We start from the raw sequence: 250,130 nt of genomic DNA, 5'->3' as shown, positions 1-250,130 counted from the left end.
GCTAAAATCAGAGAGAACCGCTGTCTAACTAAGTAAATTTTACTGTCTACTTGTTATTTGAGAAGTTGAGGTTATATAAAAAGGAAAAATCGTTTGAGTTGAATTCTGTTTTTAATTATACTAGGTCAATAAAAACTACGGTCCGTTGGATAAGAAGAGTTCACATTTAACTCTTTAATTATTCTAAGTCAAAATTCCATGTCAGGTCGTGACGTTGACAAACATGTGATTGTGAAGTACTGAAATCAATCATACAAATATACGATCATGGGAAATCATTTACACATGGATCACCTACCAATGTCTACTTGATTTTTTTATTTCTGTGGTATCATCTTTATCGAGTAAATAAAATTCTACACTTACTTTGGTCAACGGGTAACAAATCATACTATTCCTAGGATTTTCACATAATGAAATAAATAAATTCTTTTTTTTCTCAGGAAAAATCAATACAGGTATAAATAAAATATATGGATATTTCTTTTCTTTTTTGGGTAAAACATATATGGATATTTCGTATAGTAATATACAAAATATATGGATATTTCGTATATTACTAAAGATAATATATCACATTATAATGAATGTTTAGACTCTAATAAAATCAATTGTAAAGAACAAGAAGAAATAAAATAATGGTTGAAAAGATTATTCTTGGGACTAAGATAAGTTTGGAGAAGTAAGAGGTATTGCCGACGATCAAAACATCATTAATGTTGGTGAATAAAATCAAAAAGAAAGAAAATGGTGGTACTAGCTACCATGTCAATGAACACCGATGATCGGTTCCTATAAACTTAACGTGGCATATTTTCGTTTATGCATTTCATAACCCCTTATTTATTACTACACTTTAATAGTTTTGCGAAGATTAGTAATTTCTGTAGCCCGACTTAATAATAATAAGACTAATTTATGAGGTGGGGAGAAACACACAACAAGAAGAGAAGAAAAAAGTAGTTGAAAGAGGAAGAGAAACATCATGTTTGTTTATTGTTGGAAAGTGGATCCTCCACCAACTTAATTTCGCACGTATCAATGTTAACCCACGTCACGTGCTATTATATCTTCAACTACATGCTCCCAGCTCACCTACCATACCATTCCATTCCATTCATCTCAACTACCAAAAAGCACTTCCGAACCAGCTAGAAGGTTTCAAGTGGCATGTCTTGACGATGACAACAATAACCTTTTTTGAAAAAAAAATCAGTGTGCTATATGCATGTGTTAGTAGTATAGGCACATGTATTTTCAAGAATATATCATGCAAATAGCAGATCATGTAAGTTCTCATACATGTGTGGTGTGCCACCTGCGCTATATATATATATTATGCCAAATTGATTTCAAACTAGCTTATTGAGCAATCTATAAGAACATAGAGATTGTATTTGTCCCAAAATGTTGCTGCTACATAAATAAATATTCATACCAAAGGATCGCATCAAATCTTATGCAATTTTTTTCATTATTTTATCTGGTGGCTATATAACAAAGAGTTCAAAAAATAAAATCATCAAAAGTAAATGAAAACAAATATAAAAACTAAATTACGAATTGGAAAAAGGAGGTTCATTCATTTCCTCTAAGGATCACAAACTTCATGATCATCATAATGTGGCATTTCTGTGCCGTATACATATAATTATAATAAAGTACACAGTGAGTGTGTGTGGGGGCTTCAACAGCTTCGTTACCATACATCTCTTAGATACCTTCCACTCATTTGCAGATTCTTCACAAAGCTCTCTGCTTTCGTCGAATCCATTGATCCCTGAAAAACAAAGACAAGACATAATCAATAAACACTCTGTTTGTGATGTGATGAGAACTCATGTTTTTGGGTCTCAAACGAACCTGTTCTTGAGCTATTGTGTGGAGAGATCTGTGAACGTCTCTTGCCATGCCTTTGGCGTCACCACAAACATATACATAAGCGCCTTCAGAGATCATGTTCCATATATCAGAAGCCTGCATTGCAAATAATTGTCAGCCCAAGAATCTGAGAAACTATGCAAAGATCTGGTTATTAGACTCATACCTTGTCCATCATCTTGTGCTGTACATACTCTTTGGTTGGTCCTTCACGAGAGAAGGCCACGCTTAGCTCTGAGAGTGCACCACTCTCTAGAAACCTCTGGAGCTCTTCCTCGTAGATGAAGTCCTGCAAATACAAGAGGAGTTAGAGAAACTGAACTAACAGATGAGTTTGATAAGAGTTTTTGAGAATGGTTTTGTTACCATTCTGCGGTTTCTGCATCCAAAGAACAAAACTGATGGTCCAAGTTCAACACCAGATTCTACCAACGCAAGCCTTTCCTGAAGGAAACCTCTGAAAGGAGCCAATCCTGTCCCTGGACCGATCATTATAATCGGTACTTTAGAATCAGAAGGAAGCTTGAAGTTGGATTGCCTAACGAATATCGGTGCTGAGCAACAGTTTTCACTCTTCTCGTAAGGCACAGCACTCTGTCATTACAACGCAAAAGCAAAATTTTAGATTAAAATAATAAAAAATAGCAAAAAGATTACAATGAGATATGTTTACCTTCATCCAAGTCGAACACACTCCCTTGTGTATCCTTCCTGTTGGCATCTTCTCGTAGACCAGTGCACATGTGACATGGATTCTAGTTTCAGCAATCCTATGCAAGTAAACAAAGACAATGGGGTCAATACACTAAGCGAGGAAGATGAAGACAAGGGACCAAGTCAATGAGAGAGAAGAACTCACTTGGGAGATGATGATATTGAGTAGAACCTAGGCTGCAACCTAGGAGCGACAGCAGCAAAGAAGACACCAAGTGGCGGCTTGGCTGAAGGAAACTCTGCCATCACCTCGAGTAGACTTCTTTGACTCTCTACTACCCACTTTGAATACTCATCCTGGTGTTGAAAGGATTACAATAAATATACTTGTCAGAGAAAACTCAACAAATGGAAAATCAAGAATAGCAGCGTCGCACAAACCTTTCCAGCGGGTGAAGCAAGGTGTTTCAATCGCTCTGCTTCGGTAGGATCAGATGCATGAGCAGCCAAAGCAAGTAAAGCAGACTGCAACAAAACAAAAAAAACAATTGAGCTCGAACCTCTGTGAAGACAAACGAAACTGACAAAATCAAGATGTGAATTCAAACCAACCTTCTTAGGAGAACTCAATAGACAAGCATATCTTGTAAGCGCTGTTCTCAAGCTGCAAGGTGGGAATGTAGGAGGAAGCGAGCTGCTGATTGGTGTTCCATCTTCTTTATCAGAGTGAAGGGAGAAGTAAGTGTCAGGTGACATATCCAGCAACCTAAGCGCTTCCTCTACGGTTTCATTTAGATTATCACTCAGTACACCAACATGATCTCCAGTTTCGTACCTGATAACACACATTCATGTTATTATTTCAAGTATGTTTCCTCTGATTATGTACAAACAGTAAAACTCACGTTAGTCCACTTCCGGCAATATCGAACTCAAGATGTGTGCAGGAACGGTCAGACTCCGGAGTATGAAGCTCCTTTCTCACAGCAACATTTGCCCTGTAAGGATGCTGAGCATCAAACACAGCATGACCATTCCCATTGGCCAAGTTTTTCTCATTCAACGCGTCTTCGGATTTGTGGATAGAAACTCTGTATTCTAACACAGCTGCAGTGTATGGTGTAACAGCTGTGTCACCTTCTTCCCTCAGTATTGTATCTAACTCTGGCCACAATGCTTCTCTCCTGCAAAGAGATAGCAAAATTGAGCTCAGAAAACAAAAAACAGATATGTCCAAAGCAGTTAAAAGAGAGTACAGATGAAGTAAATACCAAGCGGTAAAGTCATCTTCAATACACTGGTCATCATCTCCAAGACCAACATGTACAAGACGATGTGCACCTGTACAAACCAAGTCATCATGTTAGAAAACTAGAATACAAACAAATCAAGAGGAATGATGAAATAAAAGAAACAAACAAACCTTGTTCTACAAGGATGTCATCTACAACTTTGGCAACCTGCGACACAGATTTCACAAAACAATTGGAATATTAGCCAAGGAAACTGGAGTAAGCGTGAAACAAAAATAAAAAGATTCCATTTTGAAAACCTTATTAAAATGTTCATATTGTCTGTTTCCTAATCCAAACACTCCGTACTTCAAGTTCGTAAGCCACTCTCCTCTGTCATCTCCCTGTAACACACATGTCTAAAACTTCAGAAACAAGTACAAACATAAACTAAACAAAACCACGCAAAGCAAAATAAAAAGACTAACCTCGGTGAACCATTTGTAGAATCTCGCTGCATTGTCCGTAGGCTCGCCGTCTCCATATCTACACACCAAAAAACAAGATCAGCCACAAGAATGAGAGAACAAAACAACTTCAACCAGAGACACTAAAGAAAAAACTAACGTGGCTAAGAAGAAGAAAGCAACATCCTCCTTCTTCAACTTCTCCTCATACTCATCATCATCAGCCGCGTAATCATCCTGTTCAAAAAAAAAATCTAAATCAGAATCTAAAAAAAACAAAAAAAACATCAAACTTTTTTTTAAAAAAAGGTACCAAATCAACGATCTTGAATCTGGTCTTCTCGTATCTGGCTCTAGCTTCTTCTCCTAAAGCCTACAAAACTCAAAGTCGTTAACTTTAACTTCATCGTCATCAATCTTTGGATCAGAGCAACTAATCCACACACACCTTAGCGAACCCTTCAGCAGTTCCGGTCTGTGTACCGAAAAAGATCGTGACTTTCTTCCTCCCATCGTCGACCTCGTCCTCACTTGGCGGCTTGATCACCAGCGGCTTAAGCGTCTCGACGCGTTTGGGGGAGCCGCCGGATCTCCGCCAGAGGAGCATGACGATGCAGCCGATGAGGACAGCAATGGAGGTGGAGATAATCATGGCGAATTGGCGATTCTCGATTAGCATGGAGCTCAATTCGGCGGCGACGGACTCGTAGGCGGAGGCGTTGGCCGGGTCGGAGACCACGACGGGCTCTCCTTTGATGATGGCGGACATGAGATCGAATGGAGAATAAGAAGAGGACGACATGGTGAAGATCTCTCTCTCTCTCTGTGTAAATGGGAGGTTTTTGGTTAGGTGTGGTGTAGGTGAGAGAGAGAGAGACTCTTATGAGAGAGAAAGTACAATGAGGAAGAAGAAGAGGAGAGATTTTATAAATACAATTATTAAATAATTGTTTTTAATTGTCGTGATGGTGAAAGAAATTATTAGAGGCGCTCACCAAACCAGACCGGTCAAATTGACCTACCGCGTTTTGATTTTAACCATGGTTTGATTTACGTTTTGTCTCTCCGTGTTTTGTTACCAACCTACTACCCATTACGCATGCTTTTGACATTTTTTTTAATTTATGTACTAGTTTTAATTTAATAGTATAAAATATAAACGAGAACACTATATATATAACAAAAAAAAGGTTTATTGTTGGTCGCAAATTATCAAGTTGAGGAATATACACTTTTTTATGTATGCTCTCTCAACTCTCAAGCTGTTGGTAGGTCAAATATCTCGACCACTATGGCCTGGAGGCTTGGACTCATGGAAATCTTTGAGCCGGTCAAGTTGTTGGTAGGTCAAATGTGCCAGGAACTTTGAATCTTTTGTTTTTTTTAGTGTTGTAGTATAATATTGTATACCAGATACTATAGAGTAATGCATCATACGAAAAGACAAGGAAACAATATTATTTAAAGATTTATAACGAAGTCTAGTAAGAAGGTTCATAGCGCAGACATGTTGTAAGATATATGGTCAACCACCACATGTCAGAGTTGTTAACTGATTACCCCCAACTATTTGGTCGATGCTATTTAAGTTTACAGTCATTTTAAAAACCGTAAGATGATCAAAAATATATACATTAGTTGGTAAATAGTCTTGTGACGTTTTTCTTTTTGATAATCGAATATGAAGTTATGATGAAATCCAAATTAATGTTTGCAACATGCCCTAGCAGCTGCTAGAACCAACCTTTTTTTTTTTGTACATAGACCCACCCAAACATGATAATTCGCCACTCAATTATCATCGCTTTGTTCCAAACGATGTCAATATCGTGATTGTGCCAAGATGACTGATTACATCTCCACATAGATTCACCACTAAGAAGAAAGAAAACAAGGCCAATGAAATATTACAGCACACGTGTTCATTCTTTCTTTGTTTCTCATTTCACATTTCTAACAAAACCGATTGATCAATAAGTGTGAACAAGATTATCATACTACATATCATTGTATCAAAGAACAAAATAACGACATATTTTGTTGTAATCGTCTGATCGGGCAAACCAAATTTTATGATTTTGGTAGTAACGTCTCATCCCAAAACACATGATAAACATGCTTTAACCAAATTTTCCTTTACGAAAACACATTAAAAATCAAAAGTTCTTAATTTCTTAATCTATAAATACAAATTCAAATAATATAATAATAATATTATTATTATTATTATTATTATTATTATTATTATTATTATTATTATTATTATTATTACAGTTTTTCTTGTCAACAAACATTTTTGCTATTTTAAAAAAGTTGTTTATAAACAAAATTTGTTGGAGTTATGATAAGCCCAAAATGGAAAGTTAGATTAGAGGCAATAAAAAGCCCACGTAGGGTGAAACTTATGGGAAAATAGGTTTCCAATTTTTCATTGGTGGATGAGTAACAGTTAACTGTGAATCATATGAATCCAACACTTCCACGTGTACAAAGCTTAGCCAGTTGGCTCATCCATCTCACTTTTCAGCCACCACTTTTTTTTTATAATTCCTACCGGAACTCGAAAAGAATGCATTTAATGCTATATAGTAAACTAGTCCAAAAGCTTATCATACTGTCTGATTCGAGTTTAGAATACTTTCCGACTAATTCTAAGGGTGGACCGATCATCGGTTTCGGCCCACCATATAAACTATTTGGAGCGAAATCCACATTCAGACTGGCCGAATATTGATAATTTGAACCCAAAACTGATGATAATACGCACCAAGTCCCAAAAGATTTTCACTACCACTTTGTTAGCCACCACATTTATAATAAAGGTTTATATATTAATACTTTTCAGCCACCACATTTATAATAAAGGTTTATAAATATTTTGTCCAGAAACGATCTCCAAAATTACTAGTTTGTTATACTTTTATTGAAAATGCTATTTTCTAATGGGCTATACATTACATAACCATACAGTTTAAAGACTTGTGTGCTAACTTGGGCATGCTTTTTTGAGCTTTTGAGGTGAGGCAAATACTTGATTGAACATTAGAAAAAGAGTCTCAAACAGCAATGGTTTTCCGAAGATTGTGCAAGTTCTAGGAATAACAAGATCAGCTCATTGGGCTAGTTGGGCCTTAATTGTTTTTTAAACGTAGGCCTAGATTTCGTAGGTTCGCAAGGCCTCACATAATCACGTGAAAGTTTTTGTTTTTGTTTCTATTTATGGTTAAACGAGGGTAAGTATCAATTTACACTTCAAATCGATTGATTTTATTGTCTCAATAAAAAAATAATAAGAGAACTCAAACTGTAATGTTCAATTCAACTGGGTTCCAAGACAAGATAACAAAGCAGCAGATACTCTAGCAAAAAAAATTAAACTCCAAAGTCCAAACTTTGCTATTTGTATCGTCCTCATTGTCTTGTATACAACCTCAATTAGAATAACATTTCTTCTCCATATTAATATAAGATATGAAGCTACGTTTTAAGAAATTAAAATGGATTAGGAACGAAAGAGATGATCATCTGACCTTTCCGCACATAGATAATCTTCTTTGCGACCATCTTTTTCTGTAACTTTGTGTAACTGTGTGTTATGTGTCCATAACATAAGTGGATCTGTTGCCGAGAAAGCAATAAACTAAAGATCACTAAGAATTCACGACAGTTTGCTATAGAAATCTGACTTTCTTTAATTTAATTTATTACTAGTGGTATTCCGGCGCTACGCGCCGGGTTTATATGTTTTATTCTCTAATAATTTTAAAATTGTTTTTTGTGATCCATTTTGTGATCCATTTGGTGATAGTACTATAAGTGGTTCTCATTGATCGATTAAAAAAGAATAAATAGCTGATAGTTGCACCGAATTAAATGTTAATTGAACTTAAAACATAAAGTAAGATTGTTATTCAAAAAGGAAAACATGTAATGCATGTGTTTGTGTTTTGATTATCTAATTGGAAGGATGATAACAAATTTGTTCAACCATATTCGCATGCTTCGTCAATTTCATGGATGACACATTCAGTTAAGGACTTCATTATAGACGTATTGTTTACATACTTTGTTTTCAAATCGATTTTGAATCCAGAAAGTGAATTCTTAATCAATACCTTTTCCCTCTTCGAAATTGCACATGCACAGTATTAATATACCATAGAGATATGTAATGTTGTCATAATTTCCATCTACAGATTAGCGAAGATGGTTGAGTCATTTGATAGATTTGTGGCGCTAAAAGTATTGATTTAACCCCTCGATGTAGTGAGACGCTGGATTGTTAGTAAGTATTGATTTAACCTCTCGATGTAGTGACATCTGTACGGAATGTCATTATATTTTTTTGCAAATTATTTTTATTTGTTTGGGTCGGTCTTGTGTGTTTGTATTGGTGGTTGTGTGTGGTGAGATATAATTCACTGTAAAAAATTGTGGTTAAGATACATCAAAAACTATAAATTTATAATGTTGGGACTATGAGATTTTACTAATTTATAGAGTTATTAATTTATAAAAATTACACTTTTAAATTTTTCTATCTTATTCAATTTTTTAGAATTTTGCATCTTAAATATATATATTTTTAAAAATAAGAAAGTGTTTTATTTTTTGTATATACATTAATTAAAATTTTGAAATTCAACATTCATATTGTTTTTATTATATTATTTGGTGCATTTAAAATATGTTTCAGAGATTTTTAAAGTGGTTTTAGATATAGTTTTACTAAATCTCATTAAAATACATTAAGTGTTAATTTAATATAATAGTTTATTTCATATAAAAAATATATACAAATAATTATTAATTTATAATTTTAATGCGACTATATATTTACATAGAATTGTTTTAAAAAATATGATCTTATTATTTTATCGATTTGTGTCATAGGACGAAAAAAATTATTAATTTATTGTATATTCATTTATCGAATATTAATTTATACAGTTTCTACCGTATGTTATTTTCTGTGCAACTCAATGCTGTAATAAGGTGAGTTTTAGTAAATGATCGGTTGTACAACGTATGAATGTCCTGAGGGGCTTTGATTACTAACGGCAAGGATGGATAACTTTTGGGTTTCTTTTAACATTGATGTGACCATGCATGCACTGTAATTAAAGGTACACATATGAACATCAACAAACAGTGTATTCTTGTGCCAGAAGGAAGTTGTTCTACACGAAAAAAAGTTTTCACAGAAAGTGTGGTGTGTCTGGTGGTTTCGTTAGTTCTTAGTTGAGTGGTTTGATCTTAGTGTTTTGTTACGAACTACTAAAAATGACAAGGAGTTGGAATATCTGCATCTGTAAGATGTAGTGGACGTATGGTTTATAAAGAAAAGACAGATGCACTTTATAACGTGCAAAATTGCTCGTATTGTTTATAAAGAAAAGGCAGATGCACTTCATAACGTGCAAAATTGCTCAGCTTATGTTTTCCCTGGTCATGAAATTTAAAAATATATTATAATGAATCAGGAAGTAGGAGTTACAATATAATTGACTCTAGAACAATTATTCAGTTAAAACACTTTTAACGTTGGTAGCACACATAGTTTAGTTCAAGGAGACTCAATTGTCATAGTCTAGAAAATGAAATTCAATTGGAAGACAGCAAAATCGCTCAAGTTCCACTTATTTATTTCAGGAAATTTTAAAAAGTAGCTATGGAACTCAGCAACAGTCTTTGGTACTCCAGTAATCTTAACCATTGCGTGGCGTTTTTGCAGAGTGCACACCTTCCCCCATACATGAGTATCAGAAACTACAAACTTTGCATAAATGATTGTGTTCATCAAAATGAACAAATGTTACTTCTCGATAACTCCTTTACAACATCGAATCAACTCCATAACCTTTTCCAGATTCCCCATTCGAGCTGCAATATGAAGAGAGACTCATCTTTTACCATGTGACATAACCTGTTGCAGATTTACCATCAATGTAACTACAAATTCACTGTACTTACCCAAATGCCATGTATGAGCTTCAGCCAAATTTAACGCATTATACGTAACTCAAGGAGATACTCGCCTTTCAAATCAATGTTGGGCCGATGCTCTGCTCACATTGCCAACAACCTATAAAAGAATAATCAGACCAAATATCCCATTCATATAAGCAATTCTTCCACCAACAACAAAGATTTACTTTCATGGATACAGCTTACCATCAACCTCCAAAATGCGAGTCAGAAGTTTTCCATCTAAATTCTCCTGTTTGAATACTTGACAGCCGACAAAAACAGAACTCAGAAAGAGAGCTATAAATTGATTAGGAACATCAGACAAAACATGAATATAGCCGAAAAAGAGAAGAAGAGTGGTGAGTTACCGGGAGAGGGTCTATGTAATTGTTCAATTCAGCAACACAGTCTTCTCGGAGTACCATCTGAAGAATAAAAATAAAGGATGCAACTTAATGGTTTTGGAGAGATTTATAGAGCAAACAAAAGATTTTTATAAAGGGAAGTACTTAAAACCAAAAAGAGGATAACAATCAGTGGTCCAAAGACCTTACAAAAGAACAAAAGACCACATATCCCCCTAAAACCCCTTAAACATCATAGCTAATGTGATGGCGTGCATATATATACTCAGTCAGAGAACCAAATTAGAAAATGAAAAATAGAAATCGGCGTTAACTTGCCATCGACAATTAACATATCAACACCCATGAAGATGAGTTTCTTAAAAGGTCCCAAATTAGAAAAACCTAAGAAAATTGTAAGCGGTTTACCTTGCCATGGACCAGTAACAGATCAAGTCCAAGCTTTCCAGAATCGAAGGAGCCGTGTTATAACACTCTCCCGACAGCAACCAACCTTGAGGTCAGAGAAATAAATCTGTTGATTGGCCAGTTCCCTGTTGAAGACAAAAACATCCTGAAGAGTCAAAACTATTGAATCTATCACAAACATGCTAGCAGACAATATTTCAGTTTTTGGACTCGAAATTTCATACCAAATATAAAGAAAAGAGAGAAATAATATTTGCTACTGCTCAAGCCAAACAAAAACAAATGATGAAGGAAACAAATACGACCAAATACCATATGCAGCTTATGATTTGCTCTTGCCGCGGTGGTGTGAGGAATCTACCAATGTTGAATCTCGCCATCGCCCAAAACTCCAAAGACAGACCTCGGCGGTGGTTGTACACTTTCAAATCGGCGAGCAAGATGGAGAATTGTGCCATTGTTGAGTTGATTCTTTGCAGGGGTCGGGCTTTTAGCTTTCGTAGACGTAATGTTGTTCATCGTTGCAGGATTGAATTAACTACAGGTAATCTGAACTGAGTTATGGATGCTGCAGGCGTTATGTAGATCGGATCGTTACTTTAAGTTTCTGTGGGATCTCATTGCTGAGGTCGCTGCGCTAGAGGAAAATGGAGTGGGGAACCCTAATCCCATATGGGTTTTTAACGGGTGTGTAAAAGTTTGGGCTTAAAGTAATAAAAGCCCAGATAAATGATAGGAATTAGAGACCCGGAGAAAGTGAAAATCGGAAGTAGCATGTCAAGGCGACACGTGTCGGCGAATGCCCCTCCCTCTGTGATGACGTGGCGCAATGAAGAGAGACTCAAGCCTACTTTATTATATAAGATATGCATTTATTAGTAATGTGGCATGTTTCGGTTGGTGCGATTTCTTTAAATTGCTACAAAGTGCATGATTATGTTGATCGGATGGACCATATATGTACCCATTTACAAGTCTGAGCCCCTTTTGTGATAAAGTTTTACTAATTATTAAGCTGAAGAATTTGTTGCGAGCATATTTTATACACTCTTCTTCAAAACAATCAAACGAAAAAAAGAACAAACTTTCGGCTTTCAAGTTTCTACCGACGTAAGTAAACTGTTTAGTGTGTGTTATGCCAAAACACACGCCACTTATGAAATCTATGATGCTTGTATATTCAATTAAAACAATTTCACACCTCCCAACTTTGGTATGACGTACCACTAGCCTGATATAATAAACCCACTAGGCTATATTCACTACGTTTCCTATTTTAATATGATGATTCGTTCAAAAAATGATGATATTAGTGAGATCAAAATACTCAAATCATATATAATATATCAATCTGGCCGTTTATTTGCAGGAACTTTGCGAGAAGATTTAATAATTAATTTAGATGTATGTTATCAAGTAGGATGTTAATTATATAAAATCGAATTGTCGTGGCCGAACTCTTTACAAATTAATAGATCATGCTGATCGTAAATAGGCTCAACCAGAGTTGTTCCTGAGACTGATCATTTTATAAAAACCAGTCTGATCTAAACTTAATAAAGCCGGTTTGGATTCGCATTCTGGCTTTGATCAAAAAAAAAAAAAAAAAAAAAGGATTCGCATTCTGGCTTTTGATACATATAGAATAGAACCATATATTTTGATACATATAGAATAGAACCATATATCCCTAGTGTAATAGAACACTATGCTTCATTTGATGTTAAATAAGATGAAAACTATTTTTCGAACGTAATATTATAGCTTGCTCAAAGACTAAATATTATGAAACGTAAATTATATTTCTAGCTCTCTTTCGTACTTACCCCATGCAATGATTTATGATTTTTGGGGTAAAGCAGTCACAACTCACAAGCAAACCACTAGGGACCACATGGGCTGATAACATTAAAATTGTTATATTTTAATGTTTTTTCCTTTATATGTTATGCTGTCACTTGCCAATCGGCCCAATCCATAGTATTTAATTCTTCCACCATTAAAGTCTTATCATTTTCTCGCACATATAGGATCTTTAATTTGTGATATCCAGCTCGTAACGGTGTACTGTGCATTACTTCGGCATAGCACCTAAACAGATGATGGTCACTGATACATATAATACATTCATAAGTATTAAATTAACTGTAGTAAAAGTTTTGGATTTAAAGTAGACGAAAACGGCTTGTTTCAACTCACAACTATGCAAGCCGAGCATATACTTCATTAAGTTCTCTCGCTTAGGCGCTCGATTTATAAATGTAATTGATTTTTTATGTGGTATTTTCTAAATGAGGTGCTTTATATTACGGCTAGTTACTAGTGTAATAGAATACTATGCTTCATTTGATGTTAATACTTGTATAGACGACGAATACAAGTATGCAGTTACATTCTACCAATCAACGTACAATTACAGTTTCTGGACATTTCTCTGTTTCATGTCTTCCTCTTTTATTTAGCAGAGTCCATTGTTTTTCAACCATTAATAACGATGAAGAGAATGTTATATTTAAATAGTCTATTTTATTTGATGTAATTTCAGCAAAAAATATTTATTATAAGTTATTTATTAAAACCAAAAATTTGTTTACTCATATTATTGTGATGATATAATGCCACTAACAGAAAAGTTACATTTCGAATTTGTAGAAGATTTAGTTAAAAAAAAAGCTTTAAGATATTTAATTAAATAATCTCAGCATAATATTTTTGTTCTTACTTAAGCTTAAGCGCTATTGTTTGAATAATCAAACTCAAAATTGTCAATGGAAATATATGAGTTTTAGAAGTCATAAGTTTCATTTGCGTTGAAAAGGGTTTACTCGCATTCTTTTTTCTAATTAAAATTACATGATTTAAATACAAAACTTGAAGAATGTATGGACTTACAAACCCAAAACCTATTAATCATATTATACAAGTCTGCAACTATGCCAGGCGTGCATTCACAAGAGAAGAAACCAAGAAAATAGATCAGGTATCTTTTTTATTTTCGCGAAAGGCTAAATCATTACTTATTAACGGTTAGTCGTTTATTATAAGTTCAATGCGTTCTTGCAGACTAATTAAATATATACGAAACGCTAAGTATGATATGATACACTCAAAATAATCCAAATTGTTTATCATTCTCTAGACCAGACCACTTGTGATCCAATAAATAAATGCAAATGATATATTGATACTATATTTCATTATTTACCATAGCTGTTGCCATTGTACATTGTTAGGCACATGTCGTTCTCCGCTTCAAAACCAAGTCTTCCCAGTTTGTGATGATAGCCACTGCTCCCATAACACGCACACGTATACAATACACGGGAGATACCAATGATAATCTAACATGTATCATAGTGTTTAATATAATAAAAAATTAAGTTAAGATAGTGTCACATAACTATTCATGGAAAATGAGTCAAAACTATTTATACAAGGAAAAATCTCCATGGCATTTGTATGATCTTGTCATGATTGACAAGCAAGAATACTTTTTTTATTAACCTGAGATATTTCTAACTTATAAAAAAGCGTAGACTATTTTATTTTTAAATGCAGTCCACTAATATTTTTTGTTCAATTATTCAGATAAAACATAAATCATATCACATATCTGCATGGTTATTCAAATTTAATGTCGTGGAATTGTTTCGAACCCAAATAATTTAACTTCTCAAAATTTGCCTATCAGTGGACCACTCTTGTTTACTTAAATATACGTTTTTATTTGAAACAAATTTCTGTTGCCAAAATACATACAATAAATCCATATACTGATTTATGTTTGTATACAGTAACTACATTTTTCACAAAATTACAATTGTCCGAAAAGTTAGTAAAAATAGTGATTATTTTCTAAACATCTAAATTATGTTATTTTGTTATTAAATATATTTTATACAGTTTTTGGTGGTTCTACATATTTTAGAAGTGGTTTTAGTGTGCCTTTTAGCTATTAATTATCCGTAAATAGGTCACTGTATTCATATTTACTTATTTAGTATACAATTTAAACTGAATGTATAAGTTTAAATATTTAGTAAGATTGAACTTTGAAGTAGTTGGTGATAACCATTTGTCAAGATATAATATGGTCAAAATAAAAGTAAAGAACTTTACCCCAAAACGAAACCACAGAAGTAACGTGAATAAAAAGGGTTTAAAAATTAGTATTAAAAATTAAATTTTATGTTAACCCTTTTTGTGGGTCCCACCAATAAACTTCAATCTCTTCATCTCTCTATAGAGACCTCTCTCTCCTTCTTCTTCTCATAGTTCTCTCATCTTCTCTCTTCCCTTGCTCAGGACACATCGGCTCTCTCTCTTCTCTGTTTCTTCCGAAGAGGGAGAGAGAAAACACACGTTTCTTTGCTCGACGTATAGCTTCTCTTGTTTGGTAAGCCCATCTTTCTTGTCTTTTCACCGATCTCTCTGTTTGGTATTCTCTAACTCATGTTCTTGACATCACAGGTTCTTATGGTAATGTGGGTTTGATCACTTGTCTTAACGTTCTTGGCTCTATGGATTCTTCTGTTGATGGTATGTAATGTTTTATAACTTTTGGTTTCATTGGTTGCTTAAGATTTATCGATATCTGTGTCTCTTTGTGTTGTTGTTCCCTATGTAAAATGTTCTAATAATTATGAAGCTTTGGATGCTGATTTGTATTGTTCAAATTTGTGTTTTTTTTATTTAATTTTGAAAGTTGGAGACTTTATTTTGTTTTCTCTCTTGAATATGACTGTAGTATTCACTAACATTGCTATTGATCTTAGATTACTGTGTTCTTAAATTTTTGTTTGTTTGTTCATCAAAGTGTGAAGCTTTTATATGTTTTTTCTCATTGGTGATTCTGATGGTGTGCCTTCATTGGTTGATGAATTGGTTTGTTTAATTCTTTTTTCTTTGTTGATTGGTTCTAACTCCATATTCTGTGTTTTGGTTTGTTTCCACTATCATTGGTTGATGAATTGTTTTTTTTTTTTTAAGTTTAATAGTGGGTCAAAGGACTAAATGGCTTTCCTTCTGTATAGAATAAGATTCCATTATATGTCATCCTTTGATTTTTTTATTCTCTGATGAATGTGGGTTCTTAGACCTAACAAGAATCATCCTTTTGGTTCTCTTATTCTCATCCTTCTTTGTTTCTTGAGATCTTGGTCCATTTTTTTATTGTATTCTAATGGACATGGTCTTTGCTTTGGCATCTTGTTTGCATAAAGTATCAGCATTTGTGCAAGATCAGAGTCAGCAACAAGCTTTTAAGGCAGATTCTTGTATTATTCTTGCATGATTTGTGTTTTCTTGTTATGACATTGTTCTCAGCTGCCTTCACTCTAACTCAAAACTTGTAATGTTTACACCTTTTTCTTCTTCTTCCATTTACAGGAGCTGCAGGTGACTCATCTAAATCCAGCGGAATGAGTGTTGAAGAGAAGATACACCTTGTCTATGAACTATCAGCGCAACCACACCTAGCCACCGAAGTGTTGCAGGCATGGAGCCGCAAAGACATTCTACAGATCCTATGCGCAGAAATGGGCAAAGAAAGAAAGTACACCGGCTTGACCAAAGTCAAGCTCATAGAGACTCTTCTAAAAACTATATCCAAGAAAAACTCTGGAGACCATGATGGGAACAAGAGAGGCTCTTCTGATTCTTTGCCTCTTCATAGAAACTCAAAGAGGCCGAGGAAGGTTGATAACCCAACTCGTTACGTGGTTCCAACGATCAGCAACGCCTCAGTGAGCTGCAACAATCTGGCTTGCAGGGCTGTAATGGGACAGGGAGATTCCTTTTGCAGAAGGTGTTCTTGCTGCATTTGTCTTAAGTATGATGATAACAAAGATCCTAGTCTCTGGTTAACGTGCAGCGCTGATCATCCGTTTGAAGGTGATTCCTGCGGATTCTCTTGTCATCTTGAATGTGCTTTCAAGAGTGAAAAATCTGGTCTTGCAAGAGACAAGGAAGGTGAAGAAGAGTGCTGCTTCTACTGTGTCTCTTGTGGTAAACCAAACAGCTTGCTTGAGTGTTGGAAGAAGCAATTAACAATTGCTAAAGAAACCAGAAGAGTAGACGTTCTTTCCTACCGTCTTTTGTTAGTCCAGAAGCTTATAAAGGGATCCACTAAGTTCTCAAACGTCTGTGAGGTTGTGGATGAAGCTGTGAAGAGTCTTGAAGCTGACGTGGGTCCTCTCTCTGGTCTCCCTATGAAAATGGGTAGAGGGATTGTCAACAGACTAGGATCTGGACCTGATGTGCAGAAGCTTTGCTCTTCTGCTCTTGAATCTCTTCAACCACTTGAGACTAAACCTTCTTATGGTTTGAGGAATGAGGTATCTGCAGATACAGCACCAACCAAGATCAGATTCGAGGACGTTAACGCCACTTCACTCACTGTGATTCTAGCCTCTAATGATCTCACCTCACCTGCAAACATTGTTCATTACAGTATCTGGCATCGTAAGGTCACTGAGAAAGAGTACCAGGAGAAGTCTACTTGCACGTTGTTCACTCCAAACGCGAGGTTCGTTGTCTCTGGACTAGCTCCAGCGTCTGAGTATTGCTTCAAAGTTGTGTCATTCAGCGGAACCAGAGAAGTGGGTGTGGATGAGATCAATGTCTTGACTCGTAGTAGTCCTGAAGAAGTGGTCGAAAGAAGCGAGAGCCCTCTCACAAACTGCAGCACCTTGTCTTCTAACCCTTCCTCCGTTGAAGCTGAGTCCAACAACGGTTACATTGCTCCTCAGAATCACAACAAACAAGATTCCAACGTTGTGCAAGCTGAGAAGAATGTTGAAGGGAGTGTGTTGTTGGATGAGGAACAACAAGAAGCTGCTGTTCCGGTTACTACGACAAATCTTGTCAGTAACAGAAACAGTTCAGATGCGAGTTTGCCAATCACTCCCTTCAGGTCAGACCAAACCAAGAACCGTCAAGCTAGAAACGGTAAACCGGTTAAAGAAAACGGTGATCATCACTCGGCAAACGGAGGATCAGAGAGTGGTTTTAAGCATTGTGTCAATGTCATAAGACAGCTTGAGTCTTTAGGACACATTGAGAAAGAGTTCAGACAGAAGTTTCTGACGTGGTATGGTTTAAGAGCGACGCCACAAGAGATCAGAATTGTGAAGATATTCATTGATACTTTTGCTGATGATCCTGTGGATTTAGCTGAGCAGCTTGTTCATACTTTCAACGACCGCGTTTTGGCTAAGCGTTGTTCTGCGGTTGGGGATGGTGCGTCTGCGGTTGTCAAGTCTGGATTCTGCATGAAGTTGTGGCACTAGTGATGTGCGTCTGCGTTCTGTTTATTTTATGTTTTCTCAAATCATTTTCAAGACTTTATTTATTATTAATGGGAAGTTTGCATTATTGGAACATTTCCATGCAAGGAAAGTACTATTGGTATCAAATAGTTTTTTTTTTAATGTTGGGATTATTTATTTTAGTGGATTTTAAATCCAGTTATAAATAGTACTATCCTGAATCATAATTGTGTTGACTTATCAATTATGTTATTTAATGACCTCCCAATTATGTTATGTAAGGAGATATCGTTTCATTTGAGACTTTAGCAAGCTGGATTTCAACTAAATTAACTGAAGAAATTTATTTATCCAAATGATTCATTTCTCTAGTTACCAAAGAAATGAATAGAGAAAAACCTACTATAAGTCAATTTATGTAAGTATAATTTTGTTTGGGGAATGATCTTTTGAACATCATGTTCTTCTTTCAGAAGAATGGTTTCGTAATCTAATTAAACATTTATTTTTAAAATAATTTATTACCAACAATATTATTTGTTAATGTCCTAAAGAATATGCAAACCTCATCTTCCCAATACTATATATCTTATATTTTCCCTATATTAAAACACCAATTTTGAAACATTAATACTACATTTTTTTTGTGTTTATACAACCAACTAAAGTGTTATAAGAAAAATACAACCAGCTAAAAATAATAATTCAAATATCATCAGTCTTACGTATTTGTTTAAGTTTTTCAAATGCGCTAGTCCTTAATTAATGTTTATGCACCATACATCTCAATTATGTCTCTAGCTATTATTGGCAAAATGTGAAATTATGTAACTTTTATAAGCTTCATTTCATTCTCTTCCTCGCATTTCATATTCTAAATCCATTCCACCTCCCAGTTATTGTTTTAAGAGTAATTGAAAGCACAATTATGCTTGGTCATAGTCACATTACTTACCAAAAGTTGAAGGTACATCTATTGTACACAGTGGAGGAATTATTTGAAGAGGAGGGGGTCAGCTGAACCCATGATTTTTAGTTTTTTTTTTTGTTTCTTTTGTTTATATGTGAGTTTGTTAGTGTAAAAAAATTGGTTGATTCATGTACAATTGACCCCATGTTTAAAGATGAAATCTAATTCTTACACCTCTTTTAACGGCACAAAACGAAGACAATGAATAATTTCCAATAAATAAATCTATTCAGTTGATGACAACAGTGTTACAGCTAGCACAACATCAAATAACTTTATTTCCAATTTAGATATCAACTCGTTTTTAGGCTTAGTCTTAGGCTTAAAATCCACCATGCGGCTGTATGTTGTGAAATCGAGGGGAAACATGATGTAGTGGATGTCAACAAATTTTTCTAGCTCCGTCACGTTGACACAGTCGAGAGTAGCCACTTTCAGTTGTGTTGCGAACAAAAATCGAATATCCTGCAAGAAAAGTATCAATTCTTGTTTATCTTCCTCGGTAAACAAAATGGAAAACTCCATCTTTTTCGGCACGACATGGTACGAGTATCGTTTCAATCGCCAATGTATTCATCAACTGCAGTAGTGTGAATGAAAAATTGAAATTTTGCCTCAGATAAAGACGAGATTATCTTTTTCAGAGAAGTAGAGACCCACAAATCACAAGCAACCATTCATCCCAATGGTCTTCGACAAACAAACTACCCCAATGGTCTCCGGACTTTATAGCCCCACTCATTATATCCATAGAGCCAAAAAACTATAATGTATCATGTGCAACTTCAATTTACAATTAGAACAAAAAACGCAACACTTTAATCTGCCGCCGTCGGTGTGGCCTCTCGCCCACCGGTGAGAATCTCTTCTGTCTCCCTCCTCTTCCTTTCTTCCATGGATTTGATGCTGCTCTTTCGGGGTTCAGAGTCACTGTTGCTCCTTCCCCCACCTCCTGAGCCACCGCCGTTTGTTTTTCCTCTAGATCTACTCGCTGGGGTCTCTGCTCCCGACCCTCCTGATCCTCCCGACGCTTCTGTCACTCTCATCACACTGGATCTGTCCTCTTTCCCCTGCCATTGTTTCACCTTAGCAGCTGCGAGGTCCCCTCTTCATTGTACAACAACATCCGACTCAGTCTGTTTGCTGATTGTTTCTCTTGGAGTGAACCTTGTCAAGCCTCTGCTTCTCCCTACCGATGGTTACAGGTTTCAGATCTATAATTTCATATGGGGAAAAATTCGTTTTTTCTTCCTGTTCTTAGGCATAACTTGGAAAAGTATGACCCTTGTGATCCGTCTAGATGTTTCTATTTGGGATGGAACATACCTTAGATTTGGATTCCTTGTCCTCCGTATAAGAAACCATTCACGACCATTACCTCAGTATGAGGACCTTATGCTTCTTGGTAGTCATTGTTTAACTCAGTACGAAGCTGTTAGGCATTTGTTTTGCCTTCCTTTACCTCAGTATGAGGTTCACTTACCTCAGTATGAGGTTCACTTACCTCGGCATGAGGTTGTTGTTCGAAATATCTTTTTGGGCTCATTACAATATATTTGTGTGTTGGCAGTCTTCTCTGATGTTTCAGGTCTACAACTCAAAAAGATAAGCGATGGATTTAAAAAAGCCAACCTTGGCTTCGTAGTTTCAGACTTGTTTGTCTGGCCGTGGTGGTTCTTGCAACTCTACACCTCATTATGGTTGCGGAGTTCCTCACAATTTCAAGGCTCATCAAGATGGTGCTTGATCACCTGTGTAGCCAAGTTTCTTGCTGCTCTCTATGCATTTGTTGCTGCAGCATGTTCGGGTAACAGCTCACTGAACGTGTTCTCCAATTCCCGTGGCTTCATCTCACTCAGTAGCATTCATGGTGTTTCACTTTTAAGTTGCTTGTGTGTTATGTTTGCTTTTATCTATGTTTGTGTTATCCGTTTTGCTTTTGCAGCGGTTTATTTAGCTAATGTGGCTGTGTTATTGTTTCTGTTGAACAATTCCTCCATTGATGGAGTCTAAGTTTTATTAATGAAAGTTGGTTTGAACAAAAAACAAAAAAAACAAAAAACGCAACAAGAGAAATTTTCGTAAGTTATCCAATTTTGAGATTGTCAAAATAATTGCATGAGTTTGATTTTCAAATACATCCCTGCTAATTTTGACATAAGAGATTCTTCAAATAGAAGTTCATGTAACTTTTTAGTCAAATATTTTCTTTAGAAAAGATATGCATTTTGTCCCCCTTTGGTTTTAATATATGACAGTTGATTTGATCACAAAAGTAAATTTTAGATCTAGAAACCATGTGACATTTTCTACTAAAGATGCATATATAATTGTAACAATCTTAACATAGGCAAAATTTTTACAGATTCATTGTTGATATGTATGTCTAATCAGTTATGTTTGGCGATTTATGTAGGTTCGCGCATGAACATTTTTTCAATCGGAGAAACATGCATGAATAATGTCAAATGACAACAAGTTTTCAAAGAGAAAAAAAAATGCCTTTAAGCTTATTATTAATAATAATTTCCCTAGCATGGCATTACTTATTAATATACCAAAGCTGGCTCTAAGATAAAATTTGTTTAAAACATATACTATGGAGTAAGTTATGATATATATCAGCTGAAAAAGATTCCAGTACTCTTTGCTATCTTATATGAATTTACTTTCTTTCCTAACCTATGCTTTGAGCTTTATGTATACATAAAGCTTATAGGTGATATGTTTTAGACATAAATTAAAAAAAAAAGTTTTCATTAATAAAGTTTCGAATTACCTTTTCGGTGAGTTAAGAATTTTATTCTCATGCAAATTGAAATGTCTAGTTCCGAAAACCCGAACCAAATAGAACCGAACTCAAATGGATATTCAAGTGACCATCGCTTGAATATAGTCTAAAATTTAACCCTTTACAATTTATATTATTTTATTGTTAAATGATTAGCAATACACAAATATATATATAGGTAAACGAGTTGGCTAAATCTAATTAGTTAAACTTTAAAATCCTAGTCCTAAATGAAAAAAGAAGTGTAGTATTTTATATATTATAAACACAAACTTCTTGTGACCAAAAACACAAACTTCTATCATCATCAGTCTTGACATAAAAATCTAACTGATCTTTGCAACGATGACTCTAGCCATAAAAGTCATCATCCTCTTCGTATTGGTTGAATCTTCATGGGAGTATGTTGTAAATTCGTTTGCCGAGGAAAACCAAATCAATCAAGGTAAGTCAGAGATTGACTATTTCGAGAGATGATTCGAGAATGGCAACAAGAAGCAGAGCAAAAATATCCACTTTGGACATCGACCAATTACATGGAGCGATCTTTATTCTTACAAGAGAAGCTCGAAGTTATGTTCAGCTTTGGGGGAGGCGGAAAAATCATATTGGATATCCATTAGGTGACTTGCGAAACAAGCTTCAAGGTGACTTGTGGCCAATAGAGTATGGTGATCAATGTCGTCATTCGTCAATATGATGGTACAAATATATTGACGTATCTTATATATGGCTTTAGTGCAGAAGCTGACGTATATTCTATAAGGCCAATGTTTTAGTTCCTTCGATCTTGACGGTCTATGGGGTTTTGGTTTGATTCTTTCCTTTGGCTCTGTCCGAAAATAAATATTTATACGAACATGGTTTGGAAAGAGACAATAAGAAACGTATTGGAAATATGGTGAATTTGCGAAATAGCTAAATTTGGAAAGATAATTAAGTGCAGGTCACTAATTTTGATATAATTAGGCAACTATCAATTGTGTCTCTTTTGATCCGGTTTTAACTCTTTCTCGTACAAGTAGCAGGTGAAAGAGAAGAAGGTGAGATGACGTAGACAACGAAAAATATGGCTAGTATTATAGCAAATAATATATGGCCAGGAGTGGAGAAAAAGAGACATCCACGTTACATATTTATTGACTACATATGCATGTACTGAATGTTATATTCCATATCACACGAAATAGTACAAATGGACTAAAACCACATCCATAATCCTTAAATACTAAACACTATTCAAACTCCTAAATACTGAATACTGAATCATAAATCATAATCCAAATATAAATTATAATTAGGTGACTAAATGATACTAAAATAATTAGATAAAATATAAGACTTTTCAATAAAGAATGTATTCCATATTAACCCAATACACAACTTTTAAATACTAAACACAAACCAAACTTTAAAATACTAAATCCAAATATAAACCTTAATTATCAACCCTAAATTCAATTATCAAAATATGAAAATAGTATAATATTAAACTAAATCCATGCCTAACTTTTAAATAATGTAGGGCTCTAACCCAACACACAACTTCTAAATCCTAATTACAGACCTAATTTTTGAATACTAAACCCTAAATTGCTATCACTAAACCCAAACCTCAACTTATATTTTTAAAATACTAAACTCTAAATCCTAATTACTAAACCCTAAAACCAAATATAGACCCTAAAACCCAAATATAATGGAACAAAATATATAGTATAATACATATTGGGTATAATACATATTGGGGAACAAAATAGAACACTCTTTATTAATCGAGAAATGGAACGATAATGATAGGGTCACTAAACTCAAACCTCAACCCTACTTTCTAAATACTAAACCCTAAATATTAATCATTAAACCCTAAATCCAAGTATATGTTGAAATGAGTTGATCAATATGTGAGAAGATGGCTTAGGGAGTTGAGGATGTGAGAATGTGGAGGCAAAGGGAAGGAAGGTTAGGGATCGACCAGGCCGTACAAGAGGCCGTACTGGCCGTACCGTCCGTACTGTCCGGGTCGATCCATAACTCGACCAAGAAGAGAAGTTACCCGGGTAAGAGAGGTAAACGGCCAAAGGGGTTTTACCTTAGAAGATATGACTGTTTGGATGGATAGAGTGACCGCGGCTTATCCTGACAGTCTGGCACAGGCTGTAAAGGCAAAAGGAGTCTCACCCAAAGATGCCTTAAGCGTGTGATCTTCCCCATTGGTTTACATTCAAATTAAAGCAACCTTATCCTTGACCTCACATGCTTAGTGCTTCTGGATACCCTAATGTCTCTCTCTCTATATATTGTAAACTCTGTCTTGATTAATGATTAACACGAGTTCATCATATTCTCTCTCTAGTTCATCATGTTTCTCTTCTACATTTCATAAATCATCTCATCTCACTTTAATCTTTCTCTAAATCTCTCAATACCTGTTCAACTCTCTAAAATCATATGGTATCAGAGCCAGGTTGGCTTTGGTATTGAGATTTAGAGTGTTCTTCAGCTTCAGTTCATACTCTTTCATACTTTCTTTTCGGTTCTAACAAAGCAAGATGGAGGGAAACTACAAGGTCATTACGGTTCCTGTTGCGTTGAAGGGTGGTAGTAACTACCTGTTGTGGTCAAGGCTGGTGAAGACAGCCATTGGGAGGCTAGGGCTGTGGAGTCACATCACGGATGATGCAACCAAGCCAGTGGCTAAAGACGGAGAAGGAGATGAAGGTGTGGGAGATCAAGTTGCTGCTGCCGAGAAGAAGTGGATTCAAGAAGACTTGATGGTGCTTTCAGTACTACAAGGGTCCCTTGAAGAGCATCTCTTGGAGGCCTACAGCTACTGCGAGACTCCAAAACACCTGTGGGAGGTACTCCAGAAGACATTTGGGAACGTTACCAATCTGAACCGCGTGTATGAGATTAAGAAGGCTATCAACACACTGGTTCAAGATGGAGAAGAGTTCACCAAGCATTTGGGCAAGTATAGATCCTTGTGGTCTGAGCTTGAATCATTGAGGCCAAGCACCGCAGATCAAGAGCTACTCATGGAGAGGAGGGAGCAGGATCAGGTGTTTGGATTGTTGCTGACACTAGATCCTCCGTTCAATGATGTGATCAAGCACATGTTGAGGATGCCGTGTCTTCCATCTATGGAGGAAGTGTGTGCGCAGATTCAGAAGGAAGAGGGGTCACTTGGTATGTTTGGAGGGAAAGGAGACATGGCTCTGTCCAACAAGGCTGAAGCAATCCAAGCACACAAGGCTGCTTACCGTGGAGAGGAAAGGAAGTTCAGTGGAAACTGTGACCATTGCAAGAAGCCGGGACACAAGAGGAGTCAGTGCTGGATCCTACACCCCCATTTGAAGCCGGCCAAGTTCAACAAGGAGAGAGAGGGAAGAGCTCACCTTTCTGCAGAGACAAGTGAAGCTGGCGCATCAGGAGCTGGCTCATCTGGTCTTGCGGGTGAAAGTGAAGGAAGAGCCTTAACCTCTCACCACCAAGGAGCTGTGAAGAACATGGATCATGAGGTGATCAAGAAGTCAGACATTGATGCCTTGATCAAAGCCCTTAAAGAGTCTGGTAAAGCCCTTGGTTATTCCTATACTGCTCATGTGTTGCCTAGAACTTGTGATAGCTTGCTAGGAAACTTTGATAGAATGGGAAATGAACCAGATAGATATACAACCTTTGCTGCTGATAGGATGTCTAGAAATGAATTCACATTGCTTGATCTCATTGATAAACTGAAACTGGTAAAAGAATCACCTAGGAATCATATTGCTCAAGGAATAAAACCGTTGATTATTGATTCAGGTGCTTCACATCATATGATAAGTGATGATAGCCTTATAAAGAACATAGAACCGGCTCATGGACATGTAATGATTGCAAATGGTGATAGAATTCCTATTAGAGGAGTAGGAGACTTGAAACTGTTTAATAAGGATTCTAAAGCTTTGTACATGCCTGAGTTTACTTCTAATCTATTATCTGTTAAGAGGTGTACCAATGATCTTCAATGCAATGTTATTTTCAGTCCTAATGATGTGAAATTTCAGGATATTGAAAGCAGTAAGTTGATTGGGCAAGGAGTAACCAAAGGAGACCTTTATTTACTTGAAGACCTTTCTATCATTTCTAGTTCTAGTTGCTTGTTGAGTTCCGTTTTAAGTAGAGGTGCATTGTGGCATTCTAGGCTAGGACATCCACATGTTAGAGCCTTAAGCTTAATGTTACCAGGTGTCATGTTTAAAAATAATGAATGTGAAGCTTGTATTTTGGGAAAACATTGTAAGACTGTGTTCAAGAGATCCACTACTATCTATGATAAATGCTTTGATCTTGTTCATTCTGATGTATGGACTGCTCCATGCTTATCTAGGGACAATTACAAATACTTTGTCACATTCATAGATGAAAAATCCAAATACACCTGGATAACACTAATTAAAACAAAGGATAGGGTTCTAGATGCATTTAGAAACTTTCAATCATATGTTTCTAACCAGTATAATGCCAAGATTAAGATTTTCAGGTCTGATAATGGTGGAGAGTATACTGGCCATGCATTCAAGAACCATCTAGCTCAACATGGGATACTTCACCAAACGAGTTGCCCTTATACACCTCAACAAAATGGAGTGGCTGAGAGAAAGAACAGACATCTTATGGAAGTGGCTAGATCAATGATGTTCCAGATGAGAGTGCCAAAGAGATTCTGGAGTGATGCTGTGATCACGGCTTGCTACCTAATCAATAGGATTCCAACCAAGATCCTGGAAGACAAAGCTCCTTATGAAGTTCTCAACAACAGCAAGCCAGTCCTAGATCACCTAAGAGTGTTTGGGTGTGTAAGCTATGTTCTTATCCCGGGAGAGATAAGAAACAAGCTGGAAGCAAAGAGTATCAAAGCTATGATGATAGGATACTCAACCACACAGAAGGGATACAAGTGCTTTGTTCCTGAGTCAAGGAGAGTTCTTGTATCAAGAGATGTCAAGTTCTTTGAAGAGAAGAGCTACTATGAAGATAAAGATTGGAAAGAGCTGGAGGATCTTTCACAACCTTCAGATAGAGCTACAAGCTTGAGACAGATACTAGAAGGCCTTGGAATTGGAATGTCCCAGGAGTCGACAGAGAATCAGTCATCTGAAAGACAAGAAGCTGAAGAACCATCTCACCTTGATCATGAGGGAGGGAATGGAATTGAGCCGGATGAGAATCAAGATTTTGCGGATCATCCTGATCAAGGTGGAGCTGAACCAAGTAATGAAGAGCTTAATGAGTTACCAGAACAAGGAGAAGTGGAAGCAACTGAAGTAGAAGCACCAGAGCAAGCACCAGCTGAGGTACCATTGAGGAGAAGCACACGGCTGAAGAGAGATGCTTCCAACTGGGTAAACACGAGAGTGTACTACAATGCCCAGGCTGTGGAGCATCCTCTCAAGCTGTGTGTTCATTTGCCTGTTATCCAAAGGAGCATTGCGCATTCATGATGAGCCTAGATGAAAGTAGTGTACCAAGATCATATGAAGAGGCAATGCTACATCAAGATTGGAAGGAATCTGTTGGAGATGAGGCAAATGCCATGATAAAGAATGACACTTGGTTTGAAAGTGAGTTGCCAAAAGGAAAGAAGGCAGTAACCAGCAAGTGGATATTCACCATTAAGTATCTACCTGATGGAACCATTGACAGAAAGAAGACAAGACTGGTGGCTAGAGGATACACTCAAACATATGGGGAAGACTACATTGATACCTTTGCCCCTGTTGCTAAGCTACATACAATAAGAATTGTATTGTCTCTTGCTGTGAACCTTGAGTGGGAGCTTTGGCAGATGGATGTGAAGAATGCATTTCTTCAGGGAGAACTAGAAGATGAAGTGTACATGCATCCACCACCGGGTCTTGAACATCTTGTGAAACCAGGGAATGTATTGAGACTCAAGAAGGCAATCTATGGGTTGAAGCAATCACCTAGAGCATGGTACAACAAGCTGAGTACTACTCTGAATGGCCGTGGGTTCAAGAAGTCAGAGTTGGATCACACCCTCTTCACCCTCACTACACCTTCAGGTATCATCTGTCTACTCGTATATGTTGATGACATTATCATAACAGGTAGTGATAAGGCTGGTATAAAAGCCACAAAGGAGTTTTTGAAATCTGTGTTTGAAATCAAGGACTTAGGGGAAATGAAATACTTCCTTGGAATTGAGTTGTGTAGATCTAAGGAAGGATTGTTCATTTCCCAAAGGAAGTATACACTTGATCTTTTGAAAGATGCAGGTATACAAGGAGACAAGACAGCAAAGATGCCTCTTGAAGATGGATACAAGGTTCCACGTGAGGGGGAGGTTGAAGATAGCAAGGCCTTTCATGATCCAAAGCTGTACAGGAAGCTAGTAGGGAAGCTCATCTACCTTACAATCACACGACCAGACATATGCTTTGCGGTGAACCAAGTGAGCCAGCATATGCAAGTCCCAAAGGATCATCACTGGCGAATGGTGGAGAGACTTCTCTTGTATCTGAATGGAACGTCAAGCCTTGGAGTGTGGATGGGATGCAACAAGAGCACTGAAGTGGTGGGATACTGTGATGCGGATTGGGCTGGAGATAGAGCAGACAGGAGATCAACCACCGGCTATTGTACATTCATTGGAGGCAACTTGGTGACTTGGAAGAGTAAGAAGCAGAAGGTGGTGTCTTGTTCAAGCGCTGAAGCTGAGTATAGAGCAATGCTGAAGCTTACCAATGAGTTGGTATGGATCAAAGGAATCTTGAAGCACTTGGAGATAGAGCAGGGAACTCCAATGACTATGCATTGTGATAATCAAGCGGCTATACACATTGCGACCAACTCAGTCTTCCATGAGAGAACCAAGCACATTGAAGTTGATTGTCACAAGGTGAGGCAGATGATTGTCTTGGGAGTGATCTTGCCATGCTACACAAGGAGTGAGGATCAACTTGCGGATGTGTTCACCAAGGCCGCAAGACAAAAGACTATGGAGTCCATTCATACCAGATTGGGGCTCATAGATCTTTCCCCAAGGAGCTGATCCCCTTTGCCATGAGGTCTTCACTCTTTTTCCCTCATCAAGGTTTTGTCCCAATGGGTTTTCCTTGGTGAGGTTTTTAATGAGGAAGATCTCATGGTGGTTCCAAGCTTAACTAAGTTACTAAGTTAAGCTTGAGGGGGAGTGTTGAAATGAGTTGATCAATATGTGAGAAGATGGCTTAGGGAGTTGAGGATGTGAGAATGTGGAGGCAAAGGGAAGGAAGGTTAGGGATCGACCAGGCCGTACAAGAGGCCGTACTGGCCGTACCGTCCGTACTGTCCGGGTCGATCCATAACTCGACCAAGAAGAGAAGTTACCCGGGTAAGAGAGGTAAACGGCCAAAGGGGTTTTACCTTAGAAGATATGACTGTTTGGATGGATAGAGTGACCGCGGCTTATCCTGACAGTCTGGCACAGGCTGTAAAGGCAAAAGGAGTCTCACCCAAAGATGCCTTAAGCGTGTGATCTTCCCCATTGGTTTACATTCAAATTAAAGCAACCTTATCCTTGACCTCACATGCTTAGTGCTTCTGGATACCCTAATGTCTCTCTCTATATATTGTAAACTCTGTCTTGATTAATGATTAACACGAGTTCATCATATTCTCTCTCTAGTTCATCATGTTTCTCTTCTACATTTCATAAATCATCTCATCTCACTTTAATCTTTCTCTAAATCTCTCAATACCTGTTCAACTCTCTAAAATCATAGTATAAACCCTAAACCCAAATAAAATGGAACAAAATACCATATTTCTCAAATGTTGATATGGCTATGCCTTCATGGAAGGTGGTAATGTTTGCTTCAATGTCAATCCCAATCGTACATAAACTAAACTCAATCAACTAATCATTAAACCCAATCAACTAATCACTAATCAATAAATAGAATAGTACAAACTAATGAAATTATGAAATGTTTATGATTCCATGTAAGAAGTTAATGTTGATCCCAACCCCAACTACCAAACTACTAAATACTAAACTCTAAACTCTAAATCCTAATTACTAAACCCTAAACCTAAATAAATAGATTAAGCTAAACCCTAATCAAGGAAGTATAAACCCAAATAGAATGTATATAATATGACTTACTATACCCAAACCTTTACTTAGTAAATCTAAACCCTAGGCATGAACCTATAAACCCAAATACAATCTATAAATTGTTTTCCAATATTAAACACTTGAAAGCACATTTACTTAGTTAGCATGTTGCATATCTTATATTCCATATAGTCTAAGTAGTATAGTAAACGAATGTTCCAAATAATCAAATTTGTCCAACATTCAAAAAAAGAATTTCATATTACAATCAATCACACAAAATGACAAAGAAGAGACCTATCAAATTTAAAAACATGACATATTATTACATTTTAGGGAGTAGTATAGAAATATGTCTCAAATAGTATGGTAATTGTACATAGGTAGCTATACTTAAGAATATATATTATACTATTCATTTCACTAAATACAGTATAGACGGCGAGTTCATCTTCTTCAATTCTTTTTTTTAGACAGGCTGATACACATTCATTTCGTTCACCATCATTATTCTTCACCACCATATAGAGATCGTCTTCATCTCCTCTCTTTTTCCCGACACGACGATGCTTTTACCGGCTCGCCGTCGTTGTTCTTCACCACTGGGTCTGTAAAACAAAAACAGAAACGAAAACAGAGTATGAAAACAAAAGCATGATTGTGAGAATCAATTGATTTAAGAAAAAAAAAAAGAAAAAAAATGAAAGAGTTGTTGTGTGCTCACCGTCCGTCTACGCTTTCATCGTTGTCTATTTTTTTTTTTTTTTTTTGGTTGAAATGTTAAATTTATATATCAACAAAAGAAAAAATGTTTACAATACTGAAATTTTGAAAGAGCTATTGCAGGTCCATCATTTTAATTCTTTCCCAACCATCTTTGCATAAGGAGGCTACTGAATTCAGGATTCCTGCCGCGAAGGGAGGAGATTCTGTTCCGTATGGTTCTGTCTAGCAATCGCACAAGCTGAGCCGGGGAGTTCCAAGAGTTGTTATGTTTCCGACCATTGCGTTCTCTCCACGGTGAGTAGATTGATCCTTGAAAAGCCAGCCGAAGCAGGCAGGAATCAACCTTATTACGGCGAGGAGAAAGCAGGGTGTTGATGGTAATACTCCAGTCTGGATTTGGCCGAGGCAGAAGAGAGCCTGTCAAGTCAGTCCAAACAGTATAGGAGTACGGGCACACAAAAAATAGGTGGTCTCGGGTTTCGTCTGGCTCGCCACATCGTTGAATTGAATTTATTCTCACCAAAAGAACAATCAATTGTTCTAAAGAAGAGACAACGATGAAATCATAGATGGTGAGCACACACAACAACTCTTTCATTTCTTTTCTTTTTTTTCTTAAATCAATTGATTCTCACAATCATGCTTTTGTTTTCATACTCTGTTTTTGTTTTACAGATCCAGTGGTGAAGAATAGACAACGATTGTATACAAGGGTATAATGGCAATATTATACAAAAGACACAATACATATTTACAAGCTTGTTTTTTTTTGTCATACAATAAATTATAATTTGTTTGATGGTTATACAGCCTAATTCTACTTGGAAATAAGCAGAAAAACTAAACGAATTGTGATTGGAGAGCATACGTTAGCTAAGTTGAACATTTTTTATAAAAAAAGACTGTAAGAAATCTAGATTTCTATTGGTCTCATGGTGATTAGTCTTTGGGCAAACCTTTAGGATCACACCATAGTTATAAAAAAAAAGACTTTGTAAAATAATCTTACGATGTTTTCTATTCTTAGTACCATTCTATGTATTAAAAGATTTTTTTGCTGTACATTATTATTGTATTATAAAACTTTTTGAGAATAATTATAAGGAGAAAAGTTTACTAGAATGAAACAAATATATTGTGTTATTATTAGAATAACTCATATTTTAAAAAAAAATACTAGAATATATTTCTGGTCTAAACTACCCTTTTGTATAGTTGTAGCAAAAAAAAAAACGAATTACAAAATTATCCTTGGAAATTGATCGATGGTAGATTTGTTTCCAAAAAATAAATCTATCGAATATTAAGTCTATCTACAAGATTTGTTTAGAAAATTAAATCTGTCAATAGAGTAGTGTCCGATTTTCTTAAAAACGACAGATTTGTTTGTATGACAGATTTAATTAGCCGATTTTATTTGAAAACAGATTTTCACAGATATGTCTTCTGAATGATAAAGCAGATTTGTTTATACGACAGAATTGATTGTCCGATTTGATTTGAAAACAAATTTTAGAGATATGTCTGTCAAATGATGTAACAAATTTGCTATAAATGATAGATTTTTGTGTTAAGACTTATTTTTTAATGGCAGAATTACATATCCGATTTAAATTTGTAGTAGACTTTTTATTTATTTATGAAGTGGCAAAATTTTATACGGTAATCTGGGTTTGAGTAAACCAAATTTAATTTAATGTTGAATTAAACCCGGTTTACTTTGATATTCTCAATCTCAAATTAAACAAATTTAACTTATAACATTGACATTATAAGCCTCAGTAGAGGCTTTGTTTTTGCATTAAAGGCTTTCCAAATTAACATTAATTTTGTAGTCATATACTGGTTAATTGAAGAAAAGTTTCTTACTGGTTTATTAGTAAGCTCGAAATAAGGTACGTGAGAACTTCTAAAGGACAGAATTTTGTATCTTATACGTTCTACCAAACGAGAACATGTTCTTTAACCTTTGACCAAACAGTTTACTCTAAATTGCCTTGGAGATATTTTATCATGATTCTTGATCATCCATCAAAACTGCTAAAAGCCACATGAGTTCTTGTCTAGAAACAGAGGAAAACAGAGAGAACACACAAAACTAACCTGAACAGAACAAGATTCCATTGTCAAAAGTGAGTACATACCAAACTTTTAACCTTTTCATTACTTGAAAGTTTACTAATGAAACACAAAACATAAGTGACTGGAAAGAAAAAAAACTAAATCACTGCTTCTCAACTTTGTAACTAGATCCATGAACATTATCAGAAACCATAGTAATCTAAAACTTATCATCTGTGAATATTCCCACCGTCATTGAGCTTATGACTTATTTCACACGTACAAAGGCTCTAACGATGCTTACGTATTTTAACAAAACCATGAAACGGTGGGGGATGTGAAAAGTGTTTAAGCCTATTTAAAACCATGATAATTATTAGTGCCATAATTTCTATCAAATTAAGCCTTTATTACATGGGATTAGAAAAAGGCGAAAAGAAAATCTAAAGAACAAGAAAAACAGAGCCACAAATCAGTGGGCAAAACAGGACATACAATTTCTAATACGCAGATTGTTTCTCAGGTTCAAGGTGGCGTTCAAGGGTGGCCACTAGGCTTAAGAGTCAGTGCGACCGTACGTTTTGAAATCCAGGGGTGATGCAATGCAGTGAATGGCAATGTATCTATCGGCAAAGACCTCAGTTTCTGTGATGAGAACGCCATTGACACTAAAACCAGACTCTGAATTGTTGGTTACCACAATTGAGTAGTCCTTGAGAAGAGTCGGTAGTCGCGTTTGATTTGGCTTGGAGAGAAGATCAAAATATTCAAGTCTCTCCGTGACAATGTGGTACGCAGCCACCTTGTGTCTGTCTTCACGACCGGACAAGTTGGCCGAGATGTCTGGAATGAAGAGCGTTGATCGGAGAACGTCGCCACGGATTTTATCATTAGTTTCAATAAAAGTAGGTGACCACTCTTCAAACGAGGCGTCAGCCAAGGCATCGACAACCCTTCGGATTGTGTCTTCCACCGTGCCGGAGACAACGGCCATTACTGCAAGGGCTGAGAAAAAAGCTAGAATTACTGATCGACTCATCGTGGTGAAGAATTGAGAGCGTTTTTTTGTTTTTTTGTTGGTATTGAGTGAGCTTTAGGTTTGTATTCATTATGAATGATGTCCAAGTATTTATATAGAGAGTAGTAATATATTTGAGTTTACATTTGAGTTTATCTACACTTTAACAAATATTTTTTGTTTGGTAAACTAGACATTAACAGATTTGTATCTATCTATGATTCTATGTATTTTGTTTTGTTTATGTACCATTAACTTCTTGCAAAATTATCTATCTATATATTTTGTTTTGTCATATCTTTTTTTGATAAAGGGTTTTCTAGATATTAATAATATCATCTATCTATAACAAATGTAAAGAATATCAGTTGTAATAATAATTCTTACCATTACTTTTTACAGCTTCACTATCACTTTATCTTAATGTAATTGGAAGAATATGGAGTTCAGTTACAAAAAAAAAAAGAATATGGAGTAACACGATTTTTTGAATTTATTTACTCAAAGATATCAACCAATTTGTGATTATAAAAATTACAATAACAATATGAATAAATGATAATATTAAAAAACTCAACCAATAAAGTTTCTACTCTTAACTTGCAAAAATTCATAATAAAAATTAGAATAAAAATCTCAACCAATATAGTTTCTATGCTAAACTTGCAAAAAAGTAGGACGCATGTACAATATAAGTCATTTGACCATGCATCTATCTTATTAAAACTCAAGTACAAAATTGGAGTGTTTGGAGACTTGAATAGGACTATTAAAAAAATTTGGAGTGTTTGGAAACATGAATTGTAGTCTTTTAAAAAAAAAAAATTTTGTTCGGAAACAAGGATAGTAGTAGTAAGAAAAAAAATAATGGGCTTATGTTATTAAAAAAAAAATAAAAGTCCATCATATTATAAAAAACTATCTATCTGAGCCAGATTTAAAATATACGAAAACGGATCAATCTAATTGCCTAAAACTTTTTTTTTTCTAAACTAACCATAAAACAAAATTTAAACTTTATACACATATTTCAAATCAAAATAATAATTTAAAGTTGATTTATATCAAAAATTTATTAAAAAATAATACATATATTCAAAAATGGATTTTTTACTAAACTATTTTTCAATAACCATTATAAAAAAATGTTGTCAATATATATAATAAAAATACAATACAAAGCCCAATTTGAAATACCAACTCAAATTATGGTATTTATATTTCATATTAAGTTTTAAAAATATAATATATGTAATTATTTATACTAGATCCTTTCTCCGCGCTACGCGCGGATAATATATTTAAATTTGCTACATTTATTATTTTTATTTGTATGTGAATTTTTGTATATTAAATTATATATAACTAATTTTTAAATTTAATTTTTTATATATTTTTGGTTTGAAGTAATTATTTCTATTATATGTAACACAATTAACTAATAAAATATTTAGAATCAAGTCCAAGATTTTTATAGTTATGTACAAAAAATATAATTATTTGAAAAATAATGAATTATTAAACAAAATAATTCAAATTTTTAACATTTGAAAGATAATGAAATATATGAATTCATAACTCAACCATTTTAATAGTAAAATTAGGGCTACATAAAATATCCAGACTCGAAGATCCGACCTAAATCAACCGAGAAATCAGGCTTCCGAACTCGATCAGATATGTGGTAAATAACCGAATGGGTCCTAAATTGATGTATCCGAAGATCCGGAACCCAATATGGTCTAAACCAAGAATCAAATGAGTAACCGAAGATATCCAAATTTTTTATATATATCTAAAAATATTAGTTACAATTGTACATATAAGTATTTTAATAATATAATTTAAAATCATAAGTTAATTATATTAGGTAATTTCAATATTTTGTGTGTTTTCGGTTAAAATAGGATAGCGTGAATAAAAATGCTCAAAAAGTGTATATAATGAATTTTTTTGGTTATTATTGATACATTTGGATAGTTTGGATACAAAATAATTGAATTAAATTGGGTAATATGGCTACTTTTAGTACGAATATCTGAACTTGTTTAAGATACATTGCTATTCGGTTATTTTCAGGGGAAAAACATTTTGTAATTTTGTATAAAATTTTATATATTTTGAATTTGTTAAATTTTTTATTTTTTACTTCTATGTAATTTTTTATCGTTTTACATTGTATTCAAATTAATTTTAAATAAATAAATTTTATAATATAATAGCTGAATTTACTTGACTGGAAATTATTTTTTTTAGTTAAACCGAAATGAATATTTTTCTTTTCTTTTTAGAAAGTCTCGTTTAACAACAACTTTTGGTTTTATAGTTTCTAGATTTGTTAAGTCAAATTGTTAAAATTTTCAATCTTGGAATATGATCTCCCACTATATTTTTCTTATTCAAGTATGATCAGGAATTATATAAGTGCTAAATAACATTCATAGATAGCTTTGACGATACTCTCCCGATTCCGACTGCCGATACATGAAGCCATGTAGCCCAAGTATGAGAAACATCTACATGATTCTTAGGAGATAACTTGATAACTTCCTCATTCCATCATAACTATACATAAGACACATAGATATTTACCTCAACCAAACCAACAGAGATGAGTTTTACAATGGCTGAAAAGCAATATTTACCCCTAAACTTTCAGAATTGCTAAAAAGCAAATTGGGTAGCATTAACATGTAACCAAACCTTGCAATGACATTTACAATTTAGCAACAAAAAAAAAACAGAGATGAGTTTTGGTCACAACACTCTCTATTAAGGTTCATCTCTTTTAGTGTATTTTTTTTTCCTTTTTAGAGCATCCACAAGGCCTGGAAATGGAAGGAGGATGAAAAAGAATGTCTATCCACAAATATATTATTAAATAATTAAAAATATAAAAAAAAAGAGTATCTTAAACCACAGTTTTTAGAATCTATACTGAACCTCTACTGCCTACATGTCTTTTTTTTATTGATTTCATTTTTCTTTTCTAATTAAAACTTAATTACTTAATATAATCATAATAAAATAATAATAATAAATGAGCCAAATACTCAAATTCAGATACTGGCAGATGGTCATGCTCTTATGTTTAGATTCTTTATATGATAAAATGATTATGTTGTTATATTTAACAAAAATTAAATTGTTTTTACTCGTTAAGATGAGGAAGGCAGGGGCTAAGCAAGATGATCAGTAATGGTGAGCATTGAGGATTATGGTGATTATTTGCATGCACGATTAGCTTAGTAGGAGGTTGACACAACACCTACAAACTTTTTGACCTATAACATATTCTATGTGGAATAAACATATATGAATATGTGTTTTTTTTTTGTCGTAATAATATATGTTTTTAGCGAGTTACATATCATTCATCTAAGTAGTAAAAAGAATGCCAAAATTTGAGAAACTATGTAAGCACATAGTTTTGTTATGTTTTGTTATGTTTGTATCAACCAGACAATTTGAAGATAATAGACGTAAGAAAAAAGTGTGGTTTTACACCAAACATAACAAAAAAAATTATGTGGCACATTAGCTTTTGACGTACACATTGTTTTGGGTCTATACCATGGAGCTTCGAGTTACGATTTCAGAATCTTGTAGCCAGAGATTACTCAGAAGAAGCATATAAAAATGGTTCCATCAAGGTTTTGCCGATGAGGTATCTCAACTCGATCTCACCGGAGAATCTTGTTCTTTTAATGTAAAGAACACATACAAAGAAGAAAATTTGGATTGTATTAGCTTTACTAAGTTTAACACTGATACGTTTGGTATTTGGCACAATAGCAGCACAGAAATTCATCTGACACTGTAAGAGAACTGACCAATTCCCAATTGCTGATATCTTCAGAGGTCCATGAGCTTTCATAAATGACTGCAGGAAGTCATCGAGAAGCCAACTTGATTTGTCATGTGCGATTCCAATTATGTGAAAGATACATTCACCTCCGACCAACAACTCCCATCGGAGCAACTGGCAGAAGCTTAGTAGACGGCTGAACAACTTCACAATCTTAGCCAGAAGGCTTTTCAGCGCTAGTGGCGGGTTATGGGTATATCACGTCTAACAAAGGAAAACCCATCCCTATCATCTTATTCAAGGTTACTGCCCCTTTAATCTAAATAAGATAAAGAAAATGAACCTATAAGAATGTACATATCCTGCAGGAGTACGTATCAGTGTAACAGTTACATGCCCCAAACTTATGGAGAGTTTTCCTATGTACGATTTTAGAGACAATGATGGTTCTTGAACTACTCCTTCTCAAGTGTGGTTGGATATCAGGTGGAAGGTCGAGGACGTCAAGTCCTTTTCTACACGCCAGATCACACACAGTTTGTGTTCTATTGTGCCTGCACACAGTTACACCAAGTCGTTACAATCGGTGAAAGTCACTGACACATGGCTTTTAGAAATGGTCACTGAAACATCAAAAAATACAGGGCATTGTTGCCGTTTCTGGATAAGATTTGGGATGATGCTTATACCAGTCTTATCAAAAAAAAAAAATCGCTTTAAACATGAGTCCTGCTTTAGTTTCCATTTGCTAATCAACTGCAATTGTTTATTATATGGTTAACTGAAACAGTTTAGATGATGCAGAGATACAAAGTAAAAGATAAATAATTTTTTTTGATGAATGCTGGCCTTACAGATTTTTAAGATGAGACCAGTTGCCAATACACTCTGAGATGGTTCCTAGAAGTGATTGTCACTTACCCTTCTGCAGTTGAAAACACAAAAAACAGTTTAGGACTATTAAATTTACCTTCTTGGACTACTTATAGGTTTTTTTGACGACCTCGTCATTAACTGAGGTGAGAATTCATAAGTTTCAAAGAAGTTCATACTACAGAAAAACAAAGTATACATAAGGTCAGGAAGAATTCAGCAGGAAAGCTTAAAAGTTAAAACCAAAAAAAAAGGTTTAGCTCAAACTAATATATTACAACTCTAAATACTACTCCACTGCATCCAATCAAGAAAAAATATTCAAATTTACACACACAGAATCAATATTCTTATGAGGGGGAGAGATGAGAGCCACCTTGATCCAGAGTTGATGACATTGGCATGACCGGGGAAATATAGATTCTACGTCGTAGTTCTTCTTCTCCTCGGCAAAATTGGATGTGGAGAGGTAGATTATATAGTGATTGCACTAACGTGAAGTGAAGCATATCTTACCCAATCTGAGTCTTGCCAATACCAGGTCTCCACCTGCAGAGAATAAACAAAGATTAAAACTATAACTTGTTGCTACTAAACTCTTTAAGGGAGATGGGGATTACCAATCTCTGTGACATCCTTACAGCTTATTCCACCTCCAATGGAGATGAAGTCCCAGCGCAAGCTACTTCAATACTATCATTCAAGGATTTCTCACCCGAAGCTACTTGAATGCTATCACCTGAAGCATATTTAACAGTGGTGTATTCGGCAACAGTCTCACCATTTCTTTGTGCCCCAGACTCATTCTCAAAGCAATCCTTATCCGCTCCTTCACGTTTCCCAGCCTCTTGTTCTGTTTCCATACCAGCTGATACATCAACATTTTCCTCCTTGTTTTCCTCTTCAGTACCATCATTCCTTGTTTCCTCGATCACTTCAGCCACCAGCTGTTTCTTCTCAGGAGAGATGATTCCATTTTCAGGAAAAGAACATGTAACTTTCTCGTTCGCATTCTCTGCACCTGATTCCCCTTCGTCACCATTCATTTTGGAAGTCACAAAACCTGGTGCAGCCTCTCCCTCAGTTATATGTTGCAGGTTTGCCTCACCATGGGTCTCTCCACTAACCTTGGAATCTTTCACTTCCTTGTCATTGCTATTCTCTTCTTCCAGATCATCCGTGGAATGTTCAGGAGTTGACTTTGAAGGTAAATCCTCGTGCAACCCATCATCGGCTTGGAAACCGTCAATAGCTTCCACAAAGACAACATCAGAAACCAGTAATATATTGTTCTCTACTTGGTCATGGATGATTCTATTGTCTCCAAGCTTCTTCTCTTCCTTCTCTGACCTGCTCAGAAGCATAACCAAAACGAAATCACCAATCATTGCACCAATCAAACAAAAAGACTTAAGGTTTGATATAAATTCCAACAACCCTAACAATAAAATAGAGTAGAAACAAAACAATAGCTCAGGATTATCACCACAAACTATAGAGTACTCGTCTATTTTCAAAGATATACATAGAAGAAGAATTCATTGAAAATGAAACCATAAAAGCTTACCCGAAAGAGAGGAGAACAGCTTTCTTCTCAGGGGAGACGATTCCATTTTCAGAAAAATAAAGTGTAGCTGTCTCGCTGACATTCCCTGCACCTGCTTCCCCTTCATCACCATTCATTTGGGAAGTCACAAAACCTGGTACAGCCTCTCCCGTAGTTATATGTTGCAGGTTTGCCTCACCATGGCTCTCTCCATTAACCTCTGGCACTTTCACTTCCTCTGAAGGCAAATCCTCGTGTAACCCATCATCGGCTTGGAAAGATTCAGGCTTCGAACTGTCGATAGCTTCCTCAAAGACCTCATCTTCGGTATCCCTCGCATCAACATCAGAAACCATCAATTCAATTCTCTTTACTTGCTCTTCGCTGACTCTATCTGCAAGCTTCTTCTCTCCCATAGCTGACCTGTTCACAACCATCAAAAAGAAAATCCTTCAGTGAACCAAACGCCACCAAGAGCTCCAAGTGATTCATCACAACCTCTGTCTGAGAACCAGACAACCAGATTCCTTCTGATCTCCTCTTCCTTCTGACGTTCCTGAAGACGTCATGCATCGTATCGGCCGATCCTTCATTCCCTTAGAACTCGTGCAGATACCACGGCTCAGTTCTGTGAATCTCACGATCTTCTCGTTTCTCCTTTGTTCCTCCGCCGCGGTTCTCTGGTTCTCAGACGGAGGTTGAGCCGGCGACGGCAAGGTTTTCTGCGGCAAGCCTCCATCGCTGCGTTTAGATCTCCTCGGAATCCTTCGAGATAGAATAACACTTCTTTTAGGATCACCGGATAACGTGAATTAAGAGAGGAAAAGCAAAGGGTTTCACGATTCGATCTAGCAAAACAGAATCTGGAAAAATGAAAAAGGGAAACGTCGAACCTCTTGGATCGCAAAAGGCGTGAAGAAGAACCAAAGCACGGAGCTGGGCTTGATGACGTGTCAAAAAGAAATCACTTGATTGGCTGATTTAATTGTCCTACGTGGACAGCTTCTCTGATGCTCATATAACCCTTTTAGTATAGGTTAGATGATGGTACATATAAAATACTATTAATTATATGATTATTTATATGATGGTACGTATAAAATATGATTAATTATATGATGACAGTATACGATATATAATAATGAATAGGGATGGGATTTCGGGCACCCATACGGGTTTTGGTTCTGATCGGTTTGTGTTTCGAGTTTTCGGAGTCAAAGATTTAAGCCATGTTAGGATGTTTCTAAATTTTGGTTTGAGTTTGATTCGGATCTTTGCGGGTTTGGTTCACGTTTGGATAACCCATTTAAATTATTTTTAAAGTTTTAAATCATTATCTATTTTAAATTTCTCAAAATCTATAAATAAAATAATATATTACCTATAAATTTGAATAACATATATTAGAATACTTAAGCTTAACATATCCATTGGCTTGATTTACAATTTTGGATACGGAATCAATAATTATTTTACGTATTTTTGGTGATTTGAGTATACTTTAACTATTGCAGATATTTACTTTTGACTATCTATATATATATATTTAAGTATATAAACCAATTTAAAAGTATCATTCTTAATGTTTTATATATTTTAAATCTAAAAATAATTAATATATATATATAAGTATATAAATCTATTTTTAGATAAATTCGGGTACCCGAATACTTCGGTTCGAATCAGATTTGGTTCTCTAAATAACAAAATTTTGAATAATTCGAATATTTAATCAATTTATGTTCGGGTTTGGTACTATATTTTCGGATCGGTATTTGTTCTGTTCCTTGGATTCATTTTGTAAAACCCTAATAATTACATGAAAAAACAAATATCAACATATTTTTCAAAATATACATCCGCGCGTCTGCGCGGGTCAAAATCTAGTTCAGAATTATCGATGACTAATATTGTGCATGCTTTTTACTTTTTGCAAGTTCAGTCACTTCATATATATTTTTGTTTTCAACAGATTTACACAACCTCAGTATTTCTTCCTCTGTGTGTGGTTCTAGTTTGGTTTGTGACTGTGACTCAATTTTGAGAGATGTGCTTCGATCAAATCAATGAAACCCTAGATCTGTTGTAGATTTTTGATAAAAGCTCCGGATCTGATGATTCACGGTGTGGTTTAGCCACAAGGCTTTTGTTTAGAAATCTGTGCTTGGATTTGGTGAATTTTGTTGTGTTGCATATCTCTGGATTTCTTGTGTGGCTCTCTCCTTTTCAGTTTTAATCTAAGTGGGTGGAGTTTGTCGTGGATTCCTCTGATCCGTCTTTATGCCGTTCGTGGCCTGTGCTCTTGGTGCTCCGGATTAGGTGGGCTTGGCTCCTAGTTGCTGGTTCAGATCTTGTGGAGATTTGATTTTGGTGTGGCTTCATTACTTGGCGTTTCTCAGTCTTGTACGACTCATCTGTTTCCGGAGGTTGATTGAATCTGAAGGTTCTCCCTTACCGGTTTGTGAAGCTTGTGTTACTTGGTTCTTGAGGTGTATCCTCGTTGTACTAGGAGGGAGTGGTTTTACGGTGGTTTGGCCAGGGGCATTCCCGTTTAACAACTTTCATAGACTCTCTATCTTTTAGATTTCTCTGTTTTGTTGAGCGTGCTATCAGTGGTCCATGAGTCTTGTTACTCAGCTTAAAATGTTGGTCTGTAAGTGCTCTGGTTTGTTATTGTTTGGGCTTCTGTTGTCCTTTATGGGTTCTAGGTTCCGGAGACATTGTGTTGTCTGTCGGATTAGCTAACCACGGCATATCTTAGTCCGTTGGTCATGTATGTTTCATCGTTTGATAATATAATCACTTGAAGGGAAAAAAAAAAAAGTTACTGGGTTATTTCTTTTAATTTTACAGGTTTTTATATTTATGAATTTACTTCTTTTTTTTATCTTATACTTTGAGATTTATGTATATAGCTTTTGATGTACTAGACACAAATTTTTAGAAATGATTTTCATTAATAAAAGGTTCGAAAATTTTATTTTTGGGTAGGTTCAAGAATTTTATTCTTGCAAACTTGAATAAAAGACTTAGCTCTTGCTAAACATAGCAAGATTTCACACAATAACCTCAAGGAAAAGAAAAAAAAAACAAATGCAAGGGAAAAAGATCAATTGTTTGGTTTGCTCTTCTTTGGAAGTGAAAAACTGTAAAAAAAGATTTCATCTTTATTTTCTTTTTCAACAGATTTACATATTTATGTTTTGGGTGTTTTCTTTTAATTTTATAGGTTTGTACGTTTATGCTTTTGAGCTTTATATATAAAGAGCTTATAGTGATATGTAATAGACACAAATAAAAAAAAACATTTTCATTTATAAAGTTTCAAAATATTACTTTTTTGGTGGGTTCAAGAATTTTATTCTCTTGCAAACTTGAAATTAATAGGCTTGTTCTTGCTAAACATAGCAAGCTCTCTCACAATAACCTCAAGAGGTCGTGAAGAAAAGGATAAAAAATATAGAAAACAGAAACAAGGGAAAAAGATCAATCATATGTTTGGTTTGCTCTTCTTTGCGTGACTAGACAGTGTAAATTACACTGTGTAATGTCCTGGAGTTTCAATGTCCAAACCCTTTAGCTTCGCTACTGATTCCACATGTCCCTTGAGTGTGTGCAGCTCCCTAAGCCTGTTAACATATAAAAACATTCAGTTAGTGTTTAGTCCCAGTCAAAGAATCGGTAATACTTAAAAAGGTTAAGATAAAAGGTTTAATATACCTAGCGATCTCAGCTCTTCTCTTGGCTTGCTCAGCAATCTCAGACAATTCTCTGTAAGTTCCTTGCTCAGGAATGATGTGAACAGGTTCTTTTGGCTGCAAACCGTGAAGTGTCCTCTGAGCAACTGCCCACTGAGCCTCCCTCTCTTCTTTTCCGAAACCTTTCTTGGTCGTTAAAGCCGTCCTGTTCTCAGTCATGTTGAGCCAAGCCTTTCCACTCAAGATGTAGCGAATGGCAAACTTGAGAATGTCCAGTGGGAAGTATGTTATAATACTGTATAGCCATATAACTCCAGCCCATCCCCATCCAATACCTCTAACCTCTGCGAACTCCCAGTTGGCGTAGACCGCAATCAAAGTGGCAACCTGCATTTGGAAGAAACATGTTCGTTTGTGACCTTTCACTACCCTCAAAATGTGTAGTATTGATTATGATCTTCTTACCAGTTGTGCAATGAGGAAAGCAATCATCAGCAACGCTCCAGGACGTTCAACAAACGACCAACTCCTTGATCTTGTGACGAAGATTAGAGCTTGACTAATGATACTAACTTGTAGATACAATGCACTCATTAACTCGTGCTCATTACCCTTGATGGACCTCACACCAAACACGTTCTGCGAAGAAAGTGAAAGTTAGTTTACAAGTCTATACACTTAGAAAAGAAGACATGTTATATTATATTATTACCGAGAAAAAGTCTGTCTCGTTTGCCAACCAGAAGAAAACAACAGTCATGACGGCTAGGTAGCTTCCAAGCACAACCCCAGTAGCAAAAATTTCTCTAAGTTTCCAGCTGTCAGGTGTGGGAGATGGCGTGACTCTGTCCTTTGAAATTGTCATGATGGTACCTATAAAACACACATAAGATCTATAAATAAGAGATTTGATTTTTGTCAAAATAAATAAATAAATAAGAGATTTGAAGATTTAAACAATAAGGGAAAGTGTTGCTCACCATCGTTAAGAATGGCAATGATCAGAACCATAAATGCTGAGAAGTCAAACTTCCATATCAAAGCAATAAGCATGAAACCAAGCACAATACGGATTGTGATTGAGACCGCATATATAGTATAGTTCTTCATTCTCTGGAAAATAGCTCTGCTGGTGAGGACAGCACTGATGATAACGCTGAGTCCAGGCTCAGTGAGAACGATATCTGAAGCACCCCGAGCCGCGTCCGTAGCATCATCGACAGCAATACCAATATCAGCTTTCTTCAAAGCAGGAGCATCATTGACACCATCACCAGTCATTCCAACAATATGCTTCCTCTCTTGCAACTTCTTCACGATTTCGTATTTGTGCTCTGCAGTGTCCAAAGCAAAGAAGCTTAGATCTAAGGTATCCAACCACCTTTGCATTGACATAATTATAAATAAAAGATAATAACCTGGGAAGACTCCAGCAAAACCATCAGCCTGTTCGATCAAGTCCTCAACAGGAATATTGGCAAGTGCTGGGTCCTTGTGGTTACCGAGAAGAGCCGAGGACGGGTACATGTTTGTTCCCATTCCAAGTCTGCGACCAGTTTCCTTTCCAATAGCAAGTTGGTCACCTGGCCACATGCATCATCCAAGAGAATGTTAGTGGGGAAATGAAAATGTGTTTAGTTACCAGGACAAGACGGGTTTCCAACTCAAAAACAATTGGTAATAAATATATTAACACATATTATATAAGATTATTTCCGACTTCTTCTGATGTGAGATATTTTTCCCTAATAACAAGATTGAAGAGTGTGGCATGATTATTACCAGTGATCATCTTGACGTTAACACCAAGATGCAAAGCCCTTCGAATGGTTTCAGCACTGTCATGTCTTGGGGGATCAAATAGTGGCAACAAGCCAACAAACTCCCATCGGCTACCAAGGCTTTCCTTTGTTTTCTCTGGCACCGTCTAAACAAAGGAGATGGGAACACAAATAAATGAATATATGTTATTGAAACTAACAAGTATCATCAAAGCAAACAAGTTAAGTACCTGGCGAGAAACAGCTAACGACCTAAGACCACGCTCGGCATACTTTTCGATAATATCGAGCACCCTCTTGCTAAGGTCATTGCTGGCTTTACAAAGTTCAAGAATCTGCTCAGGAGCACCTTTACTGACTCTGTGCCAGTTACCGCTAGAGTCGATGTAAGTCAAAGCAGTTCTCTTATCAGTAGGGTTGAACGGAAGGAAGTGAACTTCTCTAATTCCAGCTCGGGCCTCCTTTGGATCAGCAAGCATCCCAACCATGGCTGCATCGATGGCGTCCTGGTTCTCAATTCTTGAAGCCATAGCCGCAAACAAAAGAACTTGGTCTTTCTCCACACCCTTGCAGAAAACCTCCACTAAGTTTTTATCTACACTCAGTTTGTTGAGAGTTAGCGTCCCGGTTTTGTCACTGCACAGCACATCCATCCCAGCCATTTCCTCAATGGCAGTCATACGCTTGGTGATGGCACCTTGCTGAGCAAGCTTGTGAGAGCCAATAGCCATGGTGACAGACAAGACCGTAGGCATAGCAATAGGGATACCACCGATCAATAGGACCAAGAGATTATCAATCCCGTCTCTGTACTTTCGGCGTTGGATAGGGTACATGACGAGAATCTCAATCACCATACCGATGGCAATGGAACAGATACAAAAGTTCCCAATGGCTGTGAGAACCTTCTGGAAATGTCCAACTTGGTTTGTGCTGTCCACAAGATGAGCAGCTTTACCGAAGAAGGTGTGAACACCTGTGGCGATAACAACGGCCTCGATCTCTCCTTGTTTACAGGTTGAGCCAGAGAAAACTCCTTGACCAGGGTGCTTGGTCACTGGGAGGGACTCTCCGGTAAGAGCAGACTGGTCAACCTTTAAAGGATCACCTTCGAGAAGACGAGCATCAGCAGGGATGATGTCTCCAAGTTTAATGCTAACGATATCTCCAGGGACAAGAATAGCAGCTTCTTGTTCACTCCATTTCCCATCCCTAAGAACCTGAAAACAGAGAAACATCACAATAAAAAGTTTTATTCTATAGTTGGAAAAATAATTAATTAGTATATAAAAGGATAGAACCATCTAGTTATCTTCGATTGATTTTAAGTTGGAAGTCCGTATGATAAGTTCGAATTTAACAGTACCAACTTCACAAAGCATTATCTTATGACAAACCTTGGTTTTAGGAGCAAGACCGGCCATGAGAGCAGCAGCGGCGTTACCGGCGTTGTTCTCTTCGATGAAACTGATGGTAGAGTTGATGACGAGAAGACATATGATACCGACAAAGTCCTGCCAATCCGGAGGCCTACCATCACCGTTGGCCAAAGCAATAGCCATGATCGCAGCAGCTTCCATGACCCATGAAAGAGGATTCCACATAAACCCCAAAAACTTGAGAATCTTGCTTTCCTGTAAACATTCATTGTGCAAAAAGACATTTCAGTAAACAAACAAAAACTCAAAATGCAAATAGCAAAAAAAAAAAAAAAGAAGAAGAAGTTAAAGACCTTCTTCTCTTCGAGCTTGTTCAAGCCAAAGATCTGAACTCTGGCTTCCCCTTCCTGAGTCGTCAAACCTTCCTTCGTACATTTTAGCTGCTGGAAAACTTCCTCTATTGGAACTTTCTCCTGCAAAAAAAAAAAAATCAATGAGATAAACAGTTTGAAGCTATTCAGATATTCACGTGCACAAGAAAGATGCTCAGAAAGAGAAATGCTCGTCTTTAAAACAAAGAACTTGGTCGGGGCTGATTCAAAATTTATAATAATGCACCCGGTTAAAAAAAAAAATATCCATTGGGCATGATGATCATAAACAGAGAGATGTAAAAAATTGTTACCAGATCAACAGTCTCGTTCTTGATATTCTCAAGACTCGACATCTCTCCCTTTCTTCACGTAAGAAACCTTTCAAATGGCGCCTGAGAAGTAGCACTAAAACGACAGCTGTGTCGACCGTTTCACTCGATCATACGGATTCCGACAAGAAAGGAGTAAGAAGGAGAATCAGGTGAAGCAGGCTGTGTGTTGCAGAGTCGATACGAGTCCTGTTTATATACCAATGAAACGAAGAATGTCTTCGCCGTTTAGTTTTTGTGGGTCCCAACGCGTAGACTCTCCATTTATCACCCCTTTTCCTTAATGAATTTAATATTTATTTTCTTCTTTTTTTTTTGTTTTATTGTTTCCTTAATTGTTGATTAGCAATATCATTGCCTTTGATATCGCGTGGATCTCCTTCTACTGAATTATGGAGAAACTTATTTATAACTTCACTGTGGTAAAAAAAAAATCAGCCATGAATTATATTTGTTCTTTAGGTATTGCTCATTACACACACAAATAACGAGTTGCATTATTTTTGTTTTGTTTTTGTTTAAAAAAATCTGTTTAGTACTTTGATGAAGCTCAAATTTTTTTATTTTTTTTTTCAAAATATGTTTCTAAAATTTCTAAGTCAAAGAGTTATCTTCCGTAAATCATTATATCAGGAAAGAAATAATTGGTGGAGGTGTTAAACTGATGTGCTAGCTGTGTGATTTTAAATTAATTGTCCAAAAGGCAACATACTTCTTGCTGCTTAACGTATCCTCTTATTAATTATTTTATTTTACTCTGCCACCTATTTGGCTCCATGTATTTTATTATATACATATTCATTCTGAAAATTTCAACTAGATATATATATATATATATATATATATATATATATATATATATATATATATTAATTTACAAAGTCATTCTGCCCCTTATTTGCAAGATTTTTGTTCTGTTTTCTACAAATTTTCTGTTTGTTATATTGATGAAGCTCACAAGAAAAATATATTTGCAATTTCTTTCTAAAAAAATGTAAGTCAAAGAGTTATTCCTACCAATTAATCATTTTATGAGGAAAGAAAACATTGGTGGAGGTGCACTGCTGCAGGATTTTAAATTAAATTGACAAAAGGCAACATACTTCTTGCTGCTTAATGTAGATTCCTCTAACTAACTATTTGTATTGTGCCGCCTATATATATTATATTCAGTATATTATTTTACGAGGTTATTTTAGTGATATATATTTATTTTACGAGGTTTATTTAGTGATATTTAGCATATTAAATTCAAATTTCGAGATTGATTTATGGGATTTTTGCCAAAACTAACCCACAACTTGATTTTAATCCCAAATCTATACCCAAACTTGAATCAAATGCAAAACTAATCTAAAAGCCTAGTGAAATTACAGCTCAGCCCCTTGTGACCAAACAAAAAAACAGAAGCCATTTTTACGAATATAGCCCCAGTAAATCATCTGAGTCGTCTGAGATGTTGGAAGTCGTCTGGACGACTGAAGTGTAAGTCGTCTGGTACCAGTTTATTTTAAAAATAATTTATAAATCTTGTAAAAAAATATTTTGATGCGTAAAAAATAAAAATCAAGTAATTATAAATAGTTTTAACTGATATAAATTAAGAAATGATAAAATTGATTTGTTTTGAAGATAGATGAGTGGAAGTAGTGAATCATGAAATACTTTAGTTTAGGAGTTTGGCAAACATATGTTGCAGTATTGTATGTATTGTTAGGGTTAGATTTTGGAAAACTAAAATGTTTTTTTCAAAAATTAGTTTTCACCTATATGTGTTTATTTCTGTGTATAGTAAACACTTTTCAAGTTTGATTTGGTTTTATGAAGTGTTTAATTAGATAATTAAGTTTAGGGGTTATGTTTAGGGTTTGGACGACTTATATTTCAGTCGTCTGTTGAATAATTTACCCGGACGACGTATATTTCAGTCGTCCAGACGACTTACTTGTAAGTCGTCTGGAAAGTTTTCTATTTTAGTTTCCCGCTAAAAAATATTTAATTTCCCGCTAAAAATATTAAACTCTTCTGGACGACTTACATGTAAGTCGTCTGTTTTAATTTCTTCACCAGACGACTGAAATGTAAGTCGTCCAGGAAGTCATCTGAGTCAAAAATATTTAATCTAATTGGATTTTGTGTCTCCCTATATAAAGAAAAATTTACACATTCTCTCTCCTCCTCTCAAATGGCTGCAACAAAAATGTAATGTTCATCATTCTAAAACTCTCCAACCTCTCTCTAATCTCTTTGACTTGAAAACACCAAACTTTATATGAATTTTTCAGTTTTGTCTCATGTATTTCTTACTAATCTATCTCTTTTGCAGGTTTTTAATCAAATGGTACTCATCTTCCACTAATTTAGAGGTAGATCTATTAATTTTAGATATGTATTTTTGTGTGTTCTATAAATGTAGATTTATCTAATCTTCCACTCATTTTCTCTATTTTTTAAGTCATTTGAACGTTTTTGGATGTGCAGGTTTTTCAGATCTGGATTTGATGTGCAGGTTTTTCAGATCTGGAAGACTTCTGGGACGACTTACCTGTTAGTCGTCTGGAAGTCGTCTAGAAGTCGTCTGGACTTCTTGGAAGTCGTCTGGACTTCCAGGAAGTCGTCTGGACTTCCAGGAAGTCGTCTGGATTTTTCTGGGCGTTTTGGTAAGTTCTTATGTCTGATTTTTCTTCATTTGGTAACTTCTTGTTGTATAAAGTTCTTACTTTTTTCCCAAACTAAAACTTTCCAAACCCACTCTAATCTCTTTGACTTGAAAACACCAAACTTTATATGAATTTTTCAATTTTGTCTCATGTCTTTGTTACTAATCTATTTTTTTTTTTGCAGGTTTTTAATTAGATGGTACTCTTCTTCCACTAATTTAAAGGTAGATCTATTATTTTTAGATATGTATTTTTGTGTGTTCTGTAAAGGTAGATTTATCTAATCTTCCTTTCATTTTTTCTGTTTTTAAGCCATTTGAACGTTTTTGAATATGCAGGTTTTTCAGATCTGGATTTAATATGCAGGTTTTTCAGATCTGGAAGACTTCTGGGACGACTTACTTGTTAGTCGTCTGGAAGTCGTCTGGAAGTCGTCTGGAAGTCGTCTGGACTTCCTAAAAGTCGTCTGGACTTCCTGTAAAGTCGTCTGAACTTCCTAAAAGTCTTCTGGCAAAGTCGTCTGAACTTCCTGGAAGTCGTCTGGACTTCTTAGAAGTCGTCTGGACTTCTTAAAAGTTGTCTGGTCTTGTCCACTCAAGTGGAATCCAAGCTTGTCTTTGTAGATGAATGATCTATAATAGTTTTGTTTGTGGTCTGTTTTGTGAATTGCATGTATACTCTTTTAGTTGTGAATTTTTTGTAAAATCAGTAATAATGTTTTCCAAGATGTATTAAATGTGCTAACAATGTGTTTACACATTTACAAATCAATGAAATAATAGACTTCAGTAGCCTTTTTCTTATCTTTGGATCTCTCATATGCAATAATAAACTCCAATGGCCTTTTTCTCATCTTAATAAACAAGAATTTTGGTAAGAGAAGGAAACAAACAATAGTAACTAGTCAAAGCATATCATATTTTTTATAAGTTTGCATTGAAAAACTTAGTCAAATTTAGTAAAACTAAGGGAGAGAACATATTTTGTAAATATGAGTTTTACATATCTTGAAGTTACTTATCACTCTTAAAAATACAAGTTATTCAAAAACTAACGTAGAAGACTTTAAAACTAGTGGAGAAGACGCGGATGACTTCAATCTAAGTTGTCTAGACGACTAAACTATATGTCGTCTGGTCAACGCAGAGGTTATTTTTGCAATTGACTTTGAAATCTGTTATTTCGGACGACTCAAAGTTAAGTCGTCTACTATTGTTTGGTTAAAAAAAACTCCAAAAAAGCTAGACGACTTACATTTCAGTCGTCAGAGGTTAGTTTTGCATTTGACTGGATTATTTCAGAAGTTTGACTTTTTGGACGACTTACATTTCAGTCGTCTAGTGAAAATTAAAATAATAATATTTTTTTAAAAGTAGACGACTTACAGTTAAGTCGTCATAGGTTAGTTTTGCAATTGAAAAAAAAACTTCAAGATTTAATTATATACAGACGACTTATAATTCAGTCGTCCACGAGACGACTGAAATGTAAGTCGTCCAGGATTTACGAGGTTTGACCAGAATCTTGGAAAAAAGACCTCGACGACTTACAATTAAGTCGTCTGGTGGACGACTGAATTATAAGTCGTCTGTGTATAATTAAATCTTGAAGTTTTTTTTTTCAATTGCAAAACTAACCTATGACTACTTAATTGTAAGTCGTTTACTTTAAAAAAATATTATATTTTAATTTTCGCCAGACGACTGAAATGTAAGTCGTCTGGGGAAGTCAAACTTCTGAAATTATCCAGTCAAATGCAAAACTAACCTATGACGACTGAAATGTAAGTCGTCTAGGTTCTTTGGAATTTTTTTTGAAACCAAACAATAGTAGACGACTTAACTTTCAGTCGTCTCAGGTTACAGATTTCAAAGTCAATTGCAAAAATAACCTCTGCGTTGACCAGACGACTTCCAGGTAAGTTGTCTACAGCCAGACGACTGAAAGGTAAGTCGTCTACAGCCAGACGACTTCCCAAGTAAGTCGTCTGACGAACAGATCTGGAAAAAAACTCGATGTCATACCTTAAATTGGTGAGATAAGTTCTTTAGCATACATAAGGCTTCTCCAAGCACACAGAATCACAAACGAAAGTCACCCACCCATAATCGTTAGCTTCTATGACTCTATGAACCATAAAAATTTTAGAATCAAAATCTTGGGTTTTTTAGCTCATTGTGGAGAGAAAGTGAGAGATATGTTGTGTTTAGTTCACAAGAATGGAAAAAGAAGAAGGGTAAATCGATTTTGGGAGCTCTAAGAGCTTCAAATTGGTTGTTCATGGTGGTTGTGGTATTGATGACAATGGCAATCTTGTAATTACTTGAAGATGATGAGGGTGAGAGAGTAAAAATGTCATTTTCGAAAAAAAAAAAAAAATTGATGACATTTTCGTAAATTATATGAACTTGTGGGGTGAATAGGGCAAAACCAATTTTCAAAAAAATGGAGGTTAGTTTTGTGTTTGACTTTAAGTTGTAGGTCAATTTTGCAAAAATCCCTTGATTTATATGCGGTTATTAGGATATTTTCATTTCTACTTTATAATTTACTTCAAAAATTGAGTGAAAAAAGAGAATGAGCAAATAATAAAAAATTATTTTATTTATAGAGTAATTATTTTTCTTGTTTTTTATTATTTTATTTTTTACTCTATTTTACAGTAAATTATAAAATTATGGAGCGGAGATGAAGATGCTCGACTACTTAATATGTTGGATTGTTCCTTTCAAGGTGCATCATGACAAGGTTAGCAATGGAAACGAAGTCACATGTTGACATTTTCATGGCATCATGGCAATCTCTCTCATGCCTTTGACATTTTTAATTAATCGCATTCGTTCATTTCTGGGAAAATCTCTTTCAAGAAGTTGATGGTAAAACTATTTCATACGATATATATCACGATTTATAATAATATTCTTCTGTAAAAGTGAAAATATGAGCACACTATTGTTAACATATTTATTCGAGGAAAAATTATCTTATTTGGTACGTGCGGTCACACAAATCTGTTTCATCATTCACTTGACATATTGCAACTTGTTGAAATGATTCCTTTAGTAAATCCTGAAAATGAGAAAATAAACAATTAGAAGAAAAATAAAAAGAAGAGCCAAGTATGTGAAAGAAGAAGAAAAAAAAACAAGTGATCATGAAAGAAGAAGTAAATAAGGAGAAACACAAGCAAGAAGTCAGAGAAGAAAGTTGAAGTCTGTAACAAGTAATGACATGATAAGAAGAAAAACAATAGTTAGCATTAGTTTGGTTAATAAGTTCAGAGGTGATTAGAGAGTTGCTAAAATAGTGTCTGCCTTCTTTGTAAAGATAGTTTAGATTTAGATTCTATTTGTCCAAATTATGAGTAAATGGGTAAGTAAGCATGATGACATCGGGCAAGTGACCAGCCTCTTGCTTGTGACTAGCTAAGTCTCTTGCTTATATCAATCGAGTCCAGGAAGACATGTGAGGCTGTACATGGTGCACGATTATCAGGGTACGTCTACATATGTTTACTTTCACAAAATTAAAGTAAACACATTATCTTCTTTTGTTGGACTGTCGAGGGATATTCTAGAATCAAACGTTCGAGTACATATCTCGGTTTATTTTGAAAATTAAATATTGTTTCTCTCCTGGTTGACTAATAAGTAATAACTTAGTTAGCTTTTATATTTAGCATATTAAATTCAAAATTCGGGCATTGTTTAGCGTGATACTAAATGGATCATCCTCCGTTTTATAAGTTTACTAAAAAAAATCTCTAATTAAAGTCAATCAGCCTTTGTAAAAATATTATTTCAAAAGATGAAAGACAAAAAGTTACAATACGTCAAGTCCATGATGTAAACAATTTATATTTTCTAGTTTGTGACCGTTCGTACCAATTGGGTCTTCTTCTTTTTTTTTACCAATTGGCAATTGGGTCATTACTCATCGAATAAATATATACCTCAACAGAATAATAGTATACAATATTACGTAATGATATAAAACTGTTATACCATCATCTTTATGATAGTGATATTTCTGGTGATTCACAAATGGTATTGTATGATTAATGAAAAATGTCAAAGCATGATCAGATAGATTGCCATGAAAAATGTCTAACATGTAACCATGCAAGGCCGAATTTTGCCACAGTGAGACATTGGTTTTGGTTCTCATAATTTTGAATATTATATATAGGTGTAAATTACAAAATTGTATTAAACTTTTTAGTAAGTATATGGTTCAAAAATCCGACTTTGTACGTGACTTCATTCCCACTACTGACCTTGCCATATGCACTTTGGAAGGGGCCTTGCATTACCGCCCGTTAGGGCCACGAAACTATAAACACTTCGATATTTTGTCCTATAAAACTAAACTATTCCACCTATCTTGAAGAGCCAGTTAAAAGAAAAAAAAATGTTTTCCACCTATCTTAGTAATTTGCATTTCGACAACCCAAGTTGATTCCAAGTCAATGCAGAATCCTACATAGTGAGGAGCATGTTCGACGGTGTTATACCCTCATATTAATTACCACCCGCGATTTTCTTCCTAATTTTTTTATTACAATTTCCTTCCTAATAAAACCTGTCTAATAAACATACAAACCTAAACCTTTAAAAAATGAATTTGTAAGGAAATAGATATATATATTTCTAGTTGAAATTTTGAGAATAAATTATGTATGGAATAAAATACATGGAACCAAATAGGTGGCAGATCAAAAATAATTAATAAGAGGATAGATAGGTTAAGCAGCAAGAAGTATGTTGCCTTTTTGTCAACTTGAATTTATAATCCCACTGCAGAGTAACACCTCCACCAATTATATTTTTTCCTGATATAATTGGGAGGAATAACTCTTTGACTTACAAATTTAAAAAGAGAATTTGCAAATGAATTTTTTGGCATGGATCTCTAAAATTTTTGAAAGTTTCAATTATTATTATTTTTGTTGAGATACCCCCAATAAAAATGACCTTATGATTTTTATCAAAATATTAGACAGAAGTTTTGGAAGAAGAAAACTGAAAATTTTTCTACTCTCTTTATTTGTACTAATAAGCAATAACTAAAGAAATACAATAATTCATGGTTAAATTTTCTTATCACAGTGAAATTAAATAAGTTTCTCCATAATTTCAGTAAAAAATAGACCCACGATTATTACACTGATTTGGGGGTTAGTAAAGACTGTGAATGATATCAAAGGCAATCTGCTAATCAACAGTGAAAGAGTTCAGAGCCAAAAGAAACAAGAAAATAAATGTTAATTATCATCAAGGAGAAGGAAGGGGTGAAAATCATGTTAAGAGAGCGCATAGTCAAGTAGAAAGAGAGAGAAAGCAAGAGAGAGAAAGCAGATCTAGTTGGTCCCGGCGTACGGCCGGCGCGTGCGCGCGCGTGCCGTCGCCGGACCCAGAGTCCGTCAGGTTTTATAGCATTTCTGGTATCTCTCCTTCGTATCCCTTCTACCCTCGCCTTGTCTGAGCTCTGGCTGCGACCTAATCCATGGTGCATGGCGGTTTGTCTGTTTTGGAGTTAAGACGCGACGGTGGGAAGGAGTTTCTGCGGTGGAGAGACGGCTCGTTTTTAAGATCAAGGTGCGATTCCGGGAGGAGGAGACTCTCATAGCTCCGTCGTCCTCGGTTTTCTCCGGGAGGTGGAGACTTTCTTTGCTCCGTCGCCGCCGGTTCAGTTTTCCGGGAAGGGGAGGCTTGCATAGCTCTGCCGTCGCCGTATAGTTTCCGGAGGGTAGAGGCTACTGTAGCTCTACGTTGCCGGCTTGGAACCCGTAGGAACATTGGGTGTTTAGAGGTGAAAGGTTGGTTTGGTTTTTGTTCTTGTCGGCTCGGGGAGAAAGGAGACACATCGGTTGAGTTCTTTGAAGAAGATAAACCTCTCCGTGGTTCATCGCCGACAAGAGAGGTTAGTGAGGTCGTGATTTACTTTCGAGAGAAGAGGTGGTGGTCCTGAGGAAAGCGCGGTATGTCCGATTAAGCTTTCGCTGGGGGATCATCGGAGATGAAGGCTGTGTGTTGCGGGTTTTCGAGATCCGGCGTAACCAAGGTGTGGTGAGGTGGCCCTGGAGGCGTTTCGAGGCGGAGAAGATCAGGTCGAGGCGGGTTGCGACGCGTGTCGTTCCGAGGGTTTAGATGCTTCCACGTGTCTCTGCAACCTGCTTCCTTGATGCGCTTCTCCGGCCGGCGTCGTTCGGGTCTGACTGGTGTGGGCCGCAGGCCTTTATTAAGTGTTGACATTTGTAGCCCGTTTGCTTTGGGCTTCTTGCCTTTTGTTCTTGTATTTGGGCCTTGGGCCGGTTTTATTCAATAAAAAAAACATCAATTTGGGAAAAAAAAAAAAGGAAGGGGTGATAAATGGAGACTTCTTATTGGGACCCACACTAACTAAACAGTGGAGAAATTTGTCTTTTTAGTAGTATAAAAACAGAACTCGTTCTTAATACTAACATAGAGCTCGCTACTGCTCCCTGCTCTTCTCTCGCCAGTATCCATATGATCGAGTGAAACGGTGGACACAATTGTGTTTGGAGGATTTTGTAAGTGACGGAAGGAAGATATTATGGGTCTTGAGGATATCAAGAACGAGACTGTTGATCTGGTAACCATTTTTTATTTATTTGTCTATCTGTTAATGACATCATCCCCATAAACTGTTCTATGACTTTGCTTCAACGGTTATAAATCTTCACAAGAAGTTGATTGTTTTTTTTTATCTTTTACGTTCATTCTTTCCCGCCAAATATGTAACGAATCTAAGGACTATATGATATTTTTAGATCATTCATTCACATGAACTGAAATAGTTTTTTTTTTTTGAACTTACATGAACTGAAATAGTTCCGACCAAGTTCTTTGTTTTTATTTTAAAGACAAACATTTCTCTTTCTGAACATCTTATTGTGCACGTGAATGTCTGAATAACTTCAAAAATGTTTATCTCACTGCTTTTCTTTTGCAGGAGAAAATTCCAATAGAGGAAGTATTCCAGCAGCTAAAATGTACAAAGGAAGGTTTGACGACACAGGAAGGGGAAGCCAGAGTTCAGATCTTTGGCTTGAACAAGCTCGAAGAGAAGAAGGTCTTCACTTTTCTTGCAATTTGAGTTTTTGTTTGTTTACTGAAATATCTTTTTGCACAATGAACGTTTACAGGAAAGCAAGATTCTCAAGTTTTTGGGGTTTATGTGGAATCCTCTTTCATGGGTCATGGAAGCTGCTGCGATCATGGCTATTGCTTTGGCCAACGGGGATGGTAGACCTCCGGATTGGCAGGACTTTGTTGGTATCATCTGTCTTCTCGTCATCAACTCTACCATCAGTTTCATAGAAGAAAACAACGCCGGTAACGCCGCTGCTGCTCTCATGGCTGGTCTGGCTCCTAAAACCAAGGTTTGTCATAGGATAATGCATTGTGAAGTTGGTACTGATATTGACTTCCAACTTAAGATCAATTGACGATAAATGGATTGGTTCTATCCTTTTATATATCAGTTGATTATTTTTCCAACTATCTATCGGTTTGAAATTTTATAATTGTGATGTTTCTCTGTTTTCAGGTTCTTAGGGATGGGAAATGGAGTGAACAAGAAGCTGCTATTCTTGTCCCGGGAGATATCGTTAGCATTAAACTTGGAGATATCATCCCTGCCGATGCTCGTCTTCTCGAAGGTGATCCTTTAAAGGTGGACCAGTCTGCTCTTACCGGAGAGTCCCTCCCTGTAACCAAGCACCCTGGCCAAGGAGTGTTCTCTGGCTCAACCTGTAAACAAGGAGAGATAGAGGCCGTTGTTATCGCCACAGGTGTTCACACCTTCTTCGGTAAAGCTGCTCATCTTGTGGACAGCACAAACCAAGTTGGACATTTCCAGAAGGTTCTTACAGCTATTGGAAACTTCTGTATCTGTTCCATTGCAATTGGTATGGTGATTGAGATTATTGTCATGTACCCTATCCAACGCCGAAAGTACAGAGACGGGATTGATAATCTCTTGGTCCTATTGATCGGTGGTATCCCCATTGCTATGCCTACGGTTTTGTCGGTGACAATGGCTATTGGTTCTCACAAGCTGTCTCAGCAAGGTGCCATCACCAAGCGTATGACTGCCATCGAAGAATTGGCCGGGATGGATGTGCTGTGCAGTGACAAAACAGGGACGCTAACCCTCAATAAACTGAGTGTGGACAAAAACTTGGTTGAGGTTTTCTGCAAGGGTGTGGAGAAAGATCAAGTTCTTTTATTTGCGGCTATGGCTTCAAGAATTGAGAACCAGGACGCCATCGATGCAGCAATGGTTGGGATGCTTTCTGATCCAAAGGAGGCCCGGGCTGGAATTAGAGAAGTGCATTTCCTTCCATTCAACCCTACTGATAAGAGAACTGCTTTGACGTACATAGACTCTAGTGGTAACTGGCACAGAGTCAGTAAAGGTGCTCCTGAGCAGATTCTTGAACTTTGTAAAGCCAGCAATGACCTTAGCAAGAGGGTGCTCGATATTATCGAAAAGTATGCCGAGCGTGGTCTCAGGTCCTTGGCTGTTTCTCGCCAGGTACTTAACTTGTTTCCTTTGATGATACTTGTTAGTTTCAGTAACATATATTCATTTATTTGTGTTCCCATCTCCTTTGTTTAGACGGTGCCAGAGAAAACAAAGGAAAGCCTTGGTAGCCGATGGGAGTTTGTTGGCTTGTTGCCACTATTTGATCCCCCAAGACATGACAGTGCTGAAACCATTCGAAGGGCTTTGCATCTTGGTGTTAACGTCAAGATGATCACTGGTAATAATCATGCCACACTCTTCAATCTTGTTATTAGGGAAAAATATCTCACATCAGAAGAAGTCGGAAATAATCTTATATAATATGTGTTAATATATTTATTACCAATTGTTTTTGAGTTGGAAACCCGTCTTGTCCTGGTAACTAAACACATTTTCATTTCCCCACTAACATTCTCTTGGATGATGCATGTGGCCAGGTGACCAACTTGCTATTGGAAAGGAAACTGGTCGCAGACTTGGAATGGGAACAAACATGTACCCGTCCTCGGCTCTTCTCGGTAACCACAAGGACCCAGCACTTGCCAATATTCCTGTTGAGGACTTGATCGAACAGGCTGATGGTTTTGCTGGAGTCTTCCCAGGTTATTATCTACTTTTTTAATTTTTGTCAATGGAAAGGTGGTTGGATACCTTAGATCTAAGCTTCTTTGCTTTGGACACTGCAGAGCACAAATACGAAATCGTGAAGAAGTTGCAAGAGAGGAAGCATATTGTTGGAATGACTGGTGATGGTGTCAATGATGCTCCTGCTTTGAAGAAAGCTGATATTGGTATTGCTGTCGATGATGCTACTGACGCGGCTCGGGGTGCTTCAGATATCGTTCTCACTGAGCCTGGACTCAGCGTTATCATCAGTGCTGTCCTCACCAGCAGAGCTATTTTCCAGAGAATGAAGAACTACACTATATATGCAGTTTCAATCACAATCCGTATCGTGCTTGGTTTCATGCTTATTGCTTTGATATGGAAGTTTGACTTCTCAGCATTTATGGTTCTGATCATTGCCATTCTTAACGATGGTGAGCAAAACCTTATTGTTTAAATCCTCAAATCTCTTATTTATTTATTTATTTATTTATTTATTTATTTATTTATTTATTTATTTTAACAAAAATCAAATCTCTTATTTATACAAGTTACTTATATATCTTATGTGTGTTTTATAGGTACCATCATGACAATTTCAAAGGACAGAGTCAAGCCATCTCCCACACCTGATAGCTGGAAACTTAGAGAAATTTTCGCTACTGGAGTTGTGCTTGGAAGCTACCTAGCCGTCATGACTGTTGTTTTCTTCTGGTTGGCACACGAGACCGACTTTTTCTCGGTAATAATATAATCGAGTTAATTAATAGGAAATTCTCCTAAATAATACCAAAAAAATACTCACAAAATAGCACATAAGCAAAAAAAATCAGAAAATAGTAGAGTGTACTTCTCTTAGTTAATTCACTTCTAACCGGTTTATTCTTGGAAAACAAGTGACAGTATATGTCTTCTTTGCTAAGTGTATAGATTTTAAAACTAACTTTCACTTTCGATTCGCAGAACCTGTTTGGTGTGAGGTCCATCAAGGGTAATGACCACGAGTTAATGAGTGCATTGTATTTACAAGTTAGTATCATTAGTCAAGCTCTAATCTTCGTAACAAGATCAAGGAGTTGGTCCTTTGTTGAACGTCCTGGAGCGTTGCTGATGATTGCTTTCCTCATTGCACAACTGGTAAGAAGATCATAATCAATACTACACGTTTTGAGTTAGAGAAAGGTCATAAACGAACTTGTTTCTTCCAAATGTAGGTTGCCACTTTGATTGCGGTCTACGCAAACTGGGAATTCGCGGAGGTTAAAGGTATTGGATGGGGATGGGCTGGAGTAATATGGCTATACAGTATTATAACATACTTCCCACTGGACGTTATCAAGTTTGCCATTCGATACACCTTGACTGGAAAGGCTTGGCTCAACATGTTTGAGAGCAGGACAGCTTTAACGACCAAGAAAGATTTTGGAAAAGAAGAGAGGGAGGCTCAGTGGGCAGTTGCTCAGAGGACACTTCATGGTTTACAGCCAAAAGAACCTGTTAACATCATCCCTGAGAAAGGAGGTTACAGAGAATTGTCTGAGATTGCAGAGCAAGCCAAGAAAAGAGCTGAGATCGCTAGGTAAAAATAAATCTTTATCTCAACGTTGTAGCATTATCAATTCTTTGTCTGGAACTAAACACTTATTAAGTGAATGTTTAAAATGTTAACAACAGGCTTAGGGAGCTGCACACACTCAAGGGACATGTGGAATCAGTAGCTAAGCTAAAGGGGTTGGACATTGAAACTCCAGGACACTACACTGTCTAGTCACATAAAGAAGACTAAACCAAGCATATGACTGATCTTTTTCCCTTATTTATGTTTTTGTTTTGTTTTGTTTTACTTTTCTTCATGACCTCTTAAGGTTATTGTCAAGAGATTTTGCTAGGTTTAGCATGAGCTAAGCCTCCCAAAATCAAGTTTGCAAACTACAAATTTTAATAAGAAAAATCTGGAATATATCAGAAATATTTTTAAATTTTTTTTTTGTGTCTTTTTCATATCATTTTACCTTTATATACTCCTATGGCTCAAAGCATAGGAATAACAAATACTTAGAAATAAGAAAATTCATAAACAGATACGTAAACCTGTAAAATAAAGAAAAACACCCAAAAACTTTAATATATAAAATTATAGAAAAATAGATATGTAATCTCTCCTACATAAAACTCTGCAACTTCAAAAAAAAACTGACCTCGAGTTTTCTGGATGATGAATCACACCTGCCTTGAAAAGTTCACCGTAGTTGCTAGGCTGCATTTTTTTTTCTTTTTTTGTAACAATTGGGAACCTCTTCTTAAACACAATCACATCATCATCCTCTTTGTAAACTTCGATTCTTTTATGTTGTCAGCATCAATCGTTTCTTCTTTTGCTCATCTGCAATCAAATTCTTGGAATCTATTTGGATTTTGGACCATTAGACTCCTTTTTGAAATAATAGTCAATAATAGCTGCATTTATGTTGAAAGCATGATTATCATGTAGATCTTTTTGTTCAATCTCTTTCTCCACATGTTCTTTATTAAAATGTGAATTAACAACATGGTTATTTCCAGACCTTGAAAGTTCTCCTCCTTTTTTTTCTTTTTCTTATGTTAACTACTAACTAGTTCTCCTCCTTTTGATAAAAAAAAACTAGTTCTCCTCCTTTGTGATCTGATTGGTGAAAGCAGCTAAGAGCATATGTATCAATGAACCTTGAGGGGATCATAACTTTAATTTTTTATTATTTTTCTCGTTTGATTTTTTCAAAAAATAAAAATAAATAATAAACGGACCAGTCGCAGGCCGCCATGTGGCGTGGAACCTGCGTTACAGTGATGAACCGAGTTCATCCCAACGAACCTGGAAGGGATGAGTTCATAAAAATAAAAATATTATAATATTTTTTTTGGGTATGGTGTGAACCTGGGCATTGAACCTTCAGTGCATATGCTCTAAGAGCATGATTAACCCCGGTCACTTAGCCGAGGTTGTTAACTCATGATTTGATATTTTTTTTATATTTTTTGGTTAAGAAACTGCACTTATATCTGTTATTTAAGAGACGATTTTTAACTTTTTTTAGTTAAAATAAAACCATCTTATGATAATAGTCTCGGAAAAACATGAATACAAGCATAGGACAAAAGGAGAAGAGAAACGAAATAAAACCATCTTATTATTTAATTTACGTTTCCATTTTCGATACTTTTGAACTTATTATTGAAAACAATGCGAAATTTTATTTTATTATTAAGAAGAAAAATACGAAATCTTCTTAAGGAATAAAAGATAAAACCCATCAAATCAAACTAATTGAAACGTGAACAATCCCTTCGAATCTCACCAGCATTACCAGTCTTAACCCCAACACGACCCAACTTCGTGATGGCTGAGACAAAAGCTTGCCTAAATGCAGTTTCACTGTTGGCAAACGAGTTAACCGTAGCTCTAGACCGTTGGTCTGTAAACAATACTTGATCAGACGTGAAAAGACCCTTTCCTTGTTGAAGGTTCTTGAAGTAAGCGTTGTCGAATGTACGTGGCGTGGTCGGGTCCATGTTGATCGCGATACGTGGGTCCACACGTTGCGGGCACATCTGGCGAAGCTGAAGCGCGTAGCCACTGTTCAAACTCGGGTCGATACGGGTTCTAGGGCTAAAATTGTAAATTCGGTTTGAGAATTTTCCACAATGTGCGAATCCGAGAGTGTGCGCTCCTGAAATTACAATAATATGTTGTGTTTATTTTTATCTTCCAAGTTAGATCCTTATCTCAATAGTTCAGTTTGGTTTGTTACGAACCTGAGAGGGCGATCATGTCGGTTTGAGAGAGACCGTGACGGTTGAACATGGCGTTGAGCTGGTTTAGGTTAAAACCGGGCTGTGGCAAATTGTTTTGAACGCTTGCCTTCGTAGATAATCTGCCATCTCTCCTCCCTAGCTCCACCGGGTAGCTAGGTCCTCCGGTCTGAACATTTTATTGTTAATTATCCGATTATATATATTATTAATAATTATATTCCCTCTGTTTCTTATAGATCCATTTTTTAGAAAAAAAATTTGTTTCAAAAAAATATACTTTTTACATTTTCAAGACATTAATTAATAAAAAATTGTACTTTTCATAAAATACAATTGTGTTTAATAAAATTTCATTGGTTAAAAGTTATTGGAAATAGTTATAAGAAAAATAATGTATTGGAAAATATAATTTTAAATAATTTCTTAATAAGTATGAAAAAACTATAACATGGATCTTTTAGGAATGAAGTGAGTATTATATACTATGATGTATCAATAATTCGTTTTTATCCTGACTATATGACGTCTTGTTAGTTGTACTCGTATAAAATGATTACAAACCTCCAACAAAAGGTGTCACAGTATTATAAAAATATATATATATATGAATTTTTAATTCAAACAATGCATACTAATATATTTTTTTAACTCCAACCATGGTATTTATATTTACTATTTAATAGTGAGTAGCTTTTCACCCGCAAAAGCCAATTTCAATACCTCGGACATTATAAAATTAAGGACAAGAAAGAGATGAATATAAATATAGGTTACTAGAAAAAGGTATATTCGTGTTACCAAAAAAAAAAAAAAAAAAGGTATATTCATACCAAAACGACGACTTCACGAGTAGCGAGAGCCAAAATGTCAGCACATGAAACTTTGTTGCGGCATTTAGGATCTCTATCAACGGCCTGCTTCGCCTTCACCACCGTATCGAATCCGTCTCCGGCCAATGACATGTCGTCTGGATGGTCTTTCTCCGACGGAGATGCTATCAATATCGAAGCATCACATCCCTAAATATTCATATAAAATAAGAAAATTAAGTTTGTCAATATAATGTTGTTTGAAGAAAATCTATGTAAAAGAAATATCTTAAACTCTAAATTCGCAGATTTTCAATCAAACTGAATTTTATACTGTAAGAACTATGAACACAATCTTATATACATTCAAGATTAAAAAATAAAATGATAGAGTTCCTATTGACATATAAATATAGTTTTTCTTTTTGGAAAAAAACATATAAATATAGTTACGTACGCGAACGAAGCAATCGTGGAAGAAAAGGCGGAGAGTGGCGGGAGCAGTGACAAAAGTCTGCTGGAATTTTTGACGGACGGCATTACGGACAATGCTTTCTACGTTCGGACATGAGTTCTGGTAGAAACCTGTCCGAAGCTGAGCAGATACACATGAAGAAAAGAGAAGAAGAAGAGAAAATATGGAGAATATTGTTTGGTTAGTCTTCTTCTCCATGGCTAATTATAATTTTATTGTATTGGTTTAAACTTTAAAGGGAGCCTCTTCTTATATATATAGGAGTTAGAAAGAGTAATTTAAATGATGGATGTGGTACATATTGAGCTATTCAAATATAATGATGATATGATGATTAGTCTGAAGATCAGAAGATGTGTTCAGTGATATATTAAAATAAGCAGGAGAAACTGTTAGGAATGTGGATGTAACACTCCATCTAAATATTGACAACTTGAGAGGAAGGTAAGGCGAGGCTCCGACTTAATTATTTTAATCGTTCTTTCTATATTTGTGTATATAATCAAGTAAATCAAGAAATTAGCTGTAATCTACTGGTCTTATTGATGGAGACAGTGATTTTAGATGTATAAACTTGATCATTGCAGAATCCGAATCACCAAACTGTGAGGTTCTCGAAATAATACCCCTAGTTGTTTTAGGTGATTTTTGTTGTTATACAACAGATAATGTTTTTAAGTATGAAAAAAAAAATGTTTTTAAGTATGTAGATAATTTTAACTATAAAAAATTGTGTAACCAATTATGATTTTACTATTTTGTTTATAATTAACTAATTTTATTTTAAATAATTTTGTCAATGATTTTTGTTGCAAAAGTAAAATTTTTAATATATGTGCAGTGTGGCAAAACATCCTCTATATGAAACAAAAAGGCATTTAATCAAAAAAAGTAAAAGATTTTAAAATAATAAAAAATTAATTAAGATTTATTTTGTGCTTGAATGATGAACCATTTTTGGACAAATGTTAGTACAACTTCTCTTTTAAAAACTTTTTTTTAACACTCTTTTAAAAACTTTATCTTACTTTCCCCTCTTCTTTTTTCATTATTTTAATATTTATGAATTTAGAAAAACTCAGCGAAAAATTCTCACTAGCTTGCTTTTGTAGTTGGGAAAATTGTTTTTTTTGTAGGCCAAAAAAAATAATAAATATATCTTATTAGGCTAATCTCATAGATTTTATGTCCTATTAGTCTAAATATTTTTAAAATGGCAATATTGTCCTTAATTTCAATTTAAAAAATTCGAAATTACAATTAATAAAACAATTGTTAAATATTAAAATATAATTTTAACTAAAATAATTAAAAAAATATTAAAAATCTCCAAAAAAAACTTAAAGTTCAAAGTTTTTTTCTCTCAAAGGGATCGATCAATCCGGTAAGAAACCGTTCAATCTGAACCGGTCGATCCTGATAAATATATCCAGAACAACGATAATATGCGGAGCATATGCTGATCAACCAAGCCCAGGTTAGTCGATCGCAGAAGCTCGATCCCACTTCTATCGATCAGTCGCGTCTTCGGGATCAATCGATCCCGTGCCCAGGTCTTCCAAATCGATTTCTTGGTTTTCATCGGTTAAATCCGATTTGATTCTCACTTGATTTGAACCGAACAAACATGAGCTGAATTTTTAAAACTCGATCTCTAATCAATCAAACCCATTTTTCTCTTCTCTTTGAAGAACAGAGGGGGGGGGGGGAAGAAGATGGCGTGAGAAGAAGTTTCTAAATCGATGTTTTAATTTATTTAATTTAAAAATTGATTTTATAAACCACGATTTTCTTTTTTTTTAAGTCTTTTTAATAAATATAAGAAAACTGAATATTTCCAAATATTCTCTTTCCACATTTTTGTAACTGATTATCCTTATCTGTAGAATATGTATTATACTATATGTAGAACATAGTAAACATGTTTGAAATCGATTTCTATTAGTTTTAGATTTATAGTAATGTGTAGATTCCGATTTCTACATGATTTTAGATTTATATTAATGTGTAGATTCTAGATTCTACAGATTTTAGAACGATAGGTTAAGCGCGAAATGTGTTTTCCAAGTATTTTTAGATTACTATTATTTATGTAGATCACATATTGTAAACATATTAAATTCAATTGAAAAAATAAATTACATTTTCTACTGTGTAGAATGTCAATTCTACTTTTTGTAGAACAAAATATGAAATTACGATGTAAACATTTTTAGAATTAAAAAAAAATACCAATAAATTGATATAGGTATTTCATCGGTAGTTACTATTTTTTGAATTTTTTTTTTGTTTGTAAAACTATTTCTTTGATTTATTTTAAAAAATACTGAAAGATATTAGAAAAAAAATGGTACAAAAAATAAATTAGCTTAATAGGACATGGTTATCATTTTTGGCCTACAAAAAACAATTTTCGTCGACTTTAGTCGAAGAGAGAGATTAGAGGTGCATTAATTTTCTTAAACGAAACGAGAAATTACTAATTACATTTTGAATTTTGTGTATGTGGATAGTCTTACATATGCATGTATACACTATGTTATGAACAAGTGTACCGTATATGCATGCATGCTTATCTTTGACAACTCAATCGCATGTTACCACTTCTCACCAACTACTTAAAACAAGATCGAAAGGGACAACTGACAGGAAGAAGACTTCATCTTATTTGATTTTACTAAAAGGCATCTACCTTATTTTTAAAATTACAACATGGAATATAATCGAATGTTGACTTGTCAAAATTAACTAATTCATATTCTGAAATTATAAAAATATGCTTAGAAAATTAGCTAGTCTAGTGACAATATCTTAGCATCTCTAATGTATAACTCTATTTTTTCCTCTAAAATAAAATAAAAGTAAAAATGGAGTAAAATTGCTCCAACCCTACTCCATTTTCTATTTAATAATGGAGTGATGAACAAAAAAAAATAGATTACTCCATTTATAGAGTAAATTTTATTATGGAGTGAGATATGAAATTGTGTTGGAGCATTCCTTACTCCATATTCACTTTTACTCTATTTTAGAGAAAAAAATGGAGTAAGGATGAAGATACCCTTAGTCATGTATTCAAAATATTGCGAACATATTTATAAAGCACCGTTTAATTTAACAATTTGGAAATATATCAAACTAGCTATTTCTATAACTTTGAGCTATTTCCATTTTTATAAGTAGCTCTGATCGAAAATTCAGTTTTATTCTAAGATCTAAAAATGCTATTGGAATATGGTTATGACACCAAAACTGGTGCCTCGTCATACATATTTTGTTTCATGCATGCAAAACTTACTTGATATGATAAGGTTATATCTGGGAATCCATATCATTGAAAAAGTATAGGCGTCTTTTATTTTATCTAGTTACACTACTATTAATTAGAAGTTTCTTTAGATCAATCCATTAAATTTCAAGTAATCTGTATGTATTTTCATAGTACTGATTTTCATCGGGACAAATTAAGACCTAATCCGAATTGTAAATTTTATTAAAAAAATAATCTTTAGCTGTCTCTATTTTTTTTTGGTTAAAGTAATCTATAATTGTCTTATTGGAAACAATTTATAATAGTTCTCTAGAAAGTATTTATAAACTGATCCGCAAAAAAAAAATGTAAGAAAAATATAATGGCTAATAGTTAAATCAGGCGTCACGGTCACGAACATGTTCCTTGATGCTGTAATATTGTCAATAATTGAGTTGTTAGTGTTATCTTTTATTAATCTTTTTAATGCCTCCCTTCCATGGCGTGGCGGCTAAAAAAAGCTTTTGAAAAAGGATAGAGCATGTCATTGTAATTCAAACTGCCAATTAAGTTAATCATCCGAAATCTTTTAATTATACAAATAAAATAAATAGCTCGATTTATAAAAGCGTAGAAACAAGAGTTTGTTAAGAGATCTTACATCATGAGTCATGACTAGTGTGTGCAGTTTACATGATGACAACATGCATGTTAATAATTGCTAATTTAGCTCTAGCTGTTCTCTTGAGATGGATATTAAATTTAGTTAGAAAATTAGTTTTGTCTCGATGATCTAATTTAGTCTAAAGTCTAAATTAAAAAGTCTCGGATGCTATTATAATCACGGATTAGAATAGGACAAGCTAAAAAGCCAAAAATCATTAGGGTGTTCGTTAAGACGTCCAACTAGAGAGATGTGTGGCAGTATGTGTTGACTCATCTAAGTTAATAACTTGTACATTTACGTTTGTATTATCCCAAATAGTTATGTAACGATGATTTTTCACTTTTGGTTAGATTACTTGTTTCCTTACTTTGGGAGTATCGGTCTTTTCATCTGGACTAATTTTTAAATGAATTAGTAGAAAACTGACCACTATGTTAGTTAATTTCAAAAAACAATTTGATGTTTCAGAAAAGTATATATAATTTTACATTAATTACAAATTTATATCATTCAAAATAATATACTCTCCGTTTTGTTATATGTGACGTTTTAAATTTTTTGTTTTGTATCAAAATATTTGACGTCTTCCAAAATTCTATGTAGAAAATGACTTTAGGTTTTCTATACCTTTGTACTTGACTAACTAATGATTTATGATCAAAAAAATAAATTGTACATTAAAACAATTAAGGAAAAATAGAATATACATTATTTTTTTTAACGCTGATTTATTATGATATTAAAATTATGAGAAATATTGAATAGACGATTCAACAACCGATAATACTATATGTCTTATGAGGATCTATGACTAACTGCATTATCTGAGTTGTCCTATGAAGATCCACGCTTGACCGGATTTACTTGCACCATGTTGAAGATCTCTTATAAGCTTGTCTTCCGTAGTATGTATAATTATCTAATAAATCGATTTCGCTGGAAATTGAAACATGAACCTTTTGTAATATATAATTTGCAAGAAATTGCATAGTATGAGATTCGAACATTAGATCTGAGTGCTGAAACATTTAAACCTTAACCACTATGATATAGTGTTTCCACCAAAATATACATTAGAATAGTTTTTTTGTTTATTTTTGTGAAATCATCTAAAACGTCAACTAAACAAAACCAAAAAAAGAGTAATATTTATACTTCTTATGGTAGCGTGGCAACTTAAGGTGAGTTTAAGGTCAAGTGATAAATTTTATAGAAAAATTGTCACAAATATCATATTCATAGTACCATTTTTTATAATTACATTAACTATTTTTATTCTCATTTTTAGTGAAAGGTAAAAGACATTTAAATATACACAATGATCAGTTTTATTAGATTTTAAACCATGTGATTTTTGTGTTACATTGAGATTTAAATTACCACTGGCACCAAACATTTGTTTTCGTCTAAGTCAACCAATTGGGTCAATCTCTAGTTAATTATTTGAGCAGAGAGTTATAAGTCTTGACGCCTCTAATTATTTGAGGACATAGTTATAGGAACGACGCCCTCATGAGTAAGTAGCATCTTCTCTTGTATTGGGTTCCCTTCATTGACCGAGAAATATATATTTTTGACCGAGAAACAATTAAAGAGATCAATAAACTTTTTTAGCATTTTTGACCTGTGGATTATCCATAAACTCATGATTAACTATTTTTCTATATGAAAATTTAATAAGCTTTAGCAGGGAAAATCCATATCATATATATTAGGTGTAACAAAAAATTTATAATCCAGTATGTTATATTTATCTTGATAAGTTATTAATAGGAGAAACTAGTATGACAATAGACTGATAGAGTTTTTGTAATCTTTAGGATTTTCTTGGGATCCCGGTGAATTTTACATTTTTTTTTGTTGGTTATTGCTACGGTTTCATAAAACCATAATATTCAAGCAACTTGTTGTTTGTTTTAATTGATTGAAATGGTGAAGTAGATGAATAAGACTACAAGAGGATACTCCTTAATAAATAATGTATATTTATAAATATCGGTGACATAAGAAACACATCCAAACACACAAATTTGTTCTAAATAGAGACTAATATCCATCTTATTAAAACTAATTGGCATAAGTTTTGCATCTTCCGCCACAATAATTTCCAAATACTTCGCACACAAATTACAATACATTCAATTCTATAATATTATTATTTAGTACTTACCAATTCATACAGATTCAGAAACTCTCTAAGTCCCCTGTTTGCTTGTCCTTAGGGCCACTACAACAACCAGAGCAACAACTCTTTTTACTTGTCTCCCCACTCTTCTGCAACAAGCCCACTTCTAGATCCTCCACTTCAGGCTCCTCAAGCTTCACCGGCGACAAAGGAGAAGCACGGTAACACACAGGTGCAGCTTCACGCTCATCACGTAGAAGCATCATACTATTGAGTATCACAAGCAAACAAGTCCCTGCATCTGCAAGAACAGCTGCCCAAATGAGAGGGTAACCTACCAAACCAAGCACCATGATTGCTCCTTTAATGCCCACAGACAAAACCACATTCTCAATCACTTTCCTATGACTTCTCCTCGCTAGTCTCATCCCTTTAGGTATCTTGTTTATGTCGTTGGACATAAGGATGATATCTCCTGTCTCTGTCGCAAGTGCTGACCCTGAGATCCCCATTGAAATGCCAATGTCTGCTTTGGCTAAGGCCGGTGCATCGTTAAGCCCGTCTCCTACCATCATTGTAGGCCCTTGGCTCTTGAACTCATCGATGATTCTTGCTTTGTCTTGTGGAAGAAGTTCTGCATGAACTATATCCAAAGCGTCCCCTAGCTGTAAAAATGATAACGTTTTGGTTATTAAAAGATAAAAAATAAAAAATAAGAATAAAATAGAGAAAAGAATGATAAGATAATGACTATGCTTCACCTGTTCTTGAATAGACATGGCTGCGTCTCGGTTATCTCCTGTGAGCATTGCGGTTTTGATGTTTAAGGACTTGAGCTCCTGGAGAGCTTGAGCAGCCCCATGTCGACAACCATCCAAAAGGTTGAAACTACCGGTCAGTTCTTCTCCAATGTATATGTAACCAATGGTCTTACCCCGCTTCATATTAGCTTCAATACCCGGAACTTTATTTTACATCCACAAAGAAGAGATCATGCATATGTTAGATGGATATAGAACAATACAACAACACTCATGACTGTTCATAGGATGTAGCTTTAGTTGCAATGTTTTGAGACCTGTACTTAAGCATCCAGCTCTTTGTGCAATTCTTTTGTTTCCAATGTAGATATCTTGACCGTCTATTCTCCCATAAACTCCTTCTCCTGGAAAGTTCTGAAAGTTCTCGACCCTATCAGGTGTAGGCTCAACAGAAACTGATCTCGCGTAGTCAATAAGGGCAGCTGCCATCGGATGGCTTGACTTGCTTTCTATGCTTGAGACCCTGTGAACACATCTCAGTTTTAATCTAGTTCATCACATAGGCTTAACTCTGATGGGAAAACTGCATGGATACTTACCAGTAAAGCAAAGTTTTCAGATTGATATTTGGAGAAAGAGACTTAAAATCGGAGACCGTGAACTCGGCTTTTGTAATGGTTCCTGTTTTGTCAAAAGCAGAAATCCTGATCTTTGCCAAGGTTTCTAGACAATCACCGGTTTTGATCAAAAAGCCGGAGGTAGCTGCCTTAGTGAGAGCACAAAAGGTAGCAACGGGTGTGGATAGGATAAGACCACATGGACAACCGCTTACCAACACAACAAGTGCTAAGTGAAACCAATGGCTGAGGTTTTGAACCTTTAACAAGACAGGGATGACAGCAAAACATGCGGCTACAACAACAACAGCTGAACAAACCACAAAAAATGTTTTAAACGTTGGAAGAATCTATCATATATAACTACTGAAAGAGCCGGTCATGGGCATAACGAGATGAAACATTAGCCTGTGACCTCAAAATATTAATGGTTAATATGTATATATCATTCCGGCCATAAGTTCATTAAAAAATATATATATGTATTGATTTATTTAGTATAAGTCCAATAAATCTCAGGATCGATCCTGATTACTGACCTGGAGTGTAGTAGCGAGAACATTTGTCAATAAACCTTTGAGTTTTAGTTTGGCTTTTCTGTGCTTCTTCTACAAGCTTAGTCATTTTCGCAACCACACAGTCTCTGGCTAGAGCTGTAGTTTTGACCTTTATATAACCTTCAACACCCAAAAACGGATGGTGTCAACGAGCTGAAAGATTAAAGATCATTTATAGAACAAGAGAATGATATTGTTTTGGTACCATTAAGATTTATGGTTGCAGCCAAAACAGTAGAGTCTCTTTGTTTGGAGACAGGGAATGACTCTCCTGTCAATGTTTTCTCATCCACATCACAGCTTCCATCCACCACAACTCCATCGATCGGTATACTTTCTCCAGCTTTAACTGAAACAACTGTGTTTATTCCAACGTCATCTACGTCAACTTCTTGCCCAGTTTCCGCTATCACTGCCTTTCTAGGCGCTAAGCTCATCAGCGATGACATCACCGTGCTTGCCTGAAAACAATTGTTACTTCAAAACAGTGATGAACAAAGAGAAGTTAAACATTTGTTTCTTTCAATATAGAAACTCTATACATAAGCAGACCTTGTGAGCAGCACTTGACTCGAGCCAATCTGCAACAGAGAATAAAAACACAATTGTAGCAGCTTCTGTGTAATCCTCCATACATACTGTTGCAATCACTGTATCAAGAACAAAACTAGATGCATTAGCACACCAAAAGAACCTCTCCACATTCAGATCATTCCATCATAATTAATATTTTACCAGCAATTAGAGTGAGAGCGTTGATGTCAACCCTAAACCTTGTGACAGAAGCAACAGCTTTAGCGAGAATAGGAAAAACTCCAGCCACCACAGCAACAACAGCGAACCACTCAAGAGGACTATAAAAGTATTTGAGGAAGGAGAGAGCAAGCAATACACCAGAAACAACTGCAAAAGGGCTTGGCCATTGACTAGTCAAGCTTGTCTCTCCGTATGGTCTCACGCTTGCTTCTAACCTAGCTTTATTCAGTGCCTTGACTGTCAAGAAATCGATATTAGTATCAGAATAAAGTCAAAATAAATTTTTTTTTTTAAGTTATGTACCGATTTGAAGCGGAGAGATCAAGAGGATGTCATGGACAACGATGACGGTTCTAGAAGGGACGATGACGGAGAATTCTTTGACGCCGTCAAGAGGACGAAGAATTTCTCCGACAAGAGAAACTTCAGATGAACAGCAGATTCCGACCACATCGAAGTAGCTTGTCTGTAACTTCTTCTTCGTTGTCTCTTCAACGTTGGCCATCGTTGGATACGCGAAAGGTGTTCGGACAGAGAAATTCGAGGAGAAGACTTTTACAGGGTTGTAGTATATTGGGGTGTACTTTTTGTTTATTAGGATCTATACCTCGAAAACGACTTTCTCGTAAAAAAATTAGAGAATTTGTACTCCATACATACCAAATATCTCATATTTGCACTCCATACACCATATCCTTTCAATTTTCGTCCCCCTATCATTACTATTTTTCCCCCATTCTATGGTATCTCACCCTTTTTAGTATATTCAGCAAATTAACTCAAAAAATTAATAAGTGGATAAGAAAATATGAGATGGTTTCCTCAGGACATTTGTCGTGGTATTATTAGGTTATATATTTTTAATTTAAATTTAGTTATATAATTAAACTATACTCTCTCCATTTTTTTAATATAAATCGTTTTAGAGAAATTTTTATGTTCCAAATTATACGTTTTCGTTTTTCTATGTAAAATTTATTAATACTTTATATTATATGACCAATGATAATTTACCTTCTATTTAATTATTGGTTGATTTGTGGTTACGTAAATAATTAATGATGTTTTTGTTAAGAAAATATAAAAGATTAATGATTTCTTAATCTATGTGCACAATTGTAAAACGATTTATATTAAAAAAACAGAGGGAGTATTAAACTATTTTTTATTTTATTAATAAATTATTCATATTATACCATCTTTAGTCGTATATTTCTCTTGTTATTAATTTTATATAAATAGATAAAATCAAGTTTTATAAAAAAAATCAAGTTTTGTGGAGAAAAATGAAATCGATCTCCATTTATGAAATTTATAGATACACAATACTAATATACATGTAGTTTCTGAAATATTTTCTGCTAACGTTAGATATACAATTAGTTGAGGTTATATTGAAGACTTAAGCATCATAAATGATTTTGCCAGAGATTTTTGAACCTGTATCCGACATTTTGAAGCTGGCAACGAAATGTGATTCGATTTCTTTTGGTTGGATCTCTTGAGAGAACAATGTTTTTTTTTTTGGCGTAAATGTTAAAATCGAGAGAACAATGTTATTGCTGATAATTTAGCAACGCTTAGTCTTGTTAATTCCCTCCCCTATAAGCATGGGACGGATCCGGATATCCGGAAAATTTAGAGTATCGATCCGGATCCGTAGATTTAATATTCGGATCCGGATTCGTGGTTTTTTTATATCCGTCTCGATATTCTATTATCGCGGATATCCGGTTCTGGATCTGTAAAAATAATATTTTAAAAAATACTAAATTTTTTAATATAATACATAAATTAAATATTTAAACAAGATTTAGAAATATATTTATATATGTTTATAGTATTTTAAAAACTAAAATAGAATATTATAAGATTAATTCTTGCATAAATATTAATATATCAAATATAAATATTAATGAAATTTAAAGATTTAATGTGTTTTAAAAATATGGATCCGTATCTGGATATCCTGACCTAAAAATTAAGATATCCAGATTCAGATTCGATTTGGACGGATCCAAGATTTTACTATCTGGATTCGGATCCGGATATCTCAGATATCCTCTTTTCAGAGCGGATCTCGAATCGAATCCGGATCTCGGATAATAAGTTCCATGCCTATTCACCTAACTTCTCTGTTTTAAATTTAATGAAGTGTTTCAAGAAAATAATGATAGGGGCAGAAATATACTCATGCCCAACTAACTATGTTGAAGAAATTAGCATTGCTAGGTTTTAAAACATCCTTTGTTTGTGAGACAAAAACAGAAAGATTTTTCGAGATAGTTGGTGGTGAAAGTAATGTAAGAAGATATTTACAAAAATAATTACAGAAATCAAATTGCAAGACAAAAAAACAGTTATTCATGGTAGCTATGGTAGATTTGATTTTGAACCAATGAATTTAAATAAATCATCGTTCAATTTCTCAGGCAATGGTGGCATATGCTTCATCTGGTCCGGCACATTCTCGTTGAGCTTGTTGACAAGTACCATGATATTGTCGCGGGATTTGTTGAAGAGCGTAAGGTTTTCTTCGAGCTTTAAGGAATATGAGAGATTATCAAAAATCTGATAAAACAGTTTTCCGTTTTGGTTAATTACCTCATCGATGACCGCATCTTGAGGAGCTGAGTTTGAACTCTCAGATTTGACTCTTCTCAATTCTTTGATCCATCTGCAATGCATAGCGATATTTTTGGTGGTCTTATTTGGAAACTCTAACGAGATTCTCGCATAACGTGAGACACACGAATATTTAGAAGCGTCCTTAGGTTCTTTGAGTAGGGCGTTATCTAGAGTTGCTTGTTCTTCAGGGGTCCATACCATGGCGAATCCAGTGTCGTTTTTCAAGACTGGTCTCTTCAGCGGGGTCCTTGGCTCCTCGGATTGATTCATCTCTTCGTCTGTGCCGGAATTATTCGCCATCAAGCATATGCCAAAACCTCAAACAAACAGAACCCTCCAAAAATAAAAACCTCAAACGGTAATTATAAAAAATGAAAAGAAAACCCTAGCTCCTAAAAAATCAAAGCAAAAAAAATAATAATAGAGAAGTGTTTTATTTACCAGAAATTCTTAGCTCCTTGGTAAATCAAACTAAAAGATTGTTTTAGTCCAGTTAAAATTGGGAGGACGCACTAGGTTATTTGCCCTAGCTACGAAATAATAGTTTGGGTTATATCATATACTTCTTATGTTTCAAAATACATAAAGTTTTAAGATTATGCACAACTATTAAGAAACTTGTTTTTTATCTTAAAAATATCATTAAAATATAAATTAAAAGTTATTCAGCTAATCACAAAACAGACTACAAAATATCATTGGGTACACAGTTTTTGATAAAGTGAAAAAATGCTTTGATATATGAAAACATCATCTATTTTGAAACATCAAAAACTCCCTAAAGCATCATCTATTTTGAAACATATGGAGTATATATTAGTTGGGAAGAATTTAGGCTGAGAATAAAATTTGGGCCCAGCTGATTACAACTTTCTCCCTAAAAACAAATTAAAACAATAATTTATAATTAAATTGATTTATTTAAAAAAAAACTTTTCAGATTTATGAAATTAAAAAAAAAAATTATCTCTAATCTACAAAACCTCAAATTAGTTGAAAACAGACCAAAAACGAATTAAAAAAAAACAACAATCACATGTATTTATAAAATAATAATAAAAGTAATTTTTTAACCAAATAAATGAATTATCTCTACCAGAGTACATGGGAAGGGCAAAAAAATGAAAAAGGTTAAAAATAATTGGGGAGTACGAGAAACAAAAGTTTCAGAAATATAAGAATACGCAACAAAAGAAGAAGCTCTAAGCCAATTTGAATGCTTATGAATCAAGTTAAATGGTAAAAAGAATACGAATGTGTTCAATTTCTTAGATTCATGTGAGAGTTTGAGTTTGTACACTTTGCTATATACCAAAAAAAAAAACGTCACACAATTCTTGAATTCTGCCAAAAAGAAAAAGATAAAAAAGAAATGCAGAGTCTATTTGTTTTTATGAATACTCACTAAATAAACTCTTCCTTTTGCAACCAAATTTTCTCAATTTGATAGCAAAGTAACCCCAAGAATAAATAAATCAAAGACTCAAGGCCAAAACCTGTAACCTTAGCCCATCAAACTTTTTTTTTAAAGTTGGAAATGATAAAAGAGAGAAACAAGCAAACTGATGATGAAAACAAAGGTGAAAGATTTGAAGGAGAAAAATGATGAAAAATCAGAGGAAAAGAAAACTGCTCCATGAAAAAATTGTTATTAAGCTTCTATCATGGGGGAGCAGAAGCAGCTTAAAATGTACTGACACTGTCCCTTGAATCTTATCCTCTTGTAGCTGAAAAGAAGAAAAGGAAAACACAATCAAACTTCATTTTTCTCTGTCCAATAAAAAGATAGATTTTGTGTTTGGATTATACCTCAGAAGAGCTGAACAGCCATCTTGAATTTGTTCTGTTTCCATTTAGGCAGCTTGTAGAAAGCTTCTTTCGTCATACCAAATTTCTCTTTGAACTCCTCTGATGAAAGGTAAGCCTATAAACAAAGACCCACAACAATCAACATCTTCTTTCCATTCTCACTTACAAATAGAAGTTTTGTTTGTTGATTTGAACTTTACCTCTCTCCTTGTTACATCAATCTCTGAGACAGGATCAGCAGAAGTTGTCTTGAGACGTTCGTATGGGTAAGCTGGCAAATCTTCTTCATCTTCCACTCCTTCCTTAGCATCTTCTTGGATCGTCAGATATTCTATCCTGCTGCTCATTGATTTCTCCTCCTCCTTCCCATTCTCCTTCTTCTCCTCCTTTCCATTTGAGTTGGATCCTGGTGCTGGAGACTCGGGTGTCTTTGGGCTCGCTTCATACCCAATAAAAGCTCAAAATGTCAATACTCAAAAGTGAAAAAAGAGGTGAATCTCTAAACCAAGATTCGAATACCTTTGAGTGATTTTGGTATTGAAGGTTCTTGGGGAGGTGTTTTTAGTTGTTGTTCGAAAAGGGCACTACGAGAAGCAATGGCTGAAGACTTGGGAGCAAGCTTTGAGGAATCAGGAGTAACAGATCTAGGGTAGAGTTTTCTAACTACAGGGGGAGGTGTTGAGAGGTTTCTTGCGTTTTGGCTCTCAAACGTTGCTGCGAGTGCATTGAAAGCTGGAGATCTTCCCCTCACGCGAACCCTGTCTGGACTAAACGACATGCTTCTTGACCGCTGCTGTGATTTGTCTGGAACACTGGCACGGCCACCATATGAAGCTGGAGTTCTTCGTTTCGGTTTCTAATCATCAAAGCAACACCCAAAGAGAGAAATGAACAAACAAACTCTGAAGAATCATCAACAAGGAGGAAACCATGAAAGATTCTTTACCTCTGCAACTGGAGTTCCACCATTTTTGACAATTCTGAGCTTTCTCTGGAATGAGTTTCCATGCATCTGTAAACAAAATAGAGTTTTTACTCCTTTGTCAGGGCTTTCCTTCTTTCAGTATTTATTGAAGGTGTTATAGTACTTACAGCAGACTTTGAAGAATCCCAAGAAGTGAAAAACCTGGTGAAGAAACTTGGCTCACCACCTTCCATGATCACATATATAGGGGCTTCAGGGGATAACTTTTCCAGGAGAGAATCTTTCTCAATGAATTTCTAAGGAAACAAAAGGTATAGATGAGCAACTTTTCCTAAAAGTTTCAGAATCAAGAGTTTTTAACAATGCTTCTAATGAATCTGACCTCTCCAATAGTTAAGGCTTGCAACTTGTTCTTGGGGACTACTTCTTGGCCAACCCATACGAAGATCTCTGAGTGGCAGTCTACTATAAATATATCTTCTGTCATCAAGTCATCCTGTGTGAAGTTATATATCTCTGTCACCTTCAGAATTTCTGGATTAATTTGGATTTCAGCAATGAAAAGAAAAAGAGACAGTGTTCAGTATGAGCATATTACAGCTTGAGCTTAAACTTTTATTGTAAAAAAATAATCAGAATAATGAACTTCTGTACCTTTAGTGAATGTGCAGGAGAACAAGTGAGGGTCACTCTCAGGTTCCTTTGTGAGCTTTTGGCTCGAATATTCAGTTTTGCCTCCTAATAACTCCCAGAACTGTTCTGATTCTGAACCTTCCTTTTGTGCTCTAGTCTGTAGGTTTGGCTGCACAAAAAAAACAACATAACAGATGCTGCTTCAGCGACACTCAAAACATAACTAAGGCCTTAATGGAAACATAATTGACTTATCCTTATAGCAATTAAGAAGAAACTCATCTTACCTTAATAAGATCAAGCTGTCTCTCAACAAGTTCCTGGTCAGTTGAGGTTGCTAGATTCCCAGTCCAAGTAAAGACGGAAGTATCATTATGTAGTATGTAACAGTATGAGGAGCTCAGTGATGAAGCAACCTGTTGAAGTAAATCGACAAGATATTAGAAGCCATGAAGGTTTCAAAGGAACGAAGAATGGGAAAATGACACATACAGGGTCAACTTGTATGGCTTGCATATTTTCAGGACCAGGCCCTTGAATGCGGAATAGAGCAAGACCATTCTCATTGTAAGTATCATCATCAACTTCTTTCTCTGCTATGTATTTCTTGTATCCACTGCCAATACCACCCTGTCAAGATTCAGTCACGGCAAACAAAATCAGTAGATGTTGAAAATATCTTTATAAACCAGAACATTGATAATAAAACAAAACTACAGGCTGAAACTATCGCCAAACCTTGAAAACGATAAAGCTTTGCATAATGACGAAGAACTGAATCGGTTCCTTTCCTTCATAGATGCGAGCCTAAAGACAAGAGAATGAAAATGTTCAGAAGAATAAAAAAAACAGATAATATACTTTGGGAATGAGTGCAGAAGACGATTACTTGGGCTGGTACAAACTTCATTGATTCAACCATTTTGCTCGCCATAGACACTGCAGAAGCTCTTTCTTCCTACACATATGATCACAAACTCACAATTCTAAACCTACTTGCACCATGTAAGAATTTGATTTTGTTATTTGGAGAGCTCACCTCCACGCTTTGCTTTCCGAACCAAGTTCCTATAAGAACTTCTTCTTTCTCTTCACCAGGATAAGAATACTGGAAAACATAGCAATCTCCACTGTAGAACTTCGAATGATCAGCAGCTTGAAGGAGAATCTTTTGCTGATCATTCACACGCCACACCTGCAGATTCCCCGTGCAATCAATGAAAGCTTGGATCTCTTCTTTAGGTGGAGCAGCTTTCATTAGCCCTCTCACATTCACCCCTTGCCGTTGCAAAAGTGCTACAAATGACACCAAAAGAAACATTTAATAACGATAACATATCAGCTGAGAGTACGTATTTAAAATAATACTCACCGGCAACTCTGCCTCTACCATCCTCTGACACAGTTGTATTAGTTACTTGGGCCCATGTATCAAACTTTGATCTGAATGTAACGGTCTCAAACCCTTCTATTATGCGGATCATTTGCGATTTGGGTCGCTCAGATGAACGGATCATTTCCTGTATGATTCTTCTAACATCAGCAAACACCATGGTACACAACAAAAACAAAAGATTTCAAGACTCCACTTACTTCTGCTGCTCCACTTGCAGTTTTTCTATCATCAAGAGATGTGGTTCTTCCCATCCAAACAAACACTTCAAGTCCACAATCAAGAATATAACACTTGCTTGTATCCAGCATCTCTCTTTTCAAAGAATCTCCTTCAACAGGGTTTGCTTGTCCCTTCTCCACACTTCAATTTCACAAAAGATTCAGTAGAAGCATTATGAACTCAAAATATATATATGAAACACAATATTACCAGAATAATTTTTTGATATCGGAAGTGTGAGTTTTGTCTTCATCATTAGCTGTTTTTCTAGGTAAAGGAGCGAATCCACCAAAGAAACCCCAAAACTCTCCACTATCAGCATCAGCCATAAGTCTCCCATCCTCTGCAAATGTAAAAAAAAAAATACAGTTAGAGATGATAAAGACACTAATCCCTAGTTAAACCACTCAGCTCACTAACCAACAGTAGCAACTTCACATGTTCCATCATGGTAAGTATCTTTAATATACTGAACCACTTCAAGTGCTTTAGCTCTCTCTTGGATACTTGAATTGGATCCATTGAACTGGAAGATCTTGGACTTTGTGTCAAGAATGTAAATATCATCATGGGTTAAAGAACTCCGAGCAAAAGTAACCTGTAATCACAGTTTAGACCGTTAGTGTGTAACCACAACGTGAGATAAAGGAATGTGTGACTTGCCTCCTTGACATGGACCACATGTTTTCCTCTGCAGACGAACAAGCGGGTAATATGTTCTTCAGCTTCCACATGTTTGAATCCTGAAGCTACTCCACTTTCTTGAGGTATGATACATGGCTTAAAATAGGACAAGAATTTCTCGGTCTCGTGGCCTTGGACTTCACGATACTGAACTGCACGACCTCCTAGAGCTGCATCTAATTCAACCGTCTTAACTGCAGCAGTCCCAGCTTCATCCTAATTTGAAAATAATATATTTATAATCTTCCAAAGTTCTCTCCATCATTCTAACTAAACGAAGAACATATAAGAAGAGGGGCTTACCTGAGAAGTATCTTTACCAAGCCAGTAATGGATATCATGGCGCAATGCACCAGTTTTTAACGCTGTTGTCTGACCATCAAAGGAGTTAAACACTTTAGTCAAGGCTCCATCAAGAAAAGAGTAGTTACTAGGCCTTAGTTACCTTCAATACTATGTAGGAGTCTCCGGTGAAAAACTTCCCAATGGAAGACTTTGGGATGGGGGTAGGGCTGAAGTTCTCTATACGCCATACCTCAATACCGCTAAATTAACCGTCAAGGAGAATCTCATATGGATATAAACAAAAAAACACAAAATAATTTGAAATCAAAAGTACATAATAAGACTTGAGTAAGGGATTGGAAGGTGAAGGATACGCTTTCTGTCCAGCTCCTTGGAAAGCTGGGTCCAAATCTCTCATGGAAACAGACATACTTAAGCAGTCTTTTTACCACACTCCCCAACTTATAAACGCTGAAAAGGATAGAGACCACTTATAACCTATGAGGCAAACACCAAGTATGAGTTAACAAAATGCAAAACCAATCAAACAACACATTTCATTATAGACCACAAAAATCTTATTGTAACAGGCATAGTTCTATCGATTGCAACAGCACCATACACTAATGAAAATTCTAATACTGGATTCAGCTGATAAATAGAAGGGAAACCAGAAACCAAATAGAAGCCAGGAACAAACAAACAAACAAACAAAAAGAAACAAAAGTTTTCTTCTGAATTGAAATCAAATGACTGTACAACTAAGAATCCAAACCAGTCAACATCAACTCAAAGTCAATTCCAGTCAAATTACAAGGCGTTAACATTCATTATGAAACAATCCACTCAGGTTTGCCGCCAAAGAGAAAGAAAAAACTCTGAAAATTAAGTTACATTGGAAGTGTAGTTTTCAGTTCCCCAGACAATAGAAACTCAATATGAAACCAAGGCAAAGACTCTCCATTCAAACATCATCATATCTCACCAAACCCCAAACCTTTCTACCATCACAAAGCTTAAGGATTTAAATATCTCTACAAATCTATTTCACTTATTAAATTAAATATCTTCCTTCACACCAATCAATAACTACAGGGGACATCTACATCTTCCCAATTAGATCAATTGGATACACAACAAAAACCCAGAAAGCTGAAAACTTTCAGAGAGAAAACAAAAAACCCAGAATATACGAGTTTCAGTATTTACCTTATTCAGCTCAAAGCCCAGATCCAATCTGATGAGAACAAATTGCAAAAAAGTACAAAACTTTACTCAAATTTGCTTCCTTTCCTTGAGAGACAAAGCAGCAAAGATGAACAGAAGAAGCAGAGAGAGAGAGAGAGAGGGAATAAAATTGAAAGCTTTATTATCTAGAGAGAGAAGGAAAAGGCAAAGGAACAATTTTTAAGAGAGAGAAAGGTTGGAGGGAATGATGAGGAAGCCAGGCGTGCTTATCACTAACCCATGAACTGTAAAAATCTTTTGATTCTTCTTTTGGATTTTATTAATTAAACATTAAACAGAAACAGAGGAGTCAACAGAAAAAAAAAATTAGACCTTTGCAGAAAAAAAACTGTTCTTCAGAAAACAAAATACAGTAAAAATCAAAACTTTTTACAGTTTTTCATTAGTGATTAATGTCGTTACTACTCCTGAGTTTTTTACCATATTATACCACTAATTAATGGAGATTTGTCGCAAACATAAAAATTAAAATTTCAGTTTTCTTACCATAAATGTTTTGACTACACATACCCTTCAGGTTTAGACCACAAATGCCAGAAAAAAATTGAATATCATTTAATGAAACATATTTTCAAAGTTTTTTTTTTGTTTGGTGAATTATGTTATTATAAATTATGAGAAATATTACATAGACGATATTATAGCCGATAATTCTACATGTCTTATGAGAATTCACGCATGATTGCATTACTTTGAGTAGCCCTATGAGATTCATTCCTAACGGTACTCCTTCCGCCATGCTGAAGATCTCTTTTACGCATTTTCTCTAATTTTCTGCATAATTCGCTTTCTTTGGGAATTGGAACCCAAACCTCTTCCTGTAGAAATTGCGTTGTCTAGAGTTTGAACCCCAGATATGGGTGTAGAAACCTTTAAACCTTGACCATTAGGCCACGGTGCTTCTGCAGTATATTTTCAGAGTTTAGAACAAAAAGACCATTAACAAATAAATTTGGTCACATCTCTTTTTATTCTATTTTTTTCTTTTACAAGAAATTAGATTATTTTCATCAAGTCCATCTTTTCAGAAATACTTTGCTGTTACTAGTTATGGAGTTTCAAAACATTTTTAGGAATCTGAAAAAGAAATTCATTGTTTCAAACGTCTAATATAATCATAAGTTCATAAAATCAGATTTAAGTATTAAAATAAAAATTTGTTACAAAAAAAGAAGAACAAACAAAAGGTACTATTACCTTTAACTTTAAGGCTGGTTGTCATACTTTCTTGCTCTTTCTCTCTAGTCTTGGTTTAAATAATGTTGAGCTTTTTGATGATTGATTAGAAATGGGTTAGTTTCATGAATTAGGAGAAAAGATAAATAAAAGTCTGATAATTTAAATAACTTCCGTAGATAATTAAACTAGACCAATCTTTGTTGATAGAAAAATGTATTTCCTCCATTTTTTTGTAACTCTATTTCCTCCATTTCATCGTTACTGTTTTTTTGGAATTCTCACAAATGTCAAGAAATTGTTTATAATTGACGTATTTAAGTCATTTGCATTGTTGTAATTAAACTACAACTATAACTTGTATAAGCAAATATTGGCTAGCTTTCCCATAACTAATTTAAATATCTTTAGTTTGATTTATTTATTTTTAGAATAATCAAAAATATTAAGAAACATTTTAATCGACTACTTTAAGTTATTTTATAATCCAGTGTTTAAAGTATTTTTCTTAAATTGCAATTTTTAAGTTTTCCCAAAACTAATATAAATATCTATAGCTAATTGATTAATATGAAGTACAAAGAAAATATAATCTTCAAGCATTGATGCACGTACCTCACTGATTAGTAAACAGAAAACGAGAATTTCTCAAAATTTTAATTTGGTACTAACCTAATCCAACATTTAACGAGTATTTTTAAGCTTTGATAAAAAACGATAATTTCTAAGCTTGACTGAACGTACCTCATTGGTCGGCATATATCTAGTATTCAATGGTCTTAAACTTAAAAAAAGTATCAACGGTCTTTTTTTTGCTAAAGGGTAAGTGTCAATGGTCTTTGTCTTCTTCTTGTTTTTACTATGACGTCTGCTGTTTTTTTCTTGAAAAATGTAAAAAAGAATTAGCACAGAGACGGAAAGACTGAACAAGAATGTTCTTTTTCAGAAACGAGGACCAACTTGTCTATAGATTTTATGTGTTTGGTATAGTTTTTACATTTTTGTTAATTTTCGTTTACATATGGTTAATCTTTTTGTTTACATACGTAGACGCACGCAAAATTTACATATGATTAATTTTGTTTAAACCAATAATTGTTTTAGACTTGCATCTTTCTAAAATCCGAATATATAAATGTGAGACTAGTTTAACTCTGATTAGCAATAATGTACACACGTTTCCCATGCTTTGATTCCATAATCTTGACCCGAAATTTGATTCCATACATATAGACCCAACAAACTTAAATTTAAGTACTCTAGTGATACTTTAAATCATTATACAAGAACCTACGATACTACTTTATATTTCCTTTTCGACTACACGTCCACAACTATACACATAATCACAGAAAGCCTATTAATCACGTAATGAATAAATAAGTAACAAAAGCATCAACTTTCGTTGTCAAAGAAAACAAACAAACGTTAGCAAACCTTGCCAGCGTTTCTATGGGACCGAAATGAACAGAAAAATTGTTTGTAGTGTTTCCCTAACTAAATTTTCTTCTAATTCATGTACGTCCCTGTTATCATAATGATAAATATCTGAACGCGTTCAATAATTGTGATGTGGTTGGTTAACATTTTAGACTGTATATATAAATACTTTGGTAACTAATATGAAGTATACAAATAAATCAAGAAATGAGAAATGATAGGAATTTTTGAAATCAGCTAGCAACAGTCAAATATTGAAGTAAATTTTGTTAAAAAAATGTAAGAAAATAAGAAATTCATCGATCTATTGGAAAGACCATCATCGTAAGTTCATAACAGTAAGTCATTAACCAAGGTGATTCCCATATTATATAGGGTACACCAGACTGCAATATACAAAACATACACAAACCAAATAGTTACTGCAGTGTTTTTGAACCAAAATTGTTCGTTAATATTTGTATATGATGTGACTCAGGAAATACTAAACATGTTCAAAAACAATAAAATACTGTGATATAAAAAAAAATCAAATTATTAGTGACCAGTTGCCTGTAAAAATTGACATTTTAATTTTTGTGGGAGTTCAATGTTTTATTGTCTTACAGGAAAAGCATACATCAAACTAATTTTCTATCAAAAATAACAATTAATAAATATCAAAAACCGACAATACTAAAGTACACTTTCGGCTCCGATAGATATAATTCGACTAAAAAGGCAACGACTTCGTCTTTTTGAGTCACAACGACTGCCGCACTAATCGTCTCCACGAATATAAGTCAACATAGCCGCCGGTTGGAAACTGGTTGCTAAAGCCGTCACAGAGCGGGCCGAGAGGCCGTGGACCATTTGGTTTGACAATCATTGGCCAATTTTTAAAAATACAAACTATCATACTATATTTTCAACTTCCAAGCAAGGAGGGTGGTTGATTAGTGGCAGACACGAACCAAAATATCTTTCATGGTTTGAGTAAATCTTCTCTTAATTACTGATAACTATTCTCTAAAATAAATAAATAAAGTAAAGGTATATTTTGAAGATATCTTTACCAATTAACAAAATGAGCAAGTCCCATTAGCGTTTCTAAGCAACTTACAACCACATTAGAAGTAGCAGACTAATTGTGAATTTTCTAAATCTTTCCATGATACATGAAATTCAACTTTTCCTTGCTAAATAAAATTCCGTGTATCGAAGTTAATATGAAATGGGGCTAGAGAGTTTCTACAAGAACTTTGTTTGCTTGGGATACTCAATAGTATGATGCTACTACGCGATGAGAGTGAAGCCGCGTCTGCATGCTACCGTGCTTCTCCTTCGTGGCCAGTGAAGCTTGAGGAGCCTGAAGCAGAGGATCTAAAAGTGGACTTGTTGCAAAAGAGAGGGGAGACAAGTTAAAAGAGTTGTTTCAGTGGGCCTAAGCCCAAAGGACAATTAACAAAACTGAAAACCGTCTTCTGGTTTATGTCTTAGACCTTAATATATGTGTTATATATATGTATAAATAATTGTGGGTCCATAATTTTTGTGGAACTCCATAGGTAATAGTCGCTTGCAAGCTGCTCCGGTTATTGTGTTACTATATTACTCCCTTCGTATCACTTTAAGTGGTGTTAAGAGATTTTAATTTTGTTTCATATTATGTGATGTTCTCATTATTCTAGATAAAATTTAATGTCACTAAAAAGTTGTGACCAATTATAAAATATTGTATTTTTTTATTGGCTAAACTAATTTTATTTAAAGTTACTTTATGTAACCAAAATAAACTACATACAATTTTGTATTTTTTTAATCTTTGTGTAAAAACCTTAGACACCAACTAAAATGATATATACGGAGTATTTATTTGAACCGAATTTCGAAGTCCTTTTATTTTGTATAATAACAATTTTTTTAAAGCACTACAAATTCAATTTACTCTGCAAATAATCTATAATAATAATTTGAAATTTTCTCTCACCTCCTACAGCCACATCATCAGGAAGGTAGGGGCTTTTTGTGACACCTGTCACTTAACCAATCCAATCGTAAAATCATAGAGTCTTCAGTGTAATCCGGTTATCTCATAACTTGGTTTTTATTACAGTTTGGTATTAAGCTCAATCAATAGATTAAGACAAGCCCAATTAACATTAGGTTTCTTCTTCCTTTCACGATTGCTACCTTCCCGAAAACATTTTCAGAAACTTGAAGCGCCTTTCTGATCTCCATAACGTCTCAACCTTCCATTAATATGTTTCTAACTCCGCTTGATTAATCCACTCCTCCCATTGGAAGCATTCAGTCAGACCTCTTCGCATCTCCCTTCACTACTCCTATCTAAACTCGTCCAATCTTTCATGCAATTAGAATAGCGTTCCTCTAGCGGAGCAGAAGATAAAGTCATGGCCATGAATTTTGTTAGATCCACCGGAAAATCTTGAATTTCTACGGTTCCAAAGGCAAAGAGATTTATCAGGTTTGTGTTTACTCCATTCATTTTCATTATTCATTCTGCTCAAAATTATTTCATCTGATTCCTTATGCGTGATTCATGATGTTAGCTTGATTATTAAAAAAAAAAACTGCAAGATCATATCACTGTTTTCCATCCACATAATCTCTTTTATGTTTAAGCAGGGAGTCAGACATGGAAATAAAATCGGAAAGAATGTTAGTTTAGAAGCATAACCCGCGTTCCGATCCTGTCGGAGCTCCACCGTGACCACCATGAGATCAATATCAGTCCTCAAGCTTCATTTGGTTAGTTAGTTTACATATATATCTATATACTTTTCTCAAGATTCAATAAGAATATTGTTTATGTGTGTCAGTGTGTGTGAATTTGAATCATTTTTCTTGATTGGATGCAGGCAGGGGAATAATTTTGAAAAACGTCACACGCGGTGGAAAGACTTTCCGTCACCGGCTGAACCGGAAATCAAGTGATTGAATCACGAGCAGGGAAAGATGGGTTTGGGTTTGATCTTGGACTCAACGAAGGATGATGAACCAGATCCATATACTCGTGGACATGGTGGGTACTTAGTCTCGGACCCGATATGCTACTTTTTAAAGATCACTTTCTCCTCAATTTTGTTCGTTTATGTCCTCAACTTTTATAAAGGTTAGCTTTCTTCCTTCAACATCATTCTCACAATCCCTGAAAACACTAGAGTTAATCTATTTTCTGTGATATACTCCTACTGGATTCAAATATGTATTTCTTCAACTATGTTAAGAGATTAAAGACTGTGATGCATGTGTTTCTCACTGAGTTTCGTATGTTTGCATTTGGCTTTAATGCAGCATTGATTTTAAGAGAAGAACTATTGAGCTTGATACCAAACGCATCAAGCTCCAGATTTGGGATACTGCTGGTCAAGAACGTTTTCGAACCATCACCACTGGTCAGTGTACTTTCGTTCTAATAGTGTTCTTAGCATACGTTGTCCCACTGAAAACTGAATTAGAGAGGATTAAGAGTCACTAGCAGAAAGGATCTCTTTTTTTTTTTTTTCTGTGCAGTCTACTTAATGCTATGGATGATGCTTTGAGGATATTTAGTTTTCCTTTTAAACTTATAATTTCCTTTGCAGCTTATTACCGATGGGCAATGGGCATTTTGCTGGTATATGATGTCACAGACGAGTCATCCTTTAACAGTAACTTTTGCTTCTGTCTAAGCATAACAACTTTGATTTTTTACATTTTTGCTCTGTTCTCGACCTGTTTTCTTGACCTTATTGCAGATATTAGGAACTGGATTTGTAATATCGAACAGCACGCTTCGGATAATGTCAACAAGATCTTGGTAGGGAACAAAGCTGATATGGACGAGAGCAAGAGGGTATAGTGCACAGGAGTTTCATTCACACTTACCTTACGACTTCCTGATTCACGACTAATCATATTAATAGCGTTTACATTTTTTTGTTTCAGGCTGTTCCAACATCAAAGGGTTAAGCACTTGCTGATGAATATGGAATCAAATTCTTTGAAGCAGTAAGCCAAACATGTCTCATGAAAACTTATAAAACTCCATTGGTTATTTGTTTGCTTGCGTGGCTAATAAGTCATTTCACATGACAGAGTGCCAAAACAAATCTATATGTGGAAGAGGTTTTCTTCTCGATAGCAAAGGACATTAAGCAGAGACTCCCAGATACTGACTCGAGAGCAGAGGTAAGAATAAATAAAAATATAAAGGTGCCAACACGTCACTCTAATGTTTTAGTAATTACCTTTGGATCAGGCTCTGTTTTCTTAAATGATTGTCTTTCAACTGTTTTTCTTTATTTCTGCAGGATGAAAAGAAGTGTATAACCAGCAGTTTTTGTGACATGCTCTTCATAGCACCGTCAGACAGGAGCTAAGGTTCATAATTTAAAAGAAACAAAACTTTCTCATATTTTAGTGGATGAGTATTAAGTTAACTGGTAAGTTTGATTTTATACTTGCAACTCTTAAAGTCTCCCCAATCTGTTTCATGATGTTCTTGGAACTGCTTGCAGTGATGGTATGTAGGATTACTTGCTCCATGTTCAGGGGAGACTCGCCTACCTATATTCAAGCCCCCAATGGAGGGTCTGGAGGACATCTTGACCAACCAAGTCATGTGAGATCACTGACCTAGATCACATGTTTCTTCTAATGGAAAGATTTACTCAACTCATCGAATGATACTTTGAAGATATAAGAAAAACATCTAATAGTGTACTTGAAGATCATAATACTCTGGAGAAGATACTATTTCTTATGTTTATATTTTATTTTTTCTGACATTATATGTTACACTACAATTCTTTAGATCAATCTATTGAACCATAAGTTTTCTGACAGTATATTCCAAATACAATATGTTTAAGAGCATTCAGGTTAGAGGAAGATCATAAGGATAGAGCCACCGTAAATGATCCAAGACTCACTAAAGAAGATATTATTCCAAAACAAATTGGGTTATGCAAGTCAAGAAATTGACTCACAGACTTAGGTTTGACGAAACTAGTCTATATCCATTCAGCAATACACACAACAATAAACAGAAATTGTAAATCAAGTGTCAACAAATAAAAGACTTCTTGAACCATGTGTTTACTGAGGTAGAGACCTCATAAGAATAAGAGAAGTTTATATCTTTTCTAATTTACTCTTTGATTTTCTATTATATTTGTGTTCACAAAAATAAAGTAAAGTTTAAAAATCAATAGTGTATGAAGTTTAACAAAAAAAAATCAATACTTCAAATCATAAAAATTAAAAATTTGAAATAAAAATAACAAAACCGAATAATACATATATTTAAAAATAATTATCAAAAATTGAGATAAACTAAATATTTTTTTTACTTCCCGCCCGTAGGGCGGGCCTACCCCTAGTATAATTCTAAAACAAGGTTTTTTTTTTGTTTTTGACATCCCTACAACAAGGTTAGATCACGCTGAAATTCCTTTTTCCTAAAAATAAGAAATATAGCTAACTATAGTTATATTTCAAATGTAACTATAATCATGTTAACTAAGCCTACAATTTTTTGTAGTCAGAGGGTTTTCAACTAGACTAAAAGTGTGATTGATAAATGTGAGAAGGATTGAGAGTAAATTAAAATATAAGAAATGAGTGGAAAATTTTTAGAGCAAATAAAAGATAAAAAAATAGAATAAAACAGTAAAAGTAGCTCAACCGTTTTTTTCCATAAACCTGGTTTTATTCCATTTAAATAGTATTTAAAATAACAAGATAAAAAAAGTTTTTCACTAGATTGGAACAACAAATGCTGAAATGAGAGTAAACGTCAAATCCAAAGTAAAATTTTACTCTAGTAAATACATACAGTCACATCTTAAAATTGAAATATGTTATATACGTCTACTCGCCTTACAAACATGTTAATTTTACGGTCCAGTATTTTTAAAATTAGCATATTAATTTCGAATATAGCTTCACAATATACAAAAACATTTTTCCACGAATCACTTTTTATTTTATATGAATTGGTAAATAATAAGTATAATAATTATAATAAAGAATTGAATGTTTTGTAATTTGTATTCACTCAAGTATTAGGAAACGCTTCTGGATCTCTGAGACTGCATTTTCAGAAATCCGATGTTAATTTTTTTCCAAATTGATAAATTTACAAAATAATAGTTGTTTTTTTGCTCAAATCAAAATGATAGTTTAACATAACTCAGATTCCGTCCAAAAACATTCGGGGAAAAAGCACGAAAAGTTAAGTTCGAAAAAAAAAAAGCACGAAAAGTTTATGAAATAAAAGAAAAGAGCCATGCGTAGTGGCCAATGGATAAATCGATGGATCATATATGCACAAGTAACTAAGCAAGGGCCCTATCACAAATCATTGTGTCGTTGATGACTGCTGAGCCCCACATTACATTATTTGCTACAGTTAGTGTCACATTTAACGTTTGACTAATATGAATTGTTACCACCAATAAGAAGAATATATTGATACTTATGGGTTATGGCTCATCTTGGTAGCCATTATAGATTTATAGTATCTTTTTTTCTATTACCTGGTTATAAAGTTGATATTGAGGCAATGAATGAGAGACGGAGCAAATGGTGTGCCATACACCTCAAGTGGACTCTCCACCTTTTCATCCCATTCAACAAAATTTTCTAAACGTATTATTTTTGTGGAAGATACACTAGTGTATCAGATTTTTTTTTGTCTTATAGCCCAAAAAAGTGAATGACTGCTTTTACAGGAAAATGGAGTGTAATAGGTAGTCCAAACTTTTTTAAAAATAAATTTGAAATATCATGATTTGTTAATGTTGCATAGTTTTTTTTATTTAAACTATCATATATCCACTATTTACTTTTTATTACTATTTGAATTAATAAAACTAAACAAACAACATATTTTATAATTTATTCAGTATTTACAAAATATATTGTTCTAGATATATATTCATTATTTTATTTTTACATCTATAATAATTTAATATTTGCAATATGCTATAATATTTTTTGTTTATCACTTTACTGTTTATTCTAAAATATAGTACCATTGTAATATAACCCAACTCTATTATAAAGTTACATTATTTAAAAAATAAAAAAATAAAATGAGAATAGTCTTATTAAATATTTTTATGTATTTAGTAAGAACCACTAATAAACACTTTTCATATTTGGAGTGGTACAAGTGGTTTTCTTTATATATTATATTATTTTAGTTTATAACAAATTAATATTATATAATGTACATAAAAACTAAATGATATGAGTAAATAATAAATGAATTATTTTTATAACAAAAACAATTAAAAATAGTGAGTTTTAAATTTAATAAAATTTATAAATAATAATTATATAAATTATTATAATATGAATATAAATTTATATTTATTACATTAATAAAATACTAAAAATACTTTTCACTATGAAAATAATAAATAATACAACCCATAATATATATTTTTAATTTGTACAGTACTTTAGACCGCTTTTTATCCACTTTTACCATTCAAACATATATTTTGGACCGCTAAATACGTTTAAACCACACTTGTGCCGCTAGATCCACTCTTGTTCCACTCGATCCGCTTGATCCGCTAGATCCGCAACGCTTGATCCACTTTTCCCATTCGGAGCCTGAACTAACGTTAATTTTGGGATCGAACTTTGTATTCTATTAAATTTTAGCAGTCTATTAAATGATATAACACGCATGATCTTGAGAATGTTAACGTTTAAATTATTTATCGTAGATGATATCCATATTAAGGATATTTAAATATGATATTTTAGTAATTTTATATTAGTAAATAGTACTCCCTCTGTTCCCAAAAAAATGATTTTCTAGAGTATTCACGCATATTAAGGAAATAATTAAATTTTTACAATTAAATTTATTATTTATTTTACTATGCATTTTCTAATAAATATCAACCAATAGTATTCAACCAATTCGAATATTTTGAATTAATGTTTCTTAAAAATATATAATTTTTTAACATTAACTATTAAAAGTACTTTAAAATTTTAGAAAATCTATCATTTTAGAACAAAAAATAAATCTAGACAATTCTACTCTGAGAAACAGAGGGAGTATGTTTTAGGGAATTTTCACCGAGAAAATTTTATTTAGGTATTTTACCACTTAGTTCGTCTTCTTTTTAGTGGTGATTCTATATATGGATTCGTTTTGTTATAGTGTGTAGAATCCGTTTGCAATCCGTTTCCGATTGTATGATATTGTGGGCTACTGAGTCATTTACAATACACTTTTATTTTGCAACTGATTTTTTTTAATTTTGTTTTTACGTTTTCCAACAGATTTAATATTGGTTATGGTTTGAACTTACATTATACTTCCTCTGTTCTTTATAGATCCATTTTTTAGAAAAAAAATTTTTCAAAAAAATGCATTTTTTACATTTTCAAGATATTAATTAATAAAAATTATACTTTTCAAAAAATACAATTGTATTTAATAAAATCTCATTGGTTAAAAGTTATTGAGAATATTTAATTAAGAAAAAACAATGTATTGGAAAATATAATTTTAAATATTTTTTTAATAAGTGTGAAAAAACTATAATATAGATCTTTTAGAAACGGATGGAGTAGTAGGTAACTAAATTAATTTGGTGGGCACTAATATTGCTGGGAAAGTGTTATATAAATATTTAAAAAAAAATTGAAGGAAATTAGTAACTTTTTGACTCGATAGATTATGACATGATATCGATTTACAACCCGAATATTCCTGGTATATTCCTTATCTATAATATCATAAACAGTTCTTTTGTAATAATTCGCAATTTACTTTTAGCAAATCCGATATGCCAATATTATACTTCAGCGCTCCTATTTTTGATGAATGCCGAATCATATATTATTATTATTATTACATATACTATTAGGTTTCACCCTTAAGATATGGATTCACTGGGAGCGTACAGTGGAGTGTAAATCACCAAAAAATAATGAAATGCATAAGCATTGGGAGATGAAGCAGTATGGCTATAGAGTCTATGTATATATTGATATTGGTTAGGTACAGTTCGATTCTTGCTAATGTGGCCTGCTGACCTATGTCCACTATTCTCATTGTGTTCCATCATTATATGACTTGTGCTGATTATACACTTGTGTGGTGTTATGCTTTTATCATTCTCTTTTTTGTGGGCTCGTGATTATAATATTTTTTCTAATTTTATTATTTTTCTTTTGGTATCATGAGTGATAAATCATAGAAAAAGGATGATTAGTGTCTATTCGAGAACAATCATTAATATTGGATCATGAGAGTCTATCAAACATCCGCAAATGTTTCTGGTCTCCTTGATTTTACATAAAAGTTATCTCCTCAAACATTGAATGTACGTTCATTAATGCACATTTTGCACAAGTTAAGATATTAACTGCAAAAATGGATCATCAGAGTCTATCAAACATCCGCAAATGTTTCTGGTCTCCTTGATTTTACATAAAAGTTATCTCCTCAAACATTGAATGTACGTTCATTAATGCACATTTTGCACAAGTTAAGATATTAATTGCAAAAAAGTTAAAAATTGAGGGGATCTGTTTAGGTCATAACATGGTTAAGTTTTAACTTTTAACCCTACTAAAATGATACGCATCGATATTTATTTATTTTAATTAATTCGAACAAAAAGATGGGATATATGCGAGCAATATTTTATAGAATTAACTCACGTAAAAGCTTCAGAATAATAATTTTTGGAATTTTTGTATTTACTTGATTTATTTTTCATCATAACCTATAATATTTAGTGATCAATAAGACATATATATCCATCAAGGCATCAACATTCTGTAATCCAATAGATCTCCGAATTAGTGCATCACTAATACATTTCCACCACTATTATAATTCATATTCGCAAGCTAAACTTTTGAAAAAACTGACAAACTAAACTTTAAAATGCTCGTCCTTGTAAAATAAGGTATTATTTCAATCTGAAACCTTGTAAAATAAGGTATTATTTCAATCTGAAAGTGAGTTCTTACATCTTTCAAAGGAAGCAAAAAGAGAGATTTTTTTTTTTTGAACGTAGCAAAAAGAGAGATTTATAGGTCACTTCTTATCAAACGAGAAATATTTTGGGAATTTAATTCAAGAAACAAATTCACTGAATTATTTAGAGATATTTTTTGGTAAAAGTAATTTAGAGAATTCGCTAGCTATATATGCCTTTCCCAATTTAAATTTCATAGCAATAAATTATTTCTAATCATTAGCAACAATATATATTAGTAGTTTTAAAAACAAATAATATATAATGGTAAAGTTTACTATTTCAGGAAACAGTTCCAAAGATTGAGGAACTAATATTTTAATGTATCAGGTGGTAGAACAAATATAAGTAGAACGACTTATCGAAACACAGAAGAAGGTTATCTATCATTGCAGTTCATATTTCAATTATATTCTCTACCACTAGACGTTTGTTTATAATATCTGTTTAGTGTTTGACTCATTTACGTTGCCTTTTACGTTGATAAAAATATGGTTAAAAAGGAAAGTAAGTTGTTTTGTTTTGAAACATTAGTAGATTCCTCCACTACTCGAACCTTTTGGAAAGATAGTGGAAGTGTGCTGCTTAAATTATTTCTGGTCTTCTTTTACGCAGAAGAAGGTTATTTATGATCTCAAAGAGACGCATATATAAACTTTCAAATATAAAATAACTCCTTTAAAAAAACCCTATCTATATTCTAGCTTCGTTTTGACAAACATTATAAGTATTCACATGTGTAATACTTCTTTCTAAAAGTGGATATACCGAGAAGTACCTGCTAGTTAAGATGTCAAAATAAATTAATTTGTCAACTCAGTTCAAGTTCATGATAAATAAAAAAGTAAAGAAAAACTAGAGCAATATATAAACAAGTTATGTATAATAAATAAATCTGAGTATTGTTATCAAAATCTCCCTAGAGAAACTAGACAAGTGAATGTCACTTGGGAAATATTTGGTGAGAATCGACAACACGAAAAAAACAATGTGGACTATACTCTGCAAGTTGGGAACAATGGCAATAAAGGCCAATAATGGAAGATTTGGTGGGAAATGCCTAGGACTGGGCAAATAAACCGAACCTGAAAACCCGAACCGAATCCGATCCGATAAAAATGAATCCGAACTGATCCGAACCCGACGTAAATACCGAATAGATCTTGTTTTATGGTATTTCGGGTTATGAGTATTATCTGAACCGAACCCGAATCTAAATGGATATCCGATAGAACCCGAAACATTCAAAATTTCGAAAATATTTTATACCAAACATGATCTCAATTCCTAATATGTATCCAAAATATACTAAGAAATATTGAATATCTAAAATACTTATCTATTACATGAATGTTGGTGGTTCTATTATATGAAGGTTGATGGTTAAAGATGGCCGTTGAATCTTGAAGTATTTAGAATTTGATTTTGTTTTCGTTAAACAATGTTTCTCATTTCATGAGAACTTAGTTTTCGTTTTATGCTTTTATTTATTTGGTTTTCTTTTTATCAGTAAATATGTTTACTTTTCGTTTGATTTTGAATGATTATGGTTGATGTTCCTTACTTTTGAATTGATTTTACTTAAGTTTTGGTTATAAAATAAGTACAAATCAGGTATTTTAAAACTGAAGAACCGATTTTACTCATGTTTTGGTTATAAAATAGGTAAAAATCAGGTACTTTTAAACCGAAAAACCGATTGAGACCCGAACCCAAAAGTATATTGGGTTGTACCGGTTTTTTGAAGATTTACTAATCCCGACCCGAACCCGATAGAACCCGAACCGGTCCCGAACCAAACTTTCATATAATCCGAATGGGGCTGATTTTGATAAACCCAAAAAACCAAAACCCGATTGGATAAAACCGAAACCCGATTGGGACCCTGAATGCCCAGGCCTAGAAATGCCACACTTTAGCTCTAATGACATTTGTTTTTAAACATATTGAAGATTAACTCAATCCAATTATAAAACATTTTGATAATTATGGTGATGACTATCTTCGCAATCATATTGACGACGACAACAATGATGCTAACAGTCACATTGTTACTGTAACCACTCTGAAGTTGTGGCTTCTATCTTTTTTTTTTTTTGTGAAGCTAGTTGTGGCTTCTATCTAATCTGTCAACAATAACATGTTTATCTTGGTTAGATTTTTTTGGGTTAGATTTAATGTTTATCTTTTTGTTAAACCAACATAATTTCGGTAGGAGAATATATCATATCCATAATTAATTTCAAAATATCTGCTAATTCAAAGTATACATGTTACAATTGTTACAAGTAATCTCTCTCAGGGGTAAAAGGCTTAAAAAGCAAAGATTAAAAGAAAGATTACTTTCTAGTAGAAAGTTTCTATTGTTACCGCCATCGACAACAACAAAAATTATGTGGCCAAGTTGGGCCAAGTCTTGGGTTTGACTCTGGTTAGTGGTCCCATTACTTTGTGTATGTGAATGTGATGGTTTTAACTTTTAACTAGCACTCTTCTATGATAAAAATCCTTTGATGCTCCTTATTGTATAATATGTGTTCGAGTTTACAGAGGTGAGTATCGCGGCTTGTAATAGTTATGTTAGTTTGGTGGCCAAATCAAACTCCTTAAGGAGTTAGACATTACAAAAAGCAAGGAACGGAAGCAATAAAGAAACTCAATCTCTAAATAGCCATCAAAATTGATTAGATGAAGTCAATTTTGTAAACAACGTCTAGGTGACTAGAAAGCTAAGAATTAAATGAATCGGTAGCTTGAATTTTGGTGAGATAACATATGTTGCTCTCTCGCCATAGTTCATAATTAAATGGTGATCATATATAGGTCTGGTCTCAAGCCTACGCCAGTAAAGGACATAAAGCCAAGCATGGGAAGGTGGCACAGCTAGCACCTTCAGTAATGCACGTTAATAGACTTTTGGTTATATTTTAGGAGTATTATTTACAAGTATTAATGAATGTAAGTAAATGATATTTTATATTTTCTATACAACTTCAAAATAAGTTTGGATTTTATATTTCTTTGAACAAAAAACAATTCTGAAACTATTTCACATAATATGATGTTTATTCCCCTAATACTTTCACATTTAGCCTCATTTAGAGGAATCTATCTAACCTTACCAAACTAATAAGGAAAAAAAACTGTAAAAAACATTGAAATGAGGAATCACACATGGATTTCCATTCTGTAATCTTGTACTTTGGATTCTCCACTATAATTTGTAGTACACTATCTTTTGCCAAACATACATCTATCTTTTTGCAAAGGCTTGACAAAAATAGTTTAAAGCATATTGTATAACGTATGCCTGCCTAAAACCGTGACCCATCGAACAAGTTCTCTTTTTTCCCTATTTTTTTTAACTCAAACGTTTCTTCAGTCTCAGTATGTTATTATTTTAAACTCTTTTGAATATGTAAATAGAAAATTCTTGGATAGATATACTAGTTTAATTTGTAGTCTCTGAAATGATTTAAGTAAATAGAAATTCTTAAATGTTTTACCAAAGTTAATGAAACTGCAAAACTAGAATGGAACATTGAGATTTGAGAGAATAGGAATCAGAAAGAAGCAGCCTACCACAGAACTATGGAATTTACATTATTGTCATACTGTATATGAGGATTCTTTACACAACCATAATACACTAATGTCAACATTAATAAAGGAATTTACATTTATTACGATAATTTATTCAAAGATTCTTTACACAACAAATATTAATTTCGGAAAGCATATTATCATGGCAAGGAAGTTAATTAAACCCACCAATGATCTTTAACCACACTTTCTAACACATTTGCCTATATAAAGCAACCACATCTCTCATCTTCTTTCACCCTCAGATCATTATCATCTCCACATAGGAAAAAAAAAACTCTCCTCTCTTTGACTAATTAACAAAGTATATAAATCGAATCGAACCAAACTAAACCGGTCCGGTAATTGCTCTCTGTCCCTCGGCTACCTCTGTCTTCTCCTCCGGTATTCTTCTTCTCCTGTCTTCTTCACATACATCTCAATGACCTCTCTGTTTTTTTTTCTTCTGAAATGTCTGTTTTTTTATGAGAGAACTCAAAACTCATTTCTCTTTTTCGCCAAGTGTAGAGTGAACCTAACGAAAACGTTTTCAAACATCTTGTTATAGACATATCTTCGACACGTTACGTGCATTTCCCCAAGACATTATTGCTATCTTACATCAACTGCCACGAAATAGTGTTCAGCACATAAACACAAACCCACAAGTAACATTCTCACAGTTTTTGGTTTCGTTCTTTGGCAGATTCGTAAGCAGAAATGGCGTCCAAGAACGATAAGAAAATGACGAAGAGTTACTTCGACGTTCTTGGAATATGCTGTACCTCGGAGGTTCCTCTGATTGAGAACATTCTCAAATCTCTCGACGGAATCAAGAAATATTCGGTCATTGTGCCGTCAAGAACCGTCATCGTTGTCCATGATAGCCTCATCATCTCTCAGTTCCACATCGGTAACGTTTTTCATTCCAAAAGAAAAGAACAAATTTTGTAAAATGTACTTTGTCTATGTGGTTGATATAATAAATGTTACATCCGCACAAAAACGTCAATTTCAAATAATTAATAATGCTATCTACCAAAAGGACTACACTTGAAATTCAATGGGCTAGACTCGTAGACCCTCGCATACACGCATTACCATTTTCTATTTGTTTCGAAATAATTTATGTTAAAAGTTTGGTCAAAAGAAAAAAAATAATGTTTTGGAGTTTTCACACAAATTAAAAAAAAAATTAAATTTTAATTAGAAATACATTATTTTTGTGATTAACTACTTTCTTAACTTTTAGTCAATCAAAATTTAATAAGAATTAATTTATTCAAAATTTATAATTTACTATGATTACCTAATTAAAAACACATTAAAAATGTACAAAAATGTATTTTAAAAAACAAAACAACTATTGTCTAAAACATGAATCATCGGAGGGAGTATAACTACCATACAACCATATACGTGCTAAATGCTAGGCAGTTTACATAACACTTGAAAATATTAAATTATTTTGGAAAGACTTGATAACTGTATGTAATAACATCGTGACCTCATTACATTACGTAACGCACCTTTCACATGATTAACGTTTATATATTTTCCCTCAATAAATTTTCTAATTTTTATTTTCCCATTGACTCATTAGCTTTGATTACTACTTACTAGAAGACAATAGAATATGTTTCTGAATTTATTAAATAATTATATTGGTTGCAGTTAAGGCCCTTAACCAAGCGAGGCTAGAAGCAAACGTGAGGGTAACCGGAGAAACAAACTTTAAAAACAAATGGCCAAGTCCGTTCGCGGTGGTTTCCGGCGTACTTCTCCTCCTTTCATTCTTCAAATATCTTTACTCTCCCTTCCGTTGGCTCGCCGTCGCAGCCGTCGTCGCCGGAATATACCCCATACTAGCTAAATCTATAGCATCCATTGCAAGGACTAGAATCGACATCAATGTTCTCGTTGTAATAACCGGTAATATTTTCGTGTCATTTTTCTTCTATTTTTTCTACACTAAACCAGACCGACCGGATCCGATTATAAAAAATATATTAAAAGTTATACTGAAAAAGTTAAAAAAAAAATATTAAAAATATTTATTTTTCGTCTTCGTCATTTATAATATTTTTGTAAAAATTATTAAAGTTTTAAATTAATATAAACTTTAAGAGTCAAAACTAGAGCTCGTAGAAATGTTGAGCGGCCCTGAGTTAAGCTAATACTTTTACATTGTTACAAACAGTGGGAGCAACACTCGGTATGCAAGACTACACAGAAGCTGCAGCAGTTGTATTCTTATTCACAATAGCTGAATGGCTCCAATCTAGGGCAAGCTATAAGGTTTTTACTTCCACCATTTCTTGTTACGCAAGTTACCAAGGATACTGTGATTTGATCAAGTGTTGGTTTCAGGCAAGTGCGGTGATGCAGTCTCTTATGAGTTTATCTCCACAGAAGGCGGTGATTGCAGAGACAGGAGAAGAAGTTGAAGTGGATGAGCTCAAGATCAACACTATTATAGCAGTCAAAGCTGGAGAAACCATACCTATTGATGGAGTTGTTGTGGATGGAAACTGTGAGGTTGATGAGAAAACTTTAACCGGTGAAGCATTCCCTGTGCCTAAACTGAGAGATTCAACTGTTTGGGCTGGAACCATTAATCTAAATGGTTACATAACCGTGAAAACAACTTCTCTAGCTGAGGATTGTGTTGTTGCAAAGATGGCTAAGCTGGTGGAAGAAGCTCAGAACAGCAAAACCGAAACTCAGAGATTCATAGACCAATGTTCTAAGTACTATACTCCAGGTTAGTAAACAGAACCAGCAACTGATTCTTGTTTGTGTAGTGATTGAAACCTTGTATTCTATTGCCTTGTATGCAGCGATCATCATAATATCACTATGTTTTGTGGTTATCCCATTCGCTTTAAAGGCTCACAACATGAAACATTGGTTGCACTTAGCACTAGTTGTGTTAGTAAGCGCTTGTCCTTGTGGGCTTATTCTCTCAACACCAGTAGCCACTTTCTGTGCGCTCACGAAGGCAGCCACATCAGGACTTCTGATCAAAGGAGCTGATTATCTTGAGACCTTAGCCAAGATCAAAACCGTTGCTTTTGACAAAACTGGGACCATCACTAGAGGAGAGTTCATCGTCACTGATTTCAAGTCCATCTCCAGAGATATAAGCCTGCATAGCTTGCTTTACTGGTGAAACATCTGTTCTGTTCTGTCCTTTTAACCACCACTTTAGTGAGATGATTTTTTGTTTATTTTGTTTGAGACTTTTGGAATGTAACTTCTGTTAGGGTATCAAGCGTGGAGAGCAAGTCAAGCCATCCAATGGCTTCTGCACTTGTGGACTATGCTAAATCTGTCTCTGTTGAACCTAAGCCTGAAGCGGTTGAGGACTATCAGAACTTTCCAGGAGAAGGTATCTATGGGAAGATTGATGGCAAAGAAGTCTATATTGGGAACAAAAGGATTGCCTCCAGAGCTGGATGTTCATCAGGTGCATATCAAATGAATTTTTGAGGTTTTTCTTTTTTGTTTGCACTCTTGATAGTTCTTTGCTTTGGTGTATATACACAGTTCCAGATACTGATGTTGATACTAAAGGAGGAAAGACGGTTGGATATGTCTACGTTGGAGAAACACTTGCTGGTAGCTTCAATCTCTCAGATGCTTGTAGATCAGGTGTAGCTCAAGCGATGAAAGAACTTAAATCTTTGGGAATCAAGACTGCAATGCTTACCGGAGATAACCAAGCTGCAGCAAGGCATGCTCAAGAACAGGTGAGAGAATCAGTCTTTTGAGTTTAATGCCTCTCTTGAAACTAGTTTTCACTGAAAATGTTATGTTATAACAACAGCTAGGGAATGCTATAGATATCATTCATGCAGAGCTTCTTCCAGAAGGCAAATCTGAAATCATCAAAGAGTTTAAGAGAGAAGGTCCAACGGCTATGGTGGGAGACGGTTTGAATGATGCACCAGCTTTGGCTACGGCTGATATTGGTATCTCAATGGGTATCTCAGGCTCAGCTCTTGCAACAGAGACTGGTAATATAATCTTGATGTCTAATGATATTAGAAGAATACCGCAAGCTATAAGGCTTGCACGCAGAGCTAAAAGGAAAGTGGTGGAGAATGTGGTCTTGTCCATCACTATGAAAGGAGCAATTCTTGGTTTGGCTTTTGCTGGTTACCCGTTGATTTGGGCAGCGGTTCTTGCAGATGTGGGGACTTGTCTGCTAGTGATTCTTAATAGCATGTTGTTGCTTAGGGATAAACAAAAGGGTGGAAACAAATGTTATCGGTCGTCTTCTTCTCCTTGTGTCTTAAACGCGGAGAAACATGAAGGTGATGCTGCTGGGGACATGGAAGCAGGCTTATTACCACCAACGAGGAGTGATAAGCATTGCAAGTCGAGCTGTTGTGGAAAGAAGAATCGAGAGAAAGTGATGAAGCCGCACCATGGTCACTCTGGTTGTTGTGACAAGAAACAGAAAGACAATGTAAAGATTGTGAGGAAGAGCTGTGATTCAGGGTGTTGTGGTAGTGGTAACAAGACTCAGCAACCAGACCAAGACGAGGGCTGTCATGACATGCCATCGGAGGAGATAAGACTTGACGTTGGTGATGGTGGTGATTGCAAGTCCGTTTGTTGTGGAACTGGCACAATTCAACAAGAAGGTTCTTCAAACTTAGTCAATGTGGATGGAGAAGTGAAAGTCTCGGTCAAAGGTTGTTGCTCAAGGCCTGCTGAACATGTGGTAGCTAGCTTGAAAGTGAAGAGCAATGGGCACTGTGAAAGTTCCAAGGAAGATAAAGAAGAGACCTGTTCTGAGGTGAAAATGAACTGTGGCAGCAGGGAGAGGAGTCACAGTCATGATCACCACCATGCATGAAAAGAGATTGTGATTGAGTTAGCTTTAGCTTTAGCTTCTTGCTCACTTTTGTAACCTTACATCTTAGAATCATATCAGCAAAGATGATGTATTATTGATGTTGATTCATTGAGGAATCCTTTTCATTTGCTATCTCAAGTCAAAAGTGTTCAAAGTATTACCAACGACGCAAGCTTTTTCTCCAAAGTGGTTGAATCTGTTCAAACTTAAAAAGAGAAATGGCCAGACATTTAAAGAATATATGATTTTTCATTGATATAAAAAAGATTATATGTACAAAACGCCAACACATTGAACTGGCCAGTGTGGGGGTATGGAGATTACTCGGTAAGAACTATTGTAAGACAAACAAATCATCCCAAACTTGGTAACTTACAAATTAGTCTCTTCTCCCAAAAGGCCGTCCAAAATTTTGCCTCCTCTGGATCGTCCCATGTTGCCAAGACTGATCAGAATCATCAACTACTGAATTCTCCCTTCGAAAATTACCATTTCTTGGAAACGTCGTCATCCTTGCGCTAAGCTGCTGCTGCCTCTCGTCGTCTTCTGATGGTGTCCCTGACCTTGTCTCATTATGCAGCATGTCGATTGATCTGGTCCTTGACCCACCTGGCCTAAAACCTCTAGCATTAGGCGCTTTAGGGATAAAGCTAGGTACCGGGAAATCCTTGGGAAGAGACTCCATCTCCATAAAACAGTTCCTTTCTCGGGCGTCCGTGATCAGTGCAGCCCAATCCTCACACTTCATCAGAGCAGATGCGTTTCCCATCACCTGTTCAAGAAAACAAGACAGTCTCAAGAAACACCAAAAATATTATACTATATCACAGAAAAAAATGAGTGCGTGCATACCCATAGAGCTCTTTTGGCACGTGTGAGAGCAACATTCATCCGTCGTATATCCGCGACAAACCCAACCCCGTGACCGGAAGCACGCACACATGACATGATTATGACATCACGTTCTTGACCCTGAAACGCGTCTACGGTATTAATATAAATCTCTTTCACTTCATCTGGTCCCAAAGCGTTTCCAAACTCCATTTTCAGGCATTTTAGCTGCAGTTTATATGGAGTTATCACCCCAACAGAGACTTTACCCCCACCCAATGACTTAAGAGTTCTCTGAAGATGCATGTAAAGTCCAACACAGAAGCGAGCTTCATCAATGTTCTCGTAAGAAACTGATCCACCTCTATGGGATTCTCGTCCATGACTGATGTTAAAGAAAAGGTAAGGCTTGAGTACAGAATCTTTGTAGTAAATCTCATCAGGAGCAGTGGTAACACTTTCGCTGTCAGTGAGGCGTCCTTGGTAGAAATATCGTGAAGGGAAATCACGAATTTGAGGATGCATCCTATACTGAAGAGTTAACAACAATGTTGGACAGCCTGCTAACTGAAACCTTTCAAAGAGACTTCTGCTGTATAACAGGGTTCCAGCAGCTTTGCTGATAACTGTAGCAGGAAGCTGCTGAGGATCACCGACGAGTACACATCTTGCAGCACCAAGAGCAAGTGGAGGAAGAACTCCAACTTCACTAGCTTGGGCAGCCTCGTCGATGACCACCATATCGAAGCCATGTGTAAGACGAGAAAACAGTTTACGACCACTGCTTGATACGGTTGTAAAAACAATTTCAGCCTCGTTCGCGAAACTCGCCTCAAGACTTGCGCGAGCTTCTTCAAGGTTAAAACTGTTACCTGCGCGAAACTTCCCCTCAACAATTAGAAGGCGAGACATTTCAACAAGATCTTTATCTCTGGCTTCCACCACAGCAGAAAGGCGCTGTAACAATGCATCTCTGGTCTGGTCTCTAACCATAAGAACATCAGGGTCAACACCAACGGATCCCTGCGAACGATTAGTGAAGGCTGCAGCAGTAAGTTCCCTTTTAAGTCCAGCAATTTCTTGAGAGAGCTGAGCTTCTCGTAACCTGAGGTTGTGCATGTGTCCTAGAATTTCATCACGGGACTTGGCTAATAGCTGATCACTTCTCCGCTCCACAGAGACTGCTTGAGCAGCTCTAGTTTGAGTATCAACACCTACTCGAGCAACATCAGGTCGATAAACCCTCATTTCCCCATCAATAAAACCACGATCAAGGACACGTGAGAGAAGTTCATCGGTCGCAGCATTTGAAGGAGCACAAACGAGCATCCTTGGTTTCGCACACAGTTTTGGTAGAGTACGGAATAGGTTCTGATCCATATTTTGTAGGACTTCGTCAATAGACCCAGACACAATATTATCTGAACTGCCCTCATTAACTTGTTTATAACTTTCAGGAGCTAATTTCTTCAGCAAGGAAGTGTAATACTGCTGATACTGAACCAAATGGATGACATTCAACATTCCCCACACTGTGTGTGTCTTGCCTGTTCCAGGAGGGCCTTGGACAAGAGTAAATGGCCATGGATCTTGCCTCTTAGCCCCACTGCTGGTACCAGCTGCAGTGTGCATTGCAGCCCAATGGATTGCAGCCAACTGTGGAGCATTAAAGCTTCTATGCAAATGGCCAGCAAAGCTCGGAGTAAAACAATCGGGTACTGTAGGAGTTTGCTCACCGTAATTAGGAAACTGCTCCGGGCTGGGTCTGAGAATTGCATTTTGCATCTGAAGGATATAATAAGAATTTGACAGCGTCAGAATAACTGAAAGCGTCTATGAAAGATTTGTTAGAGGAAAGATTACCAACCTGTGGGTTAAGCTGACCAAATGCATGCAAAGCAACATATTCCCTCTGTGTGGTTGCAAGCGAACCAAGCACTGTCAGATGCCAGATCTCCTTCGGTTTAAGCTTCCGTAATATATGATTATCATCAACATTGCTGGAAAAGAAAATTACAAAGAAAATGAGAGAAATGAAATAATTCTTTCAGTAAGAATGGATAAAACTCAGATATAGTATCAATAGCTAAAGGTGAGTATATACCTGCCGGAGTCATAAGAGTCTCCAACATAGAAATGGAGAATCGCTCCATGGGGATCTCGAGTGTCAACAGGTATATATCTCCTAACTGTACCAGCTACACGTCCACCATCCTCATGCTCTCCTTCTAAACATAAAAGTACAAAATTAAAGAATTCGGAGAGAAGCAATAGCAAAATGAAAACTAACCAGACGATCTAAGAATTATAACCTTACCTGATTCAGGAACAGGTGTTGACAGAACTGCAACATCACCCTCCTTGAATGGCCATTTACATTCATTTAGTGAATTAAGTATCACATCATACCAACCTAAACCAGGTAAAAACAAAGGATACTTAGCAGTCAGGTACCAAGAGAACAGTCAACAAAGGGTTAACATTGTGCCCACGGGGCTTTATAAGTGTCTATTAGGTCAGAGGTGATTATTACCTCGCTCTCTTCGTTCCACAAACTTTATTCTGACCTTCATGTATGAATTTGCCTCGCATGATTCTTCCCATGAACTGTAAAGCTGTGCCCGGCACTCCTCAAAAAGTAAAGGTTCAAACACTCTAACATACTCATCCATGGATTCAAACCGCTCAGGAACACACTGGAGCTCAGTATCCTCTACAATACAAGAAAATTGTATGCCAACAGTCAATAACACAATGGCAAAAAGACAGAAAAGACAAACATACGAAAAGGTTAAAGTGAATCATTATCATCCATGCAAGTCAAGTATCTCCAGTGTGAGGTGTACAGAAAATACCAGAAGCATGTCAATCATAAAGCCAATCAATGTCCAGTATTCAGTTTCATTAACAGATCATTCAACTTTTATATAAGCATTGAAGCATCCAATTTCCCTATACTTGACCAAAAACGCCTACTTACCGAAGATCACTGGAACTTTTATATTCCCGAGTGTTCAGTGCCGTAACAGGCATACTACCAAAGATGAAAATATTACAACACAACAGGAGACAGCAACATTTACTGCAGAGAATTGAGATATGAACCAGGGCAAGTGCATAAAAATACTAACACAAACTAGAAGTACTCTGTCTTCTAAAAGTATGATTTAATCGTATCACCTTCCAAATCATGTGGCCATTATGATTCTCACTGAGCCATGATTGAGGACACAGGGAACTGGCACCAGTAGATTTAATTGGCATATAAATTTCTTACCTTAAATCAAGAGAACTTGATTAAAAAAGTAGGAGCACTCAAACACGAGTTCCATAAGCAGATAAACAATATAGGACATACCTGGATGATGCCAGAACTTTTCGTTGGTCACCTCTCGTATAAGACGCTCCACAGATGTATCTTGGTATTGAGTACTATTTGTGACTGGCTTCTTGAACGACGTAAGCTTCTTGTTTCCGAACTTTGAGTCTGCAGAACTTTGACTGCGCAAGGAGACTTGTCTACTTGACGACTGACCAGGCTTCGACTGTGAATATGCCGGTTGCTTCCATGAACCCTGCCTTGACACGGATGTCGTTGTCCCCTCTGAAGAAGGTCCTGCATCCCCGTTTATCCGCCTAGTTTTAGCAACCAATCCGGGTTGTGATTCCCCATTAGATTCTGACTTCTGTTCAGACGTTCCTTGCTCAGCCCCTGCGCGAGATTCTCTAACTGTGCGTGTGACAACAGGTTGCGGGAAATTCTGTCTTCTAGGTGTTGTGGTCTTAATAGGGCCAGCTTGCTTGACATCTTCCAGGTTGAGAAACATAGTCTGCCTGTTTCGTTTCTTTCCCAACATGGTCTCTTTCTGTTGATCCCACTTTCTTTTGACAGTGGTATTTGCGCACTTGATTGCATGACTTGCTTCAACTCCTTTCGTTTCTCTCTGCTTCACAGTTAAACCCTGCTCTTGCGGACCACCATCTATAGATGCACTATCTTTACCACTGCATTCTGAACTCAGGTTGACGTTCCTCTTTTGAAGACCAGAGTCTGAGGCAACATCTAATCCTACTGTGCTACAACCTTTCTCTGTAACTTTAGAATCATCAGAAGAGACGCCAGTTTCTGGCATCGCCATACCTTTACAATCGATACTATCACTAGCAGGAGCCTCAGACTCCATCAATTCCCCTTCTTCTCTCTCAGGTGCTCCAGCGTCATCCGGAACTACTGATGATGATGCTTCCTTGTAAGCAAACTCGTCTGTCTTCCGTTCAACCACTACATCTGTATGTTGAGAAGCCAAGGGGCGGACAAAAGGCTGAAAGCCAGACGCCGTAGACGCATGCAAGAACACTCGGCTGTTTGCTTTATCTTGAGGTGTTGCCAGCAAGCCAGTAGAAGTATTGGGGCTTGCAGATGGGATAGCCTTCTGAGGCTGATTCACACCACTACCATCATCATCTTCCGTAGGAAGTTCATTAAGATCAAATAACATTTTTCCTTCTGAAGCCATCTCGAATGTATAATAAACGCAATCAAAAGACGTATCGTATCCCCCAGCTTCTGCAGAGCAAAAAAGTTCAAATCACAATCAAACAATATCGTATCTCTCAAATGGGATCCAATCTAACGCTTTACTCAGTTCGAATGGATTCAATTCGAATTCGATTCAGGCGAACAGCAATCACGCACACGAATTAACAAAAGTCAAAATCGAAGATCGAGATCTAAGCAAACGAACCACTGACGGTGTCGGTGAGGGGAGGGGGGGGGGCGGCAGCAACGAGGAGAAAGTTTGAAACGGCGGAGGATCAATCGACGGCGACGGAGATAGATCGGAGATCTGGGATCTTGGTTTGACGGAGGAGAGAGCGGAGAATCTGGTGGTGGAGAGACGATGAGGGAGAGAGAGAGAGTTTTGATCGAAAACTAGGTTTTAATGTAATTTTTAATTTTTATTATATGGTTTTTGCTGATAGCGAATTTATTTAAAAATCAGGGATACGCTATTTATTACGATTAGAATAATAAATAACTAAGAGCTCCATATGCTGGTCAACATGTGTCGTATAGGGTAGATTTTGTACCCAATATGGTGCGAGTTATTTGGGTATAGTTGAAAAGCTGTATCTATCTTATTAAAACTGAAGTACAAAATGAGATTGTTTGGAAACATGTATATGAGTTTAAAAAATAAGAGTGTTTGGTAACATGGATTGTAGTCTCTTAAAAAAATATTACTTTTGTTTGGAAATAAAGATAGTAGTATTAAGCAAAAAAGTAATGGGCTTATGTTATTAAGAAAAATTAAAAGTCCATCATATTATAAGAAACTATCTATTTGGGTCAGTTTTAAAATGTGTCAAATCATTTAAACTTTTTTTTCAAAACTAACCATAAAACAAAATTTAAACTTTATATACATATTTCAAATTAAAATAATAATTCAAAATTGATTTATATCATAAATTAATTGAAAAATATATATATATTCAAAAATAAATTTTTACTAAACAATTTTTCAATAACCATTACTTTTGTTTGAAAACAAGGATAGTATTATTAAGCAAAAAAGTAATGGGCTTATGTTATTAAGAAAAATTGAAAATCCATCATATTATAAGAAACTATCTATTTGAGCCAGTTTTAAAATGAGTCAATCTAATTGCCTAAAACTTTTTTTTCTAAACTAACCATAAAACAAAATTTAAACTTTATATACATATTTCAAATCAAAATAATAATTCAAAATTGATTTATATCATAAATTGATTGAAAAATATACATATATTCAAAAATGGATTTTTACTAAACTATTTTTCAATAACCATTATAAAAAATGTTGTCAACATATATATATGAAAAATACAATACAAAGCCCAATTTGAAATACCAACTCAAATTATGGTTTTTATATTTCATATTAAGTTTTAAAAATATAATATATGTAATTATTTATATGATGGTACATATAAATACGATTAATTATATGATGACAATATACGATACATAATAATGACTAGGGATGGGCTTTCGGTTACCCTTACGAGTTTGGTTCTGATCGATTTGCGTTTCGGATTTCTGGGGTCAAAGATTTCAGTCCTATTAGGATGTTTCTAAATTTTGGTTTGAGTGTGATTCAGACCTTTGCGGGTTTGGTTTGAGTTTGGATCCATTTAAATTAATTTTAAAGTTTTAAATCATTATATATTTTAAATTTCTAAAAATCTATAAATAAAATAATATATTTCCTATAAATTTAAATAACATATGTCAGAATACCTAAGCTTAATATATCAATTGGCTTGATTTAAAATTTTTGGATACAAAATCAATAATTATTTTAAGTATTTTTGGTGATTTGAGTATACCTTAACTATTTCAGATATTTACTTTTGACTATCTATATATATTTTTAAGTATTTAAACCAATTTAAAAGTATTATTCTTGATGTTTTATATACGTTAAATCTAAATATAATTAATATATATAAGTATATAAATATATTTTTAGATAAATTCGGGTATCCGAATACTTCGGTTCGGATTAGATTTGGATCTCTAAATAACAAAACTTTGAATAATTTGAATATTTAATCAATTTATGTTCGGGTTTGGTACTATAATTTTGGATCGGTATCGGTTATGTTCTTCGGATTTATTTTGCCAAATCTTAATAATTACATGAAAAACAAATATCAACATATTTTTCAAAATATACATCCGCGCAGGCGCGCAGATTAAATATTAACATATTTTCAAAATATTTTGCTATCAATTTTGGTTCGGATTTGGTATTACACTTTCAGATCAAGATCGGTTTCGTTCTTCAGATTTTGATTTTTTTCAAGCACTAATATTAACATAAAAAACAAGTAGCAAAATATTTTTGAAAAATACACCCGCGCGGGTGCGCGGGTCAAAATCTAGTAATTAATTACAGCAGAAACATATAATCTATATACGGTGTAAGTAAATGTGAAATGATGCTTGACGATAACAAGTTGAGCCAGAGCTGTTCTAAAAAAGCCAGGTCTCTTGACTCTCAGTAGTGACAAATTAGAAGTTGGAACAATCTTTTCATGTAGATCCAGAGATGGCATGTTTATACATCCAGGCCCAGAACAATTGGGCCGATACAAGTCAAACTAAAAGCCTTGACTAAACGGGCCTAGTGACACAAAAACTGATATTTTCAAAAGGATCTGGTGATATGTTTAGAGTGGAATATATCTATCTATTTACAATAGAGTTGGAAGAGGCTCAGCACAAACCCACTAAGAACTAAGCCAAAAATCAGATCCGACTCATTAAATAAAATGGTGACTGCACTAGACAAACGGTACTTGATTATAAATAAAAGACGTCAGATTAAAAGATGGGGGACCGTCGGAAACGCACAGAAACGTATAGAAAAGGAGAGAGCCATAGCTTCTTCAATCACCACAAAAGTCTTGGACGAGACCAGACACCAAAAATAAAGAGATAGTTGTCTGGACGATATGTATAGACGAACACTTCTAGTTTTTGTAACTGAGCGAGCTTTTTGTTTATTTCTGATTATTAATACTAAAATCTACGGATTTTTATTTTATAATTCTTCATCACTGACAGGATATGCAATCCACAAATAGGATAAATGAATTTAAATAATAATCTGTTATTTGTGAAGACAAAAGGTGAGAAAGAAAAGGACAAGAGAGAGTCAATGTCTATAACGACTGTTTGTGTCCGATCCCAGTTCATGTCTTTATATGTCTCCTCCTTACAAGGTCGCTTTACAATTTACTCTCTTTGTTGTTTGAGCTTTCATCACTCTTTATCGTCTATCTTTTCAAATTAACTCCATAACTGTGGGAAAACCCCTTAAAATTCTTGAAGCGTGCGTCGTTTACTATCTCTACAATTCAAGATTTTATTTACAACTCTGTTAGATAACAACAGGTTTATTCCAGTTTGATTCATATAAATTACCTTGTATTAATTTTCTTTTCTCTATGGTTTGACAATTGACACCATAACTAGGGACTTAATCTAATTACTCACGGAACTTAAAAACACTCATGAGTACTTTTACCTAAACGCGATCAATTTGCCAGTACAAAGTTAACGCTGAGAAGAGACTACAGCAAAGTTCTTAATGATAAAAAATATTATACTAATGTTCTTGTAATTAAATACTTGGTCCTTTAATCTACGGATTTCTAAGTATTAATTTTTACTTGACATTATCAAAGTCCCAAGGAGTATATAATTCTAAACTTGACGTACAAAACTATAGATTATACTTATTAGAAAAATATTAACAATCTTCAATTGGCACGCATCAAAACGTATGGTCAAACATGAGGAGTATTACATGCAAAACCAAATCTGACCGACTAAAGAAGACATTCAGAGATCAGATTTCAGATCCATTGGTTTATCTCTGTGACGAAATTGCCCTCGTGACATGCAAATATTACTGGATGGACATAAATGGAGACGCACGTAATAACTATTGACAAGGAGAGTCCTAATGTTGACCTACAATATAACAATATATAAACAGACACTTCAAAATTAACCATGGTTAGTCGCACGTGTTATGCCCTCTGGTCAAATATGTTTTCTCATTGTTGATTTCTTGTTATCAATTCTTGTTCATATTAATGTTTAAAGTTTAGTAATGTTTTAAATTTGAACTGGAATAGTATTTTCGGATTCACATAAACATTACTATAAAAAGCTGACACAAAATGGCAAAAGCTTAATGATAAAATCACTGTCAAAAGTTGTTCAGAAAAAGGGATATCACTGTTAAAATATGTTTTTGCGTTTACTTTTAAAAAAAAAAAAAAACTTAACTGTCAATCGCGTAGAGTTTGGCGAATTTATATAATATATTTCATAAATGTAATAGATCTTGAACTATATTAAGTTTATATGCACGTAGATAATTAGATTTTTTTTTGACTAATTTGATATTGAGTGTTTATTTACAATGGCGTAGATCGAACTCTTCGTGATAATAGAGAAGCTATCTCTTACGACAAGAAAATACAAAGACACATGCGGAAATTTATTGAGCCTTGCTATCATCGTAGTATTGATATCTGGAAATATGGGGTCTAGTTATAGTTTTACAAGAGAGATTTTCGAAATGTTTTCTTTTTTTAATTTCTTTCTATATCAAAAGCATTTAGTTCATTCTTTAATTTGCAAGTGAAGCATACATTTTAATATTATTATTTACTCAAAAAGCAATTGTAAAAACATGAGTAACTAACCATATACTAGATGCCGGACATTATGCAACATTTTTAATTTACATCGTTACTTAAAAAATTGCTACTTATTTACTCAAAAGTCTAAAGGCAATTTAAAACTTGAGAAACGAACCAAAGTAAAATACAGGGAACTGTGCAGCATGTTTAATAAAACATCTGAATATAGTTGCTTATATTGGTTAGAGAAAGACTGTTTGGTATCAAACCGATCCGGATTTGAACAATGTGTGGATGATTCTAGTTAGTCTTCGCATGTGTTGTGAATTGATTCCAAACCTATCAAACATAAAATGACACTAAAAGCAAAATGTTTCTTAATATAGATGAATACAAAAAGTATAAAATACCACATTCTTTGAAAATATTGAACTATTTCAGATAATCAAAATATATAATAGAAACATAATCAAATAGTAGTAAAAATGAATAATCTTGAAATGCAATGATAAACGGCAAATAATCTTTTAATGTCTATTTTTGACAAAAAAAAATCTTTTAATGTCTATTTAGATATCACTTTGAAATAAATGTTAGATAGACTGCTTGTATACTTATTATAAGCAGCAGAGAAGTAGTATATGGGTTTATGAGTCGTGAGTCGTGACCATACTGATAAATGCTGTATTTTAGGCAGTCATAAAAACGAAAGCAGGACTGTATTTTTGTAAATCGTGTTATTACCCTTTGAACAGAGTGGTCTTAATAACCAATTAACCATGGTCAGCGACAGCAAATTGATAACATGGATATCATCAACAAACTATCGTGTTCCGTAAACAATAAGATAAAAATTAAATGATATTGGGATTACCAAACGGTTAACATTAGTAAATTCAAAGAACAATTAATGGCTGAGTTAGAAAATAAAATTTGAATAGTTAAGTAATTAGATGCTTCTAATCAGATTTCAAGGAGATATGTCGGAAGCACCGACGACACGTGCGGACCCGTCACGTGCGCGATTTAACTCTACTCGTATGTCGATATTTTTCGTTATATATCAAATTTTATAATATTTTTTTTACACTCCGTATTGTCGATTTTTATGCCCGGAATCAAGGGTTTGACTTACCAAATTGTTACCATTTTTGGGGCGTAATTTAAATGATTTAAAACATTACATTTTTTTATTTTTAATCTGATTAAAATCATAACATGTGAATGAGTTAATGAAAGTTGAAAAAATAAATGGCTTTTATATATATTTATTTTATTTTCCAGAAAGCCAAACCTTTCTCCTTCATATACACGAACCCTTTTCATTTCCCTCTGTACAACAAAAGTGAACTCTTATCCGATTCTGAAGCAGAAACTTAGCTGCAGAATCTTCAGATTCTCAAGAAACCAAGAGAAGGGTTTTTTAGAACAGAATCTTCAAGAACTTGTCTCAGATCTACTACTACTGTTCAAGGTTTGAACAAAAGTCTTTCACTTCTGTCTTAAATCTTCTCTGTTTGATCGAATCCTTGTATGAATTTCATCTTTATTAATAAATATTTAATCAGTTCCGTGCGATGTTTTAATTTGATTAGCTTAATCTTGATCTGTTCTATGTTCTTCTCTCTACTTTTCAAGAAATTTTGCTGTTTCAGTTCTTCTCAAAGTGACCGACCGATCTGTGACCTTCTGCTTTATCTTCCTCACAACACAACCTTGAGCAGGCTTTTAAACTTGAACTGTTATTAATCTCTTATTGAATTATCTGAAGTTTTCTTGATAATCATATTCAATCTCTCACCGAATCTATCTAGACATAACCCTTTTGTCGGATTTTCAGGAAACTTTTTTTTCCGGGAAAATCTCGGTTGTTAGGTATAAGAGAGTTGACTGATTCAAAAGACTAAAAGCTTTTTAACATCTTAAAAGTACTTTAAACAACAAAAAAAAAGCATATGCTTTTGTGTTCTGTCTTATCTACTCTATTCAAAACAAAAACTAATAATCCTTTTATTTCATTTTCATTTGTAGGGATTATTACATTTGTTAGAAATGATAAATGTAATGGATCCGATGAAAAGCGGATCAGAGAAAGGTTTAGATCCACAGCTATGGCATGCATGTGCTGGCGGCATGGTCCGTATGCCACCTATGAACTCCAAAGTCTTCTACTTCCCTCAAGGACACGCCGAAAACGCTTACGACCACGTAGATTTCAAGAACCTCCCTATCCCTCCCATGGTTCTATGCCGTGTCTTGGCCATCAAGTACATGGCTGATCCTGAATCCGACGAGGTTTTCGCCAAACTGAGACTGATCCCTTTAAAAGACGACGATCACGACTACGGAGATGGTCAAGAAGGTAATGGTTTCGAGACTAACAGCGAGAAGACTCCTTCCTTTGCCAAGACTCTGACTCAGTCCGATGCTAACAACGGTGGGGGATTCTCAGTCCCGCGCTACTGCGCGGAAACGATCTTCCCGAGGCTAGACTACAACGCTGAGCCGCCTGTTCAGACCATTCTCGCCAAAGATGTTCACGGAGATGTATGGAAGTTCAGACATATCTACAGAGGGACGCCGCGTCGGCATCTCCTCACTACGGGGTGGAGTAACTTCGTGAACCAGAAGAAGCTTGTGGCGGGAGACTCCATCGTCTTCATGAGAGCTGAGAGTGGAGATCTCTGCGTAGGGATCAGGAGAGCTAAGAGAGGAGGGATCGGTAATGGACCTGAGTATTCGCCTGGTTGGAACCCTATCGGTGGAAGCTGCGGCTACTCTTCTCTTTTGAGAGAAGATGAGAGTAATAGTTTGAGGAGGAGTAACTGTTCTCTTGCCGATAGAAAAGGAAAGGTGGCGGCTGAGTCTGTCATAGAGGCCGCCACGCTTGCTATTAATGGAAGGGGCTTTGAGGTTGTGTACTATCCTAGGGCTAGCACGTCTGAGTTTTGCGTCAAGGCGTTGGATGCTAGGGCGGCGATGCGGATTCCTTGGTGCTCAGGTATGAGGTTTAAAATGGCGTTTGAGACAGAAGATTCGTCGAGGATTAGCTGGTTTATGGGGACTGTGTCGGCTGTTAGTGTCTCTGATCCTATCCGTTGGCCTAACTCCCCTTGGCGGCTTCTACAGGTAATAACCCTAAGAAGTTTCGGTTATGTTCATGAGCTTCCAACTTAAAACCAAGATTAATACGTCTCGCTTATAATATTATTTAGGATCCCTTAGCGATAAATGGATTGATCGGTCTCACTTATATATTATTTAAGATCCTTTTGACTATGTTTCCTCTTTTGTTCTTTACTTGTGACCCAAGAAAGACTCAAGGTTTGCATTTTATGTGTTTCAGGTGGCTTGGGATGAGCCGGACCTACTCCAAAACGTGAAGCGGGTTAACCCGTGGTTAGTCGAACTGGTATCCAACGTACATCCCATCCCACTTACGTCGTTTTCGCCGCCGAGGAAGAAGATGAGGCTTCCTCAGCATCCGGATTACAACAATCTAATCAACTCAATCCCAGTACCTTCTTTCCCAAGCAACCCTCTCATAAGATCAAACCCGTTAAGCTCTGTTCTGGACAACGTTCCCGTGGGTTTACAGGGAGCCAGGCATAATGCTCATCAGTACTACGGGTTATCATCTTCTGATCTCCACCATTACTACTTAAACAGACCACCTCCACCACCACAACCATCAGCTCTCCCTCTTTCTCAGCCATTAGGGTTGCGAAACATCGATAGCAGGAACGAGAAAGGGTTCTGTTTCTTGACCATGGGGACAACACCGTGTAATGATGATACAGAATCTAAGAAGTCTCACATTGTCTTGTTCGGGAAGCTGATACTACCTGAGGAGCAGATCTCAGAGAAAGGGTCAACGGATACTGCAAACACGTCAGGCGGATCGAAACTATCTTCATCTGAAGAAGGTTCACCTTGCTCCAACAAAGCTCATGATGCAGCAGGTTTGGAGACTGGGCACTGTAAAGTGTTTATGGAGTCAGACGACGTGGGTCGAACGTTAGACCTGTCGGTTCTTGGCTCGTACGAGGAGCTGAGTAGGAAACTCTCTGACATGTTTGGGATTCAAAAGGCTGAGATGTTGAGCTCTGTTCTCTATAGGGATGCGTCTGGTGCCATCAAGTACGCAGGAAACGAACCTTTCAGGTAAAAACAGAACGCATATTCTCATGTTTTTAAAATATGCATGTGATGGTGAATAGAACATGTAATTAATAATTGTTTTTGTATGTTTGATCAGTGAGTTCTTGAAGACAGCTCGGAGATTGACGATTGTGACTGAGCAAGGAAGCGAGAGCGTTGTAGTATAGATGGGTTGAGTGCTTTTGTTGGAGCTTGGAAGTCAAAGCTTTGGAGCTTGAAGCGTTTTTTAATTTTATTATTTTAGTTCCACTATTTTGAATTTTCTGTAATTTTCAAAATACAGTCGCAATCTATTGGCAAATAAATAGATTCATCTTCCCTCTTTTTTTTTCAAGATCACCAATGTGTATATCTTTAATTTTTTTGTAAGACCGTTTCAAAACATCGAATCAGCGACCTAGCTGATCGAATCAAATTATTAGTACCTAACAATTTTTTAAAAACTATGATAGGTAAAATCTATTATTTTGTCCGTAGGCTTAGGACCCTATGGTTGTATCCAACAATGTATTTTCCCATGTTGCTAACATTTAAAAACGACTAACATACCTAAAACGATTTTAACAACATAATTTATTTTCAAAAGAGAAAACAAAAAGAACAATAGTTTAGCAACGAATTATATAAAATTGTATTTTATTTACAAAATCTGAATTAAATGATTATGTAGCTTGATAAAACCTAGCGACTAAAATTGATCTTTGCGTTGTTTTTTTTTTGTTTTTGTTTATAATTTGTAGTACATACAAACCGCATGAACTAACAGGAGTTCAGTCAAACATTGGTTTCATGGCATTAGTTTATAGTTGGTTCTGTATTGTCTATATTATGTAAAATAGTGTGATATCTTTTTCGCTAAATGGTAGAAAGGTATGAAAAGTATTAAATCTGGAAGACAATTAGTTATGGATGATGCGAGGGTCATGTCTCTAGGCACATGCACAACAAACAACGGTCGGATCCTATGTTTGACAAAACACTTAGTCCTCAACAACAAAGTTTAGTTGGATCTTCCTGCTTTCATTTTGTTACTGATATTTTTATTAAAATAATTTCAGGTTCCAATGTACATATGAAACGAAAATTCCTTATCATCTTCGGCCTCTTCTAATTAATTGTTTTTTTTTCCCAAAAGTACTATATATTCTTATCTCGGTTGGGAAAGTCAAATGTAGTTCTAGCTCACTTTTCTTTTCTTGTTTAATGTAAAAAGTTTTCTAAGTACAAAAGGTATTGGTCTTTTGAACCCTTACGTTCGTAATTGGCTAATAGTAATTAAACTAAATGTAATGTATCCATGAAACATGATTATTTATATAATCATATTAAGAAGTGTGATTGAGATATGAGACTAGAGAATGATGGACTTAGGAAATTTTACATGAAATCAAGATATTTGAAATCAAGTCACATGACGTGATTAGAGGTTATATAAATGGAGCCAAAGCCCGATTCATGTGGCTCAAAGAGATATGAACATTGTAAAGATATATTAGCATTAACTGCATATCTGAATAAAAGCAAAAACTAGGGATATACATTATTCAAAAGTGATAGTGACAACCCTACGTCTGAAGTTGACTCTTGAACCACACATGGTCACAGTTCACAATCCCAACAAAAGATTATAAGAGAAAACAAACAACAAAACGAGAGATACATGGGGAGTCTTGATTTGGATTAATCATACAAGTTTTTAAATGACGATGATAATATATTTATTGGACAAAATAATATCGAGGAGCAGCAGATACTTAGGGTTTTGCAATAAACTTTGTTAACCATGGTTGAGTTAAGACGATAGTGTGACAAAAGTCAAAGAGGAGAAGAGACGGAGTAGCGAGCGTTGTGGCAGATAATTAATCTATTAAAGAAAGAAAGAAAATAAGAAGACAAGAGAATTAAAAAGAAGCACGAGGTAGACAAAGATTCGTGAGGCAAGGAAATGCCAACTCGAAGGCCTTTCTTTACGTGAAGAAACATCAATGCATGTGTCATCTTCCTTCACAAAATATTATATCTGTCATTGTCTTCTCCTCCACGTTCGTTGTCAATGTGTCCATATCTACGTTTTTTCCTGTTTTTTTCCCCTTAATTGAGTTCTCTTTTATTGTCTACTTTTACTAAAAATATAATACTAATCTCGAGATTTACAACCACCGAATAAATTTCATAGCGCTTAGCTTACGTAACATTAGAAAAATATTTGTGTTTCTTGACTATATGATCTCAGATTCGATCGGTGATTATACTGTTTAGCAAACAATCGGAACAAGTGTCTTGTTTGCATTCTCTTTTTTTTTTCATACAATATATACTACAAATACGAAATGTAAAGTTTGCATTCCTCAGCTAACTATTATATTATGTATACAATGAACTATAGTTTATATATTTTAGTTGGCCTTTCATACCTTTTGTCTCTTTTACTATATATATATATATGTATGCATATCGATATTATTTGTTCTATATAGCATTTTGCTTCTTGTAGTAACTTTTGCAGTTTTGATGTCGGCAGTGGTAGTAAATAGTAAAAATAATTTTATAGGGGAACATTTTGGTGGAGGAGCATTGTCGGTTTTTATTGGATTCGTGTCGTCGGTTTTCACTAAGTTCGTGGTGTTGAATATCGCCGGTCAAAAGATTACTCATAAACTTTGTTGGAATTCTTGGCTTCGTACCTTGAAACATTATCGGAAGATTGGCTTTGAAAGTTTCAGAGATCCTTGGGTTTTGGCCTTTTTCGATCATTAGTCGTTTTTCTTGCATTTGGTGTTGTTTAACTCGTTATTTGATCTGTTACGAGTCACTCTGTATCGCTATCAAAAATTAAAATGGTAATAAATCTTAGGTGATGATTGTTTTGTTAGATTCTAGATTTTGGTTTTGGATTTTGGTTTTTAATTTTTTGTTTTTAATTTTTGGTTTTTGATTTTGCAATAGATTTTGGTTTTTTGAAAAACTTGATTGGTGGTTTTTGATTTTGGTTTTTAGTTTCTAGTTTTTGCTTTAAAAAAAAATAAATTTTAAATATAAATAGTAAAATATCTATTATGAAAAAATAAAAAATAAAATACTATCATCAAAGCATACATAATTTTTTAAAAAATATTTTAAAACAAAAAAAATTAAATAAAAAATAAAAATTATCTTGAATCCCATAAAGATGCATAAATTTAATCTCGACTGCCTTCCATATAGTACACATGAGTGTTATTATGTTCTTCGTCTTCATCTGAATCAGAGTCTTCTGTTGGTACATTACCAAGTTGGATAGTCTGAATCAAAATCAACATCTCCTAAATTTGATAGCCTGATAAAATTATGTAGAGCCATTGAAAAAATAAAAAATAAAATACTATCATCAAAGCATACATAATTTTTTAAAAAATATTTTAAAACAAAAAAATTTAAATAAAAAATAAAAATTATCTTGAATCCCATAAAGATGCATAAATTTAATCTCGAATGCCTTCCATATAGTACACATGAGTGTTATTATGTTCTTCGTCTTCATCTGAATCAGAGTCTTCTGTTGGTACATTACCAAGTTGGATAGTCTGAATCAAAATCAACATCTCCTAAATTTGATAGCCTGATAAAATTATGTAGAGCCATTGAATAAATCAAAATCATGATTGGACAAAAAATAGATTTTAAAAAATCAAAAACCAGAAACCAGTGCAGAATCTGCAAACAATCAACCTCTTAATCATTTATCCAAAAAAAATTGGTGGAGGAGCATATTTTCTGATAACTGTAACACAAATTAAAACTCCGGTAAAAATAATAGTGATAACAGTTGCCAAAATTTATGTTGTAGCCATCTAGACTATCGTGTATTAATATTTATTATATGTTGAGAAGAAATTTAAACATGTTGACAAGAAATTTAAACATGTTGACAAAAAAAAAAGAAATTTAAACATATATAAGTAATTAAGTATGTAAATATTTAGGCTTTTGGGACATGAAAAATGTTAATTACTCTATCTTGCACGACCTGGTTCTAACTATATATAAACTTGGCCTTTACTTCCTCATCTCCAAAAAGCATGGACTCAACATTTACCGACAACGAATATTTCACACTACTGTGTTCAAACAAAATCTTTTTATAACATGTTTTAATTTGCTGACCCTAGTTTACTACGTAAACTGTAAAGCAGCATTGAGCATCACACATCCATCCAGCTGAGAGACTTGGATTATTTCCGAATCCGACCACAATTGTCTATTATATTAGCCGGATACATATATATATCTTTTTTTGGTAATCAAAAAGGTGTTTTCACCTCTTTGCCGGGAACCCAAACATTGTAAATACATATTTATAAATTGTTTTGGAGGTTTTATAAATCATGTATGTAAATTTGAACCACTGAACTTGGTCTGCATTTGGTTTCACTTCTGAGACAAACATTGTAATATAAGGAAAAACGCACTACAAGAAATTTGTGTTTTAATAGCAGGACAGCATAGCGTTTTTTTCGATTGTGATATAGTTGACATACCTCTAGTTTTAACATAGCGTTTGTATATTCGGAAACGCTATGATAGAGTGCTATATTTAGAAACGCTATAATAGCTTATGGTTTAATAGCAAAACATAACGAAGCGTTATGATAGCTTATGGTTTAATAGCAAAACATAACAAAACGTTATGTTTGTCTTTTTAAATCTCTAAACCCTAAACAAATTTTTAAACCCTAAACTCTTAATACAAATCTGAACTCAAATATTTTAACACCAAAACTTAATTTAACTTCGAATTTTAAATATCAACTCAAAAATTAATCTTTTTCAAAAACTGATCTCAAATTTTAAATTCAATACCTATAAACTCTAACCCTCAAACCCTATAGTTTAAACCCTTATTCTAAATTCCAAACTTTAGATTTAGACTTTAAATTAAAATCTTTCAAATTTTATGCATCAAATCTTAAATTATAAATCATAAAAATATTAAATTTATTTACATATGTACTTTACACTAAATATATATAAATATTAAATTTATTTACATATGTACTTTATAAAATGCATTTTTATTAATTTTTAATATAAAATGAAATATAGTCGCTTTGTTAATGTTATATATCATTAACTTTATAAATGTAAATGATAATTTAGTTTTATATAAATAAAATTAGATAAAGATAAAATTATAATTCTTAAAATAACCATTAAATAAAAACAGTTTTTGATTGATTAATTTTCAACCATCGATTGCTTTTAATCTAATGGTTACGAATCAATTTTAGTCAATCCTCGTCCTTCCTCCTTATTGGTCAAACTATCAAAAATAAGGATTACAATTTGTGGCCATCGATTGTTTTGATCTTGTGGCCTAAGATCAAACTTCTCTCTTACGATACTTTTTTTATCAACTCTTTTCTTACGATTAACAGAGTCTTCTCTTTCCCTAGAGAGGCAAGTCTCCACTCCAGTCTTATTCTATGGTTCATCCTCCCCGTAGCTTTGTCATTCACAACAGAGAACATACCAAGAGTCGCAAAAAACCCTGGACAGCCACACAAACCAACCTTTCCGACGGTATCAGCATCTGTGCGCTGCTGACGCTTCCCCTGCAGATCCAATCTCTCCAGATCCTTTCTCTTCCAGAGAAACAGATCCAATCTCTCTAGATCCTTTCTCTTCAAGAGATTCAGAGATGGCAAGTGACAAACAGAGATGGCGGAGCAGCGCCGGTGGCAAGGTGGAAGATGGAGGAGAACGTGTAGCAGCGCTACTGGCAAGGCAGACCACCAGAGGAGACAGAGGAAAAGGCTGACGGCGGTGGCCCGAGCTTCTCTCCGTTGAGACGGAGAAGACAGAGGAAGAGGAAGACAGTGTTGGCAGATCCCGAGCTTCTCCCTCCTGCGTCTCCGCTCTTTCTCTCCGACGCTGCCGCTGCAGCTGCTCACCTTGCGGCTTTGACGGAGAAGACAATACAATGTGGCTGGGAAGTTTAGATCTAGGTTTTTTTGGTTAGGTTTCTTTTTTTAATTTGGGTTTAGTTTTTTTTGTAATTCAATTTTAATTAATAAATTAATTTTAATTTATAAATCAATTTAATATATGAATTGCAATTTCGATATATAATTTTCCAAATTTTGATATATATATAATATATATATATATATATATATATATATATATATATATTTTTAATAATATAAATAATAACAAAAAAGGAAACGTTATTAAAAAATATTTAATTGCATACTGAAAAACGTTATTGTATATAACATAAAGATAACAGTGCAAAAAAGCGCTATCTAAAGTGTTTGACCTACTATGACGGGCGATGATACAGCGCTTCATAAACCGCTATCGTATCGTTAGATAGCGTTTTTCGTCCGTTATTAAAAGCATTTTTTCTTGTAGTGACGGAGACAATTCAGTACTCATCCATTGTAATATTATTTTTTATTAACATTAAATAGTAATATTTTGACAACATATTATTACAAGAAACGAAGAACCAATACAATATATCTTGAGGATTATAACCTTAGCTTATACATTTTGCGAAATTGAGCCTTTTCCCATGAAAGATGTATGAACTCTATCAGCTGGACAGAGGTGAGAGCACGATTTTTCTATAAGTTGCATACGCCAGTGGCCTTTTGTCCAAATTCTGATATGCAAGATACATCGCAATCTTTTAAGTCCATCATACATATCCCAATGTATGTAATGCAGCTTCATATTTTCCTTAATTATATTTACATCAAAAACCATTTTTCATACTTAGATAAAAAAAATCATGAATACTTATATTATATAATAATTTGCAGGAAAAAGTGATTAATACATTGGGAAAGATATATTAATTCTACCTATCTCATGTGCGCATATACAACATGTGGCATATATATGCAGTAACAAATTATTCGAAACATGGATTATTTTCTAACAAAAGGGAAAGTAGTTTAAACGAAAATGAAGAGAGAAGAACAAATCCACAAATTTCATGAAACTAGATAAAGATGATTATCTTTTACTCTGTATGCATTTTGAACGCTTTGATATTCTTTATCTATAAAAAAATTCTTCATGATAAGAGGGACATCCGGTTGGATAACACAGACCTGATCCAACTCAAGTCGATGTTGTTGAAGGATGAATGCGCTTGATATTTGTGATTTGTGTATGTTTTAAACTTTTGTTTCGTTGATTCTAGTCCTTTTAACCATTTGGTAGTTATGTTATTGTGTTTGGGAGTTGTTTTTCTTATCTTGGATTATAAAGTCTTAGGTTGTGTATAATGCATTTTCATAATATTTTTTCAAGTTTATAGTGTCAACTGAAGCTTGGGAACATAAGAAGTTAAGAACTACAATGAAATACATATCTTTTCTGCCGAATCTGCTCTGGGATTAGGTGACAGGAGACAAGTACAAGATGTTATCATTGCTGGTTTTCGCATGTCATCATCAAACAGCACTTGAAATATAATAATTAATTACTTAAAATAGGTTTTAAATTAGTCCATAATCTTGTATATATTATCTGAATCCGAAGATCCGAATTGGAACCGACCCCAAACACCGATTCGGGTCAGTACATGTAATGTCATTTTATCCTACTGGATTTTATATGGAGGATCATGGGTCTTGAATCCGACCTGAACTGAACCCTAGATCCTATAGGGTAATAGTGGATTCTAATTTTAATAATCCTACCCTAATATCTATTACAAATTTTTTTTTTATTCTTATGGATTGTGATATATCGGGTATTTAAGTTGCGGGTTACAAAAAGTTCGAGTGCAAATTTGGAATAGGATAAAATAAATTCGAGTTATCCAAATTATACCTGAAATTTATAAAAGAAACCTAAAAATTATAAAGTAACTGATCTGAAAACATGAAAAAGTCGAAAATACCTAAAAGACTTGAAAATCAAATCGAATATATCTGAATATAGAGGTTCTTTACATGTATAAAAATTGTCTATCCGAACCAACCCAGATCCGAGAAGACCCAACTCGAAATCAAACCAATTTTTTTTAAATACTTAGTTGGATCCAAATGGCTAGGATCCAAAGAACTCAAACCTGAAAGAATCTAATATAAACCTGACTCGAGGATCCGTTTGTCCATGCCTATTAACACAAATATATTTTGCAAATATGAAGGATAATCAAAACTCAAAAGATATAACATAATATTTTGTAATTAAATAAAATAATAGTAATAATATTCAACATTCCTTTTACATATAATTTAAAGATTTGTAGGGTTTGTTATAAAATAAGTAAGACGGTAAGCTGAAAATATGTAATTGCTCTAAAAACAGTATGCTGAAAGATACTTTTTTATATGTTTTATGGCTGATCCGGTCGGCTAACGTCTACAAAGTGGACTAGCCAAAAGCGTGACATGTTGTCTGATCCGAGTTTGGAATACTTTCTGACTAATGTTAGGAAATGAACCGATCATCTATTACGGCCCACCATATAAACCACTTGGACCGAAACCAAATCTAATATTGGCCAAAGTAATGATAATTTAGTTACAAGGAAAAATCGGACCAATACTGATGTGGATACATACTAAGTCCCAAAATATTACCACCATGTTGAAAGATACTGATACAAATATTTTTAGTTTTAAAAAAAAAATATCATACAAAATATCATATATTCCGTCTAGTATCCATATATGTCTCTTTAGAAGTTTGACTACAACTGTTTATGGCTCATTTTGGCATTTGACTTCAAATGTATGTTTGAACTTTGAGAAATTAATTCGATGTTTTTTGTTTTGACTAAGAAATTAATTCGATGTTATCATCAATATTCAGCATTCAGCAGAAATGACCATTTCTTTTGGAAACAAATCATTACATATAACTTGCTATTGGCGCACTACACTATATATATATATATATATACCAGCTAGATGTTCCAATGGTATACCAATAATTGTCTCAACCAATTATCAAAGAAAAAAACTAGAAAATATGAAGAATACATTTTCACTTGTGGTTGTAATCATCTTCTTTGTCATGCTTTCTTCCGGTAATTTTTTTTATTAGTTATTATTATTAATAAATAATTAGGCGGTGTATACTTGAGACTTTCTAACTTTTCCGGTAACCTGTTCCAATGCATCTTAAGATAACGAAATAGTCCAAAAGGTATTTTAAAATACTATTTTGTTTTTATTTCATACAATGATTTACTTTAAACTGAGATGGAGAGAGTATTGTTTTGATCATATGCTTGATAGACTGAGTTACATTTAGCCAAATTCTTCTACCGATTTAGTACACTATCAGTAATTTGGCTGCATCCTTTTGCTCTTTTTATGCTATTTGGTCTATAAATTTTATGTTTTTTTCAATATTGAATGTATCGTTTCCACATTATCTCAGAAATAACTTTTCGTTACAGTACATTCTGCTCTTTAAATACGTTTTATTTTCTTGTAATTGTCATAGATGCAGATGTTTTTATCAGTGATCTATTTTTCATGTACTAAAGAACACTTTTTACAGTTGCTAATAAGGTGAAGGCAAACTCATGCCAAGACCCTCTAGGTAGTTGTCTACAATGTGATGAGAGATGCAAGGCTAAACACGGGCCAACGGGCCAAGCAAGTTGCGACAACAGAAACCAACTTTGCACGTGCTATTACACATGCGGACCGCCATCACCAACTCCTCCACATCACAAACAATGCTACGGTGGGACTGGCTTGTGCAGCAGTGCATGCAATCAAAACTGTGCACAAAAGTATCTTGGTGGATCTGGATTTTGTGAGAGCATTGGCAACTCTAGACTGTGCAAATGCCAGTATCCTTGCTAATTTTTTTTTAAAGTTATAAACGAAACAAATCAATAAAACAGAATCAGTTTACTTTCGTATTTTTATTTGGATGGTGATAATTTGATAGGCTTTTCGGACATTAAAATGTTAAATATTACTCTATATATTCTGCATCACCTGGTTCTAACTATAAAATGGTCTCTACTTCCTGTTCTTCGTAAAGTATGGACTTAACCATTTACCAACGAAAAATATTTTACATTACTGTGTTCAAACATAATCTTTTTGGTACATGTTTTGCTGACCTTAGTTTATATAGTACTTAAAACTGTAAAACATATGAAGCATTAAGCATTCGATTGAAAGCGCAACTAAATTATATTATATATATTAGCCGGATACGTTATATATTGTTTTGGAGAATTTTGGTTTAGATAATGTATGTAAATTTGAAGCACGAAAGTTGTAGTTTTATTTATTGACCGGTAAATAATCGCTCATATATTCTCCATAAACTTCTAAGGAGGTTATTGGGAGATAAATTTGTATAGAGTTTGTGAATTTTAAAAATTGATAAATTTATAAAAAGTTATGTAGATTGTGAAAATTTATATACATTGACTTATGAAATTTGATCATAATTTTTTTTAGATTGGCTACTATTCTTTTGATTTTTTCAATTTTTTTGTCAAAACTTCTTTTTTTTTTAAATTATAAAATGCTTTTTGAAACTGTTTTAATTTTTTCTAATATTTATAAATATAATTATATATTCAAAAATGATAAAACAATATAAGAAGAATTATATATCCAAAAATGTAAAAGTATTTAAAATGTAATGGATTATAGTTTTGGACATATAACTGGGATTTAAAGTGCAATAGATATTTGGTAAGTATAACTATTTTTTCTAGTTTTTTTTATCACATAGATTTTGAAAATCACATGGATACATATGATATTTTGAAAATTGAGTCTAATGAATAAAAATGAATAAAATTCACCTCCCAATAACACTAGATTTAGTTAAAATTAGAGAATCAATAATAACTAAACTTTTTGAATAATAAATAATTTGAATGAATTTTGAAAATTCGTATACCAACAACGATGGATTCTATTAAGATTTTTGAAATCCAAGAATCAGTAATAATAAAATCTCAAAATTTTCAAAGTTTAATGAGTTTAGAACATTTCTGGTTGCTTCATAATATACAGATTTTAGAGGAGATATCCATGTGTACGTACAACATTATTATTTTTTGTAACATAAAAATCTACGTACAACATTATTGGGTGGTCACGTTTTTGTATTTTGAAATAAAGGGTTATGCTTTGATTTATTTAGTTCATTCGCGATGTCTCAAGATATATTGTCGTAATTTACGATGATTACAAGTTTACAACGATTCATTTGCACGAGAAACTAAACAATATGTACTAAAAAATTGTTTGAAAAAAGATGTAATAAGAAAACTTAGCTATGTTGATCAATTCAATTCATAAAATCAACGCCATCCACAAACCAATAATAATGGAAATTGTTATTATTTTATCATCGTTCCACATAAAAAATAGTCGGTTTACAATTTTGTCAGCCAGCTTTAACAAGGATACTTGCACTGGCAAACACTAGTATTACCGAGGGTGAAACACATCCCACTTCCACCTGTAAACTTAAGTGCACAGTTAATATCGCAACATTTTTGGGGACACCTTACACTACATAAACCGGCCCCACCATTGCAAGTATTGAGTGGAGTCAGCGAGGGTGGTTCACATTGGTAGTGGCACATGCACATAGGCATCCCAGTATGGGTTTCACATTCTCCTTGGCCTGATGGCCCGTGTTTGGACTTGCATCTCTGCTCGCAGTAGTCGCAAGTGTATAGTCTATCGACGCACATATCTGCTCTAGTCTGATTCACAACTGTAACATTGTATACATTGTATATACATTATTAAACTTACCATAAAATAAATGTGATCACAAAATTATATTAAAGAACTTTTGAAACTGTATGAAAAATGCGGCAAATAAATAAAATAAACATAACAATTGAGAGATATAATAATACCTGAGGCAGAAATGATAAGTAGGCTGACAAGTAATACAAGTGGAATTATTCTCTCCATAATTTCACGTTTACTAGTTTTCTTCTAAGCTTATCTTTCTCTGAGGTATTTGTTTGTATATTGTCGGGACATTTGTTATCTATTTAAAGGCAATATGTAGACTCCAACCTAAAGATTGTTTTTTTCAAGTAAGGACATTTTTTTTCCGTCCGTTATAAAATAAAGTTATTATGATGGTCTTTTGTTGGGTCAATACTATGATGATCTTGACAAATACACTGATTTATTGCTAAAACGGTATGGTCAATAAAGGTACTTCCGTATAAATATTATTCTCTGTCGTCAAATGAGATTTTATGCCGAAAGTGTGAGAGAAATAGATGATGATCTGACCAAAAAAAGTTCTCAAATAACTCTTATTACAGATATATATTTAGCACTTTTTGTTAGATTTTTAACAAAATAGCGACATCTCTAAAAAGATACTACTAAACAGAGAAATATCTTTTTGTCAATGCAAATCATTTATTCATCAATACGTTTTTTGTTTTTGAATTTACCGCTTTTGATGTTTGCTGCAGAAAGTAAGTCACCCCCCCCCCCCGTTATAAAATAAAGGGTGAATTGGTTTAAAACCCTAAAAAAATGAAAATACCAATGATGTGACTAGTTTGTGTCTATGGAAAAAGGTATAACATTGTGGGATTTAGGGTATTTGGTTAATTAGGGTAAAAGTTTAGTGTATGGGGTGCAATTTCTCTAAAATAAAGTTATTATGATGGTCTTTTGTTGGGTCAATACTATGATGATCTTGACAAATACACTGATTTATTGCTAAAACGGTATGGTCAATAAAGGTACTTCTGTATAAATATTATTCTCTGTCGTCAAATGAGATTTTATGCCGAAAGTGTGAGAGAAATAGATGATGATCTGACCAAAAAAAGTTCTCAAATAACTCTTATTACAGATATATATTTAGCACTTTTTGTTAGATTTTTAACAAAATAGCGACATCTCTAAAAAGATACTACTAAACAGAGAAATATCTTTTTGTCAATGCAAATCATTTATTCATCAATACGTTTTTTGTTTTTGAATTTACCGCTTTTGATGTTTGCTGCAGAAAGTAAGTCACCCCCCCCCCCCCCCGTTATAAAATAAAGGGTGAATTGGTTTAAAACCCTAAAAAAATGAAAATACCAATGATGTGACTAGTTTGTGTCTATGGAAAAAGGTATAACATTGTGGGATTTAGGGTATTTGGTTAATTAGGGTAAAAGTTTAGTGTATGGGGTGCAATTTCTCTAAAATAAAGTTATTATGATGGTCTTTTGTTGGGTCAATACTATGATGATCTTGACAAATACACTGATTTATTGCTAAAACGGTATGGTCAATAAAGGTACTTCCGTATAAATATTATTCTCTGTCGTCAAATGAGATTTTACGCCGAAAGTGTGAGAGAAATAGATGATGATCTGACCAAAAAAAGTTCTCAAATAACTCTTATTACAGATATATATTTAGCATTTTTCGTTTAACAAAATAGCGACATCTCTAAAAAGATACTACTAAACAGAGAAATATTTTTTTGTCAATGCAAATCATTTATTCATCAATACGTTTTTTGTTTTTGAATTTACCGCTTTTGATGTTTGCTGCAGAAAGTAAGTCACCCCCCCCCTCCCCCCAAAAAAAAAACACTGTGCACACGTTCTTTATGTTCAAACATCAGTTCTAAATAAACAACCAATCCACAATGGTAACCAGCTCTAGCAAGGGTACTTAGTACTAACATTGACAAAACGAGTACTAATATCAATGATATTACATATTCCATGCGCACCTTTAGGGCATGATTAACTCCGGTGTCTTAGCCGGAGTCCTTAACTTATGATTTGACACATTTTTAACACTTTTCAGCTAAGAGACGGTTCTTATATCTCTTATTTAAGAGACAGTTCTTAAACTTTCTTAGTTAAAATCTAAGAAAAGTTAAGAACCGTCTTTTAGCCGAAACTAAAAACTCCAGTTAAGAGACTGGTGTTATTGATGGTCTTATACCTTCTTGCACAATTCATGTCACATTGTCGGGGCATTATCCAATGCATAAACTAGTTCTATTGCAATTATTTTTCCAATGCGAAAAGGCGGCGGGGGATAGTGGTTGACATTGGTAATAACCAGAACCCGTCCTTGGGCCTAGTCAAGTCAAGGAAGCATCGGTTTCCGACCGACGTACTTATATATATATTGCTGCCACATTATTCTAAAATACTGTCTTAGTCTAGTGGTGTAACATTAAATATATAGACTTGTCATAGATAACCCCGGTTCAAGACTTCTCTAGCTAGTCTCCTAAACTCTAGGATCGACTCTGGTAATAAGCTCCCCCCCCCCCCTCCCCCTGGTCGCAGCCACTTTGGCTCAATGTTTCCTGTTTTGTTTTGCATTTCTCGTACGTAGCTAGACCATCCTTACACGGACATGATAGGATAAATAGTATTTATACTTTAGCCAAAAACACTTTAAATCATCCATTTTATTGAATAGTTTTATAAAAAAATATAATTCATTAGAAGACTGAGAGATTTTAAAGCAATGCAGAATTTGGACTCATGTAAAGTGGACATGGGTAGATACAATCATACAAACATATCTTCTAATACCACCGTGAGAAGAAACTGTAGCTGGTCCAAATCTATCCTTGCATGTGGCACCACATTTATCAAGAAACTAGGTGTTTGCTTCACCATGTATATAAATTAAAATTTTAAAATTTAAATTATATTAAAAATAAATTTTTGATTAGTTTTAAATTTTATTATTTTATACAATATTTAATATTTAATTTAATTTAATTATATGTACAAATGAAGATAAAATAAATATTTTAAATTTAAATTTAAATTAATATAATTATATGTATGTATATATCTTAAATTATAATCAGAAATTTTTAATCTATTTTTTGATTAAATATATTTAACAAAATTCTATAAAATTCTATAATTAGATAAAATTTCGAAAATTATAGAAAATCGTTTATATTTGTATCTCTTCTATTATATCATTTGTTGTTATATTAATGGTGGTATATAATTTGTTACCATATTTTAAAAAACTTACCAAAATTATAAATTAACATTAAATATAAATGTCCATGTCACAATTAGCTTCAAACCATGTCATTATTGTTAGTATGTCTTGTCATCATTTTTCTTTCAAAATCAGTATGTTGATGACACATAGCAAATCACTTCTCAAATAATATATCAAAAAAATGTTTTTACAATTAGATAATATAGAAAATATTAGTATTTTGAGAAATTCCTACTTCAAACAAGAAAACTTATAATATATGAATTATCAAAATATTTTCATAAGTATTAACTATATAGTTTTAAAATAATCAAATAATTTAAAATATTATTCATAAACTGAGATACCTAAAAATGAATTATCAGAATACTTTTATCCAGAATATTTAAAATTATCTGAATTATTCAAATTTTTATCCGAAACACCCCCCCCCCCCCCCCTAAAAAAAAATATTGATATTTAATATGAAAACCCGAATTTTTGGAATTTTAAATCGAATTAACCAAAAAAACGGGAACCAAATAGGATCCAAAATTACTTCAAATATCAGTTGGTTTCCAATTTTGTTTCCCGAACATAACCAAAAACTAAAATAACTAAACTGAAACCAATTCGGATTTTCTAAATACCCAATGGATTCTAAACTTCTAGAACCGAAGAACCAAACTAGAACTGAACCAAAAACTGAATGTTCAAGGCTAATCAAAGTATTAAATTTATTTTGGATGTAGGACTTAAATGGTTATCATATAATTTTGGATGCGTCTGTTCGGTGTCAGAATTTTTGTTGATTCACTATATCATGCTTACCAAAATATAGGAAACTGATTCAGTTCCAGTTCACAGAAAGTCCATCCACAAACCTAGAAATGATAAAATAATTTTATATATTATCTCATTATTATGGTTACAATCAAAGAAAACCATCTGGATTAAAAATTCATCAACCGATTCTAACAAGGGTACTCACATTGGCACAAACTAAAATTACCAAGCGTGACACAAGATCCATGTCCACCATTAAACTTTGTTGCACAATTCGTATCACAGCATTTTTCAGGACAATTCTGAGAACAGAGACCAGCCCCACCGTTGCATACTTTAGGCGGTGAAGGTGGGCACTCGTAGATGCATAAGCACTGCGAATTCCCACATTGGGTGTTAACTGATGGTCCGAATTTGGCCAGGCATTTCTGGTCACAGTTCTCACAAGGGCCTTCAGTCTCAACGCATGTTCCTGCTCTACTCTGATTTACAACTGCAACATTTGAATACATTATTAAAAAAAAGTACACTAAACATATTATTATCGTTATACCTGTTAGATTTGTATTATTAATGATTTTCACATATTATATCTTACATACCTTATCCTTATAAAAATTAATCCTTCCAAAAAGACATCATATAACAATTACACTAACATCTTCTTTTTTCTGAAGAAGTGATTTTCGGCAGTATCAAAATTTGTTATTGTGATCACATAATCATATATGAAACTGTAAGTTTATCGAATGTATGTAAAACAATACCTGAGGTAAATATGATAAGAAAGTTAACAAGGAATACAAGAGAAGTTGTCCTCTGCATTTTTTCACGTTTTCTAGTTTTCTTCTAAACCTCTTTCTCTGAGGTAAATAGTTCGCATATCATTGGGGAATATTAGATAATCCATTTTATAGCAAACCAAAGATTTCACAATAAACATATTGTTCCTGATTTATTTCCAAAATAGCATGATAATTTACAATACATAAATAGCTAAATAAGTAAATAAAAATCTTGCAATGCTTAAAATAAAACAGGAAAAATATCCCACCCGATTTATTGCTAAATATTATTCTCGGTCGTCAAATGAGATTTTATGCCGTAAGTGTGAGAGCTGTACCAAAAAAAGTTCTTAAAATCACTCTTATAATCTCTCTCATATGTAACACATGTACACAAACTAAAGCTTCCCCACTGCAGTAATCTGTCAAGCTCCAAAATCTTGAGCCTACAAACAGGAAAAATAGTGTTTGACATTGGTAATAAGACGTGCATAATGCCACCCCTCCCCAAACACTATGGTCGCAGCCACTTTGGCTCAATGGTTCCGGTTTTGTTTAGCATTTATCGTTTCTAGCTAGACCATCTTTACACGGGCATGATAGGAAAAACAAGATTTATACTGTTGCCAAAAACATTTTTATTTATCCATTTTTATTGAAGAGAGTTTTATAACAATATAATTCATGTAGAAGACTGAGAGATTTTAAAGCAATACAGAATTCGGACTCATGTCAAGTGGACATGGGTAGATACAAACACATCTTCTAATACCACCGTCCGGCTCAAATAAAGAACGTGTAGCTGGTCCAAATCTATCCTTGCATGTGGCCAGTGCCGGTCCTCAGCACATACCCAAGAAACATTTGCATGGGGCCTATTTTTGTGGGGTTAACTCTTTTGTTTTTCTCCCAAATAAAATAAATACTATTATATGCAAACATATATCAAACTAATATATTATTGTATAATAAACTAATTAAATAAATATAATATGTATAAATAAACATTATCATATGCAATTTTCTGGTTGTTTTTTTTAAGAACCTTATCAACATTATAGCATAATTTTTTTTTCTAGAACTAGTTTTTTGCTATTTAACATTTTTAATAGCATTTTTAAAATATTTAATTTATTTATAATTTTTGTATTGGGCCGCGGAAATGTCAGGACCAGCCCTGCATGTGGCACCACAGGTGACACCACATTCATCAAGAATTGTCAAACAACTCATATTTTGCTGAACTGTATCAAACACAAACGTTTTAACAATTAGATAAAATAGAAAGTATAAGTATTTAGGAGAAACTACTACTTCAAACCTGAAAACTTATAATATATGCTAAGAGGAGAAACTACTACTTCAGACCTGAAAACTTATAATATATGTATGCTAAGATATATAATAGAAATGAAATATTATAAATGCTAATGTTAATTAAGGCTAACACAACAAAAAAACTACAACATTTAGGACATGCTAATAAATACCGTAGAAATTAAATAATATTATTAAAAATTTGTTTTTAAATAATTATGAATAAATTTAAGATAAATGCATACCTAAAGAAAACATGATAATACTGATCATTGGGAACACAAGCGAAGAAGTTATCTTGATCATATTTGGGTTTTTAATCTTAAAGCAAATTTTCAATAAAGTGAATTTCGTTGATAGATTCAGAATTTGGATACCACCAAAAGGGCTTTTATATCATTATGCGGTCACTAAGTCTTAGAAATACAATTCTTTACCATGTTAACCAGAATTTTATTTAGCAGTAACTTCATGTTTACAACATACATAAATATGGAAACTCACTCATATCATGTTTTTCTTTTTCGTAAAAATGTTAAGTAACTCATATCATGTTGAATATGATAGTTTGGGACAATGTTCTAAAATACGGCTTCTGCAGGCGCCTGTGCGTTCAATATACGCTATGCGGTTAGTCAACGTACCGTAATCATCATATGTTCCATGATATACGGTTTGATATAAAGCGGTGTATATACGGCCGCATATAGCCCGCGTAGTCCGTATAATCTTACTGTATATGCGTTTGTTTTGACTTTTTTCTTAAAAATAAAAGTTGAACGAAGTTCAATCAACCTTAGTAACTAACATTTTAATATAAAATAAGAAACATTTAACCCTAACTCACAACTCACGTAATTCACTATTTTTTTTAGTTTTCTAGCTGCAAAATAAAACTAAAGTCTGTTGTCTTCCTTTACCACTATCTCTTTCTATTTCAAGCAAAGATAAAAATTTATTGTGTTGATTTGTGTTCTCTTTATGTTCACTTTTGTTTCTATGTCTATGTTGATGTTCTGAAAAAAAATGTTGATGTTCTGAAAAATGCAATAATATTTCAACGTAGTTTGGTATGGCTGCATTAAAAAAATGTTGATGTTCTAAAATATATATATATATATATATATCCGCGTAGGTCCGTTTAGGCGTCCGCGTATACAGTTAGGCGCTAGGCGATATGTCACCGCATAGAGAACGCATAGCTTATTTTAAAACACTGGTTTTTGGGAAGATAATAAAGTATAGGAATTACAGTATTGTGATAAGCTTTCTTTTTCAATATCACTAGAAGAGTTTAATTTCAAAGTCTTCAATCCTCAATCAATAAAAAAATATAAATACACACAAATTAGAAAATTATTTTTTGAACCAAACATTTAGGCTTACTAGTTATTATCTGAATACTTGTAAATTGTTAGCTAACTACATATTATTTTCCTTGCCATGGATATATTTGAATCCATGGGGTTTAGAGCATGTGCATCAGTGAACCCCATGAAAGGGGTTCACAAATTTTTTTTTACTGTTTGATTTTTGTTTTTAAAAAAAAAAAAAAAAAATTAATTAATCGGACCAATCACGGGCCGCCACGTGTCGTGGAGCCCGCGCTACAGTGATGAACTAGGTTCACTGGGAAGAGCTTGGGAGAGACAGGTTCATTACTAATTCATTATTATAATATTTTTTTTTTTTTGGGAATCTGTGTGAACCCCCATAAGTTCACTAATGGGGGTGCTCTTATAGGCTAGGAGTCTAGGACCGAACGCAACTACAATCCTACGCTCATGACGCTGCATGGATGCGAAAGTGATAGACGTGCGAGTGTTCCATGCGCATTTTTAATAAAATTAGTTTCTTTTTTCAGCCACAATCGTCTAAAAAATAATGTAAAATTTCCAAGAGCTCTTATGTGGCCATCATAAAAATTAAAATGTCATATGGTTGGTAATAATAATAAAGCGATAATCATTTATTCATGCTCTGCCTCAAAAAGTTGCATCCCCTGTTTCTCTCGAACCGAATTGGCATCTTCTTCTTCATCATCATCATTACTTTATCTGTAGCGCATTTTCTTCATTCCACGGCGAGAGATAGAGGGAGATCAGATAGAAAAGGAAACGAATCCATGAGAGGAAAGTTTTGAAAACTGCCAAGAGATTCTTGTTTACATGCGTGCATTAACATACGATTATACATAATTACACGTTTCATTTGCGTACGTAACACTCAGGTGTTTGAAAGTTTCTCGCAGATCGGGAGATGGACAAGATAATATAAATCTTGCGACTGGATCTGGTTCACATTCTTCACATCGTTTTGGATGTTAGTAGCTTCCTTCTTCGTGTTTCTTGTTTTATATATTTTGGATTAAAATATACATCATTGTCTCTATTTCTAACTTTACAGGTTTTGATTCGGACAAGAATCATATTGATTAGCTTTGTTCATCTTACATTAGGCTCTAAATGTGAAGATATTTTTTTTTGTTGTGGCAATCTGCAGATAGAGTTTTGATGAGGAGATGAAGGCAGCTAAAAGGTGGAGTGTAGGAAACCTAGCGTCATTGCCTGGAGCTCGCCACCGTGCTCCTGCAAGAAGACGACTATGGATCATCATGGCGCTTTCACTGATCATCATGACGCTTTCACTGATCACCATGCTGGCTATAATGGCTTACATGTACCCACATCACAGCAAACGTGCTTGTTATATGATTTCATCAAGGGGATGCAAGGCTTTAGCTGATTGGCTTCCACCTTCTCTGAGGGAGTATTCTGACGATGAGATTGCTGCACGAGTAGTGATTAGAGAAATAATGAGTAATGCTCCTGTTATAAGAAGGGATTCCAAGATTGCATTCATGTTCTTGACTCCTGGTACATTGCCTTTTGAGAGACTTTGGGACATCTTTTTCCAGGTACACTTTTGTTCTTACAAACTGCAATGTCTTCTTCATAAACTGTGTCAGCTTTCTTTGGTAAGTGTGACACTTGAATATGCTTTATAATGAACTTGCAATGTCATTTAAGGGGCTATAAACATTTTTAGATTAATCTTAGTTAAAAAAATTATAGAGTTTAGGGGTCATTCGTTCGATCTATATATAATAGCTCTTTAAAATATGGGGCCAAAGGCGAATGTTTCATCCGACTGTGTCCAGAACTGGTTATGCTTGTTTTAGAATCTTGTCTCTTTATTACAGGGCCATGAAGGGAAGTTCTCTGTTTATATACATGCATCAAAGGAAAGGCCAGTTCACCAGAGTCATTACTTTGCCAACCGCGAAATTCGCAGTGATGAGGTTATCTTCTTTTATAAACCACTATCTTTGGAGATTTCATATTCATTTAGCATCCACTGACATATTAGTTAATGTGGATTTTCATGTGCAGGTGGTGTGGGGAAGAATATCAATGGTTGATGCAGAGAGAAGGTTGTTAGCTAATGCTCTTAGAGACCCTGCAAACCAGCAATTTGTTTTACTCTCTGAGAGGTGCTTTCTTGATGTCCACCAAACTTTTCTCATTCATCACTTTCAAGTTTGCCTAAACCATTTGAGTGTTAATGGTTTTGCAGTTGTGTACCACTTCGAAGTTTTGAGTACATGTACAATTACCTGATGTACAGCAATCTCAGCTATGTTGACTGGTAAGAAGTCATGTTTCATCTCTTAGTCACTCTTCTTCCCCAACTTCTTTATAATATGATCACCTTGTATTCTTCAGCTTTGACGATCCAGGTCAACATGGATCCGGCAGACATATGGATCACATGTTGCCTGAAATTCCAAAAAAGTATTTTCGAAAGGGTGCACAGGTAAAACACTTGTGATTGGTCCAGTAACTATTCTCACCTTATAAGGAATTGGTTCTGTTTCAATGCTGCTACATTTTGGACTCATAACTATTCCTTGTTAGTGATGAATTAGTGTTACTGTGCAGTGGTTCACCATGAAGAGACAACACGCTATAGTAATCATGGCAGATAGTCTTTACTACTCTAGGTTTCGAGATTACTGTGGGGTGAGTATCAGCTAAACTCCCCACAAATAAATGTTCATTAACTTACAAGGACACAAGATCAATGAGAGTGACCACTCACCAATGTAAGACACTTTTAATTTTGTTTTCTTCAGCCAGGTATAGAGAACAACAAGAACTGCATAGCTGATGAACACTATCTGCCAACATTCTTTCATGTAAGAAAAGAATCAATCCCTTAGTTTCTCTTCATCTCTTATATATATATTCCGGTTTGCAGATGCTTGATCCGGGTGGTATTTCTAACTGGAGTGTAACACAAGTTGATTGGTCTGAGAGACAGTGGCACCCCAAAACATACATGCCTGAGGATGTCACACATGAGTTACTAAACAACCTCACGGTACATAAAATCATATAACCAAAAGATATATCATCTTTGCATCAGTGCTCTTAAAAAGTTTTTGATTGGTCCATCTGCAGTCTGCTGACACAGTCGCACATGTCACAAGTGTTGGAATGGTACGCACTTTCAGAACCATGTCTTAGCTCTGATCTTTATCCAAGATTCTATGCAACACAACACCTTTTATTTGGTTAATTAACAACAGGGTGAAGAATTATGGATGCCTTGTATGTGGAACGGAATCAAAAGACCTTGCTTCTTGTTTGGAAGGAAGTTTCATCCAGACACGCTTGATAAACTCTTGGATCTCTTCTCAAACTACACAAGATCGGTCTCTTGGCATTTGTGATTTAAAAGGATATTTCTTCTATACACAATTAAGATTCTTCTAACACTTTAGCGACAAATTTAGAAGCTTATGAAGGTATTGAGAACTTCTTTTCAATTGATGCTTTCGTTTAGTTGGAGGGAGACGTTGAATTCATTCTTTTATTTTTATCCACACTGTTTTACGTTATATACTTATCTCATATTTCTCCTTCGGCTGTTGTGAAAAAAAAAAAAATAGATTTTTTTTTTAGATAGATTTATATTATTGTTCAGATTGATGGTGAAGCAAACTTATACAGGTTTATAGAGTTTCTATACATATATATTTGGTATTCGTTTTTGAGTCTTGACCTCAAATATTTTATAGAACATATATATATTATTATATATATATATATATATGTTCATGGTTTTTGAGTAGTGATCTTAAACATTTATTAATTGCTTTAAGCCTTTAACCAAAGAAACGTCCTAACATGCAACTACTCTTCTTTGAGATTATAACCACGTCGAAACAATGTAGATTTTAAACAACTAACAATTTATCTAGACTCGACCAAACCTCTCTTAGGATCTCCATTGTATTTGTAGCCCTCCATGTTTGCATCTTTCGACAAAAGGTTTAAGATGGAGCAGATGTGACTCATGGGAAGATATGCAGATGAAGTCCCACGATGTAGATTTTTAGCTGGATTTTGTCCATACTGCAACGTTTCATTTCTCATTTGGATCAGAGTTGTCCATAGACGTGAAGAATGTATTCTAGAAGTCGATTAAACCGGGTGCTTTCTGCTCAAGTCACGGTTAATCAGAACACATCTGGTGCAAACCTTCAAGAAAATGGTCTTCACATCTAGCGACAGCTATGCTCCATCTGAGAAGTGGAACGTTACAACTGCTTAAGCCAACCTGCACTTGTGACCAATTCCAAGTAGATCATGAGCAAAATGACCTACTCGGTTACTTGCATGCTACGCTTCTAAACAAACATGGTACCAGAAGTAGAAAGATAATTATATCATATAATTATATTACTATTATCTCCTCAAGGTTCTTATAAAACAAACAAATATTACTAATTATACAAACTGTGTTATTCCTTTTTTACTCAGACAAAACTAACTTTTATTATTATTATTACTGCGTATTACAAAAATAACAATAATAATATTACAAAAACCTCACATTCATTTTCTTCATCGCTTTTGTCCCAAGGCAACCACTGGGAGACTCACTTTATGCCCTCGGCTACCTTTCAACGTAACCTCTCCGAAGCTATAAACTCCGGTCACCGATCTCACCGTCAGAGTCACCGAGAACTCTCTAGAAGCTCCTGCTCTAAGCGTCATCGCAGGAGGACTCACTTCGATAGCAATAGATGGCTCCATTCTCGATGTGATCGTGTAGGTTTCCTCCTCTTCCGCAACATTCGTCACTCTCCTGGTCACGGTCTGTGTTCTCACCAGATGAGAGACGGCTATAGACGGCGAGTTGAAGTTCGAAGGATGCCTCATTTTGTAATTGCAGGGAGTGTTCGTGAAGTTCCTTATCTCGTGAGCGTTGATACCTGGCGTGGTGCACAAGAAACCTAAGTAGTCTTCGTAGCCTGCATCGAAGACGAGACCAGGGTCTAGAGCAGCGCTTGGATTGACGTGACCGCTTCCATAATCAAACGGAGTTGCTTTGACAAGCGTCATTGTCTCTGTTTCGGAGTACTGCTGCGCTTGGAGAGGCCTTCCTGCTCGGTCCATGACCGTTGAAGTCGTCATCAGAGCTGATTTGATAGCGGCTGGACTCCATTGAGGATGCTTCTGCTTCACCAGTGCAGCTATGCCCGCGATGTGTGGTGCAGCCATGCTTGTGCCAGAGATTAGTGCAAATCCTTCGCCTGCTCAAGAGTGGAAAAAACTAAACATTTGGTTTCTTGGCAATGTTTTAAAAATCAGTCTAGGCGGCAAATCGGTCATAGCGATTTTCTTAAAATCCGATTTAAGCGGTTCAAATTGGTTTAAGCCGTCCTAAATTAGTTAAAATCGGTTTAAACTGGTCTAATTCGGTTTAAGTACTTGTGTATGATTCAGACAGGGTTTCAGGAAATGCTTACCGACATAGTTAGCCTCGTCTGTTCCATTTTGAGACCAAGCAGACCAGATCAAAGAGCCTGGAGCAAGAATGTCTGGTTTGAGGAGATCAGCATCCTGAAAGCTGAAGTCTTTGGTGTTGGGCCCTCTAGCTGAGAACAGAGCCACTTCAGGTGCTGATTTGTGAAGAATGGGTTCCAAACCGTCTCCTATGCTTCCTTCAGCATTAAAGCTCTTTACTCTTCCCATCCAGTCTCTTGATGTTGTCACATTGTAGTAATCAATCAAATCCTACAGAAAGAAAATAAAAACAATACCAAGTTGAGAAAACGAGGACTAAGTGTTTGGACCCAAAATTTTATCGATATTAATTGATTCCTAACACTGTTAACAAACCAAAAACCGAAATAACCAAACTGAAACCGAGCCAAATTTCATAAATAACCAAACAGTTTCTATATCTGTAGAACCGAAAACCGAAATAACCGGACAAAAATTCATAAACAACTGAACAATTCTTATATCTATAGGAACCAAAAAACCAAAAAAACGAACCAAAAACTAAATGCTGAAGCCTAGAGACTGTATTTACCATTGACTTGGAGACATCTGTAATGAGGATCCCTGGAATGCCAGAAGGGACAGGATCAAACTTCGTTCCTGGAGAAACATTCTCAACAACAAGAACAAAACCAGCGGCTCCAAGATGCCTAGCAGTTTCAGCAACTTTCTTGATGGAAGCCGAACCAGCAACAAAGTTAAAAGAATATCCACAAAGCAGAATGTTTCCTTCAACCAACTTTTTATTCAAAACCTCTGGCTTCTGGCAATCTGAAGGATTGTATCTCACACCAGAAGAACCAAGCAGAACATCGTTTGCTGAAACCATCTTGTAAGAACGGTGAGGCCTAGTAGAAGCTGCACAAACACACACATGTTATAATCAAAGGAATGTTCCACAAAGCAGAACATAGAAAAGGAGAGAAGCTTACGAGATAATCCTATTCCAGCAAGCATTTTTCCATTTCCAAGGGTGAGATGGTTCTTGTATCTGCGGTCATCAATTGCAGCAGCAACAGTAGTTATCCAAGGGCTGTACGAAACCAGAGTTTTCGGAAAGGGACCTCCGTTTCCAGCAGCTTGAGCAACAAACACACCAGCTTTCACGGCTCCAAGAAGCGTAGCATCGAATGGGTTCAAGAACGTTGTCTTTGTAGTAGTTGGAGGACTGTTTGGACCAACGGAGAGGCTCAATATATCAACTCCATCATGAACAGCCTGCTCACAAAAGCATACCACATAATAAATGAGCAAAGAGTTTTGAAAGAGGGAGCATCATCTCATCATACAGTGCTAAGTTATTGCTTACCTGATCAATGGCAGCAACCACATCAGATACAAACCCTCCGAAAAGCCGATAGAGAGCTTTGTAAACAGCAATCCTGCAACAACAAAAAAAAACAGCATTTCACTTATAAAGACACGCAAAGAGAACGAGTTCAAAGCCATCAGTTTAGAAATTATCTATCTACCTAGCACGAGGAGCCATCCCACTTGCTTTTCCAAACTCATAGCCATGCATCCTCACCGGAACACCGTTATTCCCAGCTGCAATAGCTGCCGTATGACTGAAAAAGGCCAAACCATATCCAATTAAGCAACAAAGTCAATCTTGTGGAATCATAATTATAAGACGAACCTTCCATGTCCATCACCATCCATCGGTGAAGCAAAGTCAACATCAGGGTTAAAAGCACCAGCAGCTTTAGCAGCTTCAGCGAAATGCTGAGCTCCAATGATCTTCCCGTTGCAGAAGCTAAGCTTAGTGCGAGGATCATCTTCGCATTTCCCTTTGTAGCTAGGATGAGGACCATAAGGCACCGAGGTATGGTGAGAGGCAAAGCTAGGGTGATGTGGGAAAATCCCAGAGTCTATAAAGCCAATGACAATATCTTCTCCTGCTCTGTCGTAACCGCCACCTGTCGGCCAGACATCGGTTGGTAGTCCCAAGAACTGTGGCGTGTGTGTGGTGAGCTTCCTCACTTTCCAGTCTCTGCTCACAGACTTCACACCGGGCGAGCGGCGAAGCATCTCCGCCTACTAATGTAGAGGAATGGTGTAAGCAACTACGAGATACATACTCAAATGAAAGTAGTAGAGACAATCTTGAATCAGGTTTCACCTGATCAGGGGAGAGATGAGCTGCGAAGCCATTGATGAGGTGTTTGTAGCTGTAGAGCTTTTTGTATGATCCTTCCTTAAAGAGCATTCCGAGAAGCATATCATGTTTCCTCTCAAGGTGACGCCCATATGAAGTCACCAGCTCACTGCAATGTAGTAACCATTAAGTATAGCCTATGGAAGCTTAGCAGCTAATAAGATTGTTCTTGAAGAAGAGAAAACACAGGCCACAGGGTACCTTGTTGTATCAATTTTCTCATCAGATTCAACAGCAGTTGCTTCAAAACCATTAACACCGCCTTTGTAACTTATGATTGGATCTCCTTCCATAGTCACAATGTAAATCTCTGCCGTCACAGTGTAGAAGATTGCGAAAAAGACTAGAACTTTACACACCATATCCATCTTGCTTCTTCTCACCAAAAAAGCACCAGCTCAGTTATGCTATAGACTAATATCAAAAAAAGAAAAGCATTAGCATCCCTGAAAGAACAAATATCTATGAACAGAAACAGTCACTTGAGAGAGACCATCACTACATAAATATTCAAAGATAACACTGATCAGCCAATCTCACACACTCAATAGAGCTTAGGTCCAAACAGTTTTGCTCTCTTCCACAGTGATAAAGGACAAAACTTTAAAAAGATGTGATTTTGCTTTAACTTTTAAGAGGAACCACGCACATGAAGAAAAAGCCAACTCCCAATTAACTCCAAAGATAGAGAGACTTTGGGGATAACTCTAACCAGCCCCACTTGAAACAAAGACAGGTACTGCAGTAGATTGGTTAAAAAAAAACCCAACCTTTTGTAGATAAACATACCAAAACAAAGCAACACATCAATGTACTTTGAGATAAGAAGAAAAATGAACACACTTTCACAAATCTTCCAAGCAAGGGATCATCTTGATTTGAATTGAAGGTTGAATGGAATATAAAAGCCAAAAAAAAATAGGATAAAGAGAGAAACTTTAACAACTTACTCTCTGATTCACGAAACGAATCAAGTAGGAAATGGTGAGATTTACGGTTTAGATCAAACCGACCAAAGATTCCAAATTTAGTCACTGTACGTGCATCAGATGTGCTGATAGATACCAATCTGATGTAAAGAGTCCTGCAATGTAAATAAGTGTGAAGTTGTCAGTGAGACATGGAAAGAGAGAGAGTGTGTGTGTGTGGGGAATTTGAGATTTAGGGTTTTTGTTCTTTTTATTATTTATTTTTAATTTTAATTATTTCTTCAATGTCAAGCAGTTTTATTCTTTTTATTAGATCCTTTTAAATGGTATAGCGAACCTCTCACGTTGAAAGTTAGAACGGTTAATATCTATAATACCCTTAATAAATTTTATATGTTATTAATTATATAATCAAAAACGAATTTTTATTAATAATATTAACTTTAAAAAAAAAATTCTTATATATTGTGTTGTTATCTTAAAACATATATTTTAATTATAAAATCTAAAAATAAAATATAGAACAATTATAATAAATTAAGTAGTTAAAGTCAATGTTATCCTTAATAAATTTTAATTAAACATATATATTTAATTAGATTTTTGTTATATATATGTTAGATTTAATTTTTTGAAAACATCAATAATAATTATGCTGGCTTTTGAACTAATTAAAAATAAACTAATGAATATTCGTAAAGCGATTAAACCCTTATATGCGGACAAGTCACCTAGTTTTAACTATTTTTCTTCAATGTCAAGCAGACAACGAACCGTGGATAATGGCAGTTCTCACATCTTTAACTTTTTTAAAAAATATTTATGTTCTTAATTAATATATACATGTAATGTAGCAAAAGAGGTTAGAGAAGAAAAGTCCAAGGAGGGATAGCAAAAGAGAGTTTGACTTAGTAATTGATGATCCGTAAAGAAAAGTAGAAAACGTTATAAAAATCATTAATTTATCTAGAGAGAGACATAAAGTAAATGTTAATGATGTTTGATTAGAATTCATTTTTCAATCACATAACGCGTTTTCCCTCCAAAATCATTATTATGAACACAGTTGATAGCACTTGATTGTGTTTCTTTTTGGATTACATTGAACATTTTTTTTACTCTATTATGGTCCTATGACATAATTATGAAGAGAAAAATGGTAGATAGTTTGTAAGAGACTCAACTGAGAATTTGGATTAGTAGTTTTAAAAATCATATGTTATTTGACTAAGTTCTAAGCTTTGATTTGTCAATATGAAAGTATTTGTAATATAGTTAAGTAAGTTGGAGGTATACGTGGTCGTATAAAGTTAAGCATCCAAAGGCACATGTGAGGGAGGGCTATGTCGTGTAGTTGAAACACATCATGTGTCATGTGACCTTTCTTCTTGTCCAAAACATTTGATTCCTTCTCTAAGTTCTCTTGCACCAACCAAAAAAACTTCCCACAGTGTTTCATTTATTAACTATTTAATGGCCTAATCTTTGGTTTAATTTGTCGACATGTGAGCATATAAGCTGAACTTGTTTTGGGATTTTTCACCGGCATTAGCACGTTAATAGAGATATAAAATGTCTATCTAATAAGTCCGTCGACGGTATCGAATGTTATAGGTTATAGATGATATCTTGTTAAATTTTAAGCGGCAAAAAAAATTATTTTTGAAGGGTTTTTAGGATTAGTTTGAGTTTTATTGTGGAACTCATCTAGTTGTATAAAAGTATTGAGTTTATTTTTTTTACAAATCAGTTGCATCATCAAATGATTGATAGATTAGTAATATGTTTAGTTTTATGCATGTTTGCATGATATGTCAATTTATATAAATATATTAGATTAATAAAGTGTTTTACAGTTAAATATACAACAACATGATTATTAAAAAAAATGTAGCTTTTCTTGATTATTACATTTGTTGGCACTGCCAAACAAAGTGTATTATTGACAAAATTCTAAAAAGTTATGATTTTTTCAAGAGAAAATATATTGATTTTATTGCATATTTTACCCTTTGATTATGGAAACAGTTGTTGATGATTATCAGAGAAACTTTGTACTGCCTTTCGGTCAAAAGGGGTTGTAGAATCAATTTGCAATGTGCGAAATCGTGACAGCTAACTTTTCGCGAGTCTACATACCATTTATTGATTATATTGAATTAGGTGTAACGACAAAAATGCTATTTAATTGAGAATTTATTTCATCTATCTATACACACAATTATTTATATGTACTATAACATACAACCTAACCAAGTATCACGTATCATTTGCTTGAAAATGACTAATGCTAGAAGACAACAATGAAAATTCGTCTTGGCTATGTTGATAAAAGACGGAACTATCGTGAATTCTTGATTTATAGTAGCTTAATACTAGTCATGATGAGAAAGGTGAAGATGCTTTGGCTTTCCCGTGAAGATATGTCACCATATTATGATAATACTCCCAAAAGTGTTTTCGACTAGACGTAACTTCTAAAATAAAATAAAAACTTGTAAAATAGAGTCAATTCGGGCTTGGGCTTGGGATTAAGTTATTTTAACAAAGTAGCTCTCCAAGAAAGAAGAGTTTTCCACTAAGCAAGCCCACCCATCTCTAGTGACTAATCTATCTCAGAACTACCTTCGGTTGTTCGAAGGTCCAAAGAATATTATTGGTAAAAAAGGCAGTCGACTTTGATTGCAGATGTGGGCAGAGAACAGTCGAGATTTCAAGTTTTCAACGAAAAATGTTATCTCAGAACTTATAAGTTTCAACGGGTTCTGATATTTCTCAGATAGATGGTGATATAATCGATTATACATTATGTTCTACTTTGATACAAGTATCAAATAGATCAAACTGAAACACTTAAATAAGACAAAACAAAATGCCGAATCCACAGCTTATTACGATCAAAAGAAAACAACAGTTTCATTATTCATCAATATCAACCATCAGTTTTGAAAAAAAAAAAAAAAAAAAGGTTTTCCTTTAGATCAACAATAATATCAATCCAGGAGAATCAAGAAGAAAAAAAACAAGACGTGCAATGCTCAGTCACCAACATCGCAGAAACCAACATCTGCATTCATAAACAGAAGCAAGAGTAAACTGTTACAAGGATAATATCAAGACGTGAATAAAAGAACCAGACCATCATAGTATCACTTCACATCCAACCATCAAACACAAAACGACAAAAAGAGATCAATGTGATGTTAGTCATTACAGAACTGCCCAAGAACCTAAATTGATCATAAAAACTAAACATTACACATCCAAATCAAATGAAATCAGATAAATAATAAGAAAAAAAATTAAATATTTCAACAGATAAACTACATACAAAGAACGAAAGATGGATCCTTTATAATCAAACCAATTAACTGAATCATTTTCTTATAATTAAAAAAAAAAATCAACTTTGACTCTAAAAATCTATTATTTCACAGATACAAATCACAAAAGATGTATAAACGATTATGCAATTAATCAAACAGACCTGGAGATCAATGGCCACCGTGCTCCTTGGCATGCTGCTGGTGCTCGAGGTGGCGACGCTCGTTGGGGAGAGCGACGAGGTAAGAGAAGGCCATGCCTCCGAAGCAGATATGGAGGAGAGGCTGGACGGAGCTGGTCTGGATGTACTTGTCGTTGTAGTTATCGAGACCTTTCTTCACATACGTCTTCACGGACTGCGTTGAAAACGACGATTTGAAATAGGCAGGAAGCTCCTTCACCTTCTTGCCTTTGATCTCGCTGTATACTCTTCTCATCGCCATTTTTTTTTATCTCGATTCGTTGTTTGCGCGACGAGATGTATAAAAGTTAAAACCTAATCCACGAATTGGGGATCGAGAGATAAGCTGACAATAAACTGAATGAGTTTCGGTTTGCTTTTTTGTTTTGGTTTAATTCGGTTTAATTTGATAATTTTGAATTGGTTTTAGATTGATTGTTAGGTACTGGTTTGTTCGGTTCTGAACGATAAACCGGAGATAAATTGTTGATTATTAGAGCATTTCCAAACTTTTTCTATAAAAATGTTTTACATTCGAGCAAAAATCACCAACTATTTTATTTTATTTTTCTTATAAATAAAAGTGAAAATAGCAATTTTCTATGTTTTTCTACAAACTATAACAATTTTATTATTATCTCTATATAATAGAGTTTAGCTACTTTAAAAAATAATATAGAGATGAATTGAAGATAGTTTTAGGTCTTATACTTAAATCACTATTATCACTACCAGATGTTTAGAATCCTCTTGCAATCATCATCCCATCATCAACATTCATCATCAATGCAGATTCATATTTAATCATATATATTGCTATATTTTGTGGAAAAAAAAAACTCAAAATTGTAGTTCAAATCAGCCATGACTCATGTAAAATGCACTTGAATACATACTACAGCTTTTGCATTGTCCAACTACAAAACCAAATACAAAACTAGTTTACATGATCCAACTACTACTGCTCCTCACCTTAAAATTCCCATCTTATTCTCCTATATGAATAAATAAACAAATAAAAAAAACCTCAAACACTCCAACAATTTTCCAATCACCATCTTTTCTTAACCTAAAGAAACTTAGGTTTCATCTAATTTCTTACATGGCAAGCAACAAACACTTTCCCCTTCTCCTCCTCCTCATCACCATCACCACTACATCGTCCACTTCGCTTGCATCCGATCAAGACAAACTCGTAATCAAAATCATAGACGCAATGATCTCCGGAGGAAGTTTCGAAGATTGGAGCCCAGCTTTCCTCGCAACAAACGACGAGATACACGGCCAAGTTCTCACTTCAACCCTCTTCCTCCCCAAAACACCAGTCGAAGGAATCAACGCAACGTCACCGCTCGTAGCTGCTTACCACATCGTCCCACAGCTGCTCCACTTCTACAACATAACCCTCATGGAGCCTCTCTCTCGCATCCCAACGCTTCTCTCTGGGAACTCCATCCTTGTAACCAACAACTCAGCTTCGGGTTTTACACTAGATGGCGTTCTCGTCTCGGAGCCAGATTTGTTTGTGTCTCCTTCCATTGTTATCCATCGTATTGCTTCTCCCTTTAACTTCTCTCGTTACGGTGGCGACGATCTATATTAATAAAGTTACCTTTTATTCGCTTTTCTACTTTGTGTTTCTTTCTATTTTTAGTATTTTAAAATTGGTTAAGAAAAAGTTTTACATGGAATATGTTTTGAGAAATATATGGGTTCACGTGGAAATCAATACTATTAAAAAGGAAGCATTCCTAAAAAATCTATTTACAAAAAGTTGTTGGACTTATTTGTTAGAAATTTAACATGTCTTCTTTTATATAGTATCAATAATATTAACAGAGAATAAAACATTCATTAATAGCAGAATATTCTTTTAGTTTTTGGGATTTAACTACATTTAAGCTAACAATAAAATCGATCAAAGTAATTATACTTTACCCCACAATAATAGGTCAGTATGGTATTTTACCAAATACAAGAGCGGTTATTTAATATTTATTCATTTCGAATTTTGAATCAAATCACAAAGAATAAATATTTATTCTAAACGTGGACTAAGTAAACATACTAAAAATGCACTAAGATTTTTATACTAATTAACAACTTATCTATGTTTTTTCTGTAATTCAAAATCATTCAGAACTGAAAGAAATAAAAGGGTATATATTAACAAACAAAATAACATCGAATTATTTTTAAAAAACCTATGTATCAATATTCGAAATAAATCATTCAAATATTATGCATATATTCAATATAACAAAAAAATTCTAATATAGACTAAAATACTATACTGTAAACCATATATCATATACATATTTGAATATCATTGATTTTAATTTTCATCCATCATAAATCTTTTTTTTGAATATTCTGTAAAACCAAATAATAATTTTACCTAAAAATTAACATAATAAATTATTAAAGAAAAAATATTATAAAATTAACTTTTAAACCTAAAAATTTTACCTAAAAATTAACATTTTTTTTAATGTTCCGTAAAACCAAATTAAAATTTTACCTAAAAATTAACATAGTAAATAATTAAAGAAAAAATATTATAAAATTAACTTTTAAACCTAAAAATGAAAACACAAACTTATATTAAGTTATTTATAACAAAAATAAACTAATACTGTTATATCAATATTTTTTTTTCTGTTGACATTTTTTCGAATGATATAATATAATGTTATCAATTTTAGTTTTCTAAATATATGAAAAATTTAATCAAAAAAGTTTTATCATGTTTTTTTTGAGTTTATATGAGATCAATCGGTATCATATTACAGGTTAATAGCAAATTTTTGGATTGTTATTAGATTTATCATATTTTTTATAAATGTGAACTGGATTATATTCTGGGTCGTCGAGTTGCGACCATGAGTCGGGATTGGATATAAAAATGCTGCTTCAAACTCAAACACTATGATAAATCAACTTAAAAATTATTTATTTAGTAAAAATTAAATTCAAGAAAATTTTGTCAAAAGGATCAACAAAAAAATACCCGCGCTTACGAAGCGCGGATCAAAATCTAGTTAGCCTTTATATTCCTCCATTGTCTCAAGTTCACAAATCACACAACTCAATCCATTCGCAGGCCCATAGGATACCTTGATGTGAGAATGAATTGTAAAATTGCTTTAATCATGTCATCACTACCATGAACTTATCATCCAAATTTGTGGCACTAGCATCTGTTATGTCAATGCAGAGTCATGGGCCAAACCTCCAAAACTTTTGAAAAAATTATGCATAAATAAAGCTCAAAATTTGTAAAAAAATAAAAATAAATTAAACCCCTAAACTATAAAAATCTTTCTTAAACTATCTGTAGCTCCCAAAATCTCAGGTTATCAACATCAAATTTGGTAATATAGGTGTGCTCAGTACTCAAGTGTAGACACTAATTCATAAATTTGTTGCTTCATGTTTACGGCCCCCACTCCTTTTGGTAAAACCAAACCAATCTTCAATTTGAATTGTAGTCGGATTCTTTGTTTGGTTACAAAACAAAAGCCAAACCGATTTGGATCGATAAACTGGAAACTAGTACAAAACAAAATAACTAGGTAAAAATTAATTATTTTGTAAAGACAAGGAGTTTGTGTGCAATTTACCAGAAATAAAAAATAAGTGATGACGTGTCAGAACATTATTGGAGGAGCTGGCGAATGAGCAGAGCAATTCATCATCTCCTCGGCGAGAATTTGTCTTCTTTTTCAGCGTTGTTACAGCAACCTCTTGCTCCCGGGTTGAAACCTGGACCGTACGATGAACAAACGAACCGTGGAGCTGGGATCTACGCGGTTCCTGTGCATCATCACCAATTTGGAGCTCCTCTTTCCTCAAACTATCTCATCCCTCTCACTTACAATATCCCCACGTAATCATATTCATTGGTTAGCCATACGAATTAACTTAAAAGTCTGATACTTTAGATGACTTTAAGTGTAGAAAACTATAGGCTTGATCTTGTAATTGCAAAGTTTGATCCTTTTGCCTCATTTAAGTCAAATCACTGGTGGTTTGACTTAGTTTATAGGCTTTGGTATTGTGTCTTTTCTTTTGGGGTTGATGGTTTTTTTTATATATTTTTTGGTTTAGAGCTAGACCAAGTAATGAGACAGATACCAGACTGGAGCTCTTGCTCCGTTTGTGCGATGGCTCTCACAAGGTATGCAGAGAGCTGCAGTACCACCACCACCTCGACCTAATCGACCTGCTGATAATGATCCTGCAGCTGCAGTGCCACTAAACGAAGATGCAGCTCTCGGTAATATATTACTTTTGCAATCTATCTTTCCCTCTGTAGTCATCACAGCAACAACTTATGCAGAAGCAACTTGTTTGTCAGAGGGACAAGAGAATGAAGGTGACAACGGGAACAGAGCAAACGCAAACGAAAATGCGGATGCAGGGCAACAAGGGAATCAATGGTGGGGGATAGTAAAAGAGATTCAGATGATTGTTTTCGGTTTCATAACTTCACTTCTCCCCGGCTTCCACAACATAGATTAGACTCTCTTTTTTACTCTATACTCTCATCGTCTTCAACAAAAAAGACATTGTTTATTGTTAAAGCTGATGATCTCACATCTTCATCCAAAGCCAAATGCTTGTAACGGCTTGGCTTTCTCTATTATCGTCCTCTCACCAATCTTTTTTATTAATGTGTTTTGATCTAATTGTGATTGGTTTGAATTGCCAATTAAACCTCGAATAAACACCATTACACAATAGTACCATCATACAAAACAATACCTCTTCACAAATATTATTGCATGGAAGAACAGGTTTTAGTACAAAGAAATAAATTACAAGTTGATAAAACAACTTGGATCATTATGAGCTGCGATTGCCGTTTGTATCTTTGTCTCTAATGTCCTCCTTTCTTCTTCATCCGCCTGCAAAATTCAGCATTATAGTTTAAAATCCCGTTCATATATCTTGACACAAATAAAAAAAACATCATACAATATATTTCCTCTAATATAAATTTTGAAGTCCAAACTCAGTTTAGGTTATAAAATTTAGGATGTTTATATTTTTACTTAACGACCAATTTTTTTTTACGACCAATATTTCATTGTAAAATGCATTCCAACCCTAGACTGATTGACTGACATACTTCATTATATATAGGAAAACACGTAGCTTGGTTTCAAAAAGTTTCTGTTTCCTTTTAATCTTAACCAAAATTAAAAGTACTAACGATCACAAAAAATCTCAATATAAGTTGACTATTAGAATTTAATCTTAAAAGATAATTCAATAAAGAAAACTATAAAACATACTCCGCCCGTCTCAATATACTTGATGTTTTAGAAAAGTTTTGTTTTTTAATAATATATGATGTTTGCACAAATCTATGTAATTTTAAAAAACTATGTTATCAGTTGAATTTTTATTATTTTTATTTATTATTAAATAAACTATTTTTAAATTGTAATTTAGTGATACTTTTGATAAAAAAAATTAATATCTGTGCATTATAATAAAACATTAATAATATGAATAGATGGAGCAATGTACTACAAGCATAAGTAATATAATTATTTATTTATTTTTGAGAAATGGCATTAATATAATTATTTTTCGTGGAAGCAAAAAGGTGGATAATTAATTGCTTTATATGATTCGAAAACGACAGATAAAGACAGGTTGGAAAATGAAATGATCCACTTTTTAGGAAAAAATTATTGGAGTAAGATTTCACCAACTCCCCAATTTCCATGACTCCATTTCTCAATAGTCTACTTTACTGTACTTTTAGCGCCTGATTATATTATTAGAGCTAAAATGTTATAAATGTGGGAGAACACAACACAATATTATTATATTCGTTTTATTCACGAAATATTCATATTTGTAGTAATTGGTTTTTCCAACCAACAACAGACTATTATAATCAATTCTGTAAGAAATAGAATGTTAAGTCATAATACTATAATAAGAAAAATAGACTGAGAAACTATTCAAACTAAATATAGCAAACATAAGAGCTACCAAAAACCCAGAACAAAAGAAAAAGCTAGGGTTTACGGATTGAAATACCTCATATTTTAGTTCTGTTTTAATATAAATTTTGTCAGAAAGAATAATAACAAAGGGGCTACACTAGGACTACTATAGCTTTTCATAAAATAAATAAAAAGTATTATACGTTGCATTAAACATATTTGTAATCATTTCATTTGAAGTTAAAACACATGAAAATTTGACATAATTCGAGAATAACACAGTTAAATATTGTCAACTGTCTATTATTTTTTCCATTTCGCAAAAAACTGTTAACATTTTTAACATAAATTAAAAAATTGATATATATTTATGCTTTAATTAATTACACATATTTAACTAATAGTATTGAGATAAATAAAATTATCTATAAAACCAACATATTTTATAACTAATAGTAATGTCAAAGTAAATATTAATTGTTTTAGAATTCTAAATAACATTTTTTATTTTCTGAAAAAATCATTAAAATGACACTTTTTGTGAAAGAAGAGTATTAGTATGTTTTTTGTGAGAAAGCTGAAAATCACGTGCAAAACTGTACGAGGAAAGAGACAAAATGTAAAAGCGTGTGAGGTTATAAATAGCCACGTTTATCAGGTTCTGCTATACGTTTTCGACGACGCGTTATGCGACACGATGCGACTTCCACAGAAATTTATTTGATTGAGGTAAAGCTTTTGAGAGAATCTAACCCCTAGGAAAAGTCAATGCCCAAAAAGAAGTGATGGGCTCGAGGCCACCTCAATAATTGAAGCTTTTTTTTATCAAAATATAATTGAAGCTTTAGTTTATTGATTACTAGGGTCGGCCCGCCCTACAGGCGGAATATTAGTTAATTTGATATTCACTAAATGCTCGAGTTGAAATTTGTTTTAAGATTCAAGAATTTGGTTATCTGTTATGTGTTACTTATTAGTATGCGGTGATATAGTTGTTTTTCGATTATTTTTGCTTTGATATTGTATCAAATTAACTAATTGTCCAACTCATAATTATAGATGTACAAATGTGGATTTGTGATAAAGTTTGAAGACAATACTGTTTTTTTTTTAATTCTTATTCATAGTGGAGTGTGCATGTGTCAGAAAGAGGTCTATATCAACTTTTATGTTTTTGCGTATGAATTTTAAATATATATTATTTTGTATAATGCATACTTGCTCTACAACATTTGCTTGTAGACTAAAAAAACTGTTTTCTATATTTTTAAAAGAGAAAATATTTAGTCTAGAATATAACATGGATATATGTATTGACTATATATAGAAGTTGGGTGTTATTTTAAAATGATACTAGGTGATAACCCGCGCCATGCGCGGAATAAATAGATTTCAAAATATTATCACTTTTAATATGTAGACATAATAAAAATTAAAGTCATAGCAAAAAATACTATATGTTATAAAGTAAGGGTTAGACGAAATTTAATATGTCAATCTAAATTAAGCTGCGAAAATTTTGTTTAAAAATTGTATATTTATTTGCATAAAATAAATTATAAATATAAAATAAAACAAAACATAAATAATAGACTAATAAAATATAAAAGAAACAATGTCTTGAATGGTTTCAAATCGGAAACAAAGTTAAAGCCAACCATTTGATTGCTTGAGAGAATGTTTTGATATGAGCAAAGTCGAGAAAAAATGTGTGGTGAGTTTTCTGAATTATAGAAGCCGTATATTTATACTAAAAAAAAATCGCCGTGTGGTCATATAGATTCAAAATAATGGTCGTAACTAAATTGAATATTACACATAACTTGCGTTCCAATCTTAGTTGAGAATTACTTTAATATTGTAAATAGTTAATGCAAATTTCCTTTTATCAATCGCAATTGAACAAATTCAAAAAAGTTCACGATTATTAATTGATTACAATCATTTGAACCTTAATATACGTTCCTTATATACAAAAATCAAGTCCTTGCAAATCACGTATTATTACCATCAGTTTACCAAATTTGTAATTTAAAAATATGTCAAAGTTATTAGAAGTTTCATTTTTCCCAATCATCAATCAATTTCTTCCTTGCAAATAACATTTGAATCATGGGCAATTTGCTCCGCCATTATTTGCATTATGCAAGTTGGCGTTAAAATCTTAATTACGATAGATCACCTAAGGTAAGTTTTTATATGTGTATGCCAGAAAATCGTATTGTACCTTAGTTTCTACAATCGCAAAGCGGAGATCATCTAGCAATTTAATGAATTGGGGCAAGTATATGTCGTATGCATGGTTCTTCTGTTTCACTATTTTAAGAAAAAAAGTTTTTTTTCTTGATATATTTTTAAGAGAACAAATATTTTTTCGCATTTTTAAGAAAATCAATCACTTGAGCACGTATTGATCATCAAATACTTTTTAGGATTTTACAGAAAAACAAACTTTGGTTGATAATCGAACATTAATTTTTCGCATTTATATTCATTTTTGAATTAAAAAATTAGACCACTACGTATGTCAGTAATGTTTTTGTATTGAAACAAATTAATGAAAAAACTTCAGTCAAGGTAATTAACATAACTTTAAAATTTTTGATATAATACGTAGAACTTCGGTTAAGGTAACTAACGCAAGAAATAAATGATAAGATTTGATGTAATACGTATCAACGTATATATGTGACAAATGTAGACAAAACTAAGGTAATTATAATGTTTTGATCAATGGCATGTTGTGTAATTACTCTAGTTAACAAAGGGGTTTTAAATAGAATATGTGAGAGAGCTTGTGGAGTTGCCACATAAGAAATGGCACACTTGTAATAAACACATGAACTAAAGGTTATTTATTTTTAATGCTCCTCAAATAATAAGAAAGGGATATGTATAGAGGTTTTTCAACCATTACTTCATTGGCACAAAACATTTATAACTGCAAATACCTTTTTTTAAAAGTAAAACTAATAAAATCGTGTACAACAAATGTATCAAATTATATGCATCAAGTTATAAAGGTTGGAAACATTGCAAAACTGTTTGGAGCAAAGTTTTTAATTTCACGATCTTCATCTTGACATTAGTCCAGTGCCGGCCCTGGCCACAAGCAGAAGAAGCATGGGCTTCCAGCCAACACGATAATAAGTATTTTCGCGGCTTCATATTTATAAAAAGTGATTTTAGCCTAGTGGTTCTAAGAGAAATTATCAGTGCTGGATGTGTTGGGTTCAATTACTCCTGACAGCTTTTTGTTTTATTTTGACCCCAAATATAAAATGGGACACGTGTCACTCACATAACGCACGACTTGATGACGTGACATCACAGGAGGGAGGCGAACATATTTTTATATATATAGATAGATGATATGAAATATATAACCAAGATTGTTAAATACTTATACTTAAAGTGTAATAGTGTGAATTAAGGGCCACTTAATGGAGGCATGTGTGAACAAAGTGGTAATTAAATGGGCCCGTCTAAAGTTTTATCTTTTGAATTTGATAGTGATTTCCCAAAAAATAGCTAGTTTGGATTGTTTTAATCATTTTTGTAAGAACAAGCAATTTCTGTAACCAATAATGAATCCACTTTTACTAAAGCATGTTTTGACTATTTAGTCTTATGTTTTTATTCGCATAATTGATTGATTGAAAGGTTGTCTACGTGCCGTCAGGCGACAATTTTTTTCTCCCAAATTACCAAAATGAAAAATATATATTAAGGTCTAAATTTGGTATAAATTATATATATATATATATATAATTTACTAATATCTAAAAATCTTAATAGTTGTGACCGAATAAATGGACAAATATGTTTGGTCGGTGTATTTAAAGCCGGCAAGTGCCATCAGCTAGTTTTAAAGCTAATTAACATCAGAATATCAATCTAAACAATTTTTGATAGAATGTTCTTAACTGATTGTTCGAAAAAACATACTCCCTCCGTTCCATTAAGATAAATTTTATATTAAAAAAAATTGTTTCACAAAGATGTATTTTTGTGTTTTCTATGAAAAAAGTTGTAAACTTCAAAAAAATTAATTGACTTTATTGAATTAATATTTATTAAAAGTTATTGAAAATTACAGAAAATAAAATATTTATTATGGTAGTTTAATGTGTTTTCTTAATATGTGTGAAAAATACTAAAAAAATTATATTTTTGAAACGGAGATAGTATAACTTAATTCGATCACTGAAAAATAAAAGTATGAACCAAAACAAGACATTTAAAAAAAATGTAATTCCGTTATATAGAGTTCAAACTTTAACCTCAAACAGTGATATATGTTTCACTACATTTGTGCTAATTAACACAAAATGTAGCAAATTTACCACACATTTGAAAATGTAAAAATAAAAAAGATCGATAGAGAAAGTTACCTGGAGGAAGAGAGTGGTGGAGAGACGAGAGGAGAAGGAAGAGAAGTTAGTAGTGACAATGTTGAGATTCAAAGACTCCAATACTTTACAAAGCTGCAACATTGTTTCTCTCCTCTTGCTACATGTTATGCATACCACCACTGTCCTCTCTCCCATCCACGTCACCTTCATCTTTTTCATTTTATAAAAATTTGGAATCAAGTTTTACTATTGGTAAATATACAAAACAAAGACATAACAAAAGATGCATACGACTTACTTCGAGAACTTCAATGAGGGATTGATTATGTAGTCCAGCAACTGATGATCCAGAAGTATTGTAATCCATCTGCCTGGACTTCTTTGATCTCGTGACATTATTGTCTAAGAGATCTTGCTGCTGATTTTCAAGGAAATTATTGATGCAATCATAATCTTTTATAGGATTTTCTAGCAATACTGATCGTGATTCCAGCTCTCGGATCTCTGCTTCTAGTCTTCTCTCTTGATCAATAAGTTTTTGCATATAGTCGATTGAATCTTTGACGATAGATGCCTTGTCCAACTGTGTATACATGTATAAGAACATAATTGAAGTAAATCCAAATCTGATCAATCATATTACACGTATACAAACTATGTTATCAAGGTACTTAGCCCATTCACATTGGATGAGATACCCTTTCAAAATTTGACACTTTTCAAAATATTTTTTTATATGAGAGACTTTTTCGTTTTCTCTCTTATTTTTTTTTTAATATTCTAGTATTATTGTTTATTCTTAATATACTCTTTAAGATATCCATAGATGCCTATGCCCTTACGAAATCATATTTTAGTTTCGGTTGATATGGTTGTAGAGGATCAGAATTTGGTTTAACTATAACAATGGTTTTGTTTCCTCTAAAAGAAAGAAGAGAAAAGTTCACTAGATTATTTAATATGTATTGACCCAAGAAAATATTTGCTGGTGACGAAACTTATCATTAAATTATTTGGATAAATAAATAAATTAAAAGAGACAGTTGAATAAAATTAATATGAGAGCCATTAATGGAATGAATCACACCTTGGTTATGTTGGGAACGACTGATCGGAGAGCGAAGAGTCTCTGGTTAAGCTTTTGCCGTCGGTTCCTCTCGGAGACAACGTTCTTTGAAGAAGCCGGAGAGGTTGCTGCTCCGTCCGGCGAACTCGAGTCACCGGAACCCGAAAACGCTTCTTCCAACGGCCAGCTAAATCATTTAAACAATCTCATTTAATGTATAATGACTAACTAACAAACAAACAAACAACCAAAAGAAAAAAAGATATGCTATGTTCTAAAAATACCTGTCGAATTCGAGTTCTTGATTCTGGAAGAACATTGTGGTTTCCCAATAATTCTTGTACTCATCTTCAAGATCTTCCATTTTCGGACACACCAACAAACAAGAATGATGCTTTCTTGAAATGGAAGGTTTCTTTTGCTCTATCTCTCTGTCTTTTGAGTTAGTGTACTGTCTTCAAACAAGTGTGGGCCGAGAGGCTTTTTATAGACAAAAGACTCTGAAAGAGAGAGAGAGAGATGATGCAGTTTTTATGCACGTGGGACATGTAGGATCTTAATCTCCTGAAATAATACACAATCTTGACCGTTCAATTCAGAGATCTAAGAAAAATGATTTATTTTGTCCCAAAAAGAAGAAAAACCAGAAACTGTGGCATCTCTCTTTCACTTACAATATGCTCGAGTCTTATGGGGTTTCCTTACAAAATAGTACAACTATAAATTTAAGGTATAAAAGAGTCAAATATCATCGAAAGTATATGTCGCCAACGTGGAGTTTAATTACATGGCTTATGGCTAAAACTCTTTAATCATTTAGTAAAAATCTAAAAGAGCATATGTTCGATTTCCGTTAGAAAGAGTCTTTTTTTTTTTTCAAAAAAAAAGAGTCTTTTTTTTTTCAGAACAACCAATACTTATATTAAAATTAAGCGTCCAATGGACTAAGTCGATTACAATCAGAGAGATATTCAACAGTAAAATGATAATCAAACATAACTAAAACATAAAGAAAGATAAATGTGGCTAACGAGAGAAAAAACCCGTAAAAAATCTTCAATTGTTGTCCTAAAGCCCACGTTCGAAAAGAGACACAAAATCGAAATTGATGTTGAAAAATTCAACCAATGAATTTTGAGAACGGTTGAAACCGTCTCATAAAAAAAGTTACTTTAATTTTTTTGCCTCACCTTAAAAACTATACAGATCTTCAAACCCAAAACAACTTAATCATTAAAATAAATAAATATCTTTTTAAAACGCAAATAAATAATATATAAATATGTCAAATGATAACCAATTGCAATATACATATTTTCGTATTGCATATGCAATTTTATTTGTAGTGGATTGTAATGATATATTTCATAGTTTGTTTAAATAATTAAAATCACATGACCGTGGAGAATTGGGAGGTAGTTTTCTTTTTGTCAAATGAAATCTGAAGCTGACGAGCACAGACACGTACATGTCCACACTCAAACCCGTTTATTTCCCACGAGGAAAATGTTTAACTCCTTGGATATTATTTGTGTTGACTTGCTCGGTCAAGTGTAGCCGTTATTTGAGTTATATAATATTTTAAGTTCTTGTATTGTTAATGTTAACACGCACATTAGACAAATTCATGATTCCGAAGCGATACATTGGCTAGAAGGCACTTAAAAGGTTAGCTCTACAACAACTTGGATACAAAAGAAGGTTCTCTCCTTGTCGTAATTGTTTGCCTTTCACTAGTTGAAACTGGGTTGCTCTTTCTTTTCTCGAGAACTAGGCCTCGACGTTTTTACCTCAACCTGAAGTACCTATCTAAAACCAAACCGGAAAAACAAAAACCGAATTCGAACTGTTATATAAAAATCACTACAAGAAAACATATAGTTTTCTACGGACGATTTCGTCGGAAATCCGTCGGAATAAGCCATTTCCGACAAATTTCCGACGAAAATAGTCGTAGGTTATAACTCGTCGGAATTAAAAATTTCGTCGGAATTTCGTCGAAATTTCGGATAAATTTCCGACGAAATCCGACGGACATATTTTTGACAAAAGTCCAACGGATACAATTCCGACAAAACTCCAACGGACAGAATTCCGACGAAATTCCGACGGACAGATTTTCGACGAAATTCCGACGGACATGTTTCCGACGAAATTCCGACGGACATGTTTCCGACGAAATTCCGACGGACATATTTCCGACGAAATTCCGACGGACTTTATAAATATTTTTTTAAAAAAAATAAAACGGATTTTATTTAAATATTTATAATAAATATTTTTTAATTCGTGAAATATATATAAAATTTAAAAATTAGAAAAACGTTTTTTAAGATATTTATTTTTTAAAAATCTTTATAATAAATATTTCTAATTCTTTATATATATAATTAAAATTAGAAAAACGTTTTTGTAGTATAATTGTTTTTTAAATCCTTTATAATAAATGTTTTTATAAATTTTTAAAAACATAAAACGGTTTATAAATTGAAAATATTTTTTTTTAAAAAGAGCAAACGTTTTTAAAATTTTTAAAAACTTTTTGTAATTGAAACCTTTTTCTAATAACTGAAAAATATTTTAATTAAATCTAAAAAAAACACAAAAACATTTTATAGATTGAAAAGGATTTTAAAAAGGTGAAAAAGGTTTTGATAAATTTTAGAAACCAAAAAACGTTTTATAAATTATAACAAACTTAAATTTTTTTTATAAAAACTTAAAATGTTTTATAAAAATCTTAAACGTTATATAAAATTATAAAAACGTTTTGAAACAATAAAAGATAATAAAAACTTGAAAACGTATATATATATATTTAAATAAAACTTTTCAATAATTATAAATACACAAAAAAGGTTCTTATAAAAATGTTTAACATATATTTCTAAAATCTTAACATCTAAAAGTTTTAATCTACCTACAAAACAACAACCTAAAACAAAATCTAACAACATATAACTCCTAAAACTATCAATTCTATCCTAAATCTTCAGATTCAAAACCTAAAATCCACAAATCTACAATTCCGACCTAAAAAAATGTAATCTAAAGAGGGGTTTTGATGACTTACATGATTGGGGAAAGGATTTGGAGGATTTGGGGTCGGAGTCACAGATTTCTGAGACAAAGAGAGGAGTAAGACCGCAAAAATTGCAGAGGAGAAGAGAAAAAATGAGGAGGAAGAAGAAGGGGCGGCTTATATATTAAAAATAAACTGACAGACAGTTTCCGTCAGAATTCGGTCGGTTCTATTTTAAGCGGTTAATCAAATAAATTTCGCGAATTTTCTTCCTGGGTAAAGTGAAAAATTCCGACGACATACCGACGAAAACTGTTCGTCACATATATTTCGTCGGAATTCCGTCGGAATGTTTCGAGAATATCGCCAAAGGAAGCCTCGAGAAACTATGAGTTTCTGCATGTCTTTTGATTGGTCGGGGTTAAAGTCCGTCGAAATTTCGTCGGTATTTTCCGTCAGAATTTGATCGGCATTTTTGACGGATTTCTGACCGAATTTTGAGAAATAAGAATTTGGGGTTTCAAAACAACAGTCTAATGATCACATAGAAATCTTTGATAGTATGTCAATGATTTATAAGAGGTTTAACTAAAATAATTATTTGTTTCATTCGATATTATACAAAATCAAAATCTAGTCTTAGATTACCGTAATATATTTGTATAAGTATATAAGTGTTATTGGAGGATATTACGAATACGTTGATATGTATACGTAAATAATTTTTTATATAAAAAACTTTAATGGTGTGAACTAATTTCATATTATAAATTTATATATGTGTTGTTTGGATATTTTAAGTATCAAATTATACATTTATAATAACTTTGCAAATCTAAAATCTGTTTCGTCGGAAATCCGTAGAAAAATTCCGACGACATTCCGACGAAAGTCAAAAAACCCGTCGGATTTCTGTCGGAATATTTCGATGGAATTCCAACGAACTTTAAATCCCTATCGAAACTCTAAAATTATAATATTCTGTCGGAATTTTGTCGGATATTTCCGACGACTTTACTTTCGTCGGTATGTCGTCGGAATGTCATCAAAGAAAACCGACGAAAATATTGTTCGTCGGAATGTCCGTCAGAATGTGGCATGTTTTCTTGTAGTGAATATCCGAACGGAACTTATGAGCTTAGTACTTTGGTGTTTGGTCATAACTCAAACCGAACCGAAATACAAATTAAGATCCGAAGATATCTGAAATTAGTTAAATATGTTAATGTTTTTATATATTTTAAGATGATTTAGATATTTTAGAATATTCAAAATGTTTTTTTAGTTTATTTTAATTGTTATTTTGAATACTTTTAGTTAATTTAGATAGTTTAATTAATTTTTAATAAGATTTGTAAACAATTTATATATTTTGAATTTTTTTTTGTCAATTTTTAGTTTTAAAAAATATATTTTATACGATTTTAAATATTGGTTACATCCGATCCGAACCGAACCCGGAAGGAACCATACCGAATCCGATCCGATAATTAGTAAAATCCGAATGGTAATTCTTAGCATAACACCAAAAATATGAAAATCCAAACCATCTGGACCGAAAATAAACGTTCACCGAACGCCCAAACCTATCAAGAACTGTTGTATACCAAGCTGGGCCTCTTTTCTTGCTAATCTTCCGGTAATATTGGTTCTTGTTTGTTTATTTCATATTTGTACCACCATTTAGTTAATTAAAAAACCTTATCATGATAAATTTGAGAGATTATGGGACCTAGATAGATTACAGCTTAAAGTTTCGAATATCTTTTTGGTTATTAAGAAAACTTAAAGGAAAAGCGGAACAGTGTTTTAGTTCCTTACGATTTTGTCTTTACATTATTAAGTCGTGGCTTGGGTGGCCCAACATGATCTTGGTTATCATAGAAAGATAATTATAATAAAATTCCATGGCTAAATTAAATTATATCAATATACTTATATTGATACCACATGTATGGAGCATTACATTATGACATAACTTGGGTATTGTTTTGCTTAAGAATTCATTCAAACTTCTGAACATTCAAATTTTTATGTACATCAACAAAAAAAATTGGTTAAATATTGGATAGTGAAAGAATATTTAGCTCCGAATTGTGTCGGGCTGTACCGCTCCCTACCACTGTCAATAGTAATAATTGTTTTACATATACTTATGCATAGATAAATTTTTGTTGCTATTAAAACCCAACCACAATTGTCCCGCATGTTACTATTCAAATCATATTTATTCTATTAAAAGGGAATCAATCTTGAAAAATCTACTTACAAAAGGTTGTTAAACTTATTTGTTAGAAATTTAACATGTCTTCATTTATATAGTATCAATAATATTAACAGAGAATAAAACATTCATTAATAGCAAAATATTCTTTTGGTTTTAGGGATTTAACTACATTTAAGCTAACAATAAAATTGACCAAATTAATTATACTTTACCCCACAATAATAGGTCAGTATGGTATTTTACCAAATACAAGAACGGTTACCAAAAGGTATAGATTAACAAATAAAATAACATCTAATTATTTTTAAAAAACCTACGTATCAATATTCAAAATAAATCATTCAAATATCATGCATATATTCAATATAAAAAAAATTCTAATATAAACTAAAATACTATACTGTAAACCATATATCATATACATATTTGAATATCATTTATTTTAATTTTCATCCATCATATATTTTTTTTTTGAATATTCCATAAAACCAAATAAAAATTAACATAATAAATTATTAAAGAAAAAATATTATAAAATTTTAAACCTAAAAATTTTACCTAAAATTAACATTTTTTTGAATATTCCGTAAAACCAAATTAAAATTTTACCTAAAAATTAACATAATAAATAATTAAAGAAAAAATATTATAAAATTAACTTTTAAACCTAAAAATGAAAATATAAACTTATACTAAGTTATTTATAACAAAAATAAACTAATATTGTTATATCAATAATTTTTTTTTCTGTTAACATTTTTTCGAATGATATAATAAAATTTTATTCAATTTTAGTTTTCTAAATATATGAAAAATTTAATCAAAAAATTTTATCATATTTTTTGAGTTTATATAAGATCAATCGGTATCGTATTACAGGTTAATAGCAGATTTTTGGATTGTTATTAGATTTATCATATTTTTTATAAATGTGAAGTGGATTATATTCTGGATCGTCGAGTTGCGACCATGAGTCGGGATTTGATATAAAAATGTTGCTTCAAACTCAAACATTATGATAAAACAACTTAAAAATTATTTATTTAATAAAAATTAAATTCAAGAATATTTTGTTAAAAGGATCAACAAAAAAATACCCGCGCTTTCAAAACGCGGGTCAAAATCTAGTATCTTAGTTATTATTTATGAACTTTCATAAATCAATGATATTAGGTGTAAGTGACAACTAATCACTTCCAGCATTGTCGGATTCTAATAATATTTTATTTTGTAAAGTGGACACTTCCACTTCTAACTTATTTCGATTCTCATAAATGAGATGACGAGACTTCTAGAATATAAAGCATCGACGTGGAGCTAAAATTAGCCATAAAATTATGTAATGTTTATTACAATTGCAGCTAATGTTGACAAATAAATAATTGCAACTTATGTCTAAAAATATTTTTAAATTAATATATATGGTAGGCATGGGCATAAAATCTATAATCCAAAATCCGAACCAAAAAACCTGATCTGTATTCGGTCCAAAATGTATAACATACACGTATGGATCTTCTAAGGTGGTACAAAACATATCCGAACCCAAAGTGTTATTAACCAAACCCGAAGGGATAACCCGAAAAACCAAAAAAATCGAAAAGATATCTGAAGAAACCGGTCCGAATGTCTAAACTAATATACAATGTAATTATATGAAACATGAATATATATTTCAAATATTCAGTTTCATATTTATTTTGATATGGTATCTAACAATAAGTATTTAAAATTTAAATAACTACTTTAAATACTTAATTATATATAAATAAATATATATTTCTTATGTTTTGCTTTTAAATTTTAGATTTTATTTCGGGTATATCCAAACCGATCCGATATAACCCGAATCCGAATGATATATGGTTACTTTATGGGTTCTATGATATGATACAAAACCAACCCGAACCCGATGTGTTATATCCGAACCCGGTCCGTACTTGCAAATTTACTAGAATAGGACCTAGGAGGTATTATAAAAAAAACGAAATCTGAAAAATCCATCCCGAACGCCAACGGGTACCTGAACGCCCAGACCTAATATATGGTATCAAAAACCGAGAAATCCAAACTTTTTCCGTTCAATCTATTTTTTGGTCAAGATCTTCGGTTCAAGCTAATATTATGATATCTTCTCTGTGCGTAGAGATTTCGGTTAAACAAACTTTGACGACCTAAATTCAGCCATTAAACCAAATAAAAAATATGCAGAAAAAGTGAGAAGTAAATTAAATAAAAATTAAGACTTTTTATCTCCAAATCCACAAGAAATATATTGGGCCATAGGAGGCACTGTATGTAAGCATTTAGAGTTTGGCCCAGATTGAAATGCACTATGAGTTTAGCCCGTTTGAATATTCCCAATTTACAAGTTTGCATGTCTAATGTGTTAACGAAATAGTGTAAAAATGATAATTTTCTGGTTTGCTTGACATTTGCATTTTCCCTCTATCAGCCAGTCTAGTAGGTCAACAGCTGAGCTATGGGTCTCATATCTGGTATGCCGCGCAGCTCTCTATCTTATAGAGTCTGGTCGATAACATGTTGAAGAGCCAAATGATCTTCCTCCTGACGATAGAAGATGATGAATGTGTAGAGAAAGAACATTTTGTCATACCAATTCTGTTGAAGTGTTATTACAAACCGAGTTCTAGTCTGGTTAGCCTCAAGAGTAAACCGGAATCTGACGCTGCACCGACGATGATTAAGATTAAGAAACCGAGAATCCAAGAAGAGGAGGAAAAGAACAATGTGTCTTCCAACATAAGCAACATTAGTTCTCAAGACAGCTGAGTGCTATTGACCTAAACTTAAGAGTTGATGCCGAAGAAAAAGAAGAAGAAGCAGCTAAACCGGACAGTGAAACCTCAAGCAGATGTGTAGAATGTTTTCTAGATTCAGTCAAGACCCGGTTTGATTTCAACGTTTTGTCAAAAGAATATATACTTCGTGGCGAAGATCCAGGAGCCTTGCGAAAGAATATATATATATCTTAGGGCAATTCTCTCAAATAACATTCTTTTAAGTTTTTGTCACAAAATAGCTTTTATTTTGAATTTTTTATTTTTATTTTTTAAAATTTTAAACCTTAAGTTTAAATTAGTTAACTCTATGTTAAAAATACATTCCTTTAATAAAACCTATTTTAGTCATTTTCTTCATTAAATACTACTTTTGTAACAAAAACTTAAAAAAAACTATCATAAGAAATTTCTCTATATTATTTTATTCTGATGTTATTTATTTATTTATTTTGCTAACAAAAAATGATGTTATTTAATTATTTATATTGTTTTTAATAAGAAGTAAAGTGGAAACATAAGTTGCCTCGCTCCATGATAGTATGTGTTTTTTAATTCTTTGTTTCTTCTTTTTAATAGCGTTACCTTTTTCATTCCATTGTCTTTTAGTATCGATTTGATCAGAATTTCCATATTATAAGTAATGTTCTTCTAATAAAATCGTACACATCGATTGATTGTGTGATGTATTTGCATTAGTGCAACTGATTACCCTTATTCTTTTCTTTTTTGAGATGATCTTCTTCTATTAGAACTTTGGTTACATTGTTTTCTCTTCGCCTAAATTGCTTTCTAATCAAAAGCAATATTGATAATAGGTCTCTGAGATTGCAACTATTCTCTGCCAAAAAGAAGAAAACGAACCTTTTCTTTTGCAGGTGTTGACTGCTCCCCCACCCTGCTTGGAGATCATCTAGAAGGTGGTTGCAGTAACTAAAGATATTGGAAAATCGTTTTATCAAGGTTATGTAAACACACAAAGATTAAAGTGGATCAAAACGAATCTAGAAACAATAAAAATATTAAATTAACACTTATCTTTTAATAATATTATTTTAAATTAATTTAAAAAGTTAGATCGTGGTTATTGTTGTGTAAATGATCGAACATAATTTACTAAACTAATTTGAGGTAATATATTATAGCTAAATGTTAATTTTCTATTATTTTCTACTTTTACAGTTTCGTCTCTGAACTTCTAAATATTTTCTTATTTTTTGTGTGTTTCCATAGTTTTAATAGGTTATCATCGATCTCCCAATAAAAGAAGTCACGGCAGACGCCCATGAAAAGACTGAAGGCCAAAAATGCTATCTCCTACAAGTATAATATGGTGAATCCTCAAGATGAGCGTGTGGATCACTGATCACGAAGAAGCGATAATAAGGAAAACCATACCATGGAAGGGGAAACCAGGACACATGGGTCTTAAAGTTGCAGCAGATAGAACTGAAGAAGAATAGCTAGGCAGGACACACGGATCTGGTCTTTCAGCTACAATCAACGCTAATTACTAACTTTATCATGTTACATATATGCACTATGTTGTGTTTGGCTTGTGCTTGTTTACAACTCTCTGGACTAAAAACTTTCTGTTTGCAATGCATGATTAATATGCTAACGAATTGCATAAGTTGTTCCAACACGGCAACACATAGAGGTGAGTTCTCCGGATTCATGTTGAATCTGGTTTACTTATTTTTGAAACCTGAGATGAAATTAAACTTGTTTCTTTCGTCGACTTAAGTTTTTGTTCCCATCTCTTAAAAATCTGTATTTTTGTTAGGAAAATACATGGCTTATATTTCGTGAAAGCAGCTGTCAATTAAAAATTGATTTCCAAGACTCAAGATTTTTTTGTAGAATATGATTTATTTTATACATTCATTATAAATATATATATAAAAATTATTAATACATATATACAGTTGGTGACTATACCACGTAATCCTCCTTCCATCCTCTATAAATTGATTATCATTGTACACTACTAAACCCTACAGCAAAGTCCTTGTGAACAAAAGAAAACATCTTCACACTTTATAATATTCTCCCCTTTGTGGTAATAATTTTTCATTTCGTGTTCTTCACACTTCCAGAAGCAGGGACCAAGTCCAGAAGCAATATATAGACACAAAAAGGGATCTCCGAGTTAAAAAGAAAAGAAGCAAAAATGTGTTTGGAGCTTGTGTATCACGAGGAGAAGACAGAGCTTGGTCGGCAACAAGCACCGGGTGTGTGTCCATACTGCGGCGGAAAAGTGTCGGCGGTAGATGTCGAGACCAAGTGGTTGTTCTGTTTCTTACCACTATGTTTCAAGGTCAAACGCAAGTACTCTTGTTCCTCCTGTGATCGTCGTCTCGTCTTGTATTATTGAAAGAAACAGAGCAGCAGATGAAGAAAGAAGCAGAGAAGAATTGAACTGTTATCTAATTTACTCCTCCCAATGTGGATGTTTTTGCATATTTTCCCCTGTACTTTCTGAGTTGCTATTAACACCCCTCATGGTGGTGACGTTGGTTGAATTCATTGAGTTTTTGTTCAATGTAAATAATTTCGTTGGTCCTATTTGTTTTGTTATGCGAGTGGAATTCAGTTTTGTTTAAATAAAGTTCTGTCATTCTTGAATGATATTACTATTCTTTTTGTTCATTTTGAATGATAAAATAACTCCTAGCCATTTCTAGATCTTATCTTTTTATGTGTTCTAGGGACATGAACAAACAGAAGTAACACATGGAACCACATATATAATTGAATACCATGTCTTCAAAATAAGATGAAAAATTACTGTGAAAATATGAAAGTCGAGCATTGTTTTCACCTTCACCGCAAAATTCAACAGAAAATATATTAGATAAATAATTGAAGATCACCATATATTTGAGTGGTTGATTGATAAGAGGGTTTCTGTATATCAATGAGGCCAAAGTTTTGCTGTAACGTCTTAGCTGGCCTGACATGATATAGACAAAACAAGAAAATAAATTGTTATGGTCCTAAGAGTTACGATACAAACCATGTATCTCTAACGTTCACTTATTTAGATTTTAGAGAATATAAGTTTGTGTGTCCACTAAAAGGTGTATAAATGGATCTTTTTATTAATTAGTAGGCTCCATTGCATATTCGAGTATCTTTTACTTTGATTCCATTTTATTCGGTACCATCATAAACCAAGAAAAGTATAAAGTTCGTATCTAAGTACATAGCCAGTGATGACATAGCCTATGCAGAAGCAAAAGTAATTCAATTCAAGTCGAATTAACTTTAAACATATTGAAAATATATGTATCTTTTTGTTTGTAGTATTGGACATTAAACATGTGTTTCTATATCATAACCGAATTTTAAAACCGAATATAATTTTTTTTTTTTTTTGTAACAAAACCGAATATAACTTAAACATGTGATTGTATATGAAAACCGAATTTCAGTTTCAAAGGAACACAACTTCTTCTGTATTACTTTTCACAGGCTTGGCTCTACTAAAACTAGGTTAGTTCATTCTAGACCGCACGACAATATACGTATATGCTGATTTAGATAAGATAATAAGTGTTTAGCATACATTTAACCTGCGTTAAAAACTTGTTGATGTAAAAATGTTAGATATCCGATGATGCTCTATACAATCATATATACCAAAATAACATCAAAGATAGAAAACCAGATTACATATTAGCTTTACAAAATGAAACCATCCAAGTCAATCTTCTTACAATGTTTGCTCTAGTTGATACAATGTCAAGTATTTTTTATTCATCTTCAATTTGATAGTTTCAACTCTCTTTTTTTTTCTTGTAACTCAGATGATAGTTTCAACTCTTTCATTCATTTAAAATGTAGTGGATTACTAAGATAGTCAATACCTACCTCTCTATAAATGTATAGTTTATACATTGTTTTAATACACTTGGTAGATATCCAGAATTGCCCACACAGTTCAACGTCTACATTAAATGCAAAGACAGAAACTTTCCGTATTTGTATAATTTAGGTAAGATTTTTATTTTTACGTCAATGATTTTAGGTAAGATCTCTAAATAGATACTCCCTCAGTTCCTAAATGATCTATGTTTTAGAAAAATATTTTGTTTCTAAAAGATCAATATTTTACATTTTCAATATATGTAATAATAACAAATTGTAAACTTCAAAAACATTAATTGTGTTTACTGAATTTTGATTGGTTAAAAATCATAGAAAATAGCTAAACACAGAAAATTATATATTTATTATCAAAATTTTAAGAGTTTTCTTAATAAGTGTGAAAATTCTAAAACATAGATTATTTAGGAACAGAGAGAGTATTATATTTTATTAAGAGAATCATATTGGAACAGGTCGTACAAATTGATTGATTTCTACAAAAATAATTATAATTTTATGGAATCGCATGTACATGATAAAAGGGACAGAGCAAGAACAGGTGGACAAGTGTTGGGATGTCACTTATCATCTTCTTGCTGGTGGATAAGCCCAAAAACTCTCCTTCAGTCTTCTCCTATCTCTTTCTTCAGATTCGGGACGTGCGTACAGTGCCATATCTTATCACATATCGAATTTACACGCATAAAATATATTATGTGACATAGTTATAATAAGAATAATAGAATTTCTCACACTGAGGTTTTCAGTTTTCATTATTCTATTTCATATTTTCTATATGTATGTATGAATTCAGTTTTATACTATTTGACTAGTGTTTTTCTTCATTGTTCTATTGTCTCACATTGATGGAAGTTATGAAATTTTGATATATAGATGTGTTGGGGAGTAGATAAGGTTTTGATATTCAAACCTAAAGTCATTGTCACTTGATACTCTCATGTCTTTTCTGTGCCCGAAAAGCCAAGCTTAAACAGTCTCTCCCTCTTGCTCTATTATTTTTCTTACTTGATGTGGCCCGTTGATAAATGTTTCGATATTAGTTTGAGTAAAGAAAACATGTTTCCAAATTATCAAGTGTTGTACTTTCGCCAAATGACAAAATCACAATCACCGATCACACGACCACTTTATGTCTTTCGATCAACTCAGACGGAGAACTCATAGTGTTACGACTAGTATGTTCCAAATGATTTACTACGGTTGGATGCTAAATTGATAATCAAATAAAATGAAACTAGGTTTTATTGTTTAGTGAGTTTTTGTTTTTGTTTTTCTCATTCCAAAAGCAAATTCAGCTAGACTAAACTAGAGAAAATAGATAAACGTCCATAGATTAAACAAAACCAAAACGAAGTAGTTTGGAATTTGCATTGCAATATTTAACAACGGCGATTCACCACACTGATTCGGCGATGCTGCTCCGTTTCCAGTCTCAGAGTTTCTTATTTTTCTCATTGTTAATAATCTCGTGACTATGAAGTTGTCAGAATGTTTCTTTCCTTTTGTACAACTTTTGTGTGTGCATCTGTCGGAATCTTCTTCCATGCACCGATTTTTCAGAGGATTCGAAGGAATAGACTCGTACCAAGACTATTGGGCCTCTAGGCTTATGGATCATTCTTGCTCAATAAGTATCCATCTTCTGACTCCTGATATTTCTTTTTCGGTTTTTCCAAATGCTATTACACATTTCTGTTGGGGGTAGGACACTAGGACCTCAGCTCCCATGAAATATCTCCGGCCCATTATAAGAAAAAGCTCACCGCTCTCATAATCTCTTATTGAAATCTAAAATAAGTCGCAACATCTTTCTGTTTGCAATATTGTTTAAATTTAATTAGCAATTGATATCATTGATACATATATGAGAGCAGAAAGGTGAATATATTCCCTCAAGTGGTATAATATGCCATAAACTGGTGTACCAACTTATGAAAATGACTATTAGCTAGCCTCACTTACGGATCACTCAAACGGTTGACTCAGACTCTTCGAATCGATAGTCTTAGAGCATCTCCAATGTAAAACTCCATTTTTTCCTTTAAAACAGAGTAAAAGTGAAAATGGAGTAAAATTGCTCCAACTCTACTTCATTTTCTATTCCATAATGGAGTAATGAACAAACAAAAAATAGATTACTCCATTTATGGAGTAAATTTCATTATGGAGTGAGATATGAAATTGGGTTGGAACATTCTTTACTCTATATTCATTTTTACTCCATTTTAGAGGAAAAAATAGAGTAGGGATGGAGATGTCCTTACAATGATTAGTACTTATGAGAGGACGTAAAAGAACAGTTACGTAAGTCTTATAAGTAAAATATATAATAAGCATATATGAGCAAGGAGTCACATTCAAGAGCAAATGTAGTGTTCTTTCCGAGAAATTTCCTCCACATGCCTAGATGGTACTACATGCCAGTTAATTCCAATTCCATCATTATTGATCTGAATATGATCGCGAGACATTATTTGACTAGCTAGTTTTCCTCTCTTTTATAATTTAATTAAATAATATTTCGACCATATAACACCAGTTAAGAAGGTAATCAAAACATAACCGAGAATCTTGAATACTTATAAAACGCAAGAAGCCAAGAAAATATCATTTAAATTATACTTTTGGAGCAAAATAACTCGAATATGCAAGTCTACTGAGTCACCTGCTCTAACACTGTATGTTAGGTTTTCCAGAAGTTTTACTATTTTTGAGTTGGACAGAATTTAGGGGTGCTTTAAATTCACCCCACGAATCAATTAAATTTTCACATATATTATTAATTAAAAAATATTAAATTAAACAATAAATAGCTACAAAAAATAAAAACACTAATTTTAACGATGCTAACGCTTCCAGCGAAACCCTAAAACCTAAATTTTAAATTCTAAACCTTATACCCTAAATTCTAAACCCGAATCCAAACCCCTAAACCCAAACCCTATATCCTAAACCCTAATCCTAAACCCTAAACTCAAACTCTAAACCCTAATCCTATACCCTAAACCCAAACTCTAAACCCTAATCCTAGACCCTAAACCCAAATTATATACCTTAAACCCAAAAAATAGACTATAAACCTAAACCCTATACCTTAAATCCAAGTCTTAGATCCTAAACCTAAACCGTAAACTTAACCCAAACCCCATAAAATCTAAGTTTGGGTTTAGGGTTTACCCTTTGGGTTTTAGGTCTAGGATTTGGGTTTAGGGTATAGGTTTTGGGTTTAGGATTTACGGTTTGGGTTTAGGATTTACCGTTTGGACTTACGGTTAAAGTTTTGGGTTTAGGGTATATAATTTGGGTTTAAGGTTTACGGTTTGGGTTCAGGGTCTAGAACTTGGATTTAGGGTATAGAGTTTAGGTTTATAGTCTAGTTTTTAGGTTTAGGGTCTATGATTAGGGTTTAAGGTATAGGGTTTGGGTTTAGGAGTTTGGATTTAGGTTTAGAATTTAGGGTATAGGGTTTAGAATTTAAGATTTAGGGTTTAGAGTTTAGGTGGAAGCGTTAGCGTCGTTAAAATTAACGTTTTTATTTTTTGTAGCTATTTTTTATTTAATTTAATGTTTTTTAATTAATAATCTATGTGGAAATTTGATTGATCATAAAAGATGAGGTGAATTTAAAGGTTCAACTTAAGGTGAACCTAAGTTCTGTCTTTTGAGTTTGACTGTAACTAGTGAGTAGTTAACTAACTGTCACTAAAACCCAAGTTCTATACTGTATTCAGGTACATATATGCACATCGATTGAATTTGAAAATACTGGAAATTATTGAATTCGAATGTCAAATTATTTGTAAATTCATATCCCTTATATATTAATTGAGGAACATTTGAAAAGATGTAACCTCAATTTTGTATTAATTAAAAGAGACCCCAATGCATAGGTGTCACTCAATTAGGTAGTCAATTACATTCAATTGAAAAATAAGTAGGTCCACATTCGATTTTTATATGTTGTTAGATATATAAGTTGGTCAAACTATATGACATAATGATATGATATGATATTTTTTTTCCTTAAATAAAACCTACGGAATTACCATAAATGACTAATATATATATGACAATTAATGAGTTTAATAATAAAGATTTGATAACAATGTATATCTCCTTCATCATTTTTTGTTTAATTTTATATTATTAAAATAAATTAAACAATCAAATTAGCTATAAAAAGAAAATTTAGATTTTTTCGTATATGTTATATTTTGAATTTTTAAAAACGATAATAAATGACTAAAACTATTAAAATTATTATGTTAAAAATTAATGATCAATGGTTTAACATTTTTATTATAAGAAGATACACATGATTTTAAAACCATATGAGTAAAAATATCATTTAATAATAAAATAAATATATATATATATATATATATATATTAAACACTATATACCATAAGATTACATAAATATTTTAATATTAAAATTTTCAATGAATTTTCAAGAACATTTATAAATTATAAACTTATTAAAGATTTCAGATTGAAAATTTTTTTATCGATGATTTAAATATTTTGTTATAAAACGATATGAACGATCATAGAACCGTATGATTATAAATTCTTATTTAATAAATAACTATACAAAATATACTATTCCTAGAAAAATAGGTTGGTCTATCTTAACTTATATTACACTTTTTATTAAACTAACTATCGAATTGATAAATAACGTACCAAAAAATGTTTTGCACTTTCCTTAAATAAAAGCTACGAAATTACCTAATATGATTAACGTATATGTGAAAATTAATTATAATGAATAATAAATATTTGATAACAATTTTTGTATCTTAGTTCTTTTTTTAATTTTATATTATTAAAATATATTTAAAAATCACATTAAATATATAATAAAAACATTTATAATTTTTCTTATATGTTATATTTTGAATTTTTCAAAACGTCTATAAATTATTAGAAATTTGAAGATCCCCACTCTGAAAATTTTGTGATCAATAGATTTTTTTTTGTCATAATAAGTTACAAATGATCATAAAATTGTATTAATATGAACTTTTATTTAATATTATAAGAAGATACACATTATTTTAAAACCATATGAGTAAAAAATATCATTTAATAATAAAACATATATATTTATATATATATATAGATTATACTATATACCATAAGATTACATAAATATTTAATATTAAAACTTTCAATGAATTTTCAAAAAAATTTATAAATTATAAACTTATTAAAGATTTCACATTGAAAATTTTGTTATCGATGATTTAAATATTCAGTTATAAAATGATATGAATGATCATAGAACTGTATGATTATAAATTCTCATTTAATAAATGACTATATAAAATATACTATTCTTAGAAAAATAGGTTGGTCCATCTTGACTTACATTATATTTTTTATTAAACTAACTATCGAATTGATAAATAATCTACCAAAATTTTTTTTGCACTTTCCTTAATTAGAATCTACGAAATTACCTAATATGATTAACGTATATATGAAAATTAATTATTATGAATAATAAATATTTGATAACAATTTTGGTATCTTAGTTCTTTTTTTTTTAATTTTATATTATTGAAAGATATTAAAAATCACATTAAATATATAATAAAAACATTTATATTTTTTCTTATATGTTATATTTGAATTTTTCAAAACGTCTATATATTATTAGAAATTTGAATATTCCCACTCTGAAAATTTTGTGATCAATAAATTATTTTTTTGTTATAATAAGTTACAAATGATCATAAAATATAACGCATATGAATTTTTATTTAATAAATATTCAAACTAAATAATATATATATATATATATAACACTAATGATTTAAAGCAACAAGATTGGCTGATCAATTTAGTCGTCCAGTTGAAATATTTCAAAAGTATGTGAAAGACTAAAATCAAAGTACATATGGATTTAGAATAGTAGTTATATTTTACTAACCAAATACCGAAAAAACCGAACCGAACCGAAACCAATCCGATATCCGGATTGAACACCCGTAATCCAAATGAAGCCAAACTATTGTTTCATTCTCCAAAATATAATAAAAATAATAACTTAATTCCGCGCAAGGCGCGGATCTTATCCTAGTAAGTATTAAAGTACGATATATATACCAATTCTTTTATGGGTAATTGTAAGAATTATAAGCAAAAAAACGATTTTCGAAAATTTCATTACATATATAGTGAACATGGAACGATGGATTCTTATGATTTGATGAGTTGTCCAGCGTTCGTTACATGCATGCATTCAGTGCCTCGGTGTCACGATATTCAGTTTTTATGATTATCGAACTTACGATTACATGAGATCTGAAAACTTAGCAAAATATTACAGTATATCTTTCTACATATTGCTAACTAGATCTTCGTCATTTTTACTTTCTACATAACTGAAATATAAGTTCCACGTTTATCGTTTTTAGTATGATCGTTGATTATTTATATTACAAATTTACAATATTCTGAAGTCCAGATTTATACATATATAGTATGTTTTTATTAAAGGAAAATTTTGAGACATTTATCATCGTAATCTTATTTCGCCGAAAGGTAAAATATAACAATAAAATTGTAAGAGAAAAATGACGGCTTCTCGAATCACAGTCCTCGCCGCTTCATTGAACCTAAGCATGCATGGCGTCTGATTGCCCTGACGGTGCCGACGGAATCTGACTTTGACTCATTCTCCCTTCTTAGTATTAATCTTTATTAATCTTACTAGTAATTAATTAATTTGCAGATTTCTTTTGACCTCCAAAGTTTCAACACTATTTTATTTCTGTTAAGAATATGTTCTCTCATAAAAATCATAAACATTCCCTGTTGGTGTAAGAAGAAAGGTGAATCTATAACTTCAATTAATAATTGATCTATATGAACGAATGTAATGATCATCGTACAATGAATAATCAGTTTTTAGAAAACTCACATGGACAATGTCTTTCAATGCTGCTCCACATGAAATTATACACTACGAGTGTGAAATTTTGGACTGATTTTTTTTATCGAATACCAACCCCCCCCCCCCCCCCCCCCCCCCCCCCCCCCCACACTCAAAATCAAATACTTTAAGAAGATAAACCATTGGCAGTAACTTTTAAAAAGGAGATTTCGTTCTCAAACCATAACATAATACTGTCTCCATTAATATAATAAATGTATCTCGTGAGTCAACATGATGTAGGCAGAATTTAGAACATTAGTACGTCACGAGGAGGTAATGACGGTCTTAACTTGTTCATGGCTTTCCGCAAACGTATTTTCAGCGTGAATATTCATTTTGTTTATTTCTCTTGACAATTTAGTTAAACATCAAATTCTAATCCATAGATTTTCAGTTACGTATAAATAATAAATATGAATTTGGTGTCGATCACACCTTACAGAATATTTTCACACTGAAAATCGAAATATTTGATTCTTCTAAAAAGTAAACTCTGTGTAGTTATCTCCAATTCTCCATGAGTAATGTTAATTAATAATAAAGATAGAAAATCTGTGACATGATAAATGTTCTCCAGTGAAGATGGAAAACGAATCTGCATAATTCATACTTTAGCTTAAAAACTCGGAAAATATTTAGCATAAAAAAAACTCGGAAAATATTTGGTAAAGAGCTTATGTAGTTACGGTTATTCCACATAACATTCCATCTTTATTAGTTTCTGAAAATATATTTCCACAAGTGGGAGTATTTTTCTTTCGGTAAGTTTATATATATTATTAAACGGCTCACACCACAAGTCTAACATGTATTCCTTATTAAACCCTACGGGTTTAAATGGTAACCAAGAGAACGAAGAGGAACACTGCATTCCTTAATGTTTCTCAAAAATGTTACCATTCGTGAGGAATATTTTTTCCTCTTCATTCCTTCTCATTCCTTTTTTTGTAGAGAATTATAATGCAAATTTGTTCCTTGTTAATTTTGATAAGGAACTCTTGTTCCTCATCGTTCCCAAATTTTATTCCTATTCATTTTTTTCCTAATCATTCCTAATGTTCCTTGATGGTTACCAGTCACACCCTACGGGGCCGATTCAATAATTATAGCGAGTCCTCAGGGCCGATTCAATAATTATAGCGAGTCCTAAATCTTTTTTTAAACCCCTAAATTTTTTTTTTATTAAAAGTTTATGATAAATAGTTTTTCAAAATATTATAAGTAACTTTTTAATAAAATTTATGCTAAATTTTTTATATAAAAATTTTTGGACCCTCGTATTATTTTTCTTTGCATACAAATATGTATTTTGAATCAGGCATTTAATTATTAAAAAAAGAAAAGAACTCGAAATTAGACCCGGAAGGGTCATACTGTTTGTCCATCATCTAAACCGGCACTAAAAATGTTATTTTCTTTTCACAAAGTAGAAGATTTTTGGGAAAACTGTTTTTTTTAGAGCAAAAAAATAGTAACTATGTCCCTTTAGACTAATCTATATTTTGTGTCATATTTTCCTATATTTTCCTATAATACCCTTTAATATTTATGAAAATAATTTTAATAAATAGTTTTACAAACAAAAAAAATTTGGAAAAATAGTAACATTTGTTAAAGTACCTATATGAACTTAATGGTATATTTTCCAGTTATAAAAAAGTTAAAATTATAAATTTCAGATTATGTTCTAAAAAAAGTAGAAATGACATTCTACGAAGTAGAAAACGAAATCTATTTTTTTCATTGAATCTACAATGTTTAGAATAAGTGATCTACGTAAATATGAGTATTCTACAAATATGTAGAATACACATTCCGCGCTTAACCTACCATTCTAAAATTCTTAGAAATCAAAATCTACACATTAATCTAATTCTAAAACATGTAGAAACCGACTTCTATAGATTTACTATAAATCTAAAACATGTAGAAATCAAATTCTAAAAATTACTATAATTCTAAAAAAACTGTAGAAATTGATTTCTACATATTAGTTGTATTCTACGGATAAGAAATCAGTTCCTAAAAATATGGAAACAAAATATTTGATTTTATTCACTTTTATATTTTTTTTAAAAATCGATTTTTAAAAAAAAAAAAAAACGAAAAAGAACAAAAAAAAAACGACAAAAAAACCTTGGCAACCTTCTTCGCCGTCTTCTATATTCCATTGATTGTTCACAAAATTTTCACAAAATTTTCACATTATTTCTACCATGATTCATGTTTATGCTTCATGTGGTGTTTGGGAATTGGTTGTATCTTCAGGTTGGAGTTTTAATGTTGATAAAAAGAAAGGGGGAAGGTTACTTGCTTTGGAATTGAAGTCTTCTCTCGAAGAGTTACAGAAAATTGTTATAGAGGATTTTGGTTTTGAAGAAACAGATGCTGATTTGGAGTTGAGTTACCTTCCTATTGGATTGATCAATTCATCAAATTGTCCACCAGTGATCATTGGAAACTCAAGGCAAGTTTAAAATTTTCTAGGGTTTTGTAAGAAGCATCAGTCAACTCAATTGTGTGTCAGCTATAAAGCAAAGCAAGGAAATCCAAATAAGATCGATATTGATCTTAATAAGATGCCAACTGATGCAAGTACTAGTGAAGAGAACAAGCGAAATCCTTGTGACATTGGGACTGCTTCAAATATTGTTAAGGGGGCTAAGCATAACGAGAAGAAGAAAGGGAAGATGAAGCAAAGTGAAGTTGATGGAGATGATTATGATGCTGACAAGCATAACGAGAAGAAGAAAGGAAAAATGAAGCAAGACGAGGTTGAAGGAGATGATGATGATGCTGAGAAGATCAATTCTGAAAAAGAAAACAGAGAAAAATTGGCAAAGAGTCAGGTGGTCGAATTGGTTAAGACGGGAGATCTTTTCCTCAACAAAACAGTTTTGAAAGCGAGGTTTGAGTTATGTGCAATGAAGCATAACTTTCACTACACAGTTACCAACTCCAATAAATCAGTTTGGTGTATTAGATGCGCTGATAAGGTGTGCTTTTGGGGTGCTCGAGCTGAGTGTTTGAAGGGCTCCACATATTTTATTATTAAGAAGTATGTCGGTGTACATTCCTGCGCACCTTCAAACAAAACCAGTGCCGGAAGGACAGCTTCAGCGAAAACGATAGGCAATCTGATAATGCATAAATATGAAGGTATCAAGGAAGGGCCTAAAGCGAAAGATATTGTTCAGATTATGCGTAATGATTATGGATGTGAGATCTTTGATTCTTTAGCATGGGATTCCCGTGAATATGCAGTCAACGCTGTTAGAGGTATTCCAGAGGAAAGTTATGGGAAAGTACCAAAATATTTGCACATGCTGCGAGAGGCCAATCCGGGTACACATTCCTCTTACAAGACTGACGTCGATGGTAGATTTCGATATCTGTTTATAGCGTTTGGTCAATCGATCAGAGGCTTTAACACAGTCATGAGGCGTGTCATTGTTGTCGATGGAACATTCTTGAAGAGTAAATTCAAAGGGGTGCTACTGGTTGCAACTGCTATAGATGGAAATTCAAATTTATATCCTATTGCATTTGGGATAGTAGACTCTGAGAATGAGCAGTCTTGGGAATGGTTTATGAGAGAATTAAAAGTTGTTGTTGCTGATGATAATGGTTTGGCTTTTATTTCGGATAGACAAGTGTCAATAGGGAAGGCACTGGAGAAAGTGTATCCGCTAGCGAGACATGGTATTTGTATTCATCATTTGTTGAATAATGTGATATCATATTTCAGGGGGAAGGGATTAGCTCGGTTGATTTCTAAGGCTTCAAAGGCTTATAGAGTGGTTGATTTCAAGAAGACGTTTTATAGTGTACACACCACAATGACATTGAAGTCGGTTAAGACCACTCATAGGTACATAGGAAACATTGTACGGAGTGATGTGGAAATGCTTCTGTATTGTCAATGACTGCACGGCCTTGACAATCCGAGGAATAAGCTGCGCGAAAGCTTCCACTTCCTTGATTTTTTTTTTACCCCCGCAGTCAAACACCTGGATATTCCTAGTCACAAAACTGATGCATAAAGCAATCCAATGGTTGCAATTGACCCAGACATGAACGTACATCCGATCCACATCGACAATCCACAACATCTGTGTTTTTCCATGGGAAGGCAGTTCACCTTTACCGTATTGCAGTAGTAATGGATCCATAGTGTATTTCTTAATACCCTTACAGAAATTCTGGTAATCCTTAGCAATGAGGTCGCTGAAGACGCATGTCATGAAAGCAACACGGTCTACGTTCCATCGTTTCAATGTTGTTCTTTCCCGGAAAACATACATTATAGCATCAATTTCCTACAAAAACAAAGACAAATCTATAATGTATACAGTAATATAATAGGTAACATTTTATAGAAATAACCAGTCGAATGCTTACGTAATTTTTAAGCCAACTGCTGGCAGACATAATACGTCCGGCTAAATCACCGTCTAACATAGAAGGACCAATCTGTGTAGCTCTGTAAACAAAATACAATGGTAGAGATGTCAATTATTAAGACAATCAACCGAATGATATATACAAAGGAATAACATACGTTCGTGTATCTTGCCAGTCCTGCATCTTCTTAAAATCTGTAGGATGCACAAACACCAAGCAGCGATCAGGGAAATTTTCGCCGTCTAGCTCTATATCTCGGTAATCTAATCGGATCGCTGGCTTCTTCAATGATTTTTGAAGTTCCAATGAATCTGTTGGCTTCTTCAATGATTTTGGAAGTTCCAACCAATCCAATGAATCTTCGACTTTAGCTTGAGAAGGATTCAAACCTTTCACAAATGTGTCTAATGGAAGGTTCTTCATGCAACTTTCCAAAAACTCTTGTGTACCCATACTAAGATCACTAGCTGATGATTGAGTAACTTTTGCACGAGGTAAATTGACACACGAATCAGCAGTCTTTAACTCTTGGTTTTTTACAGCCTGTTGACAAACACGTACAATTACAAATTACACATACAAATTGCATGTTCAAAACAGAGAATAGACATAAACGCCAAGTTCGAAATCCATAATAAACACACAAACTTCCAAATACATATTACATTAAATATAGTGATTACATAAACGACAAGTTTCAAATACATATTACCGCCTCATTCCAAGTTCTAACAACCTAGCTTCAAAGACCTACATTCCATCGCCTAGTTCCAAGCTTTCAACAAATTTTAACTCTTTCTCTTAATAGTTACCTTTTTCTTTGATGGAGCAGTGCCTTTTTTGCTGGTGCTAGGACCACTGTTGATTTTGGTCAAGCTAGGACCGCTTGCTTGATCACTCTTTCCCATCAATTCAGTCACCACTAAACTTGTCCTGAGCTGTGTAACCTCAGCCTCAATTTTCCCCAATCTGTCGGTTACAACGGTCTCAAATTGCTCAGTTCTCTCTGAAGCTGTCCTGAGTTGTGTAACCTCAGTCTCAATCTTACCCAACCTGTCCGAGAACTGCTGACAGAATTTTTCCCCAAAAGTAGTAAAAGAAGCTTGTACCAGATCCTCCAAGAAATTTTTCATATCTGTGTCAATATTTCCTTTTGATGAAGCAGCTAGGTGGCACAAAACATTCTTCTTCCTTGACTCTGCTCCTCGGTCTGCATGCTTTCTCTTGTTTCTTCCCGAAACATCAGCTGTGCCATCAACATTCCCTGCAACATGACTATTTTCACCTCTCTCAGTATCAGCTCTTTGATCATCTCCTTTCTCTTCGCCAGATTCCTCAAATTCAGAGTTTGTAGCTTCTTTTACTCCCCAAACATGATTGTTCCAATCATGTTTACTATTGATCATATCTAAAATACGATCTACTCTTTCATCTTTCTTCTCATCCTTCTGTACAAAATCAGTTGCCAAAAGGACCACTCCATCTATGTGGGATTCCATGAATGAATGCAAAATCTCCTACAAACAATCAAATCATTAGTAAAGTGAACAAGACAATAAATATTTTAATTTGAAAAAAAAATTTGCATACGTTTTCTGGGAATAAGTTCTCAACGCCAATGATATCTTCATAAGAACATTTTGCACATCCTCTCCAATTACCACACAGTGGACCTGTAAAATTTTTACTGACTTTTGTGCCACAAATCTCTCCTAAAGCAAGAACAACTTCCATTATCCAAATTTGGAAACCAAACAAAAATCCTTCTATCAGATACCCCTCTTTCTGCTCTAATTTATGCCTTGTTTTATTAATTTGCTTCAGAAGGAAATCAAACGAATACATACCCCATGGGTAATTCCGAAGCTTCTCCAAATCCATCGCCAACTTCATGTACAGATGCGGGATATTCACCTTCTCATCCTTTCCCATCACCACACCCATAATAACGCAAAGATATATCAGTCTCACCCTATCAACCCAAGTCCAGGTATTGCTCTCTTCCAAATGCTTCTTTTTTATGATCTGCAAATTTATTTTTTCATTTGTCTTTATCTGCTTGCTCCAAAAACCATTATCGTCTTTCCATGTCACTAGCCCATTGTTATTCTCTCGCTTCACTTTCAGACCAGTGACAGCATGATACTCTTGCAATCCAAAACGCATAGGTCTCCTAGCGAAAGTGAACCACTTCTCATGTCTCTTGCTTGTCATCAACTCCTTACACAAGAAAGAGTGTACCAACCTCGCCGAAAACTTCAGATCATTCTTCTGGATAACCATAATCTGTGAAAAAATGGGATCTTTCATAACTTCATCGAATTCTGGTTCCATTTTTTCTTTTAGCAACTCGAGAAGTTTTAGTCGGCAGCTGTTATTAATCTTCTTAACCTGAGGTTCCAATCCCTCACCGTATAAACGATTAGGCAACTCCAACTCCATATCTGAAATTTGAAAACAATACAGCATATATCTATTAATAACAAAAACCTAAAATTCCTAAATCTATCCCAAAAATATGATTTAAACCATGATTGTGTACAAAATCTTTTCTAATCATCACCTTAACACATGATTGAAGCCTAAATATCTTAACTAACTCAAAAATTTACCTTTTACCTTTCTATTTTCAAACTCTAAAAAGAAGTGGAGATAGAGTTTCATACCTTTGCAGAACAAACTAAAGAGTGATAGATTCGTAAAAAGCTCACGAAATCGTATGAGTTAGGCCAAATAATCGTCCAAATCAGAGAATTGAGTGAGTTAGGGTTAATGAACTTTGGGTGAGAATTTGATTTTCTCCCCCTTTGTTCGTGAATGGGAAATTAAGGGTTTCGTCCCAGAGAAATCGAGCTTAAAGAGTTGAAATCATGCTTGGTCGGTTCAAATCAAGTGGGAATCAACCCGGATATAATCATACAAAACCAAAAAAATCGATTTGGGATTCTTTCCTGGGCACGGGATCGATCGATCTATCCTTAGTGGATCGGTCGATCTGTAAAGAATCGACCTTCGCCGATCGAGTGAAATGGACCAGGTCGATCAGTATATATTTCGCGTTTTTTTGTTCTGAATAATTATCGGGATCGATCGATCCACTGTAACTTGTAAAGCTGGATCGATCGATCCCGCTTGTCGAACTCATTATTTATCTTTTTTTAAAAATTACAATTTTAAGGGCATTACTGCCATTTTCGAAAAAATTAGTCTAATAGGACATAAAGTAGTACAGATTAGTCTAAAGGGACATAGTTACCTTTTTTTTCTCTAAAAAAACAGATTTCCCAACATTTTTTTCTATTCACAAAGTAGAACAACTTTTGTTTGTTAAAAGCAGTACACCAAAACCAGTAGTATACAACAAGCCTTTTCAAACACAATCCACTATACAGATGCGGCGTGTTTAATGCGATTTGGTAGCTTAGCAATACTTTCTAAGAAAATTAATTACATGTGAACAGATTTGTTAATACTTATTTTGAATTTGTAATCACTTTTTTTGTATAATACTAATGTTAATACTCAATTTTAATATGACAAGTCTCTCAAAATAGTCATTTTTAAGTTTTTAACATAAAAATAGTTTTCAATAAAAATAAATATAAAAATAGTTTTTTATTTATTTTAAATTTTTGAATATTTATTTTTTATTTTTTAACATTTGAAACTCTATCTTCACAATCTCATTTTTTCGCCCTAAATCCTAGATTAATTAACTTTAAGGTATACATATATTTTTATTCTTTAATAAAATTTTTTAGTCATTTTACTTATAGAAAACTAGTTTTGTGAAAAAAAATTAATTATGGCTATCATAGAAAAATCCTCTTTTTTTGGTAACTTAAAATTTAAACATTAGTTTAATTGATTAGAGTTGTGAACGAAACAGTTCTTTGCAATCGAAGTTAGTTAAAAATTTAAATCTGAATAGAAAGGAAGCATGGACCATAAACTACCTAATAAATGGAAATAAAGGAATATAACTTTAATTGTTTATAAAATTTCCAATTTTAAATAGTATCACGAGGACCCGAGTAAGTGACCAGTCCAACGCTACTTCCGCGAAGTTTCTCCCTCGTTTTTTTCTTTTGTTTTCTCGAGAAAGTGACTGGAAAAATCAGTTTAGCAGAGAATCAAAAAGAGCAAGAGGGAAGTTGCTGAGAAACTCCTCTCCTCTCCACTTTCTCTTCCTCCGTCGATAAATCCAGGTAAGCAGCGTAGAAAACTTATATATTTTACTTTTCCCGAGATTTTATGTTTTTCTCTTTCCTCTTAGCCTTTTCGTGCGTTTGTTTATTCGATTCGCTCTGGCGCGATTCACGATGTTATCCTGCACGTTTGTTGGACTGAATCAGATTCTCCTCCTCGATTTGAATTTCGAATTTCCGGGAAAACTCTCGTTTCTGTGATTTGCGGACTGTTCTTCTCCGTTTCGGAAAGTTTGTTATCGTATCGGTGCTGCTGGTGAGTAGAACGAGATTTCTTAATCTGTAAATCTTCGAATCGCATTTCTGAACTAGATTGAGGTTTTTGGATTTATAGATCTCACTGTTTGAAGACGAAGAAGAACTGTTTCTAATTTTGAGCGTATTGGTTAATCAACAGGTGTTATCTCTCCTGCGACGTAGCCATGAGTGGTGGACAAGGACAGTTCAATAACTCTCCGCGAGGGGAAGATAAGGACGTGGAGGCTGGAACGAGCAGCTTCACTGAGTATGAAGAGAGTCCCTTCGACATTACCAGTACTAAGAATGCTCCCGTTGAGCGTTTGCGCCGTTGGAGGGTAAATGCATTTGTTTGATCTGTTAAAAGTTGCATTTCTTTTGTATCCTAACATTCTGGGAAACAATTTGTAGCAAGCGGCGCTTGTGCTTAACGCGTCTCGTCGGTTTCGTTATACTCTGGACTTGAAAAGGGAAGAAGATAAGAAACGGATGCTGAGGAAGATGAGAGCGCATGCCCAAGCTATTAGAGTATACACATAAGCTTTGCTAGTTAATTTTACTTGTATGTAAACTCTTACGCGGTGTCTAATCAATGCTGTTTGCTTCCTTAGGCTGCACACCTTTTTAAAGCAGCTGCTAGCCGCGTTAATGGTAACTTTTTCAGTTTCTTATTCTTTTCCTTATTATTATTTGTTCCCCTGCAGTGTCATAGGGATTGAGTGATTGCCATTATAATATATTTTGTTGTATGTAGTTGACTGATGTTTATTTCTCTTTTTAAGGAATTATTACAAGTTCACCTCCCTCTCCTGGCGGTGGTGATTTTGGTATTGGACAGGAGCAAATTGTATCGATATCAAGAGATCAAAATATAGGAGCTCTGCAAGAACTTGGAGGGGTTTGTCTTTGCTTTAGCTCATTTTTTACTTTATTTCTCAGCCATAAAACTTATTCATTTATGTTTATTCTCTGTTTTATTTCATTAGGTCAAAGGGTTATCTGGCCTGTTGAAAACAAACTTGGAGAAAGGTATACATGGGGATGATGATGACATATCGAAAAGGAAATCTGCTTTTGGATCAAACACATACCCCCAGAAGAAAGGGAGGAGTTTCTGGGTATTAATACTTTAAACATTTACTTTTTTTTTCTAGCAGCTTCTACTAGGCTAATATTTATCCGCTTCAATCTGTGGGGCTATTCCAGTTAATTAATATCTAATTCCTTCGTTTTTTTTGTTTAATCATGTACAACAGAGGTTTGTATGGGAAGCTTCTCAAGATCTTACTTTGATCATACTGATTGTCGCAGCAGCTGCTTCTTTGGCATTGGGAATAAAGACCGAGGTATTCAGTTTAGGAACTGGTACATTGTATATTTCTCAGCGCATGCCTTGAAACATTGGGTCATTTTCTAAGTGACATTGTTTTATAATAGTTGACAAAATATTATAAAACAAGACTTTCCAGGAATTAAAAAACATTTTTTTCTGTCTTCCGTACGCTGAAGCTATTGACTATCCGTTCCTATGCTTTTATACTCATCCTTTGCTCTATGAGAGTAGAAAGTTGTTTTATCTCCATTATCCAAAGTTGTATAGTTTCTTAAATTTTTCCTGAGCTTTCGGTATCTCTTTTGCGGCCTTCTTAGGGTATTGAAAAGGGATGGTACGATGGCATCAGCATTGCTTTTGCCGTTCTTCTTGTCATTGTGGTGACAGGTATTGATATTCTTTACTAAACCTGATTTCACTCATATATGTGATTGCTGCATGTATTACACTAATTTCAATACCTTTTCCCTTGGCAGCTACCAGTGATTATCGCCAATCTCTTCAATTCCAGAACTTAAATGAGGAGAAGAGAAATATACGTCTAGAGGTTAGAGCTTGGATAATCATGCAGCTAAAGGATAATATCATTTTTGTTGGTTTAATTTTTGAAAGTGCATCGTGGCATGCTTAGGTTACCCGCGATGGGAGAAGAGTTGAAATTTCAATTTATGACATTGTGGTAGGCGATATCATACCTCTCAATATTGGTGATCAGGCAAGTTGCACAAATTTTTCAATGCAGTAGTTCTTTTTCGAAGTTCAGTATAGACATAATTTATGTTTAATCTGAAAACAATTTCCTTAGGTACCTGCTGATGGAGTTTTAGTTGCTGGTCATTCCCTTGCGGTTGATGAGTCCAGCATGACTGGGGAAAGCAAAATTGTACGTGTTACACTCTGCCTTTGCATTTTGCAACGGTGCCATCTTTGCATTTCATGTGTCTGAGCAAACTGTTTTTTCGCAGGTTCACAAAAACTCTACTAAGAATCCATTCCTAATGTCTGGTTGCAAAGTTGCAGATGGCCATGGCACAATGTTGGTAAGACTTGACGAACATCAACTTTACTTTCTGTGACAGAGTAACTGTAGTCTTTGTAAAGAAAAATTGGAGAGTTTTTTAACTAAGTATCCTTGGTTGGAGATTCTCTGCAGCAAAACATGTTTTTATGAGAGAAAATTTGACTCGAGTGCGTTCAAAACTTCTGAAAAGGGTAGTTTCTTCCTGAATTGCTTATTTTAGTCTAAAATTTATCTTTGTAACTCAGGTTACTGGGGTAGGGGTCAACACTGAATGGGGTTTACTAATGGCTAGTGTCTCAGAAGACAATGGTGGAGAAACACCATTGCAGGTGAGTATCAACCCTTTATCTGCTCATTTTTTTAAGAAAAATTTGTTGCTCAGAATTCGTACCTACTTTGCTTCCTTCAGGTACGCTTGAATGGTGTTGCAACATTTATCGGAATTGTGGGGCTTACAGTTGCTGGCGTTGTATTATTTGTCCTTGTCGTCCGGTGCGGTTACATTTTCTTCTGACAACTAAGTACCACATGGAGTAAATCTCACTTGTCATTCAACTAATCTTTGTTCTCTGCAGCTATTTTACTGGTCACACGAAGGGTGCAAATGGAGCCCCACAGTTCGTTGGAGGACATACCAAATTTGATCACGTGCTAGATGATCTTGTTAAAATCATCACCGTTGCAGTAAGTGTTTCTCAGAAGAAATCAGCATGGCTAATACCATCGTCAGCTTCTTATTCATATGTCTGACCAGTCAGCTCAACCTTTTGAGTATTGTAGGTAACAATCGTTGTAGTAGCAGTTCCTGAAGGGCTTCCTTTGGCTGTTACCTTGACGTAAGTCTACTATCTTCTATATAAATATTTTAATGATAGCAATTGCTTTGGCCTCTTTATTACATGTTCAAATGAATAGAAATTGATGAATCTGCTGTAAAATTCACTGGAACGAGTTTGTCTTTCGTGACTGATATCTTTTGTACTTCTTACTGGCAGTCTTGCCTATTCCATGAGAAAAATGATGGCAGATAAAGCTTTGGTATGTATCTTCTATTTTGGGACTCGATAAGTTTGTACTAAAATTAATACAAATTCATATAGTGAATGATATTGGAAGCTTATACGAATTTTAATTTCAGGTGCGTAGGCTTTCCGCCTGTGAGACCATGGGCTCTGCAACAACAATTTGCAGTGATAAGACGGGAACTTTGACCTTAAATGAGGTGAATCTTAGTGCTTTTCCTTCTTCTTTTTTTTTATTTGCTAACACACTAACAATTAGCAATATAAAGCCTCAGCCGTTCAAGTTACAGTTTTAGTACGCGTTTTCCTAGATGTGGGTATTTGAAATGTGTGCCCAACAAGCGAAACCTCTAATACTTTCTATTTTTTCAGATGACCGTTGTTGAGTGTTATACTGGGTTCCAAAAGATGGATCCTCCTGACAGCAGCTCGAAATTGCCACCTCCTTTTACATCTATACTTGTTGAGGGAATTGCTCATAACACAACGGGCAGTGTGTTCCGATCTGAAGTAGGATAAATTCCCTGGGAACTTATCTGATTTTCCATTTGGTTTCTACCTCAGTTGATTTAATGTAATAATGTATATGTAACAGAGTGGTGAGGTTCAGGTTTCTGGATCGCCAACAGAAAGAGCTATTCTCAATTGGGCGATAAAGGTTTATTTTCCAGCTACATTTCCCTGGTTACAGTTTATATAGCTGAGTGGAGAACTAATCCTTCGAATATTTTTTGAGCACTGCAGTTAGGCATGGATTTCGACGCTCTTAGGTCTGAGTCTTCTGCTGTACATTTTTTCCCATTCAACTCAGAGCAGAAACGTGGAGGCGTAGCAGTGAAATCAGTACTGTGTTTCCTTATTCTTAGCATCCTTTGCTCTTTGTTTTTTTTTTAACTTAAATTTATCGTTTGTGGATGTTTCCCCTTGTTAATCAGCATCTTAATAAGGTTTTTAATTCAATTTCAGCCAGATTCGACTGTCCATGTTCACTGGAAAGGCGCTGCCGAAATTGTCTTGGGTTCCTGCACACACTATATGGATGAGAATGAGAGTCCTGTTGATATGAGTGGAGATAAGGTTGATCACTGAGTCCCTTTATCATGATATAATTTGTTGTAAAGATTTGGTGTCTTGATTGAAGACCGTTCGCTTACTGCAAGTCCAAGTTAAAACCACTCTTTATTTGTTTTTCTTTTACGCTATTAAGCTTTTGTTCTCAGATTAGTGCCAGATATGGCAATGCGAGCTTTGATATAAAATACTTGTTTTTTTTCTCTGAATCAAGTCTTCTTGTTTTAGATGGCCGAGTTAAAAAATGCTATCAATGATATGGCTGCAAGGAGTCTCCGTTGTGTTGCAATTGCCTTCAGAAATTTTGAAGCGGATAAGATTCCAACTGATGAAGATCAACTTTCTAGATGGGTATTACCTGAGGATGAACTTGTGCTGTTGGCTATTGTTGGTATCAAGGTAAGCAGTACCTTGCTCCCTGATGTGATTCTGTAAACCATATTGGTTGGTATTTAGGTAAGCATTACTTATTGCAAATTCTTCTACATTGTAGGATCCATGTCGCCCAGGTGTCAAAAATTCAGTTCTACTTTGTCAAAAAGCAGGAGTCAAGGTCCGTTGACATCCCATATGCTTCCTTCCCGGAGAGTTTCCATTCATATTTTGTTTATTTTCTAGACTGCTCTATTTCTCATGGGCGTGCATAATCTTCAAATATCCACTATTGGCTTCAGGTTCGAATGGTGACTGGTGATAACATTCAAACTGCCAAAGCCATTGCACTGGAATGCGGTATATTAGCTTCAGACTCAGATGCTAGTGAGCCTAATCTGATTGAAGGAAAAGTATTCCGTGCCTATTCAGAAGCAGAAAGAGATAGGATTTGTGAAGAGATATCTGTAAGAGTCTCACGATTTAAGTTGTGATCAAAGGCAGTTGTTTAATGGTAGCTGATGACATTGTTTGTAAACTTGAAGGTAATGGGTAGATCATCACCCAATGACAAACTTCTTCTTGTGCAATCGCTGAAGAGAAAGGGACACGTCGTGGCTGTGACTGGTGATGGAACCAATGATGCTCCTGCACTGCATGAGGTTCAATCAATATATTTACTCAACCTCGTATGTGTAACCTTGAATGAACACTATTAATATTAGAAAAAAAATTCTTTTTTCCTCTGAATTTCAGGCAGATATAGGTCTCTCTATGGGTATCCAAGGCACGGAAGTTGCAAAGGAAAAGTCGGACATCATTATCTTGGATGACAACTTCGAATCCGTTGTGAAGGTTAGTATGCTTTGGGGGTTTTATGATCTTTATAGTTATCTTGAATTGGATATTCATTTTTAGTAATGATGTGATTCCTCTAGGTTGTCCGCTGGGGTCGATCTGTGTATGCCAATATACAAAAGTTCATCCAGTTTCAGCTCACGGTTAATGTCGCAGCTCTTGTCATCAATGTCGTGGCTGCCATATCCTCGGGCGATGTCCCTCTAACTGCAGTACAGGTTCGATATATTACATTTATTCTTTCTCATCTGCACAAAAGCATTCACTGTTAGTAAAGACTGGTCTCCCCTAACTTTGTAGCTCCTCTGGGTCAATCTTATAATGGATACTCTTGGGGCTCTTGCTTTGGCCACCGAACCACCAACCGATCACTTGATGGATCGAGATCCTGTTGGCAGAAGGTACGACTTGAGCTTGAGCATGTCTAAAGTCTGAATAATCTCAATTTCTCTTCCCATTTACATATCTATCTCTTGTTTTCAGAGAACCTCTCATCACCAATATCATGTGGAGAAACTTGTTTGTACAAGTAAGTTATCTTCTTCTTCTTTCCCTCACCTGTCTAAAGATCACATTATCTAACCCTTTTATCTGCTGCTCCAATTGTTTTTGCATATGATTAGGCGATGTACCAAGTGACAGTCTTGTTAGTCCTCAATTTCCGTGGAATAAGTATCCTTAATCTGGATCATAAACCCAACGCCGAGAGAGTGAAGAATACAGTCATCTTCAATGCTTTTGTCATCTGCCAGGTAAAAAGATAGACACTGACTCCTCTGTACTAAGAAAAAAAGCTTGGACACATCAGAAAACAAACTTGATTCTAATTTTGTTAGATCTTCAACGAGTTCAACGCACGAAAGCCAGATGAATTTAACATTTTCCAAGGAGTTCTCCGTAATCACCTCTTTGTGGGCATCATCTGTATCACCATTGTGCTCCAGGTACTGATCATCTCTCTCTCCTTTTCCTGCAAAGTAAATTACATCAGGGAACATACATAAACGGTTTATTGCTCGTTGTTAAATGTTTTTAATAGGTAGTCATCGTCGAGTTCCTTGGAACATTTGCCTCAACGATTAAGCTTGACTGGGAGATGTGGCTCATCTGTATTGGGATAGGTTCCATCAGGTTTGTTTTGTTAACTTTGTCTAAGGTTGTTAATCATGTTCATAAACTCACCAGATACTTTCTGTTTTGTGTTTTTATATTTAACCAGTTGGCCTTTGGCGGTGATCGGAAAATGCATACCGGTTCCAGAAACTCCGGTTAGCCAATACTTCAGAATAAACCGATGGAGAAGGAATTCATCAGGTACGTAAAGTTACCGTTGCCAAACCATGAGATACGTGTAGAAAAGCTATAATCTCGTTACTAAAACCTTTTATATGTTTTGTTAACTTTTTCAGGTTAACGATTAGTTTGGAACGAGAACAGTTAAAAAAATACCAGAAGTGGATTTTAGTAGTATCCCTACCTGTGAATACGTTTTATACTATTTTACCTCTCTCTCTCGAATTACTTTCGCAAAATGCTTTAGTATCGTTTAAGTGCATAAAACAGAATGCAAAATATTACCTATTTTTGTTTAGTTGATATTACTGTTGTTACCTTAAATGTTCAAAATTGAGATGAAACTAAAGTAGCTGATAATGTGTCCAAAGTGAATCATCTCTAGTACCCAATATGAATTTCAATATGGTTGAGTAAATTAACAGACTATCACTTCTTTATCTGAAGTCTCGAGAGACTGTCCTGATGCTAGTCCAAAGTTGAACAATCTCCGGAACCATTTATTAGTAGGCAGACTTGCCAATATAAGTTGTTTTGGTCTTTTTAGTTTATTAAAAAAACAAGAATATTAATGAACAATCATAAATTGAAAATTCTAAAAAAGAACAAGAATTACTATCATCATATTATTTCAAGAACCATTTTTCTGTTTTTAACACTTCCAAACTAAAACATTGTACCAACTAAGGAAGAACAAAGCCACAAAGAGCCAACTATAAAATATGAACTCTTTTCTTTCTTCTTCTAATGATTCATGCTTGTGGAAGAAGAAGAAGAAGACTTAGAGATTTAGAGTCCATCATTAACAGAACCAGGACTCAAAGTCCCTGAGCTACTCATCATCTCTCCACTTCTCACCTGTTCAAAGACGAGCATTTGCACCACCACACGCATTAATTGTTAACCTCTCGTTTTGAACTTGTACAGATAGTTTTCTTACAGTCCACTAGCCTACAGATTCTCTTCTTCTCATCTACTTCTTTGATGAATCTCATTGTCTTCATTGGATGATGATGTTGTTGCAATTAGTTTCTTCAAGCGTACACTCTTGGACAGCAATGGAAACTGAAACAAGAATCATTTATATTGAAACTTTATTTACAAGGCAAGAAGATAAGTCTTTTTTTAAAAAGTATTTTACCTTGTGATGTTTTACCTTGTAAAGATAGATAGAAACTTGACACCGTCAATGATTACAATAATGCCTGAAGTTGTTAATTCATTTATCTTAAAGCAAATCCATTTTCTTAACATTATCAGATCTATAAGCTGATATTCTAATTTGGATTATAACCAAAGGACAAAAAGAAAAAAAAGGCGAGGATGAGGATTTGGAACACAAACCTAATAATTTCTCCTACAGACTGAAATGAATAAGGTTTGGATCTAAGTTTCATGAACTTCATAATGTTGAGTTAGTGAAGAAATCTCAAACAGAAAACTAAAAATAAAAAGAGAAGTGCTCAATAGCTTTTGACATTCTGATTTATTCCACTGTACCATTTTGTTTGGTTAGTTATAAGAATTCAAATGAGCATGTTTTTTTTTCTTACAAGTGAATGCAAGTTTATGTCTTTTTTTATTTATTGGAGATTGTTGAAGATCTCTTTGTTGATGACATGCTCTATTTGGACGATATTAAATGTCTTGGTAATGGATGGTAACTAATTGTAAATGCATGTTTTGGGCATTATTAAATTGACTTAGTAAGAGGGGTGTGTAATAGTAGAAGTGTAATTAAACATATTTCCTCTGTTGGATGGAATAAACTTATACAGTACATGCATAGGTAAGGAAAAGAAGATCCCACCAAATTTCTCAACGGGGTTGAGTACGGATCTCGAAATCCGAATCTTGTTTAATACATCTCTCCTATTGTAGAGTTTGATACTGAACTGCTTGATCTTTTGACATCACAATTTGTTTGTTTATACAACGCAAGAAACAGTTTAACCTATTGCATTAATTGTATAACAATGTTTGTTAATATTATCATCACCATTTTGACTATAGTCAATCATAATTTAATAAAAACAATTGCTAATACAAAATTTTATATTTAAAAATAATATTTATTTATATTTTATATAATTTTTACTAATATTTTTATTAACTTTTACTCATATTTTTATATAATGTTATTAAATTTTTTATGTAAGCATAATTTGTGTTTATTTAATAATAATAACAATATTCGTTAAAAAGTAGTATTGTGATTTTTTATTTCGGCTCTGTTAGACTTTGTGATTTTTCACAACACATTGACAGTCGTTGCAGTGGACTATAATGGTAAGTCTGATCTTCTAACCATGTGGCAACTTGAGGATGTCAAATGGTGCAAACATATATTCCAGCTTACCAAGACTTCAATTGTAGTCTTTGGAATTTAATGATTCTGCTCTATCAAAATCTAGTGTTATTGAGATTTGAATTCTTAACATTTTAATTCATGAAATAAGACTTTTAAAATATTGCATATATTCCCAAGATTCTTAAAATTATTGTAGTAGAATAATTTCGTAGATTTTTTAAATATGACAAACTCATTAGAATTCCTTATAAATTTAACAAATTTACTGATTATTAAAATCAACCAAGTCTACTTAAATTCATCTCCCACTAACTACTTTTTAAATTCTAAAACAATAATTAAAATAAAACAAAAAGAGTACTATGAACATAATTGATGGTGTCCTAATAAGCATATGTTGACTTTATACCTAGTCATAAGAGAAAGCAAAGATTAACCCAATTGCAAAAGAGGTTATAGAGAATCACTTTACTATCCATCTCTAAACTCTAGTTTCTCTAGTTTCTCTTCAGCGACTAACCCAGAAAGAAAGCCCTGAAGCTGTTGCAGTGACTTGTCGTAAGCTACATATAAACATATATGGCACAAGTGTAGATTTGCATTCATTGGTATCATATATACATAAAACATAAATATATATACTAGAGTTTCAGATTTTGAGATTCTGATGTAACAGACAGTGGAAATGGTGCATTGCTTTCTCCACAAGAGCATATCTTCCTTTGTCATAAGCTGGAGATTCGAGACCCCTTTGAACATTCTCACACAAGACAACATCTTCCATCTGATTCACCAAACCATAAACTCAAAATCTCCAAAAAGACATTATGTTTCAGTATAACAAGATCATTCTATCCTAGTACCTGAACTCTCTTGCTCTCTTCCAGACTTCTCCTGATGAAAGCTTCATCATCCTAAATCCAAAATTTTAAAATTACAAAGATTCCTATACAGGACCAGGCTGTGTATATTGGTTTTGTTTACCTTTAAAGAAGGATCAAGAAAATAGTCGAAGACAACTTTGCACTTCCTTGGTCCTAAAGGTATCACTAGATTTGTGTCCATCCATGGTCCATACCTTAAAAAAAAACATAATCCATTGCAAGAGTGAGTCAAGTCACTAGAAGATGTGAAATCAAAACTTTGACTTCTGTTTACCTATTTATCATGAAATTTGGGTATACGAAAGCGTATAGAGCTTGAGATCCAAGCCTATCGAAACCGTCTTCTTCTTCACCAGCCTTGGATCCACCACCTCCACATTCTTGGATACTAACCCTTTCGAATAACTGATATATTGAAACACAAAGCGCATCTTAACAACTGCAGCTAACTAGAGATTAGAGTTTTGGTGTGAATATACCGTTGTAGAATAGGTTTCGAGGTCGAGGCCTGACATCAAACCTTTATGTGCATAAGGTACATGATAGCCACCATCTAAGTAATTATCACAAAACACCTGAGTTGCCACATCAATCTTTTGAGTTCTTAATTTAAAAAAAAAAAAAAGAGAATGTGTACTCAGAACAAGATTTTCACCTTCCAATTACAGTCAATAGTGTACTCACGTCTACATATGAAACTAAAAGTGGAATCAACTCCGCCTTCGCTCAACCTCCCTACAGAAGAACCTAGCCATTCAGACGCCACTAATCCATCACTCTCAACATCTTCTTTCTTCTTTGATTTGTCTTGTGTCACCTTGAGGAGAACAAAAGGTCCCCATACAGCTACTCTTAGAGGCTTGAGTCCCATTTCCTATTTACTTAAAACTGTCCTTTAGCCAAAAAAAATAAATAATAATAATAATTCAATAAAACATACATTCAAAGCAGAGTTCTCTATCCCAGTCATTCTAGTAGCTTTGACAAGCGATCCGTTCAAGCTATAAGTCCATCCCTGCCCACATAGAACAAGATATGCCCACATAGAACAAGATAATAATATATGACTAATCAACTGAGTAACTACTTTTAACTTTTAATTGTGACTAAAGCTTTACGTGATAAGGGCAAACAAAGCAAGACTTTCTCCCACTTCCAGAAGCCAAGATAGAGGCATGGTGAGAGCACACATTGTGGAAAGCACGAATCTTCCCCTCATCATCTCTACACACCACAAACTCCACCTCCCCAAGCCTGCACCCAGTGGACATACCAAACAAGAATCAATAGCAATAGAGGAGGGAGCCACGTCAGCAAAGTTAGTTAGAGGATTCTGTTACGATGCCAGCTCAGCAGATGAGTAACAAGAAAGTCGTTAGAATAAAAAAAACAGAGTATACACTTTTTCATTTTCATCCATTTTTCAGAAAATTGTAACGAACTATCTTAGTGTGTGTATGGTGGCTTGGTTAAGTTACCTCCCGGTGAAAAAGTCGCGATTAGCCTTAATCTGATCAGAGTAACCTGTTCATAATCAACACAAAAGCAACAACCCTTTAGAGAAACTAAAAAAAAAACACTCAAACACTCAACGAAACAGTTGAGTGTTATTATTATTTTTTTTTAACGAACCTATAACTTGCCATCCTCCATAGAAGACTCGATCAAGCTCACAACGGTGGAACTGATGATCAGTGTACCACGAGCTCGGCGGAGTCAACGCTCTCTCTACTGGAATCTCCGGATCAAACTCCTCCACGAGGTTACTTGTATTGGAAGCAGCAGCGAAGACTCTGCTGCTCGAAGAGATTGGATCACGGGTGCATAACAGAGTCTGGTGGATACGTCTTCTCCCACGGACAAATTGAGAGACTGAGACGCTAAATTTAAGATGGAGTTTGAGGTATCCAGTGGTGGTGGATTTTATCGTGGCCAACATCGTCATCATCGCCTGCTCTTTTTCATTAATTCCGATGGTTATTAGCTAACAGAAAGTAATATGAAAAATATCTTTTGGAGACAAGGACATGCATTAGACTGCTCTACACTATACAAGTATACATGTATTTATACTCTATACAAGTATATACGTAATAATGGTCGTTAAATTTTCGGACACGAAGCAAGTTAATAAGCTCTTTTTAAATAACTCGACCGGTTCGGTCTGATTTTGGTTATACTGGTTTATGGTTAATCACTTATGAAAAATTCTCGATTTATATTAGTTTACGGTTTGACTTGATAAATCCAATATGGTAAATTCTTTAAATTACTAACTTTATAAACATGAAAGATAATGAAGTCTACAAAGCTGGTTAATAAAGTCTTATTATTTACAACGTTGACAACTCGACCGGTCCGTTCAGATTGATTCTACCGCGATTTGAAATGTTAAAATTAAAATTTTAATTGGTTTACCATTAAGAACTGAGAATATATTAATTGGTTTAGAGTTTGACTTGATAATCTAGCATATGATAAATTCTTTAAATTAATAACTTCATAAATCAATAAATATTATATCTTTAGTATTATTAATTTATCAAAATCGTACTGTATAATCTAATTATTTATTTGCGATATTGTTTTAAATGTAGAAAGACTGAAAGAGCAAAAAATCTTGTAAGTATTTGCTTTGTCATTTTTTTTTAAATTTACTATTAGACTATATGGTAAAAAGTTACTAAAGTAACCGACCGAACTCATCGTAATAGAAATAAAGCTGGTTATAAAAAGAATAAATATTACTGACTCGAATAGTGGTAATTAAAATGATTTTTTGTTACTTCTGAATAATGTGGAAAGAAAAAACTTGGTAACGCATAACTCTCTCCTTCATTAGCTAATCACCATCCTTAAACACCTTTTATTTCATTGATCTCAAGTAATTAAACTTCCGAAAACCATTCATTTCCTCAAAAGTCCAACAAAGTTTCTCGTCCATACAATCATTTGTATTGCCATTATAAAGCAGAAGAATCACTCTCATTCTACATCAAAATCACCATTGCCATCTTCTTCCTCTTAGAGCAATACAAAGTTATAAACACATACATACATTACACATCCATTAAAGATGATATGCGAAGAGGCATATCAGTATCAACAACTCCATGCACAAAATGATCACATGATGACAATGATGATGATGGACTTGAGCCAATCACCACTCTCATCACCCATATTATCAAAGAATACTGACAACAATGAGGAAGAGAGGCTAGAGGATGTGAATTTGAGTTGCATGGCATTACAATCTCTCCCAAATCCTTCCCTCAATTTGGGAATTATTTGTAAGCTTGATCTCTCCAACAATCATATCAAGGTTAACACTATCCATACATACATAAACACACATTAACAATCATATTGGCTTCTAATGTTTTTGGGTTTGTTTGTGAATGATAACAGAAAATACCAGAATCTCTAACGGCAAGACTTCTTAACTTGGTAGCATTAGATATACACTCAAACCAGATCAAAGCTCTTCCAAACTCCATTGGCTGTCTCTCTAAGCTCAAGATCCTGAATGTATCCGGCAACTTTCTCGTTTACCTCCCCAAAACTATTCAAAATTGCAGGTACACCCCTCACAAGATTCACATCAAACTCTCATTTCTGAACCAAACCAATCATATGATTCAATCATCGGTCTTCTTTTGTTTTGGATCATTCCAGGTCACTAGAAGAACTAAACGCCAACTTCAACGAGCTCATTAGATTACCAGACTCCATCGGGTTAGAGCTAACCAACCTAAGGAAGCTCTGCGTCAACTCCAACAAGCTCATCACCCTCCCAACCTCCATCACCTACCTCACCTCCCTCCGTGTCCTCGACGCTCGTCTCAACTGCCTCATGATCCTCCCCGAGGACCTCGAGAACCTCATCAACCTCGAGATCCTCAACGTCAGCCAAAACTTCCAGTACCTTACAACACTCCCATCTTCCATCGGCCTTCTCATGAACCTCCTCGAGCTAGACATCAGCTACAACAAGATCACGGTCTTGCCTGAGTCCATCGGATGCATGAGGCGGCTAAAGAAGCTGAGCGCGGAAGGGAACCCGATCGTGTCCCCACCGATAGAGGTCGTGGAGCAGAGCTTGCAGGCGGTGAGGGAGTATCTGAGCCAGAAGATGAATGGTAGGCTGGTGAACGCATCTCCGAAGAAGAAGTCGTGGGGGTTCCGAAAACTGGTGAAGTATGGAACGTTCAATGGAAGATCAAGGGCTTGGACAAGGGAAGAGAGAGAAGGGCTGATAATGCCTGAGTACCGTCCCATTGATATCTTGGCTTCGAATAGGTTCCCTGGTATCTCACCTCGGCGTATCTTCTCTCCAAGAACCTACTTCAGCAGATAAGTATAAAGCATGCAGTAAAGAAAATTTATTCTATCTATCAACCATTTACTTAAAGTCATCAGTAAATGTATATAAACGGCATTACATTACAAACTTCTTATTGTAAATCATGTAATCAAAATTATACAAATATAACAGTCTCTCCTCACGTATTCACATCCCTTCCTGATACTTTAAAATAGTGAAAGTTCCAAGGTTTGTGCCTTGTAAGAGAAGCAAAAGACCGTCGGTTTCAGGATAACTCATTCCCAAATCAAAAGATCTGTAAGGCTACCAAAAGAACCAATCAACCACATAATACGGTACACTCGATTCAAAGAATCACGCAGCAAATGAGATAATACACAAGAAACAGAGTTCTAGAAAACCCAACATTCACAATCTCTACTTTACTTGTTACCAACACAAGTTTAAACGATGAGGTTGATATATCGAACGCAGATGAACATAATTGCCGAGATACTAACACTCAACACAAGTAGAATCTGGTTTCAAACAAGAAACTTCGATTCTCTAAGCATCACTGACGAGATGCAAACATTCAAAGCTAAAATTCCCATAACCAAACAAGAAATTCAGAACCAAGTAGCATCTGGTTTCAGTGAGCAGACAAGCGTAAAAAAAACACATCATTTTCCAACGATCGATCGTAAAAAGATCTGTAAGGCGACCAAAAGAACTGAGCATTCACATAATATATCACAACAGATTCAAAGAATCAGGCCTCTGAAGTGTTGAAACATAGCAAATGAGAAGTGACACAAGAGACAGAGCTCAAGAAAACTGAAGCTTTGCACTGGTCCACCAAACCAAACATTCAAAATCTCTACTTTATTTGTTACCAACACAAATTTAAACGATGAGATTGATACAGATGAGTAGAATCTCACTTAACCTTAGAAACACACATAAAGTTTACATTTTTAATCCAAAGTAACGATCTTTAAACTACAGAGAGTGATCTAATGAAGATAACCAGGGATCTTAATCCTGATAAAGAGCATACTCATCACATAACCAATCACAATAGACGACACTCCCGCCGTAGCGTACGACGCTTTAACACTCTTAGCTCGATTCTTATCCAGCGCCAGATCCAGCATTATGATCCCGACCCCGCCCATCACGAACATGAACCCCGACGAGAGCCCCTCGATTATGTACTGCCCGTTGACCCGACCCGACATGAACACCACGGGGCGGATCGTTCCCGTGACTGGGTCCTGGGTCGATCCGATGCCCGGAGGCTCGACGATCACGTCGTAGATGAACCCGGAGATGACGAGGAAGTAGGTGAGGAGGATTAGGGCGAAGACGGTCATCGGAGATGGGAGTGTGAAGGAAGGGAGCTTGAGGCGGAGACGCGGCGGCCGGAGGAAGGAGAAGGGGATGGTGCGGAGGAGGTGGAAGAGAGGGTCGATTGAGGATTCGACAGAGGTTTCTGACATGGCGGATCCGGTGGGTGTGGAGTCGGTTCTCGGAGCCATTTACTCGGATCCTCACGTTGGATCTACTCTAAGCTTAACTCGTGAACAAGAAGAAGAAGATGAAGAGTGAAGAGTCTGCTCTGTTTGGGTACTCAGATAATGTTATCCGTGATCAAGCTTCGCGGAAATGAACGCGAACATTCTGCCGTTTTGGGAGGAGAAAAGCTAAGATAACGACGCGTAGTTCTCCTCTTGATATTGTTGTTTTCTTTTCTTAAGAAAAAAAAGAATCAAAACGACTCGTAGTTAGCATTTAGATAATAGATCCGGCAGGAACTTCACGAGAAATGAAATTGCACTGAACTTGTATCCGTCCGTCTTTCGTCACGACTCGAGAGAAACTCGTAAACTTCTGAAGCAACCTCGAGCTCACGCTGATTGATTCACAGTCATTTTGGTTTCTTCTAGATCTTATACGATTGATCTCGATCCACGGAGCTGTGAGAATGGCGTACGTGGACCATGCGTTCTCGATATCGGACGAGGACATGATGATCGAGACGTCATACACCGTGAACAACCGACCGCCGGTTAAGGAGATCGCACTCGCGGTGGCTCTCCTCGTGTTCGGAGCCTTAGGAATCGTCTCCGGCTTCTTCATGGCGTACAATCGAGTCGGCGGTGATCGAGGCCACGGTTAGCGATTTCGTTACCCCTCTGTTATAGCTGTTCAATGCTTGTTTGTGAGAGTTAATCGATTTCAGCTAAGACTGGTTTAGGAAGTATTTGGATTCGAGGAATCTATATGATCAGAAGAATCTAGGTGACGAAGATGATAGATAGATAGATAGATAGATTGTAACTGCTCTTTGTTAGCTGCAGATCTACAGTGGATTTGGATGATTAGTGAAGCGTTTGTTCAGCTAAGATTTGTTTTAGGTTGATAAATCTATATCAGAATCAAAGAAACTTGTAGATGATATTTCATTCTAAAAAGCTTCTCTTATGTGCATGATGGGAAGCAAGAAACTTTCTAAATTGAAGTGTTTAATAAACTCTCTGCAAGGTCGTGAATACTCAAATATGTAAAGGCAAAGTATCTCTGCTCATCATACTAAGCGTGAAATGATTTTCCTTGTTTGTCATTTATTGCATTAAAAAACTATCATTCTTAGTTTCCTATATTTTGATTTGGGAGATGAGCTCTCAGGTAAATGAATTGTTGATTCTCTATTTGTTTGATATTTGGTGAAACCAGGGATTTTCTTCATCGTCCTCGGGTGTCTTCTGTTCATCCCAGGGTTTTACTACACACGGATCGCGTACTATGCTTACAAAGGATACCAAGGCTTCTCCTTCTCTAACATACCCCCAGTTTAGTACTAGTCCGCCTTTTGTATCTCTCCTCCTACGGCTACTATAGAGAGATGTTTTTAAGAAAATGGGCTGACTTGTTTTGCTCTCTAGTGTAGTTTTTAGAGGAGAGTCTTAAGTGAGTCCATGTTTGATATATATATATCAATACTATTAAAAAGGAAGCAGTCTAAAAAAATCTACCTATAAAGTTGTAAAAGTTGTTTGGATCCTTTCATTTAACTCATTATTTTTTGATCTTACCTTAAATTTATACTAACAATGTTACCATATATTTCTCTAACAATAATTTAGTCAATTCTTTTATTTATTTAAATCTCACTCCTAAATTCTAATCATTTCTATTACTATATTTATCATTTTGATTTTTAATCGTAAAAACATTGAAACTAATGTTTTATATTATCACTTTGATCATATAATATATGATTTAAAGCAAGATAAATTACAAGACATATATGTGTACATTCTAACTTCCTCTTTCGTTTATAATAAAGTAATCATATCATATATAAACTTTCCCACTAAAATCTCATATCATATACTAAACTTTCAACCGTCTATAGTTTGATAATATTTTCATATTTAAAAATTATTTTTCTGAATATTCATGTTACCTTCACAAAAATGAAGAAATTCATTGGTTCTATTAAAGCTAACCCGACTTCACGATATCAGTATTGATTATTGAAGATTTTGAAAATTATTTGTTTAGATATTATACTTTTATATACTTTTCACTTAAAACGAATCAATACGATTAAAAGAGAAAGAGTTTTAAAAATCTAATATAAAAAAGTTGTTGGAGTTATGTATAACTATTTATTATTTTTCTGATAATACATTAATCATTCTAAACATACAATATTTTAAATATTTTTAACAGATCTTAATATTATTTCTTATGATACCTTTACTCAGAAAAATATTTCATCAACCATGTTTTTGTACAATAACGTTAAAAATCTATATCAAAAAGTTGTTGGACCTGATATGGACGTAATGGGTCCAAATCTGTTCGGGTATTTAAGATCCTAAAAGAATTCGAAATATATAAAAAATCTGAAAAATATCCGAAACACGAAAAGTATTTGAAACTCCAAATAAATACCAAAAAATTTAAATACCTAAAAATTTAAAATCTTATTCAAAATCTAACACGATGAACTGGAAAATACCCAAAATTTTATCCAAATACCCAATTTTTTTTTAATTTGAAAAATTTACCTGAAATCAAAACTCTAACCGTAAACCAAAAACTTAAAAACAATATCCATAATACCGGAAACATATTCGAAATATCCAAATATATATACCTAATAAACACATATTTATGATCGGGTCTAGGGTAGGACCCGGACTCAAACAAAGACCTACGGGTCAAAAAAAACACAATAGGTTATCTTCTCTGGACCTGAACTAACCTATAATTTTGGGTCGGTTTAGTTTGTTTTTTTGATCCGGATATAATTCTCATGTCGAAAAGAAATTTACGTAAAAGTGTACATATAAAATCTCAAATAAACTAATTTGTAGATTATATAACTGTTAAAAATTATATTTTTCGATATAATAAAATTTTGTATTATAATATAATCCAACAACTCCGCGCTTGGAAAGCGCGGATCAAAATTTAGTATCTTATTAAAATAGAAGTACCTATAGAATTATCCCCTTAGTTTTCAATGTTATTTACACTACTATGCCACTAAAACTATTAATAATCTTTCCTTTTAACAATCTTGTCTTTTCGGATTAATTAATGCATAATTTCTAACTATAGTTTTGCCAAAAATAACGGAAACAATAACTTCAATGTAACGTGTTGTTAATTTGTTATTAACTAAATTACATAATGAAAACTCTCAGAAAAATAGAATCTATAATATAATCATTGGGTCCTACTTTTAAAAAGTGTAAAAAAAATGTTAAGCATGTTACTCGAATCTGGGTTATTGAGTTATAAACACCAACATTTATATCACTAAACTAAAAGATATTTTGTACATTGATGGCCAAAACTAATATATATTTATGAAGGTTGGAAACCTTTGCTTCCGTTTTCTCTGTGGACCAGACATACAAGTGTATTATGTATTTCATTTTTAAATGAGGTTCATCACGTTAATCTTCTATTTATCACATTTATTTAGTATAATTTTTTTAAATTGATTTTATGATTTTTTGTTAAATAATATTATTTGCCGATTCTATGATTCATGGGTTTATTTCCGTCTGACGTGCTAATCATTACATGCCATCTTTAAAAGCCGGTTCCATTGTGAAAGTCGATCGTTTTGAGGTTGCTAGGTGCTCAAGCATGTACAAGATAATTGATCATCCATTCCTCATTTGTTTCATCTCACCAACTATTATTGATGAAGTCATCACAAGTGCTCCTGAGATCAATCTCCAATCATTATTAGACTGTTTGACAATTTCAAAGTGATTGCGAATACAAACGTAGAACTCTCATGTATATTATCATATTGCATCTGAGTTTATAATATGTTTCGTTATCATAACTGATATTTAAATTCGCCGATGTGGTTGGGAAAATCCGTTCTGTCTAAGGCTCTGACCTTAGAAAAGAAACAACTCGAGTCGTTATCCGTCTCTTCATTGATCCGTAAGAAACAATCAACACACAATTCTCTTTATATTATTATCTATATAGTTCTAACATCAATAATCAAAAATATTTCATACCCAAATTATGTGGTCGTCTACTTATCTCCCTTACTTATCAAACTAATTTTACACAAACCTTTATTTTACAGCTTAAAAGAAACCACAACAACCCAAACAATCAATACACCAAAAACTAGAATTCTAAAAAAGACGAATCATTAATGATCACCTCTCTTTTTTTGTCTAATCTTAGAAATAAACTTCAAAACAAATATACCAAACCAATCACCTCAACTAATACTCAACGACACATAAATCGAGTCAGCTAAACAAATACAAACTACACGGCGAGCTACTTAACAATTTACAAACTTACTTTCATGACATATACTTCGAGTCAACTAAACAAATACAAACTACATAGCCAGCTATTTAACAATTTACAAACTTACTTTCCCAACAAAGAAGACGAAGACGACAACCAAGATCAGTGAAATTACCTGAACAAAAAACCAGAGTAAGTTACGAACTCTGATAAATACAATTAACACTGTTTTTTGTTTACATATTACCCATCAAATAAAAGATAAACAAATACAACCACAACAAGAGATACAAGAGACAATTCCGACAGACACAAATGCGGCAACAACATCTCCACCTGCTCACTCCTCTTGTCTTATAAAAATAGCTTACATGTCCAATGTCAACATGCCAATGCTATTGTCTTCTTATGAGAAATACATAAATTCGTTTAAAACTCATTAAAGCCCAAATATTCAGAACTATCAATCATTTTATAGTTATTTCTACAAATCTTCATGTATTTGTTTTAAAGGTCTGGTAAGAGTAACAAGTTTAAAAATAAAATAAAAACATATAACAAACATAATAAGGATAATAAAAATTATTACTTAATACACATAACTTACACAACTACATTGGAGAAAAAATATCCAGAAACAAAAGGTACTTTCAACAATTTTAATATAATTTATGTACTCTCAACAATACAAGAAACAAATTAAAAAGACAAACAAATAATAAGTCTGAGTGACACAGCAAACAACAACATGAACTATATCAATCACATTATTAACACAGTTTAGTACTTCATAAGTGGAGAACAATGCATACACAGTTCATCATCACAACTCTAACAATAAAAAAAAACTTGAAAAACGACTCAAAACAGAAAATTTACAACTACAATAACCCTAGCAAATATTGAGATGAAACAAAAACTTTGTCCACAACTCCGCACTTGCGCGTGGGGAGGGGGGGGGGGCAATGCCCCTAGTGATTTATAATAACACTGTAACCTAAATCTTTCTTCTTCACCTACACTTTGATAAATTGAATGACTTCAAAAGTAATCTGTTTTTAATAACTTTAACCTGCAGTTTTCTTATTCACCTATGATGGACATGTTTACATAGCAATTGATGATAACTTTAGTTTAAAAAAATTAAAATCATTAATTCAATTATTCATTCGTATCATACAAATATGAATAATTATTCCTCCAAAACTCCAATGTTCAGTCACGTTATCAGAAAGCATCATATGGATCTAATTAATAATACCTATAACAGCAAGTTATTACATTTATACTTTACGTGACTTATAAAAATCAAATCAGCTATACCAATCCATGATCTAATCTTTCTAAACCAACCAAATCAATAAATTCAAAATCAAAACAGAGTATCTTTTTCGAGTCTATCCAAACCTATAATTAGTTGATGATAAACAGAATATTTTAGTTAACACTTAACAGTTGGTTAGATGTACTTCCAATATTACTTCATTGCGGAATCATAACATTATTACCCCTGAAAACAAAACCCAACTAAAGTCTTATTGCAACATTGATGAATATGTCAAATTTTTATCAACGTAAAGCAACATTAACTATATTGAAAAAACTTCTTGAAGGAATGACTCGCTTTTCTTATTACCATGACATCCTATCGTGTTTGGGTTGTGTTTAGTTCTGAGAGATCCCCTAGACTATATTTGTGAAGTGATTTTGCCACATGTCATTTCTGCAATCAATTTTACAAAACAAATATGACATTACTACTGAAATTGATGACATGTCTTATAGCTTAATATGACATGGACAATTGTATTTAATGTTAATCTATATTTTTGGTAAACTTTTTAAAATACGGTAAAAACTCATATATTATAATTAATGTCAATTTATATTTTTAGAATTTTTTTTAGAATATGAGAATAACTCATAAATCATCATTAAAATAAATATATTCAAATATGGCATTATAAATTTTGAAATATAATTTAACTATATATTTTTAAATTATACAATTTTATTACTAAAATTTTCAAAAATGTATATAATTTTTTTTTAAAAAAGATAAAAATTTAATCATAAAATCATTATTTACTTATATTTCTACAAATTTTATAAATATTGTTAAATTTTAATTTTTGGTAATTATGCAACTTTTACAAATTTATTTAATATATTTATTTAAAATAAATAGATAGAAAAATATATCTAAGATTATAATTTTAAATATATACATGCATATTCTTAAATATAATTTTTATGTTTAATTAAATCAAATTTATATTAAATATTGGTACGAGAAAGAAAATTTACAATATTAATGAAATTTTATATTAAAATATAATTTATATTTATCTGTTAAAAATAATTAAATTTTGTTTGACTGCACATGGTGCAGGAAGACACTAGTTTGACAATAAAATAATAGCGTGCCTGTCAAATGAAAAATTCAATAACATCTTAACAAACTAATCATGTTGTATTTCAATTGAAATCAAATCAAAATATATATTAATGTAAAACAAGACAAAGTTTTTGTGAAATACAAAAAAAAAAAATCTAAAAACTAAAAACCAAAAACAAATGCTGAACATCAAAAACCAAAATCTAAAAATTAAAAACCAAAAACCAAATTCTAAAAACCAAAAACTAGTGGAAACAATCATCAACTCAGTTTTAATAAAGAAAAAAAAATACTTAATGGTTATTGGGTTTCCCGAATTTTTTTTTTTGTATAAGGTAAATTGAGCTTAGAAATACAATTGGGCCTTCAAAATCTTACACTAACCCAAAATATTATTTTTTTTTTGTTTTTTTCTAACCAAAAGTATTATTTTCTATACCCAAATTTAAGCTCATTAGAAATATGTAATCATCTATTTTATTAATTGATACTTTAATTGTTTATATTTTTATAATTTTTAATCAAAATGTTTTATATTGTTCAAAATTTATGAATATCTATTAACAATTTGTTTCTTATAAATGTTATAACTAATTTATAAAAATATGTATATTATGTTAACTAACAGTTATTAATTTTTCATAATTTCAAATTCAGATTTATGTTTTCTATATATACTATACATACTTCGAATTATATATACATGTCTGATTTTTTAACACCAATAATTTTTTAATATCCACAATAAAATAATTCAACATAGTACGGCTAACTTCAACAAGTACATCATTTTTAGGGCTGAGCAAATTAACCGAACCTGATCTGATAAAAATAAGAGAATTTAGGCCGTATATACACAGGAATTGTCGAAATTAAGAAAATACCCGAGACACTGTTGAACTTTTTTTAATACCAAAACACCCCTATATGACTATAACTCATCTATCTTGTCCTTGTAGATTATGTGTCAGAAACTAGAAGCTAAAACTTTATACTACACGCCACCGACTGTACTTCACTATTATTCACAAAGACACCAGGGGTAAATGAAAAGGCAGCAATTACATTTTTATAGTTTAATAGTTGTGTTCAAAGTCACAACCTTTCATTCTCTCTCGTCATAACATTGTGTCACGTTCTTCACCTCTCCATTATCTTTTCATCTTTTTTTGTGTTCTTCTCTCAGGGAATACAAAGCCATGTTCATCTTCTTCCATGGCAATCAGGCAACACATCAGATTCCAATCAAATTATCTCCCTACCATTTGCCACCGCTTTTAGTTCCAAAACTGAAGAGGTGTAAGTAACCTAATCCTTTTGATTGTTCTGATTTCTTCTTATTTCTCTTTTCTTGGGAACAATTTTCAACTGTGGCTGATTCATTGTCACAGATGGAAGATGTGCACTTCCCTGAACCTTTATTGTGGGGAAATTTTTGGATCTCTGAATTTTATTGATGGAAATGTACGGTACGTTGGATGATTTTACTTATTAGTGTCTCTGCGACTCATAATTCAGTGTATTTATTTTTTGAGTTTGTTGATACTAATATTAGTATATCCTAAGAGCTTATTTTCCCGTTTATGATACATGTTAGGAATGTGACCTAGCCAAAAACATTCTTTCTACACTTTAGCAGTGTTTATATTTTATTTGGCAGGAGAAACATGTTTAATACGGTTAATGTCAACTTGTATTATAACGGTTACTAGTTTTCCTTTCGCTCTAACTTTGATGATATATGTTATGGAGATGCCGTAGAAATAATAATTGTAGAAGTTAACCGTATGTGAAAACGCTAATAATAGCTGTAGACTGTAACTGCGTAGTTAGATGTTAAGGTTTAGACGTAACTTGTATTTTACGGTATGAATAACTAACATAGTTAGACGTTAAGGTCGGACGTAACATGTATTATACTGTATGTATACCTATATTTGTTGTAGTAGACTGTAACATCATTGTTAGACATCAAGTTAGTTGTTAGACGTAGCAGAGCAATGTGGTGGCTTTCCATCATTCATTCATCTCATCCGTGTAGGTTATGGATGCGCTTATGTTCGCCCTGGTGCTGCAAGGGAGCTAGCCACAACGATGCATCAAGATGTAGCTGCTGGTTAACCATATGTATGAACAATGTGTAGCTGATATACTATCTGATAAAATGATATTAATTTGGTTGATATTTCTAATGATTCGTAAGTGTTATATTAACGTCTTAGATGTCTTTTCGACAATGTTTTTGTAAGTGGATCATGTGTATAGAAGATTCTCAAAATAGTGTGCCGTCTAATACATAATTTAGTAGATAAACACAAAAGAAAAATAAGCCAAAGAGAATAACGAAATAGACAATATTGATGATCCAGTCGATGTTGAATTATCAGATGCACAAGACAATAACCACATGAACATCCTTGTTGGTAGCCTTGTGAATCAGAAATTAACAACATTGCTAACAATTTGCGTATGTGGGAAAGTAACTAATGACCTTCATCTATGTTAACTGCTAATCTTAATTTGTACCGTAACTCTATCGCCTTAGATGTTAACTTGTTTTGTAGTACTATGTTAACTAATGGCAACTTTACTAAGATCAAACCTAACATGTCAACTATATGCTAACTTACCGTTTAGATGCTAACGTTACTGATGGCTGTCACCGGAGGATGTATGTGCTAACACGAAACTTAGCAATTTTGCCATTAATGACTAAACAACTAATAGCATCTTTTCTTTAGGCTTGCAAAAGTATTCCTGTTTCCAGAACTTTATCTTAAATCATATTAATATTGTTGACTGATTCATTAACGTGTATGTTAAAGCATTTATAAACCTAAAAGTGTATAAAAAAACATGTGGTTTAAAAGCCTCCCTTTGCAGACATAAGGTTTGGTTATCTGCAAAGGTTATTTAAGAAAAAAGAAATTTAAAATATAATGCAAAGATCAGCCAAAACGAGTGGATGAGAAGAAGCTAGCTACAGACCTAATTTCTAATAGTAACCTATAGCTATATCATAACAAATCAAACAAAATCCAAAAAGGACTCACCTTTTAACCACCGTATTTTCGTTTTAGGGGTAAAATTGGAAACATTGACCAAATATTGAACAGTTATTAAGGGTTTTCTGGCGCGTAGGGTAGATAACTAATTTCTTTCACTTTCATGTATATTAAGGGTTTTCTGGCGCGTAGGGTAGATATGAACTGATCCGAACTTGACATAAATACCAAATGTATTTTTTTTATTGTATTTTGGGTTATGTATATTATCCAAACCGAACCTTAACCTAAATGGATATCCGATAGAACCCGAAACTTCAAAATCCCAAAAAAGAACTTGTACCAAACATTATCTCAATCTCTAACAAGTATCTAAAATACACTAATATATTATTGAACATCTAAAATAATTATCTATTACTTTAAGGTTTATGCTTAAAGGTGGCGGTTGAAACTTGAAAGTTTTAGATTTTGGTTTTATTTTCATTGAATAATGTTTCTCATTTCATGAGAACTTGGTTTTCTTTTATGCTTTCAATTATTTTCTTTCTATCAATAACTATGTTTACCTTTTGTTTGATTTTGAATGATCACGTTTGATGTTTCTTTTTATTTTTGAATCGGTTTTACTTATGTTTTAGTTACAAAATAGGTACAAATCAAGTACTTTAAAACCAAAAACCCGATGGGACCTGAACCCAAAAATATATTGGGTTGTACCGGTTCTTTAAAGATTTACTAACCTCGACCCAAACCCAATAGAACTCGAACCAGTCCCAAACCAAACTTTCATATAACCAGAATGTGGCTGATTTTGATAAACCTGAAAAACTGAAACCTGATTGAGACTCCAAATGCCCAGACCTAATCATTCAGTACAAAAAAAAAATTAAAACGAAAAAATAGGTACTCGCGCAGTTGCGCGGATCAGGATCTAGTGTATCACTTAATTTAGCAAAACACATAGAATTTGTCATTTTTATTAGTTTATAAAATTTGTTCTTTTCAGGTATAGTTTTTCTTTTTTAAATTAAGTTCCGCTTGAATATTATAAATTTATATATGGTTTTGAGTTGGGTCCTTCTGGATCTGGATGAGTTCGGTTCTGATGTATAAAAACCTAAAAATATCTAAATAACAAATGTATGTGAAACGAGTTCGGATGAGTTCGGTTCTGATTATTTGTACCAAAATAATCATATTTACCCGATTCGGTCCAAGTATTTTGAATACAATTAGTTATACTTATATTACGACCGATCTAAAATATATAACTGTATTATGAAAATAAATATCAATGTATAAAATGTAAGAACCAATATCCGCACGGATGTGCGGATCAATCTCAAGTTATATTATATCTACTGAGATTTTATAAGTTACCTTTTAAATAATTTTAAAATAAAGTATATATTTTTATTGATAAAATCTTCGTTTTCCAATTAAACTATTTTAAAAAATGTATGAATAATTAATAAACTAGGTTTTTTTTTAAACGCTGATTCATAATGACAATATGTTTATGAGAAAGATTACATAGACAAATCGACAACCGATAATACTACCTGTCTTATGAAGATCTACGTCTAACTGTATCATCTGAGCCATCCTATGAAGATCTATTCCTGACTAGATTTACTTGTACCATATTGAAGCTTCCTTGTAAATCCTTGCTCTTCTCCAAAATTTGAAACCTGAATTTCCTGTAATATGTAAAAAATTGCATAATCGACCCGGATGTAGAAGCTTTTAAAGCTTAACCAATAGGCTACTGTGCTTCCACGGTAAACTAGGTTTGTATACAACTTACGAAGAAAACACAAATTCTCCCGAACCATCAAATCCAATAAGGCAATAACAATACAAAAAAGTCTTTTTATATATGCGTTAACTTATGTAAAGAAACGTGTTTATTAACCCTATAATTTTTTTTTATCATATTCCCTCTTCACAGCGTCTATACTGCAACTTCGGCCGATCATGATCTCCGACAAAGTTGAACCAACCAAAAAAAAAGAAGACGGTTCCTGAGCCACAGTCGATGTTTTCTTCACTACCGGACGAAATCATTGAAAACATTCTTGCCCGTATCTCGAGATGGAATTACCCATCGCTCTCTCTCGTCTCAAAGAGATTCCACTCTCTCTTATCATCTATGGATATCTACAAGGCGCGATCTCAAAGAGGATCCAATGAAACATGCCTCTATATCTGGTTAAAGTTGCCCGGTCACCCATGTGCGAGCTGGTTTAGCCTTCGGCCGAAACCTAATAATCAAAAGCGAACAAAACGGAGAGGTATGATTAGGCTTAAGCGGGACTCGAGTGGATTTTCGGTTGTTCCTATACCTTTCTCTTCCACCGATTCTTTTCCCGAACTACATAACATCACAACGGTTGGTTCGGACATCTACATAATCGGTGGACCCTACAAGGAACCGTCTTCCTCTGTTCGGATCTTTGATTGTCGAAGCCACACTTGGCGTGATGCCCCTAACATGACCGTGGCACGGGAGGATGCGCAGACAGTTTTACTCGATGAGAAGATATATGTGATGGGAGGTTGCGATATTGACAAGTACAATGCCAACTGGATTGAGGTATTTGACGTAAATTAAAACTCAGTCATGGACAGCCTTTCCTGGGCCGGGCGTTGATGAGTTATGCAACCACTTTCGCAAAAGACGTTGCTATAATGTTAACGTGTTCGAAGGGATAATTTACTTACTGGCAGGTGATAAGGAATACACTTACGAGCCGAAAGATGGCACATAGAAACTTGTAAAAGAGATATCGAGTTTCCTATCCGATGATTCCGTTGAGGCTTGGAGTGAGATTGGGAAGGTAATATGTTGTTGCACTCGCTCCGGTTATTTAATTTGGTCTGCCTCTAAGATTGAGGGTAGAGAGTGGAGAGAGATCAAGGGTTTGGAGAAACTACGTGAGCATCCTACAAGATGTTTAGAAAATGGGAGTGACTTTGGACTGGTGGCCAACTTTTACTTACACATCCCAGTTTTAGCCACAAACACAAACGATTCAATGGACGTGAGGTGTGGGGAAAAGTTGAGTGTGTTGATGTCCTTACCTTTCCTGTCGAATCATATGAAAGATTTGGTTGTGTTGTTGCGTCAGTTTGATGTCTCTTAGAGATAGTATGAGTTTTTTTTCTTTTGCTTTTGAACATGCTGTTTTGTTCTTTGAGTTTGTTTTCACTTAAAGTGAAACCATAAGCTAAATTATATACGCATTAATTAGTATTGGTAGTTTTGTTTGCATTTTTGTCTGCACATTAGTGTATGGTAATTTATTTTTCAGATGAAACTACGATTATAGTGAATGGAGATTACGCAGATGTACGTGACTGTGTTAAGAATGTAACTGAATATGTACTTCGAGTTTCGGAAACATTTGTAACGTTATGTCAAATCTGTTAGGTTTAGAATCAAGAGAGACACAAGAACTTTGAAGTCATATAGTGATCTTGCGAGAAGCCGAGGCTTTTTTTCTATAATACTCTTTCGGTTTGGAAAAGATCCACATTTGCGAAAAAAAAGTGTTTCGAAAAGATAAAAAAAATGTTCCAAAAAGATAACCAGAGTGTATGCGGTTAAGAAGTGGGATGGGACTGTGGAAGAAGCTAGGTCTGGCGCTGACCGCTCTGTTTAAGCTGAGGAATCAAGGAGTGATTGCGCCGACAGACCGAACCGTGGTTGTGAGGACTGCTCATGGGTTGAAGTTTACTCAGTCGAAGATTGATTATCACTCGAATGCTATACCTGACATGGCTTGCATATTCTCGATTCCTCCTGTTGAAGTGAAAGCAAATTTTGGAGCTGTCATGGATGTTCTCAAAAGTTACTTAGGAAGTCAGACACTAAGGTCATAAGAAGAAGAGACAGAGACCGTTTTCTTTTCTTTCTGAAACCGTTTGCTTGTGTACTCTTAAACTGCTTCTCAGTTCTGTAGTAAAAGAACTAACGCAAAGTTGAACCCTTATCTCCTATTGTTTACATTGAATCCTTATCAACTAGCTAGGTGGCGTTTTGGAGAATGCAGAAAATGATAGTAATAACTAATAAGATTTGTTTTTCCTGTCTTACCTTGTACATAAGACATTTTAACTATTAAATCTCAATAATATTAATTTATATAGGTTGTATTATATTTATATCTACTGAGAATTTATAAGTTACCTTTTAAATAATTAAAAATCCCTATTGATATATATATTTGTATTGATAAATCTTCGTGTCCAACAAAAATATTTTTTAAAAATGTATAGATAATTAATAGATTAGGTTTATACAAAGAAAAACCGGTCTTGGACCAAGCCAAGGAAGCATTGGCTTCCGGTCGGCTAACGTTTACAAAGTGGACAAGCCAAAAACGTAACATGCTGTCTGATCCGAGTTTGGAATATTTTCTGACTAATGTCAGGGAATGAACCGATCATTTATTACGTCCCACCATATAAACCACTTGGACCGAAACTCAATCTAATACTGGCCATGTAATGATAATTTAGTTATAAGGAAAAATCAAACCAATACTGATGTGGATACATACCAAGTCCCATAAGATTACCACTGTGTTGAAAGATACTATTACAAATATTTTTAGTTTTTACGGAAAAAATATCATACAAAATATCATTATATTCCGTCTAGTATCCAGTCTCTTTAGAAGTTTGACTACAAATGTTTATGGCTCATTTTGGCATTTGACTTCAAATATATGTTTGAACTTTGAGAAATTAGTTCGATGCTTTTTGTTTTGACTAAGAAATTAATTTGATGTTATCATCAATATTCAGCATTCAGCATAAATGACCATTTCTTTTGGAAACAAATCATTACATATACTTTGCTATTGGCGCACTACACTATATATATACCAGCTAGATGTTCCAATGGTATACCAATAATTGTCTCAACCAATTATCAAAGAAAAAAAACTAGAAAATATGAAGAATACATTTTCACTTGTGGTTGTAATCATCTTCTTTGTCATGCTTTCATCCGGTAATTTTTTTAATTATTAGTTATTATTATTAATAAATAATTAGACGGTGTATACTTGAGACTTTCTAACTTTTCCGGTAACCTGCTCCAATGCACTTAAGATAACTAAATAGTCCAAAAGGTTTTTTAAAATACTATTTTGTTTTTATTTCATGCATTGATTTACTTTAAACTGAGATGGAGAGAGTATTGTTTTGATCACATGCTTGATAAACTGAGTTACATTTAGCCAAATTCTTCTACCAATTTAGTACACTATCACTAATTTGGCTGCATCCTTTTGCTCTTTTATGCTATTTGGTCTATAATTATTATGTTTTTTTTTAATATTGAATGTATCGTTTCCACATTATTATCTCAAAAACAACTTTTCGTTACAGTGCATTCTACTCTTTAAATACGTTTTATTTTCTTGTAATTGTCAAAGATGCAAATGTTTCTATCAGTGATTTATTTTCCATGTACTAAAGAACACTTTTTACAGTTGTTAATAAGGTGAAGGCAAACTCATGCCAAGACCCTCTAGGTAGTTGTCTACAATGTGATGAGAGATGCAAGGCTAAACATGGGCCAACGGGCCAAGCAAGTTGCGACAACAGAAACCAACTTTGCACGTGCTATTACACGTGCGGACCGCCATCACCAACTCCTCCACATCAAAAACAATGCTACGGTGGGACTGGCTTGTGCAGCAGTGCATGTAATCAAAACTGTGCACAAAAGTATCTTGGTGGATCTGGATTTTGTGAGAGCATTGGCAACACTAGACTGTGCAAATGCCAGTATCCTTGCTAATTTTTTTTAAAATTTTTTTTATAAATGAAACAAATCAATAAAATGGAATCAGTTTACTTTCGTATTTTTATTTGGATGGTGGTAATTAGATAGGCTTTTCGGACATTAAAATGTTAAATATTACTCTATATATTCTGCATCACCTGGTTCTAACTATAAAATGGTCTCTACTTCTTGCTCTTCGTAAAGTATGGACTCAACCATTTACCAACAAAAAATATTTTACATTACTGTGTTCAAACATAATCTTTTTGGTACATGTTTTGCTGACCTTAGTTTATATAATACTTAAAACTGTAAAACATATGAAGCATTAAGCATTCGATTGAAAGCGAAACTAAATTCTATTATATATATTATCCGGATACGTTATATATTGTTTTGGAGAATTTTGGTTTAGATCATGTATGTAAATTTGAACCACGAAATTTGTAGTTTTATTTAAGGAGGTTATGGGGAGATAAATTTGTATAGATTTTGTGAATTTTAACAATTGTAAATTTATAAAAGTTATGTAGATTGTGAAAATTTATATACATTGACTTATGAAATTTGATCATAATTTTTTTAGATTGGCTAATATTCTTTTGATTTTTTTCAATTTTTTTTGTCAAAACTTCTTTTTTTTTTAAATTATAAAATGCTTTTTGAAACTGTTTTAATATTTTAATTTTTTCTAATATTTATAAATATAATTATATATTCAAAATTGATAAAACAATATAAAAAGAATTATATATCCAAAAATGTAAAAGTATATAAAATGTAATGGATTATAGTTTTGGACATATAACTTGGATTTAAAGTGCAATATATATTTGGTAAGTATAATTATTTTTTTTTCTAGTTTTTTTTATCACATAGATTTTGAAAATCACATAGATACATATGATATTTTGAAAATTGAGTCTAATGAATAAAAATGAATAGAATTCACCTCCCAATAACATTAGATTTAATTAAAATGAGAAAATCAATAATAACTAAAATTTTTGAATAATAAAGAATTTGAATAAATTTTGAAAATTCTTATACCTACAACAATGGATTCTATTAAGATTTTTGAAATCCAAGAACCAATAATAATAAAATCTCAAAATTTTCAAAGTTTAATGAGTATAGAGCATTTCTGGTTGCTTCATAATATATAGATTTTAGAGGAGATATCCATGTGTACGTACAACATTATTATTATTTTTTGTAACATAAAAATCTACGTACAACATTATTGGGTGGTCACGTTTTTGTATTTTGAAATAAAGGGTTATGCTTTGATTTATTTAGTTCATTCGCGATGTCTCAAGATATCTTGTCGCAATTTACGATGATTACAACGATTCGTTTGCACGAGAAACTAAACAATATGTACTAAAAAAATTGTTTGAAAAAGATGTAATTAAAAAACTTAGCTACGTTGATCAATTCAATTCATAAAATCAACGCCATCCACAAACCAATATAATGGAAATTGTTATTATTTTATCATCGTCCCACATAAAAAATAGTCGGTTTAAAATTTTGTCAGCCAGCTTTAACAAGGATACTTGCACTGGCAAACACTAGTATTACCGAGGGTGAAACACATCCCACTTCCACCTGTAAACTTAAGTGCACAGTTAATATCGCAACATTTTTGGGGACACCTTACACTACATAAACCGGCCCCACCATTGCAAGTATTGAGTGGAGTCAGCGAGGGTGGTTCACATTGGTAGTGGCACATGCACATAGGCATCCCAGTATGGGTTTCACATTCCCCTTGGCCTGATGGCCCGTGTTTGGACTTGCATCTCTGCTCGCAGTAGTCGCAAGTGTATAGTCCATCGACGCACATATCTGCTCTAGTCTGATTCACAACTGTAACATTGTATACATTGTATATACATTATTAAACTTACCATAAAATAAATGTGAGAAAAATGTGATCACAAAATTATATTAAAGAACTTTTGAAACTGTATGAAAAATGCGGCTAAAAATAAAATAAACATAAAAATAGAGAGATATAATAATACCTGAGGCAGAAATGATAAGTAGGCTAACAAGTAATACAAGTGGAGTTATTCTCTCCATATTTTTACGTTTACTAGTTTTCTTCTAAGCTTATCTTTCTCTGAGGTATTTGTTTGTATATTGTCAGGACATTTGTTATCTATTTAAAGGCAATATGTAGACTCCAACCTAAAGATTTTTTTTTTCAAGTAAGGACATTTTTTTTCCGTCCGTTATAAAATAAAGTTATTATGATGGTCTTTTGTTGGGTCAATACTATGATGATCTTGACAAATACACTGATTTATTGCTAAAACGGTATGGTAATAAATGTATTTCCGTATAAATATTATTCTCTGTCGTCAAAAAAAGATTTTTTTAAAAAAATATTATTAACGTCGTCAGCAAAACACTAAACCCTAAATCATAATCTCTAAACCCTAAATCTGAAACCCTAAACCCTTGGGTAAACCCTAAACCCTTGGATAAATAATAAATTCTAAATTAAAAGCAATAAAATCCTAAACCCTTGAGTGTTTTAGTGTTTAGTGTTTTTGATTTAGAGTTTTTGATTTATTCAAGGATTTACGGTTTACCCAAGGGTTTAAAGTTTCGGATTTAGGGTTTAGGGGTTAGGATTTAGGGTTTAGTTTTTCCTGACGACGTTAAAAATATTTTTTTTTGTAATTACTACTATTTTTATTTTTTTATCTTTTTATTTTAAAAACATAATATAATTTGACAATATTTTGTTTCTTTTTATAAAAGATATCAAATTTAAAATAACATAATCTTATTGGTTGGTGAACCTATAGGTTTACCCTATGGGGTGAATCCAAGAATAAGTCCTAAAATAATACACTGTAAAATCAATTACAACATTTTTTCACCTTTAGGCACATGTTCTTTATGTTCAAACATCAGTTCTAAATAATAAATAAATAAACAACCAATCCACAATGGTAACCAGCTCTAGCAAGGGTACTTAGTACTAACTTTGACAAAACGAGTACTAATATCAATGATATTACATATTCCACGCGCACCTTTATGCCTTCTTGCACAATTCATGTCACATTGTCAGGCATTATCCAATGCATAAACTAATTCCATTGCAATTATTTTTCCCATGCGAAAAGGCGGCGGGGGATAGCGGTTGGTAATAACCAGATCCAGCCCTTGAGCTAAGTCAAGTCAAAGAAGCATGAGTTTCCGGCCAACAGGGCCGTCTAACAGCACGCGCAAGTGGAGCGGTCGAACAGGGCTCCGAAATATAAAAATAAAAAATTTAAAGATTTTTCAAAATATATAGATAAATTATGGTAATTTTTTAAAAAATTTTTTAGATATAATGCTAAATTTAGAACTTATAATTAGAAAAATCAGACAAAATTATTAAATTTTAAACTTACGTGATAAAATGTACGATTAAAAAAATTTTTGAACAGGGCCTAAAATTAATTTGAGACGGCCCTGCCGGCCAACATACTTATATATAAATTTCTGCCACATTATTCTAAAATATTGTCTTAGTCTAGTGGTGTAACATTAAGTATATAGACTTGTCATAGATAACCCCGGTTCAAGACTTCTCTAGCTAGTCTCCTAAACTCTCTAGGACCGACTCTGTTTTCCTGAACATGTATCATCTGATTTTTCACTGTCAAAAGCAGAATGTTGGTGCCTCAGTTCGTTTGTCATTCCCTTGGCTGCTTTGGCAAATTTAGAAAGCGAGAAATAAGTTGTGCTTTGAACAAGTACGTCCCATAGCAAGTGATATTTTGACTAATGCTAAGGAGGAAGCTGTCGTTTGGCTGAACCTGCATGGTTGTCTCCCTGATAGTCCCATCGTTTCTACCACTTCTCCAGTGGCAGTGCCTGCTTGGTAAAAACCTCCAGCCCTCTCCCTGAAGTGTAACATTGGTGCTACGTGGTCTGCAACATCACCGGTCAGTGGGGCAGGTTGGATCATTAGAGATTCTGTAGGTAAAGTGCTATCTCATAGCAGAAGAGCTTTTAGTGGAGTGGTCTAGAGTACACAGGCAGACCTTCTGGCACTATCTTGGGCTTCTGCTCCGGTAATTGACCTTAAACTAAAGAATATAATGTTTGAATTCTCTTCCATTAAAGCTGCAGATGCGCCCGCTGGAGCATCCCTCTTCTTATCACCTATGTCATGAAGTAGTCAATAACGTTTACTCACTGGCTAAGAGCGGTTTGTTTCTAGTTTCTGAAAACTGTAACGTTGCAGCCTCTGCAATAGCGGACAGTGTTACAAAAGACCAACGTCTGCAATCATATGTTGCTTTTGGTGGGCCTCATTGGCTGTCTGCTGTTCTGTTGCAGGAGGCAACTTAAAGCTACTATGTTGCTGATTAATATTAGCAGGATAAGGCTCTATGTTTCTATTCTCTCCCAACGGTTTGGGTTTTCTTTTGGGGCCTTCTGGTTTCCACTTTGTTTTTGGTTTTATTTACAACTAGATTTGGACCCGTACGTTGCAACGGGCTTTATTTGATATTTTAATTTAATAAAAAATATTAAAAAATCATTTTATTATTGTTTTAAAATTATTTTGCATATATTATGTGAAATTTATTTTATAATTAAGAATTATTTTTTACACATAAGTTTCAGTTAATATTTGTTAGAGCTAGAAAAAACATTCAAACGTAAAAATTTAAACCGGATCCAACCCGAAATAATAATTATAATGAAATAAAAAGAAATTTGGAAGTTAAATAAGGCCAAGAAGAAATACCAACATTATACACTTTCTTATGTACTAATTTAATGTTTTATTAAACTTATCTGATGTTAAATAATTTTCTGGATTCATTATTTATTAAAGATATATTTTCATAATAATATTTTAATTAAAATAAATTATAAACTACTACATTGTAAAAATAAAAAATGTAATAAGATAACGATGAAGCTTGATTTGTTTTTGACTAAACATATGTATGGTGACAGTAATAATAATCAATTTTTATGAGCAAACATGAGAATATATATATCAAACATGTGTTTGATTGTCGTATAACCAAACACATAAATAATTAAATACCAATCACGACAACATTCTAAGTTTTGGTTTTTGTTAATTTAATAGCTTTAACATCATGCTTGTCATCAAATTTTTTTCTTAAATGCTATTAAATATGTATGTTTACTTTTGTTTGGATTTTTTTTTTAAAAAGGAAAAATTTATATTTTACAAATCTTGTTTTTATTTACAATTAATAAAAGAAAAACTATCAAAATTTTTTATATTTTTGTTTACGATTTTAGAAAAGGTAAAGTATTATCAAATAAACTTTTACAATTATCTTCTGTTTAGAATTTAAGAAAAATCTTATTGCTATCAAATAATTATTTCTAGTTACTATTAAATAATTTTAAGAGTATGATTTTTACAGCTCATATCAATACTATTTTTACACTTCATTTTTGATTAAATAATTTTTAGTATCATGTTCTTCATCAAATTTTCTCTTAAAATATACTATCAAATAACTTCTTACAATTGTTTTTTGGTTAGGAATTAAAAAATATGATACAAATCTCTTTTGTTTAGGATTTTCTTTTCGAAGTTAAAGAACGAACAAATATTTTTTTTACAGTTTTAGGGTGTTAGAAAAGAAAATTAACATTACATAATATTTTATAATTATTTTTTTCTAGGAGTTAGAAAATTAAAATACGATCAAATAATTATTTCCAGCAAATATTAACTATTTTAAAAAGTTGCTATTTTCAAAATTCTTTTTCTCAATATTACTAATATTTTTAATTAAATATTTTCAGTATCATATTTATCATTAAATTTTAAAAGTAAAAATTACTTTTACAATTCTATTTGGTCAGAATTTAAAAAGAAACAATCTTATTTGGTTAAGATTAAAAGAGGAAAAAGTTATTTTTCAAAAAAAATTTATTTAGGATTTTAGGGAAAAAAGTTATTTTTACATAATGATAAATTTTTATTAATACATACACAATTTGTTTTACAAATGTCACAATCATATCGGGTAAAATATGGTAAAATATTTTAAGTTATTTTTGATTTATAATTTTTTTACAAAACATTATCTATTAAATAGAAAATTTAATTATTTTAGAGAAATAAGTTACTTTTAATTTCTTTTTTTTAAAGAAAAATTCCAACTATAAGTCGTTTTGTTTAAGATTTTTATACAACTAATATATTTTCAATAAAAAATTATGTTTAGTCAATTATATATTGTGTCTTATACATACAAACATATATATATTCCTCATATTCACACATACTACTTATGTACGACAAAAAGATCATAATTAAAAAAAATTGTGTTAGAATCATAAGATGTAATAAGGATGATGAGTTGTTTACAGAAATTAAAAGAAAATACTCAGATATTATTTTTCTTGTAAATACTATTTTTTGTAAAAATAATATGAAGAAGCTTAAACCTAAATACAGATGTGAAAATAATATTTATTTTGGTTTATATTTTTGTAGCATACATTTATCTGTTAAAAAGGAAACTTAGCTATTTATATGAAAAATAATAAGAGTCCTTTAACATTTTTATTTTCTTAGGTTTTAAAAAAAGAATATCATTTATTTTATTGTTCGTTTTTCTATTTGATTTTTATTAAATAATTTCTTGTACATGTAGGATTTTATAATTCGTATTTTTTTAAGATTTGTTTTAAAAAAAATTAATATTTTCTCTTATAATATCTTTCTTTCGTATCTTTAAAGATGAAAAATATAAAAATATTTTTAAAAGAAAGCATATACATTCAAAAAGCTTTTTACAATTATTCTTTGTTTCTAGAATTTTTGAAAATTATATTTACTATCAAATATTTTTAAAAGACTATAAAAGAACCATAAAATATAATTGTAAAAGACTATGTAATAGTTATTTTCCTTTTCTAAACTCCTAAGAATAACAATAAACTATTTTTTGTAATAATTTTCCTTTTCTAGTCTCCCAAAAAGGTTAAACATTTTTTTATTATAATGGTTTAATAAAAAAATATTGTGACATGTGTTTAAATATATATACAATAAGATAATAAAAACGAATATAAAAACATTCAAAAAGCTTTTTACAATTATTCTTTGTTTCTAGAATTTTTGAAAATTAGATTTACTATCAAATATTTTTAAAAGACTATAAAAGAACCATAAAATATAATTGTAAAAGACTATGTAATAGTTATTTTCCTTTTCTAAACTCCTAAAAATAACAATAAACTATTTTTTGTAATAATTTTCCTTTTCTAGTCTCCCAAAAAGGTTATAATAAATTTCTTTTTCTAAATCTTTTTAACTCCTAATAAAATAGAATTGTAACATATTTTTGACACATGTCATAATCTTAATAAATTAATTGACACATGTCGCGATCATGTTAATTAGCAACTTTGAAGAACCAAACTTTATATAATAAGTTTTCTCTTATAATATCTTTCTTTAGTATCTTTAAAGATTAAAAATATAAAAATATTTTTAAAAGAAAGCAAATACTTTCAAAAATCTTTTTACAATTATTCTTTGTTTCTAGAATTTTCGAAAATTAGATTTACTATCAAATATTTTTAAAAGACTATAAAGAACCATAAAATATAATTCTAAAAGACTATGTAATAGTTACTTTCCTTTTCTAAAATCCTAAAAATAACAATAAATTATTTTTTGTAATAATTTTCCTTTTCTAGTCTCCAAAAAATGTTATAATAAATTTCTTTTTCTAAATCTTTATAACTCCTAATAACATATTTTTGACACATGTCACAATCTTAATAAATTAATTGACACATGTCGCGATTATGTTAATTAGCAACTTTGAAGATTCAAGCTTTATATAATAAGATAATAAAAAAGAATAGTAACATATTTTTGACACATGTCACAATCTTAATAAATTAATTGACACATGTCGCGATTATGTTAATTAGCAACTTTGAAGATTCAAGCTTTATATAATAAGATTGTTATCACATCCTTTTGGACGCAACACTTCTGAATTTTTCATTGACAAAAAAAAAACCCTATAATATATATATAAATATATCATGATCTCCGACGAGGTTGAACCAACCAAAAAGAAGAAGAAGACGGTTCCTGATGAGCTACCGTCGATGTTTTCATCACTACCGGACGAAATCATAGAAAACATTCTTGCTCGTGTCTCGAGATGGAAGTACCCATCGCTCTCTCTTGTCTCAAAGAGATTCCACTCTCTCTTATCATCTATGGATATCTACAAGGCGCGATCTCAAATAGGATCCAATGAAACATGCCTCTATATCTGGTTAAAGTTGCCCGGTCACCCATGTGCGAGCTGGTTTAGTCTTCGGACGAAACCTAATAATCAAAACCGAACCAAACGTAGGAAAGGAAAGATTAGTTTTAAACGGGACTCAAGTGTAATGTCGGTTGTTCCTATACCTTCCTACTCTTCTACTGATTCTAATTTTCCCGAACTAAGTTACATCAAAACGGTTGGTCCGGAAATCTACATAATCGGTGGATCCTACAATAAGGAACCGTCTTCCTCAGTTCGAATCTTCGATTGTCGGAATCACACTTGGCGTGATGCCCCTAACATGACCGTGGCTAGAGAAAATGCGCAGACAGTTTTACTCGACGAGAAAATATATGTGATGGGAGGTTGCGATATCGACAAGTACTATGCCAACTGGATTGAGATATTTGACGTAAAAACTCAGGCTTGGACAGCTTTGCCTGGTCCTGGCGCTGATGATGAGGACGAGTTACCTAATCACTTACGCAAAAATAATAGTAAATGTTATATAGTTAATGTGTTCAAAGGGAAATTTTACTTAGCGGAAGATGAGAAGGAATACACTTACGAGCCAAAAAATGGTACATGGAAACTTCTAAAAGAGAACTCAAGTTTCGTATCGGGCCCCGTACAGATTTGGGGTAAGATTGGCGGGGATATAATATGCGGTTGCACTGGTTCAGGGCACTTAATGTGGTCTGGCTTTGAGAATGAGGGTATAGAGTGGAGCGGGATCAAGGGTTTGGAGGAACTGCGTGAGCACCCTACAAGAGGTTTAGAAACTGGGAGTAAGTTTGGACTGGTGGCCTGGCCTGTGGTGGCCAACTTTTAGTTATGTGGGATCCGTATCCGCCCAGTGTTAGCAGTTCTAGTATCAAACGAAATAGTAAAATTTGGTATGCCAAGATTTCTTTAGAATCAAGATCATGCAATGGACGTGAGGTGTGGGGCAAGGTTGAGTGTGTTGATCTGCTTACCTTTCCTGTCGAATCATATGTATGGTTTGACTGTGTTGCTGCGTCAGTTTGATGATGTCTGTTACAGATGGTATGAGTTTTTTCTTTTGCTATGAACATGCTGTTTTCTGTTCTTTGAGACTGTCTTTATCCTTTTGTTTTCACTTACAAGTGAAATCATAAGCTAACTTATATATGCATTAATTATTATTGGTAGTTTTTGTTTTCATTTTTGTTTACACCTTAGTGTATGGTAATTTCTTATTCAGATAACTACGACTGTAGTGAATTGAGATTATGCAGATTGGAGTAGATCGTAGTGTTTCATTAGTCAATGTCTCGCTCTCGCACATTAGTGTATGAGTCTTCTGGGACTCAGCTCCCTTACCGGATTAACAGGAGAGATGATAATGAGGGAAGGATCCGGAGTTGCGCCCGCAACTTTGGCTATGTGTGCTAGGGCTGGGCACAAATGCTTGATACTCGGTTTGTACTCGCTACTTGACTTGGTTTGGTTTGAAAAAACAAGTACTTGCTCCAATCAAATCGACTAACAAGTAAGCAGATTTTATTACTCGCAAGTACAAGTCAAGTATCAAGTTCATTTTAATTTTTAGCTACTTGGTTTGTTACTTGGTTTATTACTTGTTATCCTTTACTTATTCAATTATTTGTTATATATTATTTGGTTTATTAAATACTTAGTATATATTTCATTAGTTAATTAAAATTTATGTATTTTATGAGTAGTTACAATTACTTGTTACTTATCTATGTTCACTACTTGGTGGTTGGTACTTGATCTTTAAAGTCGAATACTTGTTTTGACCAAGATGTGTATCAAGTAGTCTATTTAAACTACTTGCGGATACATACAAATACAAAATCATAAAATAAAATTAATTATTTGGTTTATTATTCATTTTTTAGTTGAACAAAAATACATTTTCCTAAATTATAGTAAAACAACTCGTTTATATTTCAATTTTTATAAGTGAATCAAACATAAATGATATATTTATATAAGAATTTTGGAATTTTTCTTTTTTAATTTAATCTATTTACGAATGACTAAAACAGGAAAAATGACAAAATAAAAACAAAGACATATTATTTATATATAATAAATTTATTTACTTTTAAATTTCAACTAATTATCAAATAATTTACCAATAATTATCAAATAATTTGTAAATAATTTACAAGTAACAAGTAATAAAACAAGGCAAGTAACTACTAAGTCCATCAATTTTTCGCAAGTACTTGAAACTTTAAGTACTCGTTTTTAACAAACCAAGCACAAGTCCAAAATTTTAATACTTGTACAAGCCAAGCCGAGTACTAAATTACCGAAAATACCAAGTACTCGGCTTGTGTCCACCCTTAAAATTGTGTGCGATGACTCAAAGCTATCAATCTATGGTTGTACCTTTTTTTTGCTTAAGTCCTAGTCTGATTATAGTTTGTAATGATGCCATGGATGTTCTCGAGAGTTGCTTAGGAAGTCAGACACTTAGGTCATAAGAAGAAGCAGACCCTTTTCTTTTCTTTTTGGAACTTTTTAGACCGTTTGCTTGTGTACTCTTTCTCAGTTCTGTAATAAAAGTTCTAGAATCCTTTTTAACTAGATTGCCTCTTGGAGAATGCAGAAAACGATAGTAATAAAAAAAATTCCTGTCTTACCTTGTACATAAGAAAGTACATCTCATCTATACTATACTAAAAGGGGATATAAGCTCCTCTTAGAGTGTCCACGTAGGCACAAAAAATCGTCCAATCAGAAAGTCCAAAGTTACCACGTCATCTCATTTATTTTTTTGTAAAAAATGAAAAAACAATGCAAAGACAAGGATCAAACCCGGGTTAGTATAACATAAATATAGTGCAGATACCACTAAGCCATTGAAACTTTCTTGAACACATATACAAGAATCACTAAATATGTAATCACAAACTCTTATGTATATTTACAATAATATAGATTCAACTTTCAAGACTCCGATACTTTGTTTTGTAAAAAAAAATAGTGATCTAAAAAAGCATAGACAAATATGAAAAAGCATAGATTTTTGTTTTTGTGACAAAGTTAAGAGTTTTGTAAAAGTAAGTTTAACATATAAATTTTCGTGACAAATATGAAAAAGCATAGATTTTTGTACAATTTTGACAAAACAACTCAAAACATAGTTCTCTAATGTCTTAATAAAATATTATTTAAAGGTGCAATAATTAAATATATAAATTCAATAAATTTTGTAATTTATAGACAAAACAATAACACAACAAATTTTGAAACATTTGTTTAACCTATCGATTTTTTTTCATGAGAATCCAACTAAACAAGATAAAAAAAACAATTATATTTATTTAATTACCATTTTATTCAATTTTGAATAATTTCAAATTGTAATAATGTATCTTTTTGAAGTTACAAAAAAATAATGTTCTTTCTTTATTACACTAGCATTATATATAGATTCCATATACACAAATAAATATAATATAACAACATAAGCTTGCTTTCTCCGATTCATATGAAAACTTTTTAAGTTATCCACCAAAGCAAATTAATTAAATCAATCAAATTGTTAGAATACAACAAATTAATATATAATTTTATTTTAAATTAAATGATTTAAAAAGTGTATTTTCATTAAAAACAAAATAATAAATAAGTAAAACTGATTTGATGGTAATTTGTATGACATATATATATTATGTGAAAGAAATATAAGCTTAATATGAAAAAAAATCTTAAATACAAAAAACTCTAAAATTAACAAAAAATTAAACTATGATATCAATTGAAAGCTTCTTGGACAATATTAATAAAATATTTAAGCGATAATTAGAAAATTTTGATTTTTTTTTTGCCAGCCAAAAGTTTATTATTAATTAGCATCTGTTATTTCAAAATGTTTAAGAAATGATGGACTTAAATGATTTATGAACTATGAATAGTAGTACTTTGTAAAGCTGACTTAGATAACACACCTGCACATCATTTCCAGTCCTTTTTGATGTATAAATTCAATTTTTTCAGAGCAGTTATTCCACAAAGAGATCGTATGAGATATTGTTTTGATATTCAAATTTGTTTCTTGATTGTTAAGAATTTTGATAACTGTAAAAATGTCTCTTTCGAATATTATATGTCTATAACTGAATCCCCAACATGAGACAACTTTGTTTAAAAAAGTAAATAATTTTATTTTTATTATATTATATAATAAATATATATTATTTACTGATAATAAAAATATAGTTATTCATCTATCACAAATAACTATGCAAATATGTGAATCAAATACAACAATCAAACAACATAATGATTTTCACAAAGAAAATTTAAAAAATATATTTATGTTATGTAGTCTTATTTTATATTCTTTAAATAATGTAATATAATATTATACATTATTTTTTAGAATTGAGAAATACATATAATATCTTATCCGCGGTTAAAAAATCTAGTTTTATTAAGGAACATAAAATGTATGTACAGAGGCAACAATAAATGATTCTGAGGTTTACAAAAGCGAAAAAAGAAAACCTGAGACTTATCTCTATATATCACTACACAACATTACTATCACTCTTTCTTATCTTGCGTTTAACTACCGACCTATCTTAATCGCCGGAGCCAAATACACCAACCATCACCAATAAACAAAAAAAGTCTCACCACCATCCCTAGTAATCAACCTATAAGAAACAGAAAGAAAGAGCTCCTACATGATGATGGTGACTGGTGAGTGGTTATTCTTTCTGGGGACCAAAACTTGTTTTTCCTTTTACTTATCTTTCTTTGTCGCTAATGGTATAACAGAGGAGAGGAAGCTGTACAGTAATAAAGACAGTGAGGGTGGGAGCTTATACCATCATCTTTAAGTCTGAAAGATCATCCATGGGTATTTGAAGTCCAAGGAGATCTATATCATTATCTTGTAAGGCATCATCATCGATGTTCAACCATGAGCTTAGATCTCCTGCTTGTGCATCGAAATCATCTGGACCACCTAAACCGTCTGGTATCTGCAGGCCAGATAGGTCAAGTGGCTCTGTCTCGTCCAGTGTCTCCAAGTTACTATACTCGCTGTTGTTGCTATTAGTTGGTTTGGACGATGATGTTCTGTTCTGCTCCAGGATACTGACAGAAGGAGAAGAAAACATGGAAGTTGCTTTCTGCTTAGGTTTTGTTTTCGATTTCCGTTCACCCTTGGCGTTATTTGACAGTGCAGGCCGACCAATCTTGTTAGTTCCTCCACCTCTCGCTGATGAAGCTCCATCCTTGTCCCTATCACTTCTCTTCCCTTTTGTACTGCTTGAAAGTGGTGTCCCACACACATCATCAAGTAGCAACTCTCTCTCCTTCGTTCTATTTAACCACATCGTTTCATCTTTCCCTTCCCGTAAAGTATGTTCAGAAGAATCGGTATAATTCTCTCTGTTCTGTGCCAATGATGAGCTTGGTTGTGATCCCATCGGTGCTGCCAGAGACAAAAACAAAGAGTTTGTGGGCTCAAAATCATAGTACACAGTTCGGTAAGGCAAAAAAAGGAAAAAAGAAAAACATACTTGAAGCTGATAAAGTATCTTCCTTGTCCGTGGGATTATCTTCAATTTGAGTAAGCCCGGCAACGAGGATGTTCTTGAATGTAGACTCACTAAAGCAGCTTTTGCCTGTTTCTTCGAACTGTCGACATCTTCCAAGCGTCCGTTTCACGAAAGCAAACGCGGCCTGCTTTGATATCTTGTTAGCTGAACTCTTTCCACTACCGGAGTGATGCAGCCGACTTGTCTGTAACCAAAATCCATATAAAATTATCACAGCATGACCTTGTAATAAACCATTTAACCAAAAAATAACCTACCTTGCTCTTTTCATATGCCATTTCGATGAGTTTTTCATAACCAAGGCGATCAAACTCCCTATATCAGAAAAATTCAGATCGCATTTTAAATCATTAAAGGCGTGCAAGAAAAGCAGAAGAAAGACAAATTCATACTTTTCTTGAAGTTCTTTCATTTCTAGGGCAGGCGTTAGTAACCGATTCAACATCTCTTTCTTCTTGAAACCCTTAAGTTTTAAGATAGACAACGTCGCAAAGTTAGCTATCTTGAGAACACAGTAGTAGTAAAGGTAAATCAAAATCGAAAAATAATCATAATTTGCCAACACATTTTGTTAAAAAAGGAAGATAAGAACGCGTGATAAAACATACCACCTCGTAGACAGCCTCCTCTAACGTTTTGATCTCGTCAACTATTCCTTCATCCTCCACGTTTGAGATATTACGCTGCAAGAAAACACAACGACAACACATCAATCAGCTAGGAACTATAGAAAACTGAGTCCAGATCCAGGGAAGTATACCATAGGTTCCAAGCAAATGCCAATAGATTGAGCTTCCAAATATATCTTCTCATCTATCCCCAAAGTTTCATACTGAATGTCTGCGAAGTCGATGGATGAGTGATCTGTAAATCTACCATTAACATTGTGGGGTGAGCTATCAACACCCTTGAGCGGGATAACAGATCCATCATCTTCTAGATCATCAAGTTCCAGTTTATCACTTCTATAACCATTGAACTCCACATGATTCAAAGCACTGAATTCTGACTCAGCATCGGCTCCAAATCCATCAAATTGTAAATCTTCATTTACACTGGCTGAATCCTCTGAAATCAGAGCTGATATCGATCTCTGATAAAGGTGCGAAGCTTTAGAATCCACTCTACTGGTTGTAAGTCCCTCGGGAAATTTTTCACGACCATCCAAGTCTGAAGATGTCCCAACTGGTGTAGTACTCATGGAGGAAAAGTCACCCTGAAAGAGAAAACGGTTATGACATTTCAAAGGCCAAATATGCAATACATCATTAGATCAGGTAATACGCCGATTCGAGTGCTACGTATGCGCTTAGAAACATATATAAATGATCTGTCACATCCTACAAAACTATGAGGTCTCAAGTGTAAAACCTCTATTGTATGAAATGCAGGAAAACGAATTACCAGCTGTTTCACGAAATTAATATGTGCATCAGATATAAAGAAAAAAATAGCGCTCCATTTGCTTCCAGAAAGGGCTAGAAAAATTCTGAGCTGCATCAAAGAACCAAACGAATGAATCCAGAAAAGAAAATCTAGAAAGAAAAAAATAAACATACACGAGAAACCAAAGAATTACTTACCAAAGTTAATAGCGGAGTTAACAGCAGCTAGTAGCTCTTCATGCCCATCATCTGAGACAACAATGAAAATAAAAATATTCATGAAAAAGAAAGAAGAAACAGCAATCCTGCGAAAGAACAAATCTGATTAATGGAACTGACCAAGAAAATCTAGTGTTGTAGCGTTTGTCGATGTATTTCTCTGACGTTTGTAAGCTTTGCGGTCAGAGAGCTTCCTAGTGGGTGGACGACCTGCCCTGCTGCAGAGAGCGTTAAAAACTAGGAGATAAGCCTCATGAAACCCACTTAAAGGTACTTGAAGCAGAGTTCTCTACCTTTCATTCTTGTCAGAGCTATTTCTTGCACTCCGAAGTTGTTTTGTTGTTCCATGTCTCATAACTCCCATTGGGTTTACAGACCTTGTTGAACCAAAGCCACGGCCTGTCCTTCCTTGTCTCCTCACTCCATCCCCAAGCTCTTCTCCAGAGACAAGCTTGTTTTTTCTCGATTGTAAACCAGTGACGGAGAGCTTACGAACGTTCAGAGTAGCTTTCACATCGACCTCATCAGATTGCTTTCCTTTGTCTTTAGATTTGATCTCAGGGGGGCTAAATTCTTCACTTCCTGATAACGCTGTTGTAGACAAGCTATTCACACCTTTTAATCTCATTCGAGGAGAAGCTGATGGCGAGCGTCTAGGAAATCCAAAACTTGTTTCACTACAACCAACATCTGACATGTTGTCTGATGAAGGAATGTCGTCATTGCTTGAAACAAATGGGACCAAGCTCGTTCTCCTTGCAACACGGGATATCTTTTGTGGTCTTTGACTGGCCCATTGAGTGACAGGTGGTGATGAAGAGCGATTTGATGTCATACGCTTGCGACTAGGAACCCCAGACAACAATGGAGGTTTGTTTGTACAGCCAGAAATATCCCAATTACTTGGAGAAGGAGTGTTATGGACAACCGGAGAAAGTTTCGGCGGAAGCCCTGATCCTGATCTTGGACCACGAACTGTAACATTTATTTTTGGGCTTGAAGAATTGGATTCATCGTGAATATTTGACCTGAAAAGAACAAGAACATCAGAAATAATACAGGAAAGAAAAATTGATGAATGTGATCTAGCGAAACATTGGCAGGTGTAGTTAGATTGTAAGTTTGTTAACACATACTTGTTGATAGCTCGTTCTCTCTTCTCATTGTACAACGAATTGTGATCTGAATCCCTGGACCCTGCCAAGCCTGTCTGCCGAGAAAGGCTATCAGATCTTCCATATGGAACCACCCCGTTTACTGCCCCATGCCTACACGAGTAATTCACACAGAAACATTAATCAACTGAATGACCAATAAAAGAGAGTCACAATAACCTTCACTGACAGACGGCAGAGAAATGAATGACAGCAGCTCGAACAATAGCATTACTTCGAACATCCATCTGAATCACATAATAGCAAAATTAAAATATTTTGAATTTGAACTTACCAATCAGTTAAAAGTAATATGAATTAATAATAACTGCCAGGTGCTTTTCTTATTTAGAATCCAAAATTAAAAACAACATCCTGCGGTATGAAAAATACTTTATAAGGTCAGAACACAATAAGCAAAGAAAAAAAGAAAAAGCAATTCAGAAACTCTAACAGGGTAATCTCTGTATATTTCTGGCTTGAATATGTCATTTCATATACATTGAATACTGGAAGCACAATTACCTTAGACGATGAAGTTTCTATACAATTATTTGCTACTTACAATTATATATTCTCAGATGAAGACTACATCATGACACAAAAGGTCTGTTCAATAGACATGTGAGCCACTATATTTGGTGAAAACAGCTCCACAAGGATAATACACCAAAGCATATCTTGTCAAACAAAAATCAGGAATTACCATGGAAGTACGTGTACGCTTATTTATTGGACCACTTTTAGGTCGTTGGTCCACATTTTGCTCGTCAAACTCAAAACAGCCAGGCAGAGTCTGACCTTGAAATCCCATTTTACCTAAACCAGGCCCTAAAGCCAAGCGGTCACTGGAAAACCCTTCTGGTCGAGACCTTTTCTTTGTAGGTACGGTAGGAAAAAACTTGTTAAAAACAGAGGAAGCTTCGTTGAAAATTTTGACACGTTCCCTGCAACAGCAGAAACCCCCAGTTAGGTAAACAGAACTCCGAACAGGATTTATCAGCTTATCATGATAAACTACCTGGCCTTCACATTGTTTTCGCGTAGACCAGCCTTCAGTCTTTTAATCTCTTCTGGTATAGGAGATGTAGTGCTTGGAGGAGATTCATCTCCTTGAATCCCAAGCGCAATATTCACATGGCGCTTAAAGTCACCGTGACGAATAGACTTGTGATCCGCGGCAACCACCTTAGGATTAAAACGCAAACACTGAAAGAAATTCGTAACGTCGGTTTGTGCTAATGGTGAAGTGCTCCTCGAAGATGAAACAGGATGTTCAATCGTCTCGCGAAAGGTACCAGATCTCTCCATCTGTGCAGCAGCTAAGTTGGACCTGTATAAAGTAGTCCTATCTGGCCCACCAGAAGAATAATCAAACTTCCCAGGTGCTGACATTCCCTTCAAGTCCACTGTTTTATTTATAAACACTGTACACGCAGTGGCACATGACAAGCGTGGGGAGTTGCAGCACATATATGCTAAAATTCTCAGCTGTCAGAATTATTTAGACGGTGCACCTGAATCATCAACCACATTTAATCATCACAGCTTATCTGCATTGCCGACTAATCATGAAACTAAAATGCCTCAACTTCAAACATATGGTTTCAACTAATTTTCAAACTTCATTGCCACAACAAACTAGAAATAACCAAAGTAATCAAAGCAAACTCAATCACAACAACTGAATAAAAAAAATCATATGAACTTGATAAGACGAAGTCAATCATCTTCAATAAGTATAGAAACCAACAGAAACTTAACACTAGAACCCGGATCACACTTCAGGAGATAGAAGATGAGATAACCAAAACCTCGTTACCTTCGGAATCCAAAATTACAGAGTTCCAAATACTCTCCCCCAAAAACAGGGACCTATGAGAGATTGAATCGATCAAATGAGTACGTGAAGAGCTCGAAAATTGAAATTGAAATCAAAATCAAACGACGTTCCTGTAGCAGCAGCAGCCATGAGTGGACGGGATCGAGACGAACCGCGCCTTCGTTGGTTTGCTGTTTTTGATCGGGAGATTGGTTATTTCGAAATTACGATATTACCCTCTGGATAAACTTAGAGGGATCGGTCCCCTTTGGTGACAGTAGGGGTAATCTGGTAAATATGAAGGACTCGAGCCAAATGGCTTTGACGAATGACGATTTTAACTGTTTATATATAATATAGTCCGAACAATTGGATAACTTTTATATACTATGTTTCTGGTAGTTATCCACATTCATTTAATTCTAAGATCTTAAATCGAAAACATTTCATCCTTTGATATCTTCTTAATTGCATTCAGATTTGTACATACCAATTAGATAGCTAAGACCCATAATTAGAATCTTTAAGATTAATATTGATGAATCATGAGTCATGACTATTCAGTATTGATTGACTAATAATTTCGACCAAAAGAAAATCAGTATTGACTAATAATCATTGCCTTAGATATTTCATTTAAAATGAACAATTAATTTAAAAGTATGTTCAACATATGGATTCTGTATATAAATACATATATAGAAGAATTCACTAAAATAATACTTTTTCAATCAACTAAACGTAATAAACAAAGGTGGATTCTTGAGAGAATAGTTTGAGTTGAAAAAATGAAATTATGTTGAGGTAGTGTTAAATGTTGTTGTTCACAAGTATAGTTGTTGTTGTGATTTAGTTTGCCATGTGAAAGAAGATAAATGCATGTAACATGGTTGTGTACTTAAAGAATGATTAAGGAACATGCTTATCTAGCAAGTTAAACATGATTAGTACCTCCAAATTAACATTCTTCCGAACTTTCCACCATGAATGAAAAATCAAAAAGAAAGAAAAAAATGCTTTCGAAGGTTTTAAATTCAATTTGTATAGAGAACTAAAGATTACACATTGCCAATATAATAGTACAAACAAATCCAGCCAATGACTACACTCAAATCAACTATGCTTTTTTTTTTTGTATCCAATCTCTTCTAAGTATTAACTAATCTGGAAAAAGAATTTTGCAAAAAAAAATAAAAATCAGTATCAAGACAAAACAGAGTCCACATTTTAGTTACAGAGTCCTTGTCCCGGCGAGGCCACGATGCAAGAGATTATGAGAGATTTGATCCCTCGCGCTAGACGCAGCCACAGATCGTATATTATCCTCAGGCACAGTCACATCATCAAACACCTCGAACTTCACCCCCTCCACCATCTCCTCCTTCCTCATCTCACAAATGTTATGCAACACGCAGCAAGCACCCAGCACGTACGGAAGATCCTGCAGCTTAACCTCCGTCCTCTTCTGCAGACAAGCCCACCGCCCTTTCAACCTCCCGAACGCCTCCGTCGCCACCTTCTGAATCCCGCCCACGCTCTCGTTGAACCCGTGCTGCGTCCACGTCAGATTCTGCCTCGCGTACGGCACCAGAAGCCAGTCCGTCAACGGGAAGCCACCGTTCCCGACGATCCACCCGTCGCGTAGCATCCCACGCGCCGCGCGTTGGTTGGAAAGCGAGGATTTATCGAGGATCTGATCGTCGGTGAGGGACCCCGGGTTCCCGATGCAGACGTCGGTGAAGATCCCCTCGGCGTTGACCACCCCCTGGACCGTGATCGAGTACGACGTCTTCTGGTTTCTCTCCGTGTGCCTCTTGTTGAAATAAGCCGCCACGTGGACTTTCGGAGCGATGATGGGGATATGAGTGGTGTAGATCGATCCGACGACGTTTGGGATTTTGTGATTCGATTCGAATTTTCTTTTCGTCGATTGGATCTCCGAATCCGACGATGGCCAGAGGAGATACTTGGGCATCATGACGTCGTAGATCGCGCGGCAGACCTCTATGACGAGCTTGTGACACGTGGAGATCCCCAGCCCGAAGCGTTCTGACACGTGGCGAAGCGGAGCTCCTGTTGCCAAACGCCAAACGCAGACGGCGACGCGTTTGGGAGCTGGGATCGCGTCGCGGAGCATCGTGTTTTTCTTCGTCACCGTCGCGTCCAGCTCCTCGCATATCAGATCGAACGTCGGTCTGCTCATCCGAAACTCTCGCCGGAACTCCTCCTCCGGGAAGTCCGGCCGGCTTACTCGGTCCCACCAGTCCGTCGTACGTTCCTTCACCCACAGCCTCCTGTGGTGACTCGGTCCAGACCCGGAACCGCTGGCGATGTCCGAAGCAGCGGAGGCGGTTTCCTCAACCGATGCTTTACGTTGTCGTTTAGGACGAGCAACATCGGGTTCTTGCAACTGGTTGTAGTAACCATCCATTGTCTTCACTTGCTGTTTAGCTTCCTCGTCCAATGCCAGTATATCTCCAGATGCAGCCTTATCACTACCATTCACAGCTTCTTCTTCCTTTCTTGGGCGTTTCCTAGTGTTGTCGTTACCAACATTTTCGAATTCGAAACCAGAAGGAGCAGAGTCCATGTCCTGAAATAGACCAAGGAGATGGGAACACTCGTCGTCTTGTAGGTATGGGAATGGGAAAGCAGAGACTTCCATTAAAGAGGGAAATAGTTTATTCTCCAGAGTTTGACTTTTAGTTTGAAAAGTGATTTGACTGTGTTTAGATGTGAAACCAAACTTTAAAAGTTTCCAAAGTGTTTGAATTCGGACAATGATTTTGGGTTTCGATGGTTCTGGTTTCAGACATTTATAAAAATGGTTTCTTTGGCTGCGAGAAGAGAAGAAGATGCAGAGACGAAGGAAGCGCGTTAAGGTGTGAACGCGGTGAGGGAGACTGGTTTGATGGTGACTTTGACTATCCTTTTTAATTATTTTATTATTATTTTGTGTTCTATTTTGTTTTAGACAAAGCGTTTACTCGTCACTGGTTCATCGAGAGATTGCACCGAGTAAAACTTGTTTGATTAATATCATAAACTGACAAAAAGAAGAACATGTTTTGATAAAGCGCTAACTATCGAGGGATCTCTCTCCTCTTTCCTAGTAGTGAGAGAATTTTTTCTCCATTCTTCTTCCTCTCTTAACAATAAAATATCTTTCAAAGAGGTGAGAGCTTGTCTGAGATGGAGAGAGATGGACGTTTTACTTACGGTTTCGGTTCATCCGACTCCAGCGTTCTCGCCTTCTCCAGGCAAAGGATGACTGATTTTTGTCTCCGCATTGCTTATATATTCAGCAATCGTGTTTTCCCGCTGCCATCAATCTACGCTTCTTCTGACCTTTTCTGTTCAATCGTCTCTCTTTTTTCTCTTTGTCGAATTGTTTCTCTCTCTTTCCAAGTTTTTCATCTTCGAGTTTACATCTATCATAAAAAATAACAGTTTGGACGAAGGAAAACCGGCGATGAATAAATCGATTGTAGATGATTATCTTTTTTCTCTGAAGCGTAAATCCGGTGGACAATTGGATTTCTTTGAAGCTTGTTCTGGATGAGCAACTGTTTCATCGATCTCTGCTAACGGTGGAGCCTCCTTGCTTTTGGTGGACGAAAGTGGACCATCATTTTGACACATGTACATGAATCGCCGGACGAGCAGTGGGTGACGCGTCCCTCTCTCCTCGACGGTTTATCTCTATGGACTGACGACCTATAGTTATTTTCCTTAAGTTGGCCCAAATGTTTTGGTCCATAGTTTTTTCTTCGTGTTGGCTCGTTTGTTGTTTCGGCCTTTGTGTACGTAAAATTGTTAGGCTTAACATGTTGGATTTAGATAAAAAAAAATAAAGCGTTAACTATCAGATTCTTTATGCATAGTTAATGCACAACAATGAAATATAACAATAATAAATTTGGAATGCTGTAAGATATTATGAAAGGTCTACTGGTCCTTTTGACAATAATATTTATAGTATTAATATCTCTGTAATATTATTTGATAAATCAAAAATATTTTTAATAAAATAAATATATTATATGTAATTACCATTATTAAAAAAAACTAGTTTCCTTTTTTTTTCCTTAAAATTTAAATTCAATTTATAATTTAAGCTTCCTTTTTATTTATAATTATAAACATAAATATTTTCAACATATGTCTGTTTTCATTAAAAAGAAAAATTTACAAAAATAAAATTTATACATAAATATAAAAAATTTACTAAATGACTATATTAAATTTCTTCAACCATATACATGGAAAATATGAATATCCAAACAAATCAATTATTTTTATATTTTGGTTAGATAATATTTTGTGCATTTCATCATCAAAATTATATAATAATTTTATTTAATAAAAATTACAAGTAAAAGTCTAATTATTTTAAAATATTTGTATCCATGTGTGAATTTTTAAATGTTATCGGTTCATTTCTTTTATCAATTTAGTTTTTCATATTTTTCTCTAAGACCAAAGGTATCAAATTATAAAAAATATACAAAAATAGATTTACACATCTAGAATGATGAACCTAAGTAAATGTAGTGAGACTATTTGACATTAGCGTAATTAAAGTCAAAAGTACTTTTTCAATTTGAAAGAAAATTGGTAATTTGTTGATTTTAATATTAAGTTTGTAACTTTTAGTTTTTATTACATAAAGATATTGGTTGAATATTGCGTCCTTGTTTGATTAAGACCTCTGCTCCCAAGTCGAATATAATGTACAGTGTTATGAAAGTAATGTCCGAGTCGAAGGATTAATTTGATTTCAAAGTATTAAGCTTTATTTTGCATTATTCAAAGATTTACGCGGTAAGGAAACAATGGTTGGTGTAATCTTGTACTCTTCTATGCATTTGACAATTTTTTGGGAATATTCGTAATATTGCGTTAGTCATATAAAAATATTTGAAGTAGACTGCTTTAGGAAATAACACGTTTCTAAAAAGGACAAGAAGTTTCTTGGAAGTGGCAAACTGGTAAATTTAAGATAGAACGCGATGACGATGGTAGGGTCTCGAGAGAAAGATGGATTCATGGACCAACACGTGCTCTCCTAAGCTGAGATATACCCACAGTATGATTATTTATTTACTTTCTATTAACAACAAAACGAAATTAGGTATAATTTAGGTTAATCAGGCATCGTTTACCCATATATGCGTATTTTGTTTAACTTTATTACTCTTATTATAACTAGCTTTATGAAACGGTATTATTTTTATTTTGGACGGCACTGACATTATCAGTAGTTTGAGTTTAGAGCAACGTATAAATATTGATTCGGTGACTTTGGGTTAGAGCGAGTCCCCCTTTTTGTCTATAACAAATGACACGTTGACCGCAAGCCGTTGACTTATCCACCAGATCTGTATTTGTATTTGTTGGTTTAAAAAAGGGAAAATCGCATTTTAAACTCTGAGAATATCATATTTTTGCACTTTAAACACCAAATGTTTTTGACTAGAATTTTAAACCTTAAAAGTGACATTTTTATCATAACAAACCTCCAAGTCAATTAGATGATTTGTACTGTTCATTTTGTGATGACGTGTTGGTTTTTTATTTTAAATAAAAAATAAAATACATAGAAAATTTGAAAAAATTGAAAAAATCGAAAAAAATCTAAAATTTCAAAAAAAAATATAAAAAATAACATTTCAAAATTTAAAATAAAAAAAATATTTTTAAAAATTAATCCAATTATAAACCAATAAGTATATATAATATAATAACTTGAAAGCTGATTCTAGATTTTGGTTTTTGATTTTTTTTAATTTTTTTGATTTATTAATTCTTAACTTGTTAAATTTTCAAAATTAATCGTATTATTGGTATTATTTATTAAAATGATATTTATTTAGTAATTTTAAGTTTGCTTAAAAAGAAATTAACTTATAAGTGAAGTTCTTAAAAATAGTAAATAACTTTGAAATTAAATAAATAACTAATCAAAATTTAGAGAAACTAAAATATATGTTACTTATCTAAGAAGCTCCACTCATACCAAAACCCAACATATACAAATCTAAAGACATACCTCTCTATCTCTTAATTATATTTCAAACTAACTTACAATATTTCATTTAAGGTCAAAAACATTTTAAGTGGTCTATGAGATATTTTCATGTTTCACAAAAATTTAACAAGTTAAGTATTAATAAATCAAAAATTAAAAAAAAAAATCAAAAAAAAAAACAGAATCTAGTATCACCATTCAAGTTATTATATTATATATATTTATTAGTTTATAATTGGATTATTTTTTAAAAAATATTTTATTTTATTTTATTTTTAATTTTTAAATGTTATTTTTATATTTTTTGAATTTTTTTAAAAAATTGATTTTTTCGATTTTTTCGATATATTTTTTTTAAGAGAAAAAAGAAAAAAACCGACATGTCATCATAAAATGAACAGTACATGTCACTTCGTTGATTTGGTAAACAAGTAAACCTCATTGTAGGTTTGTTATGATAAAAATATCACTTTCAAGGTTTAAAGTACTTGTAAAAAACGTTAAGTGTTTAAAGTGCGAAAATGTGACATTTTCAGAATTTAAAATGCGATTTTCCCGTTTAAAAAATGTTAAATGTCAAATGTTGAAAAGGTAGAAACAATGTCATTTTTCCATTGTAGTCGCCAATTGTTTTTTTCTTTTCTTTGTCTACCTAGCTTCTCCTTTCTTGTTGATACTTGATATCATATATGATGTCATAATCTTCCTTTTACTTCGAGTTTTCTCTAAAATGACAAAAAAGTTTGATCATATGGTATCAACTCGAATGAATATAGTGCTATTCCACCGACTACAACTCGTTCAATATTGGAGTTAAGCAAAATGAGGAAATCTACAACTTGAATAAAATGAGTTATTTGTTGGGACTTTTTTGCTAGAATTCTTTTTGTTTGTCTTTTTTTATTAAAGTTTATCTGATGACAAAGCATATTAAAAATTCATGCGTAAATATCAAGAAAGAATGTATATTAATTCATATTCAAGAAAGTAGCGGATAACGTTTGTTAGAGGAGAAACATATTCATCAGTTTAGCATGCATTCCTTTCTTGTTATTTGCTTATGATCAAGAATATTTTGCCTGTTGCGGAGTTAATGTAGAAATATTAAGATCAATATAAGTTAGTATAAATACATCGATCAGCGTGCTCAACATTATCACAAACGTTATCACCATGATTAGAATAAAACTACCAACTCACAAACACCCTTTATACCCTACGCCTTGGGTTCGCAGTTGCAATGGTTGCTATAGAGAAAGTGGTTACGTCAAAGATGGCTACCGTTGCTACGAATGTACAATCTTTTTTCACAAAGAATGTGCAGAGTCATCTTTAAAGATCAACTACCCATCTCATCCTGAACACCCTCTCCACCTCGTTATCATGGAGAAGCAATATGAGAGTAAAACCTGTAAGTTGTGTGGACAGAAATTGTATAATATGTTTTATCATTGTCCTATATGTGAATTTGTTGTTGATACGGCATGTATCAAAAATCCACCACCAGATGTTATTGAACATCCCAAAGCCCATGAACACTCTCTTGTCCACCTGAACAACGTTAACTATGGCACATGTGACTTTTGCAAATTATTTTGTACTAGATATCTTTACAAATGTTCTCAGTGTCAACTGAAATTCCACTTTGAATGTTCTAACCTTCCTCTAGATATAACTCATACTTTTCACCCTAAACACCCTCTTAAGTACTGCCTTACAAGTGAAGAACATCATTTCTCTGATGGGAAATGTCGTATATGTGGAGACGTATTATGGCGAAGATTTTATCATTGTTCAATCTGTAAATTTAGTGTGGATGTTGCTTGTGTAAAGAATCCTCCACCGCTTACAATCCTATTTTCTAAGGCTCATGACCATCAAATCAGTCTTATGCCAAGGATTGTCTCTTTCAACTGTGATGCTTGTGGGTTGGCTGGTGATCGAAGTCCTTATTCATGTCAACAATGTGATTTCATGATCCATCAAAGTTGTATTGACTTACCAGAGATCATAAACATTAATCGTCACGATCATCGTCTTTCTAGGCGTCCACATCTTAATCCCGGGAGTTGGGTATGCGGAATATGCCACAAAAAGGTTGATTGGTCATATGGGGCATATTCTTGCTCGATTTGTCCTAATTATGCCATTCATTCTAACTGTGCAATACGAGATGATGTCTGGGACAAGTTAGAACTCAAAGGGATACCTGAAGAATTTCAAGAAATCAAACCATTTAAGGTGATAGATGAAAACCTAATACATCATTTTAGTCACGAGGAACACTATCTGCAGCTCAACAAGGAAAACATCACATGCGGTGGAAACATTCGTTGTGAAGCTTGTGTCTCACCTATAACTTATCAAGCATTCTACAGTTGTGTGCAATGCGATTTCATTCTCCACAACACATGTGCTAATCTTCCTAGGAAGAAACGGCATATCTATCGTGATAAGCCATTAACTTTAGTAGATGACATGACGCAGTTTAAGTGTTCGATGTGTTCTAACCTTTCCAGTGGCTTTAGGTATATTACTAAATATGTCAAGATAGATGTAAAATGTGCTGCACTTTCTGAACCTATCGTCCACGAAAGTCATGGGTGTCCCTTGTACTACATTTACGGGAATGGAAAGACATGTGCTGCTTGCGGAATTAGGAGTTATTCAACAATATTTTACTGTGATGACTGTAAATTTGGGCTAGATCCCAAGTGTGTTGTTTTGCCGAAAACAACAAAACATTGGTATGACGAACATCCACTCTCTTTATGTTACAGAGTCAATATAAAAGGAGAGTATTGGTGTGATATATGCGAGGAAAGTGTAGAAAAATATTGGTTCTACAAATGTGACGATTGTTGTATTGCTTTTCATACCAAGTGTGTTCTCGGCGAATTCTCACTTCTCATGCCTGGACGACGCATAACCACTTATTATGATGAACTGATAATTGAAGTGATGCAAACCAGTCCTCGTTTCTCACCACGTTGCTATTATTGTCGCTCTCGACGTGCAGTTCCTTTTGTTCTAAAAGTTTTTTATCCAAAAGAAAATATATTCATCTGTTCTTTAAAGTGTTTTTATGTCCACTTAGATTTATGCAAAGACCTGTAATAAGAAGAAAAAACGTGGTCAAGAAAGACCCAAGCGGATGTAAACTTCATTTTTTTTTTCATTTACTTACTTTTAATTTGTGCATTGATGATAAAGACTTTTATCCGCATGTTTTTTAAATATAATTTTCATAATAAAAGTCCTATACATTGATATATCTCTACACCACCTACAACTATCTATGATGTGCGCCTCATTGAACGTTTTTCAAGAGATTTAGGTTTATTACGGTCTATTTGTGATTTTCATCCTTTTCACAATTTTTCTTTCGTGTGGAGTACGTAGGTCTTTCATCTTTTCCTTTCTATCTAAATTTTCAAAAAAAAAATCACTATATTCTGAATCTTTAATCATGGTTGACATCTTCTTTAAGTATGCCACTTGGTTAAATACATCTTACAAAATGCTCCACTATGTTCGCTAACTTAGTAGTTGACCGAATGTTCAAGGATAGCTTCAAAATTATTATACCATAGACTAGTTTATTTGTTTCCGTATGTTGCGAATATTAAAATAAAAGAAAACAAACACAAGAAATTGGAGTCTTTTTTTTTTCTCTCCTCTAAAAAAACGAAAAAGTAAACCATTTCTTTCCTCGACCTCTGTCGTCGTCAGTGGCGGCAGCCACCCCCTCTAGCTCCGATGGGCAAGCTGAAGGCCTCCAAAAAGCTCCCTCCTGCCCTAGCTGCGAAAATCCATGTTCTCTAATCCCCTTCTGCTTTGGATTCTGCTACTGTTGGGACTGAGCGTTCGCCCCCTCCGGTCGATTCTCAGAAAACCACCAGATCTGAACCTCCGCCTGCTCATGTGGCCTCTTCGGATGCCTCTCTTGCTGTTTCAAGTGCCGTTGGCCCAGATCCAGTGACCTTCAATTCAGGTGCTAGGGTTGCTCCTGCTGCCTCAGCCTCTTCTCCAGCTGCCCCAGTGGATGTAGATCTAACCTCCACCTCTCGCCCTTCGTGAAGGGACAAGGCGAAAGGTACACTGCATAGGATGTCCAAAAAGGTTACTCCTTTCTTGCTCGATTCTGGTGAATGGTGCATGAAGATACCAAACGACGTCATTGCGCGCAACCAGAAAAAAATAGGAGACATTTATTGTGGGCCAGTTCCACGGAAACCTCCCGTTCCATGGTGCCCTTCATTCTATCCTCAATGAGATATGGAGCTCAAAGCGCAGAGATATTACCATCTCTAAGCTAAGTCCCAAAACTGTCCTCATCAAAGTTCCATGCCCTGCAACTAGAGCTCGGGTTCTGGGCCAAGGAATGTGGCACATAGAAGGCCAAACTATGTTTGTTGTGGATTATTCCCCTGGCTTCACTCCGCAGATGCCTGAGCTTGTGGAAGCTCATGTCTGGTTGGAGCTGTGGGGAGTCCCTCCACACTTCTTCAATGAGGAATCTCTAGAACATGTAGGCGGCCTCGTGGGAGACCCATTATATTTTCACCCCTCAACAGCAAACATGACTGATCTGGAGGTTACAAAGGTTTTCACCATCATCGACTTCCAAACACCTCTCCCTGAAACGGTGAACACTCAGTTTGACAACAGTGAGATTGTTAGAGTTGAAGTCTCATGTTTGTGGTTCTTTCCGACGTGTACATTCTCCCAAAAGGGCGGTCACACTATCAGGCGATGCCCCACTGCCCCTATCACTTGTACCAGCTGCAAGTCTACTACCCACTTGACTGAGGTCTATCCCCGGAACAAGCGCTCAGCAGCTAAAGATGTGAAAGAAGATAAGTTGATCCCCCCATTTGAGGAAGCCACTCCCCCGCCCTCTTGGAACTCTCTGAAGAATAAGAAAAAGAAGAAAAATATCTCTTCACATGAGCTTAGTGTCCCTCCCTCTGCAAAAGACGCTAAGGATTACTTGGCTTCTCCAGTCGAGGCTTTCTCCAAGAAACGGGGAAAGGAGAAGGCGGGACAGGGAAAGGAAAAGAAGAAGAAGACGATCTCCTCTTCTGATTCCGGTCTGAGCTCTTCGTCGGAGTCTTCAGGTGCATAGCACATTCCGGACACTTCCTCCGCTTCAGAAGCAGAGTCTGCGGAGGACTCTGACCCAGGAGATGATCTTGAATACACAGCGGTTCTGTCTAGAAAAGGCAGAAGGGCACAAAAACAGTTACAGGGGAAGCACCCCAAACCAACTCCTCGTCGCTAATGGTAGTTGACACTTTT

The 250,130-nt window shown here is 33.9% G+C and overlaps 36 protein-coding genes, 1 long non-coding RNA gene and 2 pseudogenes across 49 annotated transcripts; 19 read left to right on the top strand and 20 right to left on the bottom strand.

Moving 5' to 3' along the window:
• Window positions 1-1,455: 1,455 nt before the first annotated feature.
• On the bottom strand, window positions 1,456-5,145 carry LOC103861942 (NADPH--cytochrome P450 reductase 2). The gene is made up of 16 exons (XM_033286699.1): window positions 4,683-5,145; window positions 4,548-4,607; window positions 4,395-4,471; window positions 4,256-4,313; window positions 4,088-4,171; window positions 3,959-3,995; window positions 3,807-3,876; window positions 3,441-3,719; window positions 3,148-3,370; window positions 2,977-3,060; window positions 2,741-2,892; window positions 2,555-2,651; window positions 2,248-2,475; window positions 2,048-2,170; window positions 1,864-1,977; window positions 1,456-1,780 (listed from the first exon to the last, which is right to left on the bottom strand). The coding sequence occupies exons 1-16, from the start codon at window positions 5,034-5,036 to the stop codon at window positions 1,700-1,702; spliced, it is 2,121 nt and encodes a 706-aa protein (XP_033142590.1). The 5' UTR covers window positions 5,037-5,145; the 3' UTR covers window positions 1,456-1,699.
• A 10,028-nt stretch (window positions 5,146-15,173) lies between these two features.
• Window positions 15,174-18,469, top strand: LOC103861941 (VIN3-like protein 2). The gene is made up of 3 exons (XM_009139653.3): window positions 15,174-15,373; window positions 15,448-15,516; window positions 16,366-18,469. Exons 2-3 carry the CDS (start codon window positions 15,498-15,500, stop codon window positions 18,264-18,266), a joined length of 1,920 nt encoding a protein of 639 aa, XP_009137901.2. The 5' UTR covers window positions 15,174-15,373; window positions 15,448-15,497; the 3' UTR covers window positions 18,267-18,469.
• Window positions 18,470-22,318: 3,849 nt separating this feature from the next.
• On the top strand, window positions 22,319-23,736 carry LOC103861939. The gene is given in 4 exon segments (XM_033286700.1): window positions 22,319-22,469; window positions 22,472-22,570; window positions 22,573-22,694; window positions 22,696-23,736. Coding segments are annotated over 4 exon segments (429 nt in total). The 5' UTR covers window positions 22,319-22,351; the 3' UTR covers window positions 22,786-23,736.
• A 1,386-nt stretch (window positions 23,737-25,122) lies between these two features.
• Window positions 25,123-26,106, top strand: LOC117132649. Its single transcript, XM_033287442.1, has 3 exons — window positions 25,123-25,158; window positions 25,315-25,579; window positions 26,059-26,106. Exons 1-3 carry the CDS (start codon window positions 25,123-25,125, stop codon window positions 26,064-26,066), a joined length of 309 nt encoding a protein of 102 aa, XP_033143333.1. The 3' UTR covers window positions 26,067-26,106.
• A 4,562-nt stretch (window positions 26,107-30,668) lies between these two features.
• Window positions 30,669-34,719, bottom strand: LOC103861938 (FAS1 domain-containing protein SELMODRAFT_448915). The gene is made up of 2 exons (XM_033288822.1): window positions 32,943-34,719; window positions 30,669-32,826 (listed from the first exon to the last, which is right to left on the bottom strand). Exon 1 carries the CDS (start codon window positions 33,937-33,939, stop codon window positions 33,457-33,459), a length of 483 nt encoding a protein of 160 aa, XP_033144713.1. The 5' UTR covers window positions 33,940-34,719; the 3' UTR covers window positions 30,669-32,826; window positions 32,943-33,456.
• Window positions 34,720-36,041: 1,322 nt separating this feature from the next.
• Window positions 36,042-42,054, bottom strand: LOC103861936 (translocase of chloroplast 120, chloroplastic). 3 transcript variants are annotated; one of them, XM_033288376.1, is made up of 3 exons: window positions 40,167-42,053; window positions 39,381-39,949; window positions 36,042-39,148 (listed from the first exon to the last, which is right to left on the bottom strand). In XM_033288376.1, the coding sequence occupies exons 1-3, from the start codon at window positions 40,580-40,582 to the stop codon at window positions 39,090-39,092; spliced, it is 1,044 nt and encodes a 347-aa protein (XP_033144267.1). In that variant the 5' UTR covers window positions 40,583-42,053; the 3' UTR covers window positions 36,042-39,089. The 3 variants fall into 3 exon arrangements, with proteins under 3 accessions (XP_033144267.1, XP_033144265.1, XP_033144266.1); XM_033288375.1 differs by having other exon boundaries at window positions 39,068-39,148; window positions 39,241-39,949; window positions 40,167-42,054; XM_033288374.1 differs by having other exon boundaries at window positions 36,042-39,949; window positions 40,167-42,054.
• A 213-nt stretch (window positions 42,055-42,267) lies between these two features.
• LOC103861935 (ATPase 2, plasma membrane-type) lies at window positions 42,268-49,118 on the bottom strand. 2 transcript variants are annotated; one of them, XM_009139649.2, is made up of 11 exons: window positions 47,689-47,733; window positions 47,357-47,476; window positions 47,022-47,258; window positions 45,855-46,844; window positions 45,626-45,770; window positions 45,262-45,426; window positions 44,824-45,177; window positions 44,556-44,716; window positions 44,309-44,482; window positions 43,866-44,230; window positions 42,268-43,774 (listed from the first exon to the last, which is right to left on the bottom strand). In XM_009139649.2, exons 1-11 carry the CDS (start codon window positions 47,728-47,730, stop codon window positions 43,681-43,683), a joined length of 2,847 nt encoding a protein of 948 aa, XP_009137897.1. In that variant the 5' UTR covers window positions 47,731-47,733; the 3' UTR covers window positions 42,268-43,680. The 2 variants fall into 2 exon arrangements, with proteins under 2 accessions (XP_009137897.1, XP_009137896.1); XM_009139648.2 differs by having other exon boundaries at window positions 44,824-45,426; window positions 47,689-49,118.
• A 7,824-nt stretch (window positions 49,119-56,942) lies between these two features.
• On the top strand, window positions 56,943-61,508 carry LOC103861934 (ATPase 2, plasma membrane-type). The gene is made up of 11 exons (XM_009139647.3): window positions 56,943-56,981; window positions 57,342-57,461; window positions 57,535-57,771; window positions 57,939-58,928; window positions 59,013-59,157; window positions 59,357-59,521; window positions 59,606-59,959; window positions 60,107-60,267; window positions 60,489-60,662; window positions 60,740-61,104; window positions 61,200-61,508. Exons 1-11 carry the CDS (start codon window positions 56,943-56,945, stop codon window positions 61,291-61,293), a joined length of 2,844 nt encoding a protein of 947 aa, XP_009137895.2. The 3' UTR covers window positions 61,294-61,508.
• Window positions 61,509-62,667: 1,159 nt separating this feature from the next.
• Window positions 62,668-66,114, bottom strand: LOC103861933 (peroxidase 45). The gene is made up of 4 exons (XM_009139645.3): window positions 64,584-66,114; window positions 64,148-64,336; window positions 63,318-63,483; window positions 62,668-63,232 (listed from the first exon to the last, which is right to left on the bottom strand). Exons 1-4 carry the CDS (start codon window positions 64,797-64,799, stop codon window positions 62,826-62,828), a joined length of 978 nt encoding a protein of 325 aa, XP_009137893.1. The 5' UTR covers window positions 64,800-66,114; the 3' UTR covers window positions 62,668-62,825.
• Window positions 66,115-70,345: 4,231 nt separating this feature from the next.
• LOC103861932 (cadmium/zinc-transporting ATPase HMA3) lies at window positions 70,346-73,961 on the bottom strand. Its single transcript, XM_009139644.3, has 9 exons — window positions 73,638-73,961; window positions 73,314-73,571; window positions 73,131-73,228; window positions 72,784-73,039; window positions 72,561-72,698; window positions 72,004-72,331; window positions 71,722-71,927; window positions 71,405-71,607; window positions 70,346-71,308 (listed from the first exon to the last, which is right to left on the bottom strand). Exons 1-9 carry the CDS (start codon window positions 73,837-73,839, stop codon window positions 70,703-70,705), a joined length of 2,295 nt encoding a protein of 764 aa, XP_009137892.1. The 5' UTR covers window positions 73,840-73,961; the 3' UTR covers window positions 70,346-70,702.
• Window positions 73,962-74,502: 541 nt separating this feature from the next.
• LOC103862157 lies at window positions 74,503-76,974 on the bottom strand. Its single transcript, XM_033287212.1, has one exon. The coding sequence runs from the start codon at window positions 76,260-76,262 to the stop codon at window positions 75,708-75,710; it is 555 nt and encodes a 184-aa protein (XP_033143103.1). The 5' UTR covers window positions 76,263-76,974; the 3' UTR covers window positions 74,503-75,707.
• A 302-nt stretch (window positions 76,975-77,276) lies between these two features.
• On the bottom strand, window positions 77,277-83,392 carry LOC103861931 (villin-4). Of its 3 annotated transcripts, none has more exons than XM_018657903.2 (22): window positions 83,123-83,392; window positions 82,288-82,411; window positions 82,074-82,173; window positions 81,932-82,000; window positions 81,608-81,844; window positions 81,365-81,542; window positions 81,155-81,287; window positions 80,923-81,085; window positions 80,702-80,849; window positions 80,369-80,625; window positions 80,219-80,287; window positions 80,068-80,136; window positions 79,822-79,959; window positions 79,617-79,745; window positions 79,351-79,498; window positions 79,079-79,230; window positions 78,864-78,992; window positions 78,718-78,783; window positions 78,291-78,627; window positions 77,972-78,210; window positions 77,772-77,886; window positions 77,277-77,684 (listed from the first exon to the last, which is right to left on the bottom strand). In XM_018657903.2, the coding sequence occupies exons 2-21, from the start codon at window positions 82,341-82,343 to the stop codon at window positions 77,773-77,775; spliced, it is 2,931 nt and encodes a 976-aa protein (XP_018513419.1). In that variant the 5' UTR covers window positions 82,344-82,411; window positions 83,123-83,392; the 3' UTR covers window positions 77,277-77,684; window position 77,772. The 3 variants fall into 3 exon arrangements, with proteins under 3 accessions (XP_018513419.1, XP_009137891.1, XP_018513418.1); XM_009139643.2 differs by having other exon boundaries at window positions 77,277-77,689; window positions 83,123-83,390; XM_018657902.2 differs by having other exon boundaries at window positions 77,277-77,689; window positions 82,288-82,384; window positions 83,123-83,390.
• A 5,343-nt stretch (window positions 83,393-88,735) lies between these two features.
• Window positions 88,736-91,560, top strand: LOC103862156 (annotated as a pseudogene).
• Window positions 91,561-97,160: 5,600 nt separating this feature from the next.
• LOC103861929 (cadmium/zinc-transporting ATPase HMA2) lies at window positions 97,161-104,390 on the top strand. The gene is made up of 9 exons (XM_033287201.1): window positions 97,161-99,771; window positions 100,073-100,279; window positions 101,041-101,298; window positions 101,567-101,664; window positions 101,737-102,130; window positions 102,207-102,534; window positions 102,633-102,835; window positions 102,916-103,118; window positions 103,196-104,390. Exons 2-9 carry the CDS (start codon window positions 100,087-100,089, stop codon window positions 104,231-104,233), a joined length of 2,715 nt encoding a protein of 904 aa, XP_033143092.1. The 5' UTR covers window positions 97,161-99,771; window positions 100,073-100,086; the 3' UTR covers window positions 104,234-104,390.
• A 72-nt stretch (window positions 104,391-104,462) lies between these two features.
• On the bottom strand, window positions 104,463-110,051 carry LOC103861928 (probable helicase MAGATAMA 3). The gene is made up of 8 exons (XM_009139641.3): window positions 109,810-110,051; window positions 108,423-109,631; window positions 107,598-107,777; window positions 107,382-107,477; window positions 107,169-107,292; window positions 106,932-107,064; window positions 105,086-106,849; window positions 104,463-105,005 (listed from the first exon to the last, which is right to left on the bottom strand). The coding sequence occupies exons 2-8, from the start codon at window positions 109,579-109,581 to the stop codon at window positions 104,613-104,615; spliced, it is 3,849 nt and encodes a 1,282-aa protein (XP_009137889.1). The 5' UTR covers window positions 109,582-109,631; window positions 109,810-110,051; the 3' UTR covers window positions 104,463-104,612.
• A 2,003-nt stretch (window positions 110,052-112,054) lies between these two features.
• ARF16-2 (auxin response factor 16) lies at window positions 112,055-118,864 on the top strand. The gene is made up of 4 exons (XM_009139640.3): window positions 112,055-115,748; window positions 116,306-117,403; window positions 117,621-118,438; window positions 118,533-118,864. The coding sequence occupies exons 2-4, from the start codon at window positions 116,327-116,329 to the stop codon at window positions 118,600-118,602; spliced, it is 1,965 nt and encodes a 654-aa protein (XP_009137888.2). The 5' UTR covers window positions 112,055-115,748; window positions 116,306-116,326; the 3' UTR covers window positions 118,603-118,864.
• A 327-nt stretch (window positions 118,865-119,191) lies between these two features.
• On the top strand, window positions 119,192-128,963 carry LOC103861926 (defensin-like protein 183). Its single transcript, XM_009139639.2, has 2 exons — window positions 119,192-127,469; window positions 127,949-128,963. The coding sequence occupies exons 1-2, from the start codon at window positions 127,265-127,267 to the stop codon at window positions 128,257-128,259; spliced, it is 516 nt and encodes a 171-aa protein (XP_009137887.2). The 5' UTR covers window positions 119,192-127,264; the 3' UTR covers window positions 128,260-128,963.
• Window positions 128,964-129,685: 722 nt separating this feature from the next.
• Window positions 129,686-130,870, bottom strand: LOC103861925 (defensin-like protein 182). The gene is made up of 2 exons (XM_009139638.3): window positions 130,299-130,870; window positions 129,686-130,150 (listed from the first exon to the last, which is right to left on the bottom strand). Exons 1-2 carry the CDS (start codon window positions 130,354-130,356, stop codon window positions 129,825-129,827), a joined length of 384 nt encoding a protein of 127 aa, XP_009137886.1. The 5' UTR covers window positions 130,357-130,870; the 3' UTR covers window positions 129,686-129,824.
• Window positions 130,871-134,267: 3,397 nt separating this feature from the next.
• Window positions 134,268-135,238, bottom strand: LOC103861924 (defensin-like protein 182). The gene is made up of 2 exons (XM_009139637.2): window positions 134,934-135,238; window positions 134,268-134,659 (listed from the first exon to the last, which is right to left on the bottom strand). The coding sequence occupies exons 1-2, from the start codon at window positions 134,989-134,991 to the stop codon at window positions 134,355-134,357; spliced, it is 363 nt and encodes a 120-aa protein (XP_009137885.1). The 5' UTR covers window positions 134,992-135,238; the 3' UTR covers window positions 134,268-134,354.
• Window positions 135,239-137,905: 2,667 nt separating this feature from the next.
• On the top strand, window positions 137,906-141,244 carry LOC103861923 (glycosyltransferase BC10). Its single transcript, XM_009139636.3, has 11 exons — window positions 137,906-138,590; window positions 138,771-139,185; window positions 139,471-139,569; window positions 139,661-139,761; window positions 139,845-139,916; window positions 139,994-140,084; window positions 140,210-140,290; window positions 140,404-140,466; window positions 140,529-140,651; window positions 140,732-140,770; window positions 140,860-141,244. Exons 2-11 carry the CDS (start codon window positions 138,790-138,792, stop codon window positions 141,001-141,003), a joined length of 1,209 nt encoding a protein of 402 aa, XP_009137884.1. The 5' UTR covers window positions 137,906-138,590; window positions 138,771-138,789; the 3' UTR covers window positions 141,004-141,244.
• Window positions 141,245-141,988: 744 nt separating this feature from the next.
• Window positions 141,989-146,466, bottom strand: LOC103861921 (subtilisin-like protease SBT2.6). Of its 5 annotated transcripts, none has more exons than XM_009139634.2 (10): window positions 146,234-146,466; window positions 145,485-145,697; window positions 145,248-145,392; window positions 144,765-145,162; window positions 144,598-144,693; window positions 144,435-144,507; window positions 144,058-144,343; window positions 143,658-143,983; window positions 143,089-143,356; window positions 141,989-142,872 (listed from the first exon to the last, which is right to left on the bottom strand). In XM_009139634.2, the coding sequence occupies exons 2-10, from the start codon at window positions 145,649-145,651 to the stop codon at window positions 142,181-142,183; spliced, it is 2,451 nt and encodes an 816-aa protein (XP_009137882.1). In that variant the 5' UTR covers window positions 145,652-145,697; window positions 146,234-146,466; the 3' UTR covers window positions 141,989-142,180. The 5 variants fall into 5 exon arrangements, with proteins under 5 accessions (XP_009137882.1, XP_033142258.1, XP_009137881.1 ...); XM_033286367.1 differs by having other exon boundaries at window positions 145,485-145,701; window positions 146,232-146,429; XM_009139633.3 differs by lacking the exon at window positions 146,234-146,466 and adding an exon at window positions 145,777-145,944.
• A 2,495-nt stretch (window positions 146,467-148,961) lies between these two features.
• On the bottom strand, window positions 148,962-150,057 carry LOC103861920. Its single transcript, XM_009139632.3, has 2 exons — window positions 149,700-150,057; window positions 148,962-149,279 (listed from the first exon to the last, which is right to left on the bottom strand). The coding sequence occupies exon 1, from the start codon at window positions 149,977-149,979 to the stop codon at window positions 149,707-149,709; it is 273 nt and encodes a 90-aa protein (XP_009137880.1). The 5' UTR covers window positions 149,980-150,057; the 3' UTR covers window positions 148,962-149,279; window positions 149,700-149,706.
• Window positions 150,058-150,301: 244 nt separating this feature from the next.
• Window positions 150,302-151,861, top strand: LOC103861919. Its single transcript, XM_009139631.3, has one exon. It carries the CDS (start codon window positions 150,820-150,822, stop codon window positions 151,318-151,320), a length of 501 nt encoding a protein of 166 aa, XP_009137879.1. The 5' UTR covers window positions 150,302-150,819; the 3' UTR covers window positions 151,321-151,861.
• Window positions 151,862-152,163: 302 nt separating this feature from the next.
• On the top strand, window positions 152,164-154,393 carry LOC103862155. Its single transcript, XM_033287441.1, has 3 exons — window positions 152,164-153,607; window positions 153,846-153,996; window positions 154,078-154,393. The coding sequence occupies exons 1-3, from the start codon at window positions 153,395-153,397 to the stop codon at window positions 154,239-154,241; spliced, it is 528 nt and encodes a 175-aa protein (XP_033143332.1). The 5' UTR covers window positions 152,164-153,394; the 3' UTR covers window positions 154,242-154,393.
• A 27-nt stretch (window positions 154,394-154,420) lies between these two features.
• On the bottom strand, window positions 154,421-162,888 carry LOC103861918 (transcription factor bHLH27). 2 transcript variants are annotated; one of them, XM_009139630.3, is made up of 5 exons: window positions 161,389-162,888; window positions 161,126-161,291; window positions 160,337-160,621; window positions 160,078-160,248; window positions 154,421-154,627 (listed from the first exon to the last, which is right to left on the bottom strand). In XM_009139630.3, the coding sequence occupies exons 1-5, from the start codon at window positions 161,466-161,468 to the stop codon at window positions 154,538-154,540; spliced, it is 792 nt and encodes a 263-aa protein (XP_009137878.1). In that variant the 5' UTR covers window positions 161,469-162,888; the 3' UTR covers window positions 154,421-154,537. The 2 variants fall into 2 exon arrangements, with proteins under 2 accessions (XP_009137878.1, XP_033142260.1); XM_033286369.1 differs by lacking the exon at window positions 154,421-154,627 and having other exon boundaries at window positions 159,228-160,248.
• An 8,238-nt stretch (window positions 162,889-171,126) lies between these two features.
• Window positions 171,127-171,797, top strand: LOC103861917. Its single transcript, XM_009139629.3, has one exon. It carries the CDS (start codon window positions 171,328-171,330, stop codon window positions 171,529-171,531), a length of 204 nt encoding a protein of 67 aa, XP_009137877.1. The 5' UTR covers window positions 171,127-171,327; the 3' UTR covers window positions 171,532-171,797.
• Window positions 171,798-183,775: 11,978 nt separating this feature from the next.
• On the bottom strand, window positions 183,776-186,839 carry LOC103861090. The gene is made up of 6 exons (XM_033287440.1): window positions 186,245-186,839; window positions 185,988-186,124; window positions 185,210-185,914; window positions 184,555-184,940; window positions 184,395-184,476; window positions 183,776-184,312 (listed from the first exon to the last, which is right to left on the bottom strand). The coding sequence occupies exons 1-6, from the start codon at window positions 186,837-186,839 to the stop codon at window positions 183,776-183,778; spliced, it is 2,442 nt and encodes an 813-aa protein (XP_033143331.1).
• Window positions 186,840-188,405: 1,566 nt separating this feature from the next.
• Window positions 188,406-196,178, top strand: LOC103861916 (calcium-transporting ATPase 10, plasma membrane-type). 2 transcript variants are annotated; one of them, XM_009139626.3, is made up of 36 exons: window positions 188,406-188,605; window positions 188,753-188,861; window positions 189,003-189,180; window positions 189,254-189,370; window positions 189,454-189,493; window positions 189,625-189,740; window positions 189,829-189,960; window positions 190,099-190,188; window positions 190,493-190,562; window positions 190,652-190,722; window positions 190,807-190,890; window positions 190,981-191,058; window positions 191,141-191,215; window positions 191,442-191,525; window positions 191,606-191,688; window positions 191,772-191,880; window positions 191,977-192,032; window positions 192,192-192,234; window positions 192,335-192,418; window positions 192,591-192,728; window positions 192,814-192,876; window positions 192,963-193,061; window positions 193,185-193,295; window positions 193,518-193,688; window positions 193,783-193,842; window positions 193,964-194,128; window positions 194,207-194,323; window positions 194,418-194,516; window positions 194,600-194,737; window positions 194,820-194,920; window positions 195,003-195,048; window positions 195,143-195,271; window positions 195,356-195,463; window positions 195,559-195,650; window positions 195,739-195,833; window positions 195,929-196,169. In XM_009139626.3, the coding sequence occupies exons 3-36, from the start codon at window positions 189,028-189,030 to the stop codon at window positions 195,931-195,933; spliced, it is 3,222 nt and encodes a 1,073-aa protein (XP_009137874.1). In that variant the 5' UTR covers window positions 188,406-188,605; window positions 188,753-188,861; window positions 189,003-189,027; the 3' UTR covers window positions 195,934-196,169. The 2 variants fall into 2 exon arrangements, with proteins under 2 accessions (XP_009137874.1, XP_009137875.1); XM_009139627.3 differs by having other exon boundaries at window positions 188,436-188,605; window positions 188,674-188,861; window positions 195,929-196,178.
• Window positions 196,179-198,672: 2,494 nt separating this feature from the next.
• Window positions 198,673-201,002, bottom strand: LOC103861915 (choline monooxygenase, chloroplastic). Its single transcript, XM_009139624.3, has 10 exons — window positions 200,640-201,002; window positions 200,486-200,531; window positions 200,126-200,261; window positions 199,948-200,022; window positions 199,663-199,881; window positions 199,487-199,582; window positions 199,282-199,412; window positions 199,108-199,201; window positions 198,987-199,037; window positions 198,673-198,907 (listed from the first exon to the last, which is right to left on the bottom strand). The coding sequence occupies exons 1-10, from the start codon at window positions 200,953-200,955 to the stop codon at window positions 198,773-198,775; spliced, it is 1,299 nt and encodes a 432-aa protein (XP_009137872.1). The 5' UTR covers window positions 200,956-201,002; the 3' UTR covers window positions 198,673-198,772.
• Window positions 201,003-202,025: 1,023 nt separating this feature from the next.
• Window positions 202,026-203,799, top strand: LOC103861912 (plant intracellular Ras-group-related LRR protein 7). Its single transcript, XM_009139623.2, has 3 exons — window positions 202,026-202,332; window positions 202,419-202,588; window positions 202,686-203,799. The coding sequence occupies exons 1-3, from the start codon at window positions 202,084-202,086 to the stop codon at window positions 203,365-203,367; spliced, it is 1,101 nt and encodes a 366-aa protein (XP_009137871.1). The 5' UTR covers window positions 202,026-202,083; the 3' UTR covers window positions 203,368-203,799.
• Window positions 203,800-204,137: 338 nt separating this feature from the next.
• Window positions 204,138-204,907, bottom strand: LOC103861913 (oligosaccharyltransferase complex subunit ostc). The gene has a single exon (XM_033287209.1). It carries the CDS (start codon window positions 204,852-204,854, stop codon window positions 204,330-204,332), a length of 525 nt encoding a protein of 174 aa, XP_033143100.1. The 5' UTR covers window positions 204,855-204,907; the 3' UTR covers window positions 204,138-204,329.
• Window positions 204,908-205,197: 290 nt separating this feature from the next.
• Window positions 205,198-206,410, top strand: LOC103861911 (transmembrane protein 230). Its single transcript, XM_009139622.2, has 2 exons — window positions 205,198-205,490; window positions 206,053-206,410. The coding sequence occupies exons 1-2, from the start codon at window positions 205,301-205,303 to the stop codon at window positions 206,172-206,174; spliced, it is 312 nt and encodes a 103-aa protein (XP_009137870.1). The 5' UTR covers window positions 205,198-205,300; the 3' UTR covers window positions 206,175-206,410.
• Window positions 206,411-211,533: 5,123 nt separating this feature from the next.
• On the top strand, window positions 211,534-226,036 carry LOC103862152 (defensin-like protein 183). Of its 2 annotated transcripts, none has more exons than XR_004456209.1 (3): window positions 211,534-212,821; window positions 212,914-212,991; window positions 213,564-216,227. XR_004456209.1 is itself a non-coding variant. In XM_009139857.3 (3 exons), the coding sequence occupies exons 2-3, from the start codon at window positions 219,493-219,495 to the stop codon at window positions 220,343-220,345; spliced, it is 369 nt and encodes a 122-aa protein (XP_009138105.2). In that variant the 5' UTR covers window positions 211,534-212,821; window positions 212,914-219,492; the 3' UTR covers window positions 220,346-226,036. The 2 variants fall into 2 exon arrangements, 1 of the variants encoding a protein (XP_009138105.2); XM_009139857.3 differs by adding an exon at window positions 220,035-226,036 and having other exon boundaries at window positions 212,914-219,550.
• On the top strand, window positions 216,569-217,676 carry LOC103862153 (F-box/kelch-repeat protein At5g39560-like). Its single transcript, XM_033287439.1, has 3 exons — window positions 216,569-217,126; window positions 217,302-217,370; window positions 217,422-217,676. The coding sequence occupies exons 1-3, from the start codon at window positions 216,569-216,571 to the stop codon at window positions 217,674-217,676; spliced, it is 882 nt and encodes a 293-aa protein (XP_033143330.1).
• LOC117132570 lies at window positions 221,805-228,088 on the bottom strand. Its single transcript, XR_004456210.1, has 2 exons — window positions 222,361-228,088; window positions 221,805-222,202 (listed from the first exon to the last, which is right to left on the bottom strand). It is a non-coding gene; the product is annotated as an uncharacterized LOC117132570 (long non-coding RNA).
• Window positions 228,089-228,412: 324 nt separating this feature from the next.
• Window positions 228,413-229,477, top strand: LOC103861910 (F-box/kelch-repeat protein At5g39560-like). Its single transcript, XM_033287438.1, has one exon. It carries the CDS (start codon window positions 228,413-228,415, stop codon window positions 229,475-229,477), a length of 1,065 nt encoding a protein of 354 aa, XP_033143329.1.
• A 3,603-nt stretch (window positions 229,478-233,080) lies between these two features.
• LOC103862150 lies at window positions 233,081-239,564 on the bottom strand (annotated as a pseudogene).
• A 248-nt stretch (window positions 239,565-239,812) lies between these two features.
• LOC103861909 (protein ALP1-like) lies at window positions 239,813-241,604 on the bottom strand. The gene has a single exon (XM_009139619.3). The coding sequence runs from the start codon at window positions 241,461-241,463 to the stop codon at window positions 240,030-240,032; it is 1,434 nt and encodes a 477-aa protein (XP_009137867.1). The 5' UTR covers window positions 241,464-241,604; the 3' UTR covers window positions 239,813-240,029.
• On the top strand, window positions 241,184-248,080 carry LOC103862149. The gene is made up of 2 exons (XM_033287250.1): window positions 241,184-241,433; window positions 241,611-248,080. The coding sequence occupies exon 2, from the start codon at window positions 246,003-246,005 to the stop codon at window positions 247,944-247,946; it is 1,944 nt and encodes a 647-aa protein (XP_033143141.1). The 5' UTR covers window positions 241,184-241,433; window positions 241,611-246,002; the 3' UTR covers window positions 247,947-248,080.
• The last annotated feature ends 2,050 nt before the right edge of the window (window positions 248,081-250,130 follow it).

This window comes from Brassica rapa, chromosome A03 (assembly GCF_000309985.2).
Source record: "Brassica rapa cultivar Chiifu-401-42 chromosome A03, CAAS_Brap_v3.01, whole genome shotgun sequence".
Lineage (NCBI taxonomy): Eukaryota > Viridiplantae > Streptophyta > Magnoliopsida > Brassicales > Brassicaceae > Brassica > Brassica rapa.
This window is presented reverse-complemented; position numbering and strand designations above follow the sequence as displayed.

Bases quoted from the DNA above. Each gene is read 5' to 3' on its own strand.
- LOC103861942 (XM_033286699.1), bottom strand. From the start codon at position 5,036: ATGTCGTCCTCTTCTTATTCTCCATTCGATCTCATGTCCGCCATCATC. The intron at 4,608-4,682 runs GTGTGTGTGGAT...TGAGTTTTGTAG, and splicing joins CTGCTGAAGGGTTCGCTAAG to GCTTTAGGAGAAGAAGCTAG. The intron at 4,314-4,394 runs GTTAGTTTTTTC...TTTGGTGTGTAG, and splicing joins GCTTTCTTCTTCTTAGCCAC to ATATGGAGACGGCGAGCCTA.
- LOC117132649 (XM_033287442.1), top strand. From the start codon at position 25,123: ATGTTGAGGATGCCGTGTCTTCCATCTATGGAGGAA. The intron at 25,159-25,314 runs GTGTGTGCGCAG...GACCATTGCAAG, and splicing joins GTCTTCCATCTATGGAGGAA to AAGCCGGGACACAAGAGGAG.
- LOC103861938 (XM_033288822.1), bottom strand. From the start codon at position 33,939: ATGAGTCGATCAGTAATTCTAGCTTTTTTCTCAGCCCTTGCAGTAATG.
- LOC103861936 (XM_033288374.1), bottom strand. From the start codon at position 40,582: ATGGTTGTGAACAGGTCAGCTATGGGAGAGAAGAAGCTTGCAGATAGA. The intron at 39,950-40,166 runs GTAAGCTTTTAT...GCTTCTGAGCAG, and splicing joins GCTGTTCTCCTCTCTTTCGG to GTCAGAGAAGGAAGAGAAGA.
- LOC103861935 (XM_009139648.2), bottom strand. From the start codon at position 47,730: ATGTCGAGTCTTGAGAATATCAAGAACGAGACTGTTGATCTG. The intron at 47,477-47,688 runs GTAACAATTTTT...TTTTTTTTGCAG, and splicing joins AGAACGAGACTGTTGATCTG to GAGAAAGTTCCAATAGAGGA. The intron at 45,771-45,854 runs GTACTTAACTTG...TCCTTTGTTTAG, and splicing joins CGTTAGCTGTTTCTCGCCAG to ACGGTGCCAGAGAAAACAAA.
- LOC103861934 (XM_009139647.3), top strand. From the start codon at position 56,943: ATGGGTCTTGAGGATATCAAGAACGAGACTGTTGATCTG. The intron at 57,462-57,534 runs GTCTTCACTTTT...GAACGTTTACAG, and splicing joins ACAAGCTCGAAGAGAAGAAG to GAAAGCAAGATTCTCAAGTT. The intron at 59,522-59,605 runs GTTATTATCTAC...TGGACACTGCAG, and splicing joins TTTTGCTGGAGTCTTCCCAG to AGCACAAATACGAAATCGTG.
- LOC103861933 (XM_009139645.3), bottom strand. From the start codon at position 64,799: ATGGAGAAGAAGACTAACCAAACAATATTCTCCATATTTTCTCTTCTT. The intron at 64,337-64,583 runs GTACGTAACTAT...ATGAATATTTAG, and splicing joins TCCACGATTGCTTCGTTCGC to GGATGTGATGCTTCGATATT. The intron at 63,233-63,317 runs GTTCGTAACAAA...TTGTAATTTCAG, and splicing joins CGACATGATCGCCCTCTCAG to GAGCGCACACTCTCGGATTC.
- LOC103861932 (XM_009139644.3), bottom strand. From the start codon at position 73,839: ATGGCCAACGTTGAAGAGACAACGAAGAAGAAGTTACAGACAAGCTAC. The intron at 73,229-73,313 runs GTAAAATATTAA...TTCTTGATACAG, and splicing joins CGCTCTCACTCTAATTGCTG to TGATTGCAACAGTATGTATG. The intron at 71,608-71,721 runs GTCTCAAAACAT...TGTAAAATAAAG, and splicing joins AGCTGGATGCTTAAGTACAG to TTCCGGGTATTGAAGCTAAT.
- LOC103862157 (XM_033287212.1), bottom strand. From the start codon at position 76,262: ATGGCGAATAATTCCGGCACAGACGAAGAGATGAATCAATCCGAGGAG.
- LOC103861931 (XM_018657903.2), bottom strand. From the start codon at position 82,343: ATGTCTGTTTCCATGAGAGATTTGGACCCAGCTTTCCAAGGAGCTGGA. The intron at 80,850-80,922 runs GTAAGTGGAGTC...AGAATCATACAG, and splicing joins CTGCAAGTGGAGCAGCAGAA to GAAATGATCCGTTCATCTGA. The intron at 79,231-79,350 runs GTACAGAAGTTC...AAATTAATCCAG, and splicing joins CTCCTGCACATTCACTAAAG to AAATTCTGAAGGTGACAGAG.
- LOC103861929 (XM_033287201.1), top strand. From the start codon at position 100,087: ATGGCGTCCAAGAACGATAAGAAAATGACGAAGAGTTACTTCGACGTT. The intron at 101,299-101,566 runs GTAATATTTTCG...TGTTACAAACAG, and splicing joins TGTTCTCGTTGTAATAACCG to TGGGAGCAACACTCGGTATG. The intron at 102,535-102,632 runs GTGAAACATCTG...AACTTCTGTTAG, and splicing joins CTGCATAGCTTGCTTTACTG to GGTATCAAGCGTGGAGAGCA.
- LOC103861928 (XM_009139641.3), bottom strand. From the start codon at position 109,581: ATGGCTTCAGAAGGAAAAATGTTATTTGATCTTAATGAACTTCCTACG. The intron at 107,478-107,597 runs GTAATAATCACC...TACCTGGTTTAG, and splicing joins TGTGGAACGAAGAGAGCGAG to GTTGGTATGATGTGATACTT. The intron at 107,065-107,168 runs GTATATACTCAC...TTTCTTTTCCAG, and splicing joins GACTCTTATGACTCCGGCAG to CAATGTTGATGATAATCATA.
- ARF16-2 (XM_009139640.3), top strand. From the start codon at position 116,327: ATGATAAATGTAATGGATCCGATGAAAAGCGGATCAGAGAAAGGTTTA. The intron at 117,404-117,620 runs GTAATAACCCTA...TATGTGTTTCAG, and splicing joins CCCCTTGGCGGCTTCTACAG to GTGGCTTGGGATGAGCCGGA. The intron at 118,439-118,532 runs GTAAAAACAGAA...ATGTTTGATCAG, and splicing joins GCAGGAAACGAACCTTTCAG to TGAGTTCTTGAAGACAGCTC.
- LOC103861926 (XM_009139639.2), top strand. From the start codon at position 127,265: ATGACCATTTCTTTTGGAAACAAATCATTACATATAACTTGCTATTGG. The intron at 127,470-127,948 runs GTAATTTTTTTT...CACTTTTTACAG, and splicing joins CTTTGTCATGCTTTCTTCCG to TTGCTAATAAGGTGAAGGCA.
- LOC103861925 (XM_009139638.3), bottom strand. From the start codon at position 130,356: ATGGAGAGAATAATTCCACTTGTATTACTTGTCAGCCTACTTATCATT. The intron at 130,151-130,298 runs GTATTATTATAT...ACAATGTTACAG, and splicing joins ACTTATCATTTCTGCCTCAG to TTGTGAATCAGACTAGAGCA.
- LOC103861924 (XM_009139637.2), bottom strand. From the start codon at position 134,991: ATGCAGAGGACAACTTCTCTTGTATTCCTTGTTAACTTTCTTATCATA. The intron at 134,660-134,933 runs GTATTGTTTTAC...CAAATGTTGCAG, and splicing joins TCTTATCATATTTACCTCAG to TTGTAAATCAGAGTAGAGCA.
- LOC103861923 (XM_009139636.3), top strand. From the start codon at position 138,790: ATGAAGGCAGCTAAAAGGTGGAGTGTAGGAAACCTAGCGTCATTGCCT. The intron at 139,186-139,470 runs GTACACTTTTGT...TCTTTATTACAG, and splicing joins TTTGGGACATCTTTTTCCAG to GGCCATGAAGGGAAGTTCTC. The intron at 140,085-140,209 runs GTAAAACACTTG...GTTACTGTGCAG, and splicing joins ATTTTCGAAAGGGTGCACAG to TGGTTCACCATGAAGAGACA.
- LOC103861921 (XM_009139634.2), bottom strand. From the start codon at position 145,651: ATGGATATGGTGTGTAAAGTTCTAGTCTTTTTCGCAATCTTCTACACT. The intron at 144,344-144,434 runs GTAAGCAATAAC...TTTTGTGAGCAG, and splicing joins TGGTTGCTGCCATTGATCAG to GCTGTTCATGATGGAGTTGA. The intron at 143,357-143,657 runs GTAAATACAGTC...TTCTTTCTGTAG, and splicing joins CAGATGTCTCCAAGTCAATG to GATTTGATTGATTACTACAA.
- LOC103861920 (XM_009139632.3), bottom strand. From the start codon at position 149,979: ATGGCGATGAGAAGAGTATACAGCGAGATCAAAGGCAAGAAGGTGAAG.
- LOC103861919 (XM_009139631.3), top strand. From the start codon at position 150,820: ATGGCAAGCAACAAACACTTTCCCCTTCTCCTCCTCCTCATCACCATC.
- LOC103862155 (XM_033287441.1), top strand. From the start codon at position 153,395: ATGAGCAGAGCAATTCATCATCTCCTCGGCGAGAATTTGTCTTCTTTT. The intron at 153,608-153,845 runs TAATCATATTCA...ACCAAGTAATGA, and splicing joins TCACTTACAATATCCCCACG to GACAGATACCAGACTGGAGC. The intron at 153,997-154,077 runs GTAATATATTAC...CTTGTTTGTCAG, and splicing joins AAACGAAGATGCAGCTCTCG to AGGGACAAGAGAATGAAGGT.
- LOC103861918 (XM_033286369.1), bottom strand. From the start codon at position 161,468: ATGGAAGATCTTGAAGATGAGTACAAGAATTATTGGGAAACCACAATG. The intron at 161,292-161,388 runs GTATTTTTAGAA...TAAATGATTTAG, and splicing joins CAAGAACTCGAATTCGACAG to CTGGCCGTTGGAAGAAGCGT. The intron at 160,622-161,125 runs GTGTGATTCATT...ATGTATACACAG, and splicing joins TCGTTCCCAACATAACCAAG to TTGGACAAGGCATCTATCGT.
- LOC103861917 (XM_009139629.3), top strand. From the start codon at position 171,328: ATGTGTTTGGAGCTTGTGTATCACGAGGAGAAGACAGAGCTTGGTCGG.
- LOC103861090 (XM_033287440.1), bottom strand. From the start codon at position 186,839: ATGGAGTTGGAGTTGCCTAATCGTTTATACGGTGAGGGATTGGAACCT. The intron at 185,915-185,987 runs GTATGCAAATTT...GATTGTTTGTAG, and splicing joins AGAACTTATTCCCAGAAAAC to GAGATTTTGCATTCATTCAT. The intron at 184,941-185,209 runs GTAACTATTAAG...GTTTGTCAACAG, and splicing joins CTGCTCCATCAAAGAAAAAG to GCTGTAAAAAACCAAGAGTT.
- LOC103861916 (XM_009139627.3), top strand. From the start codon at position 189,028: ATGAGTGGTGGACAAGGACAGTTCAATAACTCTCCGCGAGGGGAAGAT. The intron at 190,563-190,651 runs GTATTGATATTC...TTCCCTTGGCAG, and splicing joins TCTTGTCATTGTGGTGACAG to CTACCAGTGATTATCGCCAA. The intron at 193,296-193,517 runs GTTGATCACTGA...TTCTTGTTTTAG, and splicing joins TTGATATGAGTGGAGATAAG to ATGGCCGAGTTAAAAAATGC.
- LOC103861915 (XM_009139624.3), bottom strand. From the start codon at position 200,955: ATGATGACGATGTTGGCCACGATAAAATCCACCACCACTGGATACCTC. The intron at 199,413-199,486 runs GTATATTCACAC...TCAATATATCAG, and splicing joins TCGAAACCTATTCTACAACG to TTATTCGAAAGGGTTAGTAT. The intron at 199,202-199,281 runs GTAAACAGAAGT...TTTTTTTTTAAG, and splicing joins CCAAATTTCATGATAAATAG to GTATGGACCATGGATGGACA.
- LOC103861912 (XM_009139623.2), top strand. From the start codon at position 202,084: ATGATATGCGAAGAGGCATATCAGTATCAACAACTCCATGCACAAAAT. The intron at 202,333-202,418 runs GTTAACACTATC...GAATGATAACAG, and splicing joins TCTCCAACAATCATATCAAG to AAAATACCAGAATCTCTAAC. The intron at 202,589-202,685 runs GTACACCCCTCA...GGATCATTCCAG, and splicing joins AAAACTATTCAAAATTGCAG to GTCACTAGAAGAACTAAACG.
- LOC103861913 (XM_033287209.1), bottom strand. From the start codon at position 204,854: ATGGCTCCGAGAACCGACTCCACACCCACCGGATCCGCCATGTCAGAA.
- LOC103861911 (XM_009139622.2), top strand. From the start codon at position 205,301: ATGGCGTACGTGGACCATGCGTTCTCGATATCGGACGAGGACATGATG. The intron at 205,491-206,052 runs GTTAGCGATTTC...TGGTGAAACCAG, and splicing joins CGGCGGTGATCGAGGCCACG to GGATTTTCTTCATCGTCCTC.
- LOC103862153 (XM_033287439.1), top strand. From the start codon at position 216,569: ATGTTTTCTTCACTACCGGACGAAATCATTGAAAACATTCTTGCCCGT. The intron at 217,127-217,301 runs GTATTTGACGTA...GATGGCACATAG, and splicing joins ACAATGCCAACTGGATTGAG to AAACTTGTAAAAGAGATATC. The intron at 217,371-217,421 runs GTAATATGTTGT...TCTGCCTCTAAG, and splicing joins CTTGGAGTGAGATTGGGAAG to ATTGAGGGTAGAGAGTGGAG.
- LOC103862152 (XM_009139857.3), top strand. From the start codon at position 219,493: ATGAAGAATACATTTTCACTTGTGGTTGTAATCATCTTCTTTGTCATG. The intron at 219,551-220,034 runs GTAATTTTTTTA...CACTTTTTACAG, and splicing joins CTTTGTCATGCTTTCATCCG to TTGTTAATAAGGTGAAGGCA.
- LOC103861910 (XM_033287438.1), top strand. From the start codon at position 228,413: ATGATCTCCGACGAGGTTGAACCAACCAAAAAGAAGAAGAAGACGGTT.
- LOC103861909 (XM_009139619.3), bottom strand. From the start codon at position 241,463: ATGGAAGTCTCTGCTTTCCCATTCCCATACCTACAAGACGACGAGTGT.
- LOC103862149 (XM_033287250.1), top strand. From the start codon at position 246,003: ATGATTAGAATAAAACTACCAACTCACAAACACCCTTTATACCCTACG.